The following is a 238,128-nucleotide window of genomic DNA, read 5'->3' on the forward strand; positions in this document are numbered from 1 at the left end:
AGTGGCACTTTAAGGTCAATTTGTAAAGAATTTCATTTTGTTGTGAATATTATGTTCACTTTTTTTTTTTTGGTTAGATTGCATGAATATTGTACACACTGAACAGGTGGACAACAAGCTGTAGAATATTATGAAAAGTAGGTTGGTGGCAGTGGTTTCTAAAACATTGTGAGACGCTTCTAAGTGTACATATGTTTCAGGTTTTCCTCATTTTAAAAGTTGTCACCTATGTGAATAACTCTCTGTGCAGCTTGAAGCAAAGGCCATTCTATGGGAAAACACATATACAATAGCGCTGCATGTGTATATATATATATATATATATATATATATATATATATATATATCATTATGACACTCATTAATTTTATGTACATACATAAACTTGCAGTGCCGGCCACTGCCTGTACAGTAAATGTAGCTTTATACAGATGTCAACACACAATCTATGGATATACTGTACATATAAATCTGATGAAGTGTACAATACACAAAAATTAGCAATAATGTGCAATAAACAAATTAAATTCACCTAATCCTTTAAGGTATCTGTTGCACTATTTGTGTATGGTGTGTGTATTTGTATATATACATACACACACCATACACACAGACACATAATTTATACAGTGCCTTTCAGACCAGTCGACAGTTCCCTCATTACTGAATACCAAATCCTACACTAAACTTTTGTTCCATGCGATATTTGTATTTAATCTGACATTAGGTCAGATTTATAAACCAACTGCAGGTTACTGATATAGAGAGAAACATTGTTGAAGAGGTACTGACACACAGAAAATAATAGTGAATGGGGTCTAGGGGCCTGCAAGTAGTTAGCCTTAAATCAGGAAAGTTTGACACTCATATACAGTATCTCACAGAAGTGAGTACACCCCTCACATTTTTGTACATATTTTATTATATCTTTTCATGTGACAACACTGAAGAAATGACACTTTGCTACAATGTACAGTAGTGAGTGTACAGCTTGTATAACAGTGCAAATTTGCTGTCCCCTCAAAATAACTCAACACACAGCCATTAATGTCTAAACTGGTGGCAACAAAAGTGAGTACACCCCTAAGTTTAAAAGTCCAAATTGGGCCCAAAGTGTCAATATTTTGTGTGCCACCATTATTTTCCAGCACTGCTTTAACCCTCTTGGACATGGAGTTCACCAGAGCTTTACAGGTTGCCACTGGAATCCTCTTCCACTCCTCCATGATGACATCATGGAGCTGGTGGATGTTAGAGACCTTGCGATCCTCCACCTTCTGTTTGAGGATGCCCCACAGATGCTCAATAGGGTTTAGGTCTGGAGACATGCTTGGCCAGTCCATCACCTTTATCCTCAGCTTCTTTAGCAAGGCAGTGGTCGTCTTGGAGGTGTGTTTGGGGTCATTATCATGTTGGAATACTGCTCTGCGGCCCAGTCTCCGAAGGGAGGGGATCATGTATGTCAGTATGTTACAGTGCATGCTGGCATTCATGGTTCCCTCAATGAACTGTAGCTTCTCAGTGCTGGCAGCTCTCATGCAGCCCCAGACCATGACACTCCCACCACCATGCTTGACTGTAGGCAAGACACACTTGTCTTTGTACTCCTCACCTGGTCTTCAGCAAACTGTTTGCAAACTTTCTTGTGCATCATCTTTATTTCCCAAAGACAACCTCTGGATATGACGCTGAGCACATGCACTCAACTTCTTTGGTCGACAATGGCAAGGCCTGTTCTGAGTGGAACCTGTCCTGTTAAACCGCTGTATGGTCTTGGCCATCGTGCTGCAGCTCAGTTTCAGGGTCTTGCAATCTTCTTACAGCATAAGCCATCTTTATGTTCAGCAACAATTTTTTTGTCAGATCCTCAGAGAGTTCTTTGCCATGAGGTGCCATGTTGAACTTCCAGTGAACAGTATGAAAGAGTGAGAGCGATAACACCACATTTAACACACCTGCTCCCCATTCACACCTGAGACCTTGTAACACTAACGAGTCACATGACACCCGGGAGGGAAAATGACTAATTGGGCCCAATTTGGACATTTTCACTTAGGGTTGTACTCACTTGTTGCCAGCAGTTTAGACATTAATGGCTGTGTGTTGAGTTATATTGAGGAAACAGTAAATTTACACTGTTATACAAGCAGTACACTCACTACTTTACACTGTAGCAAAGTGTCATTTCTTCAGTGTTGTCACATGAAAAGATACAATAAAATATGTACAAAAATGTGAGCTACTGTGTATATATATATATATATATATATATATATATATATATATCTATATCTCAATTATCAGCTGTGTATGTATATATATTTTAAAAAACAAAATTTCAGTATAGGATTTGCTATTCAAAACATTGCAGAATTTGCCATCTCTGTATACATTTTAGTATTTGTTTATATAATATGTAATGTGAAGAATACAACTGTACAATGCTTTGCAAAACCTTTTGCAAGGCACTGTAGAGATACATTTTTTGTACACATACTGCAATATGCACACAGATATTTCTATATCTACAAAAATGAATCATTATGATACAGGTTTTTCAAGAAGTACAGACTAACAACCTTGAGCATCTGTTTGGATCAATATGTACCTGAAGTTACAGACAAGGCCCAGGTAGAAGGCTAAGGTGCTTATCACAACATTGTGAGTATTTGATTAATGCCTATCTGTCATAGCTAAAGTCCTTCAGGCAAAAACAGGTTAAACATGGGTTAAAGCAGAGCTAAATAATGAAATTATATTATTTCTATAATATTTATATCTCCACAGGAAGATTATTTTTCTTCTTCCTTCTTGCTGGGTGGATGGTCAACCCTCTTGTGAGTGGAATTGTGAACAAAAGGAGATTGAAACCTTATACATTTGCTTATAATCACTGAAGCAAAAACAATAGCCCTGTTTCTTTTTCTGAAGAGAAGGGTCCATCAGAATCTGGGAAATTATGTTGTCATAATCTCGAGCGAACAGCTGCAGGTCTTTGGGGCCTTCTCCATTGTGGTAACAGCATTTTTTTTAATAAACAAGATTTTATCAATATGGACTTGGACCTATGAAGAAAACCTAATTTTCTGTCTGTTGGTTCCAGTAGATGGGAGGTAGGTCAAGACTGTTATCCCAAGTACCAAGACTAAGGAAAAAGCAGAAGAAAGAAGGTTACATTGGACATAAATGCAAAAATATGCTTAAAGAACAGTGTTACTAAGAAGGTACTAAAACACTAGGAACATAAGATCTTAGTACGAAATGCTCTAAAAAAGATACTTGCAAAATTAACAATTAAGAACAACAGTCAAAAAAAGTAAAGATGTTCTTTTCAACAGCCACTTTTTCCCACAGTCAGTTTTTGGTTCTGTAATTGTTAGAAACAAATTAAATACCAAAGTTATCATTACATTTCTGTAGCCCTTCCTTGGTATTCTAAACCCAAAATATGGACATAATACAGTTCCAAACATGTTCCACTGTGTTAACCTCCCTGGAGGTATTTCCGAGTGTAGCTCGGGGTAAAGTTGCAGCACCACAAGCGGTAACCCAGCTACACTTGGGAATACCTTGCAGCATTGCTCCGGGATCTCTTCTGCACTTACCTTGTCCTTCGCTCCCGCAATGTCCCTCCTGCAGTGTCCCTTGCAATGTCCTCCGGCGGATGCCGGCATCCGTCTTCTGGGTTCCGTTCCCTGCAATGTCAGGACGTACGGGGACGGAACGGCGGCAAATTTAAAAATGTGAAACAGTTACATTCACTAAATACACTAAAATCACATAATAAAACATTACTGTATCAAAGCATTTCACATACATTTTGTGCTAGTGCTTTGTCCTGTGCCCAGCGGTGTATTTAGGTTTTGTGCTGCCCTAGGCAACACAAAAATTGTCTGCCCCCATGGACACGGCCAACACCACCCCCCTTTTCCCCTCCAAGGAGAGAGCATGACATTGACCAACACCCCTGCCCCCCACCTGGGAGAACCCTCTAAGACTCCCTTCCCCCCGCCCAGCGATAGAGACACCCATCTTCACAGCTCCGGACATCTCTGAGGAGAGTCAGGCTCTACATACACCATCGAGTAGCCCACAGCCTCTCTCGGATCCCACCTGGTTCTCATGGTGCGCGTGTCCCTTCTTCCATCCCTACTGAAAAGTATAAGCATGCATATGCACTCAGTACTTGGTTTGGGCCTCTTTTGCAGCAATTACTGCCTCAATGTGGCGTGGCATGGAAGCTATCAGCCTGTGGCACTGCTGAGGTGTTATGGAAGACCAAGATGCTTCAATAGCGGCCTTCAGCTCTTCTGTATTGTTCGGTCTCATGTCTCTCATCTTTCTCTTGGCAGGTCAGGCGAGCTTGCTGACCAATCAAGCACAGTAATCCCACGGTCATTGAACCAGGTTTTGGTGCTTATGGCAGTGTGGGCAGGTGCCAAGTCCTGCTGGAAAATGAAGTCAGAATCCCCATAAAGCTCATCTGCGGAAGGAAGCATGAAGTGCTCCAAAATCTCCTGGTAGATGGCTGCGTTGACCCTGGACTTAATTAAGCACAGTGGACCAACACCAGCAGATGACATGGCTCCCCAAATCAACACAGACTGTGGAAACTTCACACTGGACTTCAAGCATCTTGCAGTGTGTGCCTCTCCATTCTTCCTCCATACTCTGGGTCCTTGGTTTCCAAATGAGATGCAAAAGTTGCTCTCATCAGAAAAGAGGACTTTGGACCACTGAGCAACAGACCAGGTCTGTTTTTCTTTAGCTCAGGTAAGACGCTTCTGACGTTGTTTGTTTTTCAGGAGCGGCTTGACAAGAGTAATACGGCATTTGAATCCCATGTCCAGGATCCGTCTGTGTGTGGTGGCTTTTGATGCACTGACTCCAGCCTCAGTCCACTCCTTGTGAAAGTCCCAAACACTTTTGAATGGCCTTTTCCTGACAATCCTCTCCAGGCTGCGGTCATCCCTGCTGCTTGTGCACCTTCTTCTTCCACTTTTTTCCCTTCCACATAACTTTCTATTAATGTGCTTTGATACAGCACTTTGGGAACATCCAGCTTCTTTTGCAATTACCTTTTGAGGCTTTCCCTCCTTATGGATTGTGTCAATGATGGTTTTCTGCACAACTGTCAGGTCAGCAGTCTTTCCCATGATTGTGATTCCTACTGAACCAGACTGAGAGACCATTTAACCACTTCCAGACCGGACACTTTTACCCCCTTCCTGACCAGGGCAATTTTCAGCTTTCAGCGCTATCACACTTTGAATGACAATTGCGCAGTCATGCAACACTGTACCCAAATTAATTTTTTACCATTTTTTTGAGACAGATAAAACTTTATTTTGGTGATATTTATTCACCACTGGGATTTTTATTTTTTTTGCTATGTAATGAAAAAGTCCAAATATTTTGAACAAAAGTGTTTTTTTTAATAAAATTTTGCAAATAAATAATATTTCATCATACATCTTTGCCAAAATGTATTCCGTTATCTTTTTAGCAAAAAAACAAAAAAAAAACAAATTAGTTTATAACCAAAAATTATAATTTTTAAACATTCTTTTTTACATTTTTATTTTTTTATATTATTATTTTTTATTTATTTATTTTTTTTTACATACTGTCACCCTAGCAGTACAGTGTCACCATGGTGACACTGTACTACTTGTGGGGGGTGATGAAGATTTTTTTTTTTTTTTTTTTTTTACTGATTGCTTTTATACCCATATAGGATGTAAAAGCAATCATTTCTCTTTCTCTCTGTGTGCATTCCTGCACTCATTGAGAAATACTGAGTGAGCTGTGATTGGTCACAGCTTGTCACATGGTACAAGGCTGTTGTGAATAGCCTTGTACCATGTGACCTCTGTGATCATTCACAGATTTCACACATAGTAAGCAATGATGTCACAAGTGACATCTTGCTTACTACTTTGCATGTGATCACTGATTGGCCAATCAGTGATCACATGATCGGGACCTCGTACAGAGGTCCCGTCCGATGATCGGTGTTTCACTGTGTCCGGAGGACACAGCGGGCACCGGATCGCGGTGCTGCGCGCTCCCAGGGAGCGCGCACAAGCAGGGTGCGGGGAGGCCGTTCATAAACGGCCACCCGACCCTGTACTGCCACCGTCCGGCCGTTTATATACAACGGCCAGTCGGGAAGTGGTTAAAGGCTCAGGAACCCTTTGCAGGTGTTATGGCTTAATTAGCTGATTAGAGTGGGACACTTTGAGCCAAGAATATTGCACCTTTTCACAATATTCTAATTTTCTGAGATTGTGGATTTGGGGTTTTCATGAGCTGTAAGCCATAATCATCACAATTATGACAAATCATGGCTTGAACTATCTTGTTTTGCATGTAATGAGTCTATCTCATATATTAGCTTCACCTTTTAAGTTGCATTACTGAAATAAATGAACTTTTGCACGATATTCCAATTTTTTTGAGTTTCACCTGTACTTGCAGAATTGAGTGATGATTCGTGGGGAAATTCGTCATCAGACACTGAAAATGATTCTGCGACTTTGCTCAGTGATGTGCGAACTTACCGCTATATTTCAAATTTCAAAAGTGTTTTTGGTTTGATTATATTATTGAATTAAATGTATTATTATATTATTATTTTTTATGATTATTTATTCAATTATAATTTATGATTTCATGTTTCAAATTGTAACATACTTTACTAGACTCTTGTTCGGACAGATTTCAGTGAGTTATTCCTAAAAATTACAGGCCTACAATAAAAAAATACATATTTCCATGCAAAAAAATGTACCGCTTTGAGCACAGAAATACTGACATAATCAGACCACTAGGGAGGTTAATGATGGTAACAAAAAAAAAATTCTAGCATTAATGTAGCATACATGTGCATAGCAGCAAAATTGACTTAACAAAATCACATAAATGTATAAACTATCATGTATACATAAGGACTCATTCACACTTGTGAGGTGATCAGAATATTCTGCAGGAGCACACAGAAAACAATTATTTTCAATGTGCCTTCTTAACACCAGAATGCAAGTACAGAGATTTGCTGTGTGGAAAACTGCAACATGTCTGCAATTTTCCGTACTGCTCCACAGCTCTCTGTTGCAACCTGAAGTGATTGAAATGTCACTTTGTAACATTTCAAATGTTAAAAGGGGGAAACCATGCCCCGCAATGTAAAAATGCAGGGCACCACCTCTCAAATCCTGCCCAACACAGCCCTAGCCCAAAATACACTTTACTGGTCTTAATGTCAGAATAGGTATAAGGCTCATTGTCCCAAAAGTATGAAATAGCTCAGGTTTGGCTCGTATATAGTCTGACACTATTTGTATTTCTAGGGTAAAACGGAAATTTAGTTGTTGAAAATAGAAGTCTGAAAAGGCTATATGTGCTCGACGTGGATGTAACTGCTTTTTTACAAAATAAAAATACTACACTGTATGCTACCTTTCCTGGGCTCTGGTCCGTGAGCTCTTGCTCTAGGATCCACCACCATCAGACTGTTAGCTTATTCATGCACTAGCGAACTCACACATTCTTCAGAGGGATTTCCATACAGAGTACCCAGCTGCATCTGATATCTGATGCATATCCATTCCTGTAGTGGAGAGGTCACATCTTCTGGAGGGATTTCTGTATAGAGCTCAGTTGTTTCTGGCTTCTAGTGAGTGCATAGTGGTGGAGGATTGTCACGGATGTACTCTTCACAGATGTCACCCCATTCCATTAGTTATGATTGATTTAAGCAACACTGTTGGACACTTCACTTTTGGATTTTTAAAATGTCTTTATTATTATGTAAATTATAAGTTCACATGTCTTCACCATATGATTTAGGCACCAGCACTACACTTTTCTATATACATGCTGCTTCAAAACTTGTATATATCTTTTAGCATTGATGGTGCCTTTCCAGATGTGCAAGCTGCCCATTCCATACGCATTAATGCACCCTAATACTATAAGAGGTGCAGGCTTTTGAACTGAGTGCTGATAACAAGCCAGAAGGTCCCAATCCCCTCAAGAGCAAAGGATGTGGCACCCATGGTTCTCAAATTTCGATTCGTCTGACCACAGAACAGTTTTTCACTTTGGAACAGACTATTTTAATTGAGCTTTGGCCCAGAGAAGATGGGAGCGTTTCTGGATCATATTCGGATATGGCTTCTTCTTTGCATGATAGAGCTTGACGTTGCATTTTTGGATGGCACAGCAAACTGTGTTAACAAACAGTGATTTCTGGTAGTATTCCTGAGCCCATGCAGTGATGTCTATCACAGAATCATGCCTTTTTTTAATGCAGTGCTGTCTAAGGGCCTGAAAAACACAAGCATCCAATATTGCGATTTGGCCTTGTCCCTTGCGGGTAGAGATTTCTCCAGGTTCTCTGAATCTTTTGATCATATTGTGTACTGTAGATGATAATATAGTCTTTGCAATTTTACATTGAGGAACATTATTCTGAAATTGTTCAACAATTTTTAGATGCAGCTTTTCACAGATTGGTAAACCTCTGCCCATCTTTACTTCTGAGACACTCTGACTCTCTAAGATGCCCTTTTTTACTCAATCACGTTACTGACCTGTTGCCAATTAACCTAATTAGTTGCAAAATGTTATTTCAGCTCTTTTTTGTCAGTATCGCTTTCTTTACCAGCTTTTTGTTACCCTGTCCTAACTTTTTCGAGATGTGTTACTGCCATCAACTTCAAAAGCGCCTTACTTTTTTTCTTAAAATGGTACATTTTCTAGATGTAAAAATGTGATATGTTTCTATTTTCTGTTGTGAATAAAATATGGGTTTATGAGATTTGCAATCACTGAATTATATTTATATGTAGATTTTACAGTGTCCAAACTTTTTTTTGGAACTGGGATTGTTCTAAAGGCATCACAGCTAAAGATTTTTTGTTACATCTGCATTTTCCACATCTTATCAGCATCTCCTTATCATGTTTCTACAATCTTAGAAAATTAATGGAAGTCTCCAATCAGACAATTAATTAAACTAGATTCAAGTATAAGGCTCTTAGAACTTAAATCAGTGTTACCATTTAGACCAGAATATACTGCACTTGGTGAATACTCTGAGCCAAGACAAGCCCATTTTGGCAAGGCTTCCATGTTTTTAATCACACCTAATTTAAAACATTTTTGAAAAATTCGATTCATTTATTTTTGTCTGCATTGCCTTGGTTTTAAATGATACTAAATCAGTATGAGTAATTGATAAATAGTTATTTGTCACTTTAGCGGTTAGGGCTGAATTTCTGTCACCACAACCTGTATGTGCACAACCTTTATACACCTAAAGGGTCACCCCCTGCAAAGATCACCTCTTCTACACAGAAGAGTCCTAAAACAAGTTCTAATCTGGCTTAGAAAAAAATGACAATGTATAAATGAGCTTATAAAACTTTACTCTATCGATGATGGAAAAACAAAACATTTAGCTCTACTGCAAAAAGTCAAATCTTTAGGATATAGGCACTAGCTTATTGTATCTTATAGTAAATTCAGCTCTCCCAGTGTTTTTTAATTCCTCAGTAGCAAAATGCACTTTACAATTCTAACTAACACAATGAATTTATTACCTGAGGCTGATAAATGCTGCCAGGGTCCCGTGGACCTAGCCCTACAAAGGATCGGTTTGCGGGAGGCGTGCTAGGTGCAGAATACGCTGTTAAATGAGAAAGGAATGTGATTCATAGTACATACGAAGCAAGATGTTAGCTGCAAAAATGCGTCATAAAGACTACACCACAAATGTTTATCAAATATTAAGCACAAAAAACAGGCTAGACCCCAGTAAAGCTTTGCCAGATAAGCATTCTGTCCATTTTCACTGTGTTAAAGGCCAAGCCAATTCAAAACTGACATTTCAGCTTTGTGTGGTGACCGGCATACTAAATTACAGAATTCCCAGTTTGTCCAACTGCCATGGCTATTACAATACAAAATTATCATGTAGTTCTTCTCTTATAGATTCTGCCTAATGTCGAATGAGCAAGGAGAGACCAGACCTAGTGAGTGCTATCAACATTATTGCCTTGCAAAAAGTTTTACACAAGCTAGTGAAACAAAAGTTGCCCCTGGCTTTTCTGAGAGAGAAAAGAAACAGGTGAATCAATCCATTGCTGAGTAGACAAAATGGAAATATCAGTTTTGGGAGGGGCTGACCTTAAAAAAATTATAGCCATTTTAGACACACTGATATCCATGTTAAAGGCATACATCTCTTGGTTGCAACACATAGGTTGATGCATAAAACTCCTTATCCTGACTGCTTTACTCCTGTTCTATACTGAGGATGAGGAATAAGGCTGCTCAAGAACTTGTTTTTGTGACCATAAAATACCAGCACTCACATAGGACACAGAACATTTCATTGCAATTCATGTTAGCAATAATAACAAAAACACATCACTTTTAGTAAGAAAATCTGCTTATTTTTCAATGAAAGATAATTCTTCTTATGAACTAAGAAACAACAACGTTATCTGGTTAGATCCATTTTAATAGTTAGAGCAAGCAAAGGAATATTCAAGTTCATGCTCAGTAACATTCAACAAACACGTAAGCCTGCATTATCAATGCACATTTTTTATTTGCACTAGTATTTTGTGAATACCTTAGTGCCATAAAGGTACTCACTTGGAGACGTGGGTGAAGAGGTACCCCCATCAGATGCAGTAGTAGATTTGGTGTCGGAGGGCAATGCAAGACGGGGCATTCCAGGAGGAGGTGGGGCCAGCATCTGCGTGGAGATATAGTGACTTGAAACCTTCACCTGGCCGCTCCCATTCAGCTGAGATAGCAAGTGGGTGGAGAGCAGATGTAGTAACAGTCTAGGGCATAGCCCCAGATGCAGAATATTGTAAGGGACAATACCCAACTTAAGATAAATTACAATTTTATATGACTATATACAGAAAACCACATGTCAGCAGCTACAGCATCTATCATCATTTCCCACTTATTTTAAATGTGTCACCATTATTTATATAAAAAAAAACTAAATTTTTTTTCAAAACACATTTATCTTTTGAGAAGGCTCACATGCTTACCGGGCCAGGTTGCTGGTTGGACGGGTCACAGGCAAGGGATACCAAGTCCTTCAGGGGATCCTGAGGGTTAAGGTGAGGAGGATAGCGGATTGCTGTGTGTTGGAAGTAAGTGGAGGCAGCCTGGGGAAGTAAGGAGGAAGGTGGGAAGTGTAAAGTTGTGGAGGTGTGGGGACTGCGGGCCAGACCTGAGTAAAGCAAAGGTAATTGTAAGAGAGAAATGGGAAAAGAGAAAAAAGAGAGGGATAAATAAACAACAGAAACAATATGAACACAACAAGAAGATCTGTGATGTGTAACAAAATATACCTGTCCAAACTTCAAACTGTGCACTTATCTGTGCACTCTGAAGGAAGCTAAGCACTCACTAGGGAGTACTTTTTGTTTTTTTCACTCACCACTGTGCACTGCTATGACCGGCCTGTGATGCTGAGTAAAGCCACTAATTCTTGGGGATGTGTCTTGAGGAGATGGACTGTGAAATGGTGATTTATCCAATTCAGATTTCTTCACAGTTGGAGACATTCCTATCCAACCAATTACAATACAGAAAACAAATCAGGATGGAGTATATGTATGTATTTTTATGCAACTGTTATAGATACATTTCCCTAAACAAATAAATAAGGGAGACACTGGACCACTAAAATCTAATTACAGGCAAGATGATATAACATATGTGAGCACCCATTGATAGTGTATAATATGTGAGGTTATGGCAGTAGTTCATTTACACATGTTTACACTAGTTATGAGTAGTGTACTGTAATACACATACTGTATGATGTGGTCTGGAATAACAAAGTTAGTCAATTAGATGTGCAAAATTAGTGATCAAAGGCAGTGTGAAACAAATTGCCATTTTTCCCCAATACAGAGCTGAAGGTCTGGAGCAATTGTACAGATATAATAAAGTGTGATGGCAGAGATACAGTAAGCTTAGCATTAAAACTAAAAAGATAAAAAATTAAATTGTCAAAAGGTGACGATGCAGAGGAGAGGTTCTGTGGTTGATCCAAAAAAAAAAAAAAAATAAAATCTTTATTGATCAACATTCACAGAAAGGGTCTTCCAAAGGGCTCTTTTTAAAGTGTAATTAAAGGCGAAACTTTTTTTTTCATTTTGGAAAGAATAAGGAAGGGTTATAACCCCTGTCACTTTTTTTGCCCTCTGTATCCCATTGGGGAGATTTCCCTTCACTTCCTATCCCACGGTCAAAGCAGTAAGTGAGAGGAAATTCATCCAAAGTGAGGGAATCCCAGAGTGTCACAAGAACTAGGGTCCCTTTTGGACGATTTCCCCTCTATTAGTATTCTGATGTCAACCACAAATGTGAGATTCTCTGTTACTTTCGATGATAATGGTAAACAGGACACCTAGAGAGGGTGACTCTCCCTAGTGCAGGCACAAACTACAATAAAACAAAAAAATGTTTTGCCTTTAGTTACAATTGAATGCTTGCAGTTTTTAGTGATAGTAATTGAATTTATTGTTCTCTTGTATATACACTGCTCAAAAAAATTAAAGGAAAACTTTGAAAACACATCAGATCTCAATGGGTAAACATATCATGCTGGATATCTATACTGATATAGACTGGGTAATGTCTCAGGCAGGGGCAGACTGACCATTTGGAAACTCGGGCACTGCCCGGACAATGGATGGTGTCCTAGGGTATTTCCTCCCAGATCTGGACCAGGGCATCACTGAGCTCCTGGACAGCCTGAGGTGCAACCTGGCAGTGTCGGATAGACCGAAACATGATATCCCAGAGTTGTTCTACTGTATTTAGGTCAGGCGGGCGTGGGAGCCATTCAATGGTATCAATACTTTCATCCTTCAGGAACTGTCTGCATACTCTCTCCACATGAGGCTGGGCATTGTCGTGCACCAGGAGGAACCCAGGACCCACTGCACCAGCGAAGGGTCTGACAATGAGTCCAAGATTTTCATCCCAATACCTAATGGCCATTATCTAGCCCAGTGGTCGGCAAGCCGCGGCTCGCGAGCCACATGCGGCTCTTTACCCGCTTTAATGCGGCTCTTGTGTGCCGGGCGCCCGCTCCCCTCCCTCCTCTCGAGCGGCAGGGACTCTGCAGCGTGATCCAAAAAAAAAAACAACCAGGGCAGCGCGCTCAAATGCAATGATTGGCCAGTCTCGCTGCCACTCACATCCTGATAGCCAGTGATTGGCTGTCAGGATGTGTGTAGGCGGGGCAGCGTGACGAACGTGAGAGGAGCTAGGCTCCTCTCACAGTCCGCCCTGAAGACCTGAACGGTGCGGGAACACGGCGAGAGGAACGCGCGGAGCAAAGGTAAGTGAACTGACACAGGGGGGACTTGGCTTACTACTTGCTACTTACTTACTACTACTATATGAGGGATGAATTAATATGGGGGATGAATTACTATAGGGGGGATGAATTACTATATGAGGGATGAATTACTATATGAGAGATGAATTACTATAGGGGGGATGAATTACTATAGGGGGGATGAATTACTATAGGGGGGTGAATTACTATGGGGGATGAATTACTATATGGGGGATGAATTACTATATGGGGGATGAATTACTATGGGAGATGAATTACTATGGTGGATGAATTACTATATGGGGGATGAATTACTATATGGGGGATGAATTACTATGGGGGATGAATTACTATGGGGGATGAATTACTATGGGGGATGAATTACTATGGGGGATGAATTACTATATGGGGGATGAATTACTATATGGGGGATGAATTACTATGGGGGATGAATTACTATATGGGGGATGAATTACTATATGGGGGATTAATTACTATATGGGGGATGAATTACTATATGGGGGATGAATTACTATGGGGGATGAATTACTATAAAAACTTATTGAAACTAAAAACAGTTTTAAAAATGTGGCTCTCAAAATAAATTTCAATCGTGGTTTTGGCGAGATTTGGCTCAGTTGAAAAAAAAGGTTGCCCACCACTGATCTAGCCTATAGAGGTCTGTGCTTTCCTCCATGGATATGCTGCCCCAGACCATCACTGATCCACCACCAAAACCATCATGCTGAACAATGTTACAGGCAGCATAATGTTCTCCACAGCTACTTTAGACTCTTTCACATGTGCTCAGAGTGAACCTGCTCTCATCTGTGAAAAGCACACGGTGCCAGTGGCGGACCTGCCAATTCTGGTGTTCAATGGAAAATGCCAATCGAGCTTTATGGTGTAGGGCAGTCAGCATAGGGCCCACTAGAGGATGTCAGGCCCTCAAGCCACATTCATGAAGTCTGTTTCTGATTGTTTAGTCAGAGGCATTCACACCAGTGGTCTGCTGGAGGTCATTTTGTAGAAGTCATTATTTTAAATTTAGTAACATTACACGGATCATACCATCCAATCAGCCTGTGTGGCTGTCAAACTGGGATCAGTGCCTGTTTCTGTGCACCTGCTGATTCCCAAAAGACATGAGTGGGATTGCCTTCACACAGATAGACTGTTAATCCGCAAAATATATTTTTTTTGTTAAGCTTTAATCTTTCCCGTGCTTATTTTGCTAAATTTGGTTAATAAATATGGTAAATATGACAATGAGTAGTAATTGGCACGATCGCACATTTTTTAAATCAGTTCTGTTTGACTAAGAACAGGCATTGTACACGCCAATGTCGTCCTCTGAGGAAGCCATTTCAAGTGGAACATATAAAGAGAGTAAGATCTTCTCTCTGCACAAGGGCTCATCATTTCAGCTGGTTCTCAATTTTCCTTATCATGCTGACCTCCCTTTGGACCTAACAGCTATAAACTTGGTGAGATGGTTCTTGTTTTTTCTTTTTTATCCCTTTAATTTTAACATGATAAATCACACAAGTGTAATACCAAGGATATATTGCCAAAGCTTTCAATTTACATCTACTATACAGTATATGAGATAAAGTTTTTACTAGAACACAAAATCATGTAAACATTACAAATAAATGTTTTTTTTTCAGGTGTAGCCTCACCATGCTGGATGTTTATTATTGGGTTGTTAAAAGGGTATGCTGAGGGTATTTTCCCCTTAAATAAGTATTAGACTACACTAGATTGTAAGCTCTAATGAGCAGGGCCCTGGCCCTCCGTTTCCTCTTGTACCAAATTGTATTGTAACTGTATGGACTACCTTCATTTTGCAAAGCTCTGCACAAACTGTTGGCGCTATATACAGTTGTGTTCAAAATAATAGCAGTGTGTTGAAAAAAGTGAATAAAGCTCAAAATCCTTCTAATAGCTTTTATTTCCATACACACAAATGCATTGGGAACACTACACATTCTATTCCAAATCAAAACATGAAGAAAAATCTATCAAATTTGTGTTGTTCCTCTAAAAAAAATTAAAGAAAAGTGAATATTAGACTGAAAAAAATAGCAGTGTTTGTATTATTCTTTACAAACTCAAACATTCACTATATAAAATGAAAAATGTTTGAAGATTTTGCTTTCCTTTGAATCAATTAATATTTAGATGTATAACCACTGTTTCTGAGAACTGCTGTACATCTATGTTGCATGGAGTCAACCAAATTCTGGCACCTGTAAACAGGTATTCCAGCCCAGGATGACTGGACTACATTCCACAGTTCTTCTCTATTTCTTGGTTTTGCCTCAGAAACTGCATTTTTGATGTCACCCCACGAGTTTTCTATTGGATTAAGATCTGGGGATTGGGCTGGCCACTCCATAACGTCAATCTTGTTGGTCTGGAACCAAGATGTTGCACGTTTACTGGTGTGTTTGGGGTCGTTGTCTTGTTGGAACACCCATTTCAAGGGCATTTCCTCTTCAGCATAAGGCAGTATGACCTCTTCAAGTATTGTGATGTATTCAAACTGATCCATGATCCCTGGTATGCGATAAATAGGCCCAACACTGTAGTATGAGAAAAATCCCCATATCATGATGCTTGCGCAACCATGCTTCACTCTCTTCACAGTGTACTGTGGTTTGAATTCAGTGTTTGGGGGTCGTCTGACAAACTGTCTCTGGCCACTAGACCCAAAAAGAACAATCTTACTTTCATCAGTCCACAAAATGTTGCGCCATTTCTCTTTAGGCCAGTCAATGTGCTCTTTGGCAAATTGTAACCTCTTCAGCACGTCTTTTTTTCAACAGTGGGACTTTGCGGGGGCTTCTTGCAGATAGCTTGGCTTCACATAGGCGTCTTCTAATTGTAACAGTACTCACAGGTAACTTTAGACCTTCTTTCATCTTCCTGGAGCTGATTGTTGGCTGAGTCCTTGCCATTTTGGCTATTCTTCTATCCATTCGAATGGTAGTTTTTCACTTTCTTCCACGTCTTTCAGGTTTTAGTTGCCATTTTAAAGCATTTGCGATCATTTTAGCTGAGCAGCCTATCATTTTCTGCACTTCTTTATATGTTTTCCCCTCTCCAATCAACTTTTTAATCAAGGTACGCTGTTCTAAACAATGTCTGGAACGACCCATTTTCCTCAGAATTTCAGAGAGAAATGCACTGTAACCAGCATGTACAACATTTGCTGCCTTCTTTCCTTAAATAATGGCAATATTGCCACCTGTTTTTCAAAGAATGAATGACCTCACTAATAGAACTCCACACTGCTATTATTTTGAACATGCCCCTTTCAATTAGTGATTCAATTACACAGAATCAGCAGCATGCATGTCATGACTGTTGGGTCTGTTGGATTTCTATTACTCTACTACACCTGCTAGTAAATTATTTGCCACGTAGAAATATAATTTCTACCAAAAACAGTGATTGATCAGGTTAGTGATGTCTGACTGCTATTATTTGAACACAACTGTAAATCCTGTATAATAATAATAGAAACATTTGTCACATCTAGATTTCAATATGCATGCCTGCAGTTTTACTTTAGGTCCTCTAAATCCTTTGAGAATATAATTTATTGGGTTTATTGATGAACAAATTGCTTTTATTCCATTTGAAAAATAGAAATTGTCTTTACTGTAACATTCACCCTATTTAAGAAAAGGGAGAATGTTACCTTTTGCCTGGCATTTCCTCAACCTATTTTTATCAAACTTTTCATGGTTTGACCTGCTGACTGCATTTTCTACTAAACTTACAGTATGTTCCTTGAGTTTCAGATTCCTGCATTCTAATCCAAAGAAAAAGTCACCCAGATGATGTCTTCATAGACAAAACTTTATTCACCTGACAAACTCCAGCACATGATCCTGCCCCCTGGATCACCCCTCTAACATATTTCACCTCGTTAGTTTAGAGCAGGCATCACTCAATGGCGGACCTTGGTCCGGATCCAGACCGATCTGAACTGCCACAATCAAGCCATTTAGCAGCCTCTTTTCCCCCAGCCTCCGTCACTGTCATTTGTAGAACAGAGCTGACAGCAGAAGGTGGAACAATTATGGACTGAGAGCAGGAGCAGCACTGCATGGAGATTGTGAGCAGCACCTGCCTGAATTACATTTTCAAGTTAACCAGGAGGTTATTGCTGCTAGGATGCAGGGAACGGTCCTAGCAACCAATCACCAGCTTGTTAATTTGAAAAGTTAACCTGACGGCTCCCGCCCCTCATCCAGTGTTGCTGTGCCTCCCGCCTTCAGTCCAGGATTGTTCCACCTCCTGCCCTCCGCTCTATGCAAGGTAGGAGAGTGAAGGGAGCAAAGGGTATGGCTGTGAACTAAATGGGGGGCAGTGCTGTGTGTGTGTGTATGGGGGTTGGTCATGTAAAGGGGAAAGTGCTGTGTGTGGGGGGTCATGTAAAGGGGGGCAGTGCTGTGTGTGTGTGTGTGGGCGTCATGTAAGGGGGAGCAGTGCTGTGGGAGATGTGAAGGGGCAGTGCTATGTGTGTGAAAGGTCATGTAAAGGGGGGCAGTGCTGTGAGGGGGATATGAAAGGAGCAGTGCTGTGGGAGTAGAGCAGTGCTGTGGGAGTAATGTGTGAAGAGGTAAGTGCTGTGGTAGGGGAGACATGAAGGGGGACATGGAGCCGCACACAAAATGTGGTGCGTGTGGGGGTGCCATTAACTCTTAATCACACTAAAATACATGGTATGGTTATGGCACATGGAAATTGCATGGTAAAAAGCAGAAAAAGCAGGCACATGAATGGACTGCCGTGCCTTTCGCACTTGGGCTGTGGTGTAAAGAACCACAAAATGCACAAAAATGCAATATGGACCACTGCTGGAAGAATATTTTACTAATCAGACCTTTGTTAATTTTAATTCAATACCCCTGGTTTAGAGGATCCTCTATGATGAAGAATATCCTGGGTAAAAATGTAAAATTAGCTTCGGGTCCAGGCACCGGTATCTTAAGTAAGGGAGACAGTCAGTGAAGCCTTGTGGCTTCACATCCGGTTCCCGCTGCGCATGTGCAAGCCACTCTATTCTTTGTGAATGGCCCTGCAGTCTTCTGGAACCTGTGAGGAGGGGGCCGAACTTCTGCTCAGATTGTGGAAGTTTGGCTCGCTCCCCCACCCCCCCAAAAAAGTGCCAATAATTAAAGAGAAGGGGGGAGGATGCACAGAAGCAGAACTTCCCCTTTTAGGTGAAGTTCCTCCACCTTTTCTCCAACATGTTTTTTTTTACCAACCATGTTCATACTCCACTCCCCCTAATAAGACTCTAGTACTTCAGAATTTAGGTGGTGCTGGTCATAATAATTCTATGATAATGTCACAAGACTATAAACTATGGGCATAGGCAAATGTACATTTCTGAGTCCATCTCTCTTCCATAATGATTTTTGTTAAAAAAAGACAAGTCCAATATAGTTTTCAGAGCATTGCTGCATAGATAGTTCTCTGAGCACTATTAGATCCCTTCACCAACTACTGTGGAACTAGGAGAACTACAAGTTTAATAGTTGTTTTCTGCCCCTTAACAAGCCTGATCTCAGTGGAAACACAATCTATCCAATCTGAACTGTTTTTCTTCACATTAAGAAAACCATCAAGATGCACTTAACATTAAAAAAAAAAAATTATAGAGAAGAGGCAGACTACAAAACATGACTATGGGCATTGATAGGCATTGTTCTTTTACTCTTAGACCATTTCCCAACCGCGCTATAACCAAAAGACGGCTACAGCACGGTTGTCTAGTTCTGGGAGGGCATCCATGGACGTCCTCCGAGAACAGGCCCCCTGCAGCACGCACCCAGCAACGTTGGTGATTGCTGTGTTCTACGGACACAGCTGATCACGCGATATAGTAAAAGGCCAATCACAGCGCCATGTAATCAGATGCTTCCAATGATACAGCAGATCATCGGGTAAATACAGTTGCCGGTTATCGACTGTACCTTCAGCGTGAGGAAAGTACTGCCGAGAACCGGCAATTGTCAGTGAAGGGATCAGTGCCCAGCAGTGCCGTCCACCTGTGCCACCCACCTGTGCCCATCATGGCTGCCCACCTGTACCCATCAGTGCTTCCCACCTGTACCCATCAGTGCCACCCATCTGTGCTCTGCAGTGTAACCCACCTATGCCCAGCAGTGCCACCCATCAGTGCTGCCCAGCATTGCCGCCAGTCAGTGCCCAGCAGTGCCGTCAGTCAGTGCCACCCATCAGTGCTGCCCATCATTGCCACCTATTAGTGCCACCTACCAGTGCTGCCTATCAGTGCCTCCTATCCGTGCCACCTCAACAGTACCCATCAGTGCTGCCTATCAGTGCCCATCGGTGCCGCCTATCAGTGCTGCCTATCAGTGCAGCCTCATCAACGCACATCAGTAAAGGAGAAAAATTACCTGCTTGCAAAATTTTACAATAGAAACAAAAAAAAACTTTTTTTTTTGTAATTTTTTGCTCTTTTTTTGTTTATAGTGCAAAAAATAAAACACCCAGCGGCAAGTAAATACCACCAAAGGAAATCTCTATTTGTGTGAAAAAAATTATAACAATTTCATAAGGGTACAGTGTTGCATGACCGTGCAATTGTTATTCAAAGTGTGACAGCGCTGAAAGCTGAAAATTGGCCTTGGCAGGAAGGGGGAGAAGTGCCCAGTAGGCAAGTGGGACTCTAATCAAACATTTTTCTTTTAAAATTTAATAAGAGTGGGGAAGGGTCAGGTCACATTTTTGTTGTGTTCTGTGTCCATTTTGGGGATTTTCCTTTCACTTGTTATTATGCTGACCAATAGGGGCTGGAGACCGTGTCATTGGAATTCTAGGGACTTAAAGAGGACACATAGAACAAATAAAACTTGCCAGAGCTACAAGTTGAAATCCTGCTGGTACAGAACTCCCATCCTTTTACACATAATTTACCCACTGACCCCTGATGTATGTTTGGGGCTGCAAGAGAACAGAGGAGTATTTAAAGCACGTTTGGTGACTTTATCTATAATATATAACATAGGGTTAGAACTCAGGTAGCTACCCTAATCTGGATTACTCCTGCTCAATACCTACTCCATCAAACCTCTCTGTCTCATAGACAATACTTCAAATCTCTGGCTAAGCATATAGTCAACGCAGCCAGAATGGGTATACCTGCGCACTGAAAATCTATCCAAATCCCGACGATGGCGGAATGGTTCCTCCGTTTAGATACAATATCGACAACGGAACAACTGGTTCATATCTCTCAGGACAGGCTGACTTTTCAAATTGTTGATTTGGATGAATGCTTTGGGTCGTTGTCATGCTGAAAGATGAAGTTCCTCTTCATGTTCAGCTTTCTAGCAGAAGCCTGAAGGTTTTGTGCCAATATTGACTGGTATTTGGAGCTGTTCATAATTCTCTCTACCTTGACTAAGGCCCCAGTTCCAGCTGAAGATAAACAGTCCCAAAGCATGATGCTGCCACCACCATGCTTCACTGGGTATGGTGTTCTTTTGGGGATGTGCAGTGTTGTTTTTGCATCAAACATATTTTTTGGAATTATGGCCAAAAAGTTCAGCCTTGGTTTCATCAGACCATAACACATTTTCCCATATGCTTTTGGAAGACTTCAGATGTGTTTTTGCAAAATTTAGCCGAGCTTTGATGTTTTTCTTCATAAGAAAAGGCCTCCGTTTTGCCCAGACATATGAAGAATATGGGAGCTTGTTGTCACATGTACCACACAGCCAGTACTTGCCAGATATTCCTGCAGCTCCTTTAATATTGCTGTAGGCCTCTTAGCAGCCTCCCAGACCAGTTTTCTTCTCTTCTTTTCATCAATTTTGGAGGGACGTCCAGTTCTTGGTAATGTCACTGTTGCGCCATATTTTGTCTTCACGCTGTTCCATGGTATATATAATGCCTTGGAAATTCTTTTGTACCCTTCTACTGACTGATACCTTTTAACAATGAGACCACTCTGATGCTTTGGAAGCTCTCTGTGGACCATGGCATTGTAGGATGCGACTAAGAAAATGTCAGGAAAGACCTACTAGAACAGCTGAACTCTATTTGTGGTCAATCAGGCACTTTAAATGATAGCAGGTGTGTACTGACTCCTATTTAACATGATTTTGAATGTGATTGCTTAATTCTGAACACAGCTACATCCCCCGTTATAAGAGGGTGTGCACACTTATGCAACCACATTATTTTAGTTTTTTATGTTTACTTCCCCCCCCCCTAAAATATTTCAGTTTGTTTTTCAATTGAGTTGTACAGTTTATAGGTCACATTAAAGAAGGAAAACGTTCTGAAATTATTTACCTTTGTCTCATTTTTTTTACATCACAGAAACCTGGCATTTTAACAGGGGTGTGTGGACTTTCTATGTCCACTGTATGTAAATTGGCTACACCTATATCAAGGGCATTATTCAACTTTAGTCAGAGCTGATTTTTCTGCAAACACCCCTTTACTGCATAGGCAGTTTTTTTTGTAAAGGTGAACTTAAAGTGTTACTAAACCCACAACAGTAAAATCAGTCTGCATATGCAGTAAAGCATTCTTGTTATACTCACTGTGGAACCTAAGGGGTTAACCCTCTGCATTGTGTAAAAAAGCTGTTTGATCCTTTCTTCTCTGTTCCTTCCCTTTTTCAAGCAACCACCACTCCAGACTGAACCGTAGGCATGCACAAGCTCATTTTGCTGTATATTGCTAGAGAGGTTTTTTGTTTCTTAGGAGAGTGCATGTGATCAGCACAGGGCCAATCAGCACATCCAGAGAGAGGTCAGGGGACTTCCATCCTCCTAGAGCAGAAAGAAACCTCCTCCTACAAGCTTTAGCTAGTGGTGGGCTGGACACAGATAAAAGCCACATGACTGCTCTAACTGCTGATGAGAAAAGGTATTTAGCAGTTTATATTTACTAAACTAATTGCACTTCTATGTTTTGTGTACCATGGAAGACCATACATAGTGAATACAGGCTCCTGGGTTTAGTAACACCTTAAACCTTTAATATGTTTTACCTATACTGTATGTGACATATGCAAACCATTATCTTAATGTACTTTAAAACATGATATGTGTACTTGGTCTACTTGTTCTGTACTATTATATACCATTAAATAAATTGTAGAGGAAAAAAAAAAAACAAGCCAGGATCTAATGCATAACTAAAACATCAAACCAACCTAAAAACCTAGAAGAAATTACAACTTGAATGGAGAAGCTGGGCAGCTGTGGTGAAAAAGTTGTACAAGGCAAAAATTAATTGATGTTTTGCTGGGGTTGTAGAGTATATTCAAGCACATCCACCTGTCCCCAAGTTTGTCCTAATTTACAATAGAACCACTAATAAATGCATTCTTTAACCGCCTCCAGCCCGCCATATAGTACAATGATGGGCGCAAGGCGGTTCTCTCGTTCCGGGAGGACATCATATGACGTCCTCCCATTCTAACCGCGCATGCGCAGCTCCAGGAGCGTGAAGTGCGGCAAACGGTGGTGCGCTGTCACTCTTAAATGATTCAGAGCATCAGATTTTACTATTAAAAAGATTACCTGAGTAAATAAAAATGTAGTTTTTAAATTATGATTTCATTTATTAAGAAAGAAGTTGTTGAAACCTGCCTGGCCTTATGTGAAAAAGTAACTGCCCCCTAAACCTAATGACTGGTTGTAACATCCTTGGTGGAAACAACTGCAATCAAGCATTTGCGATAACTGGCAATGAGCCTTTCACATTGCTGTGGAGGAATTTTGGCCCACTCTTTGCAGAATTGTTTAAATTCAGCCACATTGAGAGCTGTGAAAATGGGGAATAGACTCCCTCAAGAGTTAGTTCTGGCCAGCTCAGTGGATTGCTTTAAAAAAGGCCTGGATTGTTTCTTGGAAACACAGAATATAACTGGATACTAACATTTATAGGTAAAATTGATCCAGGGAATATCCAATATCAGATGCTGAGAATTAGTCTGGCATCAGAGTGTCCCGCAAAAGAGACATTTCTGAGTAATAAGGCCCTGTTCACACCTGTGAATTTTACAGTAGGTGTGCTTTAGGTGTGATATCTTTAAAAAGGTAATTTACTGCATCTTTTCAGCTCCTTCATCAAAACACATATAGAGTTTAAAGGTAACATACCTAAAACGCAGGTAATATGCACCACACAGATGTGATACAAGACTAAAGGTAAAACAAATCAATCTTTTTAAGCTCTGATAGCATCCATTTTTCAAAATAACTGCTAAAAATAATCAAAATATTATTAGTACTGCGACATTTGCTATCCAAAAGTATCATAAAACAGTTTACAGGAGAATATATCAAAAGATGCTGCATTTATTTAGAATATGCAACAATTAAAGTATGAATGACAGAATGTAAACTGGAAACTTTTAAATTACTCAAACTTCCAATACTAAGAATTTATTTCAAACTAAGAAACTGAGAGTGTATATCTACCTTTTTCAATCAGGATGCACAGGCACCCTGGGGTGCCTTGAGGTTTCTTCAGGGGTATCTGAGCAAATTGCCTACAAATTGCCCAAAAATTATGCACAAGCCAGAGGTGGATAAAGCCTGCCTTTTAGTTACACAAAGCCATGAGTTTTCATTGTGCACCATTATGACCATTATGACCTTCTAGCTGCTGGCATTCCAACAACCAATAACATCATCATCCGATAAGGAGAATGTTGGTTATCTGCACATCATCCTTGTTTGACACTCCTCTACCCCTCTACATCAGCATTGGGGTCACATTAGCTAAGTGATGGAGAAAAACTTAGGGAGAAGAGAAACATTGGAATACTAGTCAGTACAAGTGTAAAAAGTGTATTTAATTTGGAAGAATAAATCACCTCTAACGTCGGGTGTCCTACGTGTGTGGATGTTGATGCGTTATGTTTAGAATGGGGTGCCTCGAGACTGTCCATAATTTTAAAGGGTGCCTTGAAATTGTCTATAATTTAAAGGGTGCCAAAGGGTGCCTTGACTGAAAAAAAGTTGAGAAACACTGGTGTATCACTGACAAAGGAACCATGTTCAGTGGAATTGTAATGCTGGCTCAGTAATGTTTTACACTTAAAAAGGAACTTCAGCTTTATTTTTTTTAGTTTAGTTGCTGACTTTTAAAAATCAGGACCATGCCATTGCTAGAGGTCCAGAACTGTTTTCCTACAGCCAGTTCTTCTTACCGACGTGGGTCGCTGGTGCCGTCACTTTGGATATAGGAGTCAGCTTTGGCATCCTGAGGAACCACAGCCGGCTTCCCACCATGCATCTGTGAGCTCACGCACTGCTTTGTGATTGGTCCTGCAGCCTCTTGGGACATGTCCTAGGAAGCTGAGGGAGGGAAGAGAGCGGGCAAGAGAAGCCATCCTTACTTAGATGAGGATTGCAGAAGTGGGAGTAAGTACTGATAAAAATCAGTACTGGAACCACCCTTTCCCTCAGAAAACCTGTTGCAGTCTGGGCACTTCCTTTTCTCTCAGAAAACCTGTTACAGTCCAACAGGACTCCACTTTTTGAGAGAAGTTTCGCTTTAAAGAAAATAAAAAACAAACAGAAATTCAACTTGAATATGCCTAATTGTTTTGCATGAAAAAAATCTTCTAGCATTTCCCATAACTTCCTTTAGATGGAGGTAGAGGCCCAAAAATCAACATCCACAAGCTTCAAACTGTATATTGAAGTATTTACATTCAATTATATTAAGTGAAACAATGTCAATAAATAAAATGACTAGTTGACTTTAAGGCCTCATGCACACAGGGCATTTTTGCAGCCACTTTTAGGTGCATCAGAAGGGGTTTTTTTTACTGCTTGTAAATGGCTCTCCACGTTATTCTATGTGTCCATATGTGTACACATAGACTTTTAGGAGCTTTTAGTTACAGAAACAAAACACTTGAGAAAACACTTGATGCGTGTAAACACGTCTAAACGCACCTAAATGTGTGTTAGCGTCATGTGTGTGTAGCGCTTGAGCGTTAATTCATTTCAATGGCAAAAATAAATTATTATTCTGGCCAATTAAATGAATTAACGGCCAAGCGCTTGACACTTGTAAAAGTGTTAGGCACTTTTACTAACATCAGGCGTTTTTCTGCAAAAACGCTGCTGCCAGGAGGAATGCTTCTAGGAATGTTTTTTTTCCCAACATCCTGTGTGCATGAGGCCTTTGTGTGTGTATGTGTGTATATATATATGGCTGAGTGAGGTTTTTTTGCACCTTATTATTCTGACAAGCAGGAGTGAAATTCCGCTGCTTGCTCAGTGCAATGAGACCAACCACAATCTGAAAAAAGACATTAAGTGAAAGGAGAGGAAGGGAGCTATGAGGAAAAGGAGGGTTGATTGAGGGGAGGGGTTGTCAGGACCAGGCAGGGTCATCTTAGGACAGCCTAACTATAATACAGTAAACATGTGACAGAGCAGGGAGGAAACCTACGTAGAAGTCCCCGTTACTGCCACAGACAAACTCTGCTGCTGTCACACTTAAAATTTCCTGCCATTGATTTTCCACAACCTCCTTTGTTGTGTTAAATACACCTAAAAATGCTTACCTCCAAGCAACCTACAAATTTCAATATTAAACAACTTCACCAAATGTCAAAGCACTGCAATTGTGCGCTGCAAATGCTAATTTGAAAATCTGTCTTTAGTTTGCACAGAAATAACTGAGCTTGTCCTGGTAAGAAGTTCACACTGCATTGCAGATAAATGTTGCACTTTGTACAGGAGACCCACGAAAGGGAAGTTTATCTACTCTGGGTCTTAAAGAAATCCACTTATCTGTACTTTGTTCAGATAATATGAAATTTTGTTTCATCTAGTAGGATAGCTACTGTAATTTTTTAAAATCAGATTTATTGAATGCTTCTAGATACAAGTTTCTTCTTTAGCAAAAAGTGATTCCATCTTCAATTGAAAGTGTCATTAAAAGTATTACAATGAACTCTGCACAGACATGCAGTTGCATTCTGCACAAATAGCATAGCAGTAGGGACAAACCATAACCTATATGTAAGTCAATACCCCACTGGTCATATTAATTTAATAGCAAAGGAGTTTTGATACAATGTACATATCTTTAAGCTGGCCATAGAAAGGCTGAACAAAGAAATTACTTGAATGCCCCATTCACACTGGGTCCATATGGGTGGACAGATCTCTCTTAACGGTTATTGTATCCTGCCAGCCTGCACCCATAGCTGTCAGAATATCCAAACCATCGAACTGGATGCAGTTGCTATTCAGCAAAAAATTTTCTGCTCTGCTCCTTCAATTTTCATATCATTGGGCAGGACTCTGCTGACAGGGACACAAAACAAAAATGTGTTCCGTTTATGGCCAGGTTAAGAGTAAAACACACTATTCATGGCCAGATGTGTACTTTTTTTCTCCCCTAAGACAAGCTAACTTGTGCCCCCCAACTGCCCCAACACATGCAGCACTAAAACCAATTTACCAAGACTTACAATATTAAAACTATGGCGCAAGCACAAGGTTTTACTGCTCTCCCTCCCCAAAATCTCATATCTGAATGAGCCCTAATAGTGCAGCCAGTCACAGTGTCTCCAAAAAACACCACACCAGTCACAGTGTCACTAGAACGGTGTAGTTAGAAACAGTGTCCCTGATCACTGCCACACCAATTTCAGTGTCACCAGACCAGTGCAAGCCAGCAACAGTGTTCCTGATTACAACCACACCAGTCCCAGTTTTACCAGACAAGTGCAAGCCAGCAAGAGTGTTCCTGATCGCCACCACACCAGTCTCAGTGTCTCTAGACCAATGTATGCCAGCAACAGTGTTCCTGATCATCGCAACAGAAGTCTCAGTGTCACTAGAACAGTGTAAGCCAGCAACAGTGTTCCTGATTGCTGCCACACCGGTCCTAATGTTGCCAGACCAGTGTAAGTCAACAACAGTGGTCCTCATCACCGCCACACCACTTCCAGTGACACCAGAGCAGTGCTCCAAGTGTCACCAAGCCAGCAACAGTGTGCCTGATCGCCACCACACTCCAGTTTCAGTGTCGCCAGACCAGTGTAAGCTATCAACAGTATTTCTGATTCCTTGTACACCAGTACCAATATCATCAGAGCCAGTGAAACCACTAACAAGTGTCCCTGATTGCCACCACATCAGTACAGTGTCTCTAGAGCCAGTTCAGCCGGCTACAGTGTTCCTAATCACTACCACACCATATTAGGGTTGAATCTGCCTGCTGCCTGTACTGATCCTTTGCTTGTTTGCTGACTATGTCTCTGCCTGCTGCCTAAACTGACCCATCTGCATGTCCCACTGACTACATTGTGTTAAGACACTAGTCCCAGCCATCCCCCCCTTTTTGTTCTTCTTTTATTCAGCCTCCTGTATTTCCTGGCCAGTGAACATGGCATTCCTTGGGGTAACCACGTACCTATAGATTAGGCTTGACTGGCTTATAGGAATGGGGACTGGTATAGTTGATGATGCTACACTCAGCTATATTCCCTGAACACTCATACAGCAGCGAACACTATAGTACACTGTTTTTAATACAATTACTTTTTTGTAATACACAAGATACAATGTCCGGTACATAATCAGTCCAAACACTGAAAACATCTCCCAAATGTGGTCTACGTATGCCCATGCTGTATACTCATCATGGAGGCAACAGTGTCAGCCAGCACACCATGCATTACTGTCTAAAGAGCCATCACTACATACAACCACTGAGGCCTGCAGCTTGAAATGCTCCCTTGTGATCCTCCCAGGGACAGGACACTCTAATGATCGACCACCACATGGAGGAGAGGAATGCTACTATGCCCTGGACAGACTAACAGCTGCTGCAAGTGTACTGTATAGGGACGAGTGAGCCTATTGTATGATCTGTTCAAATCCATCATTGGATACACAGGCCATCAGTATAATTTCCAATGATCAATCTAACAACAGAAGGTAGAGCAGCTGGACCTTAGTGACTGCTTTATTGTTAACATCCATCATATTGAGCTGAGCAAATAACCTTCATACCTACTCAATCTATGGTCCTTAATTCACCCAAGCGATTATCCACGTTTGGATCCAACACTATAGTACTCACACTCCCAGATAGCTGCAGTAGTACCTATGTTAGGTTCCACTAACTTAAAGTGATATTTACCTAACATTGATGGACGCGAGTCCCGTTCTCCCAGACATTTTGTTTATCTAACGTGTGTGAATGAATATGGTGATTGTATGGTGTGCAGGCTGTACAGCCCTTCGTTTTGACTAGACAACATTGTGTTTTTTAATTTTCACATGGTGTGGGGGTATTTGTGCTCTTTTAATATTTGTAATCTTTTGAACTTAATAAAACCTGTTTTTTATTGATAAGCCGCTTGGTCCGCCTTGTAACCTCCTTTTGGGCTTCCTTTGCCCTTGTAGTCTGGGTCACATGCTGTGTTCTCCACTACGATCAGACCATTATTACCTTTGGACATGACATGATCCTCAAATTTGGGATTATGGAAGAATTTTGGGATTGTAAATTCATGCTGCACCTATGCTAAACTGTACAGTAGGCATCTGAAAAACTCTTGTGAATTAGATCATGCTCAATATTAAACTCCTGAAATAATTTAAGTTGTCTCATTGAGTATACCTGAATAACCCTGACGTTACCAATTTATCTCCTGTGAGCAAAGTTACGTAGTTTATTATTTATTCACTTAGGCTTTGGGGTTAGCATTGAGAAGCTTTACCAAGCTAAGAAAGCATGTGCATATTCCAATTTTTTGAACAACAGCCCATAGAAACTCCCCTTTAATGCTGTCAGATGTTATTTTGTCTAGTTTGTCAATAGGAATGTATATGCTCAAGAATACTCTCTTGATATTGATTGATGCCGTTTTAGCACTGAAGTAGACTACTCTGGTGATAACTCTGGCCAGCCTGTTGGCAAGTACTAGTTGCTAGTATGTTATTGTTTGTTTGCAATTTCACCTCATCCAGGTCAGTTGAAAGGATGGATCTCAGACGAAAGCCAACTCAGCATTCAGTACTTTCTGGCAGATCTAGAAGTCCTAATTCTGCTAATCTCTTTCATTAGACACAGAAGAAATGCTTTCAAAGTATTCCAAACAATCAGGTAAGAGCCATTGCCAGCATTTTATTTACAAAGTTCTTTCTCTGTTAGCTGATGATTTGTTATGAAGGATAAAGGTTTAGTTTCCAGATGTTTTGGACAATGTTTTCTATTGCATAGTTATCTCCACTACTATTGGGAACAGTCTTGATAGTCCCCTCCCTGCATAATATAATGACTTGTTATTATGAATCTAATTTGACCTTACTGCCAGGTCAGTCATGGATAAAGAACTATGAGTCTTGCAGAAACAGGGGCATTCTTTGTGTGGTTGAAAAAGCTGGGGTTACTGGTAAAATGTCAGGATGTGACTTTATCCTGTTTATGTGATAGCACTCATACGAGTGCATTTTGGATTATTCAACCTTCATACACCGACAAGGTTGGGTGCACTAATCCTTGTATAACAGTTTGGATTTATACATGCTGTGTGTTGGAGGAGTGGAGAACAGGAGGGATGTGTCAGAGGCTGGTCTGGCCTGGGAGCAGGCATAATCAGTGGACAGAGAACCCTTTGGACAGAGCTGGCGGTCTCCCAACAGGGGATCGCACAGAGGCTTGGAACACCCTTCATGGATACTCTCACACAGTTTAGTTACTCAACATCGCATTCGCAGCAGGTACCATGAATGCATTTGCTGGAAGGCTGAGAGATGGTATATATTAAAACTGAGTAAGCTAGCTGAGTACAAACAGAAAGGCATTTATTGGTGCAGTTGTGTTACTTATAAAGGTCCAATGGCCTACAACTTATATATTGTCTGCAAACAAAGGGACGTTCAGATTCACTTTCACTCTTAAGAACCTGGCTGGTGATACATTATAGAACAAAATATATTTATACTTTTCTTACAACATTGCAATCACCACTAACTAGTTAAGGCAGATCTTTAAAAAAAAATCATATTTTGGAGCTACACTAAAAGTATGAAAATACATGGGAACAAAATTTAAACATGCTTAGGCCTCGATCACGCAGGCATATTTAAGCGTATACCCATGTGAGCGCCGTGTTTCACCTGCACAGGATGCAAAGGTATTTTGTGCATCAACATGCAGGCAGTCCTATTCATGTCAAGTGGGAAGCAGCAGCCGCATGAATGCAGCATTTGCAATTCATGTGGGTGCAAACACTGACAGAATCTGGAGCAGCTGTGCATAGTAATCAATTAGCTTCTGTTTTCTGCTTGTTCAGTTAAACTCCGAAAACGAAAGATAGAGGCTAATTGGATACCAAGTACAGTTGCTCCAGGTTCTGGCTGCGCCAATCTTACCAAACTGCCCCTCATCATCATGCTAAAGAAATGTTTTTTAAAACATTTCCATTTTCACCACATGCTTTATATTCGACCCAGTTATGTTATCGCTGGGTCTTTGAGTCTCTGTATGCAATGTAGGCAGAACATGAGTGGTAGGAGGAAGCCAGCAGGGTGCTCTACATATATTCCTGAAAAAATCACAGCATACTGCCTTAGTGTTTCTCTCAACACCCCTACAGCCCTGATTCAAACAGTGGGCTAGCTTTTGACAGGAGTTATGCAAATATCAGATTGTCTTGATGGATAGATGTCAGTCTAGAGGAGTAGGTGTTTCTAAGCAGGTGCAGAGAGCCCTAGGTAATTCAAAGAAGTAAAAATAGTAGATGCAAGAAAGAAAAAATATATAATACACAACACCTTGAATGAACATGTATCTTAAAGACAGTCAAAAAGTGTCAAAAATAGGTACAAACGTACTCATATAAACCATGTAAAGCCACATTATCACAGATCCAATAACCACAGTATATCATGTAATAGCTGTGGTAAGGAAAGCTCCCCCGAATGATATTACAATCTTAAAATGACCACTAGTGGATAGTACCATAACATAAGGATAGGATGTGAGTAAATAAATGATAATATAGACCTAAGCAGGCCTGTCTTTCTATTGGAACTTGGAGGAGCCACGATAAATAATGGCACCGTTAAAATCTTAAGGGTAATCCCTTCCCTTTAGGATTGAACATCCCCAAGATGGAAGCATTCATGAGAGTATATACCCATTGTGGTGCACAATGTAAATTACAGCAAGCCCATGTAATACCTAAATACCCATAGGATCAACCATACCAAGTGGACAGGTTATCTATGGGCAGTTGAGGAGGGTGATACTGGAGTAGGCTCTAACTGATGAACTAGCACAAACCTAGGGGTTATTAAAGCCCACAATGCCCTGGACGATGGCACCCAAGGCCCCTTATGGCAGTTAGAGCCAAGCAGTCAGGGTAGAAGAGTGCCAAAAAGGTGAGGGATTACCTCTAAGGTTTTAACGGTGCCATTATGTATCGTGGTTTATACATAAAGTATTTGTAGGGTATAATAGACCTTTGGGCCCCATCTGTTGTCTGAAGTAACCAATATACAGTTGCAAGAAAAAGTATGTGAACCCATTGGGATTAGGTGGAGATTTGCATGAATTGGGCATAAAATGTGCTCTGAACGTCATCTAAGTCACCACAATAGAAGAACAGAGTCTGCTGAACATAATACTACACAAACATTAGATGTTGCCATGGTTTAATTGCACATAACATGTAAACATTCACAGTGCAGGGAGGAAAAAGTACGGAGGAAGCCATTGCTGTCCAAAAAGAATATTGCAGCACGTTTGAAGTTTGCAAAAGAGCACCTGGATGTTCCACAGCACTACTGGCAAAATATACTGTGGACAGATGAAACCAAGATTGAGTTGTTTGGGAAGAACACACAACACTATGTGTGGAGACAAAAAGGCACAGCCCACCAACATCAAAACCTCATCCCCACTGTAAAACATGGCGGAGGGAGCATCATGGTTTGGGGCTGCTTTGCTGCCTCAGGGCCTGGACGGATTGTTGTCATTGATAGAAAAATGAATTCCAGAGTTTATCAAGACATTTTGCAGGAAAACGTACGACCATCTGTCCGCCAACTGAAGCTCCGCAGAGGATGGGTGATGCAACAGGACAATGACCTAAAGCATACAAGTAATTCAACAAAACAATGGCTGCAACAGCACAGAATACGCCTTCTGGAGTGGCCCAGTCAGAGTCCTGACCTCAACCCGATTGAAATGCTGTGGCATGACCTTAAGAGAGCGATTCACACCAGACATTCCAAGAATATTGCTACACTGAAACAGTTTTGTGAAGAGGAGTGGTCCAAAATTACTCCAGATCGTTGTGCAGGTCTGATCTGCAACTACAGGAAAAGTTTGGTTGAGGTTATTGCTGCCAAAGGAGGGTCAACCAGTTATTAAGTCCAAAGGTTCACATACTTTTTCCTCCTTGCACTGTGAATGTTTACATGTTATGTGCAATTGTTATGTGCAATTAAACCATGGCAACATCTAATGTTTGTGTAGTATTATGTTCAGCAGACTGTGTTCTTCTATTGTTGTGACTTAGATGACGTTCAGAGCACATTTTATGCCCAATTCATGCAAAACTCCACATAATCCCAAGGGGCTCACATACTTTGTCTTACAACTGTATGTCTTCGGCATCTATACCAAGGTTTTTTTTTGGCTGGGAAATATTATTGGGTTATGGTGATGACACTGAAAACAGATACATGTATTGATATTCAATGCAATTTGGAAAATGTTCTGTGTAAAATTTCAAAAAAGTACAGGGAAGGTTATAAGACTGCACTTAAGAGGTGATATATGAAATCTTAATAGAGACTATAACCCATAAAGTAAGGAAAATCTATAACAATGTTGGAGAGAATAACAGGAGCATATAAGTAGATAGTGAAAAGCATTAAGAGTGCTGAATTGAGGGAGTTGCAGCTAGAATTAATAAATAGGTCATTTACATCCATTAATAGATATTTTACATTCTCTGGAGAGATGGAAACAAAATGCCCAAAATGTCATTTAAGTCACACAGGTTTTAACCATGTCCTTTTTTCTGTGGGCCTATCAGTATATTTTGGAACAAACTGGCTTATTAGCTGAGTGAAATATTAGGAAGACAGATGGTATTAGGGTTTGAAGATCTTGTTTTTTTAAAGATGATGTATAAAGCATGGCAAGTTTTTTGTTACATTGGTCTAACTTGGACCAATGTTAGTGTGTACTGTATGTATCATCCAGTGGAAGCTGGAAATTACTATAGTAGACACCGCAACTACAGTGCTCACCACTAGATTTTAGCTCCTGTGCTAATTGACTGTCCACACTGTAAACACTGGAGGCTGATTGCTTGGAAGTCATCATTCAGGAAATACTTTTCATTTTCTCAATGAATGCAGTGTTCTCTGGTTGTATGGGTTGGAGATTCTGACATCGCCCCCCACAACTTTGTCCAGTCAAAGAACACTTTGCATTCATTGGGAAAATGCAAAGTGTTACCTGAATGGGGTCCATGCCAAGCAAGTGGCCACCTGTGTTCACAGTGCAGCAGGGCAGCTGCACAGGATAGGACCCGAAAGCTAGCAGCGGTTACTACAATGATTTCCAGTGTTCACAGAGATTCCACAGGTATGGCACATACAAATATACATGGGTCCAAGTGCATCGAATGTAACCATGTTAGAATTGCCATACCTCAGGTTCACCTTTAAAGTACCCCTATGGGTTAAATTGAACAGATGGTTAGCCAGTAAAGTTCCAAGAGTACAAGAGGTGCTTCACTGGATGACAAGATATACTTTAGAATATTTTTAATATTACTTTAAAATATGGTAATATTGGTTGAAGGTATGTTAATGAATCTCTAATATTTTTATGAAATGGTTTAAAGTCCCTGTGCCGTGCTTCTTTGCAGCTTCCCACTCTTGCTGTCACTGTTGGGCCTTTTAAATCACCACACATTTCCTGTCCAATATGTTCATTTCTTCTTTGCACCAGATAACCCATGGACTCTTACTAACCACACTGGGGAGCTCTGTGGTGTGCAGACTCTCATCTGCCATCATATGTACCCCTGCTGCTGTCAAAAAGGTATATATACCTGAGCTAGGGCACAATCTTGTGGCTAGGCAGCTAGATGTTTAACATCAGGCTGCCTAGCAAAAGTCTTCACCCAATTCCACCCCCGATAAAATCAGGATCATGACCAGTGGTGAGTCTTTTGTCTCCAGTGGCCACTGCCGCAGCATGAGAAAAAGAGCACACTGTAGGGACTGTGACTACAACAAAGTGTATAACAATGGTTCAATTAATGTTGGAATATTCTAAAAATAATATAAAGCTTGGAAGTAATTTATAGTAATGTTTGACAAAAATGATACAGATTAGAGTGAACATCACACCAAAGAGAGGCTTGGGATTTACCCGAGGCTGGATACCAGATCCACTGATTAGAGACAATGTGATGGGTATATTTGCTAGTGTTAGAGTGTATGGTGCAGTGTGTTTGTTGCATTATTAAATTTTTGTGCAGCTTAGCATGGAAGATTAGTGAAACACCAACTATATTTAAATCTACTCTCACCCCCGTTCTAAGCCTATTCTATGCACCCTGTAAAAGGAAAGATCTGTATACTTACCTATTCTGATGGTGCTCCTGTCTGGATATATAAAGTCAACTTCAGTGTAGAGGAGGGACAGCCAACAATGGATGTCCCGTAGTAAGTCTATGAGTGACACCATCACCCAGGCTCTCTCCTCTTCACTGAAGCCAGTGTTGGGATCCTATCGTGTGACCAGCATTTCCTCTGCAGAGTGTTAAGTGTTAGATGAAATCACAGCAGAGATGCTGAAACATGGAGGTGATGCAATGTTGAAGACCCTTGCTAGAACTTTCATTGAACATTCACATGCTAGCATGTTCCTAGTGACTGGAGGAAAGGTGTAATCGCAAAACTCCCCAAAAAAGGAAATGCTTCTGAGTGCAACAACTGGTGGGATATCACGCTGCTTTCAGTGCCAGCCAAAGTCTCCTCAGCTGCCTATGAGATGCAACAAACTGTCCTGCAAAGGACAAGCTGAGATTTGCATGGGATAGTAATTCAGTGAGCAGATATGCACGTTGTAAAATATCATTGAACAATGGCTTGAATTCCAACAACCACTTGCTATCAATTTTAATTTCAAAGCCATAATTTTCATTGACATTTTTAACCAGTGAAAAAAGTAATTGAGAATTACACCGTAGATATACAAGCAAGTACAATAGAGACATATGTCAAAGGTATTTTCATTCTTTTAAAATCCCATGTAAACAGGCCTGTCTGTCAGCATAGCATACAAAGAAATAAGACATGTATATCATCTAAAAAAGCTTTGGATACATGTCAGCAACATTCATGTAGGTGTACTGTATATAAAGTAAAAAAAAAGACAACTGCAACTCAGCATGGGTGAAATGTGAAGAGCATACAAAGAGACAAAGAAGTAGAAGAAGAAAGAAAAGGAATGCAGAAGAAGAAGGGGGGAGGGGGTATGCAGGGCCTGGGTAAAAGACAGAAGAGGGTAAAGTCAAGGAGCGAAGAAGAAAAGAAAGCAGGGGGGCATTTAAGGCATGTAAAGAGGATAATACACAGGTGACCATGTACATCAATCCAAGCAGACCAAACCTTGTCAAATTTCTTTGGGCAACTTCAACTTTCATAGGCTAATTTATACAATGGCAATACTCTATCAATACTGGCATACCAAGTAGGTGGAAGGAGTGAGGAGTTTCCAACACATTAGTATTTCATGTATTACATAGAAGGTCACACAGGATAAAAACAATTTGACATATTGGCTTACAATCATATGTTCCATTACTCCTGATAATAAGAATAAGAGATCCAGTTGTAAGTATGCTTCACAAATCTCGTTAAGAACCTCGACCCAATATAGTGGGATCAGGGTACAGGACCATACCATATGTAGGAAGGTGCCTGTAGAAGACAGTTAAATACTAGCAATTTGTTGGTTATGCATAATAAGCTTCGTGAAGGAATTCTAACTGGGTAAATCTATCATTTGCTAATATCATATTCGTGACACAAGTAGAAACACAGTCACCCCAGCCCTCTTCAGTGAGATCAGGTAAATCGGCTTGCCATTTCTGGAAAGAGCATTATAAACTAGGGGTATGAACAAGTCAAAGTCTTAAATAGAGTGAGGAGTGTAGCGTTCTCATTACACTGGCGGTGAGTAGATGTTCTATAGCAGGAGTGGCAAACTGCCGGCTCTCCATCTGTTGCGAAACTACAAGTCCCATCATGTCTCTGGCTTTGGGAATCATGCTTGTAACTGTCAGCCTTGCAATGCCTCATGGGACTTGTAGTTTGGCAACAGCTGGAGGGCTGCCAGTTTGGATTTGAGGTCTTGAAATCTCATAATGGCCACCGTTGCTATCACATGTTTTAGGGCCAGTTCACACTACATGCATTTCAGTGTGCTTTTTTTCTGCATCCAAAACGCACAGATAGTAGGTTATATGTTTGTAAATGTCATAGTTCACACCAGTGTTTGCAGTTCCAGTGCGTTCCAGATGCAGAAAAAAAAGTAGAATAGGCTGTATTTTTCCTGCACAGAACTGTACTGGAACACGGTAAAACACATAAAAAACGCACTGGAATGCACCAAAAATGCACTAGAACACACATGTCCCTATTTAAATTGAAGAAAAAGGGAGGAGAAAATATTAACTGGAACGCATCAAAAATGCACCGGAACGCATAAACACATAAAAAATGCACTAGAATGCGACAAAAATGCATCAAAAAAGCACATGCAGAAATGCATCCGGAACGCATCTGGACTGCGTTTCTATAGTGTGAACTGACCCTCAAAGTCCTCAGTGCCCTAGTAGCTCAGAGTTGTGGGTCAGGCACCTAGTATAAATGAGGAAGGGAGGGATTATCCCACAGTGGAATATGCGGGGAAAAGTTACACTCGGTTCGATTGATCATCCGGGCCTGGCTCCAGACTCTGATGGTAGTACGCATAAGACTTGTAATAGAGGGGTGGTCCCATGGTCCCATAAACACTAGGTTAGTAAGAGCTGCATAGGAACCCATTAGAGCAGCTTCAGTCCACCGCTGGGTTATGACTGTGCTGAGAGAACCACCACCTTTAGCTACCAACACTGCCACCCAATAATAAAGCTGAAAATTGGGTAATGTAAACCCACCACTAGAGAGGGGCAGCTGCAGGGTAGTTTTGACTAAGGAGGGTACTCTACTAGCCCATACAAAAAAAAGTTTAATAAAAAATGATTTAGGGGTAGGTACTGGAGTGTTCCTAAAAAAAATTAAAGGAATTTTGGCAAAAAAAATAATTTTAATGAGATTTTTCCCACTGGGGACATCCATGAGACACATCCAGAAAGTATTCACGGCGCTTAACTTTTGCCACATTTTGTTAAGTTACAGCCTTATTCCAAAATGGATTAAATTCATTTTTTTCCTCAACATTCTATAAACAATACCCCATAATGACAACATGAAAGAAGTTTGTTTTGAAATCATTGCAATTTATTAAAAATAAAAAATGAAAAAAAAAAAACACATGTACAGAAGTATTCACAGCCTTTGAAATGACACTCAAAATTGAGCTCTGGTGCATCCTGTTCCCACTGATCATCCTTGAGATGTTTCCACAACTTGATTGGAGTCCACCTGTGGGCAATTCAGTTGATTGGACATGATTAGGAAAGGCATAAACCTGTCTATATAAGGTCCCACAGTTTACAGTGCCCAAACCAAGCCATGAAGTCCAAGGAATTGTCCGTAGACCTCCGAGACAGGATTGTATCAAGGCACAGATCTGGGGAAGGGTACAGAAAAATTTCTGAAGCATTGAAGGTCCCAATGAGCAAAGTGGCCTCTATCATCCGTAAATGGAAGAAGTTTGGAACCACCAGGAATCTTCCTAGAGCGTGCCGCCCGGCCAAAATGAGCGATCGAGGGAGAAGGGCCTTAGCCAGGGAGGTAACCAAGCACCCAATGGTCACTCTGAAGGAGTTCCAGAGGTTCTCTGTGGAGAGAGGAGAACCTTCCAGAAGAACAACCATCTCTGCAGCACTCCAACAATCAGGCCTGTATGGTAGAGTGGCCAGACGGAAGCCATTCCTCAGTAAAAGGCAAATGGCAGCCCGCCTGGAGTTTGCCAAAAGGCACCTGAGGGACTCTCAGACAATGAGAAACAAAACTCTCTGGTTTGATGAAACAAAGATTGAACTCTTTGGCCTGAATGCCAATCATCATGTCTGGAGGAAACCAGGCACCGCTCAGCACCTGGCTACTACCATCCCTACAGTGAAGCATAGTGGTGGCAGCAACATGCTGTGGGGATGTTTTTCAGTGGCAGGAACTGGGAGACTAGTCAGGGTCTAAGGAAAGATGAATGCACCAAAGTACAGAGCCATCCTTGATGAAAACCTGTTGCAGAGTGCTCTGGACCTTAGACCGGCAATGGTTCATCTTTCAACAGGACAACAACCCTAAGCACACAGCCCACATAACAAAGGAGTGGCTACGGGCCAACTCTGTGAATGTCCTGGAGTGGCCCAGCCAGAACCCAGACTTGAACCTGATTGAACATCTCTGGAGAGATCTGAAATGGCTGTGCACCGATGCTCCCCATCCAACCTGATGGAGCTTGAGAGGTACTGCAAAAAAGAATGGGAGAAATTGCCCAAGAATAGGTGTGCAAAGCATCATACTCAAAACGACTTGAGGCTGTAATTGGTGCTAAAGGTGCTTCCACAAAGTATTGAGCAAAGGCTGTGAATACTTATGTACATGTGGTTTTTTTTGTTTTTTATTTTTAATAAATTGCAAAAATTTCAAAACGAACTTCTTTCACGTTGTCATTATAGGGTATTGTTTGTAAAATGTTGAGGAAACAAATGAATTTAATCCATTTTGGAATAAGGCTGTAACATAAAATGTAGCAAAAGTTAAGTGCTGTGAATTCTTTCTGGATGTACTGTATGTGTGAGCTGGGTAAGTGGAGGCTGTAAAATTTGCACAAAGTAGGTATCAAGGCCACTCCCAATCCTTACTCCCAAATAAGTGAGGTCGTCAACCCACTGAAGTTATGTAATATCATGGGCCATGAGATATGGAGGGGAAAAATGGAGGATTTATTCCAACTGATCTTAATACCAGAAAAGGATCCAAATCTGTAATTGATACATAAGGCTAATTATAACATGGCAGACATGTCTTAAAGATAAAGAAGGGTATTTTCGGTGTATAGGCAGCGCTAACTTTCACTGTGGGATTTTCCATAATAAGGATTTCTAAGGGTTCCATGCAAATAAACCTGCGGAGAGGGGACAACCCTGTCCTGTTTCCCTGTGTAGAGAGAATAGTCAGGCAGTTTGCCATTGGTGCGTATGCAATCCATAGGGTTAAAATACAACATCTGCAACCAGAGGATAAATTTAGGACCCAGTCTGAACTTACCAAGGATTGCCCAGAGGTAACCCCACTCAACTGAATCTAAAGCTTTTTCAGCATCTACAGAAAGCAAAACTTCGGGACAGTTAGTTTTTTATCGACTTTGAAAAGGCCTTTGATAGTGTTCACTGAGATTCACTGTGGGGAATAGTGAGATCATACAGCATTCTCCAATGAAACGCCCGTCTCTTATAAAACCTGTACTTCAACTCCAGTTGCTGCAATAACAATGACAACGGTTTTACAAACGTCTGTGCTATTGAAATTGGCTGCAACAGGGCTGCATCCTTTCAAAGTTCCTCTTTCTGCACAGTATAGATCTTGTAACGAGGAGAATGCCCTGTCTGTGTACCAGGTTCTCTTGGCCAGTTAGGTGCAATTAGGACCACTGTTCTCCTTGCTTGCTTTATTTTCTTTAGCAGACAAGCCATAATTCATGCCGGAGTGAAGGCATAAAATTAGCCCAAACTAAGAACAGGGGATCATCAAGGCATCTGAGGCTAGAACAAGAAGATCCCTGGTTCTGGCAACGAACATATTTAATGTGTTGTTAAATCTAGCCTAGGATGTCTACATCCAGGATCCCCCTCTTCTGGCATATCAGATTGAAGACATCTAGATGAAGGGCCCATCTCACTTGATCCAAGCGATGGCAGTTGAGGTAATCTGCTTTCTAGTTATCCACTCCAGGGATGTGGACCACAGAGATTGGTGGATAGTGAGTTTCTGTCCATGAATTTATCTAGTTTGCCTCCTTCAAGACAGCCAGATTGCTTGTGCTGCCTTGATGGTTGATGTAGGCCACAGCTTTGTCTTTGTCTGAATGCACCCTGACTGGGTGTTCCTTCAGAAAAGGGGTCCAGTGTTGCAGGGTCAGCCAGACTGCTCTGAGCTTCAAGATGTTGATGGGGAGCTTGGTTTCCCCCAGCGACCATGTTTCTTGGACTCTTATGGATTGGAGCATGCCTCCCCAGCTGACAGACCTGAATCTGTAGTGATAACGTTCCACTGATTGGGAAAGAAGGACTTCCCCACTATTAGGGCTAGCGTAGTGATCTGCCAAGATAGGGAATCCCTTGCTTAGCTGGACAGGTGCTAAGACCTTTGTGAATACTCTGGAAGTGGGGGAGAGGCTGAAGGCAAACTGAATGATTAGAGCCATTCTGGAGATTTGGCCCATGACATATCATAGGGCATTCACACAAAAATGCAGAACAGAAGGCAGTTACTGTAATTGCTTTGTAACAGCACAATCCTGAAATACAGAGTCACAGTGGTTGTTCATTGTCCTTGTCCAGTTATCTGCAGTTTGACATACTGAAATGGCAGCAAGGACAGATTGCAGGGCTGGGCCTGCAAGAGAAAAGTCAGTCTTTAGGAGTATCTCAAATGTTTTGACTGCAGAATCTTTGAAAGAAGAAACATCTTCAAAAGGTTCAGTGAGATGTTTGTTCAGGGCAGAGATGGCAGGATCAACCACAGGAAAATCCCACTTCTTTGCAAACGGATTTACCGCTAGATAGAGTACAGCAAAGATTTTGGGAGGAGTGAAAATCCTTTCAGGATTGACCCAATCGTCATAGACTGTACATTCTATCTGTTCATGAACAGGGAATGTTTTGAAGGAGTTTGCAGGTCTCTTTGTACCCTATGGGCATGGTGAAACAGGGGAGAGTCAGGCTGCACAATGCAAAGGTTTTTGTGGACTGAGGCAATAAGCATTACAGTGTTAGCTTCTGTTTACTTCTGTGTGCCCACATATGCCTATACATGTTTCAATAAATAAACAGTGACACGCAGTACCTTCTAAAGCGATCAATTATGTTGTGCCATGAATCATTCTCAAACAATCATATACACTTAAAAAATATATACAATATCTTTTTTCAGGATTTGAAGCTCCCAGGACTATCTGAAGCAGTGCAAGTAGCCCTTAATGCGGGTTTAACTGAAATGGAAATGCTTCAAGTCATTAAAACTGCATTTCGCCACAGCCCCGGGTCCTGGTGGCTTTTCAGGTCTGTACTATAAGAAATTTGCAACCTTACTGGTGCCTTTCCTTGCTGGCTACTTCAATGAACTATGACAGGGCTATCTGCGCTCACCTAATGCACTCAGGGCTCATGTCTCGATAATTCCTAAGACAGCGGAAGCCATGCAGGAACCGCAGGCTTTCTGGCCTATTTCTCTTCTTAATGAGGATCTGAAAATACTGGGCAAGATTCTCAGTCTTCGTATCAATAAATACTTGCGTAGTCTGGTCCACAGAGACCAGGTAGGATTTGTCCCTGGGAGGCAGGCGGGCGATAATGTTTGTAAAGTGATCCATCTTATATATCTCCTGCAACAGTGGAAAATTCCAGGATTCTTGTTGTCTCTTGATGTCTACAAGGCCTTTCTTTACCTGTCCCAGGAATACCTACAGTTTGTGCTGTCCGGTTGGGACTTTGGGGATTCTATCCTTTCCTGGATTCAAGCTTTATACTCTTCCCTTTTGGCTTCAGTCAAAAATGCAGGGTACTTCTCAGATCTCTTTCCTATTTGGAGGGGGACGAGACAGGGACTCTTTTCCTAGCGCTTGAGCCGCTGGCCATGGTGCTCCGGGCAGATTGTAATATATCAGGTGTCTCTTACGCGGGACATGAATTTAAGCTTAAGCTTTTTGTGGACGATGCCTTACTGACCCTTACCAATCCATTTAAAATGCTCCCAAATCTGGAACGGGTCCTTGCTCGCTTCTCTTTGATATCTGGTCTCCGCATTATTCTGGATAAGACTGTTGCTCTCAACATCACTTTGGCTTCGTACCTGGTCACTCGCCACAGTCTCACTTCCCCTATAAATGGGCCTCCTCTTCACTTGAGTATTTGGGCATTCACTTGACCCCTTCTTATGCCTCTCTATTCACTGCGAACTACTATCCCTTGCTTCGTTCTTCGTCCTCTTTCATGCACTCTTGGTAATTTCCACACCTGTCATGGATAGAGTGCATCAATTCTGTGAAAATGACCATTTTGCCTAAATTATTATATTATTTTCGCACCCTCCCAGTGCGGATTCCTCCTCATTTTCTCCGGTTGCTTCAGGCTAGGATGCTGTGATTTATTTGGGCTGCCAGGGTCTCCACAACCACTTTCTTTGTCCAGAGGCTGCAGGGAGGTCTTGGGGTGCCCAATGTAACTAAGTATTATCAGGCGAGCCAGACTGCCCCACTGTCCATGCTGCATGCGTCCTCTGACGTTCCTCTCTGGTATTTTTTTGTAACTACCAAATTGTGCCCCCATTGCAACATTGACGCTTTTATGGTTTCCCTCGTCTCTGCGCCCGACAGCGTTGAGTCCGATTATGCTTCATAGCTTACAAATGTGGAATTCGGTACATTACTCTGGCGGACTGATGTCACCCTTTTTGCCTCTGTTCCGGATTATTCATAACCCTCTTTTTCCACCGGGTCTTAATCAACCACGGGCGTTCTCTTGGTGGGTGGCCAATGTTTTTTTGCAGGTACGACATTTTTTGAATTCTAGGTCCTTCCCCACCTGGAACTCCCATCGGAAATCTCAAGATGTCCCTCAGATGGAATTTTTCTGTTATCTCCATTTGCAGCATTGGCTAACCTCTCTATGCGGTACTTCCGCCTTTCCATTTCATAAGTGCGCCTTTGAGCAGATTTATCAACAGCGCACCGGGTCTATGGGTCTTATCTCCATCCTTTATGCATCCCTGAATAGGCGTCCGGCGCATACTTCACTATACATGTAGAATGATAGAAAAATGCAACAAGTATTGCTAGGCATATATCATGATATATAAATACTTCAGATGCATGGGAACATCAAAAATAGGATGCAGGTAGAGAAAATAGCCGATTATTGAATGCAAATGAATTAACTCATGGAATTATACAGTGTTGAATGATTCATACTGTCCCATGTTCCGTGATATCAACCACGTGGGACGTTGCTTCCGGATGTGATGACGTCAGTACGTTACATTGACGCGTTTCGTCCGCCAATCAGTGCAGATTTCTTCAGAATTTAAATCACGGACTGGTGAGAGCAGTCTGCGCCACTTGACATGCCTTCTGATCCGGCGGGAACACTACACGCTATGCAATCTACAATATGAGGTCTGACGGGGACTGTGTTGGATATTCGTCATCTATCTACTATATGACAGCAAAGTTACAGCGTATTGAGAGTTCAACTACCTGAAATTACTACCTGGAATCTGCCTGGCTTTTGACCAATATGACGGTGGTGAGTGTGGTGTACTACAAATCATCATCATATGCTATTCCACGCCTCACCTGAAGTCTTTCAACTATCTCTCAGCTGTACTTTACATTCACTACTATGCCTAACTGGAGGAATACCCTTACAGGACAATATACATATTTCCACGATACTTCATGATTTATACCACACAGTATTCAAGCTCTGAAAGAACATGGGACAGTATGAATCATTCAACACTGTATAATTCCATCAGTTCATTCATTTGCATCCAATAATCGGCTATTTTCTCTACCTTCATCCTATTTTTGATGTTCCCACGCATCTGAAGTATTTATATATCATGATATATGCCTAGCAATACTTGTTGCGTTTTTCTATCATTCTACATGTATAGTGATTATGCTAATTATACAGGGCTATGGTTTACATGGTCAAATACAGTTTCATATGAAACATTCCAGTGCTGCTTATAATCACTAACCAGTATTAAGTGATTACCAATGAAATATATTAATGTTGCGATCTGGATTGCTTATCTTTTCATTGTTTTTAATATGTGTTCAGTGACTGTATGAGGTTTATTTACTAAAGCTGGAGAGTCCAAAATCAGACTCCCTTCTGCATAGAAACCAATCAGCTTCTAACCTCAGCTTGTTCAATGAAGCTTTGTCAATGAAACCTGGAAGCTGATTGGTTTCTATGCAGAAGGGAGTCTGATTTTGGACTCTCCAGCTTTAGTAAATAAACCCCTATGTGTCACCATCCACAGATATTACTCTTTTTTCCCAATATGGGATTAAGAAAATATGCGATTTTACATATGAGCTACATTGCTTGGGTGTTTATTACCTACTTTGGTAGTTGGCATTGTGTAGCCACTACTCTTTTTGCTATTTAAAATTGTTTGGTTTACACCCACACCATTATACGGTGTGTTCTTTGAGCTCACTATTAGGTTACCCAGCCTTTATATTTTGTGGTAAATTTATATTTTTGATTGTCAGTATAGCCACGACTGGTTCCTCTCTTTGTAGCATCCAGGGTTCTCAATCCATATCCATCTTTGTCACTCCATAGATAATATGTCACCCAAGGTTCAAAAAGAATGAACAATAAATTGTATGAATGTGCACTTTAATTATCCAATCATGTGAAAAGCAAATTCTTTGAATCCTTTGAATACCCAAACATGTGCAGATGAAAAAAGTAAACTGGAATTTGCTCTTCACATGAATGAATAACTAAAGTGTCTAGCCACACAACTTACTGAGTGAAGATATCAGGGATATTAAATAGTAAATCAGCCCAAATATTTTGCTTGGTAACTTGCATTTACCACTGTCTCCTAATTGCAGAAATGCTCAAATTGTAAGAGAAATATGGTCCTTGGTAACTAGACATTAGAGGAAATGATATAAAAGTAGTCTGCACTCCCAACGTACAATCTAAATAGAAAAAAAAAAAAATCCTAATAAGATGCTCATCAATATCAGAAAGGAGGTACAGTATATACGTAAACTGAATAAATGTATAAATACGGGGCAAACAAACAAAATCTGGAATTGGTGTATTTTAGAAAGGTAAGCAAAAAAATTATAAATAACAAAATAGCATTTATTTTTTCACCATACCACTCTCCCAGTAGAGACAAAGTCACAGATTTTCTTTGATCACTTCAATATAATAGTATAATATAAAGCACTGATATATTGTATAGCAATTATGTCTTTCCTCCCTTGGCTACTCAAACGTCATAAGGTATATGAAGAAGAAAAAAAGAGATTCTATTGTGCAAGTCATCTAGGTAAAAAATCCAATAAACTCTTACAAAAACAGTGTTTGCCCAGCACTAGTACATTGCTTTAGGAGCAACACACCACCAGCTTCCATGTGTGCATCCTTTGTGTGTGCACCATATATATCAATACACCTAATATATATACAGGTGCATCTCAATAAATTAGAATATCATCAAAAAGGTAGTTTATGTCAGTAATTGAATTCAAAAAGTGAAACTCGTATATTATATAGATTCTTTACACACAGAGTGATATATTTCAAGCATTTCTTTCTTTTAATTTTGATGATTATGGCTTAAAGTTAATGAAAACCGAAAATTCAGTAACTCAGAAAATTTGAATATTACATAAACCCAATAAAAAAAAAGGATTATTAATAGAGAAATGTGTTGGCTTACTGAAAAGTATGTCCATGTACAGTACAGTATGCACTCAGTACTTGGTCAGGGCTCCTTTTTCATGAACTACTATACCAATGCGGAGTGGCATATAGGCGATCAGCCTGTGGCATTGCTGAGGTGTTATGAAAGCCCAGGTTGCTTTGATAGCAGCCTTTAGCTCGTCTGCATTGCTGGGTCTGGTGTCTCTCATCTTCCTCTTGATAATACCCCACAGATATGATAATCCCCATATGGGATTTAGGTCAGGCTATTTGCTGGCCAATCAAGCACAGTGATACCATGATCATTAAATTAGGTATTGGTACTTTTGGCAGTGTGGGCAGGTGCCAAGTCCTGGTGGAAAATGAAATCAGCATCTCCATAAAGCTGGTCAGCAGAGGGAAGCATGACGTGCTCTAGATTTTCCTGATAGAGGGCTGCACTGCCTTTGGACTTGATGAAACAATAGAAAAGATGTCATACTGTATAGTACCTTTAATCAATTTTGTATCACACTCACCGCCTTCCATGTCCTCAGTCCAGTTTCGGCTGCTCCCGGTTGGAGAAGATGGAGATGTGTAGAACTCTCCCCCAGGACTTGTGTCTACATCATCTTCCAGGGAGCCAGACTTGTGTCTTTTACTCCTGTGCAGAGAAGAATTAATAAAGGCTAAAGTAATTGGTAAGCTGGATGTCTTGCAATAGAGTGGAAGGAATCACTGTGCAACAAAATATAGAGACTATGTTATTAAACCTGGTATTTATTTTGCATACATTTACACATATAGCACTGACAGAATTGTGACAGTTTGTGAGCCTTTAGGAATTTTCTGTATGAATGGCTCACTTGCCATCCTGAGGATTTACCCCCCTTAACCATTTGCTGCCCGCCCTATGGCCGAATGGCGACCGGCAAATGTCATCAGCGTTCCGGGTGGACGCCATATGGCATCCTCCCGCACATGCGCAGATCGCGCTCCTGCAGAGCTGCGCAGCGGCGCAATCTGTCACCGGCCGTGTACCTCGGACACGGCCGATGACAGATCTGAGTATCGGCCCCGTTGCCGGTATCATGTGACCTGCTGTGACCAATCACAGCAGGTCACATGGCAGTTGTATACAATGGATGGCTTCATTCATGCCATCCATTGTATACTAGTGTCTAGCTGTGAATGGTCACAGCTAATCACATGCACATGTCATGTGATTAGCTGTGGCCAAATCACAGCTAAGCACAAAAAAAAAAAAAAAAAAAGCCCTGAATGAATCTATGTCATTCAGGTAAATGCTTGCTTATAGCAAAGTAATTCTTTGCTATAAGCAAATTGTGTAAAAAAAAAAAAAAATACTGATCACTTCCCCAAAGTAGTACAATGTTACTATGGTAACATTGTAATACTTTGGTCATAGTGAAATATGAAAAAAAAAATCTTAAAAAAAAGAAAAAAAAATTAATAAAAAATAATAAAAAAAATATATTTTTTTTTTCATACTGTCACCAGTCAGTGTCCCTGATCACCGCCATGCCAGTTATATGATGACGCTGTACTGCACTGGTGACAATATGTAAAAAAAAAATTACTAATTTTTTTATTTTTTCATTTTTCGAAAAATTATGACAAAAAATATACAGCTTCAAAAAACTCGCCATGCCTCTTATGAAGTACGTCGGACTGTCTACTTTGCAAAAAAGGGTCATTTGGGGGATATCTGTACTGTTCTGACATTCTTGGACCTCAAGAAATTAGATTGGCTGTCAGTACTTCAGGATTGATCAATATTCAGATCTATACCATAGTTTGTGAACTCTATAACTTTCCTACAAACTAAAAAATACATCCTAATATGGGTTATTTTCACCAAAGACATGTAGCAGAATACATCTTGGCCGAAATTTATGAAGAACAATTATTTATTTGCAAACTTTTATAACAGAAACAAAAAAAAACGTGTGTTTTTTTCAACATTTTTGGGATTTGTTTGTTAATTTAGCAAAAAATAAAAACCCCAGCGGTGATTAAATACCACCAAAAGAAAGCTCTAGTTGTGTGAAGAAAATGATAACATTTTAGTTTGGGTACAATGTTGTATGACCACGCAACTGTCATTCAAAGTGTGAGAGCGCTGAAACCTGAAAACTGGCCTGGGCAGGAAGGTGTAAAATTGCCCGGTATTGAATTGGTTAATGACCAGGCATCTTTTTGCTATTCGGCGCTGCACTATTTCATCTGATAAGTGGTCATGCAATGCTTTACCCAAACAAAATTTACATCCTTTCGGTGGTATTTGATCACCTGTGCGCTTTTTATTTTCGCACTGTATATAGTAAACTCAAAGTTAGTCAAAAATGTATTTTTTGTGTTTTTGATTTAAAAAATCCCAATAAGTGTATATTGATTGCTTTGAGTGAAAGTTATAGCGTCTACAAACTATGGTATAGATATTGCAATTTACACCATTTTTTTGCTATACATTGCTGCACTAGTTTAACTGAGAACTGCGTGGTCATGCAATATGGTACATAAATGAAATGTACGTCCTTTTTTTCACACAAATAGAGCTTTCTTTCGGTGGTATTTGATCACCTGTGCGCTTTTTATTTTTGGCGCTATAAACAAAAAGTTTTGAATAAAAAACTTTTTTTGTCATAAAAAATATCCAAAAAACTCAAATTTCGACATAAATTTAGACCAAAATGTATTCTGTTACATGTTTTTGGTTAAAAATCCCAATAAGTGTATATTGATTGCTTTGTGAAAGTTATAGCCTCTGCAAACTATGGTATAGATAATGGAATTAACACAACTTTTAGTTTCTGACTGCCCATCACATTTCAAGAGGTGCTAAAATACCAGGACAGTACAAACAACCCCAAATTACCTCTTTTCGGAAAGTAGACACCCTAAGCTATCTGCTTAGAGGCATATTGAGTCCATGGAAGATTTATTTTTTCCACAAGTTTTTGGAATATGACAAACACATTTTTTTTTTTACACAAAGTTGTCATTTAAATTGAATATTTCTCACACAAGCCATGGGTATATGTGGAATTACACCCCAAAATACATTCTGCTACTTATACCAAGTATGGGGATACCACATGTGAGACTTTTTGGGAGCCTAGCTACATACAGGAGCCTGAAATCCAATGACCACTTTTAAAGCCTGAAGGTGCGTAACTTCCTCATTTCACTTCCTCACTACCCATCACAATTTCAGAGGTCCTAAAATGCCAGGATAGCACCACCCCCCCCCCCCCCAAATTACCCCTTTTTGGAAAGTAGACACCCCAAGGAATTTAGAGGTATGGTGAGTATTTTGCAGATCTCATTTTTTTCACGAGGTTTTGAAATAAAACAAAAAGAAAAGAAAAATATGTTGTTGTTTTCTTTCTTCATTTTCCAAAAACTTGTGGCAACAAACGAGATCTGAAAAATACTCACAATGCTTCTTATCAAATTCCTTGGGGTGTCTACTTTCCAAAAAGGGGTCATTTGGGGGGGTTTGGTGCTATCCTGGCATTTCAGGGCCTCCGAAACTATGATAGGTAGTCAGGAAGTGTAATGAGGAAATAAAGCCCTTTAAAGGCCTGAAGGTGCTTATTGGATTTTGGGGTCCTGTACTTGGCTAGACTGCCAAAACGTCTCTCACATGTGGTACCCCCATACGCAGGAGAAGTAGCAGAATGTATTTTGGGGAGTAATTCCACATATACCCATGGCATGTGTGAGCAATAAATCATTCAAGAGTCAATTTTGTGTAAAAAAAATTATATTTTTTCTCATTTTCTAAAAACTTGTAAAAAAATAAATTCTTCTAATGACTCAAAGTGGGTCTCAGAAAATAGATTGGGGTATCTACTTTCCAAAAGGGGGTCATTTTGGGGGGTGGGGGCATTTTATGCCCAGCATTAGAAGTTTATGCCACACATCATTCACTCTTCTAGCCACCTGACGACCAAGCCTTTTCTGACACTTTTTGTTCCCATGAAAACAATCTGAATTTTTTGCTAGGAAATTGCTTTGAACCCCCAAACATTATATATTTTTTTAAAGCAAACACCCTACTGAATAAAATGGTGGATGCTGCAATTTTCTATGTCACATAGTACTCGTGCAGCGATTTTTCAAACCCAATTTTTTTTTAAAATACACTTTTTTTACTTTTAATGCACAAAAACACAATATACTGGCCAATTATTTGGTAAAGTATAAAAGAAGATGGTATGCCGAGTAAATGGATACCAAACATGACATGCTTTAAAACTGCGCATGCCCCGTGCAATGGCAAAACTGCATACATTTTTATATTCAACTTGTTTTTATTGGTTTTTGCAATATATAACAAAAGATGTAAAACCAGGTTCACAGTTGTACAGTCATACAGTATAAGGCATTAAACAGTTTGTAATTGAGTATTTTAGTCAAATATTGGACCCTATAATCGGTTCAGATGTGGTTCTTAAGTCCTGTACGTTGAGAATCTATGAAAAATGGGGGGGAGGGCTAGGTAGGGGAAGAAAACATGAAGGTGAGGGGTAACATATAAACATGCCAGTCAATGGAACATCAGCTTAAAACATCAAACTTGTATGTTACATCTAGGATTATTTAACCATGAGGCCCAAGATTTGCAGAATTTGGAGTTGGAGAAGTGGTTTAGTGAGAATTTTTTCTCCATTTTGCATTGGGTGTTCAGATCTTGAATTACTCTGGAAAGGGGTGGTATTACTGTTGATTTCCATAATTTGGTAATATTGTTTTTTGTTGCATATACAAGGTGTGTGATGATTGTGCGTGACCTTGGAGCATATTTGTCTAGACCTATGTGGAATAGAGCTAGTGCAGGATCAGGTTTGATCGTGTTGCCTATAATTTCGGAGATCACTCTGAAAAAAATATTGCAAAATGATGTTAATGATTTACAGGCCCAAATTGTGTGAAAGATGGAACCTATCTCTCCACACTGTCTCCAGCATTGTGGTGAACAGGCAGGGTATATTTTATATAAACAGAATGGACCAGCAATTTAAGGTATGATTATCACTGGGAAGCACAGTGGGAGGCTTTATAAAAGTCATTTTAAAGTCTGTGGACCACGACTGATCTGTGATAGGGTGCTGACAGTGTTGTTCCCATTTTTTTTTAGATGAGGTTTCAGCTGAGAGTTTTTTGTCTATCAGAAGACAATAGAATAGTGATATTCCTTTGCCTGGGTGTTTGAGTTTGTCTAAGAAGAGGGATAGTTGTAGTAGTACTGTTATCTTACAAGGGATTCATTCTTTGTTTAGGCAATGTGTAATTATGATGAAATTATATTTTTCACTTGTTTGTAGTGAGAATTTAGTTTGGAGGGTGTGGAATGGGATCAAATCTTGTTCCCTGTATAAATCGGATATATAATGGATACCTGCTTTTTCCCCAGTTAGTTAAATTAATGTCAGGAATGGGGTAGTGAAGAGAATGGATGGGTGTTTGTATTGATTTGGATGTTGGGGTTGTATAAGAGAGGAGGAATGACCAAGCTTCTAGGGAGGCTTTGATACAGGGATGTGTGTGTGGAGGATGTCAAGAGGTGGTAGTGTGAAGAAGAAGAAGAAGGGTTTGCAGGGTGGATGGATAGAGTAATGGGAGTTCCATGTTGGTCCATGTTTTTTCTCTGGTCGGGTGCCACCGGAAGTAGATTTGATCCAGTATTGTGGCTAGGTAATGTAAGGGTGGGAGATTGTCTCCTCCTCTTTAGTAAGGCTGTATCAATAAGTTGTTAGTGCATCTGGGTCGTTTAGAGTCCCAAATGAATTGGGGAAATTGATTTTGTGCTGTGTGAAAAAATTTCATAGGGACAGTTGTAGGAAGAGTTCTAAATATATAGAGTAGTTTGGGTAAAGTGATCATTTTTAGAGTGGCTATGTGTCCTAATTTAGATAGTCCGAATGTACGAAAGGATTGAAGTTCTTGGGGAAGAGAATGTAGGGATGATTTGTAGTTTAGATCATAGAGCTGTGATGTTGAGACGGATATGTTAATGCCTAGGTATGGGATCGAGTGTTTGGCCCATATGAATGGGAATTGTTTGGAAAGAAGTGTTTGGGTGTTTTTTGGTGTATGTAGGTTGAGGATTAGAGGTTTATTCTCATTGAGTTTGTAGTATGAAATTTCCCAGTATAATGTCAATATCTCTCTGATTTTATGTAAGGATTGGGTGGGATTGGTGACCATCAGTATAATGTCGTCAGCGAAGAGACTAATTTTATGTTCCGTATCATAAAGTTTGATACCCGAGCAAAGTGGATCTTCTCTGATTTTTGTGGCAAGGGGTTCTATAAGTAAGGCAAATATGATTGGCGATAATGGGCAGCCGTGTCAGGTGCCGTTCATGATTTCAAACGGCCTCAATAGAATTCCATCTGTGAGTACTCTGGCTGAGGGGGAAGAGAAGAGTATAATGACATAATTGCTGTTTGTAGCCACCCCACAATACCTAGTTTTTGCAGAACTTCACGCATAAATCCCCAATGAATGCGGTCGAAACTCCTTCTCTGCGTTCAGTGATAGGAGCAGAGAAGGCGTTCCATGGTCTGGTAGGTTGTGTATTAGGGATATCAGGTGTCTCGTGGCGTCTGGTGCCTGGTGGCCCGGCACGAACCCCACCTGATCTGGATGAATTAGAGATGGAATAAATGGGAGCAATCTGCAAGCTAGTATTTTTGCATATAATTTTACATCAGTATTTATGAGAGATATAGGTCTGTAATTTTTACTACACCCTGTTCCAAATTATTATGCAAATTATATTTTTCTCATTTACCTAAATAATTTATGTAAATAACAGTCCGCATAGTTCTCATGTTATCAACTATTAAGAGTACGATTCAAATTTTATTGAACAAACCTCCTAATAGTATTTTTTTTAAACATAAAAAACTTACAATGCACTGTTCCAAATGATTATGCACAGTAAGTTTCAAAACACCTTATAGGTTGTAAAGAACTGAAAATTGTCATTTGTTGTGTTTGCAGCATATTTACTGAAATCAAAAGCTATTTCAATCAAACTTTTAACAACATTTTAACTTTTTAAACATTTTAACAGGCCACGTTACATTTTAACATAGGACCCCTTATTTGATAGCAGCTTCACAAGTCTTGCATCCATTGAACTTGTGAGATTTTGGACAGTTTCTGCTTGAATTTGTTTGCAAGATGTCAGAATAGCCTCCCGGAGCTGCTGTTTGGATGTAAACTGCCTCCCACTCTCATAGATCTTTTGCTTGAGGATGTTCCAAAGGTTCTCAATAGGATTGAGGTCAGGGGAGGATGGAGGCCACACCATGACTTTCTCTCCTTTTATCCCCATAGCAGCCATTGATGCAGAGGTATTCTTTGCAGCATGAGATGGTGCATTGTCATGCATGAAGATGATTTTATTACGGAAAGCATAGTTCTACCTTCTGTACCAGGAAAGAAAGTGGTCAGTCATAAACTCCATATACTTTGCAGAGGTCATCTTTACACTTTCCGGGACCCTAAAGGGGCCGACCAGCTCTGTTCCCATGATTCCGGCCCAAAACTTGACTCCACCACCGCCTTGCAGGACTGTTTGAAAATTAGTCTTCATGTATTTTTATGCCCAATGCAGCCATTTCTGTTTGTGAGCATTGGTTAGTGGTGGCCAAATAGAAGGTTTATGCACAGTTGCAAGACTCTGGAGGACTCTACACCTTGATGTCCGTGGGACTCCAGAGGCACCAGCAGCTTCAAATATCTGTTTGCTGCTATGTAATGGTATTTTAGCAGCTGCTCTCTTGATCCGATGCATGGATCTGGCAGAAACCTTCCTCAATGTGCCTTTATCTGCACAAACCCATCTGTGCTCTGAATAAGCCACAAATCTCTTAAAATGATCACGCTTAAGTTTTCGTGAAATATCTAATGTTTTCATACCTCGTCCAAGGCATTGAACTATTTCACTCTTTTCGGCAGCAGAGAGATCCTTTTTCTTCCCCATATTGCTTGAAAATGGTGCTCTGCTTAATAATGTGGAACACCCTTTAGTAGTTTTTCCTTAAATTGGGCTCACCTGCCAATCTTATTATCACAGGTGTCCGAGATTGTTTCCAGTGATCAAAAGAGCCCTGAGACACAATACCATCCATGAGTTAAACTGAAAAACAAAATATTTAATCTTTGTGACACTTAGAGATAGAATTTGCATAATAATTTGGAACAGGGTGTAATTGAGGGTCTTTACTTGGTTTTGGAATTTTGGCAAATTCCTTATAATATTCGTTTGTGTATCCGTCACTCCCCGGAGATTTGTTATGGGGTAAAGTATGGATTGTCGATTCAATTTCTGATGAATGAAAAGGTTCTGAGATACTCTTTAGTTCGGTGAGGAAGAGGGTTGGGATATTGATTGAGTGTAAGGTTTGTATTGCTGTGGGGGACGGTTGTGGGGTTGATTCATAATTTTTGAGGTTGTAGAGGGACTGATAATAGTCCGCAAATGCATTTGCTATGTCAAGTGGGTTTGAAACAGGGGAATTGGATTTTGGAGATCTAATTGTTTGAATTTTGGTTTTGAGGCGTTGTTGTTTAACTGATCTGGCTAGTTGGGAGCTTGCTTTGTTGCTTAATGAGTAAAATTTAGCTTTTTGTTTTTTAAATTATTGTCATATTGGTATAATAGGAGAGATATGAGTTTCTCTATGTCGGCTAGTAATGAGCTAGTGGTAGTTTGAGTTGGGTTAGATTTGTTTAGATCTTCTTTGGTTTTCATAGAGGTTAAGACCACTTCTATCTGCTGCCTCCTTTGGGAGATGAACCGACAGAGATAGAAATTGGAGCATGGTCTGACCACGTGATAGTCTCGATTGTAAATGAAGAGATATTTTGTAGTGTCCATTTGTCCTTGAGGAAAAAGTCTATTCTGGAGTAGGAGCGTTGTGATGGGGAAAAGTAGGCGTAGTCCCTTTCTGATCCATGTTGGCATCTCCAGATGTCGTAAAGGTCATTGGAGTGTAGAAACTGGTTTAGATAATGATTCAGTGGTCTCTTGCCAGAGGATGAGTTGAGTTGTATATTGCCAACTATATTGAAGCCTCCTCCTATAATTAGGTGACCTTTTCTAAGATGGTTAATTTTGGTGATTAGGTGGTTGAAAAAGGCAATCTGGCTGGAATTCGTCCCGTAAACATTAATGAGTGTATAAGGTACGTCATTAATGAGGCATATTAGGATGTGGAAGTGACCCTGGGGGTCCACATATTGGGATGTGAAGTGAAAGTTGAGGGAGTCCTTGACAGCCGTTAAGACACCGTTGTTTTTTTTTGTGGTGTGGAGCCATGTATCTCGTAGTGAAATTGTTGATTGAGAAAGTAGGAGTTTTGGATGAGGCGAAGTGAGTTTCTTGGATTAAGATGATATCTGCATGGGGGGCGTGGATTTCTTTAGTCAAGGAGGATCTTTTCTAGGGTGAATTAAGTCCTCTGACATTGAGTGATATTACCTTAAACATGTTGTAGGTATGAGAGATTGCTGAAGGAGTTTTGGGTGGTTTGTTGTGGCTACATTTTGCATGTTATCAGACTTATGAGATAGGACGATTGTGTTGTTTGGAGTTTTGGTGATTTGGATCTGGTAGGTCAGTGGTAATCGCTATAGGACAGGAAGTTCTTCATAGTTAGGTAGTACTTGGTAGTTTGCCAAAAATGTTGAGTTATCTTATAGAGGGAGGTAAAAACTTGGGGGATAACTTTTTGTAAAAAAATCCTGCAGAAAATGCAGGGAAAATGTGTAATCATTAAGACTACTGCTAGTAGAGGGCGACGTATCAAACAAGATGACGAGTATTCATCATCAAGAGACATCTGATCTAGGCTTGGTACAGTAAAAGAAGTAAACCAAGGCTTGTGTTAGCGTATGTGGCAGAATTGTGGTCGGGGGAACTTGTTTGGCGTTTATATTTTATGTCCAGTCACCCTCCATTTGGTGAGGGCATTGGGAGAATTCCCTGTGATCATTAGTAGGTAGTATATTCAACTCTGAGATGATCCATTGGGAAACCCAATTGGTATCTGATATCGTGGTTCTGTAAGGCCTTCGTGCTAGGGAGTAGCTTTTTCCTGTTAAGAAGTGTTGCTTTGGATAAGTTGGCATATAATTTGACACTCGCATGAGAGGGCGGGAAGGTTGATGCGTTTCTTGCTGCCATCATTAGTTTTTCTTTGATGTGGTAGAAGTGGACTCTTACCAACACGTCTCTGGGGATAGACCCTGGCAGGAAGGTGGGTTTTGGAATTCTGTGCGCTCTGTCAAGTGCTGCTTGTAGTGGGCCCAATGAGGGAATTAGATTTTTCATTAGTTGTTGTAAATAGGGAATTAATGCTTCAGGATTGATTGATTCCGGGATGCCACGTAATTTTATGTTGTTTCTTTTGGAACGATCTTCTAGATCTGCAATTTTGTTTTGTAGTTCTAGAATTTTGTTTTCGTGATCTGTGTGAGCGTCCACGACAGTGTTATGAGCCTTAAACATGTCAGCCATTTTGCGTTCTACATGTTGTAGGCGGTTAGAGTGGTTGGTAATAGTGTGTGCTAAAGGAGTGATCACATTTGTAATGTTGCTGTGTAAAGACTGTCAGAGAGAGAAGCATGTTTTAAATAGCTAGTTCTGATAATGGTTGATCAGAAGCTGGGAATTCCTCAATGGTGGACGGCAATAGTAGTGTAGGAGTATAATTTACCTCAGGGTTTAGTACTGGGGTATCATTAGGGCCTTCAATCCTGGGTCTTGATTTTGCAGGGTTATGTGTGGTAGGTGATAGAGGAGGAGAGGTCTCACCTGGGTCACCATCGTAGAGCGGATGTGCTAATCTAGGATCTGGTGTGTAGCTTGATGCCGGTGTCCCACTCATGGAGTTCTTAAGTCGCTCGTTCACGGAGCTTGCCTAGGAGAGAGTTTGCTAAGCGGCCATCTTGGGAGCCGACCGCACATGCGCCTCTGCATACATTTTTAATATCCATAAGCAACACTTTAAAAGCCTTTACAAGCTACCATTTTAGATTTACAGAGGAGGTCTAGTGCTATAATTTTTGCACTTGATCTGACGTTCACGGCGATACCTCACATGCATGGTGTTTACATACCGGCACAAGGTCAACATTCGCGCACACAGGTGCAAACGCGCAGGGGGGCGAGGGTGCTTTGTTTTTGTTATTTAGATTTTTTCAATTATTTTTACACTGTGCCTGCAGCTGTAAACTTCTAATTGTGGGCACACATTAGGTCGCACGGGGCCACATGCGCCAATTCCAGGATTGTAGAAATGTCTAAATAGTGGCACACTTGAATAAAAATTGTCCACGTATAAGTGGTACCCCATATAGAAAAAGGATGACACCAAGTCCCAAACTATCTTGCCACTACTCCCCATGTAGTCTGGTCTTCCGGGGGGCTCCACGTCTCCTTCGTAAATCCGAAACTTATGTATAGCCTGTTGCCCTCTCACAGGTCTTATACATCATGACCCCATATCTGGCATGCTTGCTGGGGGGAAATTGTTTGAATGGAAGGCAGCCAGAAAAATTAATGAGGGACTCATCAACACAGATTTTTTGCTGGAGAGTATAGACATCTGCAAATTTTTGATTAAGGTGATTTACGAGCTGCCGAACTTTGTGGAGCCGGTCATATTCAGGGTCACCCCAAGGACAACAGAGTGTATTGTCGTTGAAATGCATAAAACACATTATACTCTCATATCTATGCCTGGCCATGGCAGCAGAGAACACGGGCATATGATGAATTGGGTCTGTGGACCAATACAACCGCAATTCATTTTTTTTTAGTAATGCCCATGTTGAGGGTTAGGCCCAAAAAAAATTTAAATTTGGAAACCGTAATGGGTTTTCATGCCAATGGTCTGGCAAGGTTTGAATTTGGGTTGGCGGAGATAAATTGTTGTGCATATAAATTGCTTTGATCCACAATCAATGCATACAGATCTCCTGTGAAAAACAGCTCCAAAAAATCACGGGGAGTAGTTAAATTTGCTGTTTCCACCTGAATTCCAGATTGGGCAGTGAATGGGGGAAGTATGGGTGCTGATTCTGTGAACACTGTGGTTTTGTGTGCAATGTATGTAAGTGACAGTGACCTGATACTGCACTTGCTGGGGGAGAAGGGGGGGGTAAGTGTAGGGGCTAAACGCAGGTGCTGGGGCTGATCCCGCTAACGCTGTGTTTTTGGGGACACTATACTAATGTGAACGCTGGTATAGTGCTGAGAGGTATTAAAAGATATTGATCTGTTCAGACACTATACTAGCAATGGAGGTTTATTGTGTATGAGCGTGCTCCTGGCAATCAAGGGGTTAAATGTCACTACTGGTGTACTGACAGGCAATCTGACGCTATCTGGTAGGGGCGTGAAAACCACGGGAGCGCGAATCACGTATGTATAAGTGATTTTGTGCACCCGTGCCACCCTGTATTTCTGCTATAGGGCGGTCAGGAAGCGGTTACAGAAGCAGGTTGCATTATGGCGCTGCGTTACTTTAACTGACAATTGCACGGTCATGCAATGCTGCACCCAAATGACATTTTACGTCCTTTTTTTCCCCCGAATTGAGCTTTCTTTCGGTGGTATTTGATCGCCTGTGCATTTCTTATGTTTTGCGCTATAAAAAAAGACCAGCAATTTTGAGAAAAAAAACAATATTTTGGACTTTTTGCTACAAAACATGTCCAGTAAAAAAATTTAAAAATCAAATTTCATCAAAAATTTCGGCCAAAATGTATTCTGCGAAATGTCTTTGCTACAAAAAATCCCAATACGTGTAAATTTATTGGTTTATGTGAAAGTTATAGTGTTTACAAACAGATACTGGAATTTTTTTTTATACTAATAATGGCGGCAATCAGAGACTTATGGCGGCAATCAGTGACTTATAGTGGGACTGCGGCGGGCATTCTGACACTGGGGGGGACTGACTTGGTGTCACTGTGCTAAAAAAAAAAGCACTGATACTGTACTAATGGGACTGGGGAGGAAGGGATTACCATTTGGAGGCAATCAAAGGGTAAACTGTGTGAAGGGAGTGTTTTACTAGGGGGTGGCGGGGTGTGCTTCACTGTAAGCACACTGATTGGAATGGCTGTGCTCAACCATCCCAATCAGTGTGCTCAAACTGACAGAGAGGAGGGCTGCATTGTAAACAATGCAGCCCTCCTACCTGTCGGTGTTTGCCGGTAATCACCGCATGCTGGTGGGTAATCACCGGATTGGCGACGTAGGTAGGGCGGTCGCGCGCCCCCTACCCGGAAATGCAAAATCAGATATATATATACACATGATTTTGCGCAGCAGGTCCACCCTGCTGCAGTAAAAGTACTGTGGGCGGGCGGTAAGCGGTTAAAAAAGATCTGATCTCATTTAAGTGATAATAAAAACTGCCATATACTGTATTTTTTTTTAATCAGATCATTTTTATTCGAAACAAACACAATTTCCATATACATTTTAACTTTTCCTTACAAAAAGAAAAAGAAAACTAAAAAAAAAAAAAAATAAGAACAGCAACAACAGCCATATTTAACAGCTTACACAACTTATTATATTAACACATCTTTACTGAAATGAAATGGTTTAAGTCAGCTTTTTTTCAGACTTTGAGATAAGCTATTTCTTTACAGTCTGAATTGTACTAGCTATTTCTTTACAAAAGAAGGTACAGAAGAATCTTGTGACATCATTGCCACAGAACTTACTAAGTTTATGAAGTTAGGAGCTGGAAACAGTAAGTCCCAGCTTCCTGTTGTGGGTTTACATTACAAAACTACGTCAGTGTTTCAAAGTAAATACATGCAGTGCAGGGCAAGTCTTAGGGTTCATGTACACGGGACGTTTGGAAAACTCTTCTGAATGATGGAAACTGACTGCTGGAAAATGTAGGTTAAAAATCGTCCATTTAGCCACGTTTGCATACCGTGTTTATGCGCGTTTATGAACATTTGCATTTAGAAGCGTTTTTTTAAGATAACCTCAGGAGACCTTCCAAAATGCCCAGAATGTCCTGAAAAACAGCAAGAAATTTACTATTTCAGACATTTTGAATAGATTTTACCAGCGTTTCAAATGTCAAACGCTTGTAAACACTTGTAAATGCGGTTAACTGCATTTATGAGCATTTGGGTTTAGAAGCGTTTTTTTAAGATAACCTCAGGAGACCTTCCAAAATGCCCAGAATGCCCTGAAAAACAGCAAGAAATGTACTATTTCGGACATTTTGAGTAGATTTTACCAGCGTTTCAAACGTCAAACGCTTGTAAACGCTGTTAACCGCATTTATAAGTGTTTGCGTTTAGAAGCGTTTTTTAACTATTCTATATCCACATGCTGTCCAGAGCCTTTTTACATCATCAGAAATGCATGCAAAGCGTTTTCAATGTATTCAAATGGACCTACTACAGCAGTGCAGTCAGTTCCAAATTTTGCGTGAAGGAAAAAATGGTAGAACGTGCTGCATTATGCTCATGATGAAATCCATAGTGAATACAACCAGAAAAGACAGGTAATCCCAAAACATACTGCTATCTCTGCTTCTGGTCTCTCTATTTCTCTCAAAATGTATTAGATTGTTAATTATTTACCATTTTTCAGTGCATTCTGGGCATTTGGGAGGGTCTTCTGAGGTTATGTTTTAAAAACACTTCTAAACGCAAGCGCTTCTAAACGCGGCTAACGCACATTAAAAACGTGGTATGCAAACACGGCTAAACCGACATTTTTTAACCTATGTTTTCCAGCAGTCAGTTTCCATCATTCAGAAGAGTTTTCCAAACGCCCGTGTACATGAGCCCTTACTGCTATAAAATCCTCTACAAAAACGAGAAAAAAAAGTGCAGGAGCATAAGAAAGTTTTGGCATTGGACCATGCTAATGTATGGGGCAATTAAGCAAAAAAGCAACGATATTGAAGAGTGATGAGTGACAGCAGCTGTGTTTTTTGAGCTGTGTTAGTTGGGAGAAAAAGGTAGGCAGGCAACAGTATGGACAGAAAAGGTAAAAGTAGGCAAAAGTGGTGCAGACAGAATGAGGCAGAAGGTGGTGAAGACAGAAGGGTGCAAAGGTGAAAAAAAGATAAAAGGTTGTAAGGACACAAAATATCGAAAGTTATTGAGGAGAAAGAAGACAGAAGGTAGAGAAAACAGACTGATTGAAGGTGGGCTGGACAGATGGCATGCACATAGCTTTGTGGACAAGGTAAGCAAATCAGCGAAGGAACTAAAGCATACAAGAGAGTACACCAAGTGGTGCTGCACAGTATAGTATGTTGTACCCAAACTGCTAGTACATTTCAGACTGTCCCCAGCACAAGTTTTTTCCACATGGATTTCATATTTTTAATGGTATAAAATAAGTTAACTTTTAAAACACTTTAGTTCCTATGAGCTTTTAAAGTTACCAAAGCCAGTTTGCATATAAAAACTTTTATCTCTCTTTTCCTGTCCTCAGATCTGACTTCATGAGCCTAGCCAGTAGAAATATCTATAAAAATATATAAAAATAGTGCAGCGCTGGGATGGATTAGATAGAACAAATATAATTAAAATGTCCTAATAATTCTAATAATCAATAGTGCAAATTGAAAAGCACAAAAGCATGCAAAAAAATAGCACTTCAGTAATTTAGCTGAGAACACCACAGACAACTGTGAGCAAACTTTTTGAAGTATCCACATATAAATGGTTTCCGAGATGCCATTACTTGATTCCATTTCTTACATACAGCGTCCAGCTAGCCCTCACATTTAGTAAACAAGTATATATTTCTATTATAACAAGTAACAATAAAAGTGAGTGCTCTTAAAATAAGCAGCTGAACACACAAGGAAACCAGATAAAACCTTGTTAAATATATATAAAAATAGTGCAGCGCTGGGATGAATTAGATAGAACAAATATAATTAAAATGTCCTAATAATCAATAGTGCAAATCTGACAGTCTATGTGATGTGAGTAACATAGAATCTTCAATCCAATGGTGGTGCTCCCAGTGGTAAAGTAAGAATTACGCACTGACCAGAAGCATAATGAAATTGCGCGGTGTATATATCAATAGAGATCCCCCTTCACAGGTCTGGGTCCGGGCTGGAACATGAGATGATTCCCCCTCCAGGAATGAGGATAAGAGCCTTCTAAGAAGCCTTCTAAGAGCCGCTGAGGCATGTACTTACCGTCTGCCGTCTAATCTCTTCTGGTGCAGAGTGACGTCGTAGCCCCACCCCTACGCGTTACGCCATAGGTCACGTGGCTTCTGATCAGAACATGCCTGGCTGAGTCTGTCTGTGTCCCCTGCTGAGAGTTGTGGATCTGTCCTGTGACTTTTGCATCGCAACAGGACATGGCACTGACCGATGGAAGGTACATGTCTCCTTGGGGCACCGATAACAAGATCCTGGCTGTCTCTGCCTATACAAATAGAAGGCAATGCTCTATAAGGTTGCATGGGCATTTCAGAACCCCCTGATGAAGCCACGTGACCTATGGCGTAACGCATAGGGGTGGGGCTACGACGTCACTCGGCACCAGAAGAGATTAGACGGCAGGCGGCAAGTACATGCCTCAGCGGCTGACAGGATTTATGGTTATCTAGCAATTTTATCTTATCTTAAATGTGAGTGCAATAGAGATTGGTTTTGGAATAAAACACATTGTTTTAAGGATAAAGCACTATGTCTCCTATCTCCCTTTATTGCTGAGGAACGAATAAGGAGGAGAAAAGCAGGTGATTTCTGGCAGATCAAGGAGGGATTAATCCCTGCAGGGATATCCAGCTAATAAGGGGCTAGCCTTGTTATCCATAGGAAGGACCACATATCCATGGTATACTACAACTATTCTGGCAGGTTCCAGGTTGTGTGAACCACAAGCGTGTGTAGCCTATTTTTTAGGCATAGAAGGAGGTGAGCGCACAATTTTACTGCTTGGAGGATCACGGAAAGTCACCATTTGATGATTTATAAGTCACTACATCACTATTATTGGATCACTTATTGATTGATGGGACTATTTTTTAGCGCAAAATAATAACCACATTTTTTATTTTGAATTTTTTTTTATTTTTTATTTATTCAGATCATGGTCACTGTAATGGTTTTATAAAAAAACTGTTTGTTTATGGTATGTGTTTATCACAAATTACAAGTATATATTTATTTATTTTGAGGTTCTAGGGAGCGCTACATTTATAAATGTATTATTAGATTGCACAGTTTGAGTTATGTGTTAAATGTTGGCGATCCATAGAAACACTTTATTGAGTATATAGTTTGGCTTGCAAGTCATACATATTTTTACAGATGGGCTGTGATTGGCCCTGTCTTTAGCATGTGATCAATCACAGAAATCAACACAATAGTACAAAATGAATGTCATGAATGAATGCCATCCATTGTGTACAATTATCAAGCGATCTGCTGTGATTGGTCACAGTGATCACAAAGTACAGACAGCAGGCCAGTACACTGATCTGTCATCCGCTGTGTCCACCGGATGACAGATCGCGCTGCAGCACAGCCTGTGGGGTACATGCGAGTCGCGTTCTGGGAGGACACCATATGATGTCCACCCGGATCTAGAGTGGAACTGGTTAAAGTTGTTATAAACCTCAGACATGAAATATAAACAAAGCATATCTCTCTATAGTGTGTACTTGTCTCAAATAAGGGCACAAAGTGTAATTTCTGTCTACTGCTTTGTTCCTCTGCTATCAGCATCACTCACTTCTGAAAATTTTTCCTAACACCAGGAGGAAAATGGTGACAGAGGAGGGACCTCTAGCAGATTGACAGCCACAGCTCTGTTCCTGTGAGCTGTGTGGAGGGGGGGGTGTCTCTTCCCTCCAATCAGCTCTCAGAGCTCTCCTCACGGAGCTCGATCTGCAAAGTATAATTTTTGCTCTTAGCACTCTTTTTTTCTGAACTCTCAGACAAGCTTTACTTTGAATGGATGTAGAGAAGAGAAAACTGCAGATAAACAGGTACTTATGTAGGAGGATTTGTTTCATCTATGTGTATCACCTGAGGTCAGTCACTTCACTGGCTATATGTAAGGGTTTACAACCACTTTAAGATTAATGCACTTCAGTTCTTACGTGAAGTTTGCAAAAGGCAAGGTTTAAGAACTTAGAATGAGACCTGCTGGTTTAAACAATAAGGTAATTGTTAAAAACAGTATGAGTATCTCTAGGTCAGTGATAGTTTAAAAAAAAAATGAAACTAATGTCAGGAATTTCATGTAAAGTCTGAGATTATCTAATTGTTGCAGGTGTGGAGTTGCTCTATTCCAACACATAGAGGGGGAAAAAACAGTTACATATTTTTCACAACAAAATTCAATTGAAGTTCAGCATGAGCTGCGTGAAAGAGATTTCAGAAAACGTCAGAAAAACAAACAGTTGTTGAAATTTATAAGGCTGGAAAGGGTTTGACAAGTATTTTTAAGTCTTTCTGTTCATAATATGGGAAATTGCTTTCAATGAGAGGTATTCCTAGTAGAATACCCTAACCTCAATACCACTGAAATGTGATGTTGTGTTCTTAACAGGCTTTTCAAGCAAGAGTTCCTCCAAATTTACAGTATATGTGAAGTAAAACAGATCTGTACAACTGAATTTCTGAAATGTTAGCCAACAGATGTGCAGATCAGACCAGCAGATCCAAAAAGCATTCATTTGTGGTTATTGGAATTTAAGGAATCCACACTTTTTTTTTACCTAAAGCATAATTAAACCCAAAAACCAAATTTAATTTATTGTATCTTACTGATCATTGGATGTGGTGGCTGTATTAGTTTTCTTTATTTGTGGCTTTTTTCCCCTTATTTTCACCTGGTGATTGGCCAGTAGCACACTTTCTGTCTTACTTCCTGTTCATACCAGAACACAACGTGGAAAATTTGTGGTCTGCGAATGTGTCCTGCATCATGTTTCAAACGCACTGGGTGTGCAATCTGCTGCAGGTGTCAATAGACTCCTAGAACCTGCACTTAGGGTGGCTACACTCACCCCTCCAAGCTCTCTATATTACTCAGGTACGATCTATTTCTTTTCAGCATGTATGACACTATGGATGCAATACATTTGCCATCTGTATTTATTTCTTTTTATATAATTGTATTGTAGCCACTGAACATCTGCCGCAGAGGACTTATATAACAGATGTGGGTCTACCTTTATGAGACTGTATGTATCTTCATAAACTTCCTTCTTTTGTGGGGTATGTACACTCCTTACATTCCATACAATCCTTTATTTGTCACCTTGATTCACTTTTTAAAGGGTCTATAATAGTATATGAACCATATTCTTATGTGGATGGAGCTCATGCACAGAGTTTATATACAGGGATTAGACAAAAAAATGGAAACACTACATGAATTGCAGGAGTGAGAGTGACAACATGTTTCGCATTAAAAGCGGAAGGGATGTGACATTTATTTGCTTCCGCTGTGTGATAAGACACCTAGCTAACAGGTGGGAAACCTCACTTTCTTCATTCACTGCATGTGCTGCTAGTAATAGGGAGTCATGTCAGAGCTTACTGTGCTTCAAGAAGGGAAAATTGTTGCTGCCTGCTTAGCTGGTGCCTCTGTGACTGAAGCTGCCAATATACCATATCAAATATACAGCTGTTTATATTTCTTACATGTATCATGTTTCCTCTTTTGCTTCAGAACACCCTTCTTCTGGACAAGCATTCAGCAAAACGTGTTGAGATATAAAAACTCCTCTACAGCCTAGCTTTTCAAAATACTATGTACTATGCACAATGTATATGCTTGCTGTGCATATGGCCATTTCTAGAGCAGACACACGTGATCTGCAATGTGTATGTTCATTCTGTGGATAGGTCTGTACTTTCTGTTCTGTTCATAAAGAGTAAATGCAATTTACATGTTTTTATTATTCATTTTGTGTGTGTTTTAATATGACCAACCTGATGCTCGGATGAGTTGTGCTAATAAACTTTAGATTTTAATACACTCTATGTGTAGTGCTACCCCACTGAGAGCCACTGATTTTGGGTCCCCCTTGTTTCCAGCACAGCCAGCCAACACACAGTTTCCAGACACAAGAAACAGTCCATGGCCTTGGTTTTTACTTATTTATTTGCAAGTACCTTTGTGACTACTCTGGGTGCAATGGATAGGCTGTGCAACAAATTGGAAGTGTTTGTCTCCTACTGTCAAGGGCACTGACAGGGTGGGTAAATGGGAGGTATGTATTTTTTTTTGCATAGGAGATGTGACAATGCACCTCCTATATGCATGTCTATGCCTATCAGCTTAATATTTCCTTTTATTTGCAGCATTAGGGTGAAGTAGTGTAGTGTTTTTCACATTCTTATCTAGGGCACCCTCTAGTTAAATACAGGGAATGAATTTCGCAAGAACTATTTTTGAATTTTGGAATGGGATTCTTATGTGATAGAGTAAATAAAAATAAAACGTAAACGCACCCTTCAAAATAGAAAATAATGTGAAACACACTACACCCTAATGCTGCAAATAAATAGAAACATTGCTCTGACAGGCATAGACATGCATAAAGGGAATGCATGTCAAACCTTTTATCCAAAAAGATACATGTGAAATCATGGGTTACATATTTAAATAGTTAGTCTGGCTAAAAAAAGACAAAAGTCCATCCAGTTCAACCATAGAGAAAAAAAAAAAAGTTATAATCCTATACCCACAGTTGATCCAGAGGAAGGCAAAAAAAAAAAAAACCCAGCAAAGCACGATCCAATTTGCTCCTGCTGGGAAAAAAATTCCTTCCAGATCCCCCGAGTGGCAATCGGATATTTCCTGGATCAACTTTACCTATAAATGCTAGTATCCAGTTATATTCTGTGTATCTAAGAAAGAATCCAGGCCTTTTTTAACCTCCCTGGCGGTATGATCATGTCAGGAATTTTGTGCTGAAAGCGGTACCATTTTTTTGCATGGAATTATGTAGTTTTTAATTGTAGGCTGTAATTTTTAGGAATAACTCACTGAAATCTGTCCGAACAAGAGTCTATTAAACATTCCGGATATGATAAAACTTAAAACACAAAATCATAAATTATAATTTAATTAATAATCATAAAAAATAATAATATAATAATAATCAATTTAATTCAATAATATAATCAAACCAAAAACACTGAAATTTGAAATACAGAGGCAAATTCGCACATCGCTGAGCAAAGTCGCAAAATCGTTTTCAGTGTCTGATGACGAATTTCCCCACAAATCATTATCACTCAATTCTGCAAGTGGTTCTGATTTACTATCGCTGTTCTAAAACCGCTTTTGATGTAAAGGGACGCTTTTTGGCCGCCATGGACTTTTCTAAGTTTCCAGGCAGAAAGAACAGTCAAAATGCAGGCAGGGCACAGGACAAAGCAGTAGGGACAAAATGTATGTGAAATGCAGTGAAAAAGCAATGACAGCAAAAATGTCATTTTTTAAAAATTTCAAATTTCCCGCCGGTTCCGCCGCCCCAACGTTCCGACGTCACGGGGACCGGAACACGGAAGTCAGATGCCGGCATCCGCCGGAGGAGATGGACGGGGACGCTGCAGGGGACACATCGTGGGAGCGAAGGACAAGGTAAGTGCTGCAGGGACCCCCAGAGAATGCTGCATGGTAAGCCCGAGTGTAGCTCGGGGTTACCGTTCTTGGTATAGAAATTCTACCCCGAGCTACACTCGGGAAAACCGCTAAGGAGGTTAAGCAATCCACTGAGCTGGCCAGAACCAACTCTTGAGGCAGTCTATTCCACATTTCACAGCTCTCACTGTGAAGAAACCTTTCCGTGTTTCGGGATTAAATCTCTTTTCTTCCAGACGTAAAGAGTGCTCCCTTGTCCTCTGTGTTGACCTCAGGGTGAATAGCTCTACACCGAGTTCACTATATGAACCACTGATGTATTTATACATGTTGATCATATCCCTCCTTAATCTCCTCTTCTCAAGAGAGAATAAATTCAGTTCCTCTAATCTTTCCTCATAGCTGAGCTCCTCCATACCTCGTATCAGTTTGGTTGCCCTTCTCTGCACTTTCTTCAGTTCCCAAATGTTCTTTTTTTTGTGAATTGATGCCTAAAACAGAACTGCACATTCCAGATGAGATCTTACTAATGATTTGTACAGGGGGAATATGATATCTCTCTCTGCAATCTGTCTCTGCTTCTGGGGTGCTGCACCCTGCATCTGCTCGAGATATGCCACTCTTTGAATCTATTCCAGAAACATTGCACCTTGTCTCTGCTTCAGCGGTTTTGCACCCAGACTGAGCTCCAAAGACTTTGCACTCTGTCTCCACCCCAGACGTCATGCACTCCATATTTGTTTTAAAGATCTTGCACCCACTGATCCAGAAGTTCTGTTCCCCGATTTGGATATTGAGGTCCTCCAGCCTGACTCCACTGACTTTCAGCTAGTTGCCAAACCTGATTCCAATGTTAGTGTTGAATTTCTGCCAACTGAATGGTTTTGCATTTCTAAGTCTGTGTTTTTGTCAAATGCCTGTCATAGGTTGCCTGTCTGGCCTGAGATTTTTCAAGTAGCCAATGTGCCCAAGTTCCTACCACAGCTTGTTATTATTGATGTACTAAAGCCTAGTAATCTAAACATTTGCTCTGAAACTGGTAGTTGTATTTACATTAACAGCCCTAGTATTAGTGATTTTCTGGGGAATGGCAAAGTTTAATTTGAACCTTTCTGGGATCCAAATATAATTACTCTGACTCTATGTGCATTAGGGGACCTGGGTCTGGTTTCCTCTGTAAAATTTCCACATATAATAACACTGCAGGATAAAAGCGCATAGCTTCCTAACAGCTGTGCATGCTTCTTGGTATGCTTTGGTAATGGATTAATTAATAAGGTCAATTGACAAAATGCAACACTAAAGCCAATTGACAAAACACAACATTAAGGTCAATTGACAGCTGTCAGGGATCCAACCGCGGTAGCCTCTAGCACTCCACAGACCGGGTTCCCCCAAGGCGCGGAATCTAAGCTCCGACTTGCTTGTTCACCAGGGCCCCTGATGGTGGGGATCGACTTGGAGCAGGCCGAGACCAGGTCGGCAGCCACTGGGGTCCCTGACATTGCCCCCCCTTACGGGCAGCCTCCGGATGCCTACCCGATTCCTCCTTTGGGGCTGGTTACATAGGAATTCCCGCATTAATCTGAGGGCATGGACGTTCTGGGCAGGTTCACACGGGTTTTCCTCTGGCCCATAGCCTTTCCACTTGAATAAATATTGTACCTGACCACCCCTCCTCCTACAATCCAAAATTGCTTCCACCTCGAATTCTTCCTCCCCGTTGATATCTATGGCTTCTGGAGGTCTAAACCTGCGGTCTAAAAAGGGATCTGGAACTGCAGGTTTTAACAACGATACATGGAAGACTGGATGTATCTTGAGGGATTCAGGGAGAGCCAGTTTAAACGCTACTTCGTTAATCTTGCGTGCTACTTGGAAGGGCCCCACAAATTTGGGTGCCAATTTTCTGGATGGGCAAGTCAGTTTTAGGTTGACCGTTGATAACCAAATCCTTTTCTCCTCCTGTCACAGAACCTTTTACTGTCTTCTTGGGCCTTAGCCATTGTTTCCTGTAATAGCTTGTTATTGGTAGTGAAAAATTCTAAGGTGTCCTGGGCTGCCGGGACTGAGTTCATAGGAACCAGGTCTGGCAGGAAGGTAGGATGGAACCCATAATTAGTGAAGAATGGAGATTGGTTGGTGGCGGAATGATTCGCATTATTATATGCGAATTCTGCCATGGGTAGAAGTGTCAGCCAGTCATCCTGCAGAAAAGATGTATAGCATCTCAGATATTGCTCAAGCGTCTGATTGGTTCGCTCTGTCTGCCTGTTTGTCTGGGGGTGATATGCTGACGAGAAAGATAACTTAATCTCCAGCCCCTCACATAGCGCTTTCCAAAATCTGGAAGTAAACTGCACTCTCCGGTCCGAGACAATCTCTTTTGGCACTCCGTGAAGCCTCACAATCTCTTTAATGAATACTTGGGCTGTTTCGGAGGCCGATGGTGTCTTGGCTAGTGGAAGAAAATGGGCCATTTTAGAAAGGTGGTCCACTACCACAAAGATCACGGTGTGGTCTCGGGAGGGTGGCAATTCAACAATAAAATCTAAAGAGATCATACTCCAGGGTCAGTCATGTATTAATAAAGGTTTCAATAGGCCCCAGGCCTTGTCCCTGGTGGGTTTATTTCGGTTACAGATGGGGCAAGATTTCACGTAGGCTTCACAGTCCTTGGCCATGTTTGGCCACTAAAATGTACGTTGTGTCAGATCTAAGGTCTTATGTGTCCCAAAGTGTCCTGCTAGGGCAGTGGTTCTCAACCTTCCTAATGCCGTGACCCTTTAATACAGTTCCTCATGTTGTGGTGACCCCCAACCATAAAATTATTTTTGTTGCTACTTCATAACTGTAATTTTGCTACTATTATGAATCGTAATGGAAATATCTTACCTCCAATACTGCTGCTTTCAACACAGTAGCTGCTTTTAACAGAGTAGCTGCTTTCTACACAGTAGCTGCTTTTTACACAGTAGCTGCTCTTTACACATGTGTGACTGGTCCACATAAGTACATTATGGCGCCAACCCTGTCAATACACCTGTATTTGTTCGGGGTGTATGTGATGGGGTTGGCGCAATGATGTCATCACGCCGGTTACTCGTATGTGAGCATATCTGCATGTGGGTGGACCCGCCTTGAGACGGAGAGAGGAGCGGTGTCTCGGTTCCTAAGACCATCGGAAATATGTGTTTTCCGATGGTCTTAGGCGACCCCTGTGAAAGGGTCGTACGACCCCCAAAGGGGTCGTGACCCACAGGTTGAGAACCGCTACGCTAGGGGATGGTCATGGCAGAAACCTAACACCAGGGACTGGACCTCCTTGGGTACGACGATCTGTTCCCCCTCCAAAAAAGACCCTCCTTGTTCAGCAGGGAGACTCCAGGCAGGTCAGGAACCCGGTTGGAAGCAGCCTGCAATTTAGACAATAGTTCCGACTGCAGCAATAGAAAGCTACCTGCCGGCAGGATGGTGTCTGGCTGGGGCATCTCTCTAGGATCCTCAAACATCCGAGAAAGAGCATCAGACTTAGTGTTCTTTGACCCAGGACGATACGTTATGTGGAGATTAAATCTCGCGAAAAATAGTGCCCATCTGGCCTGGCGTGGACGGAGTCGTTTGGCTGTTTTCAAATACTCAAGGTTTTTGTGGTCAGTATAGACCAGAATGGGGTGTAGGGCCCCCTCTAGCAGATATCGCCATGCCTCCAGAGCAGTCTTAATGGCCAGTAACTCCCTATCCCCAATATCGTAATTCCTTTCTGAAGGGGATAGCTTCCTGGAAAAGAAAGCCCCTGGATGCATTAACTCCTTGGCCCCTACCCTCTGTGAAAATACCGCTCCTACAGCCACTTCCGATGCGTCTACCTCTAGTATGTAGGGCAGTGATGCATCAGGGTGGCTCAGAATGGGAGCCATTGTGAACAGCTTTTTCAATGCCTCAAAAGCTGCCTGTGCAGCTGGAGTCCACTGAAAATGTACTCCTACCTTGGTGAGCTGGGAAATGGGTGCTACCATGCCTGAAAAGTTCTTTATGAATTTTCTCTAAAAATTGGCAAACCCAATGAATCTCTGATCTCCCTTCTTATCCGTGGGGGCAGGCCATTCCAGGATGGCCGAGATTTTTTGTGGGTCCATAGCGATCCCCGTGGTGGAGATTATTAGACCAAGAAATGAAATGCTTTCCTGCTCAAAGCAGCATTTCTCGACTTTAGCATAGAGGCCATGCTGACAGAGACGTTCCAGTACACTACTAACATGTCCCCAATGTGCTTCCGGAGATGAGGAAAACATGAGGTAGGATGAGGTAGCTGGTGCATTACATACCCCAAAAGGCATGACTAAACACTCAAAATGTCCAAACCGAGTGCGAAACGCCGTTTTCCACTCGTCACCCTCACGTATCCGAACCAAGTTATAGGCGTGAGTGGAACTGGACTGACCCGGTCTTCCAGTCAATTTGGGGGTCGTGAGCTCGTAGCCAAGGGAGCCCCAGAATAACTGGAAATAGGGGAGACGCGATGGTGTCCAAGCGGAGAAGCTCCTGGTGATATCCCGCCACCGTGGTGTATATAGGAGGGGTCTCACGATCTACCGTCCCCAATTTTATTCGAGACCCGCCAGGAAAATATTTACACCATGTTCTTTGGCGAGTAACGGTATCTGATGCTGGGTAGCGAAACCGAGATCGACAAAGCAACAACAGGCCCCGGAGTCAATAATAGCCATCACCTGTATGATTCCTCCGGGGAGCTGAAAAGACACAGGTACAGCCAAGTGAGTGGGGTGGCCTGCGCACACAGTAGACATATTAGAAGAAATAGAAGAGGACTTACAGTATTTCTCTGGACAGGAACGCACCATATGACCCGCTGCTCCGCAGTACAGACACAGGTTATTTGCCCAACGCCTCTGTCGTTCCTCGGTAGAAAGAGTAGGCCACATCAAGCCGAGTTGCATAGGCTCGGCCCCCTCTGATGGCTCTGGGCTACGATTGCCGACACTGACCCTTGGCATGACTGGTACTCTTGGCAGCATCCATGAGGTTCTCTGCCCCTGGCTGTACCGCTCCTGTCTCCTTTCCCACAGTCGGCGATCGATTTGGATGGCCTGATCGATTAGACCCTCCAAGGAGTCGGGGACTCCTATTCTCGCCAACTCGTCCTTCAGCGGTTCTGACAGTCCCAACCGCAACTGGTGGCGTAAGGCTGCATCGTTCCACTGTGTATCTCCACTCCATCGCCTGAACTCAGCGGCATAGTCCTCCGCTGCCCGGCGTCCCTGTTGTAAGGAATAGAGAGCTGCCTCAGCCAAAGCAGCTCAGTGCGGGTCATCGTACAACTGTGCCATTGCCTTAAAGAAGGTGGCGACAGAAGTCAAGTGTGGGTGGTGGGCCTCCATCAGGCACTGAGCTCATCCCTGGGGTTCACCCTGCAGCAAGGATATAACAAAACCCACCTTCACCGATTCGGAAGAGAAGGTCCAGGGTGGCAGGTCAAAGTACAGTTGGCAGGAGCTTTGGAAGGCCCTGAACTTCCCTCGGTCCCTACTGAACCGCTCAGGGGTCGATACTCTTGGCTCTGGCGGAGGGATAGTAAATGCTGATCCAGCGGCAGACCCCGCTCAACCCGTGGCCGGAGGCGTACCCACTGTGCCTGAAGTTGTGGGTGCCGATGCGGCCAAGCTCTGGTCCTGTCCCTCCAGGTGCTTGTATCCCTCTTCCAGGGTCTTCACTGCTCGTGTGAGTGCCGCCAGCTGTTGGCACATCTCTTCCCAGGGTGAAGGTCCTCCTCCAGACTCTGACATGGCCGTATGGTTCTGTCAGGGATCCAACCGCGGTAGCGTCTAGCACTCCACAGACCGGGTTCCCCCAAGGCGCAGAATCTAAGCTCCGACCTGCTTGTTCACCAGGGCCCCTGATGGTGGGGATGGACTTGGAGCAGGCCGAGACCAGGTCACGGCCCCTGGGTTCACCCAGCTGTGGTAGAAGCACCGTTGGAGGTGTATAGCAGGTGAAAGTCTGATGTGAGGAGGTAACAGGAGCAGCGTCGGGCAGGCCAGGTCGGTAACAGTGGTGGCGGCGTAGTACAAAATCAGCAGGCATGGGGATAAACAGGTCACAAGCCGGGTTCGTTAACAGGAGGTCAGAACGTACAGGGTATAGCAGGAGAATGGCCAGACAAGCCAGGGATCAGAGCAGGAGACGGACAGCAAATCAGGGTCAGGCAGGGTTGGCAACAAAACAATCCACAATCAGGAACTTCAGGAAAACAGGTAAGACCATACGGCAATTCATTGCAGTCTGATCCTGCTTTAAAGAGGGCACCCTGCGCCCTGATAGGTGCCAGGCTCGTGCCCGCGATTGCGAGTGCGCATGCACAAGCGCCGTTGCAATCGCGGGTGCCCTGGTCGCAATGCTCGCACACCGCGCATGCGCAGGCCCGCACGCGATCCGGCAGCCACTGGGGTCCCTGACAACAGCCTTAAGCTATCCATACACTAATACTATTTTTCTTAAACAAACAGATTCCTCCAGTCATGCTATACAATGCCGATGGAAGTGGCTTCCTATGGTGGCAAACCGAGAAGATGAGGAGGCAAGAGTGCCATCGGGAAGACCTCAGAAGAGGAGGATCAGGGCTGATCTGTGCAATTCTATTACACAGAGCAGGTAAGTAAAACATGTTTATAAAAAATAGACATTACAATCACTTTAAGCTTGTCTGAAACATACAGTTCTATATCAAACTTGTCAGCATCAAAGTTGTTTTTTACCTGTAAATCAGGTAAAAGGCTTAATATTCTAATGTAGAGATACTGTACATAATACTTTACATAACCTATTTTAAATATTAAATATACATGTACATAAGGTAGACCAATTGTAGGAACATAGTTGACATAAAATTAGTCCTACCCACAGCAATTTAATTACTTGCAGAACTGTATTGCAAAATGATCTGCATTTATCCCACCTTGGGTTGACTGCAGTGCTTGGGTCCCTCTGCCTTTGGCTGTCTATATCCATTTGGTAGTTTCTCCACATGGCAAGTCCTTCCCTTATGGAAGTTACCAGTGCAATCCCTCTTAAAAGTCTGTTCTCTGCAATCTCTCTCCGGTGGTAATTTAGTGTATTTTACTTAAAATATAAGTTTTAATATTAGAATTAACTTGTTGTAGACTGTGGGTTGATTTACTAAAACTGGAGAGTGCAATATCTGGTGCAGCGCTCCATAGAAACCAATCAGTTTCCAGGTTATTAAAGCTTAATTAAACAAGCTGAAGTTAGGAGCCAATTGGCTACAAAACACAGCTGCACTAGATTTTGCACTCTCCAGTTTTAGTAAATTAATCTCTATATGGTATACAGTCAAAAGGAGCTGCATTTTTGGGGTCACCAGATTTTGACAGACCTCAGAAAATAAAGATAAGAGTTACACATTTCTAAAACTTGAGACAACATACCCACTTGATGACGTGCTAGGGAGGGTCCTTCTCATGCCAGTTCCCGCAGGGTTTAAATCATAAGCCAGGTGTCCCTGTAGCTCTCCTAGAGAGAAATTGGGTCCTGTTCCAGACACAACTGGGACTGTAAGTAAAACATGTCTTATTAAAGAAAAAGCCTTATCTTGATATACACTATTAGCAACATGAAAACCAAGACTAAGACAAAGCAACAGCACAGATGAAAATTCATATTGTATTTACAAAAGAGATCTTGTGTCATACAGTGCAGCAATACAACAATAAAAAACGTGAACAATAACACATCCAGTAACTCATATGTTGTCATGACAGGCACTCCTCAATAGAAGCCATACTATAGCAGAGAGTAAATGCTTAAAAGTGCAGAAGGAGCTTTGACCTTACTCACACATGGGATTTCCAGAACTTGCATCAATGCGCATAGAGTGTTTCAGACATGCAGTGCATACAAGCAACAGGCTTGCAGTGCCATTAATTTTTGATGGCTCCACAATCAGTTAGCACTTGTATGTTTTGCCATGCATTTGTATTGTAAAAAAAGGCGCCAAGATCCACATCCAATGTGGTTCTGGAGCTACTTTGACGTGGTATTTGAAGAGAGGGCAGTCCATTCAAGTGAATGGGCTACCCTTACCACAGCGTGCAGAAATGCAAGATAAACATGCAAAATGGGAAAGCTCATTCCTGCTATGCAAAGTGTGAATAGGGCCTAAGATCTGGCATTAATTTATCTTATTTATCTATTGATGGTAGACTTGAAATCAAGATGTTCCTTGCATATGGGCCTGAAAGTCAGACAATAGGCTATGACTATGTCCAGGCAGTGAAGAAAACTTTTCTTCGGGTGTTTTGAAGCAGGGCACAAAGAAAAGCAAGATTATGGAGTTGATTTACTAATGGAAAATAGACTGTGCACTTGAGCAGTGCAGGTACATAGTTAGTCAGGCTGAAAAAAGACAAAAGTCCATCCAGATCAACCATTAAAAAAAAAAACGTTATAATCCTATACCCATAGTTGATCCAGAGGAAGACAAAAAAAACCCAGCAAAGCATGATCCAATTTGCTCCTGCAGGGGAAAAAAATCTTTCCTGATCCCCTGAGAGGCAATCAGATGTTATCAAGGTCCTACCTTTCCTCAGGGTTTGTGCTGCTCCATGTGCTGGCATCCATCTTAGGTCTGCAAAGCATTGTGGGATCCTTTATGCTTTCAGCCCTCTGCGGATCCTCCCAGGAGGTGGCGGCTTATCACATGTAAGTCTGCTGTTTGCAGCTGTCCTATGCATTCGTGTCCTGTCTGTTGCACAGCAGCAAGCTCCTGTTCAGTTAACTCTTTGCTCTCCTGGATACCGACTCGGCTTTGGCTAAGACTCCTCCTGGCTTCTGACCCCGGCTCTGGCGACCATTCTTCCTGGCTTCTGACCCCGGCTCTGGCGACCATTCTTCCTGGCTTCTGACCCCAGCTTTGGCTACGATTCCCGCTGGTTCTCGACTTGATCATCCTGGAAGATGACCTCGGCAGGATAACTTCTGTCCTACCAAGTCATCCGCTGTTGCTGTCAGACTTGCATAGACTCTTGCCTTGTTTCTGTGTATATAAACCTACCTTTAATTGCACCTCTTTGTGTGTCTGGCTCCTCGCTCCCTGACACTACACGAATGCCATGAATCCTGACAGTGTAGGTACACCCTTGCTCCCTATGTTGGTTGCCAGACTTGATCAGCAGGATCTCGTTGGGTCAGTTCGCTCAGGCGTTGCAAACACTGCTGGCACACACAACGCATCTTGCTCCTGGTGCAATTAGGCCGGTTGTCACTCCTGCGGTCGCACCCGCTGCTGCTCCGGTTGTTGCGCCTACCTCTGCATCTGCTGCTGTACCTGCGGTGCCCAGAGGTATGACTGGTACAGCCCCCCTTCCACAGCGCTTTGGGGGTGAGCCGAGTCAGTGTCGGAGTTTCCTTAACCAAGTGGGCATATATTTTGAGTTGATACCCCATGCTTTTTCTACTGAGAGGTCAAAGGTGGGCTTCCTAATCTCGCTGCTCTCGGACAAGGCCTTGGCCTGGGCAAATCCCTTATGGGAGAACGATAACCCTGTGATTCACGAGTTTGCCGGTTTTGTTGCCTCCTTCCGTAGAGTATTCGATGTGCCTGATCGCTCCGCCTCTGCTGCCAAGCTGCTCATGTCCATGCATCAGGGTTCATGGACCGTTGCCGAGTACGCCATAGAATTTTGTACCCTGGCGGCAGATTTGGGTTGGAACAATGAGGCTCTGGTGGCTGCTTTCTCTCATGGTCTCTCAGATGAGTTGAAGGACGAGATTGCAGCCAAAGAACTGCCTGTGGAGCTCGAAGCACTGATTTCCTTCCTAATCCTGATTGACACCAGGCTCAGGGAGAGGCCTTCACTTAAGGAGCGTCTGCGGAGGCCTCCTAACCGATTGGCGCCTACGTTTTCTGTCCCACCCGTTCCTCCCTCTCCTCCTACGCCTCCTGGGGATGGCTTGTCTAGCGGTGAGCCCATGCAGCTGGGGTTTGCTCGCCTTTTCGAGGGGAAGCGGGCCTCTTGGCGTCGGGAGGGTTACTGCCTGTACTGTGGTCTCGGTGGGCATTTTTGGCAGTCCTGTCCGGTCCGTCCGGGAAACGCTCGCACCTGAGATCCTTTCGGGGGCAGATCTTGGGTGGAGTTTCCTCGTCCCCGGTGTCCCACAAAGATAAACCGCTAATCACCGTTGTCCTCTCTTGGGCGGAAGGCTCGGTGACGGCCTAGGCGTTGGTAGATTCTGGTGCTGGCGGGTTGTTTATGGACAGTTCGTTTGATGCTCAGTACTCCATTCCTCTGCAGGCTCGAGTTACTCTATTGGTTCTCGAGGCGATAGATGGCAGGCCCCTGCAACCGCCGCAGGTTACCTACGAGACCCTGCCGGTTGAAGTAGCTATTGGGGCTGTTCACAGGGAGTTGGCCTGTTTCCAGGTAATTTCTTCTCCGCATTACTCCGTGGTTTTGGGATATCCCTGGCTTCAGAAGCACAATCGGATCTTTAATTGGCGGTTGGCCGAGATTCTTTCGTGGTCTCCACAGTGTGGGGCCAGTTGCATCCGTGGACCTGTTAAGGTGTTGTGTGCCTCCTCGGACTCTGTGTTGCCCACTGACTATGGGGAGTACCTGGACGTGTTTGACAAGGTGCGCGCCGGTGCTCTGCCTCCTCATCGTCTATACGATTGTGCCATAGCCATGCAACCCGGTGCCACTCCACCTTGTGGCAGGGTGTATCCTCTTTCGGTTGCGGAGAATAAGGCCATGGAGGAGTACGTTGCAGATGCGCTTTTCCGGGGGCACATTCGCAAGTCTACTTCCCCAGCAGGAGCTGGCTTTTTCTTCGTGAAACAGAAGGGCGGTGAATTGAGGCCTTGCATTGATTATAGGGGTCTCAATCGAATCACGATTAAGAATGCTAACCCTAGTCCCTTGATTACCGAGTTGTTCGACCGCCTCAAGGGAGCAACGGTCTTTACTAAACTCGACCTTAGGGCTGCGTACAACCTCGTATGGATCAAGGAGGGCAACGAGTGGAAGACCGCGTTCAACACCAGAACCGGCCACTATGAATCCCTGGTTATGCCCTTCAGGTTGTGTAACGCGCCCGCGGTCTTTCAGGAGTTTATTAATGATGTCTTTCGTGACTTGTTGCAGCAGTGCGTGGTGGTATACTTGGACGACATCCTGGTTTACTCTGCGTCCATGGAGTCTCATATCCAGGATGTCAAGCGGGTGCTGCAATGGTTACGTGAGAATGAGCTTTTCTGTAAGCTCAAGAAGTGTGAATTTCACCGATCCCAGGTTGCCTTTTTGGGCTACATCATTTCCGCTGTGGGATTCTCCATGGACCCTCAGAAGGTTTCGGCGGTTCTGCAGTGGCCTCGTCCCAGTGGTCTTCGGTCCATTCAGTGCTTTTTGGGATTCTCCAACTATTATCGGAAGTTTATCAGGAACTTCTCCACGCTGGCCAAGCCTCTCTCCGATCTGACCAAAAAGGGCAGTAATCCCCACGAGTGGTCATCCGAGGCCATCTTAGCTTTCAAAGCTCTGAAATCCACCTTCGCTTTGGCTCCGATACTGTCTCATCCCAATCCTGGGTTGCCCTGTGTCCTCGAGGTTGATGCATCTGAGATGGGAGTAGGCGCCCTCCTGTCTCAGCGTCGGTCGCCCAATGGACCCCTACTTCCCTGTGGGTTCTTCTCCAGGAAGCTTTCCTCCGCAGAATGCAACTATAAGATTGGAGACAGGGAGTTGTTGGCCATTATTCAGGCTCTCAAGGAATGGAGGCACCTGCTCGAGGGTTCTGCGGTTCCGGTTCTCATTCTCACTGACCACAAGAACCTGACGTATCTCTCGGAGGCTAAGAGGTTGACGCCCTGTCAGGCCAGATAGGCTCTGTTCTTGTCACGTTTTAACTATGTGGTCTCCTATTTGCCTGGCTCCAAGAATGTCAGGGCTGATGCCTTGTCGAGGCAATACTCTGAGCTGTCCAGGGAGGACTCTGAGCCGACCTTGGTCATACCTCTGGATCAGATCCTGGCTACCATTCGTACCAGCCTGACTTCTCCCCTTGGGGAGCAAACTGATGCTCCCTCTGACATACCGGCTGGTAGATGTTTCGTACCTGAGGGATTTTCCAGGCCTGCAGACTTTACCTTACACATTAGTCATGTGTGGGGAACTGTGTCAAACGCTTTTGCAAAATCCAAGTATACCACATCCACAGCCACCCCTCTGTCCAAGGTTTTGCTCACCCCCTCATAAAAAGAAATCAGATTTGTTTGACAACTTCTGTCTTTCATGAATCCATGCTGTCTATTGCTCAAAATATGTTTTTCCAGCAAGAACTCATCTATATGGTCTTTTATTAAACTCTCCAGTATCTTCCCAACTGTAGAAGTTAAACTAACAGGTCTATAATTACTTGGTAAAGATTTTGTTTTTTGTTAGAATTAGGATCTACTACTGAAATGGACCACTTTTTAGTGGAAACTTTTTTTCCCACTGTATAGAGCTCAACAATGATATTTAGAGGGGTGAAAATCTTCTCCGGATTAACCCAGTCCTCATAAATTGCCCATTCTATTTCTTCATAATTGGGAAATTACTTTTTAAATTTTAATCTTTCTACCCAAAGGGACAGTGTATCCACATACCATACCCACATTAGTAAGCATATTGCATGAAGCAACAGCATCAGGTGTATAGAAGCATGGTGGTGAGGAATTTTCATGGCCTCCTCTAAAACACCACTGGGTCCTCTTCATTCCCTTCTGTGCCTGTCTCTTCTAGTCTTTTTGAACCCTGGACAACAATGGATGTATTAAAGGTGTTAGTTGTCCAAGGAAATGTAACCTGCCTTAGTCAGGTAGGCCACTTGCTGCGTGCTTGAGAGATCTGGGATCGGATGCACAGACCAGTGTAATCAGGTCCTGTTCTGGTACAAGGGAAGCATTATCACTTGATAGGTTGATTGTTGTGCGGCCTTTGCTGTGTTTTTGCTGTGGCCCCTTTTTGCCTGGTTTTCTGCCATGGCTACAAGCGAGGGTATTCCTATAGTAAGGTGCAGAATATAGGATGCATGTGCCTGAGAAAGAGTGCACAGCAACCTGGATGCAGACCGTCCTGTAGCAAAATCCTCCTGGCAAAAGGGCAAGAGGAAGCACCTAAGTATTTTATATGAGGCTCTAGGCAGAAGTGATGATAACATGTGCAATCCGCAGTTTGATGTAACACTTGATCATTTACCACAGACTAAGCTCTGGGTGGTTCAGTTTAATTTGAAAAGTTTACACTGTAAAGTGAATGTGATCCAAACATAGTCCAAGTTTTTTACTGTAATGATATGAGATACAGGGAGACTGTCTTGCCTGTCGACATTGCTGGTTCATATATAGGGTGCAGGCTTTGCCCGTCATGGTGGGCATAACCCTGGAGGGGTCTTCAGGGTCTGGATTCCATAGGGATGGACCACAGTCCTTGACCTGTATTACATCCTGAGGCTAATTACGCTTGTTTAATTGCAGTGCCAAGGTGAGCACCCAAGAAGGATCCAGTTCCAGAAGCAACGTTACAGACCACTCCCACAGCTGATGAATTCATCAGCTTCTAATTAGGAAACAGTTGGGGATGGATTGAAGTGTTCATTAAAGACTCTACAGTAAAATAAACTATTGAAGAAAATTATTTCTCGGTAAGGGGAAAGAGGTCCATCACCTCAGGACATGAGAAAAAAACTGAAGTCTCATGGAGTAGGGTAGGGTTATGGGGCAAACCCAGGGGGGCATGTCCAACAAAGTTTTGCCAGTGTCCAATCACCTGAAGGTACCAGCCTATAACCCAGGATCAATGAATATCCAGCCTGTGTTTCCAGTACTGTATATACATATATATATTCTCTCAGCCGCAAACAAGTTAACCCCTCATAATATTACTTACTTCTAGATACTTGAATTAATTCTGTGACGCTGAAAACACCAGAAGTGACAAAACTCTCTTGGAAATCTGTCATATCTGCAGAGACAAAACAGCTGTGATGGAAATCAGAAACACACAAGTATGAATGCACATGTAAAACACACTTTTATCCACTAAACAGGATGCTTAGAGGTAAGCGCAATGGACTAAGATACTCACTTACCCAAATTGATAGGTTTAGTGTCCTCTATGTCAGAGCCGATTGCTGTACGAGGGCTGCTGTCCTGTTCAGCATCTAAAACCCAGAAAACCCTAAGATTACCATTATTATTATTATTATTTTCTAAGCTAATTATATTATTACAAACCTGAAAAAAAAGACATTAACAATCAGATATACAGTATACACGTCCTTAAATGGTTCATACATTGGTAAAGTGGAACTTCAGTGAAAAAACTTAGGAAGTATGGGAATACGTTTTATTTTTTTTTTTAATTATACTTACCTAGGTAGATACAGCATCAGTCTGATGCTGCATTTGTGCCCTGCCAGCTCTAAGGGGGAAACTGAGTGATCAGACACTGCTAAACGCTCAGTTCTCCCTGCTGCTCTGAGCAGAGAACAGTGACTGTAACTCACTGCTGTCTGCTCTGGCACCCCCACTGCTCACTGGAGTGCTAGCCTGTGGAGGGGGAGGGAGTGGCTGGCTCAAGGCTCTCAGCGACCTGCAGAGAGGCTGGGCCAGGTGCTGATGCAGATATTGGGGTGGATCCCGACTTTAAATTCAGGATCTTCACTCAGCCTGGACAGGCTGAGTGATGTCAGCCAACAGAGGACTTTAGCCCACTGTCAGCTGAAAACGGATCACAGGAGTGCAGAACGAACTGTACTCCTGTAATCCACAGGAGAAGTACAGCCAACAAGCTTTCAGGACAGGTAGGTCTCATAGAGCAAGGATTTCTGTGAAGAAATGCATAATATTTTTTGATTTTCAGAAAGATAAATACTCAGCTGAAGTCCCCAGAAGATATAACAGTGCTAGTTTCAGTGTCAAGAAAACACATTCAAAATGTAGGTAATAGTTCCCTAATTGTGAGAGTGATGTATAACAAAAAAAAAATGTATAACAAACATGAACACACAAAATAAGGAACATAAATGGTGCTAAAAGCTAATGACCTGGGCTGTGGTGAAAAGATCAACTCATAATTAAAGTCATACTTGAAAGCAAGAATTAAAATGTTACTAAACCAAGGACCCTGCATTCTCTATATCTGGTCTCCCACAGTATACAGAACATGGAAATGCAATTATTTTAGTAAATATAAGCTGCTAAATACCTTTTCTCATCAGCAGTATATAGCAGTCTTGTGACTTCTATCAATATCCAAACGACCACTGGTTAATCTTATAGGAGGAGTTTTCATTCTCCTCTGACTCTCCTATGAGACTGCATGACCCCTGACCCTCTGTTTGGACAGTGTTAATTGGCCCTGTGCTGATCACAAGCACCCTCTCAAAGAAAAAAAAAAAACTCTCTAGCAATACATACTAAACTGAGCATGTGCAGAGTACCTCCTAGGGCTCTGTACTATCAGCAGATGGGCTGGGGACAGAAGGAGAGGATAGGAGAGGATCAGAGAAGACAGAATCAAACAGCCTTTTTTACACAATGCGGAGGATTAACCCCCTAGGTTCCACAATGAGTATAACAAGCATGCTTTACTGCATATACAGACTGATTTCACAGTTGTGGGTTTAGTTACACTTTAACTTTCATGTTAAAATAATCTGTGTATACATAATGTATATAGTAAATACAGTAAAGGGACTAATAATACCTTTGTAGACTAATATACAAATATTTCTATATTGACGTTGCATAGACATAGAGGATTTTCAACTGACTGGACATAACAGAAAAATACAATGAATATCTTAAAAAATATTTATCCAGAAGTTATAATGATGTAGCATTCCTTTTTATATTCAGTGTAAAGCGTTATTGCTTCACCCATTGTATCACAGCAAGATAGTTTGCTCCTATTTTGCATATGTGGTTTTTAACCAGTCTGCCAGTGATTAGGATATTGACTCTTTGATCTTTATAAAACTTTCTTAGTTGCCTCATGGTCCTCTGCAAAATCACATTCAAAATGTTAATATACGGTACTTATTTTATATATTATGCATAGAACCTAAAATGACTCACAAGTGTATTGTTTCTATTGCTTTGTAGGCATCTCACATGACATCTACATTGTTCAAATATTGTATACATTTTTTCTATTGCCACTTAACCAGTATAAGATATTTAACGAGACAGACTAAAAAGACAACACATCAGTACTTCTTGAATTCATTTTGGAAATGCAATATGATGTAATTCACTTAAAACTTAGTTTTAGTATTTTTTTTAATATATTGTCATTTGTTTTGTGAACTATCATCCATTTTAAGTACATAAGTCTAATTGAGTGAGTTTACTAAGGAAGATTACTTTCCCAAAAGGTTAAAAAAAGGTTCTAACGGAACCAAGCATATATATATATATATATATATATATGTAAATATACAGTTAAATATATTTCCCAAAAACAAATTATCATCATTTAGTTCGCTGGTGATTACATTATTCTGCTTGTGCATACATAAAGACATTCAGAACATTTTTTGCTGGCACTTTAATAAGCTACATACTCTACTGTCTTATTTAATTGCCTTTGTCTGTGTACAGTGTTATATCAGCTCCTTGTAATGTCACCTATATGATTTTTGCCTCTTCTCCAGGCTCTCAATTCCTATTTGCCAAGCATATTATAGTTTTTGTCTACCGTCAGTGCCTTTTCTGTGCTATATGCACTGAAAGACAGGTCATTTTTTTCTTTTCCAGTGCTACTGTATTCCCATTTCCTCTGCATCCATTTGGTTTGTCGCTGCATCACTGTAACCCCCCCCCCCCCCTCCTCCTTCCTTCTGCATCTCTTTATAAATAACCTGCTCCTGTAGACGCTTAGCTCAGCAATTTTCAGTCCAGCAAGATCTTCACATCTGTCCTCCCTTCTAAGGATCAAAACATCCTGCACACTGCACAAAGTAGGAAAAGGCTCTTTTTGAAACATATATGCATCTGAACTAACTATTAATTTGGTATTATAACCACAATGTAGTAAAATTGAAAAGTACTACTATTAAAGTATAATTATAAAAATAAAGTAAAAGGCCAGTGTAGCCTTGGAGATTAGTATGATTTATAATTAGTAGCATCACACTTGGCAAAGAGGCAGGATTATATGCCTTACAGCACTGGAATCCTGGGTCCTTGTCTCATCAAGGACACAATATGCAAAGAGTTTGCATGGATCTCTCTATGTTTGTGTGGCTTTTCTCTAGAAGCTTAATTTTTCATCCACAACCATAAAAAAAATATACCGGTTAGCCAACTAAAGTCTACACAAATGGACTTTAGTGTGTGCATGTGTATGGTAGTGGTAGGGCCATTAGACTTACTGGCTAACTAGCTTCTAACCAAAGGGACTTTAGCGCATGTACATGTATGGTATTGATAAAGACTGTACGTTCCTTTGACTGATGGAATGCTGAGAGTGAGTTGCTCAGTATTCTCTGTAGTGTTAAGCTAGCCATACAAAAAAAAAAAATATTCCTGCGCCAATCAAAATCAATAAATCACCCTTCTAAATTGCTGCTGTGCAAAAAATGTGTGAAAACACAAACAGTAAAATATATAGATAAACAGCGCAACATAGACCTAAATACAAATATCACAATATAAATGTCCCATATTAAATAGTGCATGTATATATCAAAAAATCTTCAGAAAAAACCCATAAAGTCCCTTGTGAAGATAACTGAAGATTCCAAAGATGTTTATAACCTTCCACCTTTCACCCGTGCACACCAACATCAAATACACTCACCAGATTTTGGTGAGTGAAAAGCCTTTAAGGATTTTGGGGAATCCTAAAACCCCCTTTTCATCAGCTCACTGATAGCCTGCCCCTCCAAGTTTAGATCTTCTTTCAGGTCCTCACCGTGGCTTCCTAGTTTGCTCCACCATATCGTCAAAGAGAAAACTTATATAGTGTAATATTGCCACAACAGTATTATACCAAAAGACAGGCACATTTATTAAGCCCATGACAGCCTTATGATGAAAACCAGCCAACATGATCCAGGATTCCCACAGCAATGCAGCCAGATAGAGCAGAGGAACAGCAGAGAACCAGCCTAGATCCCACAAAATGGCCACTGGAACGCACTGCCCGGCGTGCGCTCCACTCACCGGAAGTGCCGTCAGACGTATGGCAAATCGACCGGAATTACGTCAACGCGTTTCGCCCCTCCCATCGGGCGTTCTCAAGACCTTCAGAACGCCCGATGGGTGGGGCGAAACGCGTTGACGGGAGCTTGGCTTCAATTTGTTACTGTATTTAAAGTGGTTCTAAAGGCAGGAAGGTTTTTTTACCTTAATGCATTCTCTGCATTAGGGTAAAAAAAAAAACTTTCTGTATGTAGCTTTCCTTGCCAGCCTCCTCCTTATACTTGCCTGAGCCCAATCTTGATCCAGCGATATGCACAAGAGCAGAGGTTCTCTCGGCTCCCTGCATCCTCAGTGAGGGGTTGACACTAGAAGCGCCGGTGGGAGACCCCAGAGGAGGAGGATCGGGCTGTTCTGTGCAAAACTATTTCAGAAGTATGACTTGTTTGTCATTTAAAAAAAATAAAATGTAAACCTTTACAATCACTTTAAATCTACTAGTACATCTAACACTCCCCTCTCCCCAAACTGACAATAATGCTGTCCAAAGGTGCCCCCAATGCAGAGTGGAGGCACTATAATACAGGAGGTGAGTTACTGGCCAGAACACTAGGTGAAAACCGAGTGAAAAAGCCTTAAAAAAGAAAACTAATGCAGACATCACATCTAATGATTGGTAAGCTGCTATAGATTATATTTTTGGTTTTGGGATTAATACCACTTTAATGATCCTGAAATAAGGTCTTTTTATGCAAGTAACTTATCTTGTTTATGAATAGCAGCTTTCACAGTACAAAGCTAAAAACAGAATGCACAGCCAAAGGAGCCTAGTGTGGGAATGGAAGACTACTGGTTGTGTGCAAGGGATAAGTGAGCATTGGTAATTTCTTGTAGCACACTTGCTATAGCCTCCAGCTTGACATTCCCCCAGCGATAAATGCTAGTAAAACTATGTAAACAATTGACCTTCCTAAAACCGTATCAGAACCCATGAAAAAGTATATATATATTTTGCAGCTTGCCAGACCATTAGTGATGTGATGGCTGCAATTTTTTTTTACTTGCTCCTCCACGTTACCTATGGAGGAGCAACATAGCCACCCAGCTTTTTCAACCTGTGGAGATGCGAGTGTTAGATGCACGTCACATAAGTGACTAATAAATTAACCACTTGCCGACCGCAGATAGCCGAATGACGGCTACACTGCGGTCGGCCAGTTCTGAGAGGGTGTCATATGATGTCCTCCCAGAACGCGCTCTCCTGCGCGCCCCCTATGGACAGAGCTGATCACGTGATGTGGTAAAAGGCCAATCACAGCGGCCTTTTACCACGTGATCAGCTGTGTCCAATGACACGCTGATCACCGGGAAATGCAATTGCCAGTTCTCGGCTGCACTTTCCTCACGCTGTCAGAGTGTGAGGAAAGTACTGCCGAGAACCGGCAGTTGTCAAAGCAGGGATCAGCACCAAGCATCAGGGCACTGATGATCAGTGCCCAGCAGTGCCACCCACCAGTTCTGCCCACCTGTGCCCAGCAGTGCACCCACCTGTGCCTAGCAGTGCGCCCATCTGTGCCCAGCAGTGCACCCTCCTGTGCCCAGCAATGCACCCACCTGTGCTCAGAAGTGCCACCTACCTGTGCCCAGCAGTGCCACCCACATGTGCCCACCCACATGTGCCCACCAGTGCCACCCACCTGTGCCCACCAGTGCCACCCACCAGTGCCCATCAGTGCAGCCCAGCAGTGCTGCCAGTCAGTGCCACCAGTCAGTGCCCAGTGGTTGTGCCAGTCAGTGCCGCCAGTCAGTGCCCAGCAGTGATGCCAGTCAGTGCCACCTATCAGTGCTATCAGTGCCGCCTATCCATGACACCTAATTAGTGCTGCCTATCAGTGCCGCCTATCTGTGCCACCTCATTAGTGCTGCCTATCAGTGCCACCTATCAGTGCTGCCTATCAGTGCCCATCAGTGCTGCCTATCAGTGCTGCCTATCAGTGCTGCCTATCAGTGCCCATCAGTGCCGCCTATTAGTGCCCATCAGTGCTGCCTCATCAACGCACATCAGTGAAGGAGAAAAATTACCCGTTTGAAAAATTTTATAATAGAAACAAAGAAACTTTTTTTTTTTAATTTTTTGCAATTTTTTTGTTTATAGCGCAAAAAGTAAAGTGCCCAGCGGGGATTAAATACCACCAAAAGAAAGCTCTATTTGTGAGAAAAAAAATAAAAATTTCATATGGGTACAATCTCGCATGACCGCGCAATTGTCACTCAAAGTGCGACAGCGCTGAAAGCTGAAAATTGGCCTGATAAAGAAGGGGGTATAAGTGCCGGTAGGCAAGGACAGAGAAGCAATCTTGAGATGCCATCCACCTCATCAGGTAACTTTTGTTTACACGCCGGAAACCCTCTGCCTGGAATACCACTTTAAGACATCATCATTATTTAAAAGAGGGTAAATTCAAATAGCACAGTTATATCTTTACCTATGCTCAATACAACAGTTCATTTTATTTTTGGATACCTGTACTGCGGGTGTTTGCATTTTGGCTATAGCTACAGCTCTCATAAATACTGCTCACAGGGCAGTGTAACTGATATACTATGATATAAGTTCCAAGTTTATGCACAACATACCTTGTATTGGAATTCAGGATGTGTGCCTTGGCACTTCAGAGTAGTTTTCTATTTTTTAAAAACGTACCTAACAAGTTTACACACACAAACATGCAAACACAGACAAACATACCTAATTAACTCCAATGTTACAAACAGTTCTCTAGTGATATACAAGTCTATTTTGGACACAAAATAATCAGTCACTCATAATATATTTCAGATATTGTGATATTCGTTTAGGGGGAACCATAATATGTATGCTAAGCCAAAACATTTTGTTTCGGATACAGAAAAGAATTGTTTAATCTTTTAAGTTTTTTTTTTTTGTTTCTGAGTCGCCACTCTCTTTTATTCCAGGTGACTATTGTCCCTGTGATGAGAAATCCAAAACTGTAAAGTCACAAAAGGAGGTGTGGAAATCTTCCAATGCCTGTTTCAGTGACAATTGTCAAAGGGGAGATATCTCCTTGCTTTGGAAAGATTTCCTCCTACCTCCTGTTGTTGTCTCTAGTAAAGGAAAATCTCCCTGATGGGACACAGACAAAAAAAAAATTACAGGGGCCTTAAACATTTCCTTCTCTATCCAAAAAAACAAAAGTAAAGGTTGGGCTTTACATACATCTTAATTTTAATTGTATTAAAGCTTGAACTGACATCCTTTATTCTCAGGTTAAAGCAGAACACTGGGTAAAAACTTCTTTACATGTCCTTGTTGCTGATTTCCTACCTTCCCACCTTCACTGGATATGTCATCCATTTTCTGGTTCTTTCAGTAGTTGCTCAGAAATAGCTTATTCATTTTCAAATCAAACCGTTAATTCTCTTAGGTTTCTGGTTTGTAAGATCAGTGGCTGCTATGCCTCCCATTCCTACAGCCACTGGCACATCCCTACTGTATTTTTTCCTCCAGGAAGCTGTGATGTAATTGAGCCCCACTTGCAGTGGTTGATGTACCAAAACTCTAGCGTACCCACCCACATTCACTACAATTCCCTGGGTTGATGGGAACTGTAGTTTCCTTTTACTGCAGCGAAAGAGGAGAGGAGATGATGCAATCCCTGCTGTCACACCTCCTCCTTGGCAGAGCAGATGCTGTTATCTTTTGAATCACAGAGATGAGGTCATGAAAATTCAATTAGATTAGTTTCAAAAATTTCATTAACGGTTTAGTGTTTTGTGTAGGGGGTGTACTAATGGGTGATTTTTTTTGCCTAAAGTTCTTCGATAAGCTTGTAACCCTCTGATAAAAAAGGATAAACCAAGAGCTTCAATTTAATGGCCAGCAATTTGCAAACATAAAAAGGAGTAAGCAAAGGAAATCCTCATGGGATTAAAATAAATGAAGTCAAATCACTCACCATCCCCAAATACACATTTTAAGATCACAAGGGTTTGGCCAAGCAAAAATCCTAGAAATAATCTGCATGACTTTTGATCATCACAGGATACACCCAAAGGAAATGAGAAAATGTAATTCTAAATTTCTAAAGTTTAATTAGGGGAAGGCTTTTTACTCAATAGTAGGTTTTATGTGCCACAACCTTTTGTTTAGAAGCATATACAAAGTTACTTCCTTGATTCTACCCATTTATAACAAAGTGACAGATTAAAGCCCCCCAATCACACACCATCACATGCACTGATGCTCATCTCTGCCACCCTGTTTCACTGCTCTGCTAATCTGTTGGAGATGTTGGGTGTAAATTCTCTGTAAGCTCCATGGCTCCAGGGTTACTGACCTGCCCCCCTTTCACAAAAGGCAGTATTTGGGCCTGGAGATTGACAGATCAGACCCAAATACTGCACCATGATGGATAGTAGAGAAGGTCACATGCTTCTCCATACCTGTAGCCAGCAGGTATTTCCTCTGGCTTCAACAGATGAAAAAAGGGTAGCAGCGCAAAGTCCTTCAGAGCAAAGGGACAAGAGAATCTTTCATCTGTACCTTGTAATGATGGGCTCATGTGTTGTGGCTGAAGAATGTAGTGTCATGGCTGATCAATCCCCTTAGTTCCATGGTTTGCTACAGCCAAATAAGCAACACAACTAGCAGTTCAGGGTCACGGAGTCTGGTGTATGCATTGTCATCCACACTGTGTCACATATCAATTGTGGAAGTGCTAATGTGATTTAAAAAAAAAACATCTTCCAGCTGCATCAGTGAACTCTTACTGTCTGTGAATGCTCTTCCTGCTCGTATCTGGCAGATCTAATTAATGTATAGCTCTCACCTGCACAAAAGTAGACTGAGAGACGCAGGGATTGTGGGATATATAGTTTCTTCCCAGGAAAATGCAGTTCTCACACTACTAAGTTCATGCACTAACTTGGGCAGTGCTATGCCACATGTCCCATGCTTCTACACAAACAGATGCTGCTGACAGAGGAATGTGAAGATTTACTGTTACAGACTGTGCACAGAGCAACAAATGACACCAAGAAACTACATGGCCAATGCATATCTTATAGAGGTGAAAAAAACTAGGTGCAGATACAGAGGTTTATAATGCCTATATTTAACATAGATACAATTATTTCAATAAAGGGTTACTCTTGGGCTTCATTCACACTTGTGCGACTTGTCATGCAACTTCGGACATCAAAATCGCATTACAAGTCACAGACCATTCTTTCTAGTGGCAAATTGGTGTGACTTAAAAAGGTGCCTGAACTACTTTGGTGCGACTTGGGATGAATCTTTGGTCCAGAGAATGTAAAGCTGAATCAAAGTCGAATCAAAAGTCGCATAAAAGTTGCAGTGGAAATCGTGCAACTTTGGACACAAGCTAATGTGAATGGAGCCTTAGAGTATCTATATGTTTTCAGTTTTTTTGCAAATCCAAAAGAGATTTTATTAGTATTAAATGAGCTTACAGTAACAACATTATTGCTGAAAAAGACTTGCACTTGTACAGATTCAGTCACAATATAGCTAAGACAAGGGATATGTATTATAGCATACTCAGAAGGAATATATTACCATAGATAATTGGCAAGTTATCAAATTGCTGAAGCCAAATGATGTGAGAGACCTAATCACTGACTGTTCACGTTATTAAAGTGGAGGTCCAGTCAAAATGAAAAAAAATAAATAAAAGTCAGAATCTGCAAAAAATTTAGCTCCTGACTTCTAAAAAACACACACTCACCTGTCCTTCAATCTCGCAGTGTCGTCACACCGGCCGGGTTCACCGGCTATCCTGTGTTCCCTGCGTCAGTATCTTCAGTATTGGCATCCGGCTGTGACAGCTTGAGGCTTCACAGCCTGGGTGCCCACTGCACATGAGCGAGTAGAGCTGAGTTTTTGAATGGTCCAGTAGTCTTCTGAAACCAGTCATGTATCCCAGAAGATTACGGGGAGAAAGAACAACGTCCGCTTCCAATCACCTAGGTGATCGCAGCAGTAGTGGGAGCAGGTACCCGCTCCCTTCCCTTTCCAAAAGGTGACAACTCTTAATGGGGAGCAGGGGATGAAGCCTTAAAGTGGAACTTCCCCTTTTGAGTGGAGCTCCGCTTTAAGTGCAAATTATCATAGCAAGGCCCATATAATTAGAGTATATTCAGTTGAGAAACTATGAAAGCCTAAACCAAAGTGTTGTATGCCATCTCAAATAAATGAATATTTTGAACTCAGTAGTACCCTTAATAGATCATAAATAAGTATATGGCACTGCATCCCCATACATCAGACTTAGGCCCCATGCACACTGGACATTTGCCTTTCCTCCCGGCAGCAGCATTTTGGCAGAAAAAAACACTTGTCGCTTGAAAAAGTGTGTAACGCATTTAGGGGCATGAAGCACTTGGGCCTTGATTAATTTCAGTGGCCAGAATAATAATTTATTCTAGACGGTGAAATGAATTAATGCTAAAGCGCTAAATGCGCATCAAGATGCGTTTACATGCATTTACTTGTGTTTACAAGTGTCAAGCATTTTTTTCTACCACTGCTCCTGAATGCACTGACAGTGGGTTTTTTTTCTGCCTGTAAACACCCCATCTCTAAACTCTTCTAAAAGCCTATGGGTGCATGCACACATATGATAACATGCAGGGGCGTTTAGAGGTAGAAAAAAAATTGCCAGACGTCCTTAGGAGCAGCTGAAAAAAACATCCATTGTGCATGAGGCCTTAAGCTGAGTACACATGTATCACAATTTGGCCAGTTTAGCAGGTACCTTGTGTAGCCCTCTCTGTTCAACAGAAGCTAGTCTAACAAATGGTCCTCCTGAAAAACCAGCATTCAATCAGCTACTGTAGCCAATTGCTGCGGCACTAATCAGTGCATTCTGATGGGAGGGGGAGTGGGGGGTGGGTCCCTGTGGTCAGAACACATTAACACATCTGGGGAGATTCCTGTATCCACATCTCTTGCGTCTGTGCGGAAATCTGAGAATTTTTTTCATTCCGTCGGCTGGTTGAATGAAAAACTTACAGTGTATACCCATCTTTAAACACATCAGAGCCACTGCAGCAGGTAGAAGATTCTGGATATGTTTTAAATAGTCGCAAAACGTCCTGTCAGTGTTTATTTCTGTGCTTACAAATCAGCAGAAAATAAAACTTAACAAAAACAAAGTACATTGTCTAATAATTTGTTTTAAAGCAGAGATTTTAGCTGCACTCATTTGCAAATATACAGTTAGGTCCATATATATTTAGACAGAGGCATAATTTTAGATTTTTTCAGGTATTTACCAAAACACGTGGACTGAAAGTGCACACTCTCAGGTTTAATTTGAGGGTATGTGCATCCAGATTGGAGGAAGGGTTTAGGAATTACAGCTCTGAAGAGTAGCCATCCCCACTTTTTCAAGGGACCAAAAGTAATTGGATAATTGAATCAAAAGCTGTTTCATAGCCAGGTGTGGGCTACTGTTATTTCTTCATCAATTAAGGAGGTACAAGGTCTGGAGCTGATTCTAAGTGTGGTACTTGCATTTGGAATCTATTGCTGTAAACCTACTGTTCACAGAAGACAACAGTGGTGGATGATCGCAGAATCCTCTTTATGGTAAAGAAAAAAACATTCACAACATCCAGACAAGTGAAGGACACTCTCCAGGAGGTGGGCGTATCATTGTCTACAATCAAGAGTAGACTTCACAAGAGCAAAAACAGAGGGTTCACCACAAGGTGCAAACCATTCATAAGCCTGAAGAATACAAAAGCCAGATTAGACTTTGCCAAAAAAATCTAAGAAAGCCAGACGAGTTCTGGAAAAGCATTCTTTGGATGGATAAAACTAAGATTAATCTGTACCAGAATGATGGGAAGAAAAAAGTGTGGAGAAGGCTTGGAACAGCTCATGATCCAAAGCATACAACATCATCTGTAAAACATGGTGGAGGCAGTGTGATGGCATGGGCATGCATGGCTTCCAGTGGCACTGGGTCATTTATTAATGATGTGATAGAAGACGGAAGCAGCTGGATGAATTCTGCAGTGTTTAGAGATATACTGTCAGCCCAGATTCAGCCAAATGCAGCAAAGTTGATTGGACGGCGCTTCACAGTACAGATGGACAATGATCCAAAACACACTGCAAAAGCAACACAGGAGCTTTTGAAGGTAAAGAAGTGGAATATTCTGAAATGGTCACCTGATCTCAACCCAGTTGATAATGCATTTCACTTGCTGAAGGCAAAACTAAAGGCAGAAAGACCCACAAACAAAGAACAACTAAAGACAGCTGCAATTAGAGCCTGGCAAAGCATCAGAAAGGAGGAAACCCAGTCTTTGGTAATGTCCATGGGTTCCAGACTTAAGGCAGTCATTGCCAGTAAAGGATTCTTAACAAAATATAAAAAATTAACATTTTATTTATGATTATATTCACTTGTCCAATTACATTTAAGCCTCTGAAAATGGAGGGACTGTGTATAAAATTGGTTGCAGTTCCTAAAATTTGTACTTGATATCTATGTTCAACCCATTGAATTAAAGCTTAAAGTCTTCACTTCAAATTAATTTAAATTGTTTCATTTTAATTTATTCTGGTGCCAAAAGTATGAAAAAAAAGTATTTATACAGAGCCAAAAGTATGAAAATTGTGCTGGAGTGCAAATATATATGGACTAAACTGTATGTGGATACCACCGTGTGTGCCCTTACTCTAAGACCCCGTTCACGTTATCGTTTAGCAGGAACAAGCATTCCCACTACATGACTTTAAAGTGAAACTTCAATCTCTCAATCAACATGGACAATTTTTAATCCTTATACTGCTAGCATTAGTAAATGGTTAGGAAAGTACATCATATTTACTTGTTTTAAACTTTTTTTTTACATTTCTTCAGTTACTTCCTGGTTTCCATGCCTAGGCAAATGATGTCATATATCCTAGCAGTCTTCAGGACAAAAGGGAGGATTCTCAGCTCAGCCAATGCCTGAGCTAAGGAAAAATGGATTCCAGAAAGTAACTGCTACATGAATAATCTCCCTTACTCAAGATGGCCACTGCTAGAAATGCTAGGGGGTGTTTTTCTCAGCAAAATAAAGCATGGCGACATGGATAAAATGAGTGGGTTTGCCTTAAATATTAATAATTTATTCAACAGGGTTTTTAGTTTGTGGTGTTCAAATGCAGTGTAGTTCCAATTTAAGCTATTTCCATGCGATTCTGCGTGTCGCATAGAGTAGCCAATTAAAGTCAATTCAGCATTACTTGAATCTGTTACTTCTCTAATGTCCTCCATTACCTGGTAACTGCGTTTTGGTGGACAAATTTTTAGACTGCATTGCAGATGTGCGGCATTATTTCTAATTTTTAATACTCTATGGTATGTTCAAGGTTTTTTTCAATATAACACAACCCTGATAGATGCTTCTCAAGAACTTTAGTCTGGTCTAGTTTTGATAGTTTCTTGGCCTTTATGATGTTGTTTGCTTATGTTCTTTTCTGGTCCGGTAGAAAATTGTATATTTTTTTTTAGATAACTTGACACTTTTTTGCATAGAGGTGGGTATTCAACGAATTTTGTAATTTCCGATGACAATCAGCTATTTATTATGGGTTTCACAACAAAAGTGTAACACACTTATGAATTGTTGATTTTTCATTTTTAAATAATTTGGAAAATCATGTATTTTATAAATGTAAATTTTGTGTATTTCAGTGACACAATTTTAAATAGAGTTGACCTCTTTAATGCCTTTTACATTTTTATTGGAAAACAAAGAAATAAAGCTGTTTTCCTATTTAAGAGTATTAGTTCCCTAAGTGCATGTCAAATTCAAAAAGAGATACTGTGCATTTGCATGTTTTCCCTGGGCACGACTAGCCAAGAAGGCACTGTGTTTGCTAGCAAACCAAGTCAAACTGCTGGATTTTTTAAAATAAAAGAATATTAAATCACAACGGAGTTTACAGTATATTTATGCTTAAAACTATAAGTTATATTGTTGTGTTTTTTTAGCATTATTCATATACAGTGTATGTTGTACTGGAATCCTCTTAACAAAACAAACCCAAAAGGTCTTCAACCTAAGCTATGTTGGCAATTTTTAGTTGTTTATTCATGCTACTAAAATCAATAGCAGCAATTGCTTTTGGATGGAACAAATGGCTCTTATGCTACAAGACTACTTAAAGTGACACTAAGAAAAAGAAAATTCTATTCAAGGATGTATTCCTAACTCAAAAATGTACCTTCTATTACTCTCTACCTCCCCCATATCCCATTTTTGCTGCTGTGATCTCTTTTCCTGTTAGAGGATGGCTTCATCCTGTATGATCCCACTGTATTTAGGAACATAGCAACCCTCTCGTGCTCGCCCTGAGATGCACTAGAGACTATTGACTGTGGTCTATGGGATTTCTAGTGTGCAGAGCACTGCATTGTACCGCAACTAACATGCACTGCTTGTTCCAACAAACAAATGCAAGTGAGGGGAATAAAGAGGTCCAGAAGCTGACAGAGTTACGTTATAAGGAGGCATAAAAAACACAGTAGGAAACAATTGAACAAAAATAGATTACAGTTAGGAAGTAGATATGTATGGTTTATTTTGGGAGAATAAGGATAAAGTATAGTGTCACTTTAAGAGACTACTAAACTCCTAGTTCTTGCTATAGTAGTATTTTGGCTTGACTACTGCAGTATTTTCTTAACTGGTATTCCACAAATAAAACTAACTTCAACAAATGAATGCTGCCGCAAGACCTTTCTCTCTCTCACACACACAGCTAATCTTCAACTGAATCTTTCTGCCATTTCCTTTATTGGCTTTCTATAAACCTATGAATCATGATTAAGTTTTTATGCTTTGACTTCAGAGCATTTCACAATGAAATACCTACCTTCAGGTATGACAAACAGCTAATATGATCAAGTAGATCATAATTGCTCATAATTGTTCTGAATGTGTTCAAAGAATCCTTTGGATAGGTAGAAGACAAACAGAAGGAAGAAGGCAGAAGAATTTCATACAAGCAGAAGACATCACCTTGAGAAGAAATAAATGGACAAAGCATGCAAAACCCCAGGATAGGTGCCCTGCAAGAATGAGCTGCCAATTCTCCTTGATGAGGTGATGGCAACCAAAAATGTTACCCTCAGATACAAAATACTGAAAGTTACCTCACACAGCGGCTTAAAGGGGGCACCCAGAAAATCTGATAAGACCAGACAGATCCCATGAAGCCATGGAAAGGTTGACAGTAAGAACAATGTGTAAGTATGTTGGCAGGTAGAACATTGTGTTTACAATAGGTTCTGTTAAGCTAGGTTCTCTGCAAACCTAGGTTTCAATGGCCATGCCAACAAAGAACGTGAACAAGAAACAGGATCACACAGAGTCTGCTACCAGGGATATCTCTAGATCTTTTTTGACCAATCTAGCACCTCCAAAATGCAGGTGTGATAAGGTTTAGAAAACACAAAAAAAGCATGAACGGAGGGAAGAGTCTAGTTAATATGGGACAACCAAAATGTTAACTGCATTCACATGAGGGTGACCAGGTTATGAACCTGTAAACCCTTCAGTTGTGGAATGATGCCATAAAGTCCATGTCTTGGGTTCCGCACCAGAGGAAAATTGTATGCAGAGCATTGAGACAATACAACAAGATGTGGACAACGTGATATTCAAGTGTTTTAGGCAGTTAAAAAAAAAAAAAGTGTGTCGTGTAGGGGAAGGAGAAAACTCACAAATAAGGAAAAAGAAATTACATCATAAGAAGGGGCAGTTAATACAGAAAATAAAATGTAATACAAACAATAGCCACAAGGTGGGTGCATTAAAAAAAACAATTAACTAAAGAACAGCACAGTTTGTAAACACAAATATAAAACATTTCCCATACTGTGAAGGCAGCACACCACACCTCAGTGGTCCCTGGGGAAACAGCAGGTGCACCTGCTGCTTCTTTAGGAACCATTCACAGCGAGAAGCTGCCATATAGACATGGTAGAAATACTGATTCTATATACGATGTTCGGACCCCTCTGAACAGGGGGCTGAATTGGCAAAATTCCAGGCGTTTATCCAAACAACCATGGTTTGATCCGAACCTAGGTTCAGACCGAACTGTCGACTCATTTCTACTTGAAATTCCTATCACAGACTACAGAATAATGCTGTGTGGCATAAAGAACGTTATAGCACAGTACACAGATTGAGGACATGTTGAATAGGCAACGCTGAAGTACAGACTATAGCATGAGGTATTTTGGAAAAGAGAATGTATATTGCAGAGTATGGAATAAGGCAGTGTGGAATCAGGAATGCACAGGGAAGAGAACAGAACAAGGAAGTGTGGAATAGGGAAAGTAGAGCACAGGGTACAGTATGAAGTACTATATATTTGTGTGTCAGACTTACACAGAGTGAGATCCCTGCTCTTTTACTCCAACATCCACTTTCTAATGTACACACAAGTAATAGGGAAATGCCATACACAGAATTCAGGAGAAATGACATTACATTTTCTGGAACTGAAAGGAGGTCCTCAGTTTGCAGGTGCTTTAGTGCAAAAGAAAAATGGCAGCAGTCATTGCGCCATCTAACTGATGCTTTCCTGCCCTTACCGGCACCCTGCATTGTTTACGCATAAGAGTGTCACATGTACAGACTTGCACAAGGTAGAATGCTGTACATGCTCCCTCCACACATCCCCCTTCAACATGAAAACGTTCTTAAGGTCCCCAAGGGACTCTTGCACTGCTATGTAACATCCATTGGTGGATGTTGAAGCAAGCGTACACAGAGAGACGGATGCGGCCCTCCATTTTCTTAAGAATTCTCCATGTCTCCCCTCATTCTGCCCCTCCCTCTCTGAGAGCCACAGTGACATCTGGTCGGTGTGGGTTTTGGAAGTGTCACAGGCAGGCCAGAGCCCAGCAGGTAGCCCAGAGCTATACAACCTCTCTGAGCTGAGCGCCTGGCTGTCTAAGAAAGCTGTGCAATCTAGCACATCGTAAAAGATAACGCAAGCCTTCCCAGGAGTTCAAAGACATTCCAGAGGAGCATGAACCAGATAACACTTTTAAAATCCATTTTTCCCCTATGTCTCATATCTTAAAATATGAGAGACTTACATAAAAACCAGACATATCTTCAGATTGCCCATGAGAAGACAAACAGTTTGATAGGTCATACTCCCTGACTGGAATACCTAGGAAAGCAGAAAATTACATCTCTGGAACCATTCAGTGTATAATTTCATATTTCATATCTAATCAAATGCGTCTGCATATTAATCTACCCGCGGGCGGAGTGTTACTTGTACCTAGGGAAAGTTATGAGCCAAAATATGAGCTATGAAAGATTTTGGCTCTAGTTTAGGTCTACGCCCAGACCTTCCCTCCCTAAACGGGGCATTGGCCATGACTTCAGAGACACCCCCTGCTAGGGAACAACAAAATGGGCTGTCAGGCCTAAGAAAGTTAAGTTGAAGAATTCTCCCTTTTAACATCAGAACCAACTTGGGAGACGTGCCCTTTAGCTTTGAAACTTGATCTGCAAACCCAAGGCTGATTGGCAAGTACTTTAACCCTTTAACCTCCTTTCTGTTATCTCTTTGCTGTGCTGTTGTTCTCTATATTTATATATATATTGGTTACATCTTTTTTCTGTAAATATTTTTATTGTACCCTTTTGAGCTTTTAGTAATAAATCTTTCCTTCTGAAAGTGTTGAACTGTTTCTATAGCTCTTTATTGCAACTTACGAATTCCTGCCTCTAAAAGAGCGCTACTGTGTTTGTTTAACCCTCTGTATAACCGGTCTGCGGTGACCGTGCTATACAGACGATTATCTCAACCATTATAGTGTTATTGCTGAGATTGCCGAGTTTCCTCTTTCTCTGTACAAAAAGGAGGTGGTGGCAGTGTGAAGGGTTAATTGTGTAATTGACCTGACCCAGTAACAATCGCTCCCAGGCTGCCGGTACATCGATTGTGGTCCAATTAGCTGGAAAATCGTTGTGCAGAGTACAGCTGGGTGTGGCATCGTTACGCAAGTGACATCACGGTTTTAGATTGGCTAGTCCTTCGGTCACGAGTTTGGTGAGAAGGTCAGGGGTCTGATGCCACGTTCGTCACAGATGTCTTAACATGGGGCTCTGGGACACAACACAAAGTTGTGGGATGCTGGGAGTTTAAATCCCAGGACAGTCTGTATTCTGAGATGGTTATTTGGGGATGGGTCTTATGGATAAGGCTCAATTCACATGGCCATTAAAAATGCAGCTTTCAGATGTGTGCGTATCTTTATGCAACGCCATACAAATTAATATCATGATTCAGACCTGTGCATTTCTGGGTGCTACATTTGAATCTGAAAAAAAAATAGAGCAGAACTACATCCTTGCCTGTAAAAATCCTGCATTTTTAACACACTTATGAGTGTAAACACGTCTGACTGTGTCTACCAGCAGGCCCAACTAGATGCATAAAGACGCAGTACAGAGGTACACACATTTAGATGCGTGTAAACATGTTTAAATGCAATGGATGTAAGGATGTCTAAAAGTCAATTTTTTTCTATCATCAGGAACCCACATGCAGGACTAATGCCCTTGTGAATTAAACCTAAACAAGCCTCTCTCTCAGCCTGTTGATTGGCTTAAAATCACAGGGATACAACATTTGGTATAAAAAAAGAACAAAATCTTCTGAGTTTCCAACACTGCAGCCAAACATGGGAAGACACCCTTATAGTTGTGTTAACAAAAGCCCGGTCTAGATATTCACAAACTTTCAAAGCACTTCCTGGGGTATGTATATTCTTTTTAATTATAGTAGAACTAAGTAACAGAGTAAGGGAGGGTTATACACCCTGTCAAGTTTTTTTTTCATCTGTGTCCCATTGGAGAGATTTCCTTTCACTTCTTGTCCCATAGCCAAAACAGGACGCGAGGAAACAAATGAGAGAAAATCGCTCCAAAGTGAGGGGATCCCTGGTTGTCACCAGGGTCACCAGAACTAATGTCCCCATTGGAAGATTTCCACTCTATTACTGTGCTGGGGACAACCCACATCTACAAGCTATGTCTGGAGGAAAAGAGATTTAATCTCCAAATATGGAGGGGTTTCTTCACAGTAAGAGCTGTGAAAATGTGCAATAGACTCCCTCAAGAGTTGGTTATGGCCAGCTCAGTGGATTGCTTTAAAAAGGCCTGGATAGTTTCCTAGATACACAGAATATAACTGGATACTAACATTTATAGGTAAAGTTGATCCAGGGAATATCCAATTGCCTCTCGGAGATTCAGGAAGGAATTTTTACACATAATATAACTGGATACTAACATTTGTAGGTAAAGTTGATCCAGGGAATATCCGATTGCCTCTCGGGGGATCAGGAGGGAATTTTTCCCCTGCAGGAGCAAAGTGGATCATGCTTTGCTGGTTTTTTTGCCTTCCTCTGGATCAATGGTGGGTACAGGATTATGACTTCTTTTTTTTTTTGGTTGAACTGGATGGACTTTTGTCTTTTTTCAGCCAGACTAACTATGTAACTATGTAAACCCATAATTTGTGATTTTTTTTTACTTTCACTTTGATAATGGTAAACATGACAAATATAGGGGGTAAATTCTAACAGAGCACAGACAGCAATAAAAACCTGACAGGTGTCAAGTGTTCTATTCCCTCTCCACTCTATCCAAAACTAATAAAAAATGTTTTGCCTTTAGTTACACTTTGTCTCCCTATTTGCAATAACAAGTTTTTGGTACAAGATCTGATCAAAAGAATTCATTTTTTTAGCTGTATTTAGCAGTCTATTATCTTTTTCTTGTAACAGCTTGTGAGATCCCTTTTTGTGACTTTTAAATGTTGAAATCATTAAGTAGTGTTATCCCCTTAAACTATATTCAGATGAAACTAATACAACTGTGCATAGCCCCTTGTCTGTTGCCAAATTAGTCAGCCATACTTGCCCCTCCATTCCACCTCTCAATAGGTGTGTTGAATAAAGAACAACAATGATATTGAATAGCAGTCATTAAATATGGCCACTATATTAGGCATGCTGTTCATCCTTGAAATATACTAAGATGTGTTTACCTATTAATGTGGTCCAAGAAGTGTATGTGTTCTAAGTCTTCGAGTATTTTTGAGAAAACTGCAGCCTGAAAAAAATCCAAGTTTACTTTTTATGAAGGCTCATTGATGCGTTCATTACCAGTAAGGGAATTTTGTTGTATCTTTTTATGACCCTATGTTTTTACTTTTTACCATTTATATATCAAAGCTTAAGGGTCTTTCAGTGTGGATTCAGTGGCTCACATACTTTCCAAATCACTGACAAGGAAACTGCAGGCAAATTAAAGTTAATCAGTGTGACACTGAATATATTGCTTTAAGACGTCTGTGACCCTGGTCCATCACAGAAACCAAGCCAAAAGCAAAACTTTGATTATTCCTGCCCATCTAGGCAATATCGGTTTGGAATATATTGGAAGCTATAGGAGGAGAGTTCTGTGGAGATTCCTTTGCTGATGCCCATATCCACTTCACTCTGCACTGTTTGACCATTCCTTTTTTGGGGGGGGGGGGTCAATATGTTATGGTAAGAGTCTGTGTGTTTAGATTGGTGATGGCTATTTCTCCTTTAAACATCTTCAAACATCAATTTCTATTGTACAGCATACTGAAGTTTTGCAGGTGGACTTTATTGCACCTTGTCCTTCTGAAGTGCACCATTTGTATATGGATGGGAGTGTTTATTATATTTTGCACTGAAGTGTCATGTTTTTGTTATTGATAGCACTGCACCATTTTCTTTGCATGTCTTCAATATTGTATCCTGCTATTTTGTGCAAGCTGATAGATTCTGTCTTTATTGTTTTTATTTTTCAGTTTTTATAACTGTAAGTGTTTGCCCAAGCATGATTATTTGAGGTGTTTGATTTTGTTTTACTTGCTGTTCACTGCTAATATTTTTTGCTGTAAAAGATACAAATATAGAAAGACTATAGTACTTAGAAGAGAAAGTACTAAAATATCAGTGACAATGGCTTTAACATATTTGATTGAATAGATTACTCTGGTGATATTACTTGTAATTGATAGCTACAACACATATAAAGTTTGGGAAAGGCTAGTTGTGTTAGTAGGAACAAGCTACAGGGTTAAATTTTGCAGTATGCAAGCCTGCCAAACAAAGTAGCTGAATTTGGCAAGCTCCTTCTTTTTTCTTTCTGTGTCCCTCCTTTTCTCAGCACCTTCCACTCCCTCAATTCAGCTGCTTATTCCATTTCCCTCTTCTACTTCCTCTTATCTTTTTCACTCTCTTCTACTTCTCAGGCTTTCTTTTATTTCCTCTTATTAAGCTCTATCTTCCTAGGTCATTGACCACTATTACTGTTCCTCCATTCAGTTTCGTCTCTATGACTAGTTGTAAAATACATGGAAGTTGTAGGCAGACAGACATTTTTTTCAAATCCTTATTGTAAAGAATTGATGTACGACACTCATAATGTTACCACCTTTGAAAAGCATCCTGATATTCATAGAGTGCTATCTTCCTGCTATGAGGGCATTTCATGTGTGTGTGGTCTATCCATTGCATGAGCAAGTGTACAGTTAATGGTCCAAATTTTAGCTTTAAGACTGGTTATTTTTTATGATGTATTCTCTTTGCAGTGAAACTCATTAACATAAAAGACTGAGAAGTAGACATGTTGAAGCAATCCTCATCACACACGAGGAATGCAGATTTGGGTTAACTAAGATGTTGAAAAAATATTGCCCGTAGAAAAAGACTGCAGACATACTGAAATACTGTACATTTCTAAAAATCATTTCTAAACATTCACCATTTTGGGTGAATCTGCATCTCAACGACTGCATGGATGTACTTGTGCATCGTCATTTCCACTCCCTGCTTAGAGCTCTTGCATACAGTGCAATCCAGCCTAGATGTTCCTACTCAAACAGCAGCAGATCCAACAAATTGCTAGAGGCAAGTATCTGGAAGATGTTGGTGGTGTAACGTTCTGTTGGATGAGATATAAAGTACTGAGTGGGGAAGAGGGGAAGGGTGAAGCTCTGCTGGGTGGAGGAGTCCAGGAGAAAGGGGTTATGAAGTTCTTCAAAAAAGGGGGTAAGAGGCAGGTACCATTGCTGTATGCTGTAACATATAGAGGAGAAAAGGTCTGTTGATATTTAGCTATGCCCCTGAAAAAATCCACAAGTTTTTAGAGAATAAGAAAAACTCACATGTTTTCCATGGATTTGATCCCTGCAAAGTGGCCAGTGACTTAGAGGGTTTGTTCTCCTTGATGTTTATGCTGGTCGTTAGCAATCTGGTTCCTCAAATAACATATTGTAATATTGGCACCTCTGTTTTTTTACAATTTTTATTGGAAAGTACAGCCACAAAGAGAAAAGTGTTCTTCCAGGTAAGGCCAGGGAAAATTCTTGTTTATATTTTCCTTAACTTTGGTAGCAGTGATTATTTTATCAGATTTTTACCTGCTCTAGAGGTATTTTAACACGATAGGTAATTGATTGAATAATTAGGTAGTAATTGCAGTGTACTAAACTTAAAAACTTTTACTAAAGTTAAAAGCAATAATGCAAGACAGGTTCAGGATGGCAAAACACAAGCTGCACAAACATACGAAAGCTGTGCAAACACTCTTCACAGCAATATGTATGTGACCCAGTCAGGGTAACATAGCTGCATTGTCTCTATAACATCAGAGAGTCTAGCTGAGAATCACTGCTTCATTTATACAGTTTAGAGCACAAACTGCTATTTGTGAGTATCCTCATAGAGTCATAGACAGAATCCTCATACTGAAGTTCAGGGTAGCTCTGGTAACACAGGTGAACTGCTGAGAGGATCCAAGGACCGAGGACAAAGTGCCACCCCACAGGAGCTAGAGTACTACGGTAGCAATTGGGAAGTGGCTCCCAGGGTAGCCGGGTCTTCATATGTACTAGTGCGTACTTTTAGACCCCAGCCCTGTTGCCCACATGCTGGTTATGACTGTGCAGGGCCTCTCACCTGGCTGCAGATTACTTTTCAGTGGAGTCGCAGAAAGAAACAAAAAGCTAAAAAAAAAGTTTTAAACCTAAAACTAACCCTGTCCAATGCTGATAAAAAGTTATAGCTGATGTTGGACTTCAGCTTCTAGAATGCAAACAAACCCTCTACCCTAATTAGATTTATATGAACAACAAAGGTGTATGCAAGATACACCACTTAAATTCTAAAAATAATTACTGTGGTAAACATACCCTTACATAGGTACAATGGAAAACTGCATAAAAATAATTTGCAATATTTCATATTTAACAGACAAAAAAAACTTATTTTTGATTTAGTCCTATAATTAAAAAAAAAAAAAAAAAAAAAAACCACTACACATTTACTTTAAACTGCATTAAAGGGAGCTACTGTAATAGGAAACATTATAATAGATTTCATTTTAAATTAAAAGCTGAGAAAATATGTTACTAGGATTATGAACTGATAAAGGTAATATTATGATATCATGAAAACGTTAAGTTAAATTAAATGTAGCCTTGCAAGCTGATATACATCTGAATGACTGAAATAAACAGACAATATTAATTGTATCAATTTCTACTACATTATCGGAACATATATTATTTAAATGTACAGTATGCTTACAAATTTTACAAGGAAGAAATGCATTTCATTTTTTTTTCTGGATGGAAATGATGGAAAGAATTCATGCAGTCTCCATCCCACCTCCTTCTCACTCGCATGCAGCATGTTTCAAAAGGACTGATCAATACTCATCGATTGGTTCCAGTCTGGGCTGACAATAAGAGGCTGATTAAAATTCAGAGCTGATGGGAGTGCCTCCCCTCATTTCACCCCAAACCTATAAAAGAATTTGGAATGAGTCTGTAGGACTAGAGCTTAAAATGCCATGACTATATAAACTGAGTGCGTGCGTGCACGCACACACATCACATAGGTGAGGTGCACAACGGTCATTAATCATAGTGCATAGCAATCAGGCCCTCCCAAGAGGCCATATATAGAAAAATGGAAAGAGAATTGATGTACTTGATCTGATCAGAAGAAGGTGCGTTATCTGACCAGCCCAAAACGGTTTGTTGATCACTGTATTGGTTATTTTGTATTTTTTTCTATTGAATGTTTTTCTACATTAAAGATTTTCAAGTGCAGCAATCCTCTTTCTTTATATATATATATATATATATATATATATATATATATATATTCCTATTTTTATGTTAGCACTAGAAAAAGGAGAATAAGGTATGTATGGGGTATCTGAGCAATGTGTAGTTCCTGTATTTCAGAGAGGAATTTTCTGACAAATACATCTCTAAATAACATGAGTGATTTGGTTATCTAGACGCAAGGATTACCCAATCAAAAATGTTGTTTTGTTGTATTTTCTGAAAAGTAGACATATGAATTCCAACTGCATCATGAAGACATGCACATATGAGGGGTGTTCTAGTCATACTGGGACTTTTAATTTTATAGGTATAAAAAGGGATGCTAGTGTGGAGGTACTACACTCAGTTGTAAGTGGAAAGTGTGTCCAGCGGTTGATTAACGGTCTCTGGTAAGTCCAGAGACCGTTAATCAACCGCTGAGCTCAGGCTCTCAGAAATACACAGGCCAGTATACAACTGAAAATTACCTCTCTCCCCACCAACCACAAATATCCCCCAATACAGGGCTCAGATAACAAAATAACTGATAACCCTTTTATTTGGATCCACATGTTCTCACCATCTGTAAGCAAAGGGGCTGGACAAATGCACAATTTGCTCAGCATTTCACTTACATGTTTTAAACATTGTAAAACAGATTTGCAACATGTGCAGTCTGCTAATTGAAAAGGAACTACTTTGAGGCAACCTGTACTGTTACAGCTTGTATTGCTGTCTACAGCCCTGTCCCAATCAGCTGTGGGGTAATGAATCTTGGCACATTGTTTAGCATCCTATGCTGTTGGCTGCAGCAGTCTTTCTAAACCATGGAGTAATGAATCTGGCCATGCACGTCCAACTCTGGATTGATCTATAGCTCCAGAAGCGCATTATTTAAGAATCATCCACCTGTGCCTTGTTGCTTGTGATAGTGTTTCCTAGCAGATTATTATTATTATTATTATACAGTATTTATATAGTGCCAACAGTTTGCTCAGCGCTGTACATTACAATGGGGGACAATACATGAGACAGTACAATAACAACAGTGCGATACACAAGGGGTTCGAGGGCCCTGCTCCTTGGAGCTTACAATCTAGGAGCAGATGAGATGCTCTTCAGTATGATTTGACTCTGTACTGACCTTTGGCTACGTTTATTGGATTTCCCTCTTTTCTGCTGTCCGTCCTGATCCTTGGCTGCATTTACTAGATTACTCTCTTATCTGCTGCCTGTCCTGATCCTTGGCTACTTTTTCTGGACTACTCTCTTGTCTACTGCCCATTCCGACCCTTGGCTATGTTTACTCCTATCTGCTGCCTGTTAACAACACTCAAGGCCAGAGTATATAGTTCAAGTCCTGGGTGCCATCGTGTACTGGCAGGTGCACTGGCCTTATGGAGAAAGGAGGTTGCAAGAGATGAAGAACATCACCACTATATACTGTACTTGGACCTGTCACGATCGCGGCGTCAGACCCCAGACCTTCTCACCAAACTCGTGACCAAAGGACTAGCCGATCTAAAACCGCAATGTCATGTGCGTAACAATGCCACACCCAGCTGCACCCTGCACAACGATTTTCCAGCTAATTGGACCACAATCGATGTACCGGCAGCCTGAGCGATTGTTACTGGGTCAGGTTAATCACGTAATTAACCCTTCACACTGCCACCACCTCCTTTTTGTACAGAGAAAGAGGAAACTCGGCAATCTCAGCAATAACACTATTATACAGAGGGTTAAACAAACACAGTAGCGTTCTCTTTAGAGGCAGGAAATTGTAAATTGCAATAAATCGCTATAGAAACAGTTCAACACTTTCAGAAGGAAAGATTTATTACTAAAAGGTCAAACGGGTGCAATAAAAATATTTACAGAAAAGATGTAACTAATATATATATGTATAAACATACAGAGACCAACAGCACAGCAAAGAGATATCAGAGAGAGGTGAAAGGGTTAAGGTACTTGCCAAAGTCCTGGGTTAGCAGATCCAAGTTTCAGAGCGAAAGGGCACGGGTCTCCCCAGGTGGTATTGATGTTAAAATGGGAGACGTCTTCAACTCACACTCTTAGGCCTGACAGCCTATTTTGTTGTCCCCAGCAGGGGGTGTCTCTGAAGTCAAGGACCAATACCCCGTTTAGGGCGTATAGGTATACTAGAGCCAAAATCTCCCCTAACCCATATTTTGGCCCATAACTTTCCAGCTGCACAAGTGACATTCCACCCGCAGGTAGATTATTATGCAGACACGTCGGAGGATTGATTAGATATGAATTATGAAATTATACACTGTACGGCTCACGAGATCTACCTTTCTGTTTTCCTATGTATCCGAGACAATGCGAGTGACCTATCAAACTGTTCACCTGCTCATTGCCCATCTGACGATATGCCTGGTTTTTATGTAAGTCTCTCATACTCCAAGATATGAGACATAGGGAAAATATGGATTTTAACAAAGGTTATCTGATTCTGTCACCTACGCTGAGTTAGGTTTATTAGGTTGGAATCTCTTTCAACTCCTTGGAAAGCTTGCCTTATCTCTTCCGAGGTGTTACAATTTGCAGGTTCTTTGGACAGGGAGGCCCCGGGTCCCTTGGGGGGCTTTATAGCTTCTATGACCCTCCTGTGACATACCTAACTCACACACATCTGGCCAAATGTCGCTGGGCCTCTCCGATAGGGAGGGGGAAGAATGAGGGAGAAATATGAAAATTCTTAAAATGGAGGCTGCGCCAGTCTCTGTGTATACGCTTGTTACAGGACCATACACAGCTTTACAACTTCAAGCACTAGCATGACCTATCAGTTAATCAACAACTAAAGAGTCTAGTTGTCTGCATTCCCAGGTCTGTTGGACTATGTCTAGTTTTGTAGTTTTGTCACTGTAAATTCTTGAGTGTGGAATGTCTCTGGATTTTTAACATTGATCCAGTTTCCAATACTAATTCTAGACATACTACCTTTTGCTTATCATGCTTTCAGGTAGCTGATGGTATAAGAGATTGCTAGTATTCTGGACACCTTTTTTTTTTACACAATTGCAGTTAATAGAACATGACAACAGACCGATTGCTCTATTTACTGTTATAACCTGCTCTCCTACAAATCAGGATAATCTCCAAGCGTGTGTACTGATCATAGAGGAGGCAGGGGTGAGCTGGGGGAGGTCCATGCAATAAGTAAGCACAGCAGGTAAACTTGAGGATTGTTGGGATCAGTAATGTGCAGAGCAAAGAGATGGGTTGCATGGTTACCGGATTGGTGAGCAGTCATAGGATAATAAGCTGTACAGAAGAGAAGGCAGTGTTGTAGCATTTGATAGCAATAGTGACTGGGCAGGAGAGAAACACCACGGCCTGCAGGGAGCAGGATACTGTCTGACTGCTTTTGCATATAACAGCAGACTGCCAATCTCCTAGAACTTGCAGAACATAGTTGTACGACGTGTCTGTGTGCAATACTGCACAAAAAAGGCCTGCTGAATAGAATTTAAGTTTAATGATGTTGTCAGCGCAAGGTATTGGCAGGGTGCGTGTGGTCAGTTCCTGGTATCATTCAAGTGCCTATTGTCAGGCCTAGTATCATTTGGGTATGTATTGTTGGTTCCAGTTATCATTTGGGTGTGTATTGTCAATTTCTGGTATCAACAGTATATTCATTGTGTCAGGAAGATGCTCGCCATAGTACACAGCGGCGCACATGTGCGAGGGCCCGTTCTGCTGCTCATAGTCGTGTGCATTTGCATTCACGCATGCGCACAAGCACGACAGCCCGTTGCTAATGTTGGCACCAATCAGACTATTTAAACCCAGCAGCACTATTAGCCTGTGCTGTCTGACCTGCAGCTCCCCCTCCTGTATTCCTGTGCCTGATCCTGTTCCTGTGAGTGATTACCTGTGATTGACCCCAGCTTGTTTCTTGGACTCTGCCTCTGCCTTCTGATTCTGCCTGATCTGCTCCCACCAACACTGACCCTGGCTTGTGACCGGACTATTCTTCTGTTTACTGTACTCCGCTTCTCTGTTACCGACCCGGCTTGTCTGACCCTGCATACAGCCTGCCACCAGCCTGCTTCACTGCCTGCCTGCCTACTCTGCTGCCAGCCTGCGCTGCCGTCAGCCGGTCCATCCATCCCATCTCCCAGCAAAGTGCCAGCAATCCCTGTACAGACTACTGGACCGAACAGGCACTCATACCCCGCCGTGCTCTTGTATTGCTGTTCCACCTTCAGTGGCCCTTGAACCGGAGCTGTACGAGAGGCCTTCCTCCTGCCATCAGGCTCACAAGTAAGGTACGTGACACATTGTTAGTCCCTGGAGTCAGCAGGGAGTGTAATGTCAGTCCCTGGAATCGGTGGGGTGTCCAATTTTTAGTTCATGGTATTGACAGAGTGTCAATTGTAAGTCTTGGGTATAGTGTCTAGTGACAGTCTCTATTATTCAGGGGAATATCAATATTCTTTGATATCTACAGGGGGTCCACATTCAGACTTTGATATTAGTGCAGCTATCACACCTAGAGTCACATCTATCATTAATAGTGTTGTTGCAGTTGAAATCAACAATAGTTAAATAATAAATAGTTCCACTAGACTTCTACAAGAAGGTACTGGGGTTCTATAGTAATGACACAGAGGGCAGGCAAGTGCATTTATACAGCGGCATTAGCTGGCATACAGTATATGCAGGAGGTAAAATAGCTGCTTTGATGCTTGGGTTCTAAAACTGACGTTCTAGGCAGGCTGTTGTACAGCAGATAATAGAGCCACAATATAGGCACCAATGTAGACACTGTGATACTATTCTATTTTGTGCCTACCACCTACTGAAATGTCAACTTAGGCTGGATAGGAGAGCAGGCATGTCCGGCCACCTAGTACACTGACACTCAGAGAACCTTAGGCTCCCTGGAAGCCCTACCACCAATGCGCTTGCTCTATTTGACACTGACTGCCATTGCTACTCCCATGCACCTCTCCACCGATCACTGCTACACCCGTGCTCCTTGTTCCTGAGTCCTGTTACACCCCTGCATCTTACCAGTGACCACTGTGCACCTGCTCATCTTGCCACTGACTGCTGCTGCACCTGTGCATTTTGCTACTGGGAGTCCCTACATAAATAAATCTCACTACTGACCACCACTGTACCTGTGCACCTCACCAATGACAACTGCTGAACCTGCTCAACATGCCACTGACTGCTATTGCTTCATGTGCCTAGTCACAGACTGTCACTGTACCTACCTACTTGCCTACATACACTATATTGCCAAAGGTATTGGGACACCCCTCCAAATCATTGGATTCATGTGTTCCAATCACTTCTATGGCCAGTTTAAGTCTGGCTGAGTGAGCAGAAAGAATAGCAGGAGGCTGGAAAAAATGAATTTAAAATTCTGATAAAATATCTCCTGCAAAGGTAAATCCTCTACTATTACACTAAAAAGACAAAAAAAAAAGTGCAAGCCCTACACACACATTATACACACACCTTATTTATATTTTTCCCTACATTTTTATACAGACTAGCCAAAGTGAAATATAGAAGAGATAAAGCAAACTACAAACACTGCTGTGGCTGCTTAAAGTATAAATTCACCTTTGGGAACATGTGACATGTTTCACCCATATTTCAGCTCATCAAGCTCTCCCCCTGATACCCCCCCTTTGCTACTGGTGAGTGTTCTTGTAGTCCACTGAGTTTCCTGGACTGAAATAGCTGCCTGCCTGTTTCAGAGGTATGGGCAGACAGCTACACTGACAGTCTGCAAGAGCCCGACACTGCACCTGCAATCTGCTTATTGAGGGTGCAATGCTTTACAGGCCCAAAAGGAAATAAAATGGTAAATAAACACACTTTTTTTACCTGCAAAACAATGTGCATTTCTTATTATTTTTAAGTGTGAATTTATCCTTTAGGCAAGTGTATGCATATGGCCCATTAACTTACAAAAGAAAGGATTAGAACATATACAATCATTATGCGGAAAGATTTTTGTAATAGGTGTCCTTTAACTACTTTGTAAAATGTGCTGGATTAGTAGTGGTTAAATCCAACAAAGTGCATGCCACATTCATGGACTTATTACATTACTTTACTTTACAGTTTACACTTTTTGTGAGTGGTGAGAGCATGGTTATCGCTATGTTTCCTGCCCTCCAATTCTGGACCCTCTGGTTTAGATGGCTAGTCAACTTAATACCCAAATAAGATAAGCGGCATGGTGCCCATTCAAATATCACTGCTACCTGGGTTGTGACTGGGGTTTCAAAGATGTCTCGTGCGCACAAAGTGGATTTATATCTTTTGTGGTCATTGGCTAATACAGTTACATGGAAGTTTTTGTGCCTGGAGTTCAGCTTTAAACTCTGAAGTATGAAGATATAAATTGAATTACTAGGTAGGGCCTAAATCAAATTTCAAAATTTTCATCATGCTCCATTTAAGCTAATATATTTGCTCAGTCGCTGTAAATTCAATAGTCTATGAATAGATGAGTATACTTACCTTTACTCTTGCTGTTACCAGATATTATTTTATCCCCAAGTGGGCCCGATAATGATACTCTTTGCTTTTGAGGTCTTGTTACCCTGCGTGCCCTTACACTCGCCCCAGGACAAGACAGCCTTTTTAGCAATAATGCTCTGGTACAAATTGCACAGAATGTACTGTATGTAATATTATATCAATAGTGTTTGACATATATTGATTTTGTTATATACAGTGCCTTGAAAAAGTACTTATATCCCTTGAAATTTTCCACATTTTGTCATATTACAACCAAAAACGTAAATGTATTTTATTGGGATTTTATGTGATAAACCAACACAAAGTGGCACATAATTTTGAAGCGGAAGGAAAATGATAAATGGTTTTCCAAATTTTTTACAAATAAATATCTGAAAAGTGTGTCGTGCATTTGTATTCAGCCCCCCCTGAGTCCCCACTTTGGAGAACCACCTTTCACTGCAATTACAGCTGCGAGTCTTTTTGGGTATGTCTCTACCAGCTTTGCGCATCTAGACAGTGACACTGTGGTCGTTTTTCTTTGCAAACCAGCTCAAGCTCTGTCAGATTGGATGGAGAGCGTCTGAACAGCAATTTTCAAGTCTTGCCCCAAATTCTCAATTGGATTTAGGTCTGGAGTTTGACTGGGCCATTCTAATACATGAATATACTTTGAACCTCCACCCCAGTCTCAAGTCTTTAACAGGTTTTCTTTAAGATTGCCTTGTATTTGGCTCCATCCATTTTCCCATCAACTTTGACCAGCTTCCCTGTCCCTGCTGAAGAAAAGAATCCCCACAACATGATGTTGACACCACTATGTTTCACGGTGGGGATGCTGTGTTCAGGGTGATGTGCACTGTTAGTTTTCCGCCACACATAGCGTTTTGCTTTTAGGCCAAAAAGTTCAATTTTGGTCTCATCTGACCAGAGCACTTTCTTCCACGTTTGCTGTGTTCCCCACATGGATTGTTGCAAACTGCAAATGGGACTTCTTATGGCTTTCTTTCAACAATGGCTTTCTTCTTGCCACTCTTCCATAAAGACCAGATTTGTGGAGTGCACAACTAATAGTTGTTCTGTGGACATTTTCTCCCACCTGAGCTGTGGATCTCTGCAGCTCCTCCAGAGTTGCCATGGGCCTCTTGGTTGCTTCTCTGATTAATGTTGCCCGGCCTGTCAATTTAGGTGGACGGCTATGTTTTGGTAGGTTTGCTATACTTTTTCCATTTTTGGATGATGGATTGAACAGTGCCCCGTGAGATGTTCAAAGCGTGGGATACTTTTTTATAACCTAACCTCGCTTTAAACTTCTCCACAACTTTATCCTTGACCTGTCTGGTGTGTTCCTTGGCCTTCATGATACCGCTTATTTATTAATGTTCTCTAACAAACCTCTGAGGGCTTCGCAGAACAGCTCTATTTATACTGAGATTAAATTACACACAGGTGGACTCTATTTACTAATTAGGTGACTTCTGAAGGCAATTGGTTCCACTAGACTTCAGTTAGGGGTATCAGAGTAAAGGGGGCTAAATACAAATGCACGCCACACTTTTCAGATATTTATTTGTAAAAATGTTTAACAATTTATTATTTTCCTTCCACTTCACAATTATGTGCCACTTTGTGTTTGTCTATCACAGAAAATCCCAAGAAAATGCATTTACATATTTTGGTTGTAACATGACAAAACGTGGAAAATTTCAAGGGCTATGAATACAGTGCCTTGAAAAAGGGTATTTATAATTTTTTTTTATATGTATACAAAAGTGTTTTCCTTTTTTTAACAACTTGAGCTCCAGAAGGTTTTACCCCCTTCATGACCAGGACATTTTTTGCTATTTGGCACTGGGCTGCTTTAACTGGCATTTGCGTGGTCATGCAATACTGTACGCAAATTCAATTTATATCTTTTTTTCATACAAATCAAGCTTTCTTTTGGTGGTATTTAATCAACACAGTTTCTTTTTTTCATTTTAAATAAATGAAAAAACGGTTTTGAAAAAACAAAACAAAATTTAATATTTTCTGTTGCAAAATATATCCAATAAATAAATAAAAAATCCCAATAAGTATATCGGTTTGTGTGAAAGGTATAGTGTCTATAAACTATGGTATATATATTTGAAAATTGATCAATCCTGATGTACTGACAGCCTCATCTCATTTCTTGGGGCCCTTAAAATGCCAGGACAGTACAAATACCCCCTTCCCCAAATGATCCCTTTTTGGAAAGTAGATAATCTGAGGTATTTAGTAAGTTTTTTTAAGTTGTAATTTTTTGTCACAATTTTTTTTTTTTCCCCACTTTATTTTTATATACGGTCACCAGTGCACTGCAGAATCATCATATGACTGGTGTGGTGGTGATCAGGGGTACTGACTAATGACAGTATGTATAAAATACTGTATATGTAAACAAAAATGGAAATAATGTTTCAATTAAATTTTTTAATCTTTTTAAAACATTTTGTTCACCATTTTCTTTTTTTTTACATCTTGTCATCAGAGTAGCTCAGTTCCACCATAATGACACTGTACTACTTGGGGGGGGGGGGGAGTTTACATTGTTATCATGTGATTGCTATGACCAATCATAGTGATCACATGATACCCAGTTACAGGTAACAGTGCTCCTCTATCTCCACCGCACAGGAGGGCCTCCATGCTTCTAAACCGGTGCAGGCACAATCATGTATATATACGTGACTGAGCCAGCACATGCCGCCCTGCCACAGTAAATGTACTGTAGCAGGTGGAAAGTGGTTAGACTGAAGGTAAGGGTTTAAATACAGTTGCGCTCAAAATGTTTGCATACCCTTGGAGTACTGGTAATATACAGTATGTACTAGTTTTAAATAAAACACGAGTGAGCAGGCAAACCACATTTCTTTTAATTCTTATGGGATTTATATTCAACTGTTGGTAATAACAGAATGGCACAATCATAAAACAAAACCTGGCAACAAGTAAACAAATGAAATGACCCCTGTTCAAAAGTCTGCATACCCTTAGTTTTTGTTACGGTGTATTGCCCCCTTTAGTATCAATGACAGTGTGCAGTCTTTTGAAATAGTTGTCTATGAGGCCCCAAATTCTTGCAGGTGGTATAGCTGTTCATTAGTCTTGGCAAAATGCCTCCAGGTCAGGCAAAGTCTTTGGTAGTCTTGCATGAACTGCACGTTTGAGATCTCCCAGAGTGGCCTGATGATATTAAGGTCATGAGAGTGTGATGGCCAGTCCAGAACCTTCACCTTTTTCTGCTGTAACCACTGGAGGGTCAACTTGGCCTTGTGCTTAGGGCCATTGTCGTGCTGGAAAGTTCAAGAGCATTCCATGTGCAGCGTTCAAGCAGAAGAATGCAAATTGTCTGCCAGTATTTTATAATAACATGCTGAATTCATCTTGTCATTAATTTTCACAAGATTCCTCATTCCTTTAGAGCTACCCCCCCGCACACAAAAAAAAACATCAGTGAGCCACCACCATGCTTCACAATAAGGATAGTATTCTTGTTGCTATAGGCTTTGTTGACCCCTCTCCAAACATAGAGCTTGTGGTTGTGACTATAAAGCTCTATTTTAGTCTTGTCACTTCAGATTACAGTGTGCCAGAAGCTGTGAGGCACATCAAGTTTTTGTTGAGCATTTTATAACTGGACTTTTTTGTGGCACTGATGCAGTAAAGGCTTCTTTCTGGCAATTCAACCATGCAGCTCATTTCTCTGCTCAAGTATTGTCATATTGTACTCCTTGAAACAACCACACTGTCTTTTTCCAGAGCAGCCTGTATATTTCCTGAGGTTACCTGAGGGTTTTTCTTTGTATCCGGAACAATTCTTCTGGCAGCTGTGCCTGCAATTTCTCTTGGTCTTTCTATCAAGAGATCCCTGAATTTTCCACTTCTTAATAAGTGACTGAACAGTAATGACTGGCATATTCAAGGCTTTGGATATCTTTTTATATCCTTTTCCATCTTTATAAAGTTCCATTACTTTGTTACGCAGGTCTTTTGACAGTTCTTTTCTGCTCCCCATGGTTCATTATCAAGCCTGCTCAGTGCATCCACGTGAGAGCTAACAAACTCATTGACTATTTATACACAGACACTAATTGCAATTTAAAAAGCCACAGATGTCAGAAATTAACCTTTAATTGCCATTTTAACCTGTGTGTATCACCTTGTGTGCCTGCACCAAGACCAAACATTCCAGGGTTTGAAACTTTTGATCAGGGCCATTAGGGTGATTTCTGTTATCATGATGATTAAAAAGGAGCCAAACAACTATGTGATAATAAATGGCATCATATGATCACTATTCCTAAATTAAAGACAATTTTTATGTCATGATCAGTCATATTTTCAATATCGATGCCACAATTTCACGATTTCTGCCAGGCTATGCATACTTTTGAGCACAACTGTATACTTTATACCTAAAAGCAAACATTTATTAAATTGCAGCTTACCAATTCTTGGATGTAATGGCTGCATTAGTTTTCTTTTTAACCTTTCATTTTCACCTGGTGATTCTGCCAGTAAGTCAAAAGAATTGTTCAGTTTTTCAACAGAAAAAGCTGTCCTGCAGATGAGGGAATTAAAGAGTTGAGCCAAACGATTATACACTGCTTACAGTGGTCAACTTTTTTTTTTCTGTAAAAAAATTTAATCCCAAAAGGAACAAAAATATTGCTGTAATTGCTTAACAATTAATAACTGGAGTTTGGCTTCAATTTGTTAGTGTATCTAAATCTGATCACTCCTTACCCACCAGACTGACAATGCTGCTTGTTCAAAGGTGTCTCTTCATCCTGAGTGTCAGCACCCTATTAAAGGAGGTGTGTTACTGGAAAATCACCAGGTGAAAACAGAGGGATAAAAGCCTACAAAAAGAAAACTTATGCAGCCACAACATCTAATGATTGGTAAGCTGAAATATATTACATTTTTGGTTTTGAGTTCATTACTGCTTAAGGTGTCATAATATAGGATATAATGCTGTGAATAATCTGTTTTAATAACATTTAGGGCTCATGTACACAGGGCATTTGGAAAACTCTTCTGAACGATGGAAACTGACTGCTGGAAAACGTAGGTTAAAAAACATCAGTTTAGCTGCGTTTGCATACCGCGTTTATGTGTGCTTATGCACGTTTGCATTTAGAAGCGTTATTAAAAGATAACCTCAGGAGACCTTTCCGAAATGCCCAGAATGCAATGAAAAATTGTAAATAATTAACTATTTCAGACATTTTGAGAGGAATAGAGAGAGCAGAAGCAAAGAGAGCAGTATATTTTGAGATTACCTGTCTTTTCTGGTTGTATTCACTATGGATCCCATCATGAGCATAATGCAGCACGTTCTACCATTTTTTCTTTCACGCGAAACCTGGAACTGACTGCGTTGGTGTACTAGGTCCATTTGAATACATGGAAAACGCCTTGCATGCATTACTGATGATGAAAAAAAGCTCTGGACAGCATCTGGATATGGAACAGTTAAAAAACGCTTCTAAACGCAAACGCTTATAAATGTGGTTAACCGCGTTTACATGCATTTACAAGCGTTTGATGTTTAAAACGCAGGTAAAATCTACACCTGAACGCAAGTTTGGTGCGTTCAAAAAAACGACTGTAAACTCAACTGCCTGTAACGACTATGTGTACATGGACACATAGGAAAACATTAGGGAGAGTTCAGGGGCTGCTGAAAAAAATGCTGAACAGCTCCTGAACATCAGCTTAGCAGCTGCAGTGTACATGAGCTCTTAACCTGAAATATGATGTCAAAAACGAAATGAATTTAAAATATGAATGTTGTAATCTGGTACCTTAAAAGTTCACCCATGTTCAAGGATCTCTTTTAAATTTCTCCAAAACAAATGTGGTACCCCCATATAATAGCCCTCTACATTGCTGAAAAATGTTTGGACCATTCAACTTAACCATTGTAGAGTGTTCAATAAGAGGGAAAAGCATTATGGAGGCCAGTCCTGAGCTGGCACATCCCAATAAATACGCCCTGTTGCGTGATGTTGAGGAGGTCAGTCAAGGAGTGGCATTGCTGGAGTAGAGAGCCTCCCCTAGCTGCCAGGAGCACATCTCCTCCAGTGAGGATGGGAGCAAGGGTAAGGGTAAGGATAGAAACATTCTGGTGGTAGGGGATTCAGTTTCTAGGAGAGATAGGGCTATCTGTCACAAAGACCAGAATCGGCGAACAGTATGATGTCTATGGGGCGCTCAGGTTTGGCACATCGTGGAACGGATGGACAGATTGTTAGAAGGGCTGGGGTGGACACATGTCATGTTGGTACCATTGACAAAGTTAGAGGAAGGTGGAGCTTCTTAAAAAATGATTTCAGGGTCGTTCCCTGTCTCCCCCCAACTCCCCACGTAGCTCTGGAGAGTCTTTATCCCCACTGAACAAACTCTTTTTGACATGTTATTACCTATTGCTACTATATTTCTTCCTTTACCCCCCCCCCTTTTTTTTTCTTCTTATTAATATATTTAACAACATAAGTTATACTACATTGTTACCTTGACTCTTTCTCTCCGTCTTTATTTGAAGACAGTAATACTGTACATACATTTCCCCGATATTCTGTTGTCAATATGCTGTCCATTGCCTACAATTATTGTCTCTACCCTTATGTTTTGATACCAATAAAAAGTTTGAACAAGAAAAAATGATTTCAGGGAAATGACATTAGAGTTAGACCCGAGCCTAAGCCGTTTACATAATTTCCGGGTCTACCTCTGACATAATTTCCAGTTAATGGATCACATGCCGGCTCCGGGGTATGAGCCGCAGTGCTGAGGAAAGGTCCACAAGACAGTTGTCTATGTTGAAGCCTTCTTTGGCATCTTGTCATGTCAGTGTAATTTTGGATTTTTTTTTTTTAAACAGAAAAGAGTTTATTGGACAAAACTTAGACACAATTTCAAAAATGTCTGTGTCACGAAAAAGCATATAATAAAGACGATAATCAGCATTAAGGTACAGATTCGAGAAATCATAGAAGTATAGTATAATAAAGTGGTAAGCAGTAGACTGTACAACAACATCCCCACCCTTCATTAAGTAGGCAAAAACCAGTAAAAACATCATGACTAGAGCAGTATTATGACCATTCATATTCCATATGAAATTAGAACTGTCCTAGAAAGACAACCCAAAAGCTTAACCACATCCTAACAAACGAGGCAGCACCAACTCCACTGGAGCCAGACCAGGAATCGACAGCCAGCCATCCAATATTTTGTCAAATTTAGCCGGGCATCTTCTATGTTGTTATATAGGTTTCTCATAATGCAGGGTGGTATGCATGTTGGTAGGCCAGTCCTGCGTAGATGGGGCAAAGGGATCTTCCAGTGCAAACAAAATTGCCTTTCGGGCCTGGAACATGGCTCTCGATACTGCCTCCTTAAGAAACACATAAGGGATCATTGGATCCAAAATACTCAAAATACAAGACAAAGGGTCCAATGATAACTGGAGTTGATAGGCCTGGTTAATAATACCCAGCACTCCGAGCCAGTATCTGTGAAGCTTGCAGCAGTGCCACAGCATGTGAATCAGGTCCCCATGGTCCCTTCAACACCTAGGACAACAGGGATCAGCCAGTAGACCCATCCTATGCAATTTAAAGGGGGTATAATGTACTCTAAGCAGTATGTACAGCTGTGAGAGATGCTGCGACACATTCAAGGAATTGCAGTAAACTGCCTCCACAGTCTCCTCCCATTGTTCTCCAGTCAGTTCCCCCACATCTGGCACCCACTGCTCTCGAGCCCTAAAAGGGTAATTATCCAAATTGGGTCCCAGGAGATGTTGGTAGCAATTCGAGATAAAGCCCTTAGTGGAGGGAACCTGTTGCATCAATCGAAAGATGGGAGTAGGGGAGAGGCTGAAGTCAGGAGAAAAGCGCTGGGCCATTACCGCATGTCTTAACTGCAGATAATAGAAATGCATCTGCACAGGGAGATTAAATTTAGATTGCAGATCTGCAACGGGTAACAAATTGCCATTTTCAAAAACCTGCTTCACGTGGGTGATGCCATAAGCCTGGCACTTGGATACATATTGGAGCTTAGCCAGCTCGGGATACATGGGATTGTGCCAGAGAGTATTAAAGCAAGTATATCCTGTAACTGTAACCCCCTGAAGTTGTTTAGTTTTGTGCCAAATCTTATGCCTATAGGTGGGGAAAGTCCTATTTGGCTTAGCAAAGGATTGTGATTCCAGCCCTTTGGGTAAAGATGATGCATTAACAAAACGAAGGGCCACAGCTAAGGTAGTGTCATGGTGGAACCGAGCATTACCAGCAAGGGGGTTCATACCGCTCACCATATGTTGCACTTGAGCAGACATATAATAGAGCCTAGGGTGTGAAAATGCAATACCCCCTGCCATGTTAGGGCGATGGAGTTGTTGTAGCTTAATATTAGGAGGGCCTTGCTTCAATTTTGATATTTTTAACTTCTTTGTTTAATAAATACTACTCCACTATAAGCATTTTTCCTGGACTTTCTGATTGTATGTTCCAGATGTACCGTATGTGAATTGCCAGTGGATTCTTCAGTGAATTGACCATAATCATCACATATGATGGATGTGACATATAGCACTTGCAGGCTACTTTGCTAGCCATATAGGTCTGGTGTGTGAGGAATTTATCTGTAACATGGTGGAGCACATGGATAGAGTCACTCAGTTAATGCTCATGTTCACGGTTATTGGAGTTAAATATATATATATATATCTGGGACTTTATATATATGACTTTATTGGTATTTGTTTCTGTTTTTTACATGCATTTGTAAGGCTAGCGCTAATTGTTATATATTTTTTATTTGAAGTGTCACTTACTCTTAAAAGGGGCAGCTGTTATTGTTATATTACCACTACAATACATTTTTCAGGATTTGGTGCCTTCCTCTATATTTATAAACGTTAATGTAAAAAAAGTTTATAAAAGAAAAAAATGGCCTTTAAAAAATATAAGGCCAAGGGGTCATTGTCAGCATTCCAACACTACAAGGAATGCAATAAGAAGTGTAAGAGCGCAATCAGGGCAGCCAGACTACAAGAGGCACATAGTGGAGGAGAGCAAAAAAAAATCCCAATACATTTTTTAAAACATATTAATAGTAAGGATGCGAGGTCAGAGCATATTGGCCCACTAAAAGACAATCGGGGGAGTTGGTTCAAAATGACAAAAAGAAGGCAAATATACTAAATGTACTCTTCTCCTCAGTTTTTACAAAGAAAAGGGAGGGGTAAAGCAACCATGACTATATTATTAGTAGCACATCACAGAATGTACCTCTTTGGCTAGTCAGCGTCCGAAATAAACTTAACACAAATAAATCACCTGGACCGCTTATGGACAGCTTAAAGACTGGAATGGTGCCAGCTGATTGGTGAAAGGCAAACATGGCACCAATATTTTGAAAAGGGCAAAGATATATACCTGGAAACTACAGGCCAGTCAGTCTAACATCAATAGTATGCAAATTATTGGTGGGTATGTTAAGGAACTATATCCAAGAATTTGCACATGAAAACAGTTTCATTAGTAGTAATCATCATGACTTATAAATGATCTTTTTTTGCCAGATCAATCTGTAAATATTCTATCATGAAGTCAGCTGCCATCTAGATAAGGGAAGGCCTGTTGATCTGGAATACCTGGATTTTGCATTTGATACAGTTCCCCATAAATGCCTACTTTACAAATTGAGGTCTGTTGGATTAGACTATAGTATATATACCTGGATAGCAAACTGGTTATAAGGGCATGTACAAAGGGTGGTGATAAATAGTGTGTACTCAGAATGGTCTGCAGTGGTAAGTGGGGAACCCCAAGGCTCTGTCCTGGGATCTATTCTGTTTTATTTATTCATAAAGGATATAGAGGTTGGCATAAATAGCTCAATCTTTGTGTTTACTGACAATACAATGCTAAGCAGGGCAATAACTTCACTGCAGGATATAGAAACCTTACAGGAAGACCTCAATAAAATAAAGGGGTGAGCAACTACACAGCAAATGAGGTTTAATGAAAAATGTAAAGTAATGCACTTGAGGGTCAAAAATGTGAATGCAAGTTACTCACTAGGAGGAGAGCCATTGGAGGATTCCAATATTAAAAAAAAGGTCTGGGGGTCTTAGTAGATCATAGGCTCAGCAATGGCATGCAATAGCAAGCAAAGCAAGCAGAATATTAGCATGCAATAAAAAGAGTATTTGCTCAAGAGATAAGTAAAATTCTACCACAAAACTCTGCCACATCTCGAGTATGCCATCCAGTTCTGGTCACCAATCCTCAGATAAGATGTGCTGGTACTGGAGAGAGTCCAGAGAAGGGTGGCAAAGCTAATAAGGAGACCGGCGGACCTCAGTTACGAGGAATTACTACAAACACTAAATTTATTATCCCTATAGAAAAGGCGCTTGAGAGACAATATGACAGCAATATACATCTATATTGCTACTATATATATACATATATATCTAAATGGTGATTCCAGCAAAGGGAGAAAACTATTCAGTTTCAGGGAGCTTAAGAAGACACGTGGCCACTCTATGAACCTGGAGGAGAAGCGGTTAAACCTTAAATTACCTAGGGGGTTCTTCACTGTTAGAGCAGTAAGGATGTGGAACTCCCTTCCACAATCAGTGGTGTCAGTGAGAAGTATCTATAGTTTCACAAAAATCTTAGAAGGGCATCTTAGTGATTGCAATATGCAGGGATATGGGAATGATATTAACATAAACACACACACACACACACACACTGAACTGGAGGGACTGGTGTATTTTTCAACCTTACCAACTATGTAACTATGTAGACTTGAAAAATGTTTGGCAAGCTTAACAAATGTTGAAGTTGAGCATATCAATAACCAGCATATTTAAGCAAATGTATATGTGATGTTTCTGATAAACACAAGTTGCATCAATTGGCACAAGTGATGCAACTTGTGTGGTAATTGTAATAATGGTAATGATAAAACAGCAGGTTATATTAATCTAAAATTACATAGCAGAACAGCAAAGATTTATGTTCACCCATACAGTAAGCCTCAGAATGTTTGCTTCCACTGCTCGATCAGACCGCAGCAGATATAGCAAAAGTTGTAGAGCTGATTTTTACACACCTAAGCACCCTGACCTTCAAGACAGGTTAAATAGGCATTTCCCTCATTCAACTGGACTTAACCTAGGAGAAAGAGTTGCTGAGGCATAGGGAGGACCAAATTGCATCAATGCAACACTCATCACAGCAGCACAATTAACAGGTCTACATTATACACCATCACCAAGAGGACTTAGAAAACAGAATGCAATGCAACAATCATCACTTTGTAGGATTCCTGTAAAAGCTACATTTCTGGAGAATCTCCTAGCCAACACCCATGGAAGAGACAAATTCACCTCTACTCTTGTAGTGGAAAAAAGTACATTGTCGTCTAAAGTCACTAACCTCCAGGGGCCACATTAAGAGCATCGGAATCATCGGGAAGATACTTGAGAGTTTATTAAAAGACCGCATATATGAGTTTCAGCTAAAAATTAATACTTTAAGCAACAGACAGCATGGATTCACGAAAAACAGAAGTTGACAAACAAATATGATTTCTTTTTATGAGGATGTACGCAAAAACTTATGACAATGGAGTGGCTATGGATATAATGTACCTAGATTTTGCAAAAGTGCTTGCCACAATTCCCCACACATGGCTAATATGTAAAGTAAAGTTTACAGGCTTGGAAAAATCAGTATGTAAATGGATAGAAAACTGGCTAAAAGATCATATTCAGAGAGTAGTGGTTAATGATTCATACTCTGAATGGTCTGGGGTTGTTTGTGGTGGACCCCAAGGTTCAGTGTTGGGTCCTTTACTTTAAAATATTTTTAAATGATATAGGGTAAGGAATTGAAAGTGCCATTTCAGTCTTTGCAGATGACACCAAGCTGTGCAGCGGAATAATGTCCTTACAGGATGTCCCCAACTTAGGATCCATTCACATTTGCGTGACTCCAAAGCCACACTATTCCAGTGTGACATTGTAGCACGACTGACACGGCTTTGAGTGTGACTTTGATCTGACTTTACAGTCTCTGACACTAAGTCACATCAAAGTAATGCAGGCACCTTTTCAAAGTCATTGGGACTTTAAGTCACACCGATCTGAAAGGGTACTATTGAAAACAATGGGCTGTGACTTGCCATAGGACTTTGGACACATAAGCTGCACAAGTGTGAATGGAGCCTTACAAGCCGATCTCAATGCATCATTTAATTATGCAACTATGTGGCAAATGAGGTTTAATGTTGACAAATGTAAACTTATGTACTTGGGGGTCAAAAACACACATGCAACATACATTCTAAGAGAAGAGCAGCTGGAGGTGTCAGTGGTGGAGAAGGATCTGGGTATTCTGGTAGATCAGAGGCTCAATAATAGCATACAATGCCAAGCTGCAATTTCCAAAGTGAGCAAAATCAATTCTTGTATTAAGAAAGGTGTAGGCTCCAGAGAAAGAGATATCATTTTATCTCTGTACAAATCATTAGTAATACCTCATCTGGAATATGCAGTTCAGTTTTGGGCACCAATTAACAAAAAGAACATTGGGGAACTGGAGAAAGTACAGAGAAGGGCAACCAAACTGATAAGAGGCATGGAGGAGATCAGCTATGAGGAAAGATTAGAGGAACTGAATTTATTCTCTCTTGAGAAGAGGAGATTAAGGGGGGATATGATCAACATTTATAAATACATCAGTGGTTCATATAGTGAACTCGGTGTAGAGCTATTCACCCTGAGGTCATCACAGAGGAGAAGAGGGCACTTCTTTTTGGAGGACAAGATATTTACATTTGGAGGAAAAGATATTTAACCTCCAAATACGAAAAAGGCTTCTTCACAGTAAGAGCTGTGAAAATGTGGAATAGACTCGCTCAAGAGCCAGTTTTGGCCAGCTCACTAGATTGATTTAAAAAAAGGCCTGGATTCGTTCTTAGATACACATAATATAACTGGATACTAACATAGGTAAAGCTGATCCAGGGAATATCCGATTGCCTCTTGGGGGATAAGGAAGGAATTTCTTTCCCTTGCTGGAGCAAATTATATCAAGCTTTATTGGCTTTTTTGCCTTCCTCTGTATCATCAGTGGGTTCAGAATTACATATAATTATTTCCCTCCCCTTCTATTGGTTGAACTGGATGGACTTGTGCCTCTTTTCAACCAGACTAACTATGTAATGTTATTGCACAGAATAACATTTCTTTCTTGCGCTATGCTTTCTCTTTTGATACACAGCTGCAGTTAGTAAAACAAGCAACAAGTGGCTGATTAAAGACCAGGAGATTGGGGAAAATAGAGTGTAGATAGACACACTCTTTTAAAGTGTTTCTAAACCCAAAACAGTAAAATAAGCCTGTATTTGCAGTAAAGCATGGTGATATGCTCACTGTGGAACTTAATGGGTTAGTCCTCTGCATTGTGTAAAAATGCTGTTTGATCCTGACTTCTCTGATTCTTCCCTTCTTCCAGTGTCCCCCTCTTATCTCCTGATAAGACATATCGTGTGGAGACACTTTGCACATGCTCAGTTTGGTGTCTATTGCTATAGAGGACATAAGTGCGTGATATTTAAAGTGCAATATATCAATAAAAAACAGTGTACAAGGCACACAAATGCATGATGATATTGTCCATAAACTTAGTGTTAGGCACACCACAAACACTAATCAAAACATGCTCCTTTCGCCAGTGTAGGTGATGGGTGAGAATCCAAAATGGCTAGCGTGCCTGCTCACCTTCCCCCTGCGGCCCCCAGGGGCCAAAATGCCTTGCGGATCACCCCGGATCCTGCTTGCTCTCTCCAGGCTAATGGTTACTTCACAACTCTCTCCAGGCTAGAGAATACACCACAGGCTCCTACAATATCGCCTCCACCTTCCACTTATCCCCACGAGCCAGTACCAGTATGCACATATACATTCATGAAGTCATGGAATGAGAACACATGACACATGTTTTGATTAGTGTTTGTGGTGTGCCTAACACTAAGTTTATGGATAATATCATTATGCATTTGTGTGCCTTGTACACTGTTTTTTATTGATATATTGCACTTTAAATATCACGCACTTATATCCCTTTATAGGGAATCACTAATTGCCACGATATTGTCACTATCATTTATCTATTTTAGCATGTTATGTATATATGATATCTGTTTGGCACAGAGCCATATTTGTTCATGCTATACCTGGTATATGTATGTAGCGTTACACCATTTATAACAATATTCCGTTTTTTCACTCATGAGGAGAGGATAGGGTGTTAGCAGCTACCCTTAACATCTATATATAGCAGCACAGGGGGATTATATATATTTATTGCTATAGAGGTTTTTCTTTCTTTGGTGAGTGCATGTGATCAACACAGGGCCAATCAGCACTGTCCAGACAGAGATCAGGGGTTCTGCATCCTTCTAGAGCAAAATGAAAACCCCTCCTACAAGCTTTAACCAGTGCTCTGCTGGACACTGATAGAAGTCACAAGACTGCTCTAACTGCTGATGAGAAAAGATATTTAGCAGTTTATCTTTATTAAATTAATTGCACTTCCATGTAGTGTGTACTGTGGGAGACCAGATAAAGTGAATTCAGGGTCCTGGGTTTAGTAACACTTAAAATAGCTAGGCACATAAAGCAAATAGCTCCTGAAGAGAACTTGACAGAATGGATACCTCACTTTCCTCAGATGGCAGCATCCCCCACTAATGCTCAGGAGAAGAATTTAAACAGACTCTGCAGCGTGGCATATGAATGCTACAAAATATGGTTAAACCAAAAGGTAACACATATTTGCAAGTGTGTATGACTGTACTTTTTTAACTTGCAATTTGGGAAGCAGGCCCTTGCTGCCTAAAACCCTCCTGCTGCACTAGGCAGAACTGTGTCTAAGTTTTCTCTCTGTCACAGTCTTTCCTGACTTTGGTGGGGGGAATACAGAGACTACTAGAATACAGTGAGCCAAATAATTTTTTTTTTGTCACAAATAAATTGCAACAAAACTAAATAAAACTCACTTTTTCTTTTGAGTAATGTTAGTTTAAAAATAAATAGTGTGATTTAATTATTTTTTCTTTTTTTTACTATTTTATTTTTTGCACATAAAAAGTACACATTTTATTCCATAGTTTGTCCTGTTTACGACACTAAAATTATTATTCTGGTACAAGGCATTGCAAAATTATTTACAAATTAAATAAAGTGTTTTTTTCAAATTTGTACCTTTTTAAATGGGAAATTTGTAAATATATGTTAACCACTTCAATACCGGGCACTTAAACCCCCTTCCTGCTCAGGCCAATTTCAGCTTTCAGCGCTGTCACATTTTGAATGACAATTGCACAGTCATGCAACACTGTACCCATGAGATATTTTTATCATTTTTTTCACATAAATAGAGCTTTCTTTTGGTGGTATTTAATCACCACTGAGTAGTTTGGTTTTTTTTTTTGCTAAATAACACAAAAAACACCTGAAACTTTTGAAATTTTGAAAAAAAAAATGCACTTTTCTTAGTTTCTGTTACAAAATGTTGCAAATAAATAACATTTCTTCATACATTTAGGTCAAAATGTATTCTGCTACATTTCTTTGGTGAAAATAATAATAATAATTGAATTTGTATTTTTTTCAAATGTTTCAATTATTTTTTTATTTTTTAGTATTTTTTATTTTTTTTACTATTTTATTTTTCAGCACACTGTGACCAAAGCAATACAATGTTACCATAGTAACATTGAACTACTCTGGGCAAGTGATCAGGATTTTTTTTTTTTTTTAAACACATTATGATTGCTAATACCAATGTATTTCATTGATATTTGCAATCATTGTTACTGAATGAAACTGATTCATTCAGTCTTTTGTTGTGTTTAGCTGTGGATGGGCAAAGCTGATCACATAATACAGATAGGCTGTGATTGGCCTTGACCAGCTAACAACATATACAATGGATGGCATGACAGGAAGCCATCCATTGTATACAATTGACATGTGATCTGCTGTGATTGGTCACAGAGGTCACATGACACTGGCAACAGGCCGCTGTAGTAATATGTCATCGGCTGTATCCTGTGGACACAGCCCGTGACAGATCGCACCACTGTGGGGCCCTGCCGCCGCATGAGTGGCTCATTTTGACAGGATGGCATATGACGCCCAGTCACAACGGCGAGTGTCCCACCCACCTGCCAATCTGCTATAGTCCAGACGGGAAGGTGTTAAATTATTATTATTACATCGAGTTTATATAGCGCCAAAGGGTTTACTCAGCGCTGTACAATAGAGGGGGGGGGGGGGGGACAATACAATAAACAGAGCAGCAACAACAACAGTACACGAGGGGTTAGAGGGCCCTACTCTTTCGAGCTTACAATCTAGGAGGGAGGGGATAGTGGCACAGGAGGAAGTGGCTGTGGGGGATGGAGTGGTAGGAGGAATGAAGGAGAATGGCTGTTAGGTGAGGGAGGGGTAGGCTTCCCTGAAGAGGTGGGTTTTCAGGGAGCTCCTGAAGGTAAGGAGGGAAGGTGACAGTCTGATGGATTGGGGCAGTGAGTTCCAGAGGATAGGGGAGGACCTGGAGAAGTCTTGCAGTCGTGCGTGGGAGGAGGAGACCAGAGAGCAAGATAGAAGGAGGTCCTGTGAGGAGCGAAGGGTACGGGTAGGGTGGTACTTGGGAATCAGGTTGGTGTGGCAGTGTTGTGAATGGCTTTGTAGGTCAGGGTTAGTAGTTTGAATTTGATGCGTTGGGCAATCTGGAGCCAGTGGAGGGATAGGCAGAGGGGGGTGGCAGAGGTGGAGCGGTTGGTGAGGTGAATGAGTCTGGCCGCTGAGTTTTTAAATGTGTAAAAATATTACAAAAACAAAAAGTTTACATATTAATGGTTAATAAAATGTGAAAGGAAAATAAGAAAGAAAATAATATACTGTATGAAGATAGAAGGAGAATAAGGAGTTAATTAGGAATGATTAAAGTAAACTAAGGGTTAAAGAGTGGTTAAACTGAGGAACATTTTATTTCAAATTTTTTTTAACTTGTCAAGCTTTAACCCTTTTTTTACTGCCAGAGCGGTTTTTGCATTTTTTTGCACACGTTTAAAAAATATTTCAGGCCTGAAGATTACACAAAACCCCCAAACATTATATATTGTCTGAAAGAAGACACCCTAGAGAATAAAATAGTGGTAGTTTCAATTTTTATGTCACACAATATTACCACAAAGGTCTAGGAAATGTAAAATTTTCAGTAAAAAAACACACTAAAATGAATTTTAGGGCAATCAAAAGAAATACATTACCCAACTATTTGGTAAAGTATAGTCCATGTTGCTCTGAGTTAAATAGATACCCAACATGTCAAACCTCAAACCTCAATCGGGCGGCTTCTTCCACCTGACAGGCAGGAGCCTGCCTGTCAGTTTTAGACACAATCCCGGTGGCTGCGTACGGACCTGGCAGCGGAAGGTTTAACTGGCATCATCTGCAGATCTAAGATCACTCTGCACAAGAATGAAGAAAATTATACAAAAGTAACATTATGTTACTTTGTATCTTTGTATAGTGCTGTGTTGTTTATAAACACTGATTCAGACTGCTTTTTTGACAGCTGAAGCTGCCAACACCTTCTCTCAGTACTCAGCAATCCCAGCTCTGATTAATCAAAGCCAACAATTGCTGTATACGGGATGAGGGGGAGGGGTCCCAGCAGTAGGGCAGAGACTGGACATGCTACATGTGTCCTGTCTACAATGATGAAGTTATTTTTGGACCTGTGTAGCATGCCCAAAATCTGAAACTATTTAAGGGTTTATTCACATGTGCACATAAACCTGAACATCCGTGCAGAGGCAGAAGATTGTGTTTATGCACATGTTTTTCATGCAGCCACATGCAACCAGTCTGTCAAAATCAAAGACTAGGACTACAGACGTGTTCAGTGCTATGAGACTGTCCCCGTACTGGGATATGTAGTCCTTAGAAGCCAAAGTAAACATCACAGGAGAAGTTGCAAAGCATGCAGGAAATCTACATTTTGCAGAATACAATATTTTTGAAAAATATCTCTTGCTTGTGAGAATATGGTATGATATAAGCTAAGGATTTTCAAGTACGTTTACATCCACAAAAATTATGGATCAGATAAAAATGTATTGAAAGCAGTTGAAGTCATCCCCTCACCTCTCTCTCGGATGAAGTAGGCCAAGTACAGGTCTAGCTCTTTAACAGATACACTTATATGGTGCGGCTGAACACATAACTGTGGGTTAGAACAGTGTGCAGCCTTCATCAGTCTCTCGCCATCTGTACTTTCCAATGGAATGCCCTTGAAAAGGATCACCATCACAAGATCCAACCTCCACACTTTATCCGCTTGTCGAAGGCAGTCGATCCTCCGCATTTTGCCTTTCTGGTCTGGGTTGGAGAGGACACAAGTAGCAGCCTTTTTGCCAGTTATAGACAGCACAAAATCCTCACGAAATTCTGGCCTTATATCCTTACGAAGCTTTGCTAAAAGCCGGGAAGCCCATTTCTGCTTAACCTCAGCCTTCTCATTTAGCAGTTCATCTTTTACACCTCGTTCTTCCTCTTTAGTCATTTTTTTCTCATGTTTTTTGAAATACTTTCTTTTCCTAGCCTGAAGGTTGAACCAGGTGTAGGCAAATGCTCGAACATGAGGGAGTAGAGCTTCAATGAAGGGGTGAAATTCATCCTAGAAAAAAGAAAGAATAGGTTGATTTCAAGAAAGACATTCTTAACAAATTTTAAATGTCTTATTTTTCATTTGTCATATTTTTTTTAAATTACTGTACATTTAAGCAACATGCACAACCCAAGATTTTTGATCCAGAGAATCTCGGACTGACTTCTGGAGGTTCAGGAAAGAATTTATTTTTCTCCTATTAGACCAAATTGGACCAGAAAGTAAGCTTTATAACTCTAGTAAATTAACAGACAAAAGGCTGGAGAATAAGAATGAGCTAAGGTTGACAATGACATTGCCATATTAGGTCAATTATGTAACGAGCATCCCTGCCACTTTGTTACAAGCAACAATTCTGACGGAGATGACGGCCTGCTGTCATGTGACAATTTCTCACGGGTTAGGAACCTTAGCTCACCCCTAATAGAGAACAAATTATTTGTTTATAAAACTAACCGTTCACCCTAAGCCGTAAATGTAGGCAGTTTTTTTAAGTCCAATGAGCATGGAGTGTTACTCATACAACTATCTTACTCTGACACATAGTGAATCAAATAAATGTGTTACACTATCTCTTGTTTTGACTGTGTATATACAGTTAGGTCTGTGTATATTTGAACACAGGCACAAGTTTAGTTTTTTTCAGGTATTTACCAAAACATATTCAACCTTGAAAAAAAAAAGGGGGGGGGGTGGCTACTCTTAAGAGCTGTAATTCCTAAACCCTTCCTCCAATTTGGATGTACATACCCTCAAATTAAACCTGAGAGTGTGAACGTTCAGCCCATATTATATAACTATAGCTTTAATATGTTTTGGTAAATACCTGAAAAAAAATAAAATTGTGCCTGTGTCCAAATATATATGGACCTAACTGTATACCCCCCTACCAAGTAATCCTTATATTCAATACATAGGATTTGTGTATGTTTTAATCACTGTGATTTCTTGCCCGAGTAAATTAGTGTAAATGAGTAAACAGTAAGTTCCTAACAATTCCATGCTACTTATTGTCCCATTTTATACACACTGCCAAAATCCACAAAGTTTCTACACATCCTCCTGGACAACTGCCTATGACTTATTATTATTATTAATAAACAGGATTTATATAGCACCAATAGTTTACGCAGCACTTTACAACATAAGGGTAGACGGTACAATTACAATACAAATTAATACAGGAGGATTCAGAGGGCCCTGCTCATTAGAGCTTACAATCTAAGATTTACATCCTCTTGCTGATTTGGCAGATCACTTTCTACAATAGGTAATCACCAATATAACAAAGTATCAAGGGATTCTATATCTGTAATCCAGGCACAGCTTTACCTTGGCTGTATGTGATACATATTTAGTTACCCTTGAAGTTACATGTTTATATACTATCATTACTGATATGGAGGGTCTAGCTGCTGTACGTGAAGCACTAAGTGAATCACATCAGTTACCTCCTGCTGATCTTTTGATTTGCTTCAAGTTATTCTGACCCTTAAATATTTCAAATTTGAAAACAAACAATATCCTATTACAAACTTCCAAGACTGCTATGGATCTGAACATAGCTCCATTGTTTGCAAACACCTTAATGTATCAAAATAAACAATTCTCTAGCCCTTACTTGGTAATAAGATCTTACAAGTGGTATATTGATGATTTTCTGCTGATTTGGACAGGTACCTTTGAAAATCTGATATCCTCAATTGATCACATTAATGCACTCCCTACACCTATTTCAGTATCTACATGGTTGGTATAGAGTTTGAGACCAGATTGTTAACATGGTTTTATCATAAGAAGCCTGAACTTATCTAAACTCTCCGCTGACACCACCAATTGTGGAAGGGAGAAAACATTGATTAACCACCAATTGTGGAAGGGAGAAAACATTGATTACTTCTAGCGGCTATAATAGCTGCTAACTCGTATGTAAAATCTGACAGGTTGATTTTACCCAAGTTGATCGATTGATCAACTTGGGTACATTTATCCTGCCCATCCATAATTTGAATCTTGGCCAGTCCCTGCTACACCGGCCAAGATTCGAACCATGTATGGCTGGCTTAAAGCGTCACTTTTCCAGGAAGAATAAGTGTAATGTTTGGAGTCATTCCTCATAATCGAGATCCTCCAGCTCCCTTACTAGCTTTGTTGCCATTCTCTGGACTCTCTACCATTCAAGCACACCCTTCCTGAGGATTGGTGACCAGAAATGGATGGTACACTCAAGATGCGGTGTAAAGTAGTAGAATTATAGTTATGTCTCTTGAGTAAATACCATTTTCATTGCATGCTGATAGTCTGCTGGCTTTGCTTGCTGCAGCTTTGCACTCCATGCTATTGCTTATCTGTCATCTACTAGGACCCCAGATCCTTTTCCATCCATGATTCTGCCAGAGGTTGTCCCCCGTAACCTGTAACTTGCATGCATATTTGTAGCTCCCAAGTGCATTTTTTTACATTTTCCTATATTGAACCTCATCTACCAAATACTGTAGCTGCCCACCCCTCTCTTTTAACTAGGTCTTCTTATAAAGTTGCTATAACCTGTTGTAAAGTTACTCTCCTATTTTTGTATCGTCAGCAAACATTGAGATTGAACTATTCATTCCAACTTCTATATCATTTATGAACAAGATTTAGTCCAAGGACAGAGCCCTGGGGACCCCATTCACAACTCCAGATGTTAATCTCCACCCTCTAGACACGCTACTGTGACCAGTTTTCTATCCAGGTACATGCCATGTCAATGCAAAAAAATAATATTTTGAAAAATGAATCACTTGTGGAGTACTGTATAAAATGCCTTAGCAAAATCTAATTCCACTATGTACAAAGGCCTTCTTCTATCTAAATTACAGCTCACCTCTGACAAGAAAGGCTCTTCATAAATCTATGTTGGTTACTACTAATGATACTATTTTCATCTACAAATTCCTTGATATGATCCCTTATCATTCCTTCCAATAGTTTACATACTATTGATGTCAGGCTGACAAGTCTGTAATTACCATGACATTTGCTTTTCACCAGTCTGCTGGTACCTTTCCAGTCAGCAAGCTGTCCTTAAAATTTAAGAACAATGGTCTGACCATCACATTGCCAAGTTCTTTAAGAACTCTCAGGTGTAAGCCATCCAGTCCTGGTGATTTGTCCACACTAGGTTTTTCTAGTCTTTTTTTTGAGCACTGATTTCTGTCAGACACAAGGGTACATTCAACTTCAAAAAGTTATTAATATTACTGTCTCATTTATTTAACCCCTCACTTTCATTCGTATAAACTGTATTTAACACAAATGCATTCTCCTTCTCACTTGTGACAAAGTTCCCCTAATCTTTTATGAGGTCAATATGTTATCACCTTGCCTGTTTACTATTAATATATTGTATTTGAAAACATTTTTGTTTGTTTTTTTACTCTACTCAGCAATGTGTCTTTCATATTCTATTTTAGCTGTCCTGATTGCAATCTTGCATTTCTTGCTGTACTCTTGTAGTTTTTGAATGCCACTAAATATCCTTTGCTCTTATATTTATTAAATGACTGTTTTTTTTCTTGCTAATATGCCTTTTTACGTTACTGTTTAGCCATCCGGGTAGTAAACTTCTCCAAAAATAAATAAATAAATGAGCCCCCTGCAGGTTTTTTACATAATATGTTAGTATGCACCACATACTATCACATTATGGCAGACTTACCTGCAAATGGAGCAGACTTTACTACCGCTTTAAGCTCTCCCTCTTCTTCTCAGTATTCTTTGTTGCAAGAATTTGATCTCTTTTAGTGTCAAGGAGTATGAAGCTCTTATTAAAATTGCAGCTTTTAAAATGTAGGGTTCTCATTCATCATTTACTATAATTTATTGCAAAATTGATTACTCTGTGATCACTAATCTAAATTATCCCTTATTTCTACATCTGCAATCAGCTCTGTGTTATCAATAATAATTAGGTCCAGTAGAGCATTATATCTAGTTGGGGATTCCACCATTTGACTCAAGATATTGTCCTGCATTACTTCAATAAATGATAACTCGTTCCATTTGCCTAATGAAAATCAGGATAGTTGAATTCCCCCATCATTATAGCATTACCTTGCCTGCCTGCCATCCCTATGAAAGTAGATGAGTCTCCTTCTTTACCTTAATGTTAGGGGTCCTATAGCATATACCCACAATTCATTTACTGTTTGTTTTCCACCTTTCAAGCTCCAGCCACAAACACTCCACCTCCTTGCCAGCTCCATAAGCAATGCTATGCCTCATTTTCATGTTTCACACCCCTCCTTCTCTTCTACCCACCCTGTCCCTCCTATACAGGGAGTAACCTTAGACAATCGCAAGCCAGTGATGTGAGCTGTCAAACCAGGTTTCTGATATTCCCATGAAGTCAAAATCCTCATCCTATATCAGAAGTTCTAATTCTTCCATTTTATTAAAAGAGACATGTGGGAATTAAAATACTAATTATTTATACTCACCTTGGTAGATGCAGCATTGGTCCAATCTGTCCTCCACCCCCAGCTCCAAGTGATCACTTGACTGCTGATCGCTCAGTTCTCGGTCTTCAGTGAGCAGAAAGGCGGTGACTGTCAGTCACCAGCTCTCTGCACTGCCCCTCCAGCCTTCAAGGGTAACTAAATATGCATCACATACAGCCAAGGTGAAGCTGTGCCTGGATTACAGATATAGAATCGCTTGATACTATGTTATATTGGTGATTACCTATTGTAGAAAGTCATTGAAGACCCGAGCTATGGGGTGGGAGGGGGGGGAGCTGCTGGTTCAGTCTCCCATCAGCACGCTGAGAGGCTGAGCCAGCTGCTGAGCAGGCATCGGGGCAGATCCCGATATTAAAGTTGGGATCCCTCCAGAGTCTGGACTGGCTTAGTGCCGTCAGCCAACAGTGGGCTCTAGCCCACTATTGGCTGAAAATGGGTCACAGAAGTGCAGAACGAAGTGTTCACACACACACACACACACTCTATATACAGTATACACACTAATCAGCCATAACAATGTGATAACTGACAGGTAAAGTGAAAAACATTGACTATCTCCTTACAATGGCACCTGAAAATGGGTGGGCTATATTAGGCAGCAAGTGAGCATGTTGTCCCTGAAGTCATTGTTTTGAAAGCAGAAAAAAAATGGACAGATGTAAGGATTTGATCAACTTTGTAAAAGGCCAAATTGTAATTGCTACACGACTTTGTCAAAGCATCTCCAAAACTGCAGCTAATGTGGGATGTTACCTACCAGAAGTGGTCCAAGGAAGGCAAACTGGCAAACCAGCAACACGATCATGGGTGGCCAAGGCTCACTGATGCACTTGAGCAGCAAAGGCTGGCCTCTAGTCTGATTCAATAGAAGAACTACTGTAGGTTAAATTGATGAAGAAGTTAATGTTGGTTCCACTAAAAAGGTGTCAGACAGTTTATAGCAGTTTGCTGCATATGGGGTTGTGTAACCACAGACTGGTCAGGGTGCCCATGCTGACCAGTGCCCACAGCAAAAAGCCCCTGACAATGGCACCAGAACTGGACCACGTGGCAAAAGAAGGTGGCCTGATTTGATGAATCAAGTTTTTATTTTATATCATGTGGATATATAGAATTCTGGAAAACCTTTCTGTGAAACCAGATTCCTGGCATACTGGTTGTGTCATTTGTGATATGTATTAGCTAGATATCTCTTCCCCTCATCTCAAAGACTTCAAAAACAGAGGCTTCAGAGGTAGCGAGGACAATGTGAAGTCAAGAAGTAAGCTCTCTGCAAGAGTTCCGTGGATAATTGCAAATGACATCTCCAGGAAAGCAAGTTTTCCAGATGATCTGATCCATTTGTGGGTCAATTATGACACTAACAGATGTGGGTTTTTACTTTTGTTTTTTTATTTTTTTTACAAAAAACTGGACCCTTTTTACATATAAGGCTTAATTCACAAAGCTAAAACACCATTGTACAGCCTTTATTTTTATGTTATATAACAAGCTACAGATGTTTTCACAACCTGTAGTAAACTCTATTACATTCTCTACCAAATATCACTAGTTTACCATCTAGCCACCTTTTAGCCAAGTGGTCCATTGTTGACTTGCACATGGCACTACGATAAACTGTTTTCATATGAAGCAGTTACAGCAAACAGCTAAATATGTGCTATTAATATTCAAATAAACCTGACAGTTACATAGTTACATAATTAGTCTGTCTGAAAAAAAGTCCATCCAGTTCAACCAAAAAAAAAGTTATAATCCTATACCCACAGTTGATCCAGAGGAAGGCAAAAAAAAAACCCAGCAAAGCATGATCCAATTTGCTCCGGCAAGGGAAAAAATTGCTGCCTAACCCCCGAGAGGCAATCGGATATTCCCTGGACCAACTTCACCTATAAATGTTAGCATCCAGTTATATTATGTGTATCTAGGAAATAATCCAGGCCTCTTTTAAAGCAATCCACTGAGCAGGCCAGAACCAACTCTTGAGGGAGTTTATTCCACATTTTCACAGCTCTTACTGTAATGGGAACTGTATTTGCTCAGGCAATTATAGAGTCACATGTCACCTGAAATATGACAACTGCTGGCCTGTCATGTATCAAACTCAAACAAAAAAGGATCACTAGCAGGAACAATCTATTCACTATAGTGGCCTGGGGTACATACAGTCAGCGATGTACTGTCCTGGGTGCTGCCGGACTTCCCCTCTGGTACACTGAACTCTTGCTTGGCACCTCCACCATCCAAGCAAACACCTAGCATTTTTTTCCAATATATACAAGGTGTTCCCTGATTGGATGAGGTGGTGATCGTGACATAATGTGTTGCATATATTAAAAAAAAAAAAGATACAAAATCATGACATTTTGGCCCCACCTCTACAACCAATGATCGCTGGTTACTTCCAGTTCCTCTTACTTAGAAAGTTGCATGTGTTTTATGGATTCCTGAACTTGTTAATAAAGCATTCTATAACTACTCTGTCCAAGACTACAGAACAAAACAAGATTGGGGATGAGGATGTTTCTTTTATCTTTACAGCACCCTGCATCCATTCTTCTCCCTAAGGGGGGGCTGCAATGCCTTTTACTGCTTGGATTTCTATGTTTCAAAATTACATAATGCTGCTAATCAGGAGGGCTAACCTATTGTCAAAAAGCATATTTATTCACAGGGTCCTTACTCACAGAAGAACAGAGTATTTTCCATACTCTACCAGCAGCGGAACACACATATGATACAGTTGTTGCTGCATTAAAAAAAACTTACGTGCACCTAAAGTAAATGTGGTTGAAGAACAATATAAAAATTCCAGCGATGTGGACATCATAATGGCAAATCCAAAGTAAAATTTATAGGAGCTCAAAGTTAGTTGTTACTGCCACGTTTGGAGCTCTAACTAATAAAATGATGGGAGACCACTAGTAGAAAACCAGCAACATGGTGGGAGTGTTCATGGTGGGGTGGCAATGCCACGGCTGCATTGTAAGGGAGTAGATGAATGCTGTCACCCTGGAAAATGATGTACTAGGGATTGCATGGCTAATGAGGTAACTTTTTCAGTTAGTAAGAGCAAATGCCAAAAACTTCTTCCACTAGCAGTTTTTTACTATGTGTATACTGTCTACAGCATATCCGCAGTGCAGCGTACACCCCCTGCCCTTTTTATGGCCATCTGATGGAAGATGATGGAAGTGAACCTGGGTGCTGGGACAATGTAACTTCAGTGTATATGTATATGAGATATTATGAGTGGCTGTGCAATGGCAGAGCCGGAAGAAGACCAGCAAAAGATGTATTAGTGGCAACAGAACAAAGAGGGGGATCATTGCACCACTTGAAGAGGTCACACTAAGTATGTCATAAAGTGCAAGTATGCTGTACATACTTAGATATTTTGGCAATAGTCAACCAACTCCAGTAGCAATAAAGTCCTGCTTTACCAGTAACTGATAGCAGGGATCAACACTTTTTTTGGTGAGGGCAGGCTGTAAAACACCAAAAGGGGCATTTTTTATTTAACCACACACAGTAAGGGGAAATCAGTTTTAAAGTTGTCACCACAGAAGGGCAAAGGTAATTCAACAAATGGGAACAAAAGGTGCAGTGAAAACTGTATGAGATGGGATTTCCCCTCACTGTAGCCTGAATAGCAAGTAGTAGCAGTAAGACACCACTCACAAGGGCATTTTGCCACACTATATTACTGCTGCTGGGATTGACAGCTGCATGCGGATAGCAATGGTCGGTGAGCCCATACACTTCAGTGACAGGCTGTGAGTGGCTTTTTCCAAAACCAGTGATCACCACAGATGATCACGGCTGGTTACACAAGAAGTGTGGGTTTGGCAACCGCATCTATCCGCATGCAGCTGTCAATCTCATCAGCAGGAATCAGTAGATTCATGCCACCTGGGACTTGCAGAGTGGCAAAACACCTGTGCAATTGGTACCTTAGGCTAGGCCCTGAGAATATTCACTAAGGATCGCTGCATATGCAGCTACATGAAGTAGTGACTGCTCACAGAAATTTATAGCAAATTTATAGCTAGCATTAGCAATGGTTCATCATTGCATGATACACTACACTGTTTACCATGTATAGCAACCACCAGTGAGTAATTGCATTGAGATCACGGGCTATGTTCAGTATAAAATCACCCATGTGCACCCAGCCCAAACAGCAGGCAAAGTGCATGGGCATTACTCTGTAAATATTGCCGATTTTACCAAGTGAATTATGTTTAACTATTCAGGATAGTAATACACTCACTGTTGACATGAGTGATGAAATTGCTATACAAACTACAATCTGATTGCACAAGGTTGGGTTGAATGTTATAAAATTTAAACAGGCAACCTGTGTGTAAAAAACACTAGAAAGGAGAGATTTTAAAGCGTGTGTCCAGTGTTAAGCTGACCATAGAGGCATCAAAATTCGTCTGGCTCAACTATGGCCAGTCCTGTTCAAGAGCAGTTGATCTACTGATTAATTGTTCAAGAACTGGCTTGCTGGAAAACTTTAGTTTGATTAGCGTTGCAGTCAACAGGCTGCATTGCTAATCAGTATATTTTGACAGCAAAGGAGTCCAGCTCACTCCTCCACTATCAGAATAAAATGACACTGCAGGGGGAATTCAATCTTTTTTAGGTTTACCCTCAACTATTTTTTGTTGGCCTACCAAAACAATTAATTCAATTTATATCCAGTCAAGAAAATCCAAGAGGGCTATGCATGCATCCCAACATAAAACTGTAAACATACTACTATAAATGTGGCCCACGCATGACTGGAGGGATTCCGGAGATGCCGTGTTTGGCATAGCACGGACAAGCCAGGCACGCGCATGTCTGGAGAGCTGCCGTGTTTGGCTTAGCACCAGAGGTGCATTCAGGGGCTCCCACTACCGCCAGCCAGGTGCTGCACGGCTGGATCTTCAGTTGCACCCCCCTAAAAGCCCCCAGCCCACAACCCCCACTCTACCCCTGACACTGTGCCCAGCCATCTCCCATCCCTGCACTGTACACAGCCTGAACCAACAGCACAATCTCCCCCCCAAACAGCACATAGTTGAAATCCTATCCCCTTACATATTATTTTTTTTAATTCTAGCATGAATTTCACATCATTGCAAAAAAAAAAAAAAAAACAGAACCCATAAAAACAACAGTTGGGGATGAAGGAAAATGTTTAATGAAAATTGGACAGATAGCTACTTTTTTGTTGAGGCAAATGCTAAGGCACTCTGCTTAATTTGTAGGAATTTGTGGCAGTTTTCAAAGACTACAACATGAAAAGTCACTATATGCAAAAACATGCCACCCAATTCGAAGCCTATCAAGTAACGTGTCAGGACAAAACAGATTTGTTTATCAAAAACAGTGTCAAATATTACACACATTTTATTTTGCCCTTCATTTACATTTATAATGAAAAATATTACAATAAAAAAATTAAGTGTTGTTACTCAGATAGGCACTGTATATTATTTATATTTGTGATTGTTAATCGTGATCAGCTAACTTTCTTGTTATTGAGACAATTCCTCTTTTGCCAATGTGGCCCAGGGGAGTCAATAGGACGGACACCCCTGCTATACACTATAGTTGGTACATTTCAAAGAAATTGTACACTCAGATTACAACATGTATGGCCAGCTTTCTAATCTTCTTAAAGTCCAACTCCATGAATTTCAAAAAACTACAAGTGCCTAGGTATGTAAGGATTAAGGGATAAGTGTACCTCAAAGAATGTTGCACCCATAATTCTAGTGTAACATGTTCCAGACCTGTCCCCTGCACTCCCAGTAGCCACTGTCACATTTTGAAAATAGCACAGCTGTGCAGGGTTCTGTCCACACAGCCATGTCATTCATTCACAGCAATCTGTGAATGACAGAACTACGGACAGCTGATCATGTGATACACGTCATACAGTAAATGGCCAATCACGGCGCCCTTTTACCACGTGATCAGCTGTGTCCAATAACACAACAGATCACCAGGTAAATACAGTTGCTGGTTATCGGCTGCACTTTCCTCACACTGTCACAGCGTGAGGAAAGTACTGCCGATAACCGGCAATTGTCAGAGAAGTGATCGACACCGATCATCAGGGCACTGATGATCAGTGCCCAGCAGTGCTGCAAACCTGTGCCACACACCTGTGCCCAGCAGTGCCACCCATCTGTACCCATCAGTGCCACTCACCTGTGCCCTGCAGTGATACACACTTGTGCCCTGCAGTGCCTCCCACCTGTGCCCATCAGAGCCACCCACCTGTGCCCTGCAGTGCCACTCACCTGTGCTCAGAAGTGCCACCCATCAGTGCTGCCCAGCAGTGCCACCCATCAGTGCTGCCCAGCAGTGCCACCCATCAGTGCTGCCCAGCAGTGCCACCCATCAGTGCTGCCCAGCAGTGCCACCCATCAGTGCTGCCCAGCAGTGCCACCTCATCAGTGCCCATTAGTGCAGCCTCATCAATGCACATCAGTAAAGGAGAAAAATTACCTGTTTGCAAAATTTTATAATAGAAACAAAGAAAATTTTTTCTTCAAATTGTTTGCTCTTTTTTTGTTTATAGCGCAAGAAATAAAACACCAAGCGGCGAGTAAATACCACCAAAAGAAAGCTCTATTTGTGTGAAGAAAATAATAAAAATGTCATATGGGTACAGTGTTGAAGGACCGCGCAATTGTCATTCAAAGTGTGACAGTGCTGAAAGCTGGAAATCGGCCTGGGCAGGAAGGGGGTATAAGTGCCCTGTAGGCTAGTGGTTAAAGTGGTATTAAATACAAAAGCAAACATTGAATATATTGCAGCTTAACAATTCTTAGATGTTGTAGCCAGTAAGTCTGTTGGTTTTTAACAAAGCAAGCTGTCATGCAGAAATAGCAGTTAGAAAGTTGAGACAAGCCATTTACCACTGGCAGGGTGCATACAATGATCAATTTTTACGTAAAACCTTTATCTCAAAAGAAAAAAACTTTTGCAGTAACTGCTTATAAAGTGTTAGTTGGAGTTTGGCTTCAATTTTTTTAGTGTATCTAACTCTATTAGTACATCTAGCATTACCTTTACCCAAGACTGAAAATGCTGCTGTCCAAAGTTGTCTCTGTTGTGCCGTCATTAAGACAGAGGACACTCTAATAAAGAAGATGTGTTGCTGGGCAGATTACCAGGTGAAAACAGGGAGAAAAATGACTAAAAATAGAAAACTAATGCAGCCACCACATCTAATAATGTTGATCTGCCATATACAGCAGCGTTTTTCAACCACTGTGCCGCGGCACACTAGTGTGCCTTGAGATATTGTCTGGTGTGCCGTGGGAAAAATTGCAATTTCATCCGTAACATGTGGCCTCGGCTCACAAATAGACCAATCATTAGAACAGCAATGGGCAAACTACGGCCCGCGGGCCGTATACGGCCCGGCGGACCTTTTAATCCGGCCCGCGGAGCGTGATACTGTCAGGATGATCTGTCCCCCTCGACGTATCTGCGCATGTGCCGGAGATCGCCGATCGGCTGCTAATGCCTGAAACTGGCACATGCGCAGATACGTCGAGGGGGACAGATCCTCATAGGAGACAGATTTTCATGCTACACCGGAACGGCGAGAGGAACGCGCGGAGCAAAGGTAAGTGAATTGACACAGGGGGGGCTTGGGGACTTAATGTGGGGGATGAATTAATATGGGGGATGAATTACTATGGGGGATGAATTACTATATGGGGGATGAATTACTATATGGGGGATGAATTACTATGGGGGATGAATTACTATATGGAGGATGAATTACTATATGGGGGATGAATTACTATATGGGGGATGAATTACTATATGGGGGATGAATTACTATGGGGGATGAATTACTATATGGGGGATTAATTACTATAGGAGGGATGAATTACTATATGGGGGATGAATTACTATATGGGGGATGAATTACTATATGGGGGGATGAATTACTATATGGGGGATTAATTACTATAGGAGGGATGAATTACTATGGGGATGAATTACTATATGGGGGATGAATTACTATAGGGGGGATGAATTACTATAGGGGGGATGAATTACTATATGGGGGGATGAATTACTATGGGGGATGAATTACTATGGGGGATGAATTACTATGGGGGATGAATTACTATATGGGGGATGAATTACTATATGGGGGATGAATTACTATGGGGGATTAATTACTATATGGGGGATGAATTACTATGGGGGATGAATTACTATGGGGGATGAATTACTATGGGGGATGAATTACTATATGGGGGATGAATTACTATATGGGGGATGAATTACTATGGGGGATGAATTACTATATGGGGGATTAATTACTATGGGGGATGAATTACTATATGGGGGATTAATTACTATGGGGGATGAATTACTAAATTTTTTTAACATTTTCTAATGGTGGTGTGCCTCGTGATTTTTTTTCATGAAAAAAGTGTGCCTTTGCACAAAAAAGGTTGAAAAACACTGATATACAGTATTACATTTTTGGTTTTGGGTGTCATACGGATTTATATGTTCATTAACTCTAGGGGATGAAGAATAAGGTCTAATATCTTGCTCCTTGCTCTGGCAGGCTTCATAACTCTCCTTCTCTCTGGTTCGTGGGTGGTTCCTCCCATCTTAAAAATGCAGAGCCCTTTGCCCCCCCACTGTATTTGATGACATCATTGTGTGACCGCGGTCCAAAGTGCCTTACACAAGCAGGTTTCAAAGGACTGGTCACATTGTTAGAGGGAGCCTGCTGGAATGAGGAGTAAGGTAAGAATTATATCTTGCTTCTCATCCTACAGTTAAAGTGTTACTAAACCCAGGACCCTGCAATCACTCTACCTGGTCTCCCACAGTACACACTACATGGAAATGCAATTATTTTTAGTAAATATAAACTGCTAAATGCCTTTTCTCATAAGCAGTATATAGCAGTCTTGTGACTTCAATCAGTGTCTGGCTAAGCACTAGTTAAAGCTTGTTGGAGAAGTTTTCATTCTCCTCTGACTGTCCTGTGAAGCTGCATGACCTCTGACCCTCTGTCTGAACAGTGCTGATTGACCCTGTGCCGATCACATGCACCCCCCCTCCAAAAAAAACAACAACTCTCTAGCAATACACAACGAACTGAGAATGTGTATTTAAGGGCTCTGTATTATCAGCAGATGGATTGGGGACAGTAAAAGAAGGGGAGGATCAGAGAAGACAGGATCAAACAGCCTTTTTCTACAATGTAGAGGATTATCCACTTAGGTTCCACAGTGAGTATAACAAGCATGTGAATTTAGTATAGGAATTCCTTTTTAATCAGGACTTTATTTATATTTTTCTCCACAATTACATGCAGATTAAGCTGTCCAACATGACAAGGGTTGGGAAAAACTATACCACTATCAAGGGAGCTTAAAACAGTCATTTAATTACACTGATGGCACTATTCACACTACTGCATTGCAATAACACATGTTCAAAGCAAATTACAAAAACACAAATTACCACAACACACATAACTAAATGCAGTGCATTGCAGCACCAATCATTTTGAATGGGATCCTAATGCAACTAGCAAGCGTGCAATAGTACAAATACATTTTATTGCACCACAATGCACAGATTGTAAGCACTGAGCTAAAAAAATTCTTCACATTCATTAAAATCTGCATTCAGAATGTATAGGCTGCCTTACCACAACACACATTAACTTGTGAAATGATAACCTGCATACACTAATGCACTACAAAGTACAGGACCTGTGTGAATGGGCCCCAAATCGTTAATGGTACATTATGTACCAACCCATCAATGTCACAATAAATAAGGCATGTGGGAAAAAATGATATACTGTACTGAATACCGTCATTCCATTTAATAACTAATGTTAGCGCTCATTCGCACTTGTCTGCACACTAAACTGGAATGGTATACCTGTAGTGATGAGCGGCAGGGGGTAGTGTGATGCACATTTTATTACACTGCACAGCTTTTTGGGGGGTTTTATGTGAAGTGCACAAAGTAACACTTCACTCATGTCACAAGCCCAGAAGCGCAGTGCATTACGCTTGCAGCGCGGTGACCTGCGGGACCATCCGTAGCAGTGCGATATTTTGCAAACATATTGCATATCATCGCACATCTCTGTAGCAAACAGAAACACAGCATTCTGGTGTGAACATAACACACAGAAAACTATTGTTTTCTATGTGCCATTGTGGTTATCTGTGTTTATCCATGAGGAAAGAAGCAGGTAACTACACATAGGGGTTGATTTACTAAAGGTAAATATACTGTGCACTGCCAGTGCAGTTGCTTTATATCCGAGGGGAAGCAATGAAATGAGGCGAAGCTTTGCTGATTTTTTTCAACCCATCATGTGCAAGCAAAAATGCTGTTTCCTTCTTTTCCTTGCATGTTACCATCAGATCTATATCAACTACATTTGCAGTACACAGCCTATTTGCCTTTAGTAAATTAACCCCACAGCGTGAGCGAGCCGTGACAATACAATAGTTTTGCAATAGTTGTTTTTTTTTTGGGGGGGGGGTTTCTGAGTGAATTTAATCAATGTTTCATAAAGCTTCATCCACATTTTTCTAAATTCACTGCAATTCCAAATAAAACTTAGTACATTCACATGATAATGTGCAGCCAATTTTATTGGACTTCTTAGCAACTGCTAAAATCAGACTTTGAAAATCAAAATCTTGATCTATATTTAAAGTGATTTAGCCCCGCTATACTGAATTACCTGCTCACAGCATGTGCACACATTTACTAATTAAGGAGTAAATACATTCAAGAATTCTGAATAAGCCCAGTTGTGACTGGTTCTCTTGAAAAATCCAATGCAGTACCTTCTAATCATATTTACTTCTAAATGGGATCTGTGTGGGCCCTAATTTGTAAGAAGAGGTGTGGCCTGGGAACCATTTGCTTCCACAAATCATAATTTCACTTTTCCTATAGATTCACCAGTTTAAAAAAGTTTAGGTAAACGTCTTGAAGACTGATTTCTTTCATAATCAGAATATTGTATGTGCTTCGTCCATAATAGAAAACACCCTTGTAGTCAGATAATGTAAAATATCAAAATCAGCAGTGAGTAGTTTATCTGAAAACTATAAAAGCATGCCGTGTACAATCTACACACAGATATCTACCATTTTAAAGCATTCTTTAGAGAATGGACAGAACTACCAGTTACAGTGGGTGCTGTTGGCATATGAATAGTTAAGCCAACACAACAAATGCAAGATATGAAGGGGGGAGGACTACTTCCGGCGTAAAAACAGGTGGAGCTGGAGCGGGTTGTTTGTGTAATGAGAACAGAGTAAGGTTATATGAGGATAACATGAGTGTGTGCATTTGTGAGTACAGTTCATACCCAACAGTATGTTTTACACACATATTTTACTTATTTCATGTGAAGTAATTCTGTGTTCTTTGTAATACATGTTCTGTATGTGTTTAGAAGACTTTGTGGTAGAAAATAAAAAAGTCATTAATCATGATAGCCAGCTCCAGACTACTCCCTCAATCATAAATGACTTTTGCTCTCAATTACCTAATTTATATGAGATCATATAGTTAAAAACATAAAAAATAGGATTATCATGCAGCCAAAACATATTTCTTTTCATTATATATGAATGATTAAAGTCCTATATTGTGGTTATAACGAAGTATCTCTAGCCCACAGCTGCTGTACTGAATATGGGTGGGTCCACTTATTGCTAAGGTCACACAGTCTACAATGACAGCTAAGCAGCAGCAGAAGCAGCAGCAAGTTCCTAAGGCCGATGTAAGACAAGCAATCCTGTTACTGGCAGCAACTCATCGGCAACAGGATTGCTAAAGCTGGCCACAGATGGACAGAATTTCAAATAAAATCTCTTAGGAAAAGAATGTTGTAAGAAAGTTTGTCTGTCTTTCTAATCATTAGTAGGGTCAAATCGATGTTCATTTTCAACCACAGTGATGAGAAAATTTGAAAGAGCAGGATGGAAAAGTTTTCTCAAAATAATTTTTAACAGTCCATTCCTTCCAAAATGAAATGTTTAACCACTTAACCTCTGGAAGATTTTACCCCCTTTATGACCAGGCCATTCACATTTTCACACAAATAGAGCTTTTTTTGGTGGTATTTGATCACCGCCAGGTTTTTAATTTTTTAATATATAAACAAAAAATACCATAAATTGTGATAAAAATATATTTTTTACTTTCTGCTATAAAACATATCCAATAAATTAAAAAAAAAAAATTAAAAAAAAAAAAAAATCAAAATTAAAAATTTAGGCCGAAATGTCTTCTGCTATATATATTGGTAAAAAAAAATCCCAATAAGTGTGTATTAATTGGTTTGCGTGAAAATTATATCGTCTAAACACTTTGGTATATATACCAGAATTTGTATTTTTTTTTTTTAAACTAGTAATGGCAGTGAGTAGTGACTTATAGTGGGATTCTTATAGTGCAGCGGGCAATCTAATGACATTCTAATGTTTTCAGAATGTTCTGAGAATTTCCCAACAGATTTTTATTAAAAATTCTATGCATCTATGGCCAGCTTAGGAATCCACTTACCCTTCCTTATGGAGCCACTCTCTTGCAAACAACACTCTTTTCAGGCCAACAAGGAAGAAACTGAATTGTTCAAGTTGTTCCCTCATCAAGGTGACTCTGCTGTTGGTGATGTGTTGCCAGGGGCAGAATCACCTGTCTGACATGGTCAGTAATGAATGTAAAAAGCCTTATAGTTACAGTGGTCTGAAAGTTTATAGGGATAAATAGTCTTTGTGCCAAAAATATGAATACAAAAACAAAATGTAGAAGTATATTTTTACAGGTTACTTATTATCACGCTTTGTCTGTAGCTCTCCATCAAATAAAAATGATATTGGAGATGGAACTCAACATTCTTGGAACAAATTAGGCCTCTTACTACCAGCTTAATGTCACAACATACTTGAGCATTATTGCTGACCATCCATGTGCACACCTTTATAAGTATAAGGGGAAGTATCTAATAAGAATGACCACTAATTTCTAAATCATGGTTTCCATGATTAGTGATTGATTTCTTTTCTGATCAATCTCTTCCAATAGGAATAATCGATCAATAGTTGATTGAAATACGCCTGGAATTATGATCAAAACATCTCAATGCTGTCATTTGATGCAAAGTGATTGAGGTGAATCAAAACTAATTAACTCAGTCTAAAACAATCAGAAGAGACGTTAAGGCTATTCAATTGTTTGCTCATTCGATCGTTTTGATTGAATTGCACATGGAATAGATAAAAAATTGAAGCGACCATATGTTTGATTAGTTGGCAGAGTTTAGGAGTCATGAGTTTCAAAGCATACTTTGTTTTTGATGTATTGTTGTGTGATAACTGTCATTACCCACTTGCCCTCCTGAGGATTTACCCCCCTTTCCTGACCAGGCCATTTAACATTAATGGACAATTGCGCAGTCATGCCTGCCACACTTATTAGGGAAGTTGAATTCCTATCGCCCAACGCCAGGGACATGTAGTTCCGGGCACCGAGCAGGTCGTTTTCTCTTACCTTCAGCCCTGGCAGGTGGAAGCATTCGGGCGGTAGCGCTGCCCCCAATTGCTCCACACAGTGACAGTCTCTCCACCCCCCCACCCACTATCTCCTGGACTCCACTTGCCCATCTGCAGGCCCAGGACCGGCTCTCCTCTGCCAGCTAGAGTCGAGGGAGGAGAGCGGGCACATCCACTCCCCTCCCCTTCTTGTCCTGACCCGGAAGTGACATTATGAAGTCACTTCCGAGTCCTCGTTGACAGAATGTAATGCAGTGCGATGTGCTCTGCATTACATTCAGTGTACAGGGGAGACATCCAGGGTCTTTTGGACCTTGGATGTCTCAATAAAGAGAACCTGCCACCAAACGTCATCACATAGGGGACATTGTCCCCTATGTGATGAATAAAATTAAGTTAAAAAAAATGTTTTTTATTTAATTGTAAAAAATGAAAATTACACCTAAGCATGCAACATCCCCCCCTCAAAAAAAAACTGAGGCCCCCCACCCCCACATATATGCACATACAAACGTAACAGCATACGCTGGAGCACCTACAAATGAAAACGCTGATTGTGATACGTCACATATCGCCATGCATGCCAGAATGAGAGCAATAATTCTAGCACCAGACCTCCTCTGTAACGCTATACTGATGACCTATAAGGGGCTTTAAAAGCATCACCTACAGAAAATTTAGGGTACTGAAATTTGTCTACATTTCACAAGTGCACGCAAATTTAAAGTTTGACATGTTAGATATCTATTTATTCGATGCAACCTCATCTTTTATATTTTACCAAAAAAAAATGGTAATTTATTGCTTTTTTTGTGCCCTAAAATTAACTTGTATTTTTACTGAAACTTTGCGGTAATATCATGCGACATAAAAAATTAGAACTACCACTTTTATTCTCTAGGGTCTCTGATTTCAGAAAATATATCATATTTGGGGGTTTTATGTAATCTTCAGGGCTAAAATGATTTTTTTAACCTTGTGCAAAAAAACACAAAAAACGGCTCCGGCAGCGAAAGGGATAAAGGATAAGCCCGACACTCCCCTTTCCTGAAGAGCAGCCAATCGGTGCTCACTACACTGTAAGGTCTCTCATCTCCCTGCTAGTCCCCGGGTGCCGGCCTGGAGACAGGCAAAGAGGGGAGCAGGAGATAAACAGCGCAATGTTAAAAATGTTACACATTTAAGTCGCCATAAACCCCTTTTGTTTTTAAAACAGTCACCTCCAATTTAAATACGCTTTGGTTAAAAAAAAAAAAAAATTTATCTGGACAAGTAGATTGTCATGAGCGACAAGTAGATTGGGGCACCGATTTAGTCCCTGGACAAGCAGTTTTTTCAAAAATTTCCACACCCCTGCTTATGAATGAGCCCTTAGTCGCATTTGTCAGCAGCACCCTTAGGGCTCATTCACATGTGAGGTGGGGGGAGGGGGTTGATGGTGGTAAAACCCTGCAGTTGAGCTGCAGTATTATTGTTCTCAATCCCTAACCCATTTAGCTGTGGAGGTTTATATACCCTGTCACTTTAGGCAGGTGACTGCAATGCATTCAAGTGAATAAGGCCACTCTGCAAGCTCCTTGCAACCATGTGCAATGTACACAGTTGCAGCATGCTAGTGTGGGGTCCAAGGGCTTAAAGGAGGTGGTGAGGAGGGGCATCCTCACCACCTGCTTTAACCCCTTGGTTGTTGTACTGCACAAGGTTGCAGGGAACGTGCAAAGCAGCCCCTTTCACTTGAATGGGTCGCGCTTGAAAGGCGCTACACCTGCCAAGCATGACAGGGTATATAACTACTGCTGTGACCGTGCCATTTCTAGACCCCTGCAATAGGAAGAAGGGTCAGCCGCACACCAGAGAATAGATGAATATAGTATATATTTATTGATCCATAGTACACACAAAACACCAGGACATGAATACAGGACTTGTTAACAGGTTTCACACGATCTCGTGCTTGGTTATGATTAAGCAGAAGATCGTGTGAAACGCGTCAACAGGTCCTGTATTCATGTCCTGGTGTTTTGTGTGTCCTATGGATCAATAAATACACACTATATTCATCTATTCTCTGGTGTGCGGTTGACCCTTCTTCCTATTGCATTGTGTGTGGTGGCGAGCAAGAACCTGCACCTGTTGTGGATTGATCTGGATTGTTTGCCTGAGCGGTATACCTTTGTTCTATGTGTACACACCTGCCCAGATAAAGTGGGGGGTAAAAATACAGCTTAATTGTGGAGTTTTACTGCTCCCAAACCACAAATGTAAATAAACCCTTACTGTACTGAGCCTCCTATAATAGTTGCTTGTCCTGTTATAGATGGTATTATGTCCAGTTCAGTATTGTTTGTGTAGGACACACAGACCTGAACAAGATAGGGGAGAAGAGTCCACTGTCAGTACAGCACAGAGCTCTTCTTTCTTTCTTGCAGCTGCTGCTGGCAAGGACACGGCTGTAGTCCTAGGTGGAGCGATATACTACACTCTGCCTCTCCGCTTTGGGACTGCAGCTGGAGCTACAGAAGTAGAACTCTCTCCATGGCCAGCGCCGGCACTGCTGCAGATAAAGAAATAGTCCCACTGCTTCCTATGTTTCCACGGTGTCTGAGGTTGTGTAGGTAGTGGGTCGGCAAGCAAAGGGCGAAATCTACCAATCTCCTGGCCGCGATCGACGGGTTACTGACCCTGGGATGGAGAGTCAGCTAAAGCATCATAGCAACATCCAGTCAAAAAGGCAGGATGAGAGAACACCCACTATGAGAGCTTTTTTGGGCAGCCTTCTGGAGGAGCACAAATGGCCTATAGCAGCAGCAGGTACAATATTCAATATTATTCATGTCAGCTCAATTTTAATTTTATCTACTAGCACCTCTCAATTGCATAGGAAGGGTTTTTTTTGTTTTTTTTTCTGTAAACTAACCCTTAACCTATGCTTTTTCCTTTTAACTGCAACTGCTTAAGCACCCATGACAATGTTTTAGTTGTCACACTGTCAACAAAAAAGAGCATGAGATTTGAAGTATATTTGGACCACTGGAAGATAAAGGGAAAAATTAGAAATATAAGATAAACTGAATAAATTACTAACAAAACAGTCATAAAATGTATATGTATGTCAAATAAATTTTCACTTAAATTATAGTTAAAGGAAACTTTTAGAAATATTTCCTGCCTAAGCAGTACCATGAAAAATCTAGCTTTTGTCTTGAATGTTTCCTGAATAATATAAGTGTACTTTCTGTACATTGTGTGCATGTCTTAGCTGTATACCGGCAGTTCCAGATCATCAAAGGCACTGTGCAAGTGACTGCACAAACTGTACCACTGTGCCTGAGAATACAGTTCAAGTATTTTCCTGCTTCATCTATTCTGTGAAATTGTGATTCCTCTGCTACTTCTGCTTCCTAAATGTTCACCCATTAGTCTTTACATCACCAGTAATCAGGGGTGCAGCTCTTGACATGAGGGAGCAAAGCTCTTCCTCTATCAAGATGGCTGCCTCCATACAAAGATACAGTGCCGAACAAGGCATGGTTAAATCAGAAATGGGAAAGGTATCAACAAGCAACACTGCTGGTATTTGCCCTCTGCTTGCCTTTTTAGGCACAGTTTACAAAGTTCTAGACCTGTTTAAATATAAAAGTAGAAACAAAATTTTAAACTTTACAACTTTTAGGGCCCATTCACTCTATCCCAAAGCCCAAAACACTGCTGCCCGCACACTCAACTGGAGTGGTTTGGTCTGTGAGCGCCAGCGTTTTGAGCTGCGGAACCATGAGGCAGGGGGCAAAGTGAGGTGCTTAGGTGAGGTGAGCGCACCCTTTATTTTTTTGAGTGAACTAAACACCACAATAAAAATGAAGTTTAACTTTGAAGTCACTAAATCACAATTCCAAGCACAACTGCAGTGATGAATTTCATTTTGGAAGATGAATGGAAATTACTTAAAGGAGAAGTAGATCCAAAGTCACTGGTTTTCTGCCCACTGAAGACCAAGAACTGAGCAATCAGAGGACTTTGATCGTGCAGTTCTCGGTCTTAGAGGTGGCGGGGACAGATGCAGCATGCAACCAATGAAGCATCCACCCAGGTGAATGCCTTTTTGTATTTTTTCCCCCCAAACTTCTCTTTTAATTATATCATCTATAAAAAAAGAAGTGTCAATTAGTGGTTTGATATCTGAGTATGCAAATCAACACAATACTGCTACATTACTTTCAAAGAGTTGATACGTAAAGCAGAACTTGCTGTCTCCAGCAAACCTATCCCATCCTAAACTGCAAGGCCTAAGAAAAAAAAAGATTCCAAAGCACAAAAAGTAAATAATTTGTACCTTAAACCCCAGCTTCCGGGCAACACCACAAGGCAAGGGTGGCACCACTCAGTCTACCCATGGGATATTAGGAAAGCTCAGGATCCTAGATCTCACAAGAAGGCATTTCTGCACAGTGTGGAAGCCAATTCTCATGTGAATAAATTGGTATGCTTTTTTTCTTCGACATTTTTGCCATATAACTTTGTAATAATGGTCTGCTTTAGATGGCACGCACATTTCCTTTGTTGCGGTTCCCTCTAACACTGTACTTCTGAGTGATGTAATAGATCATACAATAGCTAGTTTATACAAACTGGATGAAAATAAAGGTCTAGGTGCTTGTGACCATCAGATTTCAATAAAAAACCTGTACTAGAAATATACACAATATCCCTTTTCTTTGAAAAATGACTCACACCAGTAAAAATCACAATATATAAAATGGCATCAACATGTGTGCAGAATGAAATAGAATCTTTTTTATTTATAATGTTAGATATTAGCAGCCATGCATTCTAAAGCATTTTTTGTACTAGATTTACAAAATAGCCTGATCCTTTATGAACTTCAAAAGCAACAAAAATACAACTCAAAACCATAACCTTCAGAAATATGATACAAATTTGAGGCATGAATACAACAGATGTCATGTAAATTGGGACATTTGACTACAAAGTAGGACAAAGAATGGCACCAGCAGTAATAACCATCAGATCTATGGTTCAAAATAAAAGGTATTTAATTCATAAAAAAGGAAAGCAAAGAAATAAACAGGAGTTAGCCTCAGCCTCAACCGCCAGATTCCTTCTTTCATCTAAAAAAATGGAACCTAACTAGTCAATATTAGAAACTTTTCCACTTTTGCTCCAGTTGTTCAGAATCGACCCTGCATGCACATATGTAACACTGCTAGACGCATGCCATTTGACTCACACTGTGATACTTCTCAGTTATAAAGTGCACACTGCTGGTGCATTCAAACACAGCCTCTTTTTTTCTGTCCAGACATCCTGATTTCTTTCTATGTGCATGGCTATCCAGCACCTATAGACAGCAGGTGCAATAATCTCTTCCCGGAGAACTAACAGTTACTTTCGGATGTTGGTGGAGAACACTGTCAATAAAGGCCAAGGTCACTGGAAAAAGCAGGCCTTTCCGCCCCTTGGTATCTTAACCCAAAAACTACCAAACTTGCAAAGAAAAAGCATTTCTTAGAAATCTGCCCCTAGTTTCTGCTTTCATGAGTTAATCTGTGTATCGGCCTGTGGGGCTGGAAGTGTGGGGGAGGGAGCATACAGGGGAAGATAGGACCCCATGGGCAAAATCCCTCAATTAACTATAATGGCAAACTTAAGACCTTCTAAATGTAAAGTATAAGCAAAGGTTAACTTTGTATTGTTTTATTAAGGTAGGTGCAATAAACTATCTTCAACAAGTCCGTCACCTACCTTAGCTCCACCGAAAGTCCAAAATAAATAAATAAATATATATATATATATATATATATATATATATATATATATCAGTAAAGCAAAGCATATGTTATAAAATTATTTTTAAATTGTATATGTTCTAGAAAAGAGCGGGCGAGAGGGTGTGGGGAGGGGAGGGTTACACACGTGACTAGTTTTTTTTTTTTTTTTAGTCGGAAAAGAATGGCCTGCAACACATTCCTGGAAGTTTTTTTTTTTTAGAAAATGTTCTTTAGTTGTTAAGACAAACAAAATATTACAAGCCTATTTTACAGTGTAAGGTAAATATATTTTATAAACACATATCCTTTTTGACTCTGTTACAGCCTTCGAAACTTATCCTCGTCTTTCCCCCATTTCTACCGCACCCTGAAATACCCCACACTGCCAAACATGACATCCGTTCTCCTTGTCAAATATAAACATGCACCCTTTGTTTTTCTGCTATGATCTGCTAACTAATAAGAACCTTTGAAAACTGCAGTGGCAAAAGAAAGGTCTTTTAAAAATGCATACAGCGCTGCATATGATGAGCCTCTAGAATGCAGCGAAGAGAAACAAGCAGGGTGTGAATCGATAGCTGTATAGGCTTAAAGTCAGAAGCATGGGATTTAAGTGACTTTACCTGGGTGAGACATAAAGGTGATGCATACATGACTGTACAGGGTATCCTTGTATATTCCACTGCTATATACACAAAGTTACTGAATCAAAGGCAGCTGCTGTACGTTCTCTTCTCCTTGTAAAATCCCACATCCAACTTTCTGTCCCCCCAAGAATAAAAATAATCCCGCAAAACACACATTAAAAAAAAAAAAAAATTCGATAAAGCTTGCTTTGGTTATTCCAAACTGGGATAGGGAGAGGAGGTCTTGCGTAAAATTAAAAAAAAAAAACAAAAACTGGTTACCTCCTTTAACCCCCACCCCAAAATTCAGGCTTCCCGACAAGGAGATAGAAGGCAACTTTGTGAATTGTGCTCCTTTAGGAAAATGAGCAGAGGAACGATAGCATAAAAAAAAGACATAAAAGAGAGAGAGAGAGAGAGTGTGTGTGTGTGGGAAGGAGGGGGGGGGGGAGGAGGAGGGAAAGGGGTGACGCTCTACATCAAGCCCATCCTACAGTACTAAAAAAAAAAAAAAAATACTGATATAAAAATGACATCCCTTTAAAGATGCAGGAACCGTACATAGAAGATGGCACGATGGGTGAGAGGTGTAAAGCTTTTCTTATTGCAGTATTTTAAATGACTGCCTAAGGGCTGGTTAACCAGTGAGCTGGGACACACGCATGTGTCATAATATTAGACTCAAAGTGCCACAGCATCCAAAAGGAAACTGATCTTCTGCAAAGTGCTAACAGGAAACATTTATTTGAGTATGCAAAGTTATCATTTTTCTCAGCATTCTAGGATGTATTTCGTTTGTTAAACCAGAAAATAAATAACTGTGGTTCCACAGAAATCAGAGACCCTTTCTGAATTATTATTATTATATTATTATACAGTATTTATAAAGCGCCAATAGTTCGCTCAGTGCTGTACATTACAAAGGGGGACAGAACATGTAACAGAACAATACCAATACAATGCAAAATATGAGGGGATTGAGGGCCCTGCTCTTTCGAGCTTACAATCTAGGAATGCCCCCACCACCACCACCTCTCCCAGACTTAAAGTAATACTCACCCTTTCCTACCCCATTACTCTGTGTATCTTGCAGCCCATGGCAAAGTTTATATCCTGCGCAGCTGACCCTATAGGCTTTAACTGCACACGATGTAAACTGTTGAGGTGCAGTGTAGACATTTCACTGCAGGACATGAATACTGCAGCAGGTCACAGTCATGGGTTGCAGGAAAGGATACATTTTGGGGTGGGCCGGGGGATCAGGATGGATAAGTGCACTTTTTGTGTGTTACAGTTTTCTTTCTTGTTGTTGAATTGTTCACTTAATCCAATCAAATGGAACACTAATCTAATGAATGAACTTTATTCTTGCTCAAAGCTAAACTCTGTACCACTGGTGCCCAATATGTGGTCTTTTAGCACTTATTGTGTGACCCTCAGGGGGCCCCTGCAGAGAGCAGTCTGTTTTTCTTGCCCAGGTCACAGAAAGAAAAATACTCTACACTGGGTTTTATTAGTTAAAGCAGAAGTACGCTACCAGAAATACTCCATATTCCAGCGATGTGAAGGTTAAATCGCTTGCCAGCTGCTGTCATCTTCTCCCAGGCTACTTCTGGGGTTCAAGTCTTAGGTCAGCATGTGAGTGGGAGTCTGTCATTCAGGCACAGCCAGGACATGCAGGTAATGCACACTGAGCTGCGCATGCACATTGTGCAAAGTCTGGTGCAGCTCTGCATAGAAACCAATCAGCTTCCAGGTTTTATTGTCAAAGCTTAATTGAACAAGCTGAAGTTAGAAGCTGATTGGATACCATACACAGCTGTACCAGATTCTGAGTGCACCAGTTTTAGTAAGTTACCCCCATAGCATGTCTTGTCTGTAATAAAGGGCTACCTGCTTGCAGTTTTTTTTTATTAGTTTAGCTCTGCTTTAAATGGCTTTAGTTCTTGCATACTACCCTCCTTACTTTAGCTGTATGTCCCTATTCTTTATGTTTATATCTCTTTAACCACTTGCCCTCCTGAGGATTTACCCCCCTTCCTGACCAGGCCTTTTTTTGCGTTACGGCGCTGCATTACTTTAACGGACAATTGCGCAGTCGTGCAACGTTGCACCCAAATGAAATTTACGTCCTTTTTTTCCCACAAATTGAGCTTTATTTTGGTGGCATTTGATCACCTGTGCGGTTTTTATTTTTTGCGCTATAAAAAAAGACCGACAATTTTGAGAGAAAAAACTATATTTTGGACTTTTTGCTATTAAACAAGTCCAGTAAAAAAATGTAAAAAATCTAATTTCATCATAAATTTAGACCAAAATGTATTCTGCTACATGTCTTTGCTAAAAAAAATCCCAATACGTGTAAATTAATTGATTTACATAAAGGTTATAGCGTTTACAAATGGCGGTATAGATACTGGGATTTTTTTTTCTGCTAGAAATGGCGACGATCAGCGACTTTTAGCGGGACACATATTCTAACACTGAGGGGAACTAACTTGGTGTCACTGACATCCCCAGTGACACCAATACAGTGATCAGTGCTAAAAAAAAAAGCAGATACTGTACTAATGGCACTGGGCAGGAAGAGGTTAACATGAGAACTGATCAAAGGGAAACTATATGTAGGGAGTGTTTTACTAGGGGCGGTGTGCTTCACTGTAAGCACACTGATCAGGATGGCTGTGCTGCACACAGCCATCCCGAGCAGTGTGCTCGAGCTGACAGGGAGGAAGAATGTTTGTAACCAAATCAGTCTTCCTCCCGCATCGGAGATGCTTGGCAATCACCGGGGGCTGGCGGGTAATTACCTGGGGCCCGGTGATTGACAGACGTGCGCATGCCCCCTACCTGGAAGTGCAAAATCACGTATATATATGTGATTTTGCGCGCCCGTGCTGCCCTGTAGCAGTATTTCTGCTATAGGGTAGTCGGGAAGCGGTTAATAAAGGATCTTAGTATGAAAAATATCAAATATGACCTAAGGGATTTTTAAGGGGGCTGTAGGGAGCATGAACGTGCGACCCTGTCCTGTGTTAGGTCTCCAGTCCCTGACAGCTGTCTGTGGTGTAGTTAATATTATGTGCAGCCCATTGGTGACATCACTTGATCCACATTTATGAAGGACGCTGACCACCACTGCTCTAGACTAACAGTGAAATAGAAGTCCATGAAATGTCCTACCTGCATTCAGCCAGTCTTGTGATCTGGATAATCTGCCAGACAGCACAGCAAGGTCACTAAATACATCTTCGTTACCAACCTGCCCTAACCTATGACTGGACAATGAAGGAGAAGCAGAATGCTGAGGTTACCATTCCATCTCCAGGCAGCACATTCAAACTTTATTATGCAAAACAAAAGAACTCTGAATGGCTCAGGGCTCATTCACACAACAAGGCACAGAAAACACATGTGCACTGATGCACGCTGACATGCATTGTTCAACGTGGTTTTTCAGGGGTCATAAAATTCAACTGGCCACCACATGGTGTGAGGTGTAGACTGCCTCACACTGCGCTGTGCTGAAAAAAAGTGCTGCTTGCAGTAATTTTCTCTGAGTACAACAGTGTAGTGGTGTGAACTGGCCACACAGGAGACAAGGGACTTTGCCTTGTCATGCAGTGGGACTGCTCAGTCCCAGTACATCTGGTGTGAATGAACCCTTAGATATACACTTACCTTTTTTCAGGCCACTCCAGTCCAGTCATGTGATCCTCTGTGTCAGCCAGCTACTACAGTACTGACAACGGCTGGGAATGCCTGCAGTGGTGATGCCACCCATAGGCTTCTATGACTTTGCTCCCTCCTCTCCCCTGCAGGCGCTGCTGGCTGACACAGGGGAGACAGATCACCTGACTGGACCAGAGTGGGCTGAAAATAGGTAAGTATATCTTTTTTACACAGATTAGTCAGCATAGACGTTAGGAGGTGGGAGAAGGCATTTCTAGGATTTGTCAGGTTTATTCTGGAATTCTACTTTGAAAGTTTTACCTACAGGTAAGCCTACATTAAGGCATCCCAGTAGGTACAATGAATATCTCCTAAATGTGCACAGCTTAGCAATAGCTGATGACGTCACCGGCGTATGTGCAGTGCTGTGATAATGATTCCCATGCACATGTATGAGAGTGACATCAACACAGCCCTGCCATTCAAATGGTCGCAGCTTGCGTACCCAGTAGGAAGCCTGGACGTGGGGACACTGCTCCACCTGATGGCATTTTTTGAAAGGTAAATCTACCATGTGCTAGTATGCAGGCCCAGGTTCACACATATGCGGTGCGGCACATCGCATGTGATTTGCACAGGAGCCACACCGCATTTCTGTGCAAATAACGTGATTTCTGTGCAGTGTAATTTGAACCATACGATTTGTATGGCTCAAATTGCATCGCCCCACAAACGTGCAGGACCCTTTTTTTGTCCGCACCAGAATCGGAACGCAAGGGTGGTCACACACATGCAATCCAATTCTCGGGGTGCCGTTATCTTAAAATACACACTCGCAGCAGTTCGTATGAACGGGGTGCGATTATGATGCGGTGCGGAAATCGCACAGAAACTGATTTTTCTATGTCTCTTATGCAGTAGTTACTTACCTGCCTGCCGGCCCCTGTACAGTGAGCTGCGCAGCTCATTGTACAAATTTGGTCGAGCTGACTGAGCAACCGCACATGTGCGGGAGTGACATCATCCTGACCAAAGAAAGCAGCCGACATTTGATACCTAGCTGGAGGGGAGCTCCAAGATGCTACATCACTGGACTGAAGACGAGTATAGCTCTGCTTGAAGTATTTTGTTATGGTGTGACAGGTAATAAACGTCCAGGGGCCCAGCTATTTTTTTTAACTTTACTAAACTTGCGTTATTTTTAAAGGCCAATTCACACCATAAAAATGCAGTGTGAATGCATTTCTGCTTGCGTGTTTTTTAATGCTTTCTGGTGCATTTTTTTCTTCACCTTACATAAAGATATGTGCATTCTGGTGTGTTCTGCTGCGTTTTTGATGCATTTTCCAGTTCCAGTACATGTAGCATGCTCTACCTTTTTCTGGAACTGACCACACTGGTGTGGACCACGCCATTGGAAACCATATAACCTAGTGTCCATTGTTGATCAATAAAAAAAACCATCCTGGACTGCATGTGGTGTGAACTGGCCCTTAGCCCTGGTCAGGGGCGGACTGACAACTCATGGGGCCCCCGGGCAATAGGGGATCATGGGGCCCCTGTGTACTTGCCCAAACTCAAAAAACCCTATTAAAAAGGTACCAGGGGCATCTAATGGGGCCCCCTACTGACCCCAGGCCCTCGGGCAGTGCCCGCGTTTCCAAATGGTCAGTCCGCCCCTGGCCCTGGTTCACACTGGATCCAACTTTGAAATCGTGAGACTTCAATTGAAGGCGCTTGATTTCAGAGCCGCATATCAGTGCGATTTCAGGTGCGACTTGGATTACATCTGTGCGGCTTCATTTACAGATGTCTATGCAGATCGCACCTGAAATCGCAAAAAATAGTGCAGGTACCTTTTTTTTTTCCAAATCAGTGCAGCGCAGCACTGCAAAGTCAGAGTCTCGCCAATTTGCTGACAATAGGATGTCACCTGATATACGATTTGAAACGGTCAAATTGCATGACAAGTCGCACCGGTGTGAATTAGCGCTAAAAGAGAGTTTGCTGACGGTAGTAGCCATTTATTTCACCTGACAGGTCTGCGGCCATAAACCGTACAGCGGCCATAAACCGTACAGCGGGCAGCCGGGTGTCCTGGTGCAAGGTTCTACTAATCCCAATGACACTTTTAGGACAGAGCTGTGCTCTATGACGAGGAGACGTAACTTCCCGTCAAGTTTGCGCGGAGTGGTGCAGAGCTGTAGCAGGGAGGCGGCCGGGCTCTTTAATGCCGCTCTATGTGGGACACCAGTCAGTCAGTCAGGCGTGCCCCTCTCCCGGCCGCTTCACTTCCAAGTTGATCCCGATGTCTGCTCTGGGTCCTCCCCTTCCTACGCGGCCATTTTTAACCAACTCCAAATTCTCGTTTGTTAAAGCCATCTCTCCCCACCCCTTGTCCTAAATTCCCCTCCTCCCTCCTAAAGCCAGACATGCCGGGGTGAAAGGGGGTCACGGCGGTATTATATAAGGGCAGCCTTCTCCTTCCTTAGCCTGCATCGCCCGGAAAAAAGAGGCGCCTATGAAGCACGGTGTCCCAGGGCCGGGGCTCGCTCTAATACCCCACCCATTGTACCCACAAGCCGCTGGGACCGTCACCTACCATGATCCGGCGTCCTCACCACACTCACACCTCCTTCACCATGAAGCGGGCATGTTCTGGGCTGCGGCAGATGCTCGTAAGTCCGGGGAAAGGAGGTGATGAGCTGGCCATCAGAGCTCCTTTGTATCAGAGGCGGGTGTCAGTGCCCCTGTCTGCTCTCCCCAGTGCTGGCAATGAAATGCTGAGTAACATAGTACTGTGAGATCCTCTACTGCCCTCCCCGCTGCTCCAACTGGGGAATTACTGGGCCGGAGGGAGGGGAGAGGGAGTTGGGAATAAAGGAGCACCCTAAAATAAAGACATGCTCTGCTGTCACTGCCCGCACACACATACACTCCGCCGATACCAGCACATCGCCTCAGCTAGATCTGGACGGACTACACTTCCTCATAGAAATGTATTACACGTCAGTTACTTATATGCTGCTAAATGTGCTACGGGTTCGCCGACCGCTCATATGGCGTACTCGGTGTCGTGACTAAATTTTGGTGTCTTTAAATTCATATCCCTATTCAGTGTGACCCCTCGTCACCCCTTCCATTTCCCTCCCTCACCGACACTCTACTATTCTCCTCCTCCTCCTCTACATATCCCCTCCTCTCTTTACACAATGATATCTGTACCCATCTGGCGTGTGCCCCCTGGCATCTGCAAGGGTGAGGGAGGAGCTCTGCTCGCTCTTCCCGCCTTCACCCACCTCACAATTAACCTTCTCTTTCCTTTTCTGCTCTGACATTCACACGCCTGCCACAGTTTAGGGAAAGCTACATTTTCAATGAAAATCACTGAGAGTTATAAAGGAGGAAAAGTAAACCTAAATTCTAAAATCTCACAAAAGCTTTAAAGATGAACTTTGTGTGTGTATATATATGTATATATATATATCTATCATATAATTACACAGGATTTATATAGCGCCAACAGTTTGCACTGCACTTTACAACATGAGGGCAGACAGTACAGTTACACTCCTAGATTGTAAGCTCTAATGAGCAAGGCCCTCTGTTTCCTCTTGTACCAAATTGTATTGTAACTGTAATGTCTACCTTCATTTTTTAAAGCGCTGCGCAAACTGTTTGTGCTATATAAATCCTGTATTATAATAATAATTAAAAAAAAAAAAATATATATATATATATATATATATATATATATACTCACCAGCCTCTTCTTTATTAGGTTCAATTGCTTGGTAACACAAATTGCTAATCAGCCAGTCACATGGCAGAAACTCAATGCATTTAGGCACCGGTGAAGGCAATTTGCTGAAGATTAAACTGAGCATCAGAATGGGGAAGAAAGGGGATTTAAGTGACTTTGGACGTGGCATGGTTGTTGGTGCTCAGCTGGGATTTTCACGCATAACCATCTCTAGGGTTTACAGAGAATGGTCCGAAAAAGAGAAAATATCCAGTGAAGTCATGTGGATAAAAATGTCTTGTTGAGGTCAGAGGAGAATGGGCAGACTGGAGTGAGATAATAGAAAGGCAACAGTAACTCAAATAACCACTCATTACATCCAAGGTATGCAGAATACCATCTCTAAATGCACAAAACGTCAAGCCTTGAAGAAGATGGGCTACAGAAGCAGAAGACCACTCCTGTCAGATAAGAACAGGAAACAGAGCCTACAGTTCACACAAGCTCACCAAAATTAGACAACAGAAGAGTAGAAAGTGTTTCCTGGTTTGATAAGTCTCAATTTCAGTGGTGACTTTCAGATGGTAAGATCGAATTTGGCGTAAACAACATGAAAGCATGGATCCATCCTGCCTTGTATCACCAGTTCAGGTTGGTGGTGGTGTAATGGTGTGGGGGATATTTTCTTGGCACACTTTGGGCCCCTTAGTACCAAGTGAGCATTGTTTAAATGCCACGGCCTACCTGAGTATTGTTGCTGACCATGTCCATCCCTTTATGACTACAGTGTACCCATCTTCTGATGGCTACTTCCAGCAGGATAATACACCATGTCACAAAGCTCAGATCATCTCAAACTGATTTCTTGAACATGACAATGAGTTCACGGTACTCCAATGGCCTCCACAGTCACCAGATCTCAATCCAATAGAGCAACTTTAGGATGTGGTGGAACCGGAGATTTGCATCATGGATGTGCAGCTGATAAATCTGCAGCAACTGCGTGATGCTATCATGTCAATATGGAGCAAAATCTCTGAGAAATGTTTCCAACACCTTGTTGAATTGATGCCATGAAGAATTAAGGCAGTTCTGAGGCAAGAGGGGGTCCAACCTGGTACTAGCAAGGTGTAGCTAATAAAGTGGCCAGTGAGTGTATATACATACAGAGGTTCGACAAAAAATGGAAACATTACATGACTTGCAGGTGTTAAAGTAACGACATGTTTCACATTGAAAATGGAAGTGATGGAACATTCTTTTGCTTTCACTGTGTAATGAGACACCTAGCTAACAGGTGGGAAGCCTCACTTTCATCATTCACTGCGTGCACTGCTAATAATACGGAGTCATGTCAGAGCTTACTGAGCTTCAAAGAGGGCAAATTGTTGGTGCCCGCATAGGTGGTGCCTCTGTGACAGAAGTTGCCAATTTCTTTACGGTGTCACGAGGTACAGTATCAAAGGGTAGAATGGCATATACAGTTTCTGGAAAATGTTGTCTTATAAGAATAAGCACGGTCGACATGATCAACTGACCAAAAGAGACAAAAGGACTTTGCGCAGAATTGTGACCCAGAATAAGAAACCAACAGCTGTAAAAGTGAGTGCAGAGCTCAGTCTCAGTCTTCCAAAGCCCGTGTCAACAAAAACCGTGCAAAGGAAGCTCCGTAAGCAAAACAACGTGCTGCAATTGCCAAACCACTAGTGACCGATATTAATGCTCAGAAGAGGAGAGAATGGTTCAACACCCATAAATCGTGGACTATTGATCAATGGAAGACTGTAATATGGTCCGTTGAACTGAGCTTCACACTGCTCCCAACCACTGGATATGTTTATGTGTAGCAAACACTGTCCCAAGCTTATGACCAGGGCTGACTTGTGCCAATGGTAAAGCATGGAGGAGGCGCAACCATGGTTTGGTAGCCATATCTTGGGATTCTGCAGGCCCCATCATCACCTTGAAAGCTACAGTCACTTTCAATGACTATGTACAAATTGTGACTGGCCATGGGCACTCCATGGTGCAGACATTGTTTCCAGAAGTAGTGCCATATACCAAGACAATAATGCTCTGATTCACACAGCTGTTTGTTTGATGAACATGCAGATGAAGTCTCGCACCTTTTTTGGGCTCAACAGTCACCAGACCTCAACATCATAGAGTCGCTATGGTTAGTTTTGGAGAGAAAAGTTCAGACCCCTTTTCTGCTTTCGGCATCTGCAAGAACTGAAATAATTTTTGTCATTATATTTGTCATTTCCCAGGAGAACTCAAGCCGTCTTGGCGGTCCATCACCATATTATGTAATGATTTCTTTCTTTTACCTTTTACTTGCAGGGCCTCCTTCACTGCTGCTGTCACGATCGCGGCGTCAGTCCCCAGACCTTCTCACCAAACTCGTGACTGAAGGACTAGCTAATCTAAAACCGTAATGTCACGTGCGTAACAATGCCACACCCAGCTGCACCCTGCACAACGATTTTCCAGCTAATGGACCACAGATCGATGTACCGGCAGCCTGAGCGATTGTTACTGGATCAGGTTAATTACGCAATTAACCCTTCACACTGCCACCACCTCCTCTTTGTACAGAGAAAGAGGAAACTCGGCGATATCCGCTACAACACTATAATGATTGAGATAATCGTCTGCATAATACGGTCATCGCAGGCCGATTATGCAGAGGGTTAAACAAACACAGTAGCGTCTCTTTAGAGGCAGGAATTCGTAAATTGCAATACAGAGCTATAGAAACAGTTCAACACTTTCAGAAAGAAAGATTTATTACTAAAAGGTCAAACGGGTGCAATAAAAATATTTATAGAAAAAAGATGTAACTAAGATATATATATAAATATACAGAGAATAACAGCACAGCAAAGAGATAACAGAGAGAGGTTAAAGGGTTAAGGTACTTGCGATTAAGCCTTGGATGTAAGCAGATCAAGTTTCTGAGCAGAAGGGGCACGGGTCTCCCCCAGGTGGTATTGATGTTAAAATCGGAGATGTCTTCAACTTAACTTTGTTAGGCCTGACAGCCTATTTTGTAGTCCCCAGCAGGGGGTGTCTCTGAAATCAAGGACCAATCCCCGCTTAGGGTGTGGAGATATGGGTGGATGCCTCAACTAGAGCAAAAATCTCCCGTAACTCATATTTTGGTCCATAACTGTCCATCTGCACAAGGGACATTCCACCCGTTGGTAGATTATTATGCAGACAAGTCTGAGGATTAATTAGATATCAATTATGAATGCACTGAACGGTTCACGAGATCTATTTTTCTGCTTTTCTGTGTGTGTCCAAGACAAGGCAAGTGACCCATCAAACTGTTCGACTGCTCATCGTCCATCTGACGATATGTCCGGTTTTTATGTAAGTCTCTCATATTCCAAGATATGAGACATAGGGGAAAAATGGATTTTGAGAAGTGTTATCTGATTCTGTCACCTAGGATGAGTTAGGTTTATTAGGTCGGAATCTCTTTCAACTCTTGCCTTATCTCTTCCGAGGTGTGAAATGGCACAGGTTCTCAGACAGCTAGGCCCCGGCTCCCTGGGGGGCCTTTATAGCTCCTATGACCCTCCTGTGACATTTTTTAACACACACATACACTGTCACTGTGACTCTCAGAGTGAGGGGGGAGGGAGAATGAGGGAAGAAAATGGAGATTCTTAACAAAATGTCGGACTGCGTCAGTTTCTGGTGTGCTCATTTGTGACAGCTGCCAGATACTGTCCTGAGTGGTTTTTGTGATGAGGTAACAATAAACTGGTTTAAAAATAAAATTCTATTCAAGCATACACTGATCATCCATAACTTTATCAGCACTGACAGGTAAAGTGAACATTGATTATCTCATTACAATGGCATCTAAAAGTCAGTCAGACATATTAGGCAGCAAGTAAACCTGTTTAACCTGAAGTTGATGTGTCAAAAGCAGAAAAAATGGGCATCACAGTTTGTTGTTTAAGGGGCTGCATAGCCACAAACCAGTCAGGGTGGCCATGCTTTCCGATATACAGAACCAAAAAAGCCTACAATGGACACGTGAGCATCAGAACTGGATGAAGGGACAAGGTGTCCTGGTGTGCATAATCAGTTTTTTTTTCTGCATTATGAGGATGGCCTAGTTTGTGTGCATTATTTACACGGGGAAGACATGGCACCAAGATGCAGTATGGGAAAAAGGCAAGTCCAGATGGAGGAGGCAGTGTGATGCTTTGGGCAATGTTCTACTGGGAGACCTCAAGTCCTGCAATTCATGTGGCTGTTACTTGATACATATCATTTAACTAAACATTGTTGCTGACCAAGTTCACCCCTTCATATTCCCTGATGGAGGCCTCTTTTAGCAGAACAATGTGCTATAGCCTGCAATGCTGATCTGTGTATTCTGAAGGTGGGGAGGCATTACCGATGTCAGAATACGATGTCACAGCAGTGAGGAGTCCTCCATCTACCTCGAATGTGTGAATGGGGGAATTGAGTCAGTTTTTTTGGTTCAACCTGCTGATTGAACCAAAAAAACTGACTAATGTATGGGCTGTCTTACAAAGCACTGGGTTAGTGAATCAACCACTCTCTGTTGTAGATATACTGTATATTATTAATTTAAAAAGATTAATTAGTTTGAATTGCATTTTTTTGTTATCAAAAGTATGGGTGTCTGACACAATTTCAGTGCTTGCCATAGGCTCTATTTACCACAGATATGCCCCTGCTCACACATGTGAGAAGAAAAGTGACTGTGAACCAGGGGCGGACTGACCATTTGGAAACTCAGGCACTGCCCGTGGGCCCGGGGTCAGTAGGGGGCCCCATGAGATGCCCCTGGTACCTTTTTCATAGACTTTTTTGAGTTTGGGCAAGGACACAGGGGCACCATGATCCCCTATTGCCCGGGGGCCCCATGAGTTGTCAGTCTGCCCCTGCTGTGAACACCAACAGCTGTGGTCACATCCACAGAACATTACTCTGCAGAATGCACTCCTGGTTTGCCAAGGCTTGCTAGAAATCAAGGAGGTGGTGAATCTGGAGGGAGCCAATTGGAAAATATCTTTCCCAAAATTTGCGGAAAATATGTAGCCTACCCCAGTCTGCTTTCATGAGACTTACAAAGCATTAATTGGTCTCACATGAAAAGTGAATTAGAGGCCCCTGGAAGATTGATGGATCATCAATATCTAGGCCAGAGTGCAGTATGCGTCTGGACTGAAAGGAGACTGATGTGCTGGAGCACAAGACTAGTATCCAGTGATTTGTTGCACAAAAGATCAAAGCCAATGTCACTAGAACAGCATACTTGAAAAATTGCTGGTCAGTACCTGTAGCAGATAAAACCTGACACAGGATTATAGACCAACCCTCTAGGGTCTGAGCTAAGAAAAGCAGTACTACACAGGTTACAAGGCTGATCTTAACCTACATTGAACAAGATTCCAACCACTTATCAGTGGGATCCTAAAAGGAGAGGGTAATAGCTTTGTTCAGGTATGATAAAGAGTCAGAGAACCACCTAAAATGCTTTGCATTATCTTTTTGCGTACTTATTTTTAATAAAAGAATCTTCTGTATAGAATGTTCTTGTGCATGATAATCAGAGGATAATCCTAATATACTTCAAGATCTGCCCCCAGAGTAGCACTAGAACCCAGGGCAAAGATGCCAAGCTGCGCCTCCCAATGGGTGCCACCAAAATAGGGGATAAGGAGATCATTTATGGGGGAGGGTGTGTTTTGAGGTGGAAGGTAGTTGCTAAGACCTGGGGAGTGAGAGGTGCATTGCATGGAGATAGTGTAATGACATTGGGTAGGGGGATGGGTAAGAGGGAAGTTCTCTGGCGGGGGTGAGGTGGAGGGAAGCTTTGTTCCTGGGGGTGTGTTTGGAGGAGGTATAAGGAGTAGGAGAGCTTTGGCTTTGGAGGCACTGTGATCTGGAAAGTAACATAGTTGGCAGTGACCACAGAAGGAGGTAAATGAGAGGTGCTGTGATTGGGTGGTATGGAGTGGATTTAAGGTGGTAGGGAGTCCCTGTGACTAGGAGAGAGGGTGGACTTTAATAAAAGGCGGTTGGAGAAAGGTGTTATGAGCAGGGGATCTTGCCGATGTTGCACTAGCATCCAGCAGACATACTCTGCTCACTAGATTCCTGACATTAAGAGCTCCTCCTCTGAATCTGATGCTGCTCATCCTGCTTCACACATCGTTTGCCAGCCAAGGCTCCACACTCTCCAGCAGTAATTAGTGCCACTGGTCAATATATTGGTTCTCTATAGTAGCAGAGATACCAGCCCGCATGGGCCGGATGTGAATACTATCCCAATCTACAGGTGCTAGAGGAGATGTAGTGTTTGTCTTTAATATATGAGTATGTGCAGAGTCCATACCTACCTATTTTCAGGCTACGTGGTACCAGAGACATTGAGATGGATTCAGCATAGGTCCACGGTAGATTGTGGTTGTGACTTACCTGCATTCAATACACACTGACTCCTTCCTTTTACGTAGATTGGTTTTGCGGATTGTAGTATAGGAATAATGGCGTATACCTACCCCTTCCACCCCTGTAATACTACATATAACCATTTTTTCTATTACAACCTATGTATTAATCCATTTTAGCCATGATGTTGTATTATTTTATGTAATTATTTATCGACAAAGTGATGATGGTATGAATATTTTGTATATAAGTATGTTTTAATAAATGTCTTATACAGTATACAGGACTAGGTTAAACCATATAAGTTTCATGAGTCCTTCCAATTGACTATATATATTACCTAATAGGAGTATGCCAATTACTGCCTTATTTTAGAGTCTTTAATTTTGATTTTGGATTTTTGTTTGCATCTTTTTCGAGCGTGCACCAGCATAAATCTACATTTGACACATACATGTAATTAGATATGTCCATTTTTGGTGAGTGTATACATGAATCCATTTTTCACCCATTTGTAAATTTAATTGTTTGCAGTGGAAGCTATGATTACTGTCCCAAGTAAAGCTTGCGAGTTGTGTTTTCTCTTTTTCCCCTATTTCATACCTGAGGCTGCACTGTTTCTAGCTGACTGCTAGGGGGCATTGCTGGTGCACTGTTTTAAGCACAGACTGCTCTTGCTCAGGAATATTACCAGTGATAAGGTGCTCATGTGATCTGGTGTTTATTCTCCTTGCCCTCTTACCCATTCATTCCCTTGTTCCCTTTCCCTCCCCCCCCCTCCCATCCCCCGTGGGCAAGGAGAGGGGAGGGATTATAGGGTATGGCTAACAATATATATAAGTAGGTGTTTGATTATACATAAGTTTGGCTCTGAAGAAGAGGGTCTGACCCTCGAAACGCATCAACCAACTATGGACGTTTAGAGGACTTTCCATGTCACTAACCCTGTATGATGGCTTGGAGGTGGTCTCGTTTTTATCTTTTGATATACTCGTACACAACGTGTTTGTGAGTACCCACTTGCTTTTATACATTTTAATTTAATTAATTATTAAATAAAATTAATTTATGTAAATGCACTAGGTCGGTGCACTGTCTTTTTTATTGTTCCTCTTGCAATTCAGAAGCACAGGGATCAATATTGCAGGAGGCAGTCTGCTGTGGGATGGGGACATGCTCTCCTACTTGCCCAGGCTGAACAGCAACAGGGCAGTACTGATTAGAATTGCAGGAGAAGGTGGTGAATTTGCTGGCATACTTTGTGAGGAGCGGGATTGGCTGCATTGATTGAGGGTGAGGAGCTCTGGTACCAGGCTTACCTTATGTTGCTGGTAAAATACAGGAATGTAATGAAGGCAAAGCTGATCATAGCAGCACCCCCTCCCCCTTCCTCTGCATGAAAACACTGCACCCAGAGCACATGCCCCTCCTGCATCCCCCTTTTCTGGCCTGCCCACACCTGATGGGACCATGCCGTCATATATTATATTATGTAAAATTATTCTAAAGGTTGGAATTAAAAAAAAATGTTATACTTACCTGCTCAATGCAATGGTCCTGCACAGAGCAGCCGCTATCCTCTTATTTTTGAGTCCCTTGTTGGCACTCCTGGCTCCTCCCTCCAGTTGAGTGCCCCCCAATATGAAGCCTCTTGCTATAGAGGCACTTGAGCAGGCTCGCTCCTAAGCCGCACTTCTGTGAATGGACATTGGCCATTCACACAAAGATTCCAATTCCCGCTCTGCACACTTATTTACTTGCTGTTCATGCACAAAACAGGAAATGGGAGAAAACCTCTCCACAGTGAACAGAAAATAATAACAAAAGAAAAAAAGATGCCTTGGGGTTCCCTAGACAGAAGTCTGCTATGGATTTAAGAGGAACCTCACCCCTCAAATCCATGCTATACTCCTAAAGGTGTCAGGGCTCAATAAAATCCTCAACCAGGACCATCCTCTCCATTAAGTATGGAACTGCATATTTATTTATGTTACCTTGGGATATTTTATGAACAGGGTCTATACAAATTGGGACTTTCATTGTGACTGACCCATAATTGTCGTGTTACATACTAATGTTTTAATTTTTAACGTGAAATGTTAAGACAGGGTCACTTCGGTTTTGTTGCAGGCAGGCTGGTAAGTGAGCTGGGAATTTTTGTTCTTTTTTCATATTCTTTGAACCCAGGTAGACCCAGAAGATATTTGCAGTAAAAGAGCTGCCAACATTTCTTTTCTACAAGTGGTGCTGCCTATGCTGAGAGAGGTAAAACCAGAATGGTGTGCAGAAGCTCTGAGCCACATGTTACATTCCTTACAAAATGCTTCTCTGCACAGAACAAGGGGGGGTTCCTTTTCATATTGTGGTCGTTTATGACACACCCCCATTAAGTCCTTTCAGAAAACATCTGGTAGAATTATGGGCCAAGTCGGAAGTCTCAGTCTGGGACACCTAGAGCACCCAGACAACCTACAGCGTGACACAACCAATCTCTTCTCCAGCTTCCCTATATGACAGCCCACCAAGCCCTCTGAATTTTTAGCAGCAGTGCTCCGCATATCATTATTTGCAGTATATTTATATATTTTTTTCTAACTCAAAAGTTACAATGTTAATGTAGTACCCTGCACCTAATATTTGTAGCAGTAAAAGCTAAATGTAACTTGTGTTTTTGTTGTCATTATTTTTATTACTTGAATTTATAGTTATAGATTACCATATTTGCACAGTAGCCTTGTAATGCTTACCCAAGACCTATGAGATTGGGGGTGTTGACAAAGACCCACTATTTGCTGAACGCTGGACATTTTAAGCAACCTGTGTGTATATGTGTACATAAGCTGTGTGTGTGTGTTGATACATCTTGCTTGGGTTAGATTTAATGGTCTAGATCAGTGATGGCAAACCTTTTTGAGCCCGAGTGCCCAAACTGCAACCCAAAACCAACTTATTTCTTTCAAAGTGCCAACACTGCAATGAAAACTGAATATCGAGCTTTTGGTTTAGAAAAAACAACTCGTACAGTAGTGCAAACTAATTAACAGTACAGGGATGACCAGAGACTGCGGACACAGTACAGGGATGACCAGAGACTGCAGACACAGTACAGGGATGACCAGAGACTGCAGACACAGTACAGGGATGACCAGAGACTGCGGACACAGTACAGGGATGACCAGAGACTGCGGACACAGTACAGGGATGACCAGAGACTGCGGACACGGTACAGGAGATGACCAGAGACTGCGGACATGGTACAGGAGATGACCAGAAACTGCGGACACGGTACAGGGATGACCAGAGACTGCAGACACAGTACAGGGATGACCAGAGACTGCAGACATAGTACAGGGGATGACCAGAGACTGCAGACATAGTACAGGGGATGACCAGAGACTGCAGACACAGTACAGGGATGACCAGAGACTGCAGACACAGTACAGGGATGACCAGAGACTGCAGACACAGTACAGGGATGACCAGAGACTGCGGACACAGTACAGGGATGACCAGAGACTGCGGACACAGTACAGGAGATGACCAGAGACTGCAGACACAGTACAGGAGATGACCAGAGACTGCAGACACAGTACAGGGGATGACCAGAGACTGCGGACAGTACAGGGGATGACCAGAGACTGCGGACAGTACAGGGATGACCAGAGACTGCGGACACAGTACAGGGATGACCAGAGACTGCGGACAGTACAGGGATGACCAGAGACTGCGGACAGTACAGGAGATGACCAGAGACTGCGGAAAGCACAGGGATGACCAGAGACTGCGGACAGTACAGATGACTGCTGACCTTTGGGGAGGGAGGGGGAGCGGGTACCTGAATTTGACAGGTACCCGCTCTTACTTCCGCAGAGTTTTTTTTTTATCTTACCTGTTCCTTTATCCAGCCGCGCGCTGTCTTCCCGGCTTCTGTAGTGTGGGCGCTCGTCGGACAGCCGGATGCCCAGTGCGCATGCGCGAGAAGCGCTGCGCTTTGTGATTGGTCCGGCGGCTTCTGGGATCTGTCATGTGTCCCAGGTACCGCCTTACCATTCACAAAGAGCACTGCTTCTTGCGCATGCGCACTTGGGACCCGGCTGTCACGCACACTACAGAAGCCGGGAAGACAGCGCGCCGCTGGATAGAGGGACAGGTATGGTCCCACTGCAGAGCTGAGCGGCCGGCCCGGTATTCTGACACGGCGGCGGTGGAAATACCGGACCGGCCGCTCTATATTCGCTCCATAAGACGCACTGACATTTTCCCCCCTTTTTTGGGGGAAAAAAAGTGCATCTTATGGAGCGAAAAATACGGTATTCTCCTGGCGTGCCGGCTGTGGCACGCGTGCCACGGGTTCGCCATCACTGGTCTAGATACACTACCATTGTTGCACATATAATATACACTATATTGCCAAAACTATTGGGACACCCTTCCAAATCATTGGATTCAGGTGTTCCAATCACCTCCATGGCCACACGTGTATAAAATCAAGAACCTAGGCATGCAGACTACTTTTACAAACATTTGTGAAAGAATGGGTTGCTCTCAGGAGCCCAGAGAATTCAAGCATGGTCCTGTGATAGGTTGCCACCTGTGCAATAAGTCCATCCGTGAAATTTCCTTGCTACGAAATATTTCATGGTCAACTGTTTGTGGTATTATAACAAAGTGGAAGCAACTGGGAACAACAGCAACTGAGCCACGAAATGGTAGGCAACGTAAAACGACAGAGCGGGGTCAGCGCATGCTGAAGCTCACAGGGTCAATAGCTAAAGACCTCCAAACTTAGTGTGGCCTTCAGATTAGCACAACAACAGTGTATATCGAGCTTCATGGAATGGATTTCCATGGCCAAGCAGCTGCATCCAAGCCTTACATCACCAAGTGCAATGCAAAGCGTCGGATACAGTGGTGTAAAGCACACTGCCACTGGACTCTAGAGCAGTGGAGACGTGTTCTCTGGGGTGAGGAATCACGTTTCTCTGTATGGCAATCCAATGGATGTGTCTGGGTTCGGCGGTTGCCAGGAGATCAGTACTTGTCTGACTGCATTGTGCCAAGTGTAAAGTTTGTTGGAGGGAGAATTTAGTGTGGGGTTGTTTTTCAGGGGTTGGGCTTGGCCCTTTAGTTCCAGTAAAGGGAACTCTTAAGGTGCCAGAATAATAAAACATTTTGGACAATTTAATACTCCCAACTTTGTGGGAGTTTGGGGATGGCCCCTTCCTGTTCCAACATGACTGCGCACCAGTACACAAAACAAGGTCCTTAAAGACATGGATGAGCGAGTTTGGGGTGGAGGAACTTGACTGGCCTGCACAGAATCCTGACCTCAAGCCGATTAGAACACCTTTGGGTTGAAATAAAGCAGAGATTGCGAGCCAGGCCTTCTCATCCAACATCAGTGCCTGACCTCACAAATGCACTTCTGGAAGAATGGCCAAATATTCCCATAGACACACTCCTATACATTGTGGACAGCCTTCCCAGAAGAGTTGAAGCTGTTATAGCTACAAAGAGTGGGCCAACTCAATATTGAACCCTACGGAGTAAGACTGGGATGCCATGTGCGTGAAAAGGCAGACGTCCCAATACTTTTGGCAATATAGTGTATTTGTCTTCCAGTAAGGAGCCCTCACATTATACCCAACTTTTACTTGATGTGAGAAAAAAAAAATATGTAGCACACCCCCTAGGAGCTGCTGGTGAACGTGATTACTTTTCCCCAGGTAAAGCGCACACAGCATTTTCTTCACTCTTCCACTGGCTTAAATAGAACAGCCTTTTTTATGTTTTATTGGAGCATTGAACTTGGGTGGGTGAAGGGAGCATGGGATACACCAAACTGGAGAACTTTGAGGACTCTTCTCATTGAGCTGCACAAAAATTCCCACAGAATCTCAACTGCTGATGGGTGACTATGACTTCTTCTAAAGGACCAAGAGCTACACACATTTACTAACATCCAGCACAAGGGTGATTACTTACAATACCACAGGATCATCGGTTGCCTCCCTTTGATATCCACTGAGCACTCTTTAGTGAGGGATATTCAGACTCACACCACCATAGGAAAGGTGGACACTCTTCCCCAATTTCCTACTGGCACTCTCCAGTTAGCTTCTCAGGCCCAAACTAAATACACAACTAGACTTTGTGTATAGGCCTCCAAGCTGAGGCTCCAGCTTGGACCTCAATATCTTCTAGCTGGCACCTCCAGTGATCCTGCCCCAGGGACACAGCCCTTGCAGGCTGCTCACTCTGTGCTTCCTCTCACTATGATTCTTTAATTGTCTAGAATACAAGGGAAAGTACACAGAGTAGCAGCCTGTGAGACACTGAACACGCCAGAAAATTCACCCCCTGCTCCATCGATTACAGAGGAGCTAAACTAAATTTACCCAACAACCTGCACTAATCTAGAAGGGTGCTACACCCAGTTGTTTCATAAAGTAACATTTTTATTACAGATTATAGCAAATATGGCATATACCAGCAAAAGAACATTTGATGTGGTCAGATTGCCATGAAACAATTCCTTTTGTGTACATTACAAATTGGAAAAATTATTTTTGATATTGAGTGACTGATGTGTGGGCCTAAGATCATTGAATTGCACATTTTAGAGGGAATCAATAGATCTGAAATGCAATCTTCACTTTCACAAAACTATGCAGCATACAGCATGCAAGCACTGCTGCTATAGCATTTTCCTCACCAAGATGCACTGTTGATAGTAAAATTCTTTAATTTGCAGAACGTATGCCAATGAACACTTTGCCATTTATCTAGCATGGCAATTGAGACCATTGAGACCACTGTCACTGTAACAATGGATGATATTCTCTGAAAGGCTGATGATCTCATTAGTCACAATGATGTATGGCTTAACAGGTTCCTGGTAGTGACTTTGGTGCTGGTAAATTAAAGTTGCCTGCATAAAGTTTTCACCCCATGGCAAAATGTCAAAATGATTTATAATCCCCACATCTACCACAAGCCTCCACATCAACAGAGATAAAACTTTGATTTGTATTTCAGATTGGCAGTAATACAAAACTGAAATATGTCTTCTAATTAAAATACTTGGACCCTGACTGGGTGGCTTCTTTAAATGAATCTGCTTTCCATGAATAGTATCCAGGGGAAGAGGACTGAGGATTTAAACTGTAAACAGCAGCTACCAGCACTTGGGACACACTTTATTACTGCTTTGTAGCATCCCTGGTGCTGTTTAAAACAAATATTTATTCACTAAACATCAACTTTAAAAAAAAAACTAAATACAACTGTAAAAAAAGTGCTAAAAAATGTATAATAAAATAAATAAAATGAACAAAAGTAGTTTAAAATTAACCCTGTCATCCTGTGTGCTTGCACTAATGAAACCAAGTGCATATGGTGCATGTGTTTGTAAACAGCAGTTGCTCAGCACATATTCGATACCACAATGAAAGCTGGAAACCGATGACTGATAAAGGCTTTTAAAGGGTCACTTATGGACAATTTTGGGCCCCATAGGTTTTTACTATTGCGTGCAATTTTAAGGCTTGACATTTTTGGTATCTAGTTATTCAATGCAAACCTATCTTTTATATTTTACAAAAAAAGTGATATTATATAGCTTGTTGTACACTAAAATTCACTTTAGTGTATTTTTTACTGAAAAGTTAGATTTGATAAACAGTTCTGCAGATATCATGTGACATGAAAAATTCAGACTGCCACAAGCCTTTGCTGTCATAAAATTGTTTGGAGGTTTTAAGTACTTTTAGCCCCCCAAAAATGCATATTCAAATGTGCTAAAAATAAAAGAATTGCTCCAGTAGTGAAGAAGTTTAATACCGTAAAGTAGAAGAGAGTCTCTGGAAATAATGTTGAAAGTCTGGCAATTTTGTGATGGTAAAATCATATTTTGAACTGTAACGTTTTTTAGTCTGGGTGCTTGTCACCTGGAGACAGACATTCCAGCCTCAGGAGACAAGCTTGCTTGCATCAGAACTGTGCATTCAACGTCCAATAGATCTATCATGGCACCAACCACACCCCAACTCAACAACTTCAAATATCAACATTGAACATGCACCCAATGATGCCATCTGGTGTTCATCACAGTGTTAGATCAGAATTTTTTTTTTCAAGCACATGCAAACAAGTTAGGCAAATGTCCAAAGACAGTTATGGCAATTATTAGCCACATTCTATTACATATTACTAAATGAAGATACAGCAGTATATTCTTTACTAGACTAGATTTTGATTCTGATACCTATGGTGCATCAACCAGATTATGTGCACTAAAGTTCACCACATACATTACAATATGATTATACAATTCCCTTTAGATCTACCAACAATGATGTAGTTAAGTGCAAGGACCTGCCGGACTGGATACAAATTAATTGGGTAGTTAAAGGAGAAGTACAGTCAAAGCTCTTTTAGCTGTATTTCTCCTGTGGATCACAGGTGTGCAGTTCATTCTGCACTCCTGTGAACCGTTCTCAGCTGACAGTGGGCTGAAGTCTGCTGTCTGCTGATGTCACTCAGCCTGTCCAGGCTGGGGAACGATCCTGACTTTAAAGTTGGGATCCACCCCAGAGTCTGGAGCGGCACCTGGCTCAACCTCTCAGAGAGCCAGCAGCTCCCTCCCCCTCCACAGGCCAGCACTTTAGTGAGCACTCGGGGGACAGAGCAAACAGAGGTGACTGTCAGTCACTGCTCTCTGCTCAGAATGGCTGTGTGAACTCAGTGATCAGCAGTCATGTGATTGCTGAGTTCTCACTCTTAGAGTCTGACCAATGCTGCATCCACCTAGGTAAGTATATAAAAAAAGAAAGAGCCCTACTTCTCTTTTAAAGTTCACCTTTACAGAAAAAATGTAAGGGTGAACTAACACTAGACATCCTGCCCACCCCCTGATCCCCACTGTACTTACCTCCAGGGTTGAAATCCCTGTTTTTCTCTATCAGCCCTTCCAGGATGGACCATATGGATTCTGAACCGGATTTATTCATTCAGAATACATCTGGTGCATCCTGGAAGGGCTAAAGGAGAAGACGGAGAAGAGCGGGGATTTCAAATCCCTGGACCACTAGAGTAGTTGTGGGGATTCGACAGCTCGGCTGACCTGGAGGTAAGTACAGATGGGGACTTGAGGGGTGGAAAGGGTGTCCGGTGTTGGTTTACCTTTACATTTTTTCTGTATAGGTGAGCTAACCCTTTAAGTTAGGTCCTCACATTACATGAGTTTTGGTAAATCTAAAGTTGAACGTACAATACATACCTTGTATGTTCAGATTGTAAAATGTATGGTGAACCTTAGGCCTCAGTTCTCAACGGAAAGCATGAATGGTTACTGTACGGTAGCTATCTTCTATTCCTTCTACACACACTGCTATCATTATTTGACATTAGATAAGATCTGTGAACTGCAACCATGTCACTGATCGGTTTGTGAACCAAATTTATAATCTGATTGTAGAATCTCCTTTAGCTCTACGAACAACTATTTGGTTCTTGCCTGACTGGATACAGATTTATTGGATACATTAGATAAACCCATAGTTTTGGTAAAACTAATGTTTATTGTACAAGGATTGTATGGTCAGAATGTAACATTTATGGCAACCCTTACAGTCCTGCTGTAGTAGTTTTGCTTATGTCTGTTATTTAAATGTTTCCTTTTGACTTACCAGGGCTATTGGAATGACCTGTGGAAATGGTTGGTTGCCATAAGCAGGAGTGCAATATGGGGTGCAATAACTGACTCACGAACAACTAAACTGATGATCCTATGTCATCAATAGGTGTAAGCAGGGGCTGACTGACCATTTGCATTGTCTGAGGGCCCGGGGTCAGTAGGGGGCCTCATGACATGCCCCTGGTACCTTACATAGGCTTTTTTGGGTGTGGTTTGAGTGTGGGCGAGGACACGGGCCCCATGATCCCCTATTGCCCAGGGGCCCCATGAGTTGTCAGTCCGCCCCTGGGTGTAAGGGGTAGATGCCACCTAAGACAGCATCAAGACAGCCCCACATTAGGCGGCAATTGCAGTGTGTATGTGTGTGTGCGCGCACCCCCCAAACACACACAAACATAGCCTTGCACAACTGAGTAAAAGTCCCTGCCTAACCACTGCAGCTATCACACAAGCAGGCACAGTGACAGCGCTTGACATGGTACCTACACTGTTAACAGGCTCTACATCACTGAAGAGGCTCAGCCACTGCCTGTGGTTTGTGCTGTACCAAACACATACCTGAAGCACATATTTTTTGGAATAATTGTTACAGTTACAGAGATAGGAAGGGGTTCAGTAAATGCAAGGTTTTAGTTTTGAAGTGTTTTTTTTTTTGCTCTCTGCTTTGACATTATAAAAAATGTTTAGGTCCAGTTCATATTTCATTGAGTGCATTTTTCTGCATATGTCCCCTTCGCACTTTCTTGCAGTTGTCAGCTGTGAGGCAGAGCAGTGTAGTAAAATGCAACATGTCTGCTTTTTTTTTCACACTGCTCCACAGGTCTCCGACCCTGCATTTTTTGCACAGCAGCTCAGCTGTCATGCATAGAAATTAAAGGAATGTGTGACATTCCATTAAAGTTTAGAAAAAGAAGGGGGAGGCAATGCCTTGCGCTGTAAAAACACAAGGCACCGTCCTCCTCTTTGCTGGCAGCTGCAATCACTGCCCACAGAGAAAAACGTTCTCTATGGGTAAAGTCAATGGAATGTGGTAATGTGAAAAAAGATTTTACAAACTATACTATTACATTGTTATGTCCCTAGAAAATTTGTGGGAAGTGATATTATAGGTTTGTCTTTTTCTTTTCTTTTTTTTAAATAACAAACATGTTATACTTACCTGCTCTGCGTAGTAAGTTTTGCACAGAACAGCCCCACTCCTCTTCTTCTTGGGTCCCCCTGCTGGTGCTCCTGACTCCTCCTCCTTTACCAGTGCCCTTAATAGCAAGCCATTTTCTGTGGGGGAACTGGTGCATTCTCACTCCCGAGCCCCACTCTGTGCATCCATAAGACACTCGGCCCTTTACCGCTCTCTCCTCATGGGCTCACTGGCTGTGATTGACAGCAGCGGATACCAATGGCTCCTGCTGCTGTCTCAGCCAATGAGGAGAGGGAGTCCCGGGACAGCTTAGGCACATCACTGGATCGAGAGGGGACTCAGGTGAGTATTAGAGGGAACTGTGGGGAGAGCTGCACACAGAAGGTTTTTCACCTTCATGCATAGGATGCATGAAGGTAAAAAACCTTCCGCCTTTACAACCACTTTAAAGCCTTTAGCTTTACTTTATTTTAAGAGTAAACTTTACTAACACTTTTAGAGCTATTGTGGCTGCTATTCCCACAATTCAATTCAGGCTGCAGTGGATTACACAAAGTTAATTCAGCAAATCTTTTTAGGCTTGGCACAGTTATACAGTTTGACTTTAGCAAAATTGTAGGCACTGGTTAAACTTGTGGCCTGGAATTGTTCCTTAAAGTGAAACTGTACCTTTTATATACAGGGAAAAGCAACTTTCGAACTCCAAATAGTACATACCTTTCCTGCACTCCCTTGGCACTCCCTTGGCACTCCCTTGGCACTCCCTTGTGTACACTTCTAGTCAATCAATTTGTAGCTTACTCATGGCTAGGGACTTTTCCCATGTGGCAGCAGTTTTGCTTGTTATATTTCATTGCTCCAGGAGGTTGAATGGAGCAGAAGTGAAAATGAGGAAAGGAGCGAATTTACTGCTTGGTAAGGGGAATTAGACCAAACTAAATCTAAAGGACGTTTACAGACTCAGTCACTCAGAAGAGTAATGCAATAATGATAAATAATACAATACGACGCCTGTTCCTATAGTGGTTATTATATATGTCCCCATCCTTGCCAGTTATAGAACTGGTGTACTGTTGTGATTTATATCTGAAACCAGGATGTTAAAGAAAGGGTTTGTGCAGCCTAATTCTCATATCCAGAATTGAAGAGGTGCAATGAAACTGTGCTGCTGAGTCTATTCAGGACATGACCTGTTTGCATTTTTTTCCATCAATAGTGCTGGTACTGCTGAGGTTAGGTGTTCAATTGGACTGACACACTTCTCTACTGAATGTGAGTATAACAGTGTATATCTGCACTGCACTAATCATGCACGTCCCCACTGAGTGGCACTGTAAAAACACACATTGTTACTGATTTCTATTTTATTATCGCTCTTTACTTACTGGCACTGTGCCAACATAAACCAATTTTTGCACTAATCACTGACATACTTCACCAACCACCATTTTAGAGACATAATTCCTCACTGTCCTTCACCTGTGCCTACACATTTCTTCGATAACTGTCAATGTAAAAAATCAAAGAACACTGCTCTAGTTCAGTCCCCTCTTTCACTACCATTCACACACTGAATACCGGGTGCTAGCCCTGTCCACAGCAGACTCCAATAGACAAAGAAACTTCAATGGGTGTACATCCAGTAAAATCACCTTTATTTCTTCTTATGGCATATTCCACAAAACATGACAGGAATACAGGACTCCAGCTAATGCATTTCACACTCCTTTAGAGCTTAGTTAGCTGGAGTCCTGTATCACTGTCATGTTTTGTGGAATATGCCATAAGAAGAAATAAAGGTGATTTTACTGGATGTAATATCCTTGATCTCGTCTTCTCCAACCGCTGCGCTCCCCACAACCTCACTAACACCCTCTTCCCTCTCTCTGACCATAACCTGATTACCTTCTCTGTCTCCTTGTCCTCCAACGCCTACCCCTCCAAATGTCACACTACTTCCAGCCGTAACCTCCGCAACCTTAACCCTGCCCCCCTCCACTCTGCAGCTGATCAACTCCACGACAGCATCCTCCCCCTGTCCTGCCCCGACTTGGCTATGACTGCCTACAACAACACGCTGTCAACAGCCCTTGACTCACTAGCGCCTTTAACCACACGCAACATCAGACCCCAACCGCTCCAGCCCTGGCAGACTGATCACACCAAAACCCTCAAACGACACAGTCGTGCCCTGGAACGACTATGGCGCAAAACCAAATCCCAACAAGCCTTCACCCGCTACAAATCTGCCTTCCACAACTACACCTCCTCCCTCCACGCAGCTAAACAAGCCTACTTCCTGACCCTCATCAAGGCCCTCTCCTCCAATCCTCGCCGACTCTTCTCCACCTTCAACTCTCTACTCTCGCCACCCCCACCTCCACCCAGCACCTCACTCACTGCCCTTGAGATTGCCAATCACTTCAAAAACAAGATTGACACAATTCGCAAGGACATTGCCGCAACTCACACGCCCTCTCAACCTGTCCCCTCTCACACAGCTACCCCCTCATCCTCCCTCGACATAACCCGCAGGGACTTCGTCGCTGCTCAAACTTCCTCCAATCCCGTTCCCCCTCACTCAGCTACCCCCTCATCACCCCTCTCCCACGGCCCCACCACTGCTCTGACCTCCACTTCCACCCCACCTTTCATTCCTCATACTGAAGCTCCCCCAACACTTCACACCTTTGACCTTACTACCATTGAGGAAGTCTCCAAGATCCTCTCTGATGCCCGCCTCACCACCTGCCCCCTTGACCCTATCCCCTCACAACTCCTACGACCTCCCTCCCTCTCCATCCTACGCCCCCTCACCCACATCTTTAATCTTTAATCTCTCCCTCTCCTCCGGCACTTTCCCTTCCCCTCTGAAACATGCACACATCACCCCCATACTTAAAAAGCCCTCCCTGGACCCCAATGACCTGAACAACCTCAGACCCATCTCCCTGCTCCCATTTGCATCCAAACTCCTCGAGCGCCTAGTCTACACCTGCCTATGCTCTCACCTCAATGACAACTTCCTCGACCCCCCACAGTCCGGCTTCCGTCCCCTACACTCCACCGAAACTGCCTTACTCAAACTCTCCAACGACCTGCTATCCGCCAAAGCTAATGGCCACTATTCAGTGCTCCTACTCCTTGACCTCTGTGCGGCCTTCGACACAGTCGACCACCCCCTCCTCCTCAAAAAACTACACTCCCTTGGCCTCAGAGATTCTGCTCTCTCCTGGCTCTCATCCTACCTGTCACAACGCTCTTTCAGCGTTACCTATAATGCTACCACTTCCCCCTCACTCCCCCTCTTTGTTGGGGTCCCTCAAGGCTCCTTCTCTTCTCCATCTACACCTCCTCCCTTGGCCAACTCATACACTCTCACGGCTTCAACTACCACCTATATGCCGACGACACACAAATCTATCTCTCAACCCCCCACCTCACCCCCTCAGTCTCTGCCCGAATCACACACCTACTGAGCGACATATCTGACTGGATGTCGCTCCACTTCCTTAAACTGAACCTCTCCAAGACCGAGTTTCTTGTCTTCCCCCCAGCCCGGACACCACCCCCCATTGACTTCTCCATCATGTCCAACAACGCCACCATCAAACCCGCCCCGCAGGCCAGAGTACTTGGTGTCATTCCGGACTCCAACTTATCCTTCCAGCCCCAAGTCCAATCTCTAACAAGCTCGTGCAGACTCCACCTCCGCAACAATGCCAAAATCCGCACGTTCCTAACCCCAGAAACCACTAAACAGCTCATACACTCCCTCATCATATCACGACTCGATTACTGCAACTCCCTCCATACTGGCCTGCCTCGCCGCTGGCTATCCCCGCTTCAGTCGATCCTGAATACGGCAGCCAGACTCATTCACCTTTCTAACCACTTCATCTCCGCCACCCCCCTCTGCCAATCCCTCCACTGGCTTCCGATTGCACAACGGATCAAATTCAAAATCCTAACACTGACGTACAAAGCCGTCCACCACACTGCCCCAAACTACATCACTGACCTAATATCCAAGTACCATCCAGCGCGCACACTCCGCTCCTCACAAGACCTCCTTCTCTCTAGTTCCCTGGTCTCCTCCTCCCATGCCCGCCTCCAGGACTTCTCCAGGGTGTCACCCATCCCCTGGAACTCCCTGCCCCAACCCATCAGATTATCACCTACTCTCCTCTCCTTAAGGCACACCCTGAAAACCCATCTCTTCAGGGAAGCCTACCCCATCCCCTGCTAACTTGCCAACCTCCTCCACTCTTCCTATCACTCCATCCCCCACAGCTATCTCCTCCTGTGCCACCATCCCCTCCCTCCTAGATTGTAAGCTCGAAAGAGCAGGGCCCTTGATCCCCTCATGTTTTGCATTGTATTGTTATTGTTCTGTCACATGTTCTGTCCCCCTTTGTAATGTACAGCGCTGAGCGAACTATCGGCGCTTTATAAATACTGTATAATAACAATAATAATAATAATAATAAAAAATGTGGGGCCATTGGAAGATTCTTTGTCTATTCAACTGTCAGTGTACTTTCCACTGACTGCCACTGTAGCAGTGCACTTCTACCACCACTGTATGGATGCTATTGATGAGAGTTCTGAAAAGACAAATATTGAAGGTGTGGTTGATGCCAGTCGTGAACATATGGTAAGTCATTAGCACACCAAAAGCTGCTTTTAATGATCACAAATAAGCAACATTTCTGAGCTCCTTCATTGGGCAAAAGTACTGCAGACATTACAGTAACAACATGCTTAAATAGACCCAAGTAACCACATTTGGGTGCTATTTGATATTTATGACTAAAACCCTTGTCGTTTTTTTGCCATCTGTGTCCCATTGATGATATTTCCTTTCTCTTCCTGTCTATAGACACAACAGAAAATGAGAAGAAATCTCTCCAAAGTGTGGAAAATTTCTTCTTATACCGAGATCACCAGAACAAGGGTTCCTATTGAAAGACATCCCTATTTCTGCTCTGGCAACAGCTCAAAATGTGTATTTTGCCTCACTTTCAGTTGCAGCAACCAGGGCAAATAGAGAGAAAAGGGACACAGACAGCAATAAAAACCTGACAGGGGTTTTAAACCTCACCACTCTATCCAGAACTAAAAAAAAAGTTTTACCTTCAGATATCCTTTATTGTAAAAAAACCCTTATAATTATAATACAATTGCATATTTCTAGCATGAGTCATGTTGATTATTTCATGTTTACAAGTGTAGCACAGTCCTTTTCTTTCTTCAGTTTTGTTGCTCTGTACACACCCCTTCCACATTCATCCCTGGTAAAGCCACGTCAGCGCCAGTCTAGAGGAAGGGGGATGGAGAATTCTAGCTAGTTGGCACTAAACAGTTTTAACCTTTCTGCTGTTTATGTGCCATGTCATTACATATTTAAAGATACTTACATGATCAGCTATGTCTAGCAACCCTCAAGTAAAAAACTGCCTAAGCCTAGCTGGTTTTATGCCAATCTACGGTAAGTCTGAGTCACTGGGCAGGAATGTTGGCAGTGGAAATGAGGCAGCCTAAGGGCTGATAGCACTCTTAACATCTTTAGAACAACAAAACTTATAAATGACGAAGCAGTCTGTTGTATACACTGTTATATACGTGACATAACAGAACACATATTTTCTTAAATTCTCCGGCTTCAATGGAAATACGAAGAAACTATGGTTGCCTTATAGGGAAAAACTTTTTGTGTCAGTAAGTTTAGAGTTAAAGGACTGACACGGCAACAAGATGAAAAGTAAGGGAATACGGGGAAGTAAAATGCACAAAAAATTCATTTATAGTTTGCAAACTTTTTACAATAAAGTTGCGTTGACAAAGTGCTATAGCTATTTCTATTAATGTGCTGACACCTAATGGTGAAAATGGTAGCAGCAGCACCATGTACCATGATGCCATCATTAAAAAATACGTTTGGCATAAAAGTGATTATATTTATTTTTTAATGCAACACATTGAAAATCAAAGCTTTCTACACATGTTAGGTTGGATAGACATTTACGGCCATTCCCAAAACTGAGTACCACATTTTATATACTAAAAAAAAAGAATATAAATCTTGCATTTCTTAAAACCATGAGTAGTATTGGGCTACATTCACCGTGCATTCACATTCGCATCTAGGAATGCATAGCTTGATGCATTTAGAAGAGGCTTAACACCCCCTCTGGACGCAGCAACACCCTGAGTTTTGACAGCATACAAACTGACCAATTAGCTCCGGCTAGTTTGTGTGCCGCAAGAGCTCTGCAGAAATGCTAACCCTTGATGTGCACTCTGCATCCATGGTCAGTCGGAGGCTCTATTTGCCTGTAACTGCTCAGGAGGTTGGTTATACGTGAACAACAGCAGTACTGACCGTTGATTTGTACAGCTGACAGCTACTGCCACATTTGCATTGCTGCTTAGCAACTGCTCTCAGTTTGTTACTCCATTTTAGGTTGTCTCCAGAACAGTAATGGAGTGGAAATCTTCTAACAGTTATGGTGACCCTGCTGACAACCATGCATTCCTTCACTTTGAATGGATTTCTCTCACTTCCTGTTTTGAGTATGAGACAGGAAGCAAAGAGAAATCACCCCAATGGGACACAGATGGCAAAAAAACCTGAAAGAGTTTATAACTCCCTCTTACTTTATCCAAAATGAAAAGTCTACTTTAAATATTAAAAATTAAAAAAAGTAATAATAAAAAAGAGAAGGGGTAAAAAGAGTTGGAGGCTGAGTTAGCTAAGGGTCAATAAAGGGTTAAATAGTAACCGATTTTATTTATTTGCTGGTAGTGTTGCTTTAACCAACATCTTGCAGGTATTGGGATTTGCTGTAAGCTGCCACTAGGCTGCAGCCCTCATGCTCACCCCACCAAAGGGCCACAGGAACAGAGTGGCTATGATGTGGAGACAGGGTACGATATAGTTCAGAGTTATGGCAAGGCTGATGGCAAGCAAATGCATAGTCAGTGTACAGACAAGTTTCAAAACAGGGAGAGGTTGAGTCAGGCAGCAGACAAGGAAATGGTCAGTATCTGGGCTTAGGTCAAAGCAAGCAGCAGGAAAGAGGATGTCATGAACAAGTGGAATTGGCAGTGCACAGGCTAGCTACTAAGAAAACACAGAAATGGTTGTTATTAGGGAAGATGTTTAAATACCCAACATTACCTTAGAACATCCCCAGCACCAAAGCTATAAGGAACTTCATGCTAATGTATATCAAAAGCGAACTGGGCCTTTAATGATTAGGATAAAGAAATGTGCAGACTACTAAGTTGAGTCAATGGAATAACTATGGTGCAACAGTTCAATATGGACTTACAATAAAAATTGTGGAACCCTAAAAAACACTGGACTCCTTTCTTGTCAGTGGGCGCTCGCCATTTTAGAACTGAGGATACCTTTTTAAAGTCCATGGTGATACTTTCAGGGAAGATAACCAGTCCCAGGAATGGAATGGCACTTTTTTAAAACTTACATTTCTTTATTTTAGCATATTCCGTAATTTGTGTGACAGGAGATGACTCAAGACCTTCTTGACACGCCCTCTTTGACCTTTCAGGGAGGAGTAAAAAATCAAGATGTAATCTAGGTACCTTAACATGATTACATCAAGGTCTCATATAACTTTTGTTGATAAAATGTTGGAAGTCTTCCAATTATCCCTCGCCTACATCTTCATTAAATTGTAGGCCCCTCATAATTTTCACTTAGTAAAGATCTTTGCATATCATAGATTCTGGAGAAGCTAAGTAAACAATGTAAGTGAGTACAAGTTCTTTATGGTCACCTTATTAAGGGCCCAGTAGTCTATACAAGGACAAAAGAAGTAGTGAATGTAGAGGGATGGGTGAACCCCTTTTTTACATTTTCGATGATGTATGCCTTGAGAGTGATCAGCTCTAGTTCAGATAGGGCAAAATGTAGTATTGTGCAAGAGTATCTCCTTATGAAAGAGTCAGTAGTCATAGTATAAGAGAGGAATGCACTCTTTTTCCTAATACATTCAGAGAACATTATCAGGTTAACTGGGCAGAACTGGTGACAGTAGTGGGAAAAGAGATATTGCTCGAGGAGTAATTGATATTCAGGTTGTGGGCCTGTACCTATGCCCAAAATTACTGGGAACAGAGGAGATGGAATAATGTCAAGCTTATGTATTATTGATGACCTGGAGAAATAGTGGTGAGAAGCATCAAGGTTACTCATGGGACTGACTCAGGTTTGATGGCTAAACCACGCAGCTGAGAGATCAGTTTCCACTTTGATTCTCTCATCTGAGAAGGTTCCACAAACTATTAATGTACATTGCTGCTGTGCAAAAATACAGCTAATATATGGAATTTTGTTTAGTCAGGCTATTTAAAGAATGCATTGTAATGTGGCCAATGAGTGCTAGCCACTTTAAAACATGTTTTCTGAAAATAAAGTGTAGGGATCTGCTGCCCTCTACTGTCTGCATTTGTAAATATCTGTAAATATATTATGTATGCACTTCGTGACCCTGGTTGTTGGCTTGGAAGCCCCAGAAGGAGGAAGTGGAGAAAGTTTTAGCACATGTCCTGTCTATGCTACTAAATCCTGTGCCAGAAGGGATTATTATACACTACTAGGGACTGATTAAAGCGCAGAGTAAATAGATTGACTCTGATTTCCAGTGGCACACCACAGTCCCTGCCATTAGGAAGTTCCATTTCAGAATGCAGGGTCCCATTGCCTCATCTGAAGTGATCAATGATAAGTTATATGATTATCTGTATGCAGCTACATTTGGAGTAAGAATGGATAATAATCCTTTGATGTATGTCCTAACTATAGCCGATCTGCATGTCACAGGACATCTGCTGCCTTATCTAGTTATCAATTCACAAAGTACAAACCTGGCCCAAAGAACATTGGAGCTGATGCTCTATCTAGACGTCCAGGATTGGCTTCTGCTATCAAAAACAGTGAATGGGAAGATCTCCCCGGTCCCAGCCTTGGGGCCCTGTGTGCTATGGCTGCAATAGTTGAAGATCAAGTGGCCTTTTCTGAAATGTGGCTGATAGACTCTATAAGAGGGTCCAGAAGCTGTGCTAGACATGTTTGTCTACTTTGTGGCATTGTGGTAATTTGATCATTCCCAATGGATGATCAGGACTCAAAAGGCTAACCCCCCCTAATTCTTCCTCTGTATAGGGCTGTGAATGCCAATTAAATAAGGGTCATTGAGTTAGTCCTTACTTACTGAATGGGGTCAGTTCCTAATCGATTGGGAAAAGTTTAAGATGTTGTGCAGTCATCAAAGGATCCCCAGCTACAGCAGGACCTTTGTGACTAGACTTTGCCAGCCCACCCCCAGCCTCACAGAGACCCCACAGGAGGGGAGAGACAGCCAGAGACAGCCTGCCTGCCATTGCCAGAGACCTCACAGAAGGGGGGAGAGACTATCACAGCCTGCCTGCCATTGCCAGAGACCCCACAGAAGGGGAGAGACTATCACAGCCTGCCTGCTATTGCCAGAGACCCTACAGAAGGGGAGAGACTATCACAGCCTGCCTGCCATTGCCAGAGACCCCACAGAAGGGGAGAGACTGTCACAGCCTGCCTGCCATTGCCAGAGACCCCACAGAAGGGGAGAGACTATCACAACCTGCCTGCCATTCCCAGAGACCACCCGCCTAATCCAGACTCCACAGTTACCTGTGTTCCGCTTCTACCCCTGGGAGACCAGGCACCCTGTTGGATCCATGAGTACCTGCTTCCCCCCTGTGTTACCTGAACTGTTGCTGTGGTGACCCCTCGCACCCCCCTCCTTTGTCGGACTACCCTGTTACAGGGACACCCCCTTGGCTCTCCTGGTGGACCTCGTTACCCCTTGTAGTGGCAAATTCGCCCTCTCTGCCAACCCCCTTATTGAAGGACTGCCGTCTGTTTGTCTCAATAAAGCTGTGTGCGTTTGCCATCCACTCTGTGTGTCCTGTCCTGCTTTTCCTCCTAGATTGTAAGCTCAAAAGAGCAGGGCCCTCGAACCCCTCGTGTATTGTTTGTTGCTGTATTGTCTCATGTTCTGTCCCCCACTATAATGTACAGAGCTGAGTAAACTTTTTTGGCGCTATATAAATACTGTATAATAATAATAAGATAGATACAGTAAATTGCTGGCACATGTTGCTGGCTGAAAGCTAAAAAGAGTGGGAAATTTCAGTGGAGAGTGAAAAACAGTTTGCTTTTGTCTGCTGGTGATTGCTGTTGCTTGTAGTTGTTTTATTTTCTTCTTTGGGGTCTTGCTAGCAGCTTTTACTTTTTTAAATTACTTTTTCTGTCACTTTTTAAATAGCATATTTTTTTCTTTCCTTCCTTCAGTGTGCTGATTACGGGGAGGGGTTAATTGGTCACAGGTGCTCCAGGTACTATATAGCTTTCTCACTCTGAGCTTGCCTGTATTTTGCTTGCTGGACCTTTGATCAAGTGGACAGTTGATTAAGTGGAGTTAAAAAAATGGAGTTGAAAACAGGAGATTATAACAGGAGTCCACTAACCTGTAAGTGACATCTGATATTTCCTATTAGTAATAATATTGTAACTGGGATAATGAGTGCTAGCAGGGTTGAAGGTTTTGTGCAGTGCACAGTGTGCCGCATGTATGTAACAGTGGAGCAAAAGCTCCAGGATGGATACCGCTGCGACAGTTGTGAGGGGCTTGCCCTTCTGGAAGCTTGCATTAGAGATCTGGAGGAGCAAGCTGTAACACTGGGCAGAACCGACAACTTTGAAAGGGGTCTTCTGCTCTCTGAGCAGGTAGCTAATGAGATTGATGTGGAGGGCGAAGGGGCTAGTCAGGATTATCAAGTAGGAAGATTGGTTACTGTAACGAGAGGGAGTGGTAGGGGCTCACAGAACAGGAAGGCCAGCCCTGGGTTTAAACACCCAAACAGACTTGCCAAGTTGGGTGAAGATGTAGGGGTAGCAAGCTCAGGGGTGGAAGCCCTGGATGTCACTGCTATCCCTAAGGGCTCTATCACATGGACGTTCTGATCAGGCCTGCCTGCCCATTTTTCAGGTGGACCCAATCAGAACCTCCATTTTCCTCTATGAAGTGGCAGGTATACTCGGAGATGTGTCCGTTTACACCCACCGACATCCGATCTGCCAAAAAGGGATGGATGGGGATCCAATTCCCCTTCCCTCCATCGGATCAGATGAAAACAGACAAGCATTTTCAGCGGAGAGATCCCTTGCTGAACAAGCGGATCTGCTAAAAGGGTCTGCTCCAGGACAGGTCAGCCAGGAGGGCAGACCAACTGGGAGGGCTGGTGAGGGTAGTGCAGGAATGCCTAGACAGTTGGTGATAATAGGGGATTCTATAATTAGAAGGGCTGATAGCATAATTTGTCGCCAGGATTGCCTCACCCGAATGGTTTGCTGTCTCCCCGGTGCCAGGGTTCGGCATGTGGTGGACCGGGTTGATAAGTTACTGGGAGGGACTGGGCATGACCCAGCTGTCTTGATCTACAGTTGCAAGAAAAAGTATGTGAACCCCTTGGGATTACGTGGAGTTTTGCATGAATTGGGCATAAAATGTGCTCTGAACGTCATCTAAGTCACAACAATAGAAGAACACAGTCTGCTGAACATAATACTACCCAAACATTAGATGTTGCCATGGTTTAATTGCACATAACATGTAAACATTCACAGTGCAGGGAGGAAAACGTATGTGAGGCCCTAGCTTAATGACTTCTCCCAGAGCTAATTGGAGCCAGGAGTGAGCCAACCTTGACTCCAATCAGTGTGATGATATTGGATGTGTTGCTGACAGCTGTCCTGCCCTTAAAAAACACAGACCTGTTTTGGGTTTACTGGTTTCAAGAAGCACTGTCTGATGTGAACCATGCCTCGCAGAAAAGAGCTCTCAGAAGACCTACGATCAAGAATTGTTGACTTGCATGAAGCTGGAAAGGGTTACAAAAGTATCTCCAAAAGCCTTGATGTTCATGTGTCCACGGTAAGACAGACTGTCTACAAATGGAGAAAGTTTAGCACTGTTGCTACTCTCCCTAGGCGTGTTCGTCCTGTAAAAATGACAGCAAGAGCACAGTGCAGAATGCTGCATGAGGTAAAGAAGAATCCCAGAGTGTCAGCTGAAGACCTACAGAAATCTCTGGCACATGCTAACATTTTTGTTGACACATCTACAATAAGGAAAACATTCAACAAGAATGGAGTACATGGGAGGACACCACGGAGGAAGCCATTGCTGTCCAAAAAGAATATTGCAGCACGATTGAAGTTTGCAAAAGAGCACCTGGATGTTCCACAGCACTACTGGCAAAATATACTGTGGACAGATGTAACCAAGATTGAGTTGTTTGGGAAGAACACACAACACTATGTGTGGAGAAAAAAAGGCACAGCACACCAACATCAAAACCTCATCCCCACTGTAAAACATGGCGGAGGGAGCATCATGGTTTGGGGCTGCTTTGCTGCCTCAGGGCCTGGACGGATTGTTGTCATTGATGGGAAAATGAATTGCAGAGTTTATCAAGACATTTTGCAGGAAAACGTACGACCATCTGTCCGCCAACTGAAGCGCTGCAGAGGATGGGTGATGCAACAGGACAATAACCCAAAGCATACAAGTAATTCAACAAAACAATGGCTGCAACAGCACAGAATACGCCTTCTGGAGTGGCCCAGTCAGAGTCCTGACCTCAACCCGATTGAAATGCTGTGGCATGACCTTAAGAGAGCGATTCACACCGGACATCCCAAGAATATTGCTAAACTGAAACAGTTTTGTGAAGAGGAGTGGTTCAAAATGACTCCAGATTGTTGTGCAGGTCTGATCTGCAACTACAGGAAACGTTTGGTTGAGGTTATTGCTGCCAAAGGAGGGTCAACCAGTTATTAAGTCCAAAGGTTCACATACTTTTTCCTCCCTGCACTGTGAATGTTTACATGTTATGTGCAATTAAACCATGGCAACATCTAATGTTTGTGTAGTATTATGTTCAGCAGACTGTGTTCTTCTATTGTTGTGACTTAGATGACGTTCAGAGCACATTTTATGCCCAATTCATGCAAAACTCCACGTAATCCCAAGGGGTTCACATACTTTTTCTTGCAACTGTATGTTGGAACCAATGACAGAATACATGGAAGGTGGAGGCTCCTTAAGAATCAATTTAAAGAACTAGGCTGCAAGTTGAAGGAAATGACCTGCAAGGAGATATTCTCTGAAATATTACCTGTGCCATGCGCAACTCAGAAAAGACAGGGGGAGATTAGAGAACTAAATGCATGACTAAAGATCTGGTGTAAGAGGGAAGGATTTGGGTTTCTAGAGCACTGGGCTGACTTTTCATTGGGGTGCAACCTATATGCTAGAGATGGTTTGCACCTAAATGGAAGGGGGTCTGCTGTGCTGGGGGAGAGGTTTATGGGGAAGCTAGAGGAGTATTTAAACTAGGATCAAGAGGGAGGCAGAATTAGATTATAACGGGGTAGACAAATCAGACAGGGCTCAGTCCTTATTGGTGGGTGGAATGGGGAAAGATGGAGGGAGGGCTATGGCAGGTGATAGGAAGGTGCCCATGTTACAAACAACCATTGGAATTGGTACCATTTGTATGAAAATAAAAAATAAGCAAAACACGTGTGCAAAAGGTGTCAATGAATCTAGCCAGTCTGCCAAGCAAAATAGGTGAGCTGACAGCTTTGGTGCATGAAGAGAACTCTGATTTAATTGATATTGCTAAATCTTGGGTTCATTCTTCACATGACTGGGCCATTAACATTCCTGGCTAGGTTCTCTTTCAGAGAGACAGGTAAAAAGGAATGGTGGTGGTGTCTGTCTCTACGTGATCTCAGGGCGAGAGTGAAAGAGGACCTAGTTGATGGAGAGTGATAAGGCTGAAGCATTATGGGTGGAACGGCACATGGGGATGGGTACTACAAAGGTAATCATTGGAGTTTGTTATAGGACACCCAGTGTTAATGAGCTCCATGTACAGATTGAAAGGGCTGCAAGGGCTGAGACAGTGATAATAATGGGGGATTTTAACGACCCAGAAGTTGACTGGAGTAATGGCACTGCAGGAACAGTTAAAGGGCAAAAATTTATAAACCTACTACAGGACAATTTTGTAGTACAGATCATAGAAGCCCCAACTAGGAATGATGCTCTGCTGGACCTGTTAATCTCAAACCATGCAGAGCTTATTACTAATGTCCATATAAAAGAACATCTTGGTAGCAGTGACCATAACATGATTTCATTTATTGTTAGCAGTAAACAACAAGCACACACAGGAAAAATAAAAATGCTCAACTTTAAGAGAGCTAATTTTCCAAGGCTGAGAGCTGCTCTCCAAACTTATACTGGGAGGGAGAATTGGCATCGATGAACATAACACAGAAATAAGAGTTCTTAAAAAAGACTGTATGTGAACACTCTGCAAAATATATTCCCATGGGCAACAATTTTAAAAGGCTAAAAATCAAACCTATGTAGCTTACGGTCAAAGTTAAAAAAGCTATAAATAATAAGAAAAGAGCTTTTATTAAATATAAAAATGAAGGAATGCTATCATCATTTACACATTACAAAGAATATAACAGAATATGTAAAAAGGAAATCAAGGCCGCAAAAATTTAAAACGAATGACAGATTGCAAAAGATAGCAGGACAAACCCCCCAAAATTCTTCAAATATATTAATAACAAAAAGGTCAGGTTTGAGCATGTAGGCTGTTTACAAAATAATCTAGAGTGGGTGACAGGGGACAAAGAGAAAGCAAATTTATTTAATACCTTCTTCAGGAAAAGCATGGGGGAATTCTTGTCCATAATAGGCATGTATTGACAAAGCCCCAGATGATCCACATTGGCTCACAACTGATATGATCCAGAAATATTTAGACAGAATAAAGGTGAATAAAGCACCTGGACTGGATGGCATACACCCATGGGTCCTTAAAGAATTGAGCTCTGTCATTTTAAAGCCATTGTTTCAAATTTATTCTTTAATGACTGGCATAGTACCACTGGATTGGCATAAGGTCAATGTGGTACTTACAGTTGCAAGAAAAAGTATGTGAACCCCTTGGGATTACGTGGAGTTTTGCATGAATTGGGCATAAAATGTGCTCTGAACGTCATCTAAGTCACAACAATAGAAGAACACAGTCTGCTGAACATAATACTACACAAACATTAGATGTTGCCATGGTTTAATTGCACATAACATGTAAACATTCACAGTGCAGGGAGGAAAAAGTATGTGAACCTTTGGACTTAATAACTGGTTGACCCTCCTTTGGCAGCAATAACCTCAACCAAACGTTTCCTGTAGTTGCAGATCAGACCTGCACAACAATCTGGAGTCATTTTGAACCACTCCTCTTCACAAAACTGTTTCAGTTTAGCAATATTCTTGGGATGTCCGGTGTGAATCGCTCTCTTAAGGTCATGCCACAGCATTTCAATCGGGTTGAGGTCAGGACTCTGACTGGGCCACTCCAGAAGGCGTATTCTGTGCTGTTGCAGCCATTGTTTTGTTGAATTACTTGTATGCTTTGGGTTATTGTCCTGTTGCATCACCCATCCTCTGCAGCGCTTCAGTTGGCGGACAGATGGTCGTACGTTTTCCTGCAAAATGTCTTGATAAACTCTGCAATTCATTTTCCCATCAATGACAACAATCCGTCCAGGCCCTGAGGCAGCAAAGCAGCCCCAAACCATGATGCTCCCTCCGCCATGTTTTACAGTGGGGATGAGGTTTTGATGTTGGTGTGCTGTGCCTTTTTTTCTCCACACATAGTGTTGTGTGTTCTTCCCAAACAACTCAATCTTGGTTACATCTGTCCACAGTATATTTTGCCAGTAGTGCTGTGGAACATCCAGGTGCTCTTTTGCAAACTTCAATCGTGCTGCAATATTCTTTTTGGACAGCAATGGCTTCCTCCGTGGTGTCCTCCCATGTACTCCATTCTTGTTGAATGTTTTCCTTATTGTAGATGTGTCAACAAAAATGTTAGCATGTGCCAGAGATTTCTGTAGGTCTTCAGCTGACACTCTGGGATTCTTCTTTACCTCATGCAGCATTCTGCACTGTGCTCTTGCTGTCATTTTTACAGGACGAACACGCCTAGGGAGAGTAGCAACAGTGCTAAACTTTCTCCATTTGTAGACAGTCTGTCTTACCGTGGACACATGAACATCAAGGCTTTTGGAGATACTTTTGTAACCCTTTCCAGCTTCATGCAAGTCAACAATTCTTGATCGTAGGTCTTCTGAGAGCTCTTTTCTGCGAGGCATGGTTCACATCAGACAGTGCTTCTTGAAACCAGTAAACCCAAAACAGGTGTGTGTTTTTTAAGGGCAGGACAGCTGTCAGCAACACATCCAATATCATCACACTGATTGGAGTCAAGGTTGGCTCACTCCTGGCTCCAATTAGCTCTGGGAGAAGTCATTAAGCTAGGGCCTCACATACTTTTTCCTCCCTGCACTGTGAATGTTTACATGTTATGTGCAATTAAACCATGGCAACATCTAATGTTTGGGTAGTATTATGTTCAGCAGACTGTGTTCTTCTATTGTTGTGACTTAGATGACGTTCAGAGCACATTTTATGCCCAATTCATGCAAAACTCCACGTAATCCCAAGGGGTTCACATACTTTTTCTTGCAACTGTATATTTAAAAAAAAGTGATCAAAATCTTTACAAAGTAATTATAGACCTGTTAGTTTAACTTCTATAATTGGGAAAATACTGGAGAGTTTAATAAAAGACCACATGGATGAATTATTGCTTGAAAAAAATATTTTAAGCAACAGACAGCATGGATTCATGAAAGACAGAAGTTGTCAAACAAATCTGATTTCTTTTTATGAGGAGGTGAGCAAAACCTTGGACAGAGGGGTGGCTATGAATCTCAGACTTACGACGGGAGGGCCTGAACAATGGGTTGCAGAAAAAAGTCCACATATTGGGACAAACCATTGGTCAGGCTCTCCATGGCCGCAATAATGAGTCTGCCAGGAGGGCAGGTAGAATTCTTGTGTACCTTAGGTAGATGGTAAAAGCAGGGGTGTTTGTAAAATTCCCTATATAAGAAATGGTATTCCCCCAAATCAATGATCTTATTATGGTAAGCAGTGTCAATGAGACTTTTGAGCTCAGCTTTGTAGGCAACCAGAGGATCCCCTGGAAGTATGTACCAGAGAGACATTTTGGATTTTTACTCTCAACACATTGTTACCAAAAGGGCTTAATGAAGAGCTGGAAATTAACATTATTATTTAATCATGAGTTATCGCCATGATGTTAGGGACCCAGAGTGCCTATCATGGTTCCAGCGTTAGCTCTCTAATCCATATATTATTCACTGGGTACATTGTGCATGATTCTAGTCAATAATTATCATTATTTATTTCCCCTATGTTTCTATTAATACCATTATTAATAGTCATTCAATTATCTTTTTATACATTATATACATTTAATAGTCATTCAACCATCTTTTAATCCTCCTAGATCCATGTTTTTTAAACATGTTGTTGTAATTTATTATTTATGAATTTATTATATGTAAGGTGGACTCGATCATCTGGTTGCATGGCTTTTTTTCCCCGTTTTTTCTTTACTCTTTTTTTCCTTTTTTCTTATTATTCCGCAAAACCTCCTCTGCCTCCCCAACTCAAATTTAAAACCCCTTCGATCATTCGGACCGTCACGTAATACTGGTCCGGCTTGTTAATTTATTGATGTTTAATTTATGGTCTCTGACCATTCTTTGGATTCAGTTTAGTTTAGATTTTCAGAGATTTCATATACCTTTCCCTTGTGGTCATTTCCCATTCCATACTTCTCCCTTCTCAATTGGTTCCCCGCAATCTGACAGCCTATTTATACCCTTCTGCTCTAGGGGCAGGCCTGCTTGACAAAGGAGGCAGAGCTTCTGAAACTAATTGCGGCCAACCCACTCAACATTCGCGACACCTGTCACATCTCCCTATCACCCGCCGGGATTCTACAGAGAGACGCTGTGGAGTCCATCGCAGCTTGTCTCTCCCCATGGTATCCAGTGATCATCGGCTCCACTATCCTAGTGATCTTTGGCTGCACCATGCCTGCACTCTGCACGTATCCCGGATGCTGATTGTGGGAGATTTATATGTAAGTGCTTTTGTATTAAAGTCTCATTGTTTTTTTCACGCTGATCTGGTGCTCTGCTGTGTTCTTTTTGCATACATTTTGGGGTCTAACTTTCTGATAAGTAGAATTTATGTCACATGTTTTGGTGCACTGTGGTGAACTGAGAAGAGGACTTTAATTCATGAAATTTGGGACACAGTACATTCTGTTTGGATGCACTTTTCACTGAAATGACTCTAATTTATTTGCACTGGACTTTCTTTCTTATCGTGAAATAATTTATGACTTTTTAGCATATTTATCCTGATCAATTTTATGACAGCACAACACATATATGGTTTTGTATCTTAGGTACCCTACCTTCTGACAACAAGCATATCTGGAGCCACAGGGTTGAAACAATGGTCCATACTTATATCAGCACCAGGCATGAGAGCACAAGATTCTCCCCATTTCCTGATGTTTCAGGAGGGAGTCTAGATTGCCCATTAACCTCCTGCTAGAAATCTCCATTGATAGTGTTAGCCATCAAAGTCATTACCAATATATAGCTTGTCTGAAAGATACCCTCATGTCTACTTATTGTTTCACTGAAGAAAAAGCTGCTAAAATAAATGAAAGAAACAAAATAATTTCTGATATCTGTGCTGTCTATTCCTCAAGTCACTGATGAAGATGACTCAAATGACACTTCAGAGTGTGATTCACTTATTTCTGCATGCCACTCTTTATCAACAGGCCCCATTGTTTGAAAGTGACCAATAATGTTTCTGCTTAATTTTCTCAGAGGTGAAAAGATAACATCAGTTTGGTCACTCTGGCTTTGCTATCTGCTTTGATAAAGAACTATTTTTTACTGTTTATATATAAGCTTAATGAGAAAAGGCCATGCTGGTATTTAGTTTCATAGTTAGGTTGAAAAAAGACGTAAGTCCATCTAGTTCAATCAAGTCCATTTGCACTTGCTTGGAAAAACAGGGTAAGAAAAAGCAACAAAAGTCTATGGTGCAAACAACCATACCAGTTACTCACAATACTACTGCAGAATTCATAAAGGATTTCACAGAGACATTTTAGATTCTTGTTTGGGTGCAATACTGAATGCTACAGTGCTTGCACTGGATTCATGTACCTGTCACAGACAGGTACATGAATGACTGGGTGTCTTCCCAGTGTCTGGGAAGAGTCTGAAGGAGAACAAAGTCAAATAGTGGCTTTCAAAGCTGCCCACTGCTCTGAGCTGTTATTTAAAAGGAAGGTGGACCTTATGGGGAACTAGTCTCTCAGTTCCCTAGTAGACTCCACTCTCCCAGTCATTCCCCAAATATGGGCATCCTAGCTGACAGCAGCACTGGGCCAAGGATACAAAACTTTTTAACTCACTAACAAAAATGAAGGTAATTTCATCTTACAAGATCTAAAGAAAATACCAAATTTTGTTAACCAACACTCTCTCTGTAGTCTGTAAACACCATTCAGAAGTGTGATTCAGAAATGCAATATAACATTACTGTTGCTTTGTATTTACTCTGTTTCATTCATATGATGTCACAGAGATAGTGGGCCCTCTGTATTGACAGGTGGTTGTAGATCTTAAAGGGTCTAAAAACCACCTGGTGTTCACCAGAGCACCCCAAAAAAGATAATGTGGCTTACAGGTTTTGGCCTTTGGTTAGGCTCAACAGCATTGAATTTCATTAGCTAACGTTTTCTGTGTGCTGGGCTTCAGTAAGAAAGAGGCTTGGAATACTGATGTGTCAGGTGGCACTTGAAGCAAGAGCAGGACAGTTTTGAGGGAGAGGTGGAAGCAGTGATTTGCTGGAAGAGGGAGAAAGCTGTCCAAGAGAAGGGGCACTTTGTAGTGGATAGCAGAGATTACAATAGGGAACCAAAGTTACCTCCTTCAGCAAAGCTCAGCAGTGTGGGCCTTTTTCTAGATCTCTGCTACTGACAGACACGGGTCTCTTGCAGATAAGTTACAGGTGTGGAAGCTACCTTCATGCAAGAGCACATTAAGTTTCACCACAGAGCTTGGTGGGAACACCACATGGTGACAAGAACTTGGCAGCAGCATTCCTTACGTCTTCTTCAGTTGCTTAATCTCCCACCCAACACTCTGTTGGGCCCTCTCCACCTACAGCCAAAGCATAAGCTTGCTGGCCACCCCTTACCTCGAAAAGATCACTCAGGTATCTTGCCTGGCCCATACCCTCAACTTGGTTAGTCCTGCATTTTCCCAGCAAGTGCGCATAATACAGGACCTGCTACACCTGGTTAAAAAGGTTTGCAGACAAATTACCCACCCCTACCTGGATTTGCTGCCTGATAACAACAAAACCAACTGTCTATAAACAGAATAGGGTATGGCACCACCATGCACTGATATATAACATTGTACATGCTGCAGAGACTGTATCGGCAACAGAGAGCCCCGATAACTACCTGTTTGACTCTGGGGAAACTTGGGTATTCCCCTTGGCTGAGGCTGCTAATCCAGGATGCCTGCCCTATTTTGTCTCCTCCCTGGGGTGCAGAGGCAGCAGGGCACATGGAAAGAAAATTAGAAAGGTTAAGGTGATGCAGGGGAAGAGCCATCATAACTCCAGGCCAATATACATAGCTGGAGTAAGTATAGAGAACACAGAAAACTGTTTGCCCTCAACCGCAGGCAATTTCTGGTTGCTGAAGTCAGTACCTATGGAAAAACCCTTTCATATGTGCAGTCAAAGAGAGGTTTCACTGATGCATGGCCACCCTTTTGGATCTGTGGCACTTTGAGGATGTGCTTTTAAAGTGCCTCTCCAGGGAATTTTCAGAAGATGGGGAGGATTCTTCTGCTGCCCATTGCATCTCCGCTAGTTGCAGCCTGGCAAGCAAACCGCTCCAGAAGTGGATGCCTCACCAAAGCTTTTCACAGCTTTTTAGACCACAGTGCCCAGGCCCAGCTACATGAATCAGTCGCAGGAAGTTAATGAACCTGATGGTCAGTGATAATGTGGGCTCCAGGGCATTCATTGACACCCTGAGCAGCAAGAATCTCATGGACTACTGGGTGTCTAGAAAGGACCACTGGCCAGAGGTTGCCTATTATGCACTTGCGGTGCATAACCTCCGGAGGAATTGTGACTGATAAGTGCATCAACGTGTTCCCACAGAACAGTAACTGACTTCCTTTATTGAAAATGAGGTTACAGAGGACTTCAACACATCTGCTGCCGACGTCACTAATTAGCACACTGCCCAAACTTATAACAGCAAATATTTAATTTAATTACAAGAAAAAGACCAAGGTTCTCCTTAGTTCTGTCCAGTTGCAACATGGAGTATGAACCAAAAGGAAAATTCAAGAAAAAAAGTTGAATTCACCACCAAAAATCCATACCAGACCCTTATCCAAGCATGCAGGCGGGTAGGGCAGGAAATGGGGCGGAGGGGGAGGTTTAAGCGTTAACGAACTGCATGTACTCAACCAGGGGATTGCCCTGGCAAACACCTTGTCCCCCCATGAGGACAATACAAGGGTCTCTTCCACACAACTCTGGCCCAATGGAGGAGGCTGCAGGCTTATCAGAATCTGATAACCCTCTTTAAAAGGGGACACCCAGACACCACTCCCTCCCAGGGGCGCTTTATGAAATCAGTGGGCCTGTAAGCAGGAGCATAAGTTGGGCCCTAAAGAAAGATAAAAAGAAAATCCGGCTTGTGCAACACGCCGTGGAAATCAGTGGGTGTGGCATAAATTGCGCTAAATATTGGGCGTAGCCCTACAGGTCATCAATTTACTGTGAATTGTGAATAATGGGCCTATAATTATTGTTCTCATTCCTGAGTGCACAGCTATATGTAACATGTGTAGTAGATGCCCCAAGGTGTGTGTTTGCTTTTGTACATTTGTGTACATTGGGAGGGGATGGCTCAAAATATTTTTGGGGGGTTTCAAAGTGCTTTCTTGTAACTATTTTTTGACACACTTTTAGTTTTCCACTAAAACTAAATTTCCTTATATGATATAATGTTGTTATGATGGGTTCTCTTTGATGAGACATCAGGAGTCTTTTAGACCACTGATGTCTTTCATGGTCTCCATTGAAGTTAATAGAACACAGTTAAACCACAAAAAAATTTCAGTGCAGCCAATAAGAAGGAGAGTATAGTGCTACCACTTGTTTCATGATAATACAGTTGCTATACAATAGTAAATATGACTAAACAATTGTCTAGTAACCATGAGCCAAAGTGCATGTATGCTATACAGTATTTCCATATGCTCTCTTAATGTTTTGACCCAACAATAGGTTTCATGCACCTTCCTCTTATAGTGGGGTCTCATTTATCACTGTTGCTTTCTTCTTCTGCTTTCCAATGATGATTTCAATCCACCTCCATCCTCCACAATCCTGCAACATACACAAGATTCTCTCAAAAAGTAATAAAATATGTATTGCTCTCCTTAAGAGTACCAATATTTTATTAAAAATAAAATTTTCTCAACTTATAATGTACACTATAACTGATGTACTTCAGTATCCAGGATCATAGTATGAATAACCTCTGGGGAGCTCTGTGAAGGAGTGGGGAGATCTGTGGGGTCTTGAGGAGAAGAGGGGGGTCTGAGGAGGAGGGGGGAGCTCTAGCAGGTGTGAGCAGGAGAAGGAAGCTCTAGAGAACCTGAGGAGCAAAGGGGAGCTCTAGGGGATTTAAGGAGGAGAGAATGGGTCTGAAGAGGAGAGGGGAGCTCTAGGGGGTCTGAGGAGGAGAGGCAGGATCTGAGGAGAAGAGGGGAGCTCTGGGGGTCTGAGAAGGAGAGGAATACTGAGGGAGTCTGAGAAGTGATCTTGAGAAGGAGAGGAGGGATCTGAGGTGAAAAGAGGGGGTCTAAAAAGGAGAGGGGGGTCTGAGGAGGAGGGGTGAGGCCTGACAAGGAGAGGAGAGCTCTAGTGGGTCTGAGGAGGAGTGCGGAAGGGTCTGAGAAGAAGAGAGGAGGTCTGAGGAGGAGAGGGTAGGGGGGGGGTCTGAGGAGAGGAAGGGAAGATCTGAGGAGGAGAGGGGATCTTTTGAAGAAGAGAGGGGTGTTTGAGGTGGAGGGGGTCCAAGGAGGAGAGGAGGTTTGAGGAGGAGTCTGGGGATGTGTGTGTGAGGAGTAGAGGAAGAGCCTGAGGTGGAAAGGGGGGTCTGAAGAGGAGATGGGTGGTCTGAGCAGAAGAGGGGGTCTGTCACGTACCTGATGGGAGACTGAAATGATGAGGTCAGCCTTACTTGTGTCACTAGTCCTGACCCCGCTGGAGTAGGAACAGAGGGAGTCTAGGACCCAGGGGAACAAGAGTGCCAGTAGTTGTTTGCAGATCTTGCTGATGAAAACCTTGGAAGGCTGATGATCCTCTGATCTTGGCACAGTAGTAGTAGACAGAGCAGGTTTTGCAGATTGCCAGGCATGCACCAGAGCAAGGCAGGTAGTGAGGACAAGAGACAGGAGCAATGTCATGGAATAGCCAGGGTTATCAACAGTCGGGCAGCGCGGTACAGAATCAGAAGGAAAAGTCAAGGTCAGGAGCAGAGCCGAAGTCAGGAACCAGTATCAGGAGAGCAATCAGAGTCAGGTGAGGAACAAGCCGGGTCAGCAAGGAATCATACAGGAACAAGCAGGACACGGGGGAGTTGAAGACCAGTCAGCACTGAACATGAGCAGAGACACTCCTTAAATAGGCCGTCTAGTGCCAATCTTCGCCTTGCGTGTGCGTGATTGCGCATTTCCAGTCACGATTTGTCTTGCCGGAAATCCCTTACAGGGTCTGAGGAGTACAGGAGAGGTCTGAGGAGCAGAGAGGAGGGTCTGAGGTGGAGATGGGGGGATCTGAGGAGGAAAATTGAGGCCTGAGGAGAAGAGGGGGTCTAAGGTGAAGAGGTGAGGTCTGAGGAGAGGGAGGTGGGTCTGAGGAGGAGGGAGGGAGGTCTGAAGAGGAGAGAGGGTCTGGGGGGTCTTAAGTGGAGAAGGGGGTCTTAGGAGAAGAGATATGGGGGGTTTGAGGAGGAGGAGGGTCTGGGGAGGAGAAGTGGTTCTGAGGAGGAGAGAGGAGCACTAAGGGATCTGAGGAGATGGGGGTCTGGGAAAGAGAGGGGAGCTCTAGGGGGTCTGAGGAAGAGGGGAGGTACTAAGGAGCAGAGAGGGGTCTGAGGAGTAGAGGGGAGCTCCATTGAGTCTGAGCAAAAGGGGGGTCTGAGGTGGAGGGGGATTCTGAGGTGGAGAAAGGGAGGTCTAAGGAGGCAAGGGGGTTCTCAGGTGGAGGGGGGGTCTGAGGAAGAGGGGGTCTGAGGTGGAGGGGAGGTTTGAGGGGGAAAGGGGGGGTCTGAGGAGTAGAGGGTGGTCTGAGGAGTAGAGGAGAGGTCTGAGGAGGAGAGGGGGGAGTTTGAGGAAGAGAATGGAGGTCTGAGAAAGAGAGGGTGGTCTGAGGAGAAGGGCGGAGGTCTGAGGAGGAGAGGGGATGTTTGAGGAAGAGTGGGAAGGCAGTCTGAGGTGGAGAGGGGGTAGGTATGAAGAGGAGAGGGGGTCTGAGAAGGAGAAGATGGGTCTAAGGTGGAGAGGAGGGGAGGGGGTGGGAGGAGAGGAGGGTCTGAGGCATTGAGGAGAGGTCTGAGAAGTAGGGAGGTGGTCTGAAGTGGAGACCTAAGGAGGAGAATGGAGGCCTGAGGAGAAGAGGAGAGGTCTGAGGTGGAGAGGAGAGATCTGAATTAGCAGGAGAGGGAGGTGGGTCTGAGGTGGAGAGGAGGGGTCTGCAGAGGAAAAGGGCTCGGGGGGGGGGGGGTCTGAGGAGGAGAGGTTGGGTCTGTGGTGAATGGGGGGGGGGTTGAGGTGGAGAGGGGAGGTCTGAGGAAGAGAGGGGGGTCTGAGGAGGAGTGGGGAGCTCTATGGGGTCTAAAGAGGAGAAGGGGGTTCTGAGGAGGCGAGGGGGGTCTGGAGTGAGGAGGGGAGGTCTGAGGAGGAGAGGGAGATCTGAGGAGGAGAAGGAAGGTCTGAGGAGGAGAGGGAAGTCTGAGGTGGGGAGGGGGGGGACTGAAGAGTAGAGGGGGTCTGGGGGGATCTGAGGAGGAGAGGAAGGGTCTGAGCTGGAGGAGGGTCTGAGGAGGAAAGGGGGGGTCTGAGGTGGAGATGGGGGTCTGAGGAGGAGAGAGGGGTCTGAGGAGGAGGGGGATCTGAGGTGAAGAGGGGGAATCTGAGGAGAAGAATAGAGGTCTGAAAAGGAGAGGGGGTCTAAGTAGAAGATGGGAGGTCTGAGGTGGAGAGGGGAGGTCTGAAGAGGAGAGAAAGGGTCTGAGGAGGAGAGGCAGGAGGATCTTAGATGGAGAGGGGGAGGTCTGAAGAGGCGAGGGGGTCTTGGGGGTGTGAGGAGAAGAGAGGGGTCTGAGGAGTAGAGGAGGGGCGTAGAGGAGGGGTCTGAGGTGAAGAGGGGGGATCTGAGGAGAAGAATGGAGGTCTAAGAAGGAGAGGTGGTCTGAGGAGAAGATGGGAGGTTTGAGGAGAAGAGGAGAGAAGGGGTCTGAGGAAAAGAGGGATGAGGGGGGGGGGCTGAGGAGGAGAGGGGGTGGTCTGGAGAGGGGGTCTGGGGGATCTGAGGAGGAGAGGATGGGTCTGAGGTGGAGGGGAGTTGAGGTGGAGAAGGGGGGTCTGAGGTAGAGATGAGAGATTTCAGTAGGAGAGGGGGTCTGAGGAGAAAAGGGGAGAGACTGTCTTTACCAGTAGGTGAATTATTACAGCCTCATTCATTGAGGGAGTAGGGCGTCCCAGCTCCAAGGCATTATTAAATACAATTTTTAAATTAGGCAAAAGAATATTTGCATTTGGTTTGTATGCCTCCACAGGCAGTCCAAGGACTTCCCTGGAGAGGAGAGGGCTAAGGCATCCGATAACTCGTACACAGTAAGAGGAGCATTCAGCAACCTCCTATCAGATGGGGCAAGTTGAGGGAGTGGGCATTCGAAAAGGAATGTCTGAATTTCAGTCAACGTAGGAGAGGCCTTGGAGGAGTAAGTTGGCATAAAAGTTTCAAAAGGGTGACCATAATTTATACATGAGATGTCACGGTGTGACCCAAGGGCATAGTAATAGGGGGTACATAAGGTGCACCCCTTTGAGCTTTCACCATCATAGCAAGCATATGGCCTGTGTTTTCCCCTTCTTCAAAATACCTCTGTTGCAGGAAGAAATGTCTACTTTCTGCCTTCCATAGTCTGTGCTTCTAACCAGGACTGTTTGGTTTGATCAATAGAATTATCAATAAAAGCAGCTTCAGCTCTCGCAGCCTCTTGTAAGACAGATAGCTCCCAGGATTTGGTTTTGATAGAGGATACTATGTTAATAAATTGACCCTGTCTAAATGCCTTAAGGGCACAGAGAAGGCCTGGTTCAACAATATCCACACTGGGAAAAAAACTGGGCTAAGGAGTCTGGTACAGTATCCGGGTCTGGAAAGAGACAGGCAGGAAGGATTGGGCTTCCAATAGGAAAGTTTAATGGGGTCCAATGTTGTGATCCAAACCCAAAAAGGAGAATGGTCAGATATGGTGGGGCTCATATGAGCTAATGAGATCAGTGGGAGCATTTCCTTGTTGCCCAAACCAAGATCAATGCTAAAGAGACCAATAAGGGAGGCTGAATAGCAAGAATACTGTTTAATTAATGGATTTTTCAAATGCCAAACATCCAGTAGGCCCATCTCTGCAGGAAGTCTAGCAAAAGGAGTTGGTCCCACAAGGGTTAGAGATGCTGAGGAGGAGGCAGACAATTTATCTAAGTCTACATACAAGTAGTTATTAAAGTCTCCTACTTTACCAGCATACATTTTAAGGCTTCCAGATCCCCTATCAGAAATGTGTACCGATCATGAGGGTTGACCACAGAGTGCAGACAGTTAAAATGGATCCCCTGAGGGATCAAGATTCTTTCCCCTCTAGAAAAAGAGGAGTAAGTAGAGTGAAATAATTAGCTGTACAGTCTTGGGGAGAACAGGGACATGATGTTTGGTGACAAATGCGTCTCCTGGAGACATATCACAGAAGAGCTTAGACATTTCGCCGTGTGCTGAACAGCCAATCTTTTCACCCTGTTCCCCAAACCACACACATTCTATGATAATACTGCAGACTGTTGAGAAATAAAGTAAATGACAAAAAATGCAGTGAAAAGGATAAGAAGAACAGTTGTACAAGTATAACTAGGATATGAGGCAGTAGGCCCAGGAGTACAGGAGAAAAATATAGCATTGGTAATAGGTAGACACAGATAGCACTATCCTGGCATGGACACAACAGAACCAGTGTCCTTTCCATGGATAGCTGCATAGAGAGTGCTAGAGTGCAGCTGGTGGTTAGGGTAAAATACAGGCTGAACCTGCAGACCAACAGGGCCTACCAACTAAACAAGAAAACAAATATCATCTGCTTGGGGCCACCTTTTAGGATTCCATAGTAGCTGGCCTGCTCCGTAGGGTGAACCCGAAGAACAGAGTGTGCAGAAAATCAAAATAAACAGTTAACAAGTTCACCAGGTACTTGGAAAGTTCCACATTGTCAAGAGAGCCTAGGGTACAAACATGTAACAGACTAAAGAAGCTTCAGCTTAGTTGTCAAAATTTAAGTGGCCAACTGGCTACATGCTGCTTTCTCTCTGAGGAAATGCTCCTCTTTATCCAGCCACTGCGATGCTAAAGACAGTTTATAATGAAGTGGTCTTCACCTTTGGCCACCACATGGAGGCGTAAGGATATACTGTACCATGGCGTATTGCAGATCCAATGCCCGAAGGCATTTCTTTTTTTCTGTCTCTAAACGTGCCTGCCTTTAAATGGCTGTAAACACATATGTGTGCATAGGCACCTAGGCTAACACTGAGCGCGTTTAGAGGCAGAAAAAAAGTAAAACGTTACTTAAAGGGGTGTTATTAATGTCCAGTGTGCATGAGGCCCTAATTTTGCCTCTAAACATTAGTAAAATTACTGCTCTCTACTGAAAAGGAAATCTTTAGAATATTTTTTGTTTTGGTACATGTTCACTAGTGCCCCCTATACCGTTTGTTTTACAATTACTTGCCTGATAGCCTAGAAAAATGTCCATTATTGATTTCAGTGGGGTTCAGATTCAGTGCCTGAACTAAAGCAATGTTCGCTGAACCGGCTCTGAACTGAACACAGGCAGCAGGCTAATCTATCAAATATGCAAAGAATAAAAACAACCAGAACACCAAATGGATAAAAAAGGCCACAGCCTGCTTTATTGATTCAATCATTTTAACAATATATCTTTATCAACTTTATTTAACCAAATACTCAACATTTATTAAGAACTCAGCCCAGCCAATCACTTAGATTAACCAACTTCTTACATGTGCCCTTTGATATATCAACCAAAGGAATCCACAACATAAACCAGCCATGAAGGGGGGGGGGGGGGGGGCTGGCGACTGGCACAAAACCCTTGTGACTGCCTCTTTAATTACTTATCCCCGAGCCTTCTAGAATTTTCTGGGAGGTCATATGACTCTAATTGACCTATCCATAATCAACCCCCAAATATTCCAGAAGGTTCTCGATCATGTGACCCTATATGGCCTACCACATCAAGCCCCAAAAATCAATTACAATAGGGCTGAGGTAAAGGGGAGCTTAAAAAGGTTACCCCCCTTTTCCTGACATTCAGCTCATCCCTAGTCACAACATACTTTTTGGAAACCAAATAGTCAGCTGCACCCAATGAACATAGCTTCTCTCCTCCTCTGGACTACTACTAGAACTGTTAAGCTTAAGACCAATTCTAACAGCAAGTTAGTGATTAGGGTGGACAAATCAGTCTTTCAACTAGATATATGTTTTGCCTTTTAATTTTATTTATTGGTGCATATGCAGTAGAGATTCAGCATGGTTTTATGAATTGATGCAGGATCTCTGCTAGTGATATATGAATGGATTTAGCTTTTTGTGGAATTGCTTATTCCCGTTTTTGTGCTTGACATTCCATATGGTTTATGTGCTCATGGATTTGATTTTTATATATTTTATATTGTATTTATCCATTTATTGTACACATTTATATGATGATTTTGCAAATCGGCATCTATGTATGGTTAAGCTAGTTTATCGATCAATTGGGTCGGATTACTGCTACACAAGAATTAATGCTCTTGGAGTGTTAATTTAGTCATTTGGCTCTTCCCCTTTCTTAGGGATGGGTTTTCCATCTCCAGGTGTCTTCTTTATAATTTATAAACTGCAGAGAAAGTCTTGTGGTTAGCTCTAGCTCTGATGAACTGGACACTGCCCCTACGCCGCTGTGGATTCGGCGTCACTCAAGCATCGGGCTGGATTGATTTTATGCTTGCAGTTTTTTACTTTGGTGAGTACACTGGAATTTATATTCTTTTACAATAAAGGGTCTTACTAAAATGCACTAGGCTGGTATGCCCTCTATTTTTGTCTTCAGCTCTTGTTCTAAGGATTTCCCCCAATCAGAAGTAGGCAGCAAGGCCTTGTTGTTGCAGAGTCCCTTATTGTAGGTTTCTTCCTGTGTTTGGCGAAACAGAAGAGAAACACTTCATGAGACCATCTATACAGACTCACAAACTTGAGGGTTTCTTCCACCTGTAGCCCTGCTGGTTGTGCTTTCACTAAAGTGGGATGCCATTGCAGACAGCGTAGCTATCACTGCTGATTCACATGCTTCACAATTAACACCTAGTCACACTGATTTTGGCAACATTGCCAGCATTGTGAGCTGCAGTGTCTAGATGGGGGTGATTACTGGCCCTGTGAGAACAGTCGTAGATACTCGAGTCTGAAAGCAAGGAATCCATCTTAGAGTCTCCAGATACCTGGTTCTACCTAGCTCCTTACTGACATTTTTCAGCAAGAAGAGTTTTGTAGGGTATCCTCTTAAGGTCTTCGGCTCCTAGCATGTTCCCCAGGCTGAGGCAAGACCCTTGTGAACCGACTGTCATGTACCTGGTTGGGGAGCCTGACATGGAGAGGAGGCGTCCTCTTACTACTCCTGCTCAGAGCCCCTGGTAGTGGGAACAGAGGGCGCAGAGCCAGGAGTGGCATGAGTGCCGGGTGGGTCTGGAGCTGGTGGCTGACTAAACTGTATTGCAGGTTAAAATAGCCTGCCTTGCGGTGACATGCACGCTACTGCCCATGCGCACTCACACTGCTGTGGCCAGAGGGGATTCGGCACCGTCGCACGGCTGCACGGAGGGATCCCTGACAGTGCCCCCTCCCCAAGGGCAGCCTCCGGATACCCAACTGGGCCATCTTCTCTGGATGCCTGCGCTTGAATGCCACGATTAAATCTTTAGCGTGGATGTTAGCTTCTGGTTCCCATGAATTGTCTTCAGGTCCATAACCTTTCCATTTAATTAAATTTTGGAGTTGGTTCCTCCTTTTCCTACAGTCAACAATTGTTTCTACCTCATATTCCTCTTCGCCGTCGATGATCACTGGTTCAGGTGGCCCCAATTCCCAACCTGGAAAGGGGTTAGAGACTGCAGTCTTGAGCAACAATACGTGGAATACGGGATGGACTTTTAGCGATTCTGGTAATGTGAGCTCGTATGCTACATCGTTAATCCTCATTTTTACTGGAAAAGGTCACACAAATTTGGGGCCTAACTTCTTTGAGGGACAGGTTAACCTTAGTTTGGCTGTTGACAACCATACCTCTTCGCCAGGTTCCAGGACCAGGTCCCCCTTCCTTTTTCTGTCAAAGAATTTCTTATTGTCTAACTGAGCCTTTGAGATTGTCTCCTGTAGCATCTTGTACTGTTGAAGGAATTCAAAGGTATCTTGGACTGCTGGGATTGCTGATTCAGGCACTAGATTAGATAGGAATGTAGGTTGAAATCCATAGTTAGAGAAGAAGGGAGACTGTTTTGTGGCCGAGTGTTTCGAATTGTATGCGAATTCAGCCAAGGGTAAAAGTGATACCCAGTCTTCTTGGGAAAAAGACGTGAAACAACGAATGTATTGCTCCAAGGTCTGGTTGTTTCTTTCTGTTTGACCGTTGGTCTGAGGGTGATAGGCAGAAGAGAGTGAGAGTCCCACTTTAACTTCTCGCAAAGAGCTTTCCAGAACTTTGAGGTGAATTGCACCCCTCAATCCGAGACGATGTTCCCTGGGACACCATGGAGCCTCACCACCTCTCTTATAAAGATTTGGGCTGTTTCTTCTGCAGACGGTACTCCCTTCATTACAATAAAGTGGGCCATTTTAGAAAACCGATCCACTTTAACAAAAATAGCCAAACATCCTTCAGATGGTGGCAGTTCTACAACGAAGTACATCGATTTCATTCTCCACGGAAGGTCAGGAACTGGTAGAGGCCTTAATAATCCCCAGGTCTTGCTTCTGTTACCCTTGTTCTGTATACATGTGGGACGGGAATATACATAAGCCTTGCAGTCCTTCTCCCACTCAGGCCACCAAAAAAGGCGCCGCACTTGGTCTATGGTCTTGTGGACCCCGAAATGTCCTGCCAGTGGAAGGTCATGACAAAACCTTAAAATTGCCAGTCAGGTAGTTTCTGGTGCAAAGATTCTCTAGAGGACATAGTTATTCCTGGAGGGGATGGAGCCCCAAAAGATGCCTGCTGGATCAGCGAAAAAAGGTCTGGTTGTAAAAGACAGAAGTTGCCTGTTAAGAGCACTGTATCAGGGGTAGGAGGATCCTTCGGCTCATCAAACATCCTAGACAGAGCATCGGGTTTTATATTCTTAGAGCCTGGTCTATAGGTAATGTGGAAGCTGAATCTGGAAAAGAAGAGTGCCCACCTGGCTTGTCGGAGTTTTAGACGTTTCGCAGTCTTCAGGTACTCCAGATTTTTGTGATCAGATCAGAATGGGGTGCGCTGCTCCCTCCAAAAGGTACCTCCATTCCTCCAAGGCTGATTTGATGACCAGTGATTCTCAGTCCCCTACATCGTAGTTTCTCTCCACCGGGGATAGCTTTCGGGAAAAGAAAGCAACAGGATGAAGCAGAAGTTTCAGACTTTGCCACTGCGATAGGATGGCCCCAACAGCACTCTCCAAGACATCTACTTCTACCACAAAGAGTAGTGCTGGATCTGAATGGCTTAATATGGGTGCTGAGGTAAAAAGTCCCTTTAATGCGTCGAAAGCATTTTTGGCTTCCAGTGTCCAACGGAATCGGATTCCTTGTTTGGTCAGTTGATTGATAGGAGTGATGATGGCTGAGAATCCCTTGATGAACCTCCTGTAAAAGTTGGCGAAGCCTGTGAAGCGCTGTACTCCCTTTTTATCAGATGGTGCAGGCCATTCCAGGATGGCAGAGACTTTCTGGGGATGCATCTTGAAGCCCTCAGTGGATATAATCAACCCTAAAAATTGAATGCTCTGGCATTCAAACTCACACTTTTCTGGTTTTGCGTAAAGTCAGTGTAGTCGGAGGCAACCAAGGACCTTCTGCACATGACTCCAATGTTCAATGGATGCAGAAAAGATCAGGATGTCGTCAAGGTATACAAACACAAAGATGTCTAAAAAGTCCCTAAAAATGTCGTTCACTAGCTGCTGGAAAGTTGCAGGGGCATTACACAGTCCGAAGGGCATAACTAAGTACTCGTAATGCTCTTTTTCACTCGTCTCCTTCTCTGATCCTTACAATATTGTATGCCCCTCTTAAATCCAGTTTTGTAAATTTGATCGCAGATCTGAGCCTCAGGAATAGTTCTGGGACTAGTGGCAGAGGATATGTGTTCTTCACCGTGATGTTATTTAATTCACGGTAGTCCACACATGGACGGAGGGAGTGATCCTTTTTTTCCATGAAGAAGATCTCTGCACCTGCTGGTGAGATGGAGGGTCGGATGAACCCTTTTTTGAGATTATCTTCGATGTAGTCTTTTAATGCCTCCAACTCACGCTTTGACAGTGGAAAGATCCGACCAAAGGGAATCTCAGCTCCAGGTAGAAGTTCGATCAGGCAGTCGTAGGGCCTGTGAGGTGGAAGGCTGTCTGCACCACGTTTACTGAAGACATCCAGAAAGTTATGGTATGCTGCCGGAACCATTTGGTGTACTTCGGTATCATTTTCCATGCGCAACAGGGGCCCGGATTGAGCAGGACCTTGTGGCAAGCAGTGCTCATGGCAGTAGGCCGATTGAAAGTCCACTTCACCAGATACCCAGTTTACACTGGGGTTGTGGGCCTGCAACCATGGGATCCCCAAGATGACTGGAAACAGTGGTGATGCAATAAGATCCAGGCATAGTAGTTCCTTGTGGCCAGATGGAGATATTACCACAGGAAGTGGGATGGTTTCCTGTGTGACTTCCCCAAACTTAATGTTAGATCCGTCGGCCAGATATACAGTCAGTCTCTGAGTCTTGGCCTTTAAGGGTATCTGGTGTTGCAGAGCGAAGGTTGCGTCGATAAAGCAACTGCAGGCCCCAGAATCAATGATAGCGGGTACTGGCATGGTGTTAAGGATCCGTGTATGACCAGAAATGTGTGGGAACACAGGCGTAGTCAGGGCTGGAGAGGTGGAATGGTCAGGCAGGTCGTTAGGTACTGTACAGGGCGTGGGGTCTAAGTCCCAATCTGCTTATTCACCAGGGCCCCTGATGGTGGGGATGGACTTGGAGCAGACTGAGACCAGGTCGCAACCCCTGAGTACGTCCGGCAATGGTGAAGAGCGTTGTCAGAGGTGTGCGGGGAAAAGAGCCTGACGTGAAGAGGCTGGCAGAACTGGTAACAGGGACAGATCCATGTGGGATGTATGGATGGATCATCTGGGTAGCATCAGGTGTAGTCAGTCAGGCCAGGTCAGCAATGTGCGGGCAGCGAGGTACCGGAGGAGCAGGCAGAGAATAGTCAGGGTCACAAGCCAGGTTCAGTAACTCACGGGCAGCGCGGTACAGAGGATCAGGCAGAAGGATTGTCAGGCAAGCCAGGGGTTAAACAGGAGACAGTCAGCAGAGGTCAGGCTCAAAGCAGGGTCAGCAACTAGGCAGGAACACAGGATACCAAGTAAAGGGGCTCATGGGAAACAATACACCAAGGCACTGACTGCAGGTCTGGCCATTCCTTAAATACACCTCCTGCAATCAGCCTCAGGTGATGGCTGATTGCAGGAGTGAGCTTCTGGTTGCTGAGAGCACCCGCTGGCCAGCCCTGGTACTGCAGCCCACACGGCAGGCGAGTCCCACCACCAGTGGTGAATTCATTCCTGACACACGGTTCTTCTCGAAAGCTGGAATGAGATGGAAATGGTAAGATGAGCAGGGTTGATATTTGATAGTTTAGCAGGCAGGGTGGTCAAAGACTTGCGTAGCTTTGCAGGGCAGTTCTATACATAATGGCCCGGTTCTCCGCAATAGAGGCATAGGTTGCTCTGTCGGCAGCGTTGACGTTCCTCCGGGGTAAGTGAGGTTCGTAGCAACCCTATTTGCATGGGTTCAGATTCATCAGTATTGGGTGTAGCAGGACTGGTTGGTGCCATGCTCGCTGGAGGTGGTACCCTGGGTAGCATCCACGTGGGGCGAACTTGGCCTGCAGATCTTTCCAACCTTCGTTCCCTAAGTCGGCGATAAATCTGGATAGCCAGGTTAATGAACTCTTCCAACGTGTTTGGTACCCCGACTCAAGCTAGCTAATCTTTAGAGGTTCGGCTAGGCCTAAGTGGAACTGGTATCATAGGGCAGCGTCGTTCCAATTGGTATCAGCGCTCCAACGCCGGAATTCTGTTATAGTCCTCAGCTGCCCTGTGACCCTGCTGAAGAGAGTGTAGTGTGGCTTTTGCCAATGAAGATCGCTGCGGATCATCATAGGGCTGCGCCATAGCCTCAAAGAAGCGGTTTAAGGAAGTTAGCTTGGCATCTTCATTCTCCAGCAGATGGTGGGACCATGCTTGTGGTTTGCCCTGGAGGAGTGAGATCACAAACCCCACCTTGGTTGCCTCTAAAGAGAAGGTACAGGGTTGCAAAGCAAAACAGAGTTCACAGGCGTTCCGGAAGGACCTGAATTTGTGGCGATCACCATAAAATATTTCGGGTGTAGGAACTCTAGGTTCCGGGGGCAGCATCATCACTGCAGGGTTCACCATGGCTTCTGGAGCGACAGCTGGAGTGGATGTTGCTGCGGTGCTAGGTTATAACCCTCTTGCAGGCCCTTGACGGCTTGTGTCAATGCCGCAATGTGCTGGCAGGTCTCTTCCAGAGGAGAGGCCCCTCTCTCAGGCTCCGACATGGCCTTCTAGTACTGTCACGTACCTGGTTGGGGAGCCTGATGTGGAGAGGAGGCGTCCTCTTACTACTCCCGCTCAGAGCCCCTGATAGTGGGAACAGAGGGCACAGAGCCAGGAGTGGCACGAGTGCCAAGTGGGTCTGGAGCTGGTGGCAGGCAGGTGAAGACCCAGGAGATCCGGATGCAGGCCAGGTGCGGATACAGGAACGTGGGTGCAGCAGCAGGTAGGTATGGCAGCAATCTGGATGCAGACCGGGAATGGACACAGGAGCGTGGTTGCGGCAGCAGGCAGGTATGGCGGCAACCAGGAAGCTGGCTAGGTGCAGGACCGTGGGTGCAGCAGCAGGTAAGTATGGCAGCAATCAGGATACAGGCCAGGTGCAGATACAGGTAAGTAGGTGCAACAGAGTCAGACAAGCCGGATCAGGATCAAACGAGCAAATCCAGTACAAGGGAGCAGGCAAGCGGATAGTCAGGGATAAGCCGGAGTCGGTGCAGGCGGAGTTCTTTCTTAGGTCAGATCAGAACAGGCAACAGAATCAGGTTATGGAGTGCAGAACGTTATAGACCAGAAGGCATTGGCTAAACTGTATTGCAGGTTTAAATAGCCCGTCTTGCAGTGACATGTACGCTACTACGCATGCATGCACTCGCACGCATGTGCACTCGCACCGCCATGGCCAGAGGGGATCCGGCTCTGTTGCACGGCTGCACGGAGGGATACCTGACACCGACACTTTAACACTGAAATCCATCTTTTGGTACATTTCACATAGTTTGTTTGTTATGTCCCTCAATAACATTTGAGGTTACTGGATGTGCTGTATAACCTGTATGTAGCTGAGGCTACATACAGCACTGTGTTCTGAGTGTGAGGAGAGACATTCTGAGCAGAGTGAGGAGAGTATGTCTGAGCAGTGCTCAGCCACTCATAGAAAGTGATGTATTCTATCAATAAATTCAAAGCTTCCTCTGACTGAGTCAGAGGTTGTGACATCATCAGCACACCTCTCTGTAAAGTGTACCAAAATATGAATTTCAGGTTTAAATGCACATACTGCCCAGGTAGAGCCAAGGAAGAAAGAGAGAACACTCTGGAAAGGTGTCTCAAATATTTATCATCTCCCACACCACACCTCCAAACAACAACTTCAGATATTGGTTGAGCCAGATAAATACGTAACTTAGTGTTTTTCCTTCCCACTCTAACTACTGGAACCTCCTTCACTGTAATAGAATAAACAATTGAGCCAATAAGCTCAGGGAAGACCTGCAGAGCCAAAAAGGTAAACAGCATCGTAGTGTAGTTACAACCTAGCGAACACACACCAAATTTCAAAAAGGACACAACATCATAAGACAGCATCCACACATAAAGGAAATCTTTTGTTTACTTTAGGAAGTTTTTGTATCATAGTGGTTGAATTGGGTGTTGTTTAGACTATCAAATAGGAGTCTCTAGTTGTACTTTAACAAATTATTATTCCCAATACATTCCTTAAAGCGGCACTAAATCCAACAATTTCACTTTTTCCTAAAACAGATTCAAGGCATGCCTTGAATTATAACAAGTACAGTTATTACTGTGTTTATGTTAGCTCTCAACCTCACTGTCAAGCAATCAATTGATGATAGCTGACCACATGTGCAGCACCATGGTACTGTAACTGCAGGTCAAACCGAGACTAAGATGGCAACTTCCTTGGCCATAAAGAATAGGGGGGGTCTAGTTCCGCTTCAACACTGGACTCTCCTTTTTTTCTTGGGATCTACTCTTGATGTAAAAGCTAATGGTGTCCTTATTTTGTGATTTGATGTATTCTTTAATTATTTATTGTTTAGTTCCCTTCCTTGAGTTTAGTGTATATATGTTGCTGTTTATTTGTTAAATAGTTTTTTTTATATATCTATGGGGTGATTGTTTTGTGATTACTTTCCAATTAACTTTTTTCTGTGTTTGATTATACAAAGTTGTACCCAGGTCTTAGGGCTCATTTACATGTGCATTAATAAACTGTGTTTAAGCTGCAATACAGCGAGGAACAGAAGTTTTTGAACACCCTGCGATTTTGCAAGTTCTCCCACTTAGAAATCATGGAGGGGTCTGAAATTCACATTGTAGGTGCATTCCCACTCTGAGAGACAGAATTAAAAAAAAAATTCAGGAAATCACATTGTATAATTTTTAAAGAATTTATTTGTCTTGCACTGCTGAACATTAGTATTTGAACACCTAAGAAACGGCAAGAATTCTGGCTCTCAAAGACCTGTTACTGTGCCTTTAAATAGTCCACCTCTACTCCACTCATTAATATAACTTAGTAGCACCTGTATGAGCTCTTTAAAGACACCTGTCCACCCCACAGTCAGTTGGGCAAGACCAAAGAGCTGTCAAAAGACACAAGAGACAAAATTGTGGACCTCCATAAGGCTGGAAAGGACTACGGGCAATTGCCAAGCAGCTTGGTGAAAAGAGATCAACTGTTGGAGCAATTGTTAGAAAATGGAAGAGGCTAAAGACGACTGTCAGTCTCCCTCGGACTGGGGCTCCATGCAAGATCTCACCTCGTGGGGTATCACTGATGATAAGAAAGGTGAGGAATCAGCCCAGAACTACAAGGGAGGAGCTGGTCAATGACATGAAGAGAGCTGGGACCACAGTTTCAAAGGTCACTGTCGGTAGAACACTACGCCGTCATGGTTTTAAATCATGCATTGCTTGGAAGGCTCCCCTGCTCAAGTCATCACATGTCCAGGCCCATCTGAAGTTTGCCAATGACCATCTGGATGATCCAGAGGAGGCATGGGAGAAAGTCATGTGGTCAGATGAGACCAAAGTAGAACTTTTTGGTCTAAACTTCACTCGTCGTGTTTGGAGGAAAAAGAAGGATGAGTTGCATCCCAAGAACACCATCCCTACTGTGAAGCAGGGGGGTGGTAACATCATGCTTTGGGGGTGCTCTTCTGCAAAGGGTACAGGATGACTGCACTGTATTAAGAAGAGGATGAATGGGGCCATTTATTGTGAGATTTTGAGCAACAACCTCTTTCCCTCAGTCAGAGCATTGAAGATGGGTCGTGGCTGGGTCTTCCAACATGACAACGATCCGAAGCACACAGCCAGGATAACCAAGGAGTGGCTCCGTAAGAAGCATATCAAGGTTCTGGAGTGGCCTAGCCAGTCTCCAGACCTAAATCCAATAGAACATCTTTGGAGGGAGCTGAAACTCCGTGTTGCTCAGCGACAGCCCCGAAACCTGACAGATCTAGAGGAGATCTGTGTGGAGGAGTGGGCCAAAATCCCTCTTGCAGTGTGTGCAAACCTGGTCAAGAACTACAGGAAATGTTTGATCTCTGTAATTGCAAACGAAGGCTTCTGTACCAAATATTAACACCGATTTTCTCAGGTGTTCAAATACTTATGTTCAGCAGTGCAAGACAAATAAATTCTTTAAAAATCATACAATGTGATTTTCTGAATTTTGTTTTTTAATTCTGTCTCTCAGAGTGGGAATGCACCTACAATGTCAATTTTAGACCCCTCCATGATTTCTAAGTGGGAGAACTTGCAAAATCGCAGGGTGTTCAAATACTTCTGTTCCTCACTGTATATTTGGAAAGTGGAGTGTTTTTAAACCCTCCTAACCACCCTTCAGTGTCTGCTATAAATATTACAATGGACACCACACAGTGCAGTACACTCAGGTGCAGTAGTGTTGTGTTGCGCTGTGCTGTGTTAAAATAGGTGTCAGCCACCTCTATTATTTCAATGTTGGTGCCCTGTAACTGCACCTTAACCATGCTTATAGTATTTATGTCACCTTAGTGAAGCATTTTAAAGTGTTTTCTGGGCACTGGGGAAGAGACAGTGGAGGCTCCTGGATCCCAGAATGCACTGAGAAATACTGGAGAACTAGGACATAGCAGTTCCAGTCACTTCTTGTTTATACATAGCAGCCGTGTGGTACAGTAACTCCATTTGCTTCTGTGTCCAAGCAAGAGCATCAAGCCAGCCAGCCAGCAATACTGAGTGTGCCAGGCAGGAGCAGAAGTAGTGAGCATTATTGCCAGTGGCAAAGCTTTTTGTGTCAGCAAAGTGTAGGGCTGCCAACCATCTGTAAATGCCCATTACGGGCAGCGTCCGCCCATAAAAAATATGACAGCGGGCTGGCTTGGAACTATACATTTGCAGTTCCAAAGCCAGGTGGACTCAGGCATATTTGGAGGGGGGGACGTAGCGAAATGCGGGGCAGCGGCCGAGCATGGCATGAGCCTCACTGAGCTCCCAATCCTTCTCCTTTCCCTGGCCAACACTACTGAGTGTCAGCATTGGGCTGTCCTGTCCTGCTTCCCTCCCCATCTCCGGACCAGCGCAGTCCTCTCTCCTCCTGCCTGTCGGCACATACAGCAGCTGCAAGACCCAGAAAAAGCAGGGCCACCTCGGACACTGTAAGTAAACAAGGCAAGCAAAGCAGCCAGCTAAGGAGCCAGTTAGGGACATGTTGTATCCTGTTTGCAGTCTCTGACCATCTCTCTTGTATCCTGTCTGCAGTGTCTGACCACCTCTCTTGTATCCTGTCCTCAGTCGCTGACCATCTCTCTTGTATCCTGTCTTCAGTCTCTGACCATCTCTTTTGTATCCCGTTTGAAGTCTCTGACCATCTCCTGTATCCTGTCTGCAATCTCTGACCATCTCTTGTATCACGTCCACAGTCTCCAACCATCTCTTTTATCATGTCTGCAGTCTCTAAGGGGGAGCCTGGAGAGGAGTCAAGAGCAGAAGCGCCACTGGCAGGGGGGCCTGGACTCACGGGAGGAATCAGATGTGTTTGGAGTGTGAAGAGAAGAATATAGGATGAAACCAGAGTCACCAAGATAAAGCCTGGAGAGGACTGTCTGACTGAGCCCTGCACAGTGCACCTAAAAGGAGGTCAGTGACAGCCAGGCCAGTCTGAGGAGGGGTCACTGATTTAAGGGGGAGAGAATACACTAAGGTAAGGGGGAGCACAGATATAAAAGGCCCCTTATATCAGTAAACACCTCTTACGTTAGTGTTTTGTCACATACCTTTGCAGCTCTGGATCAGGGGCCCTGGTAACAGGGAGCGCTGGAGCACAGAGGTGCACGAGTGCCTGGTAGGACTTCCTCGGGATTGACTTGTGTCAGGAATGCAGGAGCTGCTGGAGGATGGCACACTGGCAGAGGTGAAGGAATGGTCTGGCAGCTGATGCTCAGACAGACGTGCTAGTGCAGGATACTGGCAGGGTTAAGCCAGTTTAGGAGCAGGATCATAGTAAGCAAGGTCAGGCGGTCCAGATCAGCAACTATCAGGCAAGTAAGACAGAATTGGCAGGCAGAAGAATAGTCCAGAGGGCAGGCCAGGGGTCAATGCAGACAGCATTCTAGCCAGGTCAATGACAGATCGGATCAGCAATAGGAAACAGGTAGCAGCATACACAGATGCACAGGGGTAAAGACCAAACGGCATTGATGCAATGTCCCAGCTCAGTTTAAATAGCCCACCTTGCGCCAATGTGCTGTCAATCATGAAAACCCGTGCGCACCTGTGTGCGCGACCGCGCATGGGCATCCTCCAACTGGCCACGAGCAGGGCCGAAAGGAGTTCTGCGCCCAAGTATAGATATGCGCATTGCCTGACATTGCCCCCTCCTTATAGGCAGCCTTTAGATGCCCAACTGGTCACGTTTTTCAAGATACCTGCAGAAAAATGCCCAAATTAATTCCTTGGCATGAACATTAGTCTCTGGCTCCCAAGAGTTCTCCTCTGCCCCATACCTCTTACACTTAATCAAGTATTGTACCTGGTTCCTTCTTTTCCTGCAGTCCAGGATGGTCTCCGCCTCATATTCCTCCTCTTCATCAACGATTACTGGTTCTGGGGACCTGTATTGTGACCTGGAAGAGGATAGGGGACTATGGGTTTCAGTAGGGGGACATGAAATACAGGATGAACCTTCAAAGAATCAGGCAGTACAAGTTCATAAAAGATAATATTAATTCTTTTCTTGACAGGAAAGGGTCCTATGAATCTAGGTCCTAGCTTCTTCATCGGGCATGCCAATCTTAGATTGGTTGTGGATAGCCAGACCCGTTCTCCGGGTTCCAGAATTAATTCCTGTCAAAGACTCTTTTATTGTCCTCCTGTGCTTTGGCTATAGTTTCTTGAAGGATCCTATTGTTCAGATGGAAAAAACTCAGGGTGTCTTGGACAGCTGGAATTGCAGATTCAGGCAGCTCATTGGAAAGAAATGATGGATAAAAACCATAATTAGTTGCTGAGTAGATGGCGTTGTTGTAGGCAAACCCAGCCAAGGGCAATAGGGATACCCAATCATCCTGAGAGAAAGATGTGAAGCAGCGGATATATTGCTCCAGGGTTTGATTTGTTCTCTCTGTCTGCCCATTGGTTTGTGAGTGGTATGCAGATGAGAATGAAAGTTCAATTTGTAGGGTCTCGCAGAGCGCCCTCCAGAATTGGGATGTGAACTGGACCCCTCGATCAGATACAATGTTGGTAGGGGTACCATGTAATTAAACTATATCCTTAACAAAGACTTTTGCTGTTTTCGATGCAAAAGGTGTACCCTTCATGGGCAGAAAATGGGCCATCTTGGAGAATCGGTCAACTATTTCAAAGATAGTAGTGTATCCTTCAGAAGATGGAAGTTCCACGATAGAATCCATGGCAATCATCCTCCATGGTCTATCAGGGATTGGAAGGGGCCTGAACAAACCTCATGCTTTGTTTTTGCTGCTCTTGCTACAGGTACACTTGATACAGGAATTCACATATGATTTACAATCCTTTGCCAGGTCAGGCCACCAGAACAGGCGTTGAACCAATTCAGTTTTTTGTGGATTCCAAAATGCCCTGCTAGTGGGTGGTCATGGCACAATTCCAGCACCGCCAGACGGAGTTCTTCAGGCACAATAATTTTATCCTCCCACCATAGCAATCCTTCCTTGGCCAACAGGGAAACTCCTGGAGATGAGGAGGCTCCTACAGATGCCTGCTTAATCTGGGTAATGAAGTCTGCCTGCAACAGTAAAACATTCCCAGCTGACAGGATGGTATCTGAGGAAGGTGACTGCTTAGGATCCTCAAACATGCGGGACAACGCATCTGGTTTAGTGTTCTTAGCCCCAGGTCTGTAGGTAATATGGAACACTAATCTACAGAAAAATAGTGCCCACCTGGCTTGACGGGGTCTCAGTCTCTTGGCTGTCTTCATGTATTCCAGGTTCTCATAATCAGTGCAAATCAGAATAGGGTGAGCTGATCCTTCCAAAAGGCACCGCCAGTCCTCTAGAGCAGACTTTATTGCCAGTAATCATGGTCGCCAACATCATAATTCTTCTCGGCAGATGAAAGCTTGCGTGAGAAGAATGCAATGGGGTGTAGTAAGGTTTTTAACCCCTGGTGTTGTGACAGAACCACCCGAGTGCATTTTCAGAGATGTCTACCGCCAAGATATATGGTAGTGCTGGTCAGGATCACTCAAAATGGGTGCGGAAGTAAATAGGCCTTTTAATTTTTCAAAAGCAGCCTCTGAGGACCAGCAGAAACGTGCACCTTGGTTGGTTAATTGTGTAATTGGGGCAATGATAGCGGAAAATCCCTTGATGAATTTTCAGTAAAAGTTTGCAAAGCGGATGAAGCGATGGATTCCTTTCTTATCTGTAGGAGCGGGCCAGTCCAAGATGGCAGACATTTTCAGTGGTCCATTTCAATTCCCTCTGTAGAGATGATCAATCCCAAGAACTGGATGTGTTGTTCAAACTCACATTTCTCTGGTTTGGCATATAATCCATGCTGTCGAAGCCACACCAACATCTTTTTTAACGTGAACATGGTGTAGTTCCCTAAAAGCAGAGAAGACCAGTATATCATCAAGATAGACAATGACAAACATGTCCAGGAAGTCTATAAAAATGTAATTGACAAAGTACTGAAATGTTGCTGGTGCGTTACATAATCCAAAAAGCATTACTAGGTATTCAAAATGGCCGAAATGAGTGCGGAAGGCTGTTTTCCATTCATCCCCTTCCCTGATTCGTACCAGGTTATAAGCCCCTTGCAAATCCAATTTGGTGAAAACTGTAGCAGCTCTAATCTCTGAAATAGATAGGGGATCAGAGGAAGGGAGTATCGATTTTTCACCGTGATCTTATTTAATTCTCTGTAGTCCACACAGGGCTGAAGAGAATGATCTTTTTTCTCTACAAAGAAAATTCCTGCGTCCGGCAGGGGGGTAGATGGCCGGATAAATCCTTTGTTGAGACTGTCATCCAGATTTTCCTTTAGAGTCTCTAGTTCATGATCAGACATGGGGAAAATTCGACCAAAAGGAATTTCTTCCCCAGGTAGTAGTTCAATGGGACAATCATAGGATCTGTGAGGTGGCAAAGTGTCAGCTCCTTTCTTGTTGAAGACATCTGAGAATTTATGATATGCTTCAGGAACCATCAGGTGGAGTTCATTATCAGAGTCCATACATAGTAGCGTGAAAGTTTGAACTGTATCCCTTGTCAGGCAATGCTCCTGACAATAGGCAGAATGGAAGTCCACTTCCAACGTAGCCCAGTTGATATTGGGATTATGTGCCTGAAGCCATGGCATTCCCAAGATGACATCCAGGTGTAACAGTTCCTTGTGGGCAGGAATTGAAGTAGATACTGGTAGTAAAATTGTTTCTTGTGCTTCAGTCCCGGATTTAATACTGGTTCCATCAGCCAGATAAACAGAGAGTCCTTGGGCCTTAGGTTGTAAGGGAAACTGATGTTGTGTTGCGAAAGACTGGTCTATGAAGCCGCTGCAGGCCCCAGAGTCAATAATGGTGGAAACTGGAAGGACTTTTCCTGGAAGCTGGAAAGAGATGGAAAGAGTTACTTGAGCTGAAGCAGATAGTGCAGATGATCTACTGGTGGAACAGATAGACATGCACTTATGTAGCTTGGCCAGGCAATGCTGCACATGGTGACCTGCTGTTTCACAGTAAAGGCACAGGTTGTTCAGTCACCGCCGCTGGTGTTCCTCAGGTGACAGGGACAGGCGCAGGAGGCCTAACTGCATGGCCTCAGGTTCATCTGATACTGGCGTTGCCACAGGTGCCGCTGAAGGTGCTGGACTGGCAGAAGATGGCACCCTAGGAAGCATCCATACAGGATGGGTCTGGCCAGAGGATCTCTCCAGGCATCGCTCTCTGAGCCTCTGATCTAACTGGATTGACAGGTCAATAAGTCCTTCTAAAGAACTTGGCACCCCCACTCTGGCTAATTCATCTTTTAGGGATTCCGAGAGTCCCATGCAAAATTGGTAATGCAGGGCTGCATCATTCCAGTTTGTATCAGCACTTCAGCGTCTAAATTTGGTCACATAGTCCTCTACTGCCCTGCAGCCTTGCTGAAGAGAGTGAAGAGCCACCTCTGCCAAAGCTGAACGTTGAGGATCATCATATAATTGTGCTATAGTGTTGAAGAAACTTTTAAGGATGAACAATCTGGCATCTTCTTTTTCCAAAAGATGATGAGCCGAGGTCTGGGGTTCTCCTTGTAATAGAGATATTACAAATCCCACTTTGGTGACTTCTAATGAGAAGGTGCAGGGTTGCAGTGCAAAATATAGCTGACATGCGTTGAGTAATGCACAAACCGTAGTCCGATTCCAAAAAAATCTCTCTGATGTGGGCACCCTTGGTTCAGGAGGAAGCATCATAATGGTGGAAGTGGCTGAAGCAGCGGCCTGGGAAGTAGAAGGAGCTGAGGTAGAGCTGGCAGAAGCTGCAGCAGTCAAGTTTGCAGGTGCAGGCAGGGCTTGGAGGCAACTCTCGAGCTGAGTATAACCGTCCTGAAGACTTTTGACAGCCTGTGTCAGTGCAGCAATATGCTGGCAGATTTCATCAAGCGGGGAGCACCCTCTTTCAGGTTTTGACAGGGCCGTTTGGTACTGTCACGTACCTGATGGTAGAACCTAAGATGCAGAGGAGGGCCTCCCTTGCCGCTCTGGCTCAGGGGCCTTGGTTACATAGCTACATAGTTAGTCTGGCTGAAAAAAGACAAAAGTCCATCCAGTTCAACCATTAAAAAAAAAAGTTATAATCCTATACCCACAGTTGATCCAGAGGAAGGCAAAAAACTCAGCAAAGCATGATTCAATTTGCTCCTGCAGGGAAAAAAAATTCCTTCTTGATCCCCCGAGAGGCAATCGGATATTCCCTGGATCAACTTTACCTATACCTATGTTAGTATCCAGTTATATTCTGTGTATCTAAGAAAGAATCCAGGCCTTTTTTAAAGCAATCCACTGAGCTGGCCAGAACCAACTCTTGAGGAAGTCTATTCCACATTTCTCAGCTCTCACTGTGAAGAAACCTTTCCGTGTTTGGAGATTACATTTCTTTTCCTCCAGACGGAAACTGTGCCCCCTTGTCCTCTGTGATGACCTCATGGTGAATAGCTCTACACCGAGTTCACTATATGAACCACTGATGTATTTATACATGTTGATCATATCCCCCCTTAATCTCCTCTTCTCAAGACAGAATAAATTCAGTTCCTCTAATCTTTCCTCATAGTTGAGCTCCTCCATGCCTCTCTGCACTTTCTCCAGTTCCCCAATGTTCTTTTTGTGAATTGGTGCCCTGTCCTGTACCTGACCGGAGGCTGCAATAGAGAGAGGACTCCCCTTACGGTTAAGTGCAGTGCACCCCTGGAGGTGGAAACAGGAGGTGCAGTGCCCAAAGAAGCAAGGGTTGCTAGTGGTGTTGCTGCTTGGAATGCCTGATGAGATGGAACCCGTGGGTGCTCCAGTTGCAGGATAAGTTTCTCCAGAGAACACGTGGATCCCGGAGGATGGGTAGAGTAATCAGTAGCCAGAGCCAGGATCAATATGGAACAGCAGACAAGTGCAACGTCAGGATCGAGCCGGGGTCATATACAGAGTTGCAGCAGACAGGAGTGAGGTCAGGATCAAGCCGGGGTCATACACAGAGTAGCAGCAGACAGGAGCAAGGTCAGGATCAAGGTCATTAATGGGTAATCAGCAGTAAACTCAGGAACACAGGAACGGGAGGTGCTGATGATAATGCAGCAATCACTGAGCAGAGCTGCAGTCCTTATAAAGGCCACTGAGTGTCAGCAATTAGTGCACCCTGCATGTGCAGGTGCGCTTTCGTGCACAGGAATGCATGATTACGTGTCTCCCGCCTATGCGCATGCACACTTCTTTGCGCGAATTGGCATGGCAATATTGCGCATTGGCACATTTGCCCAGGCTTCCTCGTCTTTTCCTTTTGACTTGCCCAAAACTGAACTGCATATTCCAGATGAGGTGTTACTAATGATTTGTACAGGGGTAATATGATATCTCTCTCTCTGGAGTCTATACCTCTTTTAATACAAGAGAGGATTTTGCTTTAGAAACCGCAGCTTGGCATTGCATGCCATTATTAAGCTTGTGATCTACCAAAACTCCCAGTTCCTTCTCCACCATTGATTTCCCCATTTGTACTCCCCCTAGTATGTATGATGCATGCATACTCTTAGCCCCCAAGTACATAACCTTACATTTATCAACATTAAACCTCATTTGCCACAAAGTTGCCAATTAAACAGTGCATTGAGGTCGGCTTGTAAATTGAAGACATCCTGTAAGGATTTATTCCACTGCACAGCTTGGTGTCATCTGCAAAGACTGAAATGGGATTTTTAATCCCAGACCCTATATTGTTTATAAATATATTAAAAAGTAAGGGTCCCAACACTGAACCCTGGGGTACACCACTGACAACCCTAGACCATTCAGAGTATGAATCATTAACCACTACTCTTTGAATGCAATCTTTTAGCCAGTTTTCTATTCATTTACATACTGATTTTTCTAAGCCAGCAGACTTTACCTTACACATCAGCCGTGTGTGGGGAACTGTGTCAAACGCTTTTGCAAAATCCAAATACATGTATACCACGTCCACCGCCACACCTCTGTCCAAGGTTTTGCTCACCTCCTCATAAAAAGAAATCAGATTTGTTTGACAACTTCTGTCTTTCATGAATCCATGCTGTCTGTTGCTTAAAATATTTTTTGCAGCAAGAACTAATCGATGTGGTCTTTTATTAAACTCTCCAGTATCTTCCCAACTATAGAAGGTAATCTAACAATTCTATAATTACTTGGTAAAGATTTGGTGAAGTAACAGGGAGCGCCGGAGGACGGAGGTGCACGAGTGCCTGGTAGGACTTCCACAGAATTGACGTGTGTCAGGAATGCTGGAGCTGCTGGAGGATGGCACACTGGCAGAGGTGCAGGAAAGGTCTGGCAGCTCAAGCTCAGGCAGACGTGCAGGTGCAGGATACTGACAGGGTTAAGCCGGCTTAGGAGCAGGATCAGAGTAAGCAAGGTCAGGCGGTCTGGGTCAGCAACTAGCAGGCAAGTAAGACAGAATCGGCAGGAAGAAGAATTGTCCAGAGGGCAGGCCAGGGGTCGATGCAGGAAGCGTTCTAGCGAGGTCAATGACAGATCGGATCACCAATAGGAAACAGGTAGCAGGATACACAGATGCACAGGGGTAAAGACAAAACTGCATTGATGCAATGTCCCAGCTCAGTTTAAATAGCCTGCCTGGCGACAATGTGCCATTGCGTATGTTCACCTGCGTGTGCGACCACAGAATCGCAAAACCGGCCACAAGCAGTTCTTCGCCCTCACATAGTTCTTCGCCCTCACATAGATATGCGCATTCCCTGACATGTATTCACTTTGCGGAGGGTGGTCTGAGGTCACCAGAGTGCCCCTTAAATCAGTGTCCTTAGAGTTCCCATTTACATCAGAGTCTGCAGGCTCCCCCCTTACAGTGCAAGGGGGAACTCTGTGGACCCTGATGTAAAGGCCAACGCTGCAGACCGTAATGTAAGTGGGAACTCTGATGTAAATGGAAGTGCTGTGGACTCTGGTGACCAGAGACCACCTTACAGCAGATTTCCCTTTTACACCAAAGACTACATCATTACCCCTTACATCTTGATCTGCAGCATTCCTCCTGTAAGCTGGAATCCTACAGACTTTGATGTAAGAAGGAACTCTGTGTTGGGTTATATTAACCCGACCCTCATGTAAAAAGAGACATATGTTTATTTGCCTTTTGTTATATCTTAAACAAATTGCTAATCACACTAGCTAATCACACTAGCTACATGTTTGTAGCTAAAATATTAATATTTGCACTGTTTTGCACTTAAAACAGCCATACTCTGTACTTTTTTGAAGTGCCCGTAAAAAAATGTGGCTCTGTCAGTAAATTATATGATTTGTCAAAAAATTGGTGCTGTTTGTAAATTTTGGGCATCCAGTAAATTTCACTTCAGGGGGGTTGGCAACACTGGCAAAATGTTGGTGTTAGCAAGAGTCAGTGCCAGCAAATGACCACGCCAGCAAGCAATCTCACCAGAAAGTTTCAGTGCAAGTGACTGTGCCTATGGCTCCTGCTGCTGTTTCTGAGCCAATGAGGAGAGAGAGCTGCTGCTCTTGTGCACATAGCAGGGTTGAGATTGGACTCAGGTAAGTATGGGGGGGGAGTCTAGGGAGAGAGCAGACCACAAAAGGAGAATTCATTAAGGTAAAAAAAACCTTCTAGCTGAACAAGCACTTTAACCACCCTTTGCAAATCTTTCCTCTCAGCCAGTGTACTATTATAGAATACCAAACATTACAACAATATATATCAAAACGTTTTTTATTGTGCAACAGTACCAATTTAACATCAATTTTGTTCATGTTTGTTTCGCCATAAAATCCCCAGAAAAAATGGGCTGCTGATCCTTTCTGACCAGGTCAAGTTTAAACAATTGGTCACCAAGTTTTTGAAAACAATCAAGGTATAAAGACAAAATAAATAGATTTCAAATAAGAGGAACCAAGATATCCAGAGAAAGTATCATGTATTTGCTCCAGAAGGAATTAATGCATATAAGCAGAACAATTAAATACAAATGGTATGTGAAGCCTTGGGTTAGTACAATGATGAAACAAAGTAAATGTACAGTAAATCAAAGTTCATTGCAGTATATTGAAAAGATCAGAATGGTATGAGAAAGAAGGAGCTAATTGAGAGCACACATGAGATGCTCACTAGGTGCTTGGCAGGATCCCATTCTGTCACTGGGATTGAGGTGACAGAGGTACTCTGAACTGGTGGAGACGGCACGGGCTCGGCACTAAATGCAACATACTTTGAGGAAGGCGTGGAGTGACAAAGGACAGAAGGCTTTCTTGAAGAACTCTGCCTCTCACACAACTACATACAGTGCACAGTTGATCTCTAAGCCAGGGTTCCACCATAATGTTTCACTTTCACATGAATGCATCCCCCATCTGGTCCCAGGCATTGATGAGCATGTGCACGGCAGAAGGTACTCCCACGTGCAGGGTGATTGGCCCCACCCATATGCAAACGTTCAGAAAAGCAAATCCAAGAATAGTATTTGTCAAGTACTGGAGGCCAAGGAAAAACTAAGTGACTGAAATTAAGTAAAGAAAAGTCATTTTTCTTTAACATGACAATATGCATTGTGTATGTAATTTAAAGCCCATTTCCACATTTGTGGCCAAATTAAAGCAACAGTAACAGCATACACTAAAGAACATACCACATGTATTGTCTGCTGACTTAAGCTGGCCATCAACAAAGCCAAACAAAGCTCCTGAGGAACTAGTGATATTTCTAGCCCATAAGTAGCCATGTTGGCACTATCCGGTCCAACATCATTCAATCTAAATATCAAAGGAGCCGGTGGAATACTGTCCACTAAACAGAGGCTACCAATATTTTGGTATTCTCTTCTGATCCTTTATCCCATCATCATCGTGTCTGTACTGTTCTCCAGTGGGTTTGGGCCAACAACCTTTACACAAAGCTGAAGAAATGCATCTCTGAAGTCCCTGAATTACCATTCTTAGGATATAGGCATCTTCTCAGAACATGGTTTGTGCATTGACATCTCCATGTATGCAATATTAGGTTGCCCCCTACCCACAAGCCTCAATTCCACTCAGAGATTTCTGGGCTTCTCCAATTGTAATTGTCATTTTTTTTAACAACTATTCCACCTTAGTAGCCCCCATTACAGCTTTTGCTAGGAACAGATCTAATGCTAAAGACTGGCCTGAAAACATTATAAACGACTTTCATGAACTCAATACAGTTTTCTTTTCTGGTCCTGCCTTATGCAACTCTAACCCACAAAAATCATTTCTTCTATTCTTCTCAAGATTTAAATTTACCATTATCTTCAAAACCAGTACTGAAAACATACTGTAGCCCCTTCTGTATTTCTCCAGCCCCTGCCCATTCTAGCTGAACCCTGGACAAAAATGATATGCATTTAATTACCAGCTTTCTTCCAAAGTTTGCACCAATATCTGGGTAAATTGCTTTTTAGTGCCTCTTGTTCCTGTGTTTATCTGATGCAATTCACCTCAAGATTTTGGAAGGCCTTGTGCAAAGCCATGGGCATCACTTATCTTCTCATCTTTGTATCATTCTCAGTCAAATGGCCAGCCTGAGAGGACCAATTGGTCACTTGATCAACTCCTAAACTCCTTTCTCATTTATTACCTTGGCGACTGATTTCCACTGTTCCCATGAGCAGAGTTTTCTCTTAACAATCATCCTAGTTACAGTTCTCAGATGAGTCCTTTCTGTGTGATTTGTGGGGAAGCATTCTCAAATTCCTCTCTCTTTTCTGACCATCTCCAAAGCGAAGACTGCCAATCAGGTTGTCCACTCTATGATCTCTATTTGGTCCCAAGTACCTGATTCACTGACCCAGGCCACTCAATGTAAAAAATGATCTGATGATCTATGCCACAGGGTAGCTTATGTCCTTAATCCCAATGACAAGGTTTGGCTTTCTGTGAAAAATCTCTGCATCAAAGTTCCTTCCATTAAGCTCTCCCATCGCCTTATTGGTCCTTATGAAATTTCTGCCAAAATCAATATGTTCACCAATAGAATATCACTTCCTCCCTATCTTTGTATACCCTGTTCTTTTCATATTTCACCAATTAAACCTCTGGTACTTATTTGGTTCACCAGACCTGTCCAGCTGTCCTGCTCTTCTACTGAATCCTCTGAAGAATTTGAGGTATATATCAAGCTGTATTGTTTGATTGATTGTAAGGGTTTTGGCCCAAAAGAAATATTCTGGGTGCTGGCCTCTGACATTTTTGCCCACACCTCATTCGCGAGTTCCATCTATGCTTCCCTTTGAAGCCCAGTTCCTGATGTGTAGCATCTACTTCAAAGGCACAGTTCCTAGGGTGTGGCATTTAATTCTCCAGACTGGTTTAACCTTTCACTAGGGATACACTGATATATTGTCCACAGAAAATTATCCACTGAAAATAGGGTTATCGGCATGTTGCCGATAGGTTAAAAAAAGTGCTGATAATGGCATGCTGCGTCCTATAGACGTCAATGCAAAATTGAATCCCATTGACTTCAATGCAAAGTCACGTCCCATTGACTTCAATGCAAAAATGCTCTCTAGCGACTTCAATGCAAAATTGCGCCCCATGGACTTCAATACAAAAGTGTCCCTTCGACTTCAATGCAAAAACGCCCTCTAGTGACTTCAATGCAAAATTGCATCCCATACACTCAGGGGCGGACTGACAACTCATGGGGCCCCCGGGCAATAGGGGATCATGGGGCCCCTGTGTCCTTGCCCAAACTCAAAAAAGCCTATGAAAAAGGTACCAGGGGCATCTCATGGGGCCCCCTACTGACCCCGGGCCCTCGGGCAGTGCCTGAGTTTCCAAATGGTCAGTCCGCCCCTGCATACACTTCAATGCAAAAACACCCTCTAGTGACTTCAATGCAAAATCGCGTCCCTTAGACTTCAATGCAAAACTGAGTCTCACAAACTTCAATGCAAAATCGAGTCTCACAGACTTCAAAGCAAAATCGAGTCCCACAGACTTCAATGCAAAATCGAGTCCCACAGACTTCAATGCAAAATTGCATCCCAAAGACTTCAATGCAAAAACGCCTCTAGTGACTTCAATGCAAAATTGCATCCCATAGACATCAATGCAAAAACGCCATCTAGTGACTTATTATTATTATACAGTATTTATAAAGCACCAACGGTTTGCTCAGCGCTGTACATTACAAAGGGAGACAGAACATGCGACAGTATAACAACAATACAATGTGATACACGAGGGGTTCGAGGGCCCTGCTCTTTCGAGCTTACAATCTAGGAGGGAAGGGATAGTGGTACAGGAGGAGATAGCTGTGGGGACTTCAATGCAAATCGTGTCCCTTTAGACTTCAATGCAAAAACACCCCCTAGTGACTTCAATGCTAAATCACGTCCCATAGACTTCAATGAAAAATCACATCCCATAGACTTCAATGCAAAAATGATCCCTACTTTCTTCAATGCAAAAACACCAGCCACATTAATTATATCCTGGATTTTGCATTTCAGTGCACTCTTCTTCTGAAACCTCTGAAGAATTTGGGGTGCATACCATCCTGGATTCCTAGCTCAAGAAGGGTTTGGGGACAAAGGAAAGATTCTAGGTGCTGGCCTTCAATATCTTTGCCTCACACCTCCTTCTCAGGTACCATTTACACTTTCCTTTGAAACTTAGTTCCAAACATGTGGGAGGACACTGTGGTGGAGGGGATGTTCTGTAGTGATCAGTTACCCTCATCACCACAGCCACATCTCCTCGGTGTGCATCTATGCACACTTCCTTGTTTTACCCCAGGTTATCACAGCTGCAGCCAATCCGATATCAATTACATAGTTAATCTGGCTGAAAAAAGACACATCCAGTTCAACCAACAGAGAAAACACACACATGCATAAATAGAAAAACTCCATATACACTGCCCTATACCCACAATTGATCCAAAGTCATCAACTGACCACATCTCTAAAGATTCAGTGTAATCTGTGGATAGACACATCTGCATCATTTGTTCATAGGACGCCAAACCCCCAGTTGTCTCCATAAGTATGTTGTGGTGTGCCTCTTTGTTCCTGTAACTTCTGGTCTGCTAAATTTGATGTTCCTGGCCACTGGCACTGTTCCTGGCTGTGTTATGTCAATTTAAATGTATATAGCTAAATTGTGATTTTTTTTTTATAAACTTACATCAAATTTGGAATAAAAAACGTAATTTTTTTCTTTTGGAAACATCTCTCAAATAAATGCCATTTGCACAATGTTTGCACTCTTTTTGCTATTCGGTGCTGCACTATTTCAACTGATAATTGCGCGGTCGTGCAATGCTGTACCCAAACAGAATTTACGTCCTTTTTTTCACACAAATAGAGTTTTCTTTTGGTGGTATTTGATCACCTGTGCGCTTTTTATTTTTCACGCTATAAACAAAAAAAAGACTGCAACTTTTGAAGAAAAACTATATTTTTTTAATAAAAATACAATATTAATTATAAAAAATATACAGTAAACTCAAAGTTAGTTATAACTTTAGGCCACAGTTTATTCTACTACATGTTTTTGGTAAAAAAAAATCCCAATAAGTATATATTGATTGCTTTGTGTGAAAGTTATAGCGTCTACAAACTATGGTATAGATACTGCAATTTACGCCATTTGTTTGCTATACTGCGCTGCACTAGTTTAACGGACAATTGCGCGGTCATGCAATATGGTACATAAATTAAATTTCCATCCTTTTTTTTCACACAAATAGAGCTTTCTTTTGGTGGTATTTGATCACCCATGCACTTTTTATTTTTGGCACTATAACAAAAAAGAGCTGTGAAAAAATTAAAGAAAAAAAAAACACGATATTTTCTCATTTCTGTCATAAAAAAATCCAAGAAATTCAAATTTCGTCATAAATTTAGGCCAAAATGTATTCTGCTACATGTTTTTGATTAAAAAATCCTGATAAGTGTATATTAATTGCTTTGTGTGAAAGTTATAGCATCTACAAACTATGGTATAGGTCAGTGGTCGGCAAGCCGCGGCTCGCGAGCCACATGGGGCTCTTTACACACTTTAATGTGCTCTTCTGTGTGCCGGGCGCCCGCTCCCCTCCCTCCTCTCGGGCGGCCGCCCCAAAAGTCAGGACTCTGTAGCTAGCCCAGCAATGGGCAAGCTACAGCCCGGCAGACCTTTTAATTCGGCCCGCGGAGCGTGGCAAACATTGGCTGTCAGGATGTAGGCGGGGCAGCGTGACGAACTCCTCTCCTCTCACAGTCCGCCCTGAAGACCGGAACGGCGCGGGAACACGGCGAGAGGAACGCACGGAGCAAAGGTAAGTGAATTGACACAATATGGGGAATGAATTACTATAGGGGGGATGAATTACTATATGGGGGATGAATTACTATGGGGGATGAATTACTATATGGGGATTAATTACTATGGGGGATGAATTACTATATGGGGGATGAATTACTATGGGGGATGAATTACTATATGGGGGATTAATTACTATGGGGGATGAATTACTATATGGGGGATGAATTACTATGGGGGATGAATTACTATATGGGGGATGAATTACTATGGGGGATGAATTACTATATGGGGGATGAATTACTATATGGGGGATGAATTACTATGGGGGATGAATTACTATATGGGGGATGAATTACTATGGGGGATGAATTACTATATGGGGGATGAATTACTATGGGGGATGAATTACTATATGGGGGATGAATTACTATGGGGGATGAATTACTATGGGGGATGAATTACTATATGGGGGATGTGTTTTCAGTTTTAAAAATGTGGCTCTCAAAATAAATTTCAATCGTGGTTTTGGCGAGATTTGGCTCAGTTGAAAAAAAAGGTTGCCCACCACTGGTATAGGTAATGGAATTTACACAGCTTTTACTTTCTGACTGCCTATCACATTTCTTGAGGTGCTAAAATACCAGGATAGTACAAACACCCACAAATGACCCCTTTTCAGAAAATAGGCACCCTAAGCTATCTGCTGAGAGGCATGTTGAGTCCATGGAAGATTTATTTTTTTCTGCACGTTTTTGGAAAATTACAAAAACATTTGTTTTTTTTACACAAAGTTGTCATATAAATGATATATTTCTTACACAAGCCATGGGTATATGTGGAATTACACCCCAAAATACATTCTGCTACTTCTATCGAGTATGGCGATACCACATGTATGCGACTTTTTGGGAGCCTAGTCACATACAGGAGCCTGAAATCCAATGACCACTTTGAAAGCCTGAAGGTGCATAACTTCCTCATTTCACTGCCTCACTACCTATCACCGTTTCGGAGGCCCTGAAATGCCAGGATAGCACCAAACCCCCCAAATGACCCCTTTTTGGAAAGTAGACACCTCAAGGAATTTAAAAAGAGGCATGGTGAGTATTTTGCAGATCTCAATTTTTCTCACAAGGTGTTGAAATCTAAAAAAAGAAAAGAAAAAATATGTTTTTGTTTTCTTTCTTCATTTTCCAAAAACTTGTGGAAAGAAACGAGATCTGCAAAATACTCACCATGCTTCTTATCAAATTTTTTGGGATGTCTACTTTCCAAAAAGGGGTCATGGGGGGGGGGGGTTTGGTGCTATCCTGGCATTTCAGGACCTCCGAAACTGCGATAGGTAGTCAGGAAGTGTAATGAGGAAATAAAGCCCTTTAAAAGCCTGAAGGTGCTTGTTGGATTTTGGGGTCCTGTACTTGGCTAGACTGCTAAATGTCTCTCATACAGTTGCAAGAAAAAGTATGTGAACCCCTTTGGATTACGTGGAGTTTTGCATGAATTGGGCATAAAATGTGCTCCCAAGGGGTTCACATACTTTTTCTTGCAACTGTATGTTGTATCCGCATACTCAGGAGAAGCAGTAGAATGTATTTTGGAGAGTAATTCCACACATACCCATGGCATGTGTGATCAGTAAATCATTTAAGTGACAATTTTGTGTAAAACAAAAATAATTTTTGGTCATTTTCCAAAAACTTGTGGTAAAAAAATAAATTCTTCTATTGACTCAATATGCCTCTCAGCAAATAGTTTGGGATGTCTACTTTCCAAAAAGGGGTCATTTTGGGGGGTGGGGGCATTTTATGCCCAGCATTAGAGGTTTATGCCACACATCATTCACTCTTCTAACCACCTGAAGACCAAGCCTTTTCTGACACTTTTTGTTCACATGAAAAAAAATCTGTATTTTTGGTAGAAAATTACTTTGAACCCCCAAACATTATATATTTTTTTAAAGCAGACACCCTAGTGAATAAAATGGTGGGTACTGAATTTTTCTGTGTCACATAGTACTCACGCAGCAATTTTTCAATCGCAAAATAAACAAAAATACACTTTTTTTACTTTTAATAAAACACACAATATAAGCACAAAAACACAATATAATGATAAAAGTTTAAACGAGCGCTAGGTGAAAATGGTGAGCAGCTAGCATGAAGGTAAAACCTCAAAATCCTTCCAATAAACCAATAATCGTAAAATGCAGCGCTATATAAAAAATGAGTAAATAAATATATTAACATGTATGTATGATGTAATTTACAAAAACAATGGTGACAACCTGCATACATTTTTAATATCCACAGGCAACGCTTTAAAAGCCTTTACAAGCTACATTTTAGATTTACAGAGGAGGTCTAGTACTAGAACTACTGCCCTTGATCTGACGTTCACGGCAGTACTTCATATGCATGGGGCAACCGCTGTTTACA

General features: G+C 42.2%; 1 protein-coding gene across 4 annotated transcripts; it reads right to left on the reverse strand.

The window, feature by feature from the left end:
• Positions 1–2,312: 2,312 nt before the first annotated feature.
• Positions 2,313–162,818, reverse strand: NFIC (nuclear factor I C). Of its 4 annotated transcripts, none has more exons than XM_089687411.1 (11): positions 156,288–156,711; positions 131,262–131,793; positions 82,164–82,235; positions 81,962–82,036; positions 75,464–75,587; positions 46,859–46,983; positions 11,477–11,605; positions 11,082–11,266; positions 10,669–10,771; positions 9,609–9,694; positions 2,314–3,145 (listed from the first exon to the last, which is right to left on the reverse strand). In XM_089687411.1, exons 1-11 carry the CDS (start codon positions 156,315–156,317, stop codon positions 3,128–3,130), a joined length of 1,479 nt encoding a protein of 492 aa, XP_089543537.1. In that variant the 5' UTR covers positions 156,318–156,711; the 3' UTR covers positions 2,314–3,127. The 4 variants fall into 4 exon arrangements, with proteins under 4 accessions (XP_089543538.1, XP_089543537.1, XP_089543535.1 ...); XM_089687409.1 differs by having other exon boundaries at positions 2,316–3,145; positions 10,669–10,822; positions 156,288–156,708; XM_089687410.1 differs by lacking the exon at positions 156,288–156,711 and adding an exon at positions 162,565–162,818 and having other exon boundaries at positions 2,317–3,145; positions 10,669–10,822.
• Between the last annotated feature and the right edge of the window lie 75,310 nt (positions 162,819–238,128).

Source organism: Staurois parvus, unplaced genomic scaffold (genome assembly GCF_062004578.1).
Source record: "Staurois parvus isolate SC_StPar_1 unplaced genomic scaffold, SC_StPar_1.0 ptg000425l, whole genome shotgun sequence".
Taxonomy (NCBI): domain Eukaryota; kingdom Metazoa; phylum Chordata; class Amphibia; order Anura; family Ranidae; genus Staurois; species Staurois parvus.

Excerpts from the sequence above, each read along its gene's own strand:
- NFIC (XM_089687409.1), bottom strand. The coding sequence starts at position 156,317 with ATGTATGCATCACCTTTATGTCTCACCCAG. Across the intron at positions 82,236-131,261 it reads CTACTTCATCCGAGAGAGAG|ATGCTGAACAGGACAGCAGC; the intron begins GTGAGGGGATGA and ends TCTGGGTTTTAG. Across the intron at positions 46,984-75,463 it reads CCTAGCACGTCATCAAGTGG|GAGTAAAAGACACAAGTCTG; the intron begins GTATGTTGTCTC and ends TTCTCTGCACAG.